This window comes from Crotalus tigris, unplaced genomic scaffold (genome assembly GCF_016545835.1).
Source record: "Crotalus tigris isolate CLP2741 ecotype Arizona unplaced genomic scaffold, ASM1654583v1 scf7180000017968.19369539983:2297261, whole genome shotgun sequence".
In the NCBI taxonomy this organism is placed as follows: Eukaryota; Metazoa; Chordata; class Lepidosauria; order Squamata; family Viperidae; genus Crotalus; species Crotalus tigris.
The window spans coordinates 1-268,228 of NW_024096750.1; the positions used below are offsets into that span (position 1 = coordinate 1).

At 39.4% G+C, this 268,228-nt stretch overlaps 1 protein-coding gene across 1 annotated transcript; it reads left to right on the forward strand.

Moving 5' to 3' along the window:
* Positions 1-6,645: 6,645 nt before the first annotated feature.
* Positions 6,646-220,038, forward strand: LOC120308928 (catenin alpha-3-like; the record flags this gene model as incomplete). The annotated part of the gene is made up of 7 exons (XM_039345637.1): positions 6,646-6,846; positions 73,936-74,087; positions 120,654-120,746; positions 147,236-147,417; positions 187,169-187,274; positions 200,806-200,940; positions 218,820-220,038. Coding segments are annotated over 7 exons (1,157 nt in total), but the record flags the coding sequence as incomplete, so codon positions are not given.
* Positions 220,039-268,228: the final 48,190 nt, after the last annotated feature.

The window sequence follows — 268,228 nt, forward strand, 5'->3', positions numbered from 1 at the left end:
TCATTAACTCTTCAATAATCTTTCCTGTAAGGCTTTTAAACAGAGGCATTTGGTGGCATCTATCTACCCAGTATTCTTCCTAAGGCTGATTGTCAATTTGCTCTGCTGTTTAATTCATGCTGCTAAGTCATATTCTTTTATGATTAACAGTTTTAGAAAACTGAGAGGACTGACTCTGATTTCTACTTTGGGAAAATATACATGGTAGCAATACAATTAGTGTAGCAATTTTCTACATTGGCCATAGAGGGTTTATTGCTGGTCTACACCGCTGCCTGTCAGAGCTGTTCCAATGTAAGCAAGGATGAGATATTCTGTTTCCTATGACATTTATTGATTTGATTTGATCTAATCTAATCTAATCCTAAACATCTCAAGGCTTTATACAGTATGCTTAAAAGAATGTCAAATCAAAACAAAACAGGAACCAAAGACACCACATTCACTTACAACAAAGACCAAATGAATAGAAAAGAGAGATGGCAAGGCAAAATATACGTGGGCAGTATACAAAAAACCTAGCAGGCAAAGCAGATAACAGTAAAACCTGGCAATGGCTAAGAGCAGGAAAGTTGAAAAAAGAGACAGAGGGGCTAATACTAGTTGCCTTTAGAACAAATGCATATAAAGCTAGAATTGAGAAGACAACAACAGACAGCAAATGCCTTCTCTACAAAGAAAGTGAAGAAACAGTGGTCCCCCTCTTTAGCTGCTATAAAAACGTTGCACAAACTAACTACAAACAATGACATGACAAGATATCAACAATGGTGGATTGGAAAATCTGCAAGAAATACCATTTGCTTGCAAGCAAGAGCTGGTGGGACCACAAATTAGATAAAGTGATAAAAAAAATGAAGGAGCTAAACTGTTCTGAGCATTTAGAATTCAGACTGATAAGTACTTGCCACTACACCCCAGATTTAACAATTCTTAATAAGAAAGACAAAAAAAAAAAAAAAAAGTCTGGATAGTGGATGTTGCAGTTCCTGGAGACAGCAGAATAGAAGAAGAAAAAAACTGGAAAGAATCACAAAATACAAAAAACCTGCAAATAGAAGTAGAACAACTGTGGCAAAAGAAAGCAAAGATAATATCAATAGTTAATAGGTACCTTGGATGCAATCCCAAAACAATTAACGCACCACTTGAACACCATCAGCATTGACAAAATCACCACCACTCAATTGCAAAAGGCAGCTTTACCTGGAAGAGCATGCATTCTGTGACAATATCTTTAACACCACCAAACAACATCTGCCTATCCCAGGTCCTTAGGAACAATTTGATAGGGGACATAAAATACTAAATCCAAAGTAAACATTTGGTTGACTGGGTGACCAACAACAACAACAGCAACAGCAACAGCAGCAACAACAGCAGCAGCAGCAGCAGCTACAACAACAACAAATACAACAACAACAACAACAATAATAATAATAATAATAATAGTAATAATAATAATATATCTGAAGAACAATGATGAAGTTGCACTGAAATTAGTATATCAGGAAGGCTTACTGACTACTGGAGAGACCAAACTGGTCTACAAGAAAGACCAAATGAAGAACAGAATAGAGGCATGGGAAGACAAAGCACTACATGGCCAATACATGAAAAAAAAATAGCTGGGAAAGCAGATAATAATAAAACCTGGCAATGGCTAAGAGCAGGAAAATTGAAGAAAGAGACCGAGGGACTAATTCTGGCTGCAAAAGACCAAGCCTTAAGGACAAATGCATACAAAGTCAAAATTGAGAAGACAGCAACAGACATTAAGTGCCGCCTATGCAAAGAAGCTGAAGAAACAGTGGACCACTTGGTAAGCTGTTGCAAGAAGATTGCACAGACTGATTATAAGCAGCGGCATGACAAAGTATCAACAATGGTGCATTGGAAGATCTGCAAAAAATATCATTTGCCTGTAAGCAAAAACTGGTGGGATCATAAATAGAGAAAGTCATAGAAAATGATAAAATTAAACTGCTCTGGGACTTCAGAATTCAAACAGACAAGCACCTGCAACATAACACCCCAGACTTAACAATTGTCGATAAGAAAGACAAAAAAGTCTGGATAGTGGACGTTGCAGTGCCTGGAGATAGCAGAATAGAAGAGAAAGAACTGGAGAAGATAACAAAATACAAAGACCTACAAATAGAAATAGAAAGACTGTGGAAAAAGCAAGCAAGGGTAGTACCAATAGTCATAGGCTCCTTGGGTGCAATCCCAAAACAACTGGAGCACCACTTGAACACCATTGGCATTGACTAATTGCCATTGAGTCCAATTGCAAAAGGCGGCTTACTAGGAACTGCTTCCTATCCTGCGACGATAACCTGTACTACCATCCAATCATAATAATAATAATAATAATAATAATAATAATAATAATACTAATAATAATAACCCCCAGTGAGGCACTACCTTGACGTGGTTGTGGGGCTTGTGTACTCTGAGGAAGATGAGAGCTATGCCAGAGGTTCAACCATACTGGACAGGTCTCATCAGAGGAGTCAGACAAAGAGTGTCTCTCCCATAAAAAATATGGTGAGACGTAAATTTCAGAATGCCATACCGGCTCAGATGTCGCCCGCGTTAACAAGGTCCACGCTAGATATTGAAGTTCCTGGATATCTGGTGAAAAATGGGTTACAGTACTCAGGACTGTTGGTTGAGCAACCAGGGCCCGCAAGCTGCGCCAGCTACTGGAAGAAAAGGTGTTTTACCCTCGCAGATACACAGTTGATGGAAAACAAAGAAATAATGATCTGTTACTACAGATCAAGTCCAACAAGAAGAGGATATCTAAAACGAATGCACCAGTTCTGGAAAGAACAACATCCAGAATCAGAAAAAACAGAACAGAGACTAGCAGATCAACGCCGATTTATAACACGAAATAAAATATTCACAGAAACAGAATTGGACGAACTGCAAAGGTTTACCAGGGCAAAGAAATCAAAGCCTTACCAGAAGTAATTCAGAATGTAGAGGCAAACCAGGGGGAGTTGGCAGTGAAGGAATCTAGCAGAGATATACAACTGTTCTCATTTGGAAACCAGGCACCTCTACCTCAGGAAGAACAAACCCCTCTAACTAAAGAAATAAAAGAATTGAAACAAAGAATAACTGAGCATCTAGAACAGCACAAAAACAACAGAATAAGGCTACCTGCATTGAAGCTTGTTCCAAAGAAACAGCTGGCACAAGCATTAAAAGATGCAAATATTGCAATATCAAGATAAGGCACCCAATTCATTGAAAGAAAAAACCAACTAAGTACAGCACTAGCTGAGTTATAACAGAATACCTGGGATGCAAACATCAACAAGAAGAAAAACAAAACAACCAGGTGCACCAGAAAAGGATAGTTTAGACTAGAAAATAGAACAGAAAGTTCAAGATCAATGCAAGCAAGTAGAAGATGAAAGAAAAGAAGCTGAATAACAAGAAGACAAAAGAATACCTAATCAAGAAATACCACTTAGAAACAAGGAAGATCAAGGAAGCACTGGAAATAATAAAGCAACAAATAACAGCTATAGCCAGGAAAATCAGTAGATATGAAGCTCGAATTGCAAACTATAGGCAGAACCTCCAATTTCAATCCAATCAGAACCGTTTCTACCAATCCATCAATGGAGAAACTGCAAGGAATCAGTCAGTACCTGACAAGGAAGAAACAGTGCAGTTCTGGAAGCAGATATGGGATAACCCAAAGAAATACAACAAGGATGCAGCTTGGTTAAAAGAGGTGGATGCAAATAAAACAGAAGTTGAAATGAAAGAACTAGTAAAAACAACAAAAATGGTAGAAAAAAGAGCAAAGAAAATCAAAAATTGGTCAGCACCAGGTGAAGATGAACTGCATGGGTTTTGGTTGAAACATCTAACTGTTATACACCCACTCATTGCCAAACAGTTCAACAATATACTTACAAGGAGGAGAAATCGTGAAAGTGGCGAACAATGGGAAAACCTACCTAATAATGAAAAATCCAGCAAAAGGGGCAAACCAGTAACTACAGGCCAATACCTGATTACCAACAACTTTCAAATTACTAACTGGTGTAGTAGCTGATGCAGTGCACTGCATCTAGCTGAAAAACATCTCTTTCCACCTGAGCAGCAGGAAACCGCCCCAACAGCAGGAAACAAAAAGATCAACTACCGAATAGACAAAATGATGCTTGGAAAACTGACAGAAGAGGAAGACCAACCTGAAGGGGCATGGATTGACTACAAAAGGCATTTGGACTCTCTGCACATGATTGATAATAAGTGCCTAGAAAATAAACAGGAGTCAGTAGAAACATCAGAAAATTTGTGCAAGATCGATGGCACAATGGAAGACACAGGTGCAAATCAATGGTGAGAAGCTGGGAGAGGTTAATATCAAGAAAGGAATATTTCAAAGAGATTCATTATCACCATTACTATTTGTTATTGCACTGTTTCCTCTGTCAACAATACTGAATAACTCAGGACATGGCTATCAAACATCAAAAACATCTGCTAGACTATCCCACCTCCTTTACATGGATTATCTGAAGCTGTATGGAAAAACATCATCTGAAATAGAATCGCTGCTCAACACTGTCCGTATATATAGCCAAGATATTGTAATGGAGTTTGGCTTGGACAATGTGCCACACTTACTATCAAACAAGGAAAAATAGTGAAAACTGAAGGAATCAAGATGCCCCACGAAAATAACATTAAGAGTCTGGATGAGGAAGAATACTACAAATACTTGGGTATCCTTCAAGCTGACAACATCAAGCACACTGAAGTCAAGAAAAAGATTAGAGGTGAATACATCAAGAGAGTGAAGAAGATCTTAAAATCCAAACTCAATGGAGGAAATAACATAAAGGCAATCAACACCTGGGCAATCCCAGTCATTAGGTACACAGCTGGAATAGTGGACTGGACTCAAGCAGAACTAAAAGCAATGGATAGGCAGACCAGAAAAATAATGACAATGAATCATGCCCTTAATCCACGCAGTGACATTGATAGACTTTATCTACCAAGGCAAATAGGTGGGCGTGGAATGCTACAAGTACATCAGATGGTTGAAGAAGAAAAAATGGCTTTGGAAGAATATCTGAAGAACAATGATGAAGATGCACTGAAATTAGCATATCAGGAAGGCTTACTAACTACTGGAGAGACCAAACTGGCCTACAAGAAAGACCAAATGAAGAACAGAATAGAGGCATGGGAAGACAAAGCACTAAATGGACCAATACATGAAAAAAAGAAGCTAGGGGAACGCAGATAAACAATTAAAACCCGGCAATGACGAAAGAGCAGGAAAATGAAGAAAAAGGAAAGAGACCGAGCGACCAATTTGGCTGCACAATGACCAAGCTTAAGGACAAATGCATACAAAGTCAAAATTGAGAAGACAGCAACAGACAGTAAGTGCCTTCTATGCAAAGAAGCTGAAGAAACAGTAGACCACTTGGTAAGCTGTTGCAAGAAGATTGCACAAACTGATTACAAGCAGCCGCATGACAAAGTAGCAACAATGGTGCATGGAAGATCTGCAAAAAATATCATTTGCCTGTAAGCAAAAACTGGTGGGATCATAAAATAGAGAAAGTCATAGAAAATGATAAAATTAAACTGCTCTGGGACTTCAGAATTCAAACAGACAAGCACCTGCAACATAAAAACCCAGACTTAACAATTGTCGATAAGAAAGACAAAAAAGTCTGGATAGCGGACGTGGCAGTGCCTGGAGATAGCAGAATAGACGAGAAAGAACTGGAGAAGATAACAAAATACAAAGACCTACAAATAGAAATAGAAAGACTGTGGCAAAAGCAAGCAAGGGTAGTACCAATAGTCATAGGCTCCTTGGGTGCAATCCCAAAACAACTGGAGCACCACTTGAACACAAGTGGCATTGACAAATTCGCTATTAGTCAATTGCAAAAGGCAGCCTTATTAGGAACTGCTTCCATCCTGCGACGATATCTGTAATACCATCAAACATCCACATCTGCCTATCCCAGGTCCTGGGTCAGGACTCGATAGGTAGACCAAATGCCAAATCCAGTCTGAAATATGGATGACTGGCGAATGATCGATAATAATAATAATAATAATAATAATAAAGTTGGAAGGGACCTTGGAGGTCATTGAGTCCAACCCCCTGCTCAGGCAGGAAACCCTGTACTATTTCAGACAAATGGCTGTCCAGTCTCTTCTTAAAAACTTCCAGTGTTGGAGCATTCACAGCTTCTGGAGGCAGGTTGTTCCATTGGTTAATTGTTCTGTCTCCTTAGTTCTAGGATGCTTCTCTCTTTGGTTAGTTTCCATCCATTGCTTCTTGTCCTGCCTTCAGGTGCCTTCAGGTACCAACATATATCTTCAAAAAAATAGAACAAAAAAAAAAAAAAGGAAAACTTTGCAAAATGTCCATAAGAGTTTATAGACCTTTATGTGTAGATCTTTAAAGACTTCCTTTAAATTGGTGCAATATATTATTTATATATTGACCTGTACTCACATATGCAATTTTGGCTGCAACATCGATCGATTGGTTTCATTTATCTGTCTCATTGGCAACACAGAAATTAGTCAGGGAACTTGGTCTAAGTCACCTTGTGTGATCTCATTTTCTCACAGAAAGTCATATTCTGGAGGATGTGAACAAGTGCATTATTGCCCTGAGAGAGCAGAATCCTGATGAACTGGACCGTGCAGCTGGTGCTATCCGTGGGAGAGCAGCGAGAGTGGCGGACATTGTCTCTGGTGAGATGGACAATTATGAGACAGGAGCCTACACTGAAGGAGTGATGAGAAATGTGCGCTATCTCTCAAATGCCGGTATGTATATATGCATTTTTTCTAGGCTATTAATTTCTGCTGTGTTTCCATGAAGGAATATAAGCAAGTTACCAAAAACTGAAATTATAGTTGACTCATATATTACAAAAGTTATTTAGGAATATTTGCCTCGATTTCTGTGTGCACTAGGGGAGACCTATGTTTTCTATGTTTGAGATCTGTCTCACATGTTCCTTACTTTATATAAAAATACATAAACGTGGCATTATTAGGACATTAATACTTCTCTCATATAAATACTTTGGCTGTGATTGGACAGTATTTGAGCATCGGATTTAGCAAGAATGCTGGATTTCTGCTTCAGTCTGTATTCTGGTGCAATGGGGTCTAATGTTGCTGTTTTAAAATAGTGGCACATAGAATCAAATTTCTACAATGTATGAGTGCACAAAAGTTAAAAGAGTGGGAGCTGGGAAGTCACTGGCTAAAATCTCATTTAGTAGGTGGCGATAACAGATCTACTTTATTCTCAGGCTGAGATTATATCTGTGAAGAAGTAATTTGAACATGTGAAATAGCTATTTAATATCATAGGAATCAGAACAAGCATTTTCATTTATTTATCTGCTTTTTATCCACCATTAATATTGTTATAAATAACTCAAGATGGAGAATGTGCGTAATACTCTTTCTTCCTCCTATTTTTTCCTACAAAAGGAACCCTGTGAAGTACGTTGGGCTGAGAAAGAGTGATTGGTTCCAAGTTACCCGGCTTTTCATGCTTAAAGTGGGACTAGAACTCACAGTCTCCTAGTTTCTAGGGCAGCAACTTCATCACTGTACCAAACTTTCTACCAGTAATGCCATTTTTTTTCAATGGTAGCACTGTACTTTTTTTGTTTTGGTGGGAGGTATCCCTTCAGATTCTCAGGCAGATGATTCCCTACTACACCTGTATCCAATCTGCTTAAATAGTGATGCCAAAGATTAAATTAGAAACATACCTCTTCATGTCAAGTGTCTAGTTTACTATTACACTAGAGTTCCTCTATCAAAAACTATGATTATTACTTGGTTTGTGTTAAAATGCAGCTGCTGGAATTTTAAAGAACACATTCCTCTTTCTCACTGCAAATATAATATAAGAGTCAAATGGGCCGTAGAGATATTCATTCAAATAATTTATTCCTCTTTATATCCTGAGGGATATACAAACATGTTCATTTCAATGTCTCCCATTTTGCCTTTCCCATTTTACCTCATTATGGTATCAGTTCATTATTTTTCAAAGGTTGGCATAACAATTTGTGCATATTTTCATATGCATTTTTCTAATGTGCATAATTTTACAATCAACTTCTCCCAGGAAGTACTATTCCTTGTTGTTTATATATCCCATTAAAATATTTATTTTATCCTAATAAAATATGTCCACACCAAAGGGCAATGGAAGCATGTCTTTTTCTCCTTTCCTGTGGAATAGATTCTCCCCTGGACATTGGAATGACCCTTCCTTTTGACATTCAGAATGTCTATGAAACCTCAATGTCTTCTAACTGGCCTTAGGAGTTAATGATATGGCTTTCAATGGAAAGTATTTTAATTATAGCTATATCAATGGTGATGTATTCCTGGATTTTCATAAATTTATGTGGAATCATTTTGCAATGTATGTATTTTGATGCACTTGGAATTTCAAACAACAACAACAACAACAACAACAACAACAAAAACTATCTGTCAGTATCTCCACAAACAAATATCCTTTGGAACAGTTGTCTTTAGTCCATCTACTTATAGTGATTGATTGATTGATTAATAATTTGTTCAAAATATCAACCTTCTTTCTATCCTGTTTCTTCAAAGTATAATAGGTTGTTCTTGTTAGTTTGGTCAGCTTTATATTTGATTTGACTTCTATTTTTCACTGTGCTCCTTGACGTTTTCACTAGAGGTTGCAGATGTTTTGCATATTCAGCTATCAGAATAGTGTCAACACAGTTTAGGTTACTGATATTTCTTCCTTCAGTTTCAAAACAATATTCATCTTCTTCCAATCCAGCTTTTTCTGTGACTGTTTTTTTTTGTATCTATTTCTTCCCGTGTCCTTACAGATACTGTTGTAGTCTTGCTTGTTGTCTCTTTAAACATTTCTCAGAAATTCTTTGTTGAGTTTCTTCCTGAAAGCTTTATCTTTCACAACATTAGGTTCTTGTCTCTTCTTGGCATTGCCACTATTTGTTCTGACATCCAGATTGCTATCTTCTGTTTCTTAATCCTTGACAATCTGATCTCACATTCCTCCTTAACAGAACTTATTTTAACTTCATTCCAGAGTTCTTCTAGTGTTGCTCAATGAGATTCAGGACTTCAAATTGATTCCTGATGTTTTTGAAAATGGTGGGTATGTTGTTGAAACTGGTTGTCCTTCTCCTGCTGCTGTAGCTCAGCATATGAACAGTTCATGATCTGTTTTACAGTTAGCCCCTGGCCACATCTTTGTTGTGATAACTAAGCTCCTCTACCTTTTTTAAACAATAATGCATTCAGTTGTACTCCAACTATTGATGTCTGTGTAAATGGGCATCATTTTGGTTGTTGAAAGACAATGATAGCTATGAAGAAAACATTGGAGTAGCAGCAATGGATAAATGATTCTCCTGCTTCATTTTGGCTTCTTAAGATATGTAATCCAAGCACATTTTCCTTTTTTATATTTCCACTTTAGAATGCCAAAGTCCTCAATCACAGGTAGCACATCTTACTTGCATCTTGACTTTAAATTGAACTTGATCATAAACCTCATTAGTTGCTTCTTCTTCTGTATGAAAAGTTGAAGCATAAATTTTAAGGACCGTCTTACTAAAGGGTTGTTCACAAAGCCCAATCAGTATTATTCATTGGTTCCATTGTGACCATGTACTGTTCTTCCTTGTCAGCCTTCCCAGGGAGACAAGACAGGAAACACAACCTGACGAACTAACTCTACTTTATTGTAAGACTACATCAGATTTGCAGATGACACAAAACTGGGGAGAAGTGCTAACACTTTGAAAGATAGGCTCAAGATTCAGAAGGATCTTGAAGATTTGAGCATTGGACCTTAGCCAACAAAACGCAGTTCAGTGGTGAGGAAAGTAAGGTCCTGCACTTAGTAGGAAAAACAAATGCACAGGGACAGACTAGGCAGTACCTGGCTCACCAGCAGTAATTGTGAGAGAGGGATCTAGGTATCCTAGTCAAACACCACTTAGGTATGAGCCAACAATGTGCTGAAACTGCCAAAAAAAGCCACGTACTCCTAGGATGCAACAGAGGGATAGCATCAGGATCACAAGAAGTAATGGTACCTCTTTATACCACAACTAGTAGGGCCGTATTTGGAATTCTGCACCCAGTTCTAGTCACTGAGATACAAAAAAGATACTGAGGCCCTAGAAAGAGTGCAAAGAGAAACAATAAAGAAATATAAGGGGTATGGAAGTTAAAACATATGATGAACAGTTAAGGGTACTAGATAGGTCTAGCCTAACAAAGGGAAGGATTAAGGGTGACATGACTGTTGTCTTCTGGTACTTGAGAGGGGCTTGATTTATTCATGTGCCAGATATGGGAGTGCCAAGGAATATTTAATAAGGGGGTCTAAATATATCCATTGGGCCCAAAATACTACATAGCCAGTTTTATGCTACTCCCCATGTGTTTAATTTACTTTGGTCTTGACATCCATGTCACAAGACCTCTAATAGCAGAGCACATATGCTTTTTAATTCTTTTTAAAAGTAATAAAAACTATTATTCAACAAATGAAAATTTTCTGGTAGAATTCTTCATGTGCTCTTAATGGTAGTCCATGTTTAATATAATGTGTATTAGGTCTAAAATTAACTGTTGAATGCTGCTTTTTGCAGCTGCCTTGTAATGTAGACTATCTACAAGAGCCATGGAGCGTAGTGGTTAGAATGCAGTACTGCAGGCTAACTCACTGCTCATTCCAGGAGTTCAATTCTGACCAGCTCAAGGTTGACTCAGCCTTCCATCCTTCCGAGGTCGGCAAAATGAGGACCCAGATTGTTGGGGGTAATATGAGGGCTGTAAAGCACTGTGAAGCAGTGTATAAGTCTAAGTGCTATTGCTATCTAGTAAGAGTCTAGCTATGCTATCTAGCTAGTAAAGAATGCTAAGGTTAATTTGTGCCAAATCTTTCATTCCACTCTAGGCAAATTTATGCTGAAAAGCCCATTCATGCTATAATCAGAAAACAAGTTCCCTAACTGTATGTAAATCATTCTCTATTTTGACTGTTAGCTATATGGCATTGGTTTTGTCTGTCAGTGCCAATTATTTCATAGAAAATGACAGATTTTTAAAGAGAAAAACAGCAGCACAAAAAAAGCACATTCCATAACCATACAGGATCTTTAACATAATCTGTGGCTTGAAGGGCATTCTAATAGAAAAAGCTATATGTGGCTCGGGGTCAAAACTGTGAAGTCCTTGGCGTTCTCTGCGTTTGGTTGTTTGCTTGCAGGCATTTTATTATTTGACTAAGTAATGCCAGTGCTTTGATGATGTTTTGAAGGAATTAAGCAACAGTTTATGTAGGAATGATTTTCTTGTTTATTCAATAAAATAGGCTATATTTTTTTTAAATAAATATTGCCTTTAATACCTCAGATTATATTATTAGATCATCATAATCTAGGATACGTCTGTTAAAACATTCTTGTCTGGATTCATTCAGCACTTTATGTTGATATATAAACAAAATCCCAAGTATTGCAATATGAAAATGAATAGGTTTTGTAGCAGTGTCCTTCCTTTGGCATTCTTCCTTCTTCAGTATCCAGTTCAGTTTTGTTTTCTTCTAGAGCAGTGTTTCCCAAACTTGACAATTTTAAGGCATGTGGACTTCAATTCCCAGAATTCCACAGCCAGCGTTGCTGGCTGTGGAATTCTGGGAGTTGAAGTCCTCATGCATTAAAATTGTCAAGTTTGGGAAACACTGTTCCAGAGCAGGGGCCTGGAGGATGACTTATCTTGTTTTTGCTCATATGTTATTTCCTCTTTGTTTGTTTGGTGTGTTAAAGCATATGTATTTTTCTTTCTCATCAAATTATTTTTGGCCTTTTGTATCAATGCCCAAAGGAGCTATTGGAGTCGACTATATTTCTTGGCACAGCCTAGTCCTGCTCAAAGCAAATTAAAATTGCATTAGTTCAGATCAAGATTAATTGATCCTACAGATTAACCTTCCTATAAGCCATACCATTATACGTTTAATGGGATTCAAGAAAACTTGAATCTTTTGCTTTGTACTCCTGAAATGCAACCACAGCAGCATGTTTTGTTCAGCCTTAGACCAATTTCCATAATGCCTGGAATATACTGGAATAAATAAATATGAGAAAGATTGGTATAAATGAACTCTAGTGCTGGATCAAGAATTTCGGGAGATTTGGTAAATGGAAACTGAATATGTAAGTTTGGGGCAGGACCTGGAATTCCCCATGTAACAATTTGTTCCTGGAGACATTAGAGTTGACCTGGGGAATATTAGTTCTGCAGGCAGAGATGCGATCAGGCCCTCTTCTAATTAGCTAAATACCAATGCAATAGTAGGTATACCAGCATGAGGTAGGAGAGGAAAACAATCTTAAATGAAAACTTTGCTGTCGAATTTTAATATTCTGGAGTCCCCCCCTCCCCCGTTGGTTATTCTCAGCCAGCTGAGGCTTAAAATCCTCCATTGGGGTTTTTTGCAACAATTGTATAAGTTTGCTTTGATCTTCTCTGTGTGTACTTTGTATCTGTATTGTTGAAATTGTATAGGACTAGACTCTGGTTTTGTTTGATTTCATATATGCCTGTAAGGACCCACCCCAGTTTGCATCTTAAGAAGACAGAACTCTTGGAATAATTCTTCCAACAGGCATCCTTTATTAAGAGAAATTGGTTGCAGGCATTCTAGACAGGACTTGGGGTCCAAGCTCTCCCATTCAAGGTTTTAAAGGGTTCCCCAGTAGCCCCACCCAATCACCCCCTTCTTTCAGTGACAGTCTCAGGCATTACACTCCCACCCCCTTTTCCTTGCTGCCGGCTGGATGGAGACTTCAGAGAAAACTACATGAAAGGTAATAGCCCCATTGTTATGGTTAGTCCTTTTGGTGATACACACATCCAGTTCCTTTGAAGTGTACTGAAGGAAGTGAGGGCCATAAAGCCCCTTTGTTCACCCCCTTCCCTTCATCGTATGACAGAATCCATAAAAGGCAGAAATGGGGTTTTCTATAATTGATAGCTAGAGATGAAATATAATTGGATTCTGACAATGCCATTTAAACTTCCTGTATAAACTTTGGATTGGCTTTTAATCCTCCTATGAATTACTAGCTTTTTGTCTTGTCCAAAGCTGCAGGTGCAAAAGTTTTGCCATGACTGATCAAGAGATAAACCATAATGAAGGTTAATTTATTGGTTTTCAGTTCAACAATCAAGCCAAGGTGAAAAATAAAATAAATCAAATTGTAGAATAGTAATAATCTGCCCCGCAAGAGTTTCAAGGAGTATAATACAAGAGTATAATAATATGGGGAAAGGAAATAGAATGATGCTTGAAATTCTTTTGTTTTGTCTTTTTTCCTGTTCTTCCATGATGGATGCTTGTTTCTCTGAATCTTTTCTGATTCTGGAAGTTCCACTCCTTCTTTTCAGTGAACCCTCATTTCCACTGCTGAGAAATTGGAGGAGAGCCATCTTCTCCCAGCTCTGAATTAGACACAAGTTGGCTCAAAAGCTGCCCAGCTGTGTTATGATTAGAGACATCTGCAGTCTGGATAGCACTGGAAGTTTCCAGAGTTATAAAGTTTCATCTCATTTAGACAGCAGTATCTCCAGAGCATCCTCCTACTCTGCAATTGAGTCACTCTTTGAGATCTGGTTCATAAACTTCCAATATTACTAATCTGATTATTGGCTTTCTTGTTCAACAACTTAGTTTCTCCTTGTGAGGTTAAGGACTTTGTGTTGCTTGATCTGGGCTTGTAGTCTGAACAGCCATGGGCCAGTTCCTAGGAAATTTATGCCCAGTTTTCAGATTTATATGATCAGAGTCTTACATAGCAGTACTAGATTACAAAACCACAATAGGTTTTTTATTTACTTAGAGCACATTGCAGTCTTCTGATAAGAAATATTATATTGTTATATATTTATTTATGGTCAATGATCCCATAACATACGCTATATCACAGTGGTTCTCAACCTGTGGGTCGGGACCCCATTTGGGGTCGAACGACCATTTCACGGGGGTCACCAAACAAGGCTGTCCACCATTTTTCCCCCTTTTCTTTGGCCACGCCCCTGGCACCCGGTGATGTATAAGTGGTTGGGGGTCACCACAACATGGGGAACTGTATTATGAGGTCGCGGCATTAGAAAGGTTGAGAACCACTGCTATATCACCTGAATAACAATATGATTAAAATTGTTTTGGTAGCATAGTTATTGCTCTAAAACAATGAAATGGTGATTGAACAAACGCTGCTGTCCTGAATATCACGGTTGATTTATCTGCTAAAGGACAACAAGAAAGCCTCCTTTTGAATGCTCATGGAAGTTAGCTTAAGGGCTGAATTCAGTTCTTTAATCTGAGCCTTCAACTTGCCAAAATGGGCTGCTATATTCTTGAGGACGACTGTCATTAAATGTCCTTTCTAACCATGATGAAGGCAGCATACTGAACCTAGCTATATGGAACGTTGGCATTTGCACAGGTGTTTGTAAAATAGGTTCCTGAGGAGAGTCTGCCAAATAAGGCTGACCTATACAATTTTAGGCGGTAACGTACTTAGTGGTTTCTGTAGAATCAGATCTACCACTCATCACTTCATTTATGATAAGGATCTTCAAATCCTATAGAGTTCAGTTATTGAATAAAAATGCCACTGGATTTTTAAGTCCATATTTACTCAAAGTTTCCATTGAAATGTACTTTTATCCCACAGGATTTCTGATGTCACTTGGGAGAGATGGGTGTGGTAGAAAATAGATAGATAGATAGATAGATAGATAGATAGATAGATAGATAGATAGATAGATAGATAGATAGACAGAGTTAAGTCCTTCGTTCAAGGGCGAATGATGAATATACATGCTTTCGTTAACAACTCTTTATTCTTCTATTAACAGCAATACCAACAACCCAAGACACACAGGCCTCTCCTTTTAAAACATTCAGAGACCCGGACAAATGGCAACAACTCAGTTAGCATCTCCGTGCCTTGCGCATGTGCGCAAGGCCGGTGCCACTCAGTCTGGTCCTGGGCAGCCTTGGAATGCCTGGGACCATTGCAACGTCCCGAGCCTGCTTTTTCAGGCTCAGGACACAACATATATATATATATATATAGATAGATAGATAGATAGATAGATAGATAGATAGATAGATAGATAGATAGATAGTACTCAGGTATGTTTTGCTTTACAGTATAGAAAAGAACCACACTGCTTAATCCTCTTTAGATGTGTAAATACTCCAATTAAGTAGGAATGAATTTCATAGTTATCCTATATATTTGCAGGATAAATATCCACTACACATGGAGTATATTTGCAGAATTATACACATGGAGTATATTTGTAGAATTATGTGCTAGAGTTATTCCTTTTGATGAGAAACTTCACTTTAATAGTCCTTAAATTGCGAATATCCACAATACCTGATCTGAGAGTCATGAATCTATTGCAATAAATGGCTCCATGTTAAACTTGGAAAAAGACTCAGTGAAACAAGAGTTTTAACAGTTGTATTCTCTAAGGAAGAAAACAGCTTTCACATATAGGAAAGAGAAGTGATTTAGCAGTTTATAGATAAGACATGTCCATCCGTCTGTCCGTCCATCTAGCTAGCTGTCCCCTTTGGTGCCACTGAGTTTAGAAAATATTTTCAGTATTTTTAATTTATGGATTTGAAATTCATATCATATTATCTGTTGCATACTTACTCAGAAATCAATGTAGATAGACCTGCATGTTAATCTCATGACTTCTTTTCTTTCTGAATAATATTTTGCAAAAAGCCTCATCAGTTTTAGCTTTTGTACTCAGAATCTGATTAGACTAATAAAGCAGTGATAGTACTATAGCAATAAAGTTCAATTACTTGCCATGATCAAAGATAAAACTTTATTAAACATATAGTAATTTATTTAAATTCAACACTTACAAGGGTGTCATTAATGCCAAATGTGTGGCCACATAAACCTTTAGAAATCTACCAAATACACTTTTCCTAAGCCATACATTTATGAAGTATTCATTGCATGATATAATAATACATCAGCTTCTAAATTTTATTGCTGATCTTTTACCTGACCTAGATTTTACATTGTGCAAGAAGTTCATGATCCACAAAGGCATAGAACTATTATACTGTTTTGCATGTCCAAAAATGAAGTGAAAGCTTAGTCCCCTGCTTAAACAGTATGTCATCCTAAGATGTGGGATTCATTCATTTTGGACTATCTGCATTAACAAAATATCATGACCTTCAAAGAATCATCAAAATTATAAGGTAGGCTGTAATGACATGTCTAGAATTCTTCAAATATACTGCAATTTGGGCAAATTTGCCTATGTTCCATGTTTTTTTTTTTCAAGTCTTGATTTCCTAATCATTATTACTAATAAGTGCCATTTGCTATTTTATCCCCAATATCTGCTTTTAAGAGCGGGATGACTTGTTAGAATTGTTCAACTTCCTCCTCCTGACTCTAGAGCAGGGGTAGGCAACCTTGGCTCTTTTATGACTCGTGGACTTCAACTCCCAGAATTCCTGAGCCAGCATAGGTTGGGTTTGTTTTTTGCGTGGATGTGTGGTGGTGACCTCCTGTGTGGTTTTTGCGAGTGTGGGTCTGGTATCATTTTTTGTGTTAGGGAGTCGTTTGTCAATAAGGTTGGGTTTCCAAATGGCTGGTAGGCGGGAGGTATCATCTCGCTTGTTCATGCTGTGTGGGCATTTTTCTATCTCGATGGCTTCTCTGATTATTCTGTTATTAAAATGTTCACTTTTGGCAATGGTTCTGGTATTTTTAAAGTCAATTTCATGTCCTGTGGCTTTAAGGTGTTGGACCAGGGAAGATGTTGGTTCCCTGGTCCAACAGGGAACCAACCACGCAAAAAACAAACCCAAAGCCACACCGATAACGAGGCACGACCACAAACCAGAAGCCAGACCACAGCTGCATCATTAGCCACTTTAACCCCCCCAATCCATACATGAAGCAAACTGACACCCTCCATGAAGAGGAAGCACGACCACGAATGCGAAGCCAAAAAATAGCAAGGCAGCCCAAAATCTCAAACCCCTCTACAACTCAGACTAACCTGAGAACAACCAAACAGAACACTCCCCCAGCCAATCAGAGCACAGCCAAGCCCCTAACCATTCAGAACACACCTCCACCCAATCAGAACACAGCCAAGCTCCCACCCAATCAGTTCATACCCCCACTGGCAGTTAAAAGGAAGAAACAGCTAAGACCACACATTGCTGCTCAAAGCACAAAGCTGAAAGCACCAGCCTGAAGATGACGAATGGGACTTCGTCGAAACGTCGCCAAGACACTTCCAATTTTACGCAGGAGAAAACCCGAACAACCAAAGACCTACATACAAATACCCGCGAAAACCTCAGAAAATATATATATATATATATATATATATATATATATATATATATATATATATATATATATATATATATATATATACACACACACACACACACACACATACACATATACATATATATATATTAAAAATTACATTAAAAATTGAAGAATAGCGATTCCTGGGTACATACATTTCAGTAAAAAAGGAAGCGATCACCAGGAAATAAAACACCAAGGTTTTAATAAATAAAATCAAGCTTTCGATGGCTAACATCTGCCATCATCGTCAGGATACAAGCCAGCTAGTGAGGAAACCTGCTTATAAGCATAGCCACACCTAAATTCTACGCATGGACCTTGTAACAGGTTCAAGCCAACTAATCCTTACTTCACTTACAGCCTTCAGTGATTCTTTCTTTTAGCTCTTACTTACATCCACCTAGCTTTCAATGGCTAGCACCTGCCATCATTGTCAGAATACAAGGTAGCTAGTGAGGAAACCTGCTTATAAGCATAGCCATGCCTAAACTCTACGCATGGACCTTGTAACAGGTCCAAGCCGACTAATCCTTGCTTCACTTACAGCCTTCAGTGATTCTTTCTTATAGCTCTTACTTACATCCACACAACCACCCACGTCCTCCCTCCCTTTAGTTCCTGAGTCATATATTGATTCTTCTTTCTGTGTTCCTTGGGACGTTTCTCTCCTCCACTCCTCCGGCACGCATCGCACTCATTTGCATTCTTCAATCCTGTCACTCCTTCAATCCCCCCACAATCCTTGCCACCAATCTCATCCACAATCTTCCCCCCACTGTTCCCAGCATATCGCATCCTCCATGCTCCTCCTTCATGCCACCTGGTGCGACTCTCAATCCGGTTGCCTCTCTTTCAGTCTTCTGTAACGCCGCTCTCCCAAGGAACACAGAAAGAAGAATCAATTCAATAGTGCAGAGGACCCTTTAATTTTGAGAAACACACGTTGCCTATATGACTCAGGAACTAAAGGGAGGGAGGAAGTGGGTGGAAGCACGAAGCTGAAAACACCAGCCTGAAGATGACGAATGGGACTTCGTCGAAACATCGCCAAGACACTTCCAATTTTACGCGGGAGAAAATCCGAACAACCAAAGACCTACATACAAACACCCGCAAAAATCTCAGAAAATATATATATATATATATATATATATATATATATATATATATATATATATATATATATATATTCTAATACAGACAATTTCAAACAGAGCTTTTATCAATGCCTGTTTTGCTCTCTCTCTTATTGACCCATAAAGATTCTTTCTCTTCTTTTACTTCTGGGTTTGCTTCTATCCCAAGGAAGAGAATGGGACAAGAGACAAATAATTCTTTGTTGAGTGGGGTTCATAAATTCCAGCACCTTTCTCAAGCCCCTTGACCTCTGGCCCATCCTGGAAAGATTGTGGTCCTTCCCAGCAGCCACTTTGTTCAGCATCTCTCTCTCTCTCTCTTGGGTCCTGCTCAGTTTTGAAGGATCTTGAAAGGTGGATTTCTCTTCAGGTTGGAGCGTTCAGTATTCCAATATCTCAGGGGCTGCCATAAAGAAGAGGGAATCAAGCTATTTTCCAAAGCACCTGAAGGCAGAACAAGAAGCAACGGGTGGAAACTAACCAAGGAGAGAAGCAACCTAGAACTAAGGAGAAACTTCCTGACAGTGAGAACAATTAATCAGTGGAACAGCCTGCCTCCAGAAGCAGTAAATGCTCCAACACTGGAAGTTTTTAAGAAGAGACTGGACAGCCATTTGTCCGAAATGGTGTAGGGTTTCCTGCCTGAGCAGGGGGTTGGACTAGATGACCTCCAAGGTCCCTTCCAACTTTACTATTATTATTAATATTATTATTATTATAGTATCACCAGTCCACATTGTATAAAAACAATTCCAGAAACAGCCACCATCCCCTTCCTTCATTACTTAATGTTTCTGCCCTTTTTGATGTTTACAGCTATAAGGCAAACAATCCTAAATTTAGTATTTTAATCAGGCCTGAAGCTTTTCAATGTCTGCATGACACTGAGCCACAATAATTCTTTAACTTTGAAACCATTGGATCATCCCAAGAACACGTGGACAATTCAACCTGCCATACCCTGGCACTAGAACTTACAATCAGTCAAGATGTTAACTCTGAAGGTTAAAATATTGTGGCTGAATCTTTTTCCGAGAGATAAATAGGTAGGTAGGTAGGTAGGTAGGTAGGTAGGTAGGTAGGTAGGTAGGTAGGTAGACAGACAGACAGACAGGCAGGCAGGCAGGCAGGCAGGCAGGCAGGCAAGCAGGCAGGCAGGCAGGCAGGCAGAGACAATAAAGCAGTGGTTAATAATAATAATAATAGTAAAGTTGGAAGGGACCTTGGAGGTCATCTAGTCCAACCCCCTGCTCGGGCAGGAAACCCTACACCATTTCGGACAAATGGCTGTCCAGTCTCTTCTTAAAAACTTCCAGTGTTGGAGCATTTACTGCTTCTGGAGGCAGGCTGTTCCACTGATTAATTGTTCTCACTGTCAGGAAGTTTCTCCTTAGTTCTAGGTTGCTTCTCTCCTTGATTAGTTTCCACCCGTTGCTTCTTGTCCTGCCTTCAGGTGCTTTGGAAAATAGCTTAATTCCCTCTTCTTTATGGCAGCCCCTGAGATATTGGAATACTGCTATCATGTCCCCCCTTGTCCTTCTCTTCGTTAAACTAGACATACCCAATTCTAGCAACCGTTCCTTATATGTTTTAGCCTCCAGTCCCCTAATCATCTTTGTTGCTCTTCTCTGTACTCTTTCTAGAGTCTCAACATCTTTTTTACATCGTGGTGACCAAAACTGGATGCAGTATTCCAAGTGTGGCCTTACCAAGGCATTGTAGAGTGGTATTAATACTTCGCGTGATCTTGATTCTATCCCTCTGTTAATGCAGCCTAGTACTGTGTTGGCCTTTTTGGCAGCTGCCGCACACTGCTGGCTCATATTTAACTGATTGTCTACTAGGACTCCGAGGTCCCTCTCACAGTTACTACTATTGAGCATGGTGCCACCTATGCTGTACTTGTGCATTTGGTTTTTCTTGCCTAAATGTAGAACCTTGCTTTTTTCACCATTGAATTTCATTTTGTTAGTTAGTGCCCAGTGTTCAAGTCTGTCCAGATCCTTCTGTACTGAAGCCTGTCTTCTGGAGTGTTGGCTATTCCTGCCAGTTTGGTGTCATCTGCAAATTTGATGAGTTCCCCATCTATCCCTTCATCCAAATCGTTGATGAAGATGTTGAAGAGTACTGGGCCCAGAACAGAGCCCTGGGGCACCCCACTACACACTTCCCTCCATATAGATGCAGTTCCATTGAGGACCACTCGCTGAGTACGGCCGGTCAGCCAGCTACGGATCCATCTGGTGGTGGTTCTGTCTACCCCACATTTTTCTATCTTGTCAAGTAGTAGGTTGTGATCTACTTTATCAAATGCCTTACTGAAGTCCAAGTAAATTATGTCCACAGCATTCCTCTGATCCACTAATTTTGTCACTTGGTCAAAGAATGCAATAAGATTTGTCTGGCATGATCTATTTTTGACAAACCCATGTTGGCTTTTAGTAATGACTTTGTTTGCCTCTAGGTGTTCGTTGATTCGTTGTTTGATTATCTTTTCCAGGATCTTCCCAGGTATTGAGGTCAGGCTGATAGGTCTGTAATTTCCTGGATCCATTTTTTTTCCTTTTTTGAGGATGGGAACTACATCAGCTCTTTTCCAGTCCTCTGGTAGTTCCCCTGTGTTCCAGGATCTTTGAAAAATATAGTTCAGTGGCTCCGATATCACATCTGCCAGTTCCTTGAGAACTCTGGGGTGTAATCCATCTGGTCCTGGCGATTTGAACTCATCTAGGCTGGACAGGTGCTCACTTACCATTTTCTTGCCTATCTTAACTTGTGTTTCTATTTTGTTTTTTATGGCACTATTTTTGATAGGTTGGTCTGTTTTTTCCCTTTGTGTAAAGACAGATGCAAAAAATGAGTTAAATAGTTCTGCTTTCTCCCTGTTGCTTGTCACCTTCTTGCCACTTCCACCCACTAATGGACCAATCGTTTCCTTCACTTTTTTCTTGTTTTTTACATGTTGAAAGAAGCTTTTTTTGTTATTTTTGACTTTGGTCGCAAGCCTTAGTTCATTTTGAGCCTTGGCTTTCTTCACTTCATCTTTGCAGGCTCGGGCTATTTGCTGATATTCTGACTTAGTTATGTTCCCCTCTTTCCACTTTCTGTACTTGTCCTTTTTATCTTTCAATTTGTCAGAGAGTTCTTTATGCAGCCATGCTGGTTTCTTTTGAGAGCTGTTATTTTTCCTCTTTGTTGGTATTGTGCTAGACTGTGCTTTTATTATCTCATTTTTCAAAATTTCCCAAGCTTCTTGAGTTGTTTTCCCCTTGAGGATTCTCATCCATGGAATCCTTCCCAAGCCCTCTCTAAGTTTATTGAAATTAGCTCTCTTGAAGTCCAAGACTCTAGTTTGACTGTGTTCTATTGGTTGTGCTTCTATAATGTTGAATTCTAATATTGCATGATCACTTCCTCCCAGGGTTCCTATGGCTTCAACACCGTCTATCATTTCATCTCTGTTAGTGAGAATTAGATCCAAAATGGCTAATCCCCTAGTTCCCTTCTCTACTTTTGGGAGACAGAGTTGTCTGCTAGGTTTGCCAGGAACCTGTTTGATTTTCCACTTGGTGCAGAGTTTGTCTCCCAGTTGATGTCAGGGTAGTTAAAGTCCCCCATTACTATTGTGGTGTGCTTCCTACATACCTTAGTTAGCTGACTAGCAAAAAGTTCATCTATTTCCTCTGTTTGGTTGGGTGGTCTGTAGTATACATCTATGGCAATGTCATTTCCCCCCCCTTTTATATTGACCCAAATGCATTCAAGACAGTTTTTATCATTGTTGTACTCTATTTCTGTGGAGATGTAGTTATTTCTTATATAGAGAGCAACTCCACCTCCTCTTTTATATGGTCTGTTTCTTTTAAATAATTTAAATCCCTCTAGCTGTGTGTTCCATGTGTGAGTTTCATCCCACCATGTTTCCGTAATGGCAACAATATCGTATCTGCCCTCGTTAACCTGAATTTCTAGTTCACCCTTTTTGCTGTTCATACTCTGTGCATTGGTGTATAAACATTTGAGTCCTTTGTGGGTGGCCCTGTGTTTCCTTTCTACATAACCTGTGTGGTGCCTGAGTTCCCCTATTGTTTTACCACCTATTTGGTTAGTGCACTTTATGTGGCACTCGCTATTAGAGGCTTCATTTTGATTGGTAGCAAGGTTGGTATTCTGGTCCACACACACATCTATGCTACATGCACTGATAGCCCTATAGTTTTTAAATTGCTGGGGACAGGGTTGTTCCGTATCAATTAACTCCCTGTCCCCGCTGTTTAGTTTAAATTTCCTTCCAGAAAATCTGTGAATTTATAGCCGAGTAACTCAGTCCCTTTTTTTGATGGATGCAAACCATCTCTTTTGTACATCTTTTGATTGGACCAGCTACTGACATCGTGACTAATAAATCCAAAGCCTTCCCCTTTACACCACTCCTTTAGCCACATATTGAATTGTGCTATGCGCTGGCCTTTTCCGTTTTGCTCCTTATACACTGGTAAAACCTCTGAGAAAGTAAGCCTACAGCCTATTCTGCTAAGTTCCTTCCCCAAGCTTTGGAAATCATTCTGCACAGAGAGTACATCTTTTTGGGACAGATCATTAGTGCCAAGATGTACAATAGCCTCCACATCACAGTCCTTGCTGGCATTCTTGATTATTTTAGAAATACGCTTCTTGTCCCTACTGGCAGTAGCACCTGGAAGACACCTGACCTCTTTCAAAGCCTCTGTGTCCTTTCCTAACTTTACATCCCTTATAATTGAATCACCTACCAGAAGGTAGCTTCTCTTTTTGGGAGCCTTTCTATTCTTGCATGACTGATGTGCAATACCTGATTCACACTTCTCCCTGTCAAAATCTAGTTCTTCATCTCGGACCACAATCCCCTGCTTATTTGGTTCTCAACCTGTGAGTCGGGACCCCATTTGGGGTCGAATGACCATTTCATGGGGGTCGCCAAACAATGCAGTCCGCCATTTTTTTCCCCCTTTTCCTTAGCTGTGCTACTCCCTTTTATTCTATTGGCTTTTGAAAGCCAATAGAATAGACTCTCTTGAATAGAGTCTAATTCTATTGGCTTTCAAAAGCCAATAGGAATTGTCCAGGCTGTCTCTGCCCTGCTGAGCCCGCCAAAAGTCCCATTCTGCAAACGGTGCTGCACTAGTTGAGTAGTCCTCGACTTACAACCGGTTGAGTAGTCCTCGACTTACGACCGGTTGGGGGTCGTGGCATTAAAAAGGTTAAGAACCACTGCAATAAAGCATGTATCCTGGGACCCTCCAAATGAAAGTCCCTAGCCCATGGTACCCACGACATGCCTTCTCTGCCAGATCAGATGGAATGGCTGATGTAACCGAGGAGAGGCAATCCCTAGATAGCCCAGTCCCATGCTATAAAGGGCTTTAAAGTTTGGGTTAGGTTGGAAGTGGAATTCTGAGAGCTGAAGTCTTCACATCTTAAAGTTGCTGAGGTTGAAAAACACTGTTCTGGTTTATTATTTGAATCATTAAAAGTGTACTAATCCATTTATGAATTTGAACAAATATTTCATTCTATTGATTTTTCTGGTTGTGGGTACATTGCCACTTACTTTCATTATCAACATAATTTATTATTTATACAAGATTTGTCACTATTTGTAGCTATTGCTTCATACATTTGCCTTTACGTCAACATAAAAGTGATTTTAAAATTAACAACAGCCTTTACCTTGTCCTCTGATTCTAAAGTGTACAGGCTAAGGCAAATGATGTATTCTAAAGAATTTTATTAATACAGTTAAGTGAGGGAGATGAGCTTTCTTTTGAATAACACTAAAATAATGTTTTGGAGATCAATACAATTAGATTTTTTAAAAAATCTAAAATGGACAATTTTATTTCCTCCACAACAATTTTACCTATCAGCTATTTCAGTAGATGATCTGCATCTCTCTCTGTATTGAAGCAAAGACAAAAAAAATATTAATTAAAATAATAAAAAATAGCATCAAAAGATTAATTAGCCCAGCATTTATTTATTTATTTATAATGATTTATATGGTGTTCACTTGACCAACAACTCTGGTAGTTAACAAACAGTGGAATCATCAATAAGTAAGCTATTAAAGCAATTAAAACACCTCAATATGTACAGATGAACTCTGCACACATATTAACCTAACACCAGATTGGGCTTACATCCATAACCTGCCCCAGGGAAAATCCAGATTTTCAGCAGAGCCATCTGAATGACTGGGGTTATGGGTTCCAGATGTCAGGTACTTAATGGAGAAGGTATGTTTCCTGGATCGTCTTAGATGGCATTGATAATAATGGAGGCAGAGCGCTGTGCTTGCACAATCAGATCAATAACTAAGCTGTCTCTTTCCAGCCACTACAATGACTTCAGAATTACTTTTAGTGTTATAATGCACTTAATCTAATATTCTTTAATAGTGAATGTTCCATTTCTTCAAATAAGTAGATATAATATGTCTCTCATGCTGTAAAATATTGCTGTGTCAAATATTTTTTATTGACGAACCCATTCTTGCAGTAGATTTACACAGATAAAAATCATACTTGCAAATGTCCTGATTATCTCTGTAGAATTTTCGTTCACAGTCTATCACATTCTGGAGGTCTGCCATCTAAAAATCAAGTAATAAATTTATGACTACAGTAAATTTTTTTCTTAAAAATCAAGTAAGAAATTTGCGACTCTATATTTTGTAGCTCTTTCTGACTTTGATATTTAATGATACCTGGGTTAAAGTTAATATAAGGAATATAGATTACTTTCTGTCAAAGGAGCTGTTGGCTACTTTTCATTTTGTTTAGATGTACAACCAAATACTTTTTCTTGGAGATTTTTAGTATTTGATTTGCTAATGTTCTTGTCCAAATCAAATTGTGCAGGTATCGATTTCTTTGTCACAGTAGAATCAGTGTGCATCTCTCACAGAACACAATCACTTGGTGGGAGGCAGATAGAAGTTTATAATAAGAATTTTCTTATGCACCTGCGGTGGTGTGATTCAAATATGTGAATGCCGCTTCCAGAAGTCCGTTCTGGGCCTGGGCAACAAAAAATTAATTACCGGTGCGAATTGGCTGAATCCCACCGCTGTGCATCTGTCCCTAAAAGCACAAAGTGGAGTGCCTAACTATTTCCAACTTGTTAAGTCTTGCCTTAAATAGACTTGACAATGTTGTTGCAACTTGTTGCACATTAAATATTTTTGTTCCTAACAAATAATTTTACTCTGATTTTGGTATCTTATTTGTCTAATTTGAGCTCTATGTATGAGTTATTAATTATACTGTTGTTGAAGGTCTAAATTCTTCATCAGGGTCCAATCCAAGCCGGGAATAAACAACATGGCGACTGCCTTAGAAAGAAGTTTGTAGTTTATTGAAGAGGAGAGCCAGATAGAAAGATGGCTCTGGAAGAAAAAGAGAGCACATGTAGTAGGGAGTGGGTTTTTATACCCTCTTGGACTTTTGCTTGGAGTTGTTTTCTGTTCCTGTTTGAGGCTTTGTATTTCCTGTGTCATGTACTTTGATGTGAGTCTGAGTGTGCCCCTTTGGCATTTGTGGGTTAATCCTATTATGTTCTGTCTTGAGTGGTGTGGAGTATGTAGATTTTAAGGGTCTTTGTCTTCCTAAGCTTCTAGCTGTAGGGCTCCAACCTTCCTGAATGGATTATTACACCTGCATTTCTACAGAGCTGGTTTCTGCTTGAGGGAGGGAGACGAGGCTATTAAGAAAAACTGGGCATGCTTTTCTGCCTCTTTAAGATCCTTTGAGGAAATATAATATTCTGCCCTTTTAATATTTCCTTCTCTGGGAGGGGGGCTGACTTCCCACACTGTAATATAGAATGACAGGGAGTGGGGTGGCTCAGTAGTTAAAGCTAACAGCCCTGGTTCAAGACCTGAGGGCCGCACTATTGGATGAGATCCCTTTCCTGCCTCTGTTTCTGCCCAACTACCATTTCAAAAACAGGCAAATGCAAGTAGATTAATAGGTACCATGTTGATGGGTATCGCAACTTTAGCAGTAGCCATGCTGGCCATATGACCATGGAAATGTCTTCAGACCACACTGGCTCCCTTGGCCACGGAACGAAGATGAGCGCCATGCTCTAGAATAGGACACCACTGACAGAGAAACTTTTATCTTTCTTTTCTTTACAGAATGAATACAGTCTATGTCAGGGGTAGGCAACCTTGGCTCTTTTATGACTCGTGGACTTCAACTCCCAGAATTCCTGAGCCAGCCATGCTGAGGGGAAAGGGAGAGGTTTCCAAGCTGAGCCATGCTGGCTGAGGAATTCTGGGAGTTGAAGTCCACGAGTCAGAAAAGAGCCAAGGTTGCCTACCCCTGGTCTATGTTCTTTAATATGCGTATTATTACATAGTATCCAAAAATGGCCTTCATATCCTTCTTAAGTACAGGCAGGATTTCGAAGAGGCAGAGGAACTAGAGATCAAATTGCCAACATACGCTGGATCATGGAGAAAGCTAGGGAGTTCCAGAAAAACATCTACTTCTGCTTCATTGACTATGCAAAAGCCTTTGATTGTGTGGATCACAACAAATTGTGGCAAGTTCTTAAAGAGATGGGAGTACCAGACCATCTCATTTGTCTCTTGAGAAACCTATATGCGGGTCAAGAAGCAACAGTGAGAACCGAACACGGAACCACTGATTGGTTCAAAATTGGAAAAGGAGTCCGGCAAGGCTGTATACTGTCGCCCTGCCTATTTAACTTATATGCAGAGCACATCATGAGAAAGGCAGGGCTAGATGAATCAAAAGTTGGAATTAAGATTGCCGGGAGAAATATCAACAACCTAAGATATGCAGATGATACCACTCTAATGGCAGAAAGTGAAGAGGAACTAAAGAGCCTCTTGATGCGGGTGAAGAAGGAGAGTGCAAAAGTTGGCTTGAAACTCAACATTAAGAAAACCAAAATCATGGCATCCGGCCCTCTCAATTCCTGGCAAATAGATGGGGAAGAAATGGAGGTAGTGACAGATTTTATTTTTCTGGGCTCCAAGATCACCTCAGATGGGGACTGCAGCCAAGAAATTAAAAGACGCTTGCTCCTGGGGAGGAAAGCTATGGCAAATCTAGACAGCATACTAAAAAGCAGAGACATCACCCTGCCAACAAAAGTGCGTATAGTCCAGGCCATGGTTTTCCCAGTTGCAATGTATGGCTGTGAAAGTTGGACCATAAGAAAGGCTGAGCGCAAAAGAATTGAGGCCTTTGAACTATGGTGCTGGAGAAGACTCCTGCGAGTCCCTTGGACTGCAAGGCGTTCAAACCGGTCAGTCCTAGAAGAGATCAACCCCGACTGCTCTTTAGAAGGCCAGATCCTGAAGTTGAAACTCAAGTACTTTGGCCACCTAATGAGAAGGAAGGATTCACTGGAGAAGAGCCTAATGCTGGGAAAGATTGAGGGCAATAGAAGAAGGGGACGACAGAGAATGAGATGGCTGGATGGAGTCACTGAAGCAGTAGGTGTGAATTTAAATGGACTCCAGAAGATGGTAGAGGACAGGAAGACCTGGAGGAACGTTGTCCATGGGGTCGCGATGGGTCGGACACGACTTCGCAATTAACAACAACAACATCCTTCTTAAATTCCTATTCAAACTTAATTTGCTCTTATTTCTAATATTGTATTAAATGTGATTATATATATCAGGGGTCCATTGTGCTTGTTTTGTTGTGTGGTTAGTTGTCATTTTACACACATACACACACACACACACATGTTTGTTTTTTGCTTTATTGTGTGTTTATGCTGGGTGACCATATAAATCTAAAAAAATAAATAAAAACTAAATATGACGATCCAATTATTTAAATAGTGCTTGATATTCCTTCTGAGACATATAATGGTAGAACAGTGACTATTTATTTTTTGTTTATTTATTTTTTATATTTATAGTGTATTTATGGTATAACAGATATCTGTATTCTTGATATTTTTACTGCTCATTTCCCTGAGCAGTAAAGCTGCTGGTAGACAGCTCAGTTGCATTCTGGGCTTAAAACAAGAAATGATTGGAGCCAAGATGATTTATATTTATTTTTCAGTTCAACCTAGTGACCAAATAAAAGTAGAGGTAGAGAAAATTGCCTTCAGATTTGCAAGATTCTGTTACTTTACTTTTACCTTACACTAAAGGTACTATTAGTACTCACGGCTAGTGTTTCTTGTCTGGATTAGAAGGACTGATATGAACAGATAAGTAATAAAACAGAACAGGATAAAAAAATAACAACAGATACAAAAAAACACACACAAACATACACACATATACACACACACACATACATTTATACAATAGTATGAATAAAGAATCATATTTTATTATGGTCTGCACATAGTTTCCATCTGTAAGCAATTTTGTTCCTAAATTGCAGGTAACATCAGCTTCTCAATCCATTGAGTAAATGGACCCATACATTCACATTTCTGTTTTGAAGAATTAGCTTTCTAGCATCAAAAAGGGACCAGGAAATGCAATTCTATTATTTAACTGTCAATTTCCATCTTTTAGGAATGTAAGTCAGAAGAATATGGATATTTAAAAATATTAAAACCAGTCTCAAAGTCAAATTAATACGTGGAATATTAGTTTTCCCACAATAGAATAATTTTAGGTCACTGCAAAAACATATATTTTGAGGAAGTGTTGTTCCTATTGCATCACTAACAACACAGTGCTTTACTAATACATTTTCTGTGCAAATGCAAAGGGTTCCAATAAGTCCAAGGTATAATTTTATGGTGAATAAGCCACAGTTTAAGATCCACTAGAGTTTTCAAAGCAGAGATTTTCCTTTATCTGATGCAATATCCTATTATATATGTAGTTAAACTTCACACTGCATTAAAATTATAGATTTTTTTTTTTTGCTTTACATTTCCTTTCATTGCATTCACATTGTTTTCTGTCATTATTAACTTCATGAACTTCAGAATAAACTGAATGAATAGTTTTTATTATGGTCACTGATCAGAATTGCAAAGAAAAACACATAACAAATAAAAATAAAGTAAAAACAAAACATGATAAATTATTATAGTTGGTGGTGTGTTCATCAGTGGGTAATGAAGGTCTGCCTAATTTTACAGGAAGTATAACAAAATAGATGTTGTGGTGGCTTCAGTATATAAATTTTAATTAATCTATGTTCAAACATTATACTGTTAAACTCAATGGAGCGCTATGCAATGTCTGTGCTGCTAAAATTTAATAATACTCTATTATTATTGGTCAATGTCTATCTTCCACCTTCTCAAAATAGATCCCAATTTAACAGTGTATGGACCAAGTTCAAAGCATGCATAAGTACCTTTATATTTAATAACTCCCCTGTTTATGTAATCGTTTCTGGTGACCTGAACACAAGGGTGGTTTCAAAGAATTAAGCATTTTTATTCCGTTTTATTTATTTATTGAATTTATATGCTGCCCAACACATCAATTAGGTCAAGGCTTTTCAACCAGTGGTACAGGTACCACCTGTGGTACATTGGCACCTGGCAGGTGGTACGTGACCATCCTAGAAAAGTGGTAGCGGGAGAGGGAAATGAGCTGAACCAGTGGCAGCACCACACAAGCCTGAGTGAGAGATGGCTGGAGCTGCAGGACTGTCAGGGCTCAGCGGAAGCGTCAGGATCAGCGCTTCTTTGGGGCTGTCAGGGCTCAATGGAAGTGCCAGAATCAGCACCAGGCTCCAGCTGGAGCTCGGTGCTGATCCTGGCGCTTCTGCTGAGCCCAGAAGAACCCCCATCAGCTGGAATGTTGCAGCATCTCCAGGGTCTTGTCATTTACATTCAGATGCTTGGCAACTGATTCATATTTATGATGGTCACAGTGTCCCAGAGTCATGTGAAGTGACCAAAACCTGCTGCAACCACCCAGCAGATGGGGGGAATAAAAACCAAACACTCCCACCCCACCCCCGCTGCCAATCCTCAACAGAAATGCTCACAACAATGAAAATCTCGGACAGGAGGAAGAGCGCCGCTGGGTGGGCAGGCAGGTGTCTTGCTCGGCTGTGGCTTGAGGGACACTTTTTTCAGTGCCATTGTGACTTCGAACAGTCACTAAGCGAACTGTTATAAGTCGAGGATTACCTGTAGTTCATCACTTTTTTCCTTTTTTTTTTTTGGGTCACCAAGTTTTTGACACCTTGCTCGGCAACTGGGGGAGTTGGATATTGCCATATCCTAAAAGTGGTACAGTGGGTGAAAAGGTTGAAAGCCCTGAATTAGGTGACTCTTTGTTCAATTATTTCAATACCCCACCAAAATAGTTACAATCCCAATTCTACCAACTCAGCAATATGAAAATTCAAAAGTGGATTACAAATGGCTGAATTTAGTACAAATGATTAACAAAATTACATTTATAGCTATTGAATAACTCTACCAGAAATTATTTCCCTGGTGAATTCTCCCACTGGGTTGGATTAAAACCTTCCCTTGATTAAGCCTATGTAATTTAATTACTCTTGTGCAAAAATGATCTGATAGTGACCATCTTCTGGGTATCACAATTAAAAAAGCATTCAACAGTTGCTACAGAAGATGCTCCAGTTTTGGAAATGGACTCAGCGCCAGAGCTGGCCTCTGCTAGATGACTCAGTAACTCAGTGAGTAACTTCTCAGCTGTTTCTGTCTACAGTATCTTACAATTTCAGTCTACTGTATAGTAATATAAAGAGCAGTCTGGGAATGAATATAAAAATGAGAGAAAATAAAATGTATTGTGTATATTTAAATGCATATCTAAACTTGAACATCTTTATTGTGGTCAAAGACCAGTACCTAATAAAATTCAGTAAGGTGAACCCGATTGCTCGTATGTACATAAGTACAAATCATAAATTTAATTGGCTTTATCGGTCAATTGATTCCAAATTTTGCATATAACAGAACAGAATTTAGCTACACTTAGCATGACAGAAACATATATAACATCCGTGAGTAAAAATCTATACATTACTAAAACTCTTGTGTCTGTTTGATAAATCGTAATCTTCAGTTGGGTGAAACATTGCATCATAGGGATTTTTTTTTTTGTCAACAACCTCAAATGGTAGGAGCCATTATTCCCAAGGAAAGGAAATTTGGTAAGCTTTTGCTGCTTCAGTTTTGCTGCACTGCCGTTGTTCATGGCTGCCACTCTAGGGAACCGCAGTCACATGATCCATGTTTTCAACACTCCTTAACAGTTACCGACAAGTCAGTGAGGAAGGAACTGGTGTAGTTGCTGATGCTCCTTGCCAGTTGCCATCTTCCCCATAACCAGTGGTGGGATTCAAATACCTGAACAACCGGTTCTCTACATGGATGGAGGCCTGGGCCTTCGAGGCCTAGAACAGACTTCCGGAAGAGACATCCACGCACTTCCGGCGGGCCGTTCTAGACCTGGGAGACCTCCTTCAGCCCTCTGAGGCCTAGAACAGACTTCTGGAAGCAGCGTGGGTTCAGCCAGTTCTCCAAACTCAATAAAATTTAGCTCCCATTTCTATCGAACCGGTGGGAACCGGCTGAATCCCACCACTGCCCATAACAAAGTCTTTGCTTGTGGAAAGCTTGCAGGGAAAAAGGAGAAATAGTGCAATCTGTCTCTGTGTGGACCATGCTGACTGTGTATGCCTTCCTTTGCTCCCTCCCACACTTGGCAGCAGCCATTTACCTGTCTTCTGAGAAGGAAAGGGAAGGAGAAGGAGGGGGGAAATGGAAGGAGGGGGGAGAAAGAAAGAGGGGAGGAGGGAAGGAAGGAAGACTTCCAATGTTGTCAGTTTCCCACAAGAAGACTCCATTGCAACTTTGAGAGGAAAACAATTTTTGAATAAAAGTTGGGTTCCATAAATTGGTTTGAAAATATAAACTCAAATAATTTCACATTATAATGCAAACAAATTAATTCTGAATTTCACTCCACTTACTGTAGTCACTGTTTCATTCAATGTATTATGTTCCTCCCCATAAAATCAGTGTGATGATTTGTACTGATTACAGAATACAGAATAACAGAAATGGAAGGGATATTGGAGGTCTTCTAGTCCAACCCTCTGCTCAAGCAAGAGACCCTATACTATTCTGGACAAATGGCTATCTAATCTCTTCTTTAAACCTCCACTGATGGATCACCTACAAGCTCTGGAGGCAAGCTGTTCCACTGTTTAATTATTCTCATTGTCAGGAAATTTCTCTTAGTTCTAGGTTAGATCTTTCCTTGATAAGTTTCCATCATTTACTTCTTGACCTTTTCTCAGATGCTCTGGAGAATAGGTTGATCCTCTCTTCTCTGTGCCAGTCCCTCAAATATTGGAAGACTGCTATCATGTCAACACACACACACACATATCCCAAGTCCTTCTCTTTGATTAGACATACCAGTTCTTGCAACTGTTCATAATATGTTTTAGCCTGCAGCCCTGTAATCATCTTTGTTGCTCTTCTCTGCACTCTTTCTAGAGCTCAACATCTTTTTTTGTATCATAGTGACCAAAACTCGATGCAGTATTCCAGTATTCCAGGTATGGTTTTACCAAAGCAGTGTAAACTGGTACAGTACTGATTTTTCAGATGACCCTTTGTTGATGCAGCTATGACCATATTGGCTTTTGGGGCAGCTGCAGCACATTGCTGGCTCATATTTAAGTGGTTTCCCATTCTTAGGCTTTGCATATCTTTTAATTTACAAATAGTTGTTTTTTTCATTCGTACTCATACAATTGTAATGCAGCTGTTTCTGCTACTGATTTATTAACTAACTTGTGAAATGATGACTGCTAAATGTTGTTTGCAAATAGTTCAGATCCTTTTTTCAGTCAGAGCCCTGGTGGCGCAGTGGTTAGAATGCAATATTTGGAGGCTAACTCTATTCACAACCAGGAATTTGATCCAGATCCGCTTAAGATTGACTCAGCCTTCCATCCTTCTGAGGTTGGTAAAAATGAGAATCCAGATCATTGGGGGCTATATGCTGACTGTAGATTGCTTAGAGAGGGTGGTAAAGCACTGTGAAGCAGTATGTAAGTCTAAGTGCTATTGCTCTTCCTATTATAATTATTTCTCCTGTTGGCTCCTGAAATCCAAAAAATCTGTTCCTATTTAACTCCCAAGCTCCAAATATCTTCAATAAGCAGAAATTTGTGATTCTTTTTCAGGTGTTGTTCTGTTTAACTTAAACAAAATATCTATGTTCCTTTGCTTCCAAGTCAACTGTTCCTCTCTTCTGCTGGTATCCAAGAATTTCTGGGATTAGTTGTGAGTGAAAACGTGACAAGGAAGCACTTTTTTTTTCTTTTTTAAGTTTTAAAGTTATAATTCCTAGTTTAATTTTATAAGCACACCCTCTTGATTCTGGAGTAGAAACTACAGAATGGTGTTTAGTTTTACTTTTGACAGGTTCCAGATTAACTGAACAATGAATAGAGCGTTATAGGGATGAAGTGTCTTCAAGCTTCATCACACTTCTCTTCAAAATGGATTTGCAATGTGACCAAGGTTTGAAGATACCCTTCGGGTAGAAGTAACAACAGATGACTGATGATTAGTGGCAATTAAAATATATGAAGCCATGCAGTTGCTACATCCATATGTGAAATAACTACAAATTGCTAGCGTGCATTTTCAACTTTAGTTTTTCAGGAAATTAGAAGGTTTTGTTCAGTTATAGGGATAAAGCAAAAGGCTTTTGGTAAGCACATAGCAATCATCTGGTGGCACTATAAATTGCAGAATCTGCAACATTTTGCAGTGCTATCTGTAATTAGACCCTTTGCAAAGCCTAGTGAGAAATTCACTCAATCTACCATTCCCACGGTGTAAACTGTAAACTCATTAGAGTCATGGGGAATAATTTTTATTTCTTATCTCTGAGGACCATGCTTTCATATTCTTTAGAAATGCTGTGTGTGATTCTAATAAAAGGATTGCATAAGATGGATTTTCCCATTAAACCAATATGACTGTCCTTATCTTATTTCTTCCCAAGCATTGGTGCAGCAGTGTGTCAAAATTTGTAAAATTGCAAATAATGCCCTGATGCCCTGCCCTTGCTGATATCCCCACCCCACCCTTGAAGATGCTGCTGCATTGGAGACACAATACTTGCAATGTTTATTTACCAGATTACATATTGAGCAGAAGGAAGTTGGTAAGGAGATATAGACAGAATCTCCCATAACTAGTGAATTGCGGGTTTAGCAGCACTTCAAGGTTTCAGTTTGTAAACTGGCTATAAAATATAAACTTTTCTTTTTTTTACTCTGAGACTTCCTACTGCCTTATGTCTGCATTCATTTAGGCCAATTATACCCACTATTAGGTATGCTAGTATGGATGCCTTTTAAGCAGCTTTTTAAAACATATCTAAATGAGCTCAAGAACAGATGATCTACTATTCTTAATGGCCAAAGTAAAAGAAAAGATCTATTTGGCATATCACTATTGTGTAATAATCATTAATGGTTTAACAGTTATATTTTAAAAAAGAAAAATAATGCAGTGAGAGACTTTTCACTGAATAGATCATGTTTTTTTTTCTCACATGTCACAAGTATCTGGTGGGTTTAGTTTATACATAAATATCCTCATTCTTCAGTCATCTCTAGTGATCTACTGCCTCTCCCATTTCAGATACATCCAGGAATAATGTCAAGAGGTAATTCCTCGCACGGAGTTTTTCAATTCAGTAACTGTGAAGAGTTGAAGGGGTTGCAAATGAAGAAATGAGTGCATTTTACAAAGAAAGCACATTAAAAAAGCAATTTGAGCACTTCACAGCAAGACATTAAGCTAACAAGTGCTAGTTCCCCTAAATTTGAAGAAGAATTTCTGAGAACAAGACATCTCAAAAATGAAAACAAAAGCATCTAGTCTTAAACACACAAGGAAGAATTTGCTTTGTTTACCCAAACCCTAGAGTAGGCTCAAAAATATAAACTGTTATGTCCCGAGCCTTGCAAACGGCTCGGGCATTTGCAGGCAGTCCCGGGCAGGTGCAAAGCTGCCCGGGACCAGACAGGCTGTCGCCAGCGCCGTGCGCATGCGCGGGTGCTGGCGCGGGAAAAGTAACCCATTTACCCGGGAGTTGCCTATATAAGAGGCTGCGAGGCGTTTGGGCGAGGCTGAAGCCATCTTCCTGTAAGCTGAACGCTGAATAAATGAAACTGAGAACTCCAGCTGCTTCTCGTGTCTGTTTTCCCGCCACGGACTCAACACTGGCAATGAAGGTGGGATGCCTTGCACTACCTGGAAAGGAAGAAGTGTAAGCTTACCCAAGGAGTCCTGAGCGGCGAAAGAGGAACGGCGTCGACTCGGCAGCTGCCCGCCAGTCCGGTGCGCATTCGGGGGTAGGCTGGCTGATAGACCCGTCTCCTGAAGATCCGAAGATGGCGAAAATCGGAAGGCTTTCGGAATTCGACGTCTCACATCCAGAGCGGTGGGAGTCCTACGTATCCAGAATGGAGAACTACTTCAAGGCAAACCAAGTGAGGGAAGATAGCTTGAAGGCGGCCACCCTGCTTTGCGTTTGCGGCCAAGACGCCTTCGAAATCGCAGAAAACCTTGCAGCACCTGTCCCAGTAGAGTCTGTAAGCTACGCAGACCTGAAGAAGCTGCTGAAGGAGCATTTCCATCCCAAGGTGTCCGTTATCTCATGGCGCCACACCTTCGAACAAAGGGATCAACGGTCCGGTGAGTCAGCCAAGGAATACATCGCCGCGTTACGGAAGGCCGCCAAGCCCTGCGAGTTCAAGGACCTCGAGGAACGACTGAGGGACCGATTCGTGTGCGGGTTAAGGCATCGCGAGCTACAACAGAGACTTTTCGCAAAGGAAGAATTATCCTTCCAAGACGCCTTAAGGGAAGTCACCGCAGAAGAAGCAGCAGGCGGCGCCGTCAAAAACATGCGGCCGATCAGAAACAGTGCAGAGGGTGCGTCCGTGCACCAGGAAGACGTCCGACGAAACTCCGAGGAGGATCCGGACGAGGAAGTTGACCGTCTACACCCCGCGAAGGAAGAGAACCAGAAGGGAAGCTCTTCGGCTCCGCTCAAGTGCATCGGTTGTGGAGGTCGCCACAGGAGAACCGACTGCAAGTTCCGCTCCGCTACCTGCCGGGCATGCGGTAAACAAGGGCACATTGCAGCTGTGTGCCTGGGCCGACGAAAGGCACAACCCCAAGAAGAACGCCTGAAGGGTACCAGATTCCCCAGCCAGAATAGGGTAGGTTTTTGCGCTTCGCGAAGAAGCATCTGTAGAACAGGCACACACAAGCCCATGAAGAAAAAGCTGTCACTCAACGTGAAGCTACAAGGGGTTCCATTATCTATGGAACTAGACACAGGGTCTGCCCTGTCCATCATTTCATTGCATACATTTAGGAAGATTTGTTCCAGTAGTGGGTCTAAGGCCAAGTTAAGGCCTTCTGATATTGTATTAACAGATTTTCAGAACTCAAGAGTGTGTGTTAAGGGGGAGGCCACCCTTAACGTGCAATACAAGAGTTTTGAAGGTCCACTAGACTTATTAGTAGTAGGGGGTGAACGAACGAGTCTCATAGGACTCGATTGGTTTGAGGCCCTGGGGATACACGTCACAGGACTCAATAGCTTACAAACACTCGACCTACAGGAAGTCTGCACAGAATTTGCAGATGTTTTCAGCCCCCAGCTGGGCACATTCAAAGGACCACCTGTGTCCTTAAAGCTAGACCCCACTGTCACTCCCATTAGGATTAAAGCAAGAAGGGTCCCTTTTGCTTTAAAAAGTAAGATTGACACTGAACTAGACAAACTAATCCAACAGGGAATCCTAGAACCTGTTGATTCCAGCCCGTGGGAGACCCCCATTGTCACGCCTCTAAAGGCAAATGGGGACATTCGCATTTGTGCTGATTACAAATGCACACTCAATAAGGCATTGCAGCAACATGCCTATCCTGTTCCTGTGGTCAGTCACATCCTGGCCTCTCTCAAGGGGGGGCGTGTTTTTGCAAAGCTTGACCTAGCTCAAGCATATCAACAGCTGCCTGTTGATGATGATGCTGCCATAGCTCAGACCATTGTGACCCACAGGGGAGCCTTTAAAGTAAAAAGGCTACAGTTTGGAGTGAATGTCGCTCCTGGGATTTTCCAAAGCGTTATGGAAAACACACTACGAGGTATACCAGGGGTCTGCCCCTACTTTGACGATGTCTTGATTGCAGGAGACTCCACACACATTCTAGCTGAAAGGCTTAGGGCTGTCCTGTTAAGATTCAGGAAATCAGGCCTCAAGCTCAGAAAAGACAAATGCCAGATTGGGGTGCCTTCTACTGAATTTCTGGGATTCAAAATTGATGCTGCTGGGATTCATCCTGCTGAATCCAAACTAACTGCTATTTTAGATGCACCCAGGCCAAAGTCTAAGGCCGAACTTCAGGCCTTTCTAGGCCTCCTGAATTTCTACAATTCTTTTCTTCCACATAAAGCTAGTGTAGCTGAGCCTCTTCACAGGCTACTAGACAAACAGGCTGTGTGGCTGTGGTCACAAGCGCATGAGGCTTGCTTTAAAGAAGTCAAGGCCTTGCTCACTTCTAACAGTGTTCTTGCACATTTCAACGAGTCTCTCCCTGTGTGCATCGCTTGTGATGCGTCCCCCTACGGGGTTGGAGCTGTCCTGAGTCACCTCAGGTCTGATGGAACTCAGGTTCCTATTGCATACTACTCCAGAACACTGTCTTCTGCCGAGCGCAACTACGCTCAGATAGACAGGGAGGCTCTGGCTGTTGTTGCTGGAATTAAAAAATTCCACGATTTTCTATATGGCAGGCATTTCACGGTCTTCACTGACCATAAGCCTCTGCTGGGACTGTTTACCACACGTAAGCAGACTCCCCACATCATTTCCCCTAGAATGCTTAGGTGGTCTATTTTCTTGTCTGCATATGATTTTTCATTACTCCACAAGCCTGGGAAAGAAATGGGCCATGCTGATGGCCTCAGTAGATTGCCTCTGCCAGTAGTAGAAGCTGACCCCGCGCCAGCTGTCAACATTCTATCAATCCAAGCCTTGCCCGAGCTCCCTCTTAGTGCCAGGGATGTTACCGCTGAAACAGGTACAGATCACACACTTTCACGTGTCCGCTCCTGGGTCCTGTCCGGGTGGCCTGAGCACTGCCCTAGTCCTGAGTTTCAGAGTTTCTGGTCCAAAAGAAACGAACTGTCCCTTTCTCAGGGTTGTCTGCTTTGGGGAAACAGAGTTGTCATTCCCACCTCAATGAGGACTAGGGTCTTAGAATCCCTCCACGAGGGTCATCCTGGCATTGTTCGTATGAAGGCTCTTGCACGCAGCCACTTGTGGTGGCCTGGTTTAGATAAAGATATTGAGGCTAAGGTACACGCATGCCACCTGTGCCAACGATCTCGCCCAGAGATGCCCCAAGCTCCTGTGCATAGATGGGAGGAAACACAGTCCCCATGGTCTAGGGTGCACATTGACTACGCTGGGCCCTTTCAGGGCCAGTTCTTCTTGGTCCTTGTTGACAGCCATTCAAAATGGCTTGAGGTTGTGCCTGTCTCATCCACCACCACTGCAAAGACTATTCAGGTACTGAGGGGGATTTTTGCTGCACACGGGCTGCCAGATGTCATTGTGTCCGACAACGGCCCTCAATTCACCTCCTCCGAATTCCAAGCTTTCTTACAGGCAAACCTGATTCGTCATGCCACGTCTGCGCCTTTTCACCCGTCCACCAACGGTATGGCTGAACGCATGGTGCGCATCGCAAAGGACGCCTTGAAGAGACTCACCTACGGGGACTGGCATCACAGGTTGGCTGACTTTCTCCTTTCTTATCGCACCACACCGTCCACTTCTACAGGGAGAAGTCCAGCTGAACTTCGTTGGGGGCGCCAACTTACTACTAGACTTGACCGGTTGCATCCGGACAGACTGCCTTCATCTACCTCACATCCTAGGGCACCTAGACAACTACTTGTGGGTGCCCCGGTTTGGGCTCGCAATTACGGGCCTGGTCATACATGGGTCCCCGCTTCTGTGTCCAGGATCACAGGTCCTCTCTCCTACGAGGTTGCCCTGGACAACGGTCGTGTCCTGCGTCGGCACATCGACCAACTTCGCTCTAGGCGAGACTTTTCTGCTGAGACTCCTGGGTCTTTTCCAGGGGGGGAGGGGGACCCTTTGGAGCAAAGGGAAGGGCAAGAGCTACTGCCCATCTCCACTGAGGGAGCCACAAACGGCTCGTCCCAAGGTTCTGCAATTGCTCCGAAAAGAAAGTCATGGAGCTTACCCACACAACAGGCACTCACGCCTACTCCAGCCAGGGAGTCACCCCGGGGGCATACTCACTTTCCACACACATCACACAGCACTCCAGCAACGGAGGATACCCGGGGGCATCCCAACAAATCATTCCCCGCAAGAGAGCTGGCACACAATTCCCAAGGTTGGCCTGACCTTACCCCAAATCCTACAGGGGGTCAAACATACACAGAGTAGTCGAGGAACCAAGTCCCGACTACAACAACCCTAGCACAAATCAGGGAACACCTGAGTTTTGGGAAAGTACAGAAACCCACACGAGCCCGAACACAGAATGGGGTTCAGGGAATGGACAGCCTCCTGACAGGTCTTGGACTGACCTAGGAGGTTCTACAGAGACGCCCAGCAGCGGCTATCACTTCAAGGGGCCTGAGGGTCTACAGCTAGGTAGGTCAACCAGGTCACAAAGTAACAGAAGCCCTGGCCTGACGAGCCCGGTGAGCAAGCAAGCAGGCCAGGCATCGGGGCACAGTCCTTGGAAGACACCAGGGCACAATAGAGAGAACAGGCTCACGCCTCCCTCCAGTCAGGGGACTTTTGCCAGTAATCCAGAGCTAAGAAGGTCACAGAGAGCAAAGAAATCTCCTAAGTATCTAGAAGATTACATAACATTGCTGGCAAGGCAAAAGCCAGTAATCAGTGGGAGCACTGGGGAGCAAAATGTCATATAAAATAAATGTTGTATGTTGGTAGTAGTTTTAGCCCGGGGGAAAGGGGTGTTATGTCCCGAGCCTTGCAAACGGCTCGGGCGTTTGCAGGCAGTCCCGGGCAGGTGCAAAGCTGCCCGGGACCAGACAGGCTGTCGCCGGCGCCATGCGCATGCGCGGGTGCTGGCGCGGGAAAAGTAACCCATTTACCCGGGAGTTGCCTATATAAGAGGCTGCGAGGCATTTGGGCGAGGCTGAAGCCATCTTCCTGTAAGCTGAACGCTGAATAAATGAAACTGAGAACTCCAGCTGCTTCTCGTGTCTGTTTTCCCGCCACGGACTCAACAATGGCATAAAATATTTGGAGATGATATATGGAGTACCAGAGATAATACTGTAAGAATGGAAAACTATGTTCATATTCTAAAAGATAATGAAGGAGGCTAAGTCTGGCTATTAAATTTAAATGCATGCCCAATATCTTTCTGGAAGCATCATGTGAAAATATTTTTGGCAACTAGCAGAAATACATATTTATACAAACAAAAATATTTTCAAAAACATATTATTATTGCTATTGTTATTATTGATTTAATCTTCAATTCTGTTCACAGTCTGGGGACTGGTAAAAACAGTTCAAGTCCTAACCAAGGACCTAAGAGCTGTTAAGGTAACGTCTCAGTATATAGGCAGTTTCAAGTAAGGGTGTGTTGTTGTGGTTTTGCAAAATCAGAATATTCAGGTCTGATAAGTTCACAATTCCCGTGTATCTAGGCAGCCCTTTGGATATTGCTCCAAGGGCTCCTATTACTATTACAGCCATTGATTTCTTCCTCCACAATTGCTCAACTTCAATTTACAGATTGTGATATTTCGTTATTTTTTTCTAGTGTTTTTCTTCAATTCGTGCATCACCTGGTATTGCAATATCAATGAACCAGACTTTTTTCTTTTCTACAATAGTGATGTCAGACGTGTCTGTTTAGATCTGAAAGTCCCACAAGATCTTGACCTGCTCATTTTCAAGATCTTTGTCAACTTGGTGTTCCCAAAATTTTTGCTGCATCTGAATCCTGACAAAGCTTCCAATGTGTAATTTTGGCAACTCGATCATGATGTTGTTGATGATGATGATGAAGATTTAAGATTTAATCTTCAATTCAATTCACTGTCTGGGACTGGTAAAAACTTAATAGTTCAAGTCGTAACCAAGGACCTAAGAGCTGTTAAGGTAATATCTGAGTTTATAGGCATTTCCAAATAAGATAGTTTTTGCAAAGTCAGAATATTCAGGTCTGATAAGTTCAAAATTTTCTATTATGGATTATTATTATTATTTGTTAAATGTTAGTAGACTGCCAGGAAAGGTACTTTATTGTGATTAAATTAATACTTCATTTATTCCTTATATGCATGCAGACATACATAAAAATATTCCAACATATTAAAAACTTACAAACATTAATAGCCTTTAATATTGCACATTATTGCTAATACACTTCCACACAGATGAGGAGAAATCTTCTGTTTCATTTAAGAAATTTCAAAAGGATTCTGTTGAGTCCGTCGCGAAATGGTAAGACACGAGAAGCAGTTGTAGTTCTCAGGAAACCTTTATTCTTCAGTTCAGCTTACATTGGAATATGGCGGCAAAAGCCCACAACTCGCAGCCTCCTTTTATAGGACTTCCCGGGTCAATGTGTTACTTTTCGCGCGCCAGCACCTGCGCATGCGCACAAGCACTGGCGACAGCCTGTCTGGTCCCGGGCAGCTTGCACCTGCCCGGGACCACCTGCAATGCCCCGAGCCTGCTTGCAAGGCTCAGGACATAACACCCCTTTCCCCCGGGCTAAAACTACGACCAATGCCAAATAATACACAACCCACTCTTAGTACAATGCTCTGCTCCCCTCCATGTTCGGAGTTCCCCCGTTTCCATTGCCTCAGTGTTTCTACCCTTCTACTGGCTCTGTTTAGCCAATAGTGTTATGTAATCCTCTAAGTACTTAGGAGATTTCCTTGCTCTCTGTGACCTCCTAAGCTCTGGGTGTCTGACAGGTACCCCCTGACTGAGGGGTGATGTGTGTCTGTTCCCCTTGTTATGCCTTGGTGACTCCCAAGGACTGTGCTCCAATGCCTGGCCTGCTTGCTTGCCCACTGGGCTCGTCAGGCCAGGGCTTCTTCCAGTGTATGACCTGGTTGTCCCGCCTAGCTGTAGGCTCTCTGGTCCTTCTAAGTGATTGTCGCTGTTGGGCCTTTCTGTAGAACCTCCTAGGTCCGTCCAAGATCTGTCAGGAGGCTGTCTATCCCCTGAATCCCGTTCTGTGTCCAGGCTTGTGTGGGTTTCAGTACTGTCCCAAAACTCAGTTGTCCCCTGAGTGTAGTCAGGGGTGTTGTAGTCGGGATTTGGTTCCTCGACCACCTCCCTGTGTGTTTGCCCCTTCTAAGGACAGGGTTGAAGTCAGGCCAACTAGGAGGAGTGTGTGCCAGCTCTCTTGCAGGGACTGGATTGTTGGGATGCTCCCGGGTATTCTCTCTGACTGGAGTACTGGGTGATGCGGGTGAGAAGTGATCATGCCCCCGGGGTGACTCCCTGGCTGGAGTAGGCATTGATGCCTGGGTTCTAGTTGGGCTCCCTGACTTCCTGTTGGGAGCAATTGCGGAATCTCGGGATGGGCTGATTGTGGCTTCCCCATTGATAATGGGCATCATTCCATGCCCCTCTCTTTGCCCAAAGGGCTCCCCCTCCCCCCCTGGAAAAGACCCAGGAGTCTCAGCGGGAAGGTCCCGTCTAGGGCGAAGTTGGTCAATGTGCCGACGCAGGACACGACCGTTGTCCAGGGATACCTCGTAGGATAGAGGACCTGTGACCCTGGATATAGATGCGGGGACCCATGTATGACCAGGCCCGTAATTACGAGTCCAAACCGGGGCACCCACAAGTAGTTGCCTAGGTGCCCTGGGGTGTGAGACAGAAGGAGGCAGTCTGTCCGGATGCAACCGGTCAAGCTTGGTAGTCAGTTTGCGCCCCCAACGAAGTTCAGCTGGGCTTCTCCCTGTAGAAGTGGACGGTGTGGTGCGATAAGAAAGGAGGAAGTCAGCCAACCTGTGATGCCAGTCCCCGTAGGTGAGCCTCTTCAAGGCATCCTTGGTGATGCGAACCATGCGTTCAGCCATACCGTTGGTGGACGGGTGGAAAGGTGCAGAAGTGGCATGACGAATCATGTTAGCCTGCAAGAAAGCTTGGAATTCGGAGGAAGTGAATTGAGGGCCGTTGTCAGACACAATGACGTCTGGGAGCCCGTGTGCAGCAAAAATCCCCCTCAGTACCTGAATAGTCTTTGCAGTGGTGGTGGAAGAGACAGGTACAACCTCAAGCCATTTTGAATGGCTGTCAACGAGGACCAAGAAGAATTGACCCTGAAAGGGCCCAGCGTAGTCAATGTGCACCCTAGACCATGGGGACTGTGTTTCCTCCCATCTATGCACAGGAGCCTGGGGCATTTCTGAGCGTGAGCGTTGACAAAGGTGGCATGCATGCACCTTAGCTTCAATGTCCTTGTCTAACCCAGGCCACCACAAATGGCTGCACGCAAGCGCCTTCATACGTACAATGCCAGGATGACCCTCGTGGAGGAAATCTAAGACCCTAGTCCTCATTGAGGTGGGAATGACAACTCTGCTTCCCCAAAGCAGACAACCCTGAGAGGTGGACAACTCGTTCCTTTTAGACCAGAAACTCTGAAACTCAGGACTAGGACAGTGCTCAGGCCATCCAGACAAAACCCAAGAAAGGACACGTGAGAGTGTGTGATCTGTGCCTGATTCAGTGGCTACATTCCTGGCATTCAGGGGGGACTCAGGCAAGGCTTGAATGGAGAGAATATTGATGGCTGGCGTGGGGTCAGCCTCTATTACCGGCAGGGGTAATCTACTGAGGCCATCAGCATGGCCCATTTCCTTTCCAGGCTTGTGAAGTAGGGAAAAATCATATGCAGACAAAAAGATAGACCACCTGAGCATCCTGGGGGAGATGATTTGGGGAGTTTGTTTACGTGTGGTAAACAGTCCCAACAAAGGCTTATGGTCAGTGAAGACCGTGAAATGCCTTCCATACAAAAAATCATGGAATTTTTTAATTCCAGCAACAACAGCTAAGGCCTCCCTGTCTATTTGAGCATAGTTGCGCTCAGCTGAAGACAATGTCCTGGAGTAATATGCAACAGGAACCTGAGTTCCATCAGCCCTGAGGTGGCTCAGTACAGCACCCACCCCATAAGGGGAAGCATCACAAGCGATGCACACAGGAAGGGACTCATTGAAGTGAGCAAGTACACTGTTAGAAGTGAGCAAGGCCTTGACCTCATTGAAACTAGCCTCATGTGTTTGAGACCACTGCCACACTGCCTGTTTGTCTAATAGCCTGTGAAGAGGCTCAGCTACACTAGCCTTATGTGGAAGAAAGGAATTGTAGAAATTCAGAAGGCCCAGAAAAGCCTGTAGTTCGGCCTTAGACTTTGGCCTAGGGGCTTGCATAATGGCTTTTAGTTTGGATTCAGCAGGATGAATCCCAGCAGCATCAATTTTGAACCCCAGAAACTCAGTAGAAGGTACCCCAATTTTACATTTGTCCTTCTTGAGTTTGAGTCCCGTTTTCCTGAACCTTAACAGGACAGCCCTTAGCCTTTCAGCTAGAATGTGTGTGGAGTCTCCTGCAATTAAGACATCATCAAAATAGGGGCAAACCCCTGGTATACCCCGTAGTGTGTTTTCCATTACGCTTTGGAAAATCCCAGGAGCGACATTTACTCCAAATTGAAGTCTCTTTACCTTGAAAGCCCCTCTGTGGGTCACAATAGTCTGAGCTATAGCAGCATCATCATCAACAGGCAGCTGTTGATATGCTTGAGCTAGGTCAAGCTTTGCAAAAACACGCCCCCCCCTTGAGGGAGGCCAGGATATGACTGACCACAGGAACAGGATAGGCATGTTGCTGCAATGCCTTATTTAGAGTGCATTTGTAATCAGCACAGATGCGAATGTCCCCATTTTCCTTAAGAGGCATGACAATGGGGGTCTCCCATGGACTGGAGTCAACAGGTTCTAGAATTCCTTGTTGGATCAGTTTGTCCAACTCAGTGTCAATTTTACTCTTTAAAGCAAAAGGGACCCTTCTTGCTTTAATTCTAATGGGAGTGACCATGGGATCTAACTTTAATGACACAGGGGTCCTTGGAATGTGCCCAGCTGGGGGCTGAAAATGTCTGCAAATTCTTTGCAGACTTCCTGTAGGTTGAGTGTTTGTAGGCTGTTGAGCCCTGTGATGTGTATCCCCAAGGCCTCAAACCACTCGAGTCCTATAAGACTCGTTCGTTCACCCTCTACTACTAGTAGGTCTAGTGGACCCTCAAAATCCTTATACTGTATGTTAAGGGTGGCCTCCCCCTTAACACACACTCTGGAGTTTTGAAAATCCGTTAGAACAATGTCAGAAGGCCTCAACTTGGCCTGGGTTCCACTGCCGGAACAAATCTTCCTAAATGTGTGCCTAGAAATGATCGAAAGTGCAGACCCCGTGTCCAGTTCCATAGTTAATGGAACCCCTTGTAGCTTCACCTTAAGTGACAGCTTTTTCTTAATGGGCTTGTGTGTGCCTGTCCTGTAGATGCTTCTTCGTGAAGCGCAAAACCCCACCCTATTCTGGCTGGGGACCTTGGTACCTTTCAGGTGCAATTCTTCCTGAGGTTGTACCTTCTGACAGCCCAGGCACACAGCTGCAATGTGTCCTTGTTTTCCGCACGCCCGGCAGATAGCGGAGCGGAACTTGCAGTCGGCTCTCTCCACAACCGATGCACTTGGGGAGAGCTGAAGAGCTTCCTCTTGGTTTTCCTTCCTTTGTGGGGTGGAGACGGTCCACTTCCTCGTCCGGATCCTCCTCGGAGTTCCTTTGGACTACTTCCTGGTGCACGGATGCAGCATCTGGACTGTTTCTGATCAGCCGCATGTTCTTGATGGCGCCGCCTGCTGCTTCTTCTGCGGTGACCTCTCTCAAGGCATCTTGGACACACAAGTCCTCCTTGGCGAAAAGTCTCTGTTGCAACTCTCGATGCCTTAGCCCGCACACAAATCGGTCCCTCAGTCGTTCTTCGAGGTCCTTGAACTCGCAATGTTTGGCGGCTTTCCTCAGTGTGGCGATGTACTCCTTGGCCGATTCTCTGGGTCGTTGATCCCTCTGCTCGAAGGTGTGGCGCCACGCGATGACGGACATCTTGGGTTGGAAGTGCTCCTTCAGTAACTTCTTTAGATCTGCGTAGCTGACAGACTCTAAAGGAACAGGTGCTGCGAGGTTCTCGGCGATTTCGAATGCGTCTTGACCGCAAAAGCACAACAGGGTGGCAGCCTTCAAGCTCTCTTCCCTCACCTGGTTCACTTTGAGGTAGTTTTCCACCCTGGCTACGTAGGACTCCCACTTCTCTGGATGTGAGACGTCGAATTCCGAAAGCCTTCCAATCTTCGCCATTTCGTATCAGGAAGGGTCTATCAGCCAGCCTACCCCCGAATGCACGCTGGATTGGCGGGTAGCTGCCGAGTCAACGCCGTTCCTGCCGCTCCGGACTCACTCGGGTGAGCTTACACCTTCTCTTCTTTGATGTAAGGCATCCCACCCTTGTCGCCAGTGTTGAGTCCGTCGCGAAATGGTAAGACACGAGAAGCAGTTGTAGTTCTCAGGAAACCTTTATTCTTCAGTTCAGCTTACATTGGAATATGGCGGCAAAAGCCCACAACTCGCAGCCTCCTTTTATAGGACTTTCCCGGGTCAATGTGTTACTTTTCGCACGCCAGCACTTGCGCATGCGCACAAACACTGGCGACAGCCTGTCTGGTCCCGGGCAGCTTGCACCTGCCCGGGACCACCTGCAACGCCCCGAGCCCGCTTGCAAGGTTCAGGACATAACAGATTCCCAAGGATTTTTGTTGATTTTAAGATGTTTCAATTACCACCCTGTTCCTTGTGTGTTTCTTTCAATGTATATAAGGATTTCCCATCCTGAGGGAATTCCCCTACTCAAGGTGATCAAGGAACTGGAAGGATCAAGTGATTTTTGACAACTTTCTCCCCAGTCCCAACCCCACTGACAACAGCCTTGATGGGAGTCAACTGTCTTTGAGTTTCTGTAATGAGATGGTAACATGTTCAGGAACATGATTCCACTGAGAAACCCATAGAGGATGGAAGAAATAGTTTGCCAACATAAACTACAAGGTGATTTGTATTTGCTGACACATAACTTTAAATATTGAAGTCTTTTTTACTTTCTGTAGAGAGTTGTATTGTCTACATATCTCAAGTTGTTAACATTTCAGCTTCCTCATCCTGCTATATGATTATACATAAATTAGGAAATTTAAAGAAATGAGGACAATCTGCATCCTTGTCTCACTTTTTCTCCTGTTGTGAAAGAATTTTGTTGCTATGTTCTACAGTGAATTCTTTCTTATTGTAAAGATTTTTTAGAATAATGGTGTTCAGTTATACCCATTTCAGTAACAATATGCCCTTTGGGCTGATCTGGACTATCAAAGGCCTTAAAACAAAGGTTAAAAGTAAAGGTAAAAGTAAAGATTCTTTTATTGTCTTTCATTTCTCACTTTTCATCTTTTGTTTCCCCCCCCCTCTCTCTCTATATATATTGATCTATCTTCCTAAGCAAAACATGATTTAAGAAATTAATGCAATGAGTTACCGTAGTAATCTGTGCATTCTTGTGTATCTCCCTTATTTGTACATCAGTTTATATGCCGCCCAGTCTTCTTCTATATTTGCCAGTAAATAGCTATTACACTTGAATTGCCTCTTCTCCTACCCTTCAAAAAGTATTTCATCTGCAACTTGTGCTTTTTTATTTGATTACTGTTGTACCTCAGTTTCTAATCAAGTTGGATCCTGAATATATTCACTTTCTATGAGTGTTCTGTCATTTCGTAATCCCATTTATCAAGTTGGCTGTCTAATCTCTCCATATTCCTTTAGCCTCAATCGCCTCTTGTAACTGTTTTTGGGAAAAGTGCTGTAAATTGTCCTGTGATTTATCTGATCTTCTTAAAAACATCTCTTTTTTCCTATTGACTTTCCTCTATTTGTTGACATTCTCAATTGAGGTATCTTTTCTTATCCTTTCCTTCTTGATGTTGAAAGATTTTGTTTAGATCTCTTACGCTCTTATTACTACCCAAGGCTTTTATATTCCATCTTTCCCTGGATGTCATGACAACTTGTTCTGAAAGCTTTTCCTCTTTGCTATTTTGGGATTATTTATTATTTATTTTGTGCTTCTTGTTCCACAGGGTCTTCTCTCCTTCCATAACTCATTTGTTTCTCATTTGTATAAGTGTACTGAATCTATTCCTTATGTTTATCTTATATTCTAACTGTATGTTCTCCAGGTTAAATTTTACTTGGAGGTCTGCTCTTTATTTTTTATATTTAGCAAATATATTTTACATAAATAATTTTCTATCTCACAATTTGCATTTGCATCTAACTGCATTGAAAACAGCTACTGTTCTGTTTTCTATTTCTTGTTATGTAGATGATTCAGTATCCTTTAAAACAGATCTTGGCATTTAAGACAGGTCTCTTCCCTATCTCCTCCTCTACTGTATTTACATATCTCAGGGGCTGCCATAAAGAAGAGGGAATTAAGCAATTTTCCAAAGCACCTGAAGGCAGGACAAGAAGCAAGGAGTGGAAACTAATCAAGGAGAGAAGCAACCTAGAACTAAGGAGAAACTTCCTGACAGTGAGAACAATTAATCAGTGGAACAGCCTGCCTCCAGAAGCAATAAATGCTCCAACAACGGAAGTTTTTAAGAAGAGACTGGACAGCTATTTGTCCGAAATGGTGTAGGGTTTCCTGCCTGAGCAGGGGGTTGGACTAGATGACCTCCAAGGTCCCTTCCAACTTTACTACTATTACTAGAAGTTTTTCCTGTAATTCCTAGTCCCTCATGCCTGCATTGTTTGTATCCTAATTACTAGCACAACTTCCCTTCTAGATGTTGCATTTAAATGACCATAGAGTTCCTCAGGGTCTTTCACTATTGTCTGTGTAGTAAACGCAGGCATTGATACAACAAAAATGTTCATTGGATATTTACTAATATATATTATGCTGCCTTTAATTAGGTTGTTGCTGGTGCTTCTTTCTGATACCCTTTTTGAATGTTATTGTTTTTGTGTAATCTCTTGCCTTGAATGCATTCATTCAATTGAGTATGTGGCCATGCCTGTTCACCTTAGTATTTATCCAATAGAATATCCAGTTTAGTATGCTTCATTTACGCTTTGATAATTTCAAGTTTTTCCTTGTGCATGTTTCTCACATTCCATGGTCCAATTGTATATTTCCTGTGCATTAAGACAGACTTCATTATATTTTAATCTGGTTGTATCATTGTGTCCAGAGAAACACTAAATTGTAGAGTTGGAGGAGGCCACAATAATTATCTAACCCAGCCATTTGAAATGCTCAACAAAACCAGTTTTAATTGTCCATGATGGATGGCTGTCCAGCTTCTTTATAAATAATCTCCTGAGAGGGAGATCTCACACTTTCTGTAGGTAAAGTATTACATATAGCCAACACCCCAGAAGACAAACTCAGGATCCAAAAAGATCTTGACAAACTTGAACAATGGGCCCTATCCAACAAAATGAGTTTCAATGTGGAGAAAAGCGAAGTCTTACACTTAGGCAGGAAAAACCAAAGACACAAATACAGATTGGGCGAGACCTGGCTTAAAAATAATAACTGTGAGAGGGACCTTAGAGCCCTAATGGATGATCACTTGACTATGAGCCAGCAGTGTGCAGCAGCAACCAAAAAAGCTAATACAATCCTGGGTTATATAAACAGAGGCATAGAACCAAGATCATGCAATGTACTAGTACCACTTTACAAAGCCCTAGTAAGACCACACCTGGAATACTGCAGCCACTTTTGGTCACCATATCACAAAAAAGATGTTGAGAGTTTGGAAAAAAAATCAGAGAAGGGCAGCTAAGAGGATCAAAGGGCTGGAGACTAAAACATACGAAGAATGGCTACAAGACTTAGGTTTCTCTAGTCCAGTGGTTCTCAACCTTTCTAATGCCGTGACCCCATAATACAGTTCCCCATGTTGTGGTAACCCCCAAGTGGGTGTGGCCACCAGTAAGAGGGAGTAGGACAGCTAGGGAAAAGAGAAAAAAATGGCGGACAGTGTGGTTTGGCGACCCCCGTGAAATGGTCGTTTGACCCCAAATGGGGTCCCGACCCACAGGTTGAGAACCACTGGTCTAGTCTAAAGAAATAGGGGAGACATGATAGCAGGACTAGAAGACCTCCAAGGTCCCTTCCAGCTCTATTCTATTGTTTTATAGATATGACTGTCAGGAAAGTTTTCCTTATAGTTAAATGAAATCTAAAAGGTTTTTTTATTATTATTTCTGGTGCTAGTTTTCCAACCATGTTCCCTGCAGGTTCCTCAAATGAGCCATGTACTTGAAAACAGCTATCATGTTCCCCCTTGGTCTTAGCAGAATACCAGTAACAGAGTTGGACCTTGGTGGTCTTCTAGTCCAACCCTCTGCTCAAGCAGGAGACCCTATACCAGTGGTTCTCAACCTTTCTAATGCCGTGACCCCATAATACAGTTCCCCATGTTGTGGTGACCCCCAACCACTTATACATCATCAGGTGCCAGGGGCGTGGCCAAAGAAAAGGGGGAAAAAATGGCGGACAGCCTTGTTTGGCGACCCCCATGAAATGGTTGTTCGACCCCAAATGGGGTCCCGACCCACAGGTTGAGAACCACTGCCCTATACCATTCTGGACAAATGGCTGTCCAATCTTTTATCCCAATCGAACATCCCAAGTTTGAACATCAGTCTGTACTCTTAGATTTAATTTCCTGTGTCATCAACTTTGCTCTCCTTTGAATCCTCTAGAAATGTATTCAGAATCATAAACAATACTTCAGGTGGATATTTATTTGATTCAGTTCAATATCTAATGCCTAAAACTGTGTTAGCCCTTATAGTAGTTGTCACACTACTGACTCATGTTCAGCTTGTTGCCAATAACCATATTCAATTTTTCTTGGATGTAGGTTTCCAGGTCCATGTATCTTTCATGGGGTATGTTCTATTTTTTTCTCCATTAATCATATTTAAATATCTCGCTCTTAAGAGATGTCTTGTTCATCACAGCCCATCTTCTACAAACTGGATAATTTAATTTCAATTTAATCTCTCCGTTGGCCAGACTGCCTAATTTTATATGTTTTGCAAATTTGATAAATGACCTGTCAGATCCCCTTTTGGGTGCCCTGCCCTTCTGTTGGAGGGTGAGGCTCTGGGGGAACATTCTTTGCATGCCTTAGCTTTGCTGAAACTGCATGGGAATTAGGGAGGGGAATCGTCTTTGGAGACAAGATAGATTCCCTCTCAGCTGGTTCCAGCCTGACTCCAAGGTCGCTGTGCCCCGAGGATGATCCATTATCAAGCTTGTACCTTAGCGCTCTCAAAACAACCTTGCAGCAATACATTGGCTGCGGGTGGACTGATTAGAGGGGCTGGGTTTCAGAATAGGAGGAATAGCTTCCTGCTTTGCACAGGACCATTAGATTTCACTTGCCTTTCCTGCAACCATTTTATCTGAGAAAGTTCTTTTGATTAACCCTGTGGAATCAAGAGTTGTGCTTTCCTGAGAGGTTCAACTTCCTTAATGTTATCCAGATGACTAATAAAAATACTGAATAATACTATCTCCGAGATAAATTCCTATAAAGGACTTCATTGGTTATTGCCCTTCAACTTGATACTAAACCACTGATGATAGGTATACCTAGCCTGCCAGTTTTGAGTCCACCTTACTGTATTTCCAATGAAACAATGCTTGATAGGTTGGTAATGAAAATCCAACAGAACAGAATATATGTAGCTCTGGATTGAGCTGTAGGTTCCTGTTCTCTGAGCTTGGTTGTTTGCTTTCAGATGTTTCATTACCCAACTAGGTAACATTATCAATGGCAATGGGAGTAAGAGTGGGGCTTACAATAGCTTGCCTTGCCATTATTGATGGGGATGTAGTTTTTTTCCTTGATAGTTCCTTGATGAACATATTATTTTCTTCTTGATTGGTTGTCTGGTTTTAATTCCTGCTTATCTGGATATTGGTTTCTGGAGAGGATGTATTCTGGTCTTTTATTTCCTTCTTAGCTTTTCATTCTCTCTTGGATAATGTTGTACTGAAGCTGGTCAAAAGCTAAGCTGAAATCAGGAAAATTATATCTACCACTTTGCCAGCTAGATTAGTTACCCTGTGAAAGAAGAAGGCAGTATTTGTCTCACATAATCTACTTTTGGCAAAAACCATGAGAGCTACTTGTGAAAATTCAGCACTGTTTCCCAATAATTAAGAGGAATGATTTCTGATTAGGAAGGATCTCATCATCCAATACCAAACTTGTTTATAGATCACCACGAGGGCCACAAATTTTTTTCTAGCCAGAATACGGAAGTGGTTGGCCATTGCTTTAAATGTGGAGTTTTTTTCTACTATGTTGGTTGGCTTCCATCATCCTTGTAAACTGTAACCCATTATGGATTATACTTAACTTCATCCTCTGACCCAGCCTTGATCTTGACACCAAGAGGTTGAACCTACCATGAATCCTCATTCCCACCTACTCCCCCTATCACACTGGTGAGGGGCAGACGATGGGGAGGACTGCCTGCCCCTCCCTTGCCTCGCCCCCTCCTCCTTCTGCCCCACCCGGCAGGGTTATTGAGTCACTGAAGTTACTAAGACCTGCTCCTATCAGATCAGGGAGAAACTCATCTAGGAGGAAGCATTTTAAAGATAAACTCTTTTCTACTTCATCAGATTTGCAAAGTTTATTTACTTTTACCTATATATAAATATAGTAAAGAGACCTATAAACTTACAGTTACAGTAGGTGACAATGAAATGCAAACACACACACACACACACACACAAATGTCATAATTTAATTAGAATAGAAACATATGCTAAATTAGATAAAAAATTAACAAAAGCAGTAATTGGTAGAAACACAATCTTAGCATACCTGTTTCAAATTAGAAACCCCTATCTCTATCTTGGCTGAAACAAAAATAGACTTTATTATTAATTCCAAATTCTGTTGACTGAATCCACTTATCTTCAAATTGCCCAAGCTGAGAAACACCACTCTACAGAGTTTTTCCTGTAAGATAATCAAAGATCTGGCTGTTAAAAACGCTTGTAAATGGAACTGTTGAACAAGTTTTAGTTGCAATGTAAATCACGCAAATAATACTTGGAACACTACAGCCAGTAGTTCAGAGCATTCATTTTTAAAAAATAATATAATTGCCCCCAATTTTCAGAAAAGCAATACTGAAACTGAGATTCTTCCAGCTTCTAGTTCAGCACTTGCATTCAGTCTCTGTCTCTGTCTCTGTCTCTCTCTCAATTGAACTATCATCTGTTAGATATGGAACAGATGTTAAAACCTGTAGTAGCAGATCTGGTTAGATAACTACTTATGAGAGGCCCTTATGAGCTATCTCTCATGATACTGAGCAATATGTGAAGCCAACGACATTTGAAAAATTGCAAATGTTCACTCTTTAGTACAAACAAAGCAAAACAACCCACACCCATCAGCCCCGAAACAAATTAATATGTTCCTGCTCTGAACCATGTTGAAAAGACTAGTGATAAAGAATCTTGCATTTTGGGCTATAGTAAGCTTGCCAGCTTCAGGAAAAGATTTTTCTACTAAATTAATGCTACCACCACCACCCCTTTATTATAATCTATTTTTGAACAGATTGTTGCTTTTGTAATTATAAATTATATAATACCGATAGATAGTAAACTGCCCTGGAATGAATTCTGTGTTCTGTGCAAAGAAAGAAAGAATGATGACTTTTTTTTCCTACCTGCCCATCATGTCTGATTCTTGAAGATTACCTAAACAAGCCCCTCCAGTTTTCTTGGCAAGATTTTTCAGAAGTGGTTTGCCATTGCCGCGTTACTAGGGTTGAAAGAAAGAAAGTGATTGGCCCAAGGTCACCTTGTGCCTAAGGTGAGACTAGAACTCACAACCTGCCAGTTTGTGGTTTGAATACTGTGTCTAAATGGTGATTTAATCTGCAGGGAGGCTGGTCCTATAGTCTCTGTGAAATGTTTAGGGTTTCAGAGGGAGCTTGGAGTTGTCCCTGAATGTTGCTGCATGGGCTGACTGAAGACAGCTGGCATTCATGTAAACTCTTTCTTCTTGTGGATCCTGAAATTTCCTTTCGTTTATGAAGGAATTGAGGGAGATGAAACACATGAAGAGATGGCTAGAGCGCCACTGAAGTGAACAACAAGAAGTGAACCCAATTAAACTTGAGGTAGATCTGCTACTAGGGCCTACTTCATGCTGGTAAAAGTTGTGAAAGTCCAATATTACTTTGCTCTTATTGCATCCACAAATAAGATAAACTGGATCCTTTCAAGGAGAACTGGTTAAGAGATTTACTTGCAGTGCGCCTATGATGAATATGCTCACATCTGTTCTATAAAGTTGCTCAGATTTACTTCAGCTTAAACTCTGACCTTGAGACGAGTCCTGTGCTGGTGACTGAAGCAACTCAGAAGAACTCTGGATGAGGCGGATCATAGACTTATAAGACTAGAAGGGAACTTGGAGGTCTTCTAGTCCTATCCCTGTCAAGGCAGGAATCCTTGTACCATCCTGGACAAATAATTGTCCATTTTTTTTTTGTAAAACCTTCAGCAATGGAGCACTCATAACTGTGGGAGTCAAGCTGTTGTATTGGTTAATTGGTCTGTCAAAAAGTCCTCCTTATTTCTAGGTTGGATCTCCCTCTGATGGACTTCCACCCATTGCCTTTGTCCTGCCTTCAAATAATTTGAAGAATAAATTGACACCTTCTTCCGTGTGATAGTCCTTCAAATATTGGAAGACTGCTATCATGTCTCTCCTAGACTAAACATACAGTTCCCTTAGCTGTTCATTGTATGATTTAACCTCCTTATTATCTTCGTTGCTCTTCTCTGGACTCTTTCTAGGGCCTCAGCATCTTTTTTGTATTGTAGTGACCAGGACTTGATGCATTATTCCAAGTATGGCCTCACTAGTGCAGTATAAAACGGTAGTATCACTTCTCATGATGTTATCCTTCTGTTGATGCAGCCTAGGATGACATTGGCTTTCTTTGGCAGCAGTAGCATACTACTGACCTATATCCCTCTCAGAGGCGCTCCGATTGAGCCAGGTACCACCTATTCTGTACCTATGCATTTGGTTTTCCCTGTCTAAATGCAGAACCTTACTTTTCTCACCACTGAACTGCATCTTGTTGGATAGGGCCCAATGCTCAAGCCTGTCAAGATCCTTCTATGTGGCCATGGCATGGGGCTATGTTATTTGTGAGATCATCTCCTCCCGGTCTTATCTACTTGTCCCATCAAATCTGCAGGAGAGGAATACATGGGTCCCGTTAATTAAACCATTCCACTTGGAAGGAACTAAGAAGAAAGCTTCTTCTGTCACTGTGCCTGCTTTACAGAACAATCTCTGACCTACTGGCTCAGCTTTCTGAAGGCTCCGAAGATATAGCTGCATTCCCAGACTTAGATGTTGACCTTTGGAGCCTGTGAATCAATTTCATTGAAATATTTGTATTGTATTTGTATTGTTGCTTATTTCCGTTGCTGGCTATTTTGTAACATTTTTCTTTCTTTATTTTTTTCTGCTGGATTTTTTTAATTGCTGTTAGCAATCCAGAGTTTTAATATAGATATAAATATATTGAAAATCATGATAAAAATTGTTCTTAGGTTGGAAAGCATGATATCTGCAGTTTGCACATTATTTATATTCTATAGTGGATAGACCTGTGTTTCACAACCCTTGGAAACAAGTTTTCTTAATTGGAAACTGAAGACATGCTTCTCCCATATTCCCCAAAGTCTAACAGGTATAAGAGAAACAATTAACCATCAATCTTTAATTCAATTGCAAATTAGGATGCTATTGCAGGAAAGAAGGAAGGAAGGAAGGAAGGAAGGAAGGAAGGAAGGAAGGAAGGAAGGAGGAAAGAAAGCTAATGCTAGCTAATATAACCCTTATGAAATGCACACATCAGCTCAAACCAAACATCAACAAAGGCAATGAGATGATGCAAAGATTGTATTTTAGAAGGTAGATCCTGCCATAAACTTAAAAAGGGGGTCTGCAGATGTTCCTTGGAAATTGTACAGAAAAAAACTTGCCGACATTGTTTTCTAAGTTGTACTGTGTCTGCAAATGATGATAAAACTTAAAATGCATTCCTCAGTCCATGTAATTACAATTTTAATGCTTAATGTTTTAAATATTAGTGCAAACTTCTAAAGAATTTGTCCATTTATTTAGAAATGGGGCAAGGAAGCCTTAAAGTAACATAAATAAATCATGTGGTAGTAGAATAAATCACAATTTGATCCAACTATATTCATCCTACTTTGCATCATTTGCTTTTGGTAATGGGATAGTTCACAGCATGAAAAAATTAGATAATTTATTTTGATAGCCTAGGTATGATTCTTAGTGTGGTAGTTTCTAGATATACCGGATTATATCCTTATCATTTCAAGCCATCATGTCATTCAATCATAGTGACTGGAAATTGTATGTGCTATATTCCAATATATGTGTATAAGAGAAAGTGTATAGTGGCAGGGCTGAACCTAAAGGGTAAATAGTATGAGTTTTCAAGCTTCCTCTCTCAGAAATCCTATGGATGCTCACATCCTGACCCTATTTTCTCCCTTGGCGTAGCAGATTGGTTCTTTTCACAGCTGCTATCTTCCTGAGGGATGCCTCTGTCTTCCTTCTTTCACCAGATGCACAAAAGAAAGATGACAATAGGGGAAAAGGGGAAAAACAATAAAAGGGAAATTACTGCTATCACAGCAGGTCCTGGCCTGCCTGTTTAGGTATGTGACAAGGAAATTGGTAGCTCCCTTTGTTTGAGAGATGCTGTAGATCAGGGGTGTCAACCTCGCAACAGTCACATGATGTGCTGCAACATATCGTGATTTTTTGCCATTGCTGGCAATGGGGTGGGTGCAGTTTTGCTATGATGCATCCGGCCCACAGGCCGGCAGTTTGACACCCTTGCTGTGTAGGTTTATGTTGAATCAACTTTCGTTTAAAAAAGGGAGAAGAGAAAAAATTCCTTTTTAAGTATTTACATACAAGACATTAAGTGATAGAGGAGACAAAAATATAAAAGCTAAAGTTGTAGACAGGATTTTAAAAGAACCTATAACAACAACATCAAATATTTAAAAAGATAAAGTTCTGATGTCCACAGGACCATGCTGCTCTTTTCTTAGATTCAAAGACAACTCTGATGTAGAACAATCTGAAATTGCATAAAAACATTCAGTGATTGAGCTAGTATAGAATCAATGAAAGGTTAACTAGCAGACACCAAACAAAATTAAAAAATGCACTTGTTGAATACCTTTTCCCTAATAAATGACCTGAGAACTGATGATTTTTCTGTCACAATGTTACCTGGAAAATCCCTAAAAAATCTGTCTGACAGGAACTCTGCTTGTTTCCATTTCTCTCTTACTCAGAAAGAGTGGGATGGAGGGATATGCTTGTAGCATATGTGCCAAAAGCCTTGTGATTTTGTTGGAGATGGAGAAGATGTTTATTCCCGGTTTGAGAAGCAGCTGTCAATCTTATGAATGCTGCGTGGCCTCCTAAAGTGTATTGAATGTTTCAGAAGGAGGAGAGAAAAGAACATACTCATAATTTTCAGTCTGTCCTAACATTTAGTTTTATTCTACATTCTTGTTCTTTCTTATCTTAATATTGAAGAAAATGGTGTGATCTTTAAGGCTCAGTAGTCTGGCTGTAAATTGATCAATACCTTTATTTATACTTATGTGTGATAGAACTTTTATTTAAAAGAACTAAAAATATTGCTTATGGGACTAGATTAAGGAAATTAGGGTTCAGGGCCATAGGTTTGCAGATCCCTTTCTTAATGTTGCAGATGAATTCCTCCAAAAGGGTTAACATTGCAGATGGATTCTTGCAAGTGGGTGTATTTCAAAAGAAATATTCCTTTGCAGTGGCTTTACCATGCCATTTCATATAAACCTGCTTAGGACAATGATCTGGTACTCTGATCTATCTTCTTGAGTTATGTTAGTCTATGGGTGGGCCAGTACTGTGCACCCTAAAACTCCATTGGCTAAGATGAACACAAGACACTTTCAAAGGTGATGTAGAAAGCTCCAGAGGTATTGCCTTTATGTTCTGAGATCATTTTGCCCACAGTACTCTTCTACCTGTCACTTTCGGTAGCTATCAAATTTTTGCATATGCTATGAGGGGGTTTCAAACTTCTACATCAGGGGTCTTCAAACTTGGCCCTTTTATGACTTGTGGACTTCAACTCTCAGAATTCCTTAGCCAGCATGCCTGGCTGAGGAATTCTGCGAATTGAAGTCCACAAATCATAAAAGGGCCAAGTTTGAAGACCCCTGTTCTACATCAATGGTATGAGTTTTCTTCTCAGGTGTGTGTGTGTGTGTGTGTGCCTGGTGTCTGCCTGCACTAATCATTATGGTTTTATTTGCAAACTGTGTTTAAGTGGTTTCCCCTTGTCTTCTTCCTATAGCTGAAAGAGACTGACTGGCACTTGGTCACCCAGCTGGCTTCCTGGCTAAGAATTATAATTAGAGGTTTTCTAGCCTGCTGCCTTAACCAAAGTGACATTATCTCATTGTTTGTTTTAAATATACTAATACAAAGAACGATGTATTATGACACCGCAGAATAATTTGAGGATAGTTAACAGACATTTTATAATTTATGATATCATAATTTGGTTGCAACCTTGGCTACTTTCTGATAGCAATATTTAAGACACTACCATTTGCACAGTAAGCATGCTGTTTGCTTCCACACTGTCCCTCAAATTAACATTCATTTTGAAGTTTCTGCTGCTGATTGTGAGACTCTCTCTTGTGATTTGATTTCTAAAGTCTATTGGTGTCTCCAGTCTTGATGGATATGTTTCCCTGGAGGGGAACAGATTCTCACAGCTTTTACTTAGAAGATTGTTCAGATTTAGGTTTCCAGTGAAAGAAGGGCAGTGGCCATTAAGAACCTATTTTAAAATTCTAGGTTTTGATTAGTAATGAGTGAATACAAACACACACACATCCCTATCATAATTTAAGAATGGATTTACCCTACAAGAGTAGCGTGGAACAAAGAAAAACATGCAGTTTCTCCTTTGGAGTAAGGCTTCCATGTTGTGTATAATGCTTGCACCCACACATATTTTAAGCCTAGGGTTGGGTTTATTGTGATTTGCCATGTTCCTCTATTTCATTATTACCTGGTCTCCTTTTATGTGAAAATGTCAGAGATTTAATCCGCAATTTTCTTCATGAAAACCATGTTCCTATCAGAAAGCCAGGCTATTTTTAGACAAGAATATTTTTCATCACTTTTTTTTATCACTGCTTTATTTCTTAGGTTTCAGTGACATCCTCCAACTGTTAGTTCCTCTTATGGTATAAGCAAAATCAATTACTCAATTTCAAAAACATATAGCAAAAACAGCTAAAATTAAACACTTCCAGCATACAAACAACATCCATATAAAAAGGTAAAAAACCACATTAACTTGGAAGGTAGCTATATTTTCTGAATCTCCTCTCTCTTCTGAAATCTCATGTCATGCACACATGTAGCTGTTTAAATGATTTATGAGCCACCCATATCCCTGCTGTGACTCTCTGCAGTGTACAAGGATTAAAGCCATCATAACTCATAATATATGAGTTAAAATACCGTATTTTCCAGTGTATAAGACGACTCGGCGTATAAGACGACCCCCGACTTCGGAGAAGATTTGCATGGTTAGAAAGTCGTCTTATACGCCGGAAAATATGGTATTTTCTGGTGTATAAGACGACTCGGCGTATAAGACAACCCCCGACTTTGGAGAAGATTTGCATGGTTAGAAAGTCATCTTATACGCCGGAAAATACAGTATTTTCCAGTGTATAAGATAACTCGGCGTATAAGACGACCCCCGACTTCAGAGAAGATTTGCATGGTTTAGAAAGTCATCTTATACGCTGGAAAATACGTTAACCCCCAACCAAAAAGCCCCATCACCAACAGAGCTCACCTAACTTCCTGGTTGAAATGTCTGGAGGGACAACCAAGTCTTCAATATCTTATGAAAGGTTAACAGGAATGTGTTATGCAATAAAATATTGGTTTTTCTGAAGAACTGTGATGGAGCAAATATGATGAAAGAACTAGCTTTACTGGGAACAGGTGATACTCTGTTAAATAGCATTGAGGGCTCCTACTATAGAATAAGTGGAATCTAGTACAGTAACAGTAATTGTGAGAGGGATCCTGGAGTCCTAGTGGACAATCTGTCAGAATCCAGAATCCAGACAGGACTTGCAAAATTAATCCACCTGGAAGGTAGACCCTTGCCGGGGGATTTTGCAAAAATTTACCATGTCAGACAACGAAGCAAGAGAGGGAGAAAACTCCCTGGAAAGAGAGCCGCTGACCCAGTTGGAACCTTGCCAGATGTTGGGATCCGAGAGGCCAGATTTCTCAGAAGAAGAAGTGGTGGAGACACAGGACCACAAGCCTCACTGGTCGATGGGCGTTGGAAAGAAAAGCGAGTGGGGAAAGGAATCAAGAAAAGTGACCCTGAGACGGGGGACCAAGCAACCAGAATGGAAGCAGGAGATGGAGAAATCCCTGCACGCAAGTGAAGAGGGAGGAAGCTGTATGCCGTACTCAGACTGGATCCTAGAGAGAGCTATTGACCTGATGAAGAGAACTCTCAGCTCCCTAGGAGAGGAGATTCCTGAGCCCTACGCCCGCCCCAGTTCCTGGAGCCACAAAGGGAGAGACACCGAGGGGGACGTGGAACCTGCAACCCCAGGGACATTTACTGATCCAGGAGCTCCCACCCCCTACCGGACCCAAGATGGAAATCTGGACGGAAGACACTACCACCCACAATGGAGGCACCGATCCATTCCAAGACGTCCACCGTTGGAGGTGAAATTCAAAGGGGAGCCAACACGCTTGGGGTTTTTCCTAACCCAAGTCCTCAGCTACATGGAGGAATATGGGCAGGACATCCCCAGCGACAAAGCCCGCATCCGGATCGTGCAATCTGCCCTGGATGGACCAGCTGCAGATTGGGTGGTGAACCTGCATGACTCCAATGCCCCAGAACTCAGTAACTTCAACCGTTTCATGTCCTCTTTGAGAAGACGATTTGAAGACCCCCTGGCTGATCGCAAAGCCCGTGAAAGAATAACAATGATGAGGCAGGGCAAACGCCCAGTGGCTGAGTATACACAAGAATTCCGAGCCATTGCCAGCAAACTGAATTGGCCAGAAGACATCCTCCTTGGCCGTTTCAAAGACGGACTAAACTATGATCTATATGATGCTTGCCTGCCCCGAGGAGACCCACATCGACTTGAGGAATGGTACGTCTTGGCAGAGGAAGCAGAGATCGACATATTGAAGAGGCATCGCCGAGGAAAACAATGGAGCCGCCCCCCGCCTGAGCTGACACACCAACCGGTGAAATCATCGGATACAGCCAAGAAGCAGATGGGGTGTTTCAAGTGCGGAAGAGAAGGGCATCGAGCTGTAGAATGCCGCTCAAAGGCCCCCCAGCACAACCCAGACAGATCCCCAATCAACAAACCCAGAGGGTATTCAGCTAAGCCAAAAGAAACAGCCATGAAAATGATGGAAATTGCAGAAAACCCCACCTCTGCTCACCAAGGGGAAAGAACTCCAGCCTACACCACAGGGACGGTGGATGCCTCAGATGACAGCTCGGAAGGCGAACCCCTGGTAAGTGGACGCATCACACCCATCTTCAAAACAGTGACTATATTAATCCCCCCCATGCCCGAAGCTGTGAAGGTGAAAGCCTTAATAGACTCTGGCTGCACCCGCTGCCTCATTAGCCCAACACTAGTGGGGAATCTGGGCATCCCATCCAGGAGACTGGAACAACCAATCTCATTTGGCCAGCTAGATGGATCCATAGCAGGGGGGGTGCCAGCTACCCTAGCCACTCTGCCAATACACCTCTCCCTGGGCAACCATGAAGAGGACTTAACGTTTGTGGTGACCCCAGGTATGGAATGCCCAATGATTCTAGGGATGGAATGGTTGAAAAAATGGAACCCCTGGGTAAATTGGAGGACGACAGAAATCAAATTCCCGAAGGGGGACCCTATGGACTTAAAACCCCAAGGGAGGCTACCAGAATCAAGAATAGAAAAAGCATCCATAGGAGAGGAAAAAAGATTAACAGAAATACCAGAGGAATATAGGGACCTTGCTGAAGTCTTCAGTGAGGAGAGGGCGAATGAGCTTCCCCCCCACCGACCCACAGACTGTACCATTGAATTCAAGCCTGGGGCAAAACTCCCGAAACCCAGATTATACTCCATGAGCCCAAAGGAGAAGGAGGAAATGGAAAGATTTATAAAAAAAAACCTGGAGAGAGGTTTCATTGAACCAGCTAAGCCTAAAGTGGCTGCCCCGGTCCTTTTTAGAGAGAAGAAGGATGGCTCTTTACGTTTATGCGTGGATTATAGGGCCCTGAACACAATCAGTGAAAGCAACCTATACCCGCTGCCCCTCATGAAAGACATGCTGTCACACCTATCGAAAGGGAAAATTTTTTCTAAACTAGACTTAAGGGAAGCTTACTATCGCGTGAGAATCAAGGAAGGGGACGAATGGAAGACTGCATTTAACTGCCCCATGGGGTGCTATCAATTCAAAGTCTTGCCATTTGGATTACAAGGGGGCCCTGCAGTCTTTATGCAATTAATCAATGACGTTCTAAGGGAGCACCTGTTTAAGGGGGTCCTTGTTTACTTGGACGACATTCTTATCTTTACTGAAACAAAAGAGGAACACGTCAAACTTGTCAGAGCGGTTTTAAAGAAGCTGCGAGCCGCTCACCTATATGCCAAACTCTCAAAATGCGAATTCCACCAGGAAAGGATAGACTACCTAGGTTATCGCATATCCCCACAGGGCATTGAAATGGACCCAGAGAAGGTCAGAGCAGTATTAGAATGGGCACCACCCCGCACAAGAAAGCAACTACAAAGTTTCCTGGGCTTTGCAAACTTTTTACCGCCAATTCATCCCCTCATTTGCACAGATAGCCTTGCCCCTCACCAACTTACTAAAAACGAAGGGAACATCCTCAGTAAAAACTAGCCAGCCACTAACATGGACAATGGAGTGCCAAGCAGCGTTTGAGAGACTAAAGAGACTTTTTTCTGCCGAACCAGTACTAAGGCACCCAGACATGGACAAGCCCTTCATAATACAGGCAGATGCAAGTGATGTGGCAGTGGGGGCTGTGCTATTACAAGAAAATGATGATGCAGTATTGCAACCCTGTGCATATACATCCAAGAAACTCACGGAAACAGAACAGCGCTGGCCCGTATGGGAGAAGGAGGCTTATGGGATACGTTGGGCATTACTCACGTGGCGACAGTTCCTGGAAGGCAACAAAATCCCCTTCCAGGTGTGGACTGATCACAAAAATTTAGAAGCCCTGAAAACTTCCAGGAAACTCAATCCCAAACAAGCCCGCTGGTCCCAGCATTTTCACCAATTCCAATTTAAGCTCAAACATTTACCAGGAAGAAAGAACTTCCTGGCAGATGCTCTATCTCGCATGCCCCAATATAACAGCGCACGAACCACAGACTCTAGACCAATAATGGCAGAGTCACAACTGGCAGCACCAGTAACCACAAGAACCCAAGCCAAATTAAAACCACAACTGGACAGCCAAACTGGAATTGAATTCAGAAAAAGTTTGGAAACAGATGAATGGTTCCAGAAAAACAAAAATGTGTGCACAATGAGAGACGGGTTGCCTTGGATAGGGGAAAAGTTATATATACCAACAACTCAAAGAGTAATTTTCATGCACCTTTGCCATGACACAAAATCAGCAGGGCATTTTGGATTTGTAAAAACTTTACATTTAATTAAACGGCAATTTTGGTGGCCATCCATGAAAAAGGACATTGAAAGTTATATAGCCAGTTGTCCAAAATGTGCCACGGCAAAGAGGTTGCAAGGGAAAGTGCCAGGACTATTGCAAACAGTGGCAAGTCCCTCAGCCCCCTGGAGAGAAATAGCCATGGATTTTATAGTGGAATTGCCAGAAAGCAATGGGAATACTGTGGTCTGGACGGTCACGGACTTGTTTTCCAAACAGGTGCACTTTATCCCTTGCCAAAAGATTCCCACTGCAAAAGCCTTAGCAAAACTTTTCATCCAACACATTTACAGATTGCATGGGGCACCCCAACGCATCATCTCTGACAGGGGGGTGCAATTTACGTCTGCATTTTGGAAGGAATTTTTATCCCTCTTAGGAACCACTCAGGGACTGACATCTAGCCACCACCCTCAAGGAAATGGGGGGCTGAAAAAATGAACTCAGTACTTAAGCAATATTTAAGATGTTTTCTTAGTTTCCAGCAGACCGAGTGGGCGGACTTACTCCCCTTTGCAGAAGTTGCCTACAATAATGCAGTCCACTCCAGCACAGGTTACACTCCTTTTCAAATAGCCACCGGTCAAAGTTTCAACCCCATGCCAGAATTAACCCCAAACGAACCAACGATCCCCTCGCTGAAAGAATGGATGGAAAAATTACAAAACACCTGGCCAATAGTCAGAAAAGCACTAGATGAAGCTAGGCAGGCTTACAAAACACAAGCCGATTAAAAAAGGGTTGAGCCTACACCATTCATTATAGGAGAGATGGTGTACTTATCTACAAAATACCTAAAGTCCCTACAGCCCTGTAAAAAACTTGGACCAAAATACATAGGACCTTTTCCAATTAAAAGAATCATAAATCCAGTAACAGTAGAATTAGAATTACCCAAAAATCTCAGGCAAATACACCCAATTTTTCATTGCAGCTTGCTGAAAAGAGAGCATCAGTCACCTCTACGGCCAAAAATCCCCCCCCCACCACCCCAATCATGGTGGAGGGTGAACAACACTTCGAAATAAAGGAAGTCCTTGACTCTAGGAGTATCATGGAGCAACTCAGTACCTAGTTGCCTGGAAACACCTCCCTCCCTCACAAAATGAGTGGGTCCATAAACGTCATGTCAGAGCCCCGAAAGCTATTGAAGAAGTTTCACACAGAGTATCCTAACAAGCCTGACTAAATTTTATACTTGTGTTTTCTTTCAGGTGGATCTCTCTTATTTTTAAGAGGGGCCGGATGTCAGAATCCAATCATATTTCATCTTTAATTATCAAATATAGAAACTCCCAATTCTGCCTTCTTTGGATTCTGCCATAAGAGGGAGAGAAGGGGGAGAACAAAGGGGCTTTATGGCCCTCACTTCCTTCAGTAGACTTCAAAGAGCTGAATGCTGAATGTGTGTTTATTGTAACCTATTGTAACCTCAAAGCGTTAACACCAGAGAACATTAGCATTAACAAAGAAGAGTATTTGCCTTTCATGTAGTTATCTGAAGTCTCCATCCAGACGGAAGAAAGAAGAAACGGGGTGGAATTGTGATACTTGAAACTATCACTGGGAAGGGGGGTTGATTGGGTGGGACTACTGGGGAACCCCTTAAAACCTTGAATGGGAGAGCTTGGACCCCAAGTCCTGTCTAGCATGCCTGCAACCATTTTCTCTTAATAAAGGATTCCTGTTGGAAGAACTATTCCAAGAGTTCTGTCTTCTTAAGATGCAAAGTGGGGTGGGTCCTTACACAATCACTTTAATATGAACCAATAGTGTGCTACAGCAGCCAAAAAAGCCAATGCAATCCTAGGCTGCATTAACAAAGGGATGGAATCAAGATCATGTGAAGTGTTTATATTATTGTATAAGGCCTTGGTAAGACTACACTTGGAATACTGCATCCAGTTTTGTTCACCGCAATATGAAAAAGATGTTGAGAGTCTGGAAAGAGTGCAACAAAAATAATTAGGGGAATGGAGAGTAAAACATATGAAGAATGGTTGAAGGAATTGGGTATGTCTAGTCTAGTGAAAATAAGAACTAGGGATGACATTGTAGCAGTGTTCCAATATTTGAAGGGCTGCCACAAAGAAGAAGGGGTCAACCTATTTTCCATGGAAGGCAGGACAAGCAGCAATGGATGGAAACTAATCAAGGAGAGAACCAACCTAGAACTAAGGAGAAATTTCCTGACAGTGAAAACAACTAACCTGTGGAATGGCTTGCCTTCAGAAGTTGTGGATGCTCCATCACTGGAGGCTTTTAAGAAGAGACTGGATAGCTATTTGTATTGTTTATGGTCTCCTGCTTGAGCAGGGGGTTGGACTAGAAGACCTCCAGGGTCCCTTCCAACTCTGTTATTCCATTATTTTATTACTAAAATCCTATGAAAATACCAGGAGAAAGGGAGACTTCAAGGCACGGCTGAAGGTCACCATTTGACTTCATTGCCATTATGTTGCTTGCTCTGCTTATACCTTCTAATCCATTGTTATCTTTAAAAATAATCAAGAGCTAGACAATCTGAAAAATATATCAGATAATATACATACTTCAAATTGGTTGTGGCTAAGAGAGGCTGCAGCAGGTAGTCTCTTTCATCCTGATTAATTTGCATCGAGTAAGGGATAATCTTTAATCAAACTGAGAGAGCAATTTTATTAATTGCACACATGGCTAAATTAAAGCTGCATTCCTGCTTTAAATTGTATTAGTTGCAGGCCTTATCTGTGTTTACTGGTTAAGCTGCTCCTGTCAGATTGACTAAGTTGATTTAAGGAAATCTTGTTAGAACTCATAGCAGCATTTTGGCAGCAGTTTCAGGACTTCTGTGCATGTGTAACTGATTGAAATGGAATACAACCCAGTCTTCAATTTTTGTATGTAGGCGTGGGTGTGTATTCATGGTTTGGGGCATTGTTCAATTTCACTTCTGATTTTTTTAACATTTATTGTTTCCCCCTAATACCTTCTGTGTGAACTAGACTTAATTAGAGCTTTCCAGATTTCAGTTTAAGTACACCTTTCAGATGCAGAAGACAAAAGAGCTTCCTTTTATGAGATACCACAGTATCCATCATGGCTAAGGATCTCTTTATTTCAAAGCAAATCTGAATCCAGCAATTTCCCACCAATGCCGTACCTGAAAGAAAGACATCAGATAGGAAAAAATAGAATATACCAAGAACAGCAACTTCTGTCAGTCACACCTAGTTGGGCACAAAAAAAGGCACCACTTTTGTCTATCACAAAAGGGGGGAGGTGCTGTAGAGCAGGGGTCCCTAACCTTGGTAACTTTAAGACCTGTGGACTTCAACTCCCAGAATACTCCAGCCAGCCATGCTGGCAGGGGAATTCTGGGAGTTGAAGTCCACAGGTCTTAAAGTTGCCGGGGTTGAGGACCCCTGCTGTAGAGGAAGGTATGTGTGGTTTGTGTCAGAAAAGAAGAATATGGTTCTGCAAGCAAAGATATGCTGGGGTGGTGGGAGAGACTTTCTCAAGCTACTTGTGACCTTCCCCTCTGACTTCCCCATTGATTTTGCTCATGGGAAGCCTGTAAGAAAGGTCACAAATGGCAACCACCTGACTGTGGGACACTGCAATCGGTCATAAGCACAAATTGGTTGCCAAACACATAAATTTTGTTCATGTGACACTGGGGGTGCTGCAATGGCCAGAACCTAGAGGTTTGATCATAAGTCTCTTTGTTCAGCATTGTCAGACTTCAAAAAGTCATTGAACAAATGGACACTAAGTGAGAACTATATATAGGAATGCAAATTTAGCAAAGTTAATGACAAGTCATTTTTAACCAAGTTGTATCTGTACTTGAGATACATACAGAAGATCCATAATACATTGCTGTTAATTTAGAGAAAAGAACTAATTTTGTAATGACAGTTTTGTTGTACTGACACTTGATGAAAAGTGGGAATAGTTGTGGCTTTTCTCTTTGAATTGAATTAATTTCAGAATTGCCTTTGAAGTGAACAGGTAATAACTGTCTTGTGGTATTATCAAATCAGTTTATTCATTTTAATTTTCTTTCTTTCTCTTCCCCCCACCCCAGTTCTATAGTGCTTGGACATAAGCCAAGTTGTCATTCTGGTAAAAGAAGTAACAGTGACATTATATAGCAGAGAGATTGACCAAGCCAGGGGGAAGAGTTAAATGGGGAATTAGTGTAGAATCCCTGCATGGGCACAACAAGGGGAAGTGTCACTCACTCACATTCTCTCACACCACACACCTTGAATGCCATTGAATCTTATGTAGTCTCATCCAGATACAAACTGAGAAGATACTTCTGTATAGGCTTGAGCAATAAAACAGCTAGTTGAACTCTTCAAATGTGAGTCTTGTTGTATGCTTCTGACATGCTAAGTTTTTATTATGCAAAAATTTCCTGAAAAATCTATCTTATATTTGATTTAACATCCTTTTTAACTCGTTTAGGGAGATAAAAGCTGTTCTTTTGTTGTTGTTATTATTGTTTTACCACAATATCAAGAAAGAATTAAAAAAATGTTCATTCAAGGCAAGTTATTCATTCAAGATAGAGGAGGGTGTTTTAGATACAGATTAAAAAGTACTACAGGCTACAATAATGCTAAGGTTTTAACATTACTCTAATATAATAGAGATTTGATTATTGTGAGAAATTATGTGATTCACAAATATAATATATGTGATTCACACATATACTAAGAGAAAGGGAAAGTGCAGAATAATTGTTTACAAGTGCCATTTTGGTTTTGAATAAGAAAACCTCTACTTAAATTCATTACATCTTATCAAACCAACCAAAAGATCAGAAAAATATATATTCATAAAATCAAATGAGCCATTTCAATAATGATAATAAAAAAACACATAGCGTATAGAGCCAGTTATCTTCAAAGTCTCAAAAACTCATGGGAAGAGAACTTTAAATCTAAATATAGTGAACTATTTGTTGTAAAAATTCCTTTCCCTTTTGGAAGCTGTCTATTGTTGATCACCACAACAATCCATCTTCCATTTAAAATTATATTACAGCATTTAAACATTTCCTAGATCCTGTTTTTGGAGGGGTATTCAAATTGAGCTAGATTTATTATCTTGGGTGGCAACGGCCATTGCACTTTTAATTTTGGTTTAAAGAAACTGAAAAAGTCAACAATGCTTGGCTATTCATTTATCCTGATATTTTCTCGGACTTAAAACATTGTAAATATGACAAAACATCCCACATTCCCAAGTTAAGTCTTGACTGTGAAATAAAACCCTCCATACCCCATTTTGTTTCCTGCTTGCTTCAACATCAGTGTCTTGATTCTAACACTCTGGCCTCTTTCAATTGGTTTTTATAAAATTCATAGTGCCATGATGTTATGTTAGCTAATAAAGTAGCAAGTGTCATTTTATCACTGGTGTCACTAAAGATGAGCAAGGATGATGGAGAGTCAGTTAAGGCCAAAGTTATTATGCTCTACGAAAAACACTGCTATCAGCCTGATAACAAAGGTTAGTGCTCTTTAAATTCCTTGCTACAGGGAGGTTAAAGTTTATGTGTTTAATGTAATGTCCTCCCTAGGTGTTGTGCTTTCTTGAACTGTGTTTACTTGGCTCTTTGTTGAGAGTTGCTTTCTTTTGGGTAAACTTGACAAAAGGTGTACTATGCATACATGTAAAAAACAAGCCTAAAACTGTCTCCTATTGTTACTTCTGCTCTGTTCGCTGTTCTGTGTGTCAAGCAGATTAGGTTGCAAAGGGACCTCAAATGTTGTTTTATTGTTGCTACGGAGATTTAAAATTGTTTATGATTTTTGTTATATCTTCGGTTATTTAGGCATTGAATGAGGCAGAGTGTTGAAACAGCAACAAGTTTATTAACTCAAGCAGCCCTAAAGGCTGCTGCACAGCTATTTATACAGTTAGCCTCTAGGTGGCAACCAATAGGTTTAAAGTAACAGTTTCCCGCCCCAAACCCATTATCAGCTTGGAGACAGCCAGTCTGGCTTTCAGTAACAGCAACTGTTAAACAATACAGCAATGTAGGTCAGACATTAAGCAAGTGATTTAAAACAGTTGTGGCCAATACATTACAGTTTTCTTTAATCACTCTGAATAATTTTTGTAGGTTAAGTAATAATACTCTGCATGTGCTTTTTATAGTTGGTTTAGAACTAAACAAATAACAGAGGAACAAGGGTTGTTAACACTATTTGGTATGGTTGGTTACTGAAAATGTTTTCGAATTTTGTCGCACAGAAACATGGAATTGTCAGAAATTTGTCAAGTGCAGGTGTTTTGCTTCAAGTTCTGAACAATTTTTTAAAAGTTCATTTTATGTACCTTTCTAATCTTTCTTTGCCTCAATGCTATTTCCCACACTTTAAAATAAAGTGTGGAAAATAGCATTATTTAAAAAATAGCAAAACAGCAACCATGTTAAAGATCCCATCAATTAATAATTATTTTATTGTTATTGTTATTATTTGTATTATTCATATTTTTATATATTTTTTTCTTTACCGTTGCCTTAAAATTGTCTTGTTAGAAATATAAAATTCATAAATTCAAAAGATATGAATGTACTCTACAGGTATTTTGTTGTTGTTATTAAATTAGATTTTTATTTTTCCTAAATGATTCTGTTATTAATAATGGTAGTGGTTATAGTATTGGTAAGCAATAATAGTACCAGTATTTTTTATTGCTGCCTGAATTCTTGAAGGCAAGGTAAGATCACAGTCAACTGATTAAACTAATAAATAGAAATAAAAAATAATATTCTGAATGCTTAATACTAATGGTTCATTAATATCAATAAAACAAAAACACTGCAAGGTCTGTGGCTGAGTTTCCTTTCATTTTTGGAAAGTCTGAGGGCTTCACTACTCACAACTAACACACTTATTGTTTTGTCACAATGAATTCCTTCAATGAAATGACTGTCACTGGAGAATAAGGCAAACAATTTTGTTATGGCCATTGTCAATACTGCTAACATTGGATGTTCTTGCTTTGACAACAGATGGAAATGTAGCCATCTTTTCTCTTTCACTTTTAGAGTTAATTGATGCTGGGAGGGGGGATGTGGATGAGAGTCCAGTTAGTCATAACAATAATAACTCAGTTGTGGGAATCCAAGGTTATTGCGCCCAGAGTTGATAAAGATTTGATGGGCTGGAAAGCTGGGGAGAAAGCCTGCACTTCAAGCTAATTGTGATTTATGACGGTTAATTGGAAGAGGGAATTGTGCTTTGCTACTTTGTGCCCAGGGAAGGGGAATTCAGTTTTTGGCTTTAACTATGTAGTGCCAATTCTTTGTTTCTCGAATAAAAGATTCTTTAAGGTAAACAATGCCTCAAAGTTTTTTTGAAGAGTTTCATCTGTTGGAACCATGACAGCCATGACATTTACATACCTATTGAAAAAAATCCTAATAATTCATATTAACAAAACTACATTGTAATTCAGAATTCTGAATTTTTCAGTTTGAGAAAGAGGGAGAAACCTCTTCATTTCTGCCCTCTGCTTCTGTACCTTTATTTGTTCATTTGATTTCTGTACTGTTCTGTTTCCAAAGATGAGGTATGGAGACGAAGCAGAGTAACAAAAACAGTCTTCCTTTATTGCAGTTTACTAACAGAACAGAGAAAAAAAATGGCACAGGCCCTTTTATAGTCCCCTGGCAGGGACAGCATCAGCCAATCATTCCATGCCATTTTCCTGCCTTGCGCATGCACACCAGGGTGGAGACAGCCTGTCTGGTCCCGGGCAACCACGTGGTCTGCCTGGGCCTTTCTGCAACTTTCCTGAGCCTGCTGAGTCATTCAGCAGGCCCAGGACACCACAAGTACAATCTCTACTACCAATAATGCCTGTATATTGATTCCATGACCTGTAAAGTTACCACTATCTTTATCTTTTTGACATTACTTTCTTATTTTTTTCCCACACTCCACCAAAATAAGAGGAGGGATATATAGGGAAGGTATGGGTGGCATGCTTTTAAATGTAGCTAAGACTACCAGTTGCCCAGATACAATAATCAAATTAATATGCAGTATTCAGATTCAGGAACAAAAATAGATGTATTCCTGATCCTCCCTCTCTTCAACTGAACTGACAAAGTAGTTTATTAACCTAAGGACTTGCCTGAAGCTATTATTCTTTGATGTCCTTTAGCTAAATCTCAGGAAGATAGTCCATCAAATTTATATATACACTGGCTCTTGGAAAAGAGCTATGCTCACATATGCACGTGATCCAAAATACTGAATCATTTTTGAAGCATTCAGAAGCTTCAAAATAATATATACACTATTTGTGTTACATATGCCTTTTTCATTTACCTCCTTTTTCTACAGTATTTTGCCCCTTTTTCTTAGGTTTCTGATCTAAGACTGATAAAAATATGAACAGGAAGCCCAAGAACAGCAATTTCAGACTGATCCCAACTGACAAAACACAAGCTGATTGATCATATGAATCAATCAATTTACATCAAGATTTTTGAACAAATTGAATATTAATATGTTACGTGGTAAAATGAGTATAGTATTGAAATTTGTTTCTCAATTTCTCTTAAATGTGTGAAGCATTGTCAGAGCCCTTTCAAATTTTTAAAGAATTTTTATAACCTTATATTATTACTGTCAAGTATAGAGGGTGCAGATACATCCTGTTTTTTTCTGCTACCTGTCTGTGCAGCCTTCTTGATTACCAAATTTTTTTGACCTGAAAAGGCTTACAGGAAAAGATCCTTTAAAGTGTCTTTCCTGGGGACTGAATTGCACCAGGGGAATGTCAGAGAGAGTTTTGTACAATAAGAACAACAACAACAACAATAATAATAAAAACATGTTTTTTTACACAATTTAAGACATCTTATAAATAAGGGAAGTGCAGGAACTTGTTAATGATCATTTTAGGAATTTCATTTCAACTAAATTTCATTTTCGTTAAATTAAAGAATTATTTCAAAAAGGCAGAATAAACTTGAACGTGGTAGTTGTAAGCCAATCACAACTCAATATAATTGTTCAAAATTAAGAGAGAAGAGTTTAAACCCCCCCTTTTAAAACATTTATTTGACAGTGATTCCAGAATTCATTGCTCAAGTCAACACTGCACTGGAAAACTTAAGCAGGAGTACGATTCATCTGTTTGATGATAACCAATTTGTTGACATCTCTAAGAAGATTTACGACACAGTTCATGACATTAGATGTTCCGTTATGATGATTCGGGTAAGTGTTTGATTCTTTCACTCATTTCTAATTAACAGATGTGTCATTAATATTGCTATGCAACATTAATAGGGGCCAGAAATAGCAGTTTCAGGGGTATTTTTTTCAGTATAATAAAACGTATTAGAATGCTGCTGAATAAAACCATATTATTGCATCATGGACCTATTATATCTACTACAAGTAAAAGAAATGCACTGCAAACTTCTTCCCTATGTCCCAGGACTTTTCTTGTTTTTCTAAAGATATACTGTAAATAAACAATGATGGGAAATAGCATTTCAAACTGTAAATGTTTCTTATCTCTAAATACTCCCCACATGCAATCAGCATGTGGGTACAGCAGAGGCTATCCTGCCCTTATAGGAAAGTAGAAGTCAGTCCCTGGGATTCAAATACCCACAGGCCAAGCACACTGAGTCAGAGGCATCTTCAAGTTCACTCCCAGCAGCATGGTGCTTGAATCTGAAAATTGGTGAATACTCTTCTCTGATGTAGATTGAAAGACAAACTGTTGGGGCTACATTGCCAAAGGGATTGAGGTAAACAGAATCCGAGTTCTTTCCATGCAGTCATTTATTTGAAGTCAGGCTCCGATTCCAGCCTTCTGTTCCATTTCACAGAAAGCAAAAACAGTAGGAAGCAAAGAAATAGCTAGACCTTAAAAGGTGAAGCACTTTATAGTGCAGTGATGACAAACCTATGGCACGGGTGCCAGAGGCAGCACTTGGAACCCTCTCTGTGGACACATGTGCTGTTGCCCCAGCCTTGCCTCCCCCTGCAACCCCCTCCTCTCCAGCAGCCCCCCTGAAGGAGAGTCACCCCCGAGCATGGCCCACACGGAGCAGCGCAGCCAAAAACATGGCAGCCAGGCAGCGTAGACAAGACTCTGCCCTCATACCCCATCATGCAGTTGATGCTGCAGGGCGCGAGCAGAGGGTATGGCCACCATAGCGCTGCTGGGCTGCCTGGGTGATCTTTGGCGGGCCCTGGAGGCGGTGAGTGGTCCTGTGGGCAGGCGGAGCAGGGGATGGGGGGCAGAGTGGGGGCAGGGCAGGGGGTGGAGCAGGGGCGGGGCCAGTTTTTGGGCACTCGGTCTCTAAAAGGTTTGCCATCACTGTTATAGTGTAACAGTGACTCTTCATTTTATTTCACTCTTCATTGCTTTTCATTGCTGCTCCCTTTTGTCACCCATAATCTATCCTTGTGGGAGTTCCATTTTCTATTCATACTTCTGTCCTTTGGGTGCTATTTTCAGATGCTCCGTGTCTTCATGTCTTTTTTTCTTTTTCCTGCACAAGCACAGGTTTTACTAGATGCTCCTGCAATAATTACTATAAATATAGAATACTATATTGTCTTGCTCCTCCCAACTGAATGATAGTCACCCTCTGCAGCAGTGTTCTTCAACCTTGGCAACTTGAAAATGTGTGGACTTTAACTTTAATTTCCCAGCCAGCATGCTGGGAGTTGGAATCTACACATCTTCAAGTTGTCCAATGGAGAAACACTTTCTACAGTTTGTTTGGGCAGCCCTGGACTAGCAAGGAAGAACACCAGCTGGCTTTATCTGTCTAAAGCAGAGTCAGAGATACTGGTCCCATACACTTGAGGAAACCATATTAGAATCTTTAAATCCAAAAGATTCAGTGCTAGAAGTGAGTCCTTTGATTTTTATATGCAAATTAGTTAGAGATGATAGGCAAGTTTAGCATGTTATTCATGCTTATAAAAGCTTTTTAAAAGTTTTATAGAAAAGTAGATTCTTGCCTGTACATCAAAAAACCAAATTATTCGCCAACTGACACATTCCTTTCAAGTACTGCACCCACATGGACGTAGTCAATGCAGAATGAACACTTTTCTTTATTATCAGATGAGCAAATTCATCAACACATATTTCTAAGGAATGTTGACTCTCATCTCTGGAAAGGAAAACAAGTTTTCTTTCTAAGAAACACTTTTTAATTTTATTAGCATACCATACAATGATAAATATTTTTTGCACAATTCTTCTAAGAGAAGTTGCAAAATACTGGGCTGATGTTGTAGGGACTACGTGACATTGCAGTTTTCAGAACAAAGCATAGATAGATATTAAATTTACACATGAAATGAACACTTCAAATATGCTGTTTACCGTTTTCAAAGTGCTATTATCACTGACTCTTTAACCATGTATGAGATACATTGGCCATTTTTTAAAAAAGTATTGCATAGTTGTAATATTCAGTAAAAGAATCAATATGTAGCTATTTATTCTATTCATATAAATGTGATGAAGCCAAAAACGAAGGAAAATTGTACAAAGTGATTTAGAACAGAGAGCATATGGAAATGTGCATGCTTCAGTAAACACATGGAAAACCTTTCTTACTCTCTTTCTGCCCTCTCAAATATCCTCACCTCCCAGCAAAGAGGATGCAAGAGCTTTTCTCAGTTTAAATCAGTGCTTCTCAATTATTTTCTGTCATGCCCCCCTAGGAAGTTGTAAATAGTATCATTTGTCTATAAAATTGTTATAAATACACCTCTGCATAACACTGTATCCTTATTAACGTATATGAGAATAAAAAAAGAAAGAAATGTGGATCAATTTACAACAAAGAATAGCTTTATTAACTGTAGCAGAAAAGATTTAAAGGAGCACAATATTAAAAAAAACTTTAACCTGCAAAACAAAAATATATAAAATAATTTGAGCTGATTTTTTAATCAGAGGTGATGTCTGGATTAATGGCTACAATGAGCACGTTTTTCAATGCATAGCTTTTCGAAGCGGGGTTTGAAGCAGGACACAGCAACTCTCAGCTCTTTCTCAATGTGTAGCCGAGACCTGTATTTGCTTTTCAGAGCAGCAACAGCAGAGAAGCCTTTAAGTGACGACTTAATTTATTTGGCTTCATGCTGTCCGCTGCCAACATTTTTAGACATAGTAAGCACACTGGTCTTTCCTCGTCTCCCACCGTAGTCACAGTGAAGCCAAGCGCTACATACGCCTCATCATATTTCCTCGTCTTAGCCTTCGGAAGACTTTCTTTTATCTCCTTGTCTCCTTCTCTCTCCGCCTGTCTTCTCATCCCTGTTAAAAAATTTTTTTCTGTACAGAGGACCGATTTCCGGGTCTAAAAGTCACACGGGCGGGTTTGGCCAATCAGGATAGAGCATCATAGTCTATCCAATCGGGTCCTTTGCATGTGTCACGTGCGTTGGCGGTCATGTTGTCCTCCGCGTCGGGCTGCTACTGGGGCTGCGCTGGGACAATCTTCAGTGTTCGCACCGCGCTGCTCCCTCTCTTCAGCTCTAGAATTGCTAGGCAACCAATGCCGTGTGGGACGCCGCTTGCGAGTGAGTCGGATGATCCGATCTAGAAATCCAATATGACAGTATTTGCCGAGGTCAAACGAGCCCCCCTTTACGGAGCGTTGCGCCCCCCCTGGGGGGCGCGCCCCACTATTTGAGAAGCACTGGTTTAAATGAACTCTTGCTCTCATTGTCCCAAAAATTCAGCAGGTAGAACTTGGCCTTTCTTCACCAAAAAGGCAATCCATTAATTTGCCCATGTGTAATTTGGTCATCTCAGAGTATTTGCCAACGATCTTTCAGAGCAAGTTGTTTTCTGGATTTACCACTTTCAGTCTAGTCTGCTAAAGTACAAGAACCCTTGTACAAATTCCATCCTTCTGCGCCCCTACCCCCACTTTAGCTTTCCCCAAAAAATTCGACTGGCTATTTGCAAAATAATCTAAGCAGTTGCTCTAAAGCAGGGGTTTTCAAACTTGGCCCTTTTATAACTTGTGGACTTCAACTCCCAGAATTCCTCAGCCAGGGTGCCTGGCTGAGGAATTCTGGGAGTTGAAGCCCACAAGTCATATAAGGGCCAGGTTTGAAGACCCCTGCTCTAAAGGGACTAAGGCAGACATATCATACTTGCGATGTCACGTGACATTGCAGAATGTATCAGAGCTTTTTCCCCATTGCCGGCAATGGGGTGGGCGCAGTTTCCTGATGACACATCTGGCCCGTGGGCTGGCAGTTTGCCACCTCTGGACTAAGGTATCATTCTTCATTTGGCATTTACAATAGTGAAACAAATCACACAATGGCAATTTTGCCCCCACATTGGTTTTTGCTAAAGTGGCAGTAGTAGATAATGACAATGTATTTTCTAAACAAAGCCTATATTCAAGACCTTTGATCACATTTTAACCTCACTGTTCCAGCTCTACCTTTCTGTTCCAAGAAAGCCACTTCTAGAGTGAGAAGAAAAGCTGATCGATCTACTGTAAATTTGCCATTCTTCTCCTCACTTGGGCTGTCATAACAGTGTAAGAATCTAAGACTCAAATCAGCCCAGATCAATTCCAGATTCATTTTAACATGCAAATAGCAGGGCAATGTGCATTTTTCTGATTCCATGCAAACATAATCTGAGCAATTGGTTAGAACGAGAACCTGTCAAGTCACTTTACCCCTTTAAGTATTTGAAAAAACAATGTGATGCAAAGTGAGATCAGCCTGGCCTGTTGACAAACTCTTCTTTGATAGGAATAGGAAGATTTGTCTTCTTTTGGGATGCAGTTAGTTGAGATAGAAAAAAAAAATCAGAGCAGTTCCTGAAGGCATGAGCATTTGCTTAGGAACAGAAATTTCTTCCAGTGAGCTGCACTGTTTGTTAGTTAGAGGATGTATGTCAGTGTGAAGCTCAGTGACAAAGACAATTGTAGCATCAATGTCTCTTGATAAGAGAGAAGGCAGTGTGTTCGGCCACAGTATTTCCAGCTGATTAAAATAATTGGTGTTTCTTGAAAATGCTCCATGCTAATCTGGAAGGAAGATAGTTTGTTGAAGTTTGTCAGTTGAAATTATAGGTCACTGTAAGCCATTAAAGGTTATTTGTTTGTTTGTTTGTTTTCAATGTACTTTCCAAGGTGACTGTATATATTCCACTGGAGCGTGCCCTAGGGGACAATTCCTAATATACAGAAACTCATACTTTCCTTTCTTGGAAAAAAGACTGCCCTTCGCCAAGATGCTATATTGTTATCTCTCTCCTTCCTCTATCTACTGGGGGGGAGGGGACAAGTGACACTAATAGGTAGGAAGATAGATTAGATATCAAGCTCCAAGGTCTTAGTGTAAAACATGATTTATCTATATTACAATAGTTAATGCTGAATTTGGAGACAAACCAACAAAGCATTTCTGTTCCCTAAATTTCAGCATAGTCCATTGCTCACCTGAGGCATTGTAGGGTTTGTTTTAATATCACAAGACCCACTAACTCCTAGCACTGACCTCATTCCCTCAAAACTAGGCTGGGCATTTTGACCAACAAAAAAGGAGAAAGACTGGAGAAAGCCTGCATTTGGAATGAAGGATGCATTTAATTAGGTACTAGACAATCAATCCAAGATTTATTTTACGCTGTGTATTATAGGCATTTCAGCATATCTGTGCATTATTTAGGCATGTGAACCTTCCACAGCAGCCAAGGTAAGGAAATTAGAATGCATTATGGCCAGCTGCTGGCTGGGATGCATTGATTCTCTGCCAGATGCATCAGGCTTCTGATTATACAAGGAATTCAGTGCTAATGTGAGCAAAGATTCTTGATCAAAAGGTAACTGGGAGAGGCAGATGAACAACATCAATTCATGAGGCTCCCTTTCAACATGAAAAGAGAAAGAGAATCTCTCAGTGGAAGTTTTAACCCTGTAACTACAATGAGCTGTGTGGGTGTGTTACACAGAACTCTGTCAACTGAGGTTATTAACTCGGACTGCTCATAGTGATGTTCAGAATTCAAGCAATTCCTCAGAAAAAATAAATATTTAGGAGCCAAATGGAATTTAATATAAATGTGTACTATATTCCTGTGGTAACAGCAGAATGTCAGATGATTGACAACCATCTCGCTTCAGACTCCATTATTATTCTGAAAGGTGATCTGTTGAAAATGGCAATTAGTCCCCTGCTAGATTATTGGTTCAAAATAATTAAGCTTTCCATTCTTTCTGTAAAAGTGCCAGAGTGCTCTGATACTTTTCTAATTTCTTTATTCACTGTTTAGCATATTTTCTATTCCCTATTATCTTATATCTTACCTTTTTCACAGCAAGTTTAGGTCCTTTCAGATGTTTGCCAATGATGACTTATATAAGTAATTCGAAAGATTACTGGCCATTGCAAGAGAGATGATTGAAACAGCCAATAACATTTGATCTATTTGGGTCATAAATAAGAAATTATCAAATTGAACATAGATATATGTTCGAATTCAAATGATTGTTTTTGTACCCAGATGCATGAGAACAAAGGAATCATATTTCCGATATTCAGAATATTAGGAAAAGCTAAAAAAGCAGAGGTGAGCTGTGAACAAGATTGAAATTCAGGTTCATTCATGTATTTATTTACATTATTTCCATGCAACCCAATCTTATCATCTCTGGAAGTGCATATTGAAAACCAATATATAAAAATAACCACTCTAACCCACATTAAGATAATTAAATATAATATCTATTGCTTAAATTAAAAAAAACATAAATGTCAAGAATTAAAAAAAAACAGTTGCCACATATTGCATGCTCACCAAAAGCTTATAGAAAAACCTCAGAATTTAATGCCTTCTAAAGCACCAGAAATAAAGAAAAAGAAATAAAGAAAAAGAAATAAAGAAAAAGAAGCAGCTTCCAATCTTCTTTATAGCAGTTATAATTTTATCAACTGTCCTCCCTCTTTAAACTTACATCCTGATTCCCTTCTTTTCATATTTTACCCTTTCTAATAATCAAATCAATAAATCACATTTTTTCCATTTCTAACAAAAAATTCACAAAGGCTTTCAGTCACTAACAAATATAATTGCTCTCTTGTCCTTAATCAAACAACAATTTGGTTATTTCTGCAAATATTGTCATCTTCATCAGCCATTCCTCCATTGTAGGTATTTCCAGATCTTTCTAGCTTTGTGCATATAATTATCTTGCTGCAATTACAAAACTGCATATACAGAAAAAAATCTTCCATGGGTTTTTCCTAACTGATAGTCTATAACATAGGTGTCAAACTCAATTGCATCATGTGATGTATCATGACATTTTTTTCCCTTTGCAGAGCCAGGGTGAGAGTGGCTGGCACATGATGCATCTGGCCTGTGGGCCGCCAGTTTGACAATCCTGGTCTACAATATAAGTTCACCCCCTCATTGTGATTTTGACTGAATGTTGATCTTTAAAATTCTTTGTATCACTGTATTCAGATCTATCATTTTCTAGCTTTTTTACAATTCCACTATGATAAAATAATCCTTGAATTTTCCATGTTTCCAACATAAATTAAAAAGTAGTTTTATATATCCTAGATAATTTTTCTGATGTCATATACCGATGATAGAGAAGTTCTCTTTTAAATTATAAGGTACATTCATTTCAATGATGCCATCTCCCATTGGTCCAGCTATATATTATAACTGAAATTCTTAGCTAATTTTATCATACACTCTTTAACTTGTTCTTCCTCCATTTCAGATTTCAGTAAAAGCTTATGCATTTTGGCAAGGATATGCTCATCGTTTGTACATAATGCAGTCTCAAATTCCATCTTATATAACCCATTTCTAGTTGTCTTTTTGTCTAAATTAAGCCTCTCTTTTAAATGTATACGTAAGAACCATTGAAAACTAAATCCCTTTACAGTTAATTGTTCTCTTGATTTCGTTTTTTAGTTCATCGTGTTCCCTAATTAACATAACTTGGTATGTTAACCATTTCTCTTTACTCTTTGATTCTGTTATATAATATGCTTCCTGTGCTGAAACTAACAAAGGGAACCTCTGGCGCCATTTCATTCTCTCAGTATGGTGTTTCTAACATAATGATTTTTAAAATCTACATTACCATTATCATATCATAAAAAGCCAGGCCACCCAAATCTGAAATTGTGACCCTCTAGTGTTAATATCCATCTATTTCTCAAAAGTAACCACTCTTTCGCCCAAACTAAATGGCAGATTGCAAAATATAATTTAAATCAGGCAAGCCCATTAGTTTGAAGCAAATACATAGATTCATATCCCGACATTTTAATGATTAATGATTAAAAGAATGATTTAAATACACTGTGTGGGATTTGGAATTTAGATCTCAAGAATTTGGATTGGAGAATTTCAAAACTGAAGGCAAGACAAGGAGCAACAGGTGGAAACTAACCAAAGAGAGAAACAACCTAGAACTAAGGAGAAACTTCCTGATAATTAGAACAATTAACCAGTGGAACAACCTGCCTCCAGAAGTGGTGAATGCGCCAACACTGGAAGTTTTTAAGGAGAAACTGGACAGCCACTTGTCCGAAATGGTATAGGGTTTCCTGCCTGAGCAGGAGGTTGGACTAGATGATCTCCAAGGTCCCTTCCAACTTTATTATTATTATTATTATTATTATTATTATTATTATTATTATTATTATTAATCATTGCACAGTCAGCCAGATGTTCAGACTGGATTTGGCATTTTGTCTACCTATCGAGTCCTTACCCAGGGCCTGGGATAGGCAGATGTGGATGTTTGATGGTATTACAGATATCGTCGCAGGATGAAAGCAGTTCCTAGTAAGGCCGCCTTTTGCAATTGACTAATAGGGAATTTGTCAATACCAATGGTGTTCAAGTGGTGCTCCAGTTGTTTTGGGATTGCACCCAAGGAGCCTATGACTATTGGTACTACCCTTGCTTGCTTTTGCCACAGTCTTTCTATTTCTGTTTGTAGGTCTTTGTATTTTGTTATCTTCTCCAATTCTTTCTCTTCTATTCTGCTGTCTCCAGGCACTGCCACGTTCACTATCCAGACTTTTTTGTCTTTCTTATCGACAATTGTTAAGTCTGGGGTGTTATGTTGCAGGTGCTTGTCTGTTTGAATTCTGAAGTCCCAGAGCAGTTTAATTTTATCATTTTCTATGACTTTCTCTATTTTATGATCCCACCAGTTTTTGCTTACAGGCAAATGATATTTTTTGCAGATCTTCCAATGCACCATTGTTGCTACTTTGTCATGCCGCTGCTTGTAATCAGTTTGTGCAATCTTCTTGCAACAGCTTACCAAGTGGTCCACTGTTTCTTCAGCTTCTTTGCATAGGCGGCACTTACTGTCTGTTGCTGTCTTCTCAATTTTGACTTTGTATGCATTTGTCCTTAAGGCTTGGTCTTGTGCAGCCAGAATTAGTCCCTCGGTCTCTTTCTTCAATTTTCCTGCTCTTAGCCATTGCCAGGTTTTATTATTATCTGCTTTCCCAGCTATTTTTTTCATGTATTGGCCATGTAGTGCTTTGTCTTCCCATGCCTCTATTCTGTTCTTCATTTGGTCTTTCTTGTAGGCCAGTTTGGTCTCTCCAGTAGTTAGTAAGCCTTCCTGATATACTAATTTCAGTGCATCTTCATCATTGTTCTTCAGATATTCTTCCAAAGCCATTTTTTCTTCTTCAACCATCTGATGTACTTGTAGCATTCCACGCCCACCTATTTGCCTTGGTAGATAAAGTCTATCAATGTCACTGCGTGTCACTGCGTGGATGAAGGGCTATCTCCAGGCACTGCCATGTCCACTATCCAGACTTTTTTGTCTTTCTTATCGACAATTGTTAAGTCTGGGGTGTTATGTTGCAGGTGCTTGTCTGTTTGAATTCTGAAGTCTCAGAGCAGTTTAATTTTATCATTTTCTATGACTTCTTCTTCTTCTTCTTCTTCTTCTTCTTCTTCTTCTTCTTCTTCTTCTTATTATTATTATTATTATTATTATTATTATTATTATTATTATTAGTCTTGACTCTTGATAAGTACACGGTGGCCCAGTGTACTTGTCTCATCTTTTTAGTTTTATATTTACTTTTATATTATATTTAGTTTTATATTCTACAGAACTGGGCAATTAATACCTTTTTTATTGTTAAATTGCATGAAATTTATTTATATTAAGACTGAAAGCCTGCCTTTCAATATGAAATTCTTAAGGTGACCAACCGTCCTCCTTTAGGGAGGGCAGTCCTCCTTTTGTAAGTTCTGTCCTCCCTCGAAAAGTGTCCTCCTTCATGTCCTCCTTTTCGATGTTTGAAGACTAACCTGCAGGGCTTTTTTTTCCTCATACAACACTCAGAACGGCGTTCCGGCACCTTTTTTTGATGGTTTTTTTTTCAACTGTTGCATGAGCTGTGCTACTCCCACTATTGGCTTTCCAAAGCCAATAGGAATTGCTGCTGAGCATGCCAAAACACCCAGCTGGCAAACTTTGCACCTGCAAGTTTTTGTATTCTTGTTGCAATGAATAAAATGATTTTTTTTATTTACAATATTTTTTCTTCAATTTATTTGTGTCCTCCTTTTCATTGTAAAAAAGTTGGTCACCTTAAAATTCTGTAAGACTATAGTACGTTAAGAATAGATCATTTATTTTATACCCGCTCTACTTTTGAAAATGGGTCTTTGGGATTGTAGGGTGAGATTGAAAGAGAACAAACTGAATTGCTCCTTGTCAAGAAAAAGAATAAAATGAAATGAAATAACAATTGCAAGTAGAAAAGACAAAAAGAATCTCACAGGAAAAAGAATAGCTGACAATAAAGTTACTGCTAGAGTGTTTGAAATAACTGACGAAGGCAGGAGACACTTCTTGGACATTGGGTAGAGAATAAACCTTTTTTCTTGTCCTAAAGTTCAACTAGAAACTTTCTTAGTCTTCACAGATTCAGAAACAGTGGTGGGATTCAGCCAGTGTGCACCAGTTCGATAGAACCAGTAGCTAAATTTTGCTATATTTGGAGAACCGGCTGGCTTCCAGAAGTCAAGTTTAGGCCTCAGAGGCCTGGAGGACACCTCCCAGGCCTAGAATGGCCCACTGGAAGTGCATGGATGCTGTTAAGTCCTCGAAGCGATGGTGAATGAGGAAGACACATTTCTACAGAACAACTCTTTATTGTACTTTAGCCAAACTCCAACAACGAGCAAAGGCACACAGGCCTCCTTTTATACGTTCCAAATCCCCGGACATAATGGCAACATCGTCAGGCACTTTTCCCGCCTTGCGCATGCACACAAGGTCGGTGCCACTCAGTCTGGTCCCGGGCAGCTTCTGCAAAACCCGGGAACCCTTGTAACATCCCGAGCCTGCATTTGCAAGCTCAGGACACAACAGATGCCACTTCTGGAAGTCTGTTCTAGGCCTCGGAGGCCTGGAGGTGGCCTCCCAGGCCTAGAATGGCCTGCCGGAAGTGTATGGATGGCACTTCTGGAAGTCTGTTCGAGGACTTGGAGGCCTGGAGGTGGCCTCTCAGGCCTAGAACGGCCTGCTGGAAGTGCATGGATGCCACTTCCGGAAGTCTGTTCTAGGCCTGGAGGCCAGGCCTGCATTGAATAAGAGAACCTGTTGTTCAGGTATTTGAATTCCACCACTGTTCAGAACCATTGTGTAAAGCACAGAAACCAGAAAAAATATGGAACTCTTGGAACCAAGATAAGAATTCTTAAGTTAGAAAGAGAAGTAGCTACCACTAGCTCAGTAGTTAGTGAATGGAAACAGGATGGTCTTCTTAAATAAACAGGAGATGAACCACATAAACACAGGGACCTGATAATCTCTTAAACCCATTCACAGCATGGAGTTTGAAGGGCCAGATGGTTTCCGGAAAACTCTTTGCACTTGATGAAAAGTAACATATGAATAACAGATTTCAGCGTAAGGACTACTGATAGAGAGGTGTGTGCTTTCTTTTAAAGATTTTCTAGCTATGTTATGCTTAAGAGGAACTAAAATAATATCAATGCAGGAAGCACAGAAAGGATTACTAATATGACAAAAAAGTGACTCACAGACCATCAGTTTAATAATTATTTGCACAGTTGAAGGAGAAAAAGGTAAATCTGTTGCCAATTTCTGTCAAGCATCTCTGTTTTGCATTACTTTACATTTTCTTTTCTCCTGCAGCTACAGTACAAAAGTGACTGAAAAAGAGAAAGAGATATTTGTGTTTTACCATGAACTGGGCAAATGTTCTCCCTTTAGATGTAATCTGTGATCTTAGTTTCTGATACAAATTATACTGCAAAGAACTAGCTAATGAAAAAAATGTTCCTTTAGTCTACTCACAAAAAGAAATAGCTATGCTTTATGCTTTAGCATCTGATGGTATAAAACAGTCCTGAGTGAAAGAATGTAATGATTTCTAACTCTATATCTAATAACAAGATTTCAATAAGAAATTCAAAAGGAAATAAACTACGTAAGTACTTTCTCAAAACTATTTTATATCTCAGTTCAGTCCAGGACATCCACAGCAGGTAGTGGGTGTCAAAAAAATCAAGATGGCAGCTATGACCACACAATTTAAGCTCTGACCACATTTTTAGATTTATGCATATATGCCGGGCCTCACTCATGTTGTCATGGCTGCTATCTTGATTTTTTTGACATTTCCCATTGAGGGTCCTGGCCTATTCCATAACTTAGAGACAGTGTCACATATTTTTTATTGACAACAGTGCCTTTTTACACACACACATAAACACTCATACAAACACACAGCTTCACCAAACCTTCTCAAACAGTGACATTGCTTACAAAAAGAACCTTGGCTAGAAGGCTGTGGTGATGGTGATGGTTGTCAACCAGCATCCAGAATTGAAGAGGAAGATGGATAGAAACATCAAAGGGAAAAATCTCCAAGATATTTGCTGTAAATAAATGTCATACTGTTCTCTCACTGTGCAAGGACAACCAAATTATTTTGCCCCTGGACTACCCTTTCCTTTTCCCTGAGAGCAAAAACACAAAAACAAAACCTAGTGTATTTTTTGTCCCAACCCCTCAACCTAATTTTCCTGTGGTGAAGTCCTCATCCTGCATAATGGTAGGTCCATATCCCATATTCCAAATTACTAGATTGCCAAGTCTCTAATCAATTCTGCATCAAATATCCCCTAAATCAGTGATGGCAAACTTTTTAGAGACCGAGTGCCCAAAAACCGCCTTGCCCCTGCCCCGCCCCGCCTCTCCTGCCTGCAGGGCCACCCACCGCCTCCATGACCTGCCACAGCAGATCGCCCAGGCAGCCCAGCAACATCATGGCGGCTACGCCGTTTGTCCGCGCCCCGCAGCATCATCTGCATGCAATGGGGTGCGAGGGTGGAGTCTTGTGCTCGTTGCCCGGTTGCCATGTCCTTGGCTGTGCTGCTCCGCGCAGGCTGCACCTTGGGCGACTCTCCTCTGGAGGCTGCTGGTGAGGAGGGGGCCACGGGGGTGGTGAGGCTGGGGTGATGGCGTGCATGCCCACAGAGAGGGCTCTGAGTGCCGCCTCTGGCACGCATGCCATAGGTTCGCCACCACTGCCCTAAATAGTTGAATGTATAGGACAGAACTTAACATATAACTTAATGCATATTTACTCATGAGGGTTGTCTGGGGATTATTTAAAATAGAATGGGAAGTCACTAAAGATATTTTCTGTTCAAGAGAAATAGGGCTGGTACACAGCAAGCAGACCTAAGAGAGAGAGAGGCTATCACTGGAGAGTCAGCAGGAGTTGAAGGGTAGTAAACCCACGAACTAAAATGCATCAATGGGCAACCTTCCTGTTGAGAAATAAGACTTGTCTGTTAAAGGTTGACTCCATGGTTTCTACACAGAAAACAATATTTAAGAAAGCACTTGACAGTTTATGAACAGGAAACTAAGCTTTTCCATTGCGTCCAACTGGGCAGCATCAGACCATTTGGCACCTGGATCAAGTTCTTAGGTAGGGGGGCATCAGCATGATGTCAAAATCTCTCTCTTTCCTTCAGGCCTGCAGCTTCAGCATAAGGTCAGATTGGACAGCCTCAAATGCTCTTTTCACTGAGGCAAGAACAAATTGGACCATTTGGGTCTTTTTAAAGAAAGCATGAGGACTTTTAGTAGAAAGGCACAACACGCTGCTAGTTATAGGAATGGCTACATCTGGTTACCAAAAGAGGTAGATAAAATGGATGCAAGCAGAGATTTTGGCAACATGCAGGCTATACCTGCCCTGGGTGGTTTGGGAAGGAATCTTGCAGGTGACATAAAGGTATAAGAATAGTGGGGCACTGCAGATCTGGCAGTGCTTCCTGAAAACTTGCCAACGTGAATGCCAATCCTCATAATTTTTGTCTGCATTAGCCCCAATGTTTATGTTTTTATTTAGATTTAATTATTTCAAAACATAAAGCAAAATTAGTCAATCTTTTAACTGAAAATAAAAGCTTTTTCTTACTTCATAATTTATAGAAATCATTTGCTTAATAAAACACTGTCAATAAAGCTGCCAAGAATGCTGTCTAGAAAATAATAGAAGTGTCTTAAAGTGCATACATTGCTGTTATAACCATTGAGTTCTTCTTTATGATTCCAGCTTAGGCATCAATTGCTGCCAGCTTTTTCAGTAATTGCTAAGATTGAGATAGAGGACAGAAATCATTGTGTAGATTACATAAAAGAAAACTGAACCCATTTTAAATCAAGTTGTGTATGTGTACACACACATATGCATACATACTCACACATACAATTGGGGAGAGAGTGAGACAGTGATGGGATTCAGCCGGTTTGCACCAGTTCGGTAGAACTGATAACGAACTTTTGTTGAGTTCGGAGAACCAGTTGAACCCATGCTGCTTCTGGAAGTCCATTCTAGGCCTTGGAGGCCTGGAGGAGGCCTCCCAGGCCTAGAACAGCCCATCGGAAGTGCGTGGATGCCACTTCCGGAAGTCTGTTCTAGGCCTGGTGGAGGCCTCCCTGGCCTAGAACGGCCACCAGAAGTGCATGGATGTCACTTCCGAAAGTCCGTTCCTAGAACAGCCCATAGGAAATGCATGGATGTCACTTCTGGAAGTCCATTCTAGGCCTCGGAGGCCCAGTCATCCACGCAGAGAACCAGAGTTCAGATATTTGAATCCCACCACTGAAGTGAGAGAATATAATATAAACTATCTGGAAAAAGGCTGGAGAAATTTGGAGTCCATATTTATTAACGTGACCAACTTTTTTACAATGAAAAGGAGGACACAAATAAATTGAAGAAAAAATATTGTAAATAAAAGAAACATTTTATTCATTGCAACAATAATACAGACAACTTGCATATGCAAAGTTTGCTAGCCAGGTGTTTTGGCGCGCTCAGCAGCAATTCCTATTGGCTTTCGAAAGCCAATAGCTGGAGTAGCACAACTCATGCAAAAGTTGAAAAAAAAACATCAAAAAGGTGCCGGAACGTCATTCTGAGTGTTCTATGAGGGGGGAAAAAAGCCCTGCAGATTAGTTTTCAAATATCGAAAAGGAGGACATGTAGGAGGACACTTTTCGAGGGAGGACAGAACTTAAAAAAGGAGGACTGTCCTCCCTAAAGGAGGACAGTTGGTCACCTTATATTTATAAAGTTGCCCCATCTCAAGTGTGAGAGATATGAAAGTTTTGTTTTGCTTTATAATTCTTGCTATATTGGCTCTTGCAGTGTGCATTTGTGAGGAATAAAAAAGCTGTCTCAGGCTTGGAATCAGCACAAGGCCCCAGCAGTCGGAGGCCTCCCCAAAGAATCACTGCCATGCTCGTGGGCTCCTGGGCAACACTCAGAAGTTCAAATGGTGGTTTGAAGGCAGCTGGTACTGAACACAGCCCCCGTGCTGCCACTGTCAAAGCCTGCCTGGGCGCATCAAAGGCAGCGGGGTCAGTGAGGGAGCCCTCAGACAAGATGTGAGGCTGATCTTGAGCACAATGGTAATTATTCTGTTTTTCTCAAGTCCAGAATATAAGAGATGCCTTGAGGCTATCACAGTCTCTTTTCAAGACATGAAATTGAATGTGCTTCAGTATTCAGGCCAGCAGCTTTGAGGTGGGTGGGATGAAAAGAAACCAGGGATTAATTTAATATTTGAGGATGAGTGCAGGACCTCTGGAAAAGCAGAGAGATTGCTTTGGATGAAATAGGCAAAAGTTTGATTTTATTTTATATCTAACAAGACTCCCCCTAGAATCCATTGAGAAAAGACATTTCATCAGCATCTATGACTCTGGTTAGAGGCCATGTGCCCTGCAGAGAGGACAGAGAAGCAAAACCTCTGTTTGTCAGGTGTTTTTCATTCTTGGGGCTGGAGGGAGCGACCAGTATCTGCAGTTCATCTCTCCTCACATCTTTGTGGATTTTCCAACTCCCAGGACCCCAAAATTCTTACCCATCCCCACTTAGTAGGAAAAAAATAGTGATTGAAGGTAGCAATGCTGAAAAATGTGACATCTTAGCTACCACAAGATTTTTCTTCCCTTGTGGCTAGGGATCATGGATCAAGCAGTTTGCAGGGCATGGCCAAAGAAGTTTTAAAATTTTATTATTTCATGGTAGCAATCAGCAATTTTTTGATTGGATAGTTTCTTCTAATTGTCATCCAACATGTGTTGAAAGCACCGGCAACTATGGTCAGGTGGCAGTGACAGCGGGCTTCACCACTCCTTTTCCATTGCAGCTGGTGGCACTGGTAGCCCTGGTTGCAGTCAGGGCCCCAGCACCAGCAGCCACAGCCAGAATCCCAGCACCTGCATAGGTGGCAGCAGTCGGTATTCTGCCCAGGGATTTGTCCTGATATGGGAAGAGCGCCAGACACCCCTCCCATGGCCCCTTTCAATGGACACCCAAACTGCCTAGTCCATTTCCTTGCTCAAGACTGGCATCAGATAGAGCGTTATGGAGCGATGTACCCAGACAATATGGCATACCATTGGGGTCAACCTGGAAGAGAGTGCTTCGAAGTGGTTAGTGTTCTGCATGTTAGCATGCAGAAGCTCGTATCTGGGCCCTGAAGCAGGAGAAGCAACCAATAATGGAATACATACATTTTCAATAAAGTTATATCTTGGTAAAAAAAATGTCCCAGGAGTTTCTTTTGTTGTTTAACCCAGTGGGACAGTTGACACCTCGTAGCACAGAGTAGCCTGGCAAATAAAAATAGAGGAGTGGATTTCCTCACTTGAGGTGGCTTGGTCTCCAGGATATCACATCAGATCAATAGGTTCAGGGACCACCATCTCTGTCACATTGACTTCTTTAATTAGGCTGCAACCTGAAAGGAAGCAGGACCTGTCACTTCCTTGCCCTCCTTTCCTCGCAATAGGCCTCTCACCGTATCTCCTCCTGATGATTACTACTTCGTGTTTGCACCAGTAGTATATCCTGCATAATCTTTAACTGGGCAAAGAGGTGCATCACAGGGCAAAACTTTCAACCAAGGTACCTCAGATGGGCTGATTTACAGATTGCCTCCAAAATAACTCATAGCTCCCAAGGAATTAAATTTTATAAAAAAAAATATAATAGAAAAACATAAAGCATTTTGTGACATAATACAAAATGCCACAAACCCTTTCCTGTGGTCAATTCCTGGTGTTTGACTGTGCTATACTTCAACATAGGATACTTTCAAGGCAGATACATCTTTGAGTATCTTGCTGAACTTATCTAGCATATCAGAAGTTCTGCCGTTGTTGAAGGCATTAAGGAATCTGGTAAGGAAATATTTCTGAAATGATGGGGGTCACAGAGGGTCTAGCAAAAGATCAAAGTGAGACCTTTCTATAGTGCAGGCCTCTTTTGAATCACTCCCAGAGTGTGCAGTGGTTAGAATGCAGTTTCGCAGACAAACTCTGCCCACTGCCAGCAGTTCGTCCTGACTGGGTCAAGCCTTCCAATTTTCTGAGGTTGGTAAAAAGAGGACCCAGATTGTTGGGGGTAATAAACTGACATTGCAAATCACCCAGAGATTGCTGTAAAGCATGATAGGGTGGTATATAAGTCTAAGTCCTATTGCTATTACTATCCTTGCTTCCAAAGAGCTCGTACAATTGTTTAAGATCAAGCCCACTCTTTGATGATTGTGTGAGAATAAATAGAAAGGTAGCTAGCCAGACCTATATCATGTCCCTCTCTCCCTCTCCTGCCATAATATAAACTTCACCATTAGAAGTGACCACTTCATTTTCTGGCTGAAAATGATATGTGTAGTATTCCAATTTAGATGAAAGATACAAGATTGGGAAATCTTATTTTCTTTTTTTACAGTTGCGCAACAATTTAATTCCAATTTAAGGATAATCCTCCTTGAAGTGAAGCTTGGGAACCACCACAGATACTTTCTTCAGTTCACCTAAATCTGGAGCAAACATCATCACCCCAAACCATGTGCCACCAACTTCCAGAATGTTGCATTGGTCTGGTTTATCAGTCTGCCCAACTTCTTTAACAGTATGAAACAGCAGCAGATTGAGTATACAGATTGCACCAATAAATAATGAAAAATTATGAAAATTTATTTTGTTACTTTTAAATTTCTCCTTTCCCTCTACAATCCCAGAGGCTTCTTCTAATTTCCTTCTGAAAAAATATGAATTGTCTGTACAAAGAAATGTTGACAGTCCCAGCCAGAAGCATCAGAAAAAGCCACGGCTGCTATTAGTTGGTTTCTGTGAAATAATCATTTTTTGCTCGGTTTAACTCCTCCTCATAATTCTCCAAAAAAGCACTTTTCATTCTGCACAGTAATGCATCAATTATGGGAGCAGGTGCTCACCAATGAACAAGTAGCCCTTCAACTTTGCACAGGTATTGACTGTGTCTGCGGGTGCTAATGAGACCTATTAGGATATGATTGATGAGCCTGTTGGCAGAGGAGCACCAAGCTATCTTGGAAGCAACAGCACAGGAGCTCAAGCTGTGAAATTGTAGAGGCACAGGAGGAATTCAGTGTAGCATTTTTCCACAAATGGTTTTATACCCTTTGAAAGGTCTCCAGAAGACTTCAAAGCAATGCTGGTGACATAATTTATTTCAACGAATGGAGAAATGTTCTTTTGTTGAACCTATATCTCTAGGTTACTGTCCTTCAGGCCTTGAACTTGGTGAAATCTCAGATGTTAACATTATCATGCAGAATGAGCAACCAGGATTCTGGCCTGGATTATTAAATGGTAGATGAGAGGTTATTTGACTTATGATACATCTAATTTTGTTCCTGTAGATACCAAAATAGCACAACATAGATACACTTTTATTGTGCGCTTATGCTCTAGGTCAGGGGGTCCCCAACCTTGGCAACTTTAAGATCTTGTGGACTTTAACTCCCAGAATTCCCCAGCCAGCCATGCTGGCTGGGGAATTCTGGGAGTTGAAGTCCTCAGGTCTTAAAGTTGCCAAAGTTGGGGACCCCTGTCCTAGGTTATTATTTAGGGAACTTTTCATATCACAGAGCAGTTACAAAAACAATGATCTTCAGTTTATAGGGTCTTTTGTCTAACTCTAACATGTCTCACTCTGTCAGGATGAAGTGAAGCAATCGAGATCCTGAAGTGGTGGGAGAACATTTAGCCTTTTTTTTTTTGACATGCGTCTGCAAAGGGCATATTTTTCTTCTTCCCTTTCTTGATTGCTTCCCCATGTCCCCTGCATATTTTCTTTCAGTTTTCTCGATCTGTGTAGAGGACGCACCACATTGTACCCTGCTGCTTTTCTGGATTTGCATTTGGTAATTTAAAGCAGGGCTTTTCAACCAGTGGTACGGGTATCACCTGTGGTACATTGGCACCTGGCAGGTGGTACGCGACCATCCTAGAAAAGTGGTAGCGGGGGAGGGGAATGAACTGAACCAATGGTAGCACTGCACAAGCCTGAGCGAGAGATGGCTGAAGCTTAGGGCTGTTAGGGCTCAGCGGAAGCGCAAGGATCAGTGCTGCTTTCCAGCTGATTGGTGCTTCTTCGGGGCTGTCAGGGCTCAGTGGAAGTGCCAGGATCAGCGCCAGGCTCCAGCTGGAGCTCGGTGCTGATCCTGGTGCTTCTGCTGAGCCCAGAAGAAGCGCCGATCAGCTGGATTGTTGCAGCATCTCCAGGGTCTTGTGATTTACATTCAGATGCTTGGCAACTGATTCATATTTATGACGGTCACAGTGTCCCAGGGTCATGTGAAGTGACCAAAACCTGCTGCAACCACCCAGCACATGGGGAATAAAAACCAAACAACCCCCACCCCACCCCCATGACCAATCCTCACCGGAAATGCTCACAACAATGAAAACCTCGGACAGGAGGAAGAGCGCTGTCAGGCAGGCAGGCAGGTGTCTTGCTCAGCTGCCTGCCTGCCCAACGGGGGGCACTTTTTTCAGTACTATTATAAGTTCGAACAGTCACTAAGTGAACTGTTATAAGTTGAGGTCTACCTGTACTTTATCACTTTTTTCCTTTTTTGGGGGGGGTCATCAAGTTTTTGACACCTTGCTAGGCGACTGGTGGTACTCGGATATTGCCATATTCTGAAAGTGGTACAATGGGTGAAAGTGTTGAAAAGCCCTGATTTAAAGAACCACATTCTTTTGCACAATTTGTGGAAGGGAATGCAAGGAAGGGGATGGGATATTTTTAAGATTGGCTTGCTACCCTGGAAATTGAAAGGCAATCCACCAAACTACATTGAAGCTTAAGTATAATCCTCCCTGCCCCCCCATCACTCCTTTCTCCTCCCCCCATTATTTTTTGGGGGAAATTAAATTCATGTGATCAACCATATTATAAATTGATTTTTATTTTCAAAAGTCTTTTGACATGCGAGAGATACAGGGTTGTTGTTTATTAAACCTAGATTCAAAACCTTCTATTTGCAGGGGCTTGGGGCAAAAGCAGTGAATTTTAAGCAGGATTTTTTTTAAAAAAGAAAGAAACCTGAAGGAGAATGGCAAAAGCAGCAGTTCTCATTTTACCGTTCTTAAATGAAAATTACTGTAAAGTAAGTTTACTGGCGTTCTTACTGATTTATGGATACCTTGCATGTGGCACGACTTTAGATGCTCATTTGCTTCAATATAATTTACATTAAAATGAAAGGGATATGAGAAGTGCAATAAATGTTTTCCCTCTTCGTGTTAAGCATTTAGTTGAAAAATAACTTCAATGTATGTATGCTTCGATTATGCCATTTTTGTTTTATTAACCCAAAATATTCATAAAGTTTGAATGGGGATCATTGTTGAATTTATTACACCTTGTATAGGTGTTTTGTACATCAGCAGTAAGGCTTTTGAAAATAAACTTAAAAGAAAACTAAAATGGAATTATTGCATCTAGACATATTTTCTGAAGGAATATAATTTCATCAATCCATCTTTATATATAAAATGGGTAATTAAATTATCTTCTATTTTCTATAAATTGTATACTGCTTTTTTAAGACTCTAAACGCTGAATTAGCTTAATTAAGATTACTCAAAATGTGTAAATGTACATTCTGGAAGTTACCACTTGACAAGTTCAAAAAAGAGTAGGAGAATACATTCATGTATTAGATGCATTTTGTATCTATACTCCAAGGCTTTCATGTGTATTTTTGGTTCATCCATCAAATTTTTCTTTTGTGCAATTCAAAATATGATGAGAAATTCTCTTTCATTTATCCCATTATGCAGAAAAGTTCATCTTTTTCATGGTGTGCATTCATGTCTTCATTCTAACAATAGCTAAAAGGTTTCATAGAAATTTTGAATAATTACAGCATAAGTCTAGTGTGGTTACATGAAATGATCCTGAAAATCTCTTTGCAATCAGCTTCCATAAAGTTTTATTTTCTGTGCACCAAATTCATTAATATATTGAAACCATGCCAAAATATTAAAGCATTTGAATCTGGCACAGGCAGATAACATGGAATGCTCAGGGACTGTCTCTCATCTGAAAAAGAATGGGAGCTGCCTTATGTGACTTCCTATTTAGAATAAAAGTTGTATATGTTGTGGTTCTGCCTAATGAAACATTCCAAAGAACTTCCAGGCATTTATTTTCCTAAAAGTCTTTTATTGTTACAAAATGTCAGCACAGGCACAATGGAGGGATGCTAGGATCTAAGTTCTCTTCCTCTGAGCAGTTAAATTATCAGCATGTTCCCTCCCTAAATTAGCCGTCATATCTCATATTATCCAATTAATGTGAAGGTCAAAGGTTTTCTTCCTCTTTCTTTCCAAGGCTTTACCCCCAACCCCCCTTCTGCTCTGTATTAACCCCATAATTACCAGACAATTCTACATATTGTCAAAAGCAAGAATATACAATATTTGCAGCGTTGACAGTATACTCATCCCTAAGGAATGATGTCTAATAAAATACAGTTTAGTGGTGAGAAAATTAAGATCCTGCACTTAGACAAGAAAAACCAAATGCACAGATATGCTATATGTGGTACCTGGCTCAATAGTAGTAACTATGGGACATATTGTTGTGTCCTAGTGAACAACCACTTAAGTATGAGCCAGCAGTGTGCTGCAGCTGCCCCAAAAGCCAATGCATTCCTAGGCTGCATCAACAGATCAAGATCTCTCTGCATCAGGATCACGAGAAGTGATAGTGCTGCTTTGTACTATACTCATGAGATAATACTTGGAATACTGCATCCAGCATCAAAAAAGATGCTGAGACCCTAGAAGGTGTGCAGAGAAGAGCAACAAAGATGATAAAGGTCTAGTGGCTAAAAAGTGTGATGAATAGTTAAGGGAACCAGGTATGTCTAGCCTACCACAGAGAAGGATTAAGGTGACATGTTAACCACCTTCCTGTATTTGAGCATATCAAGATATTGATTTATCAGCTAACCAGATTATGTAATGTAAGATGTAATGATGGGAATGACTCAGCAGGGTCTGTGTCTCTTTAAGAGCCTTTGTATAAAGGGAAGGCTCTGCTTGTGTGTTCTCTCTCTTCCGTTTCCTGCTGTAACTGTGGTATGTTGGCTCCTGCTGTATTAGCACGTGTATGTATATTGTTCCTGGTGTATGTTATTGTAGATAGTGTAAGATAAATCACCATTTAATATAGACCACTGTTTATTGTGTTTATTCCTGGGTTTACTCCTCATGAAATAAGACTATGTACACTCTAACAGAGCAACTATCACAGGAAGGAGAGGGGCAATTTATTCTCCAAAGAGCCTGAAGGCAGGAAAAGAAGCAGTGTGTGGAAGCTCATTGAAGAGAAGATCCAACCTGGAACTAAGGAGAAATTTCCTGACACCAACAATGACTGTCAATGGAATAGCTTACCTCCCAGGGTTTTGGGTGCTCCATCATTGGAGTTTTTCAAGAAAAAAACTGGACATTCATTTGCCTGGGATGCAATAAGTTCTCCTGCCCGGGTCAGAGGATTGGAGTAGAAGCCCTCCAAGATTCCTTCCAACCCTATGATTCTATGTCTATTAAGTAATGTTCATTTAGTTATATGCTTGTGGCATTTCCCCTGAATGATCTCATAAATACTGAAATTTATATCTATTAATCTACTGCAGGGGTTTTCAAACTTGGCCCTTTTATAACTTGTGGACTTCAACTCCCAGAATTCCTCAGCCAATGTGCCTGTTTGAGGAATTCTGGGAGTTGAAGTCCACAAGTCATAAAAGGGCCAAGTTTGAAGACCCCTGCTCTACAGTAATATGCAGTTCAATCTTTTGCAGATTTATTTTAAAAAATGAATCTACTTTTATGGGATTAATTCCTAAGTAAATGTTTCCTGCAATGTTGATTGCAATCTCAGCATACCTTCAATCCTCCAAAAACTATTTTGCTAAGCTTCATGTTTACCTGGCATAGGTTTAGCACACTGTGCTCTTAGTTTTATAGGACATCACACATGGCATGACGCGATATGACAGCCTACGATAGTTTAATTAATTTGAGATTAATCTGTTTCTGGTCTGCGAGCCAGAAGTATCTCTTTCCTTATCTTGGACTCAATGGGAAACTTGTATTTAACTTTCACTGTGTATTATCTTAATAACATATTCCTACTGGTAGTGGCACTCTGAACTTTCCAAGGGGGATTTTTTTTCTCTGCATCTTTTCTGTTCATTGCCATTTAATTGGAGAGATTTCAAGAAATAAAACTAGTACCTCCTATATCAGGGGTGTCAAACTACCGGCCCACAGGCCAGGTGCATCATAGCAAAACTGCGCCCACCCCATTGCTGGCAATGGCAAAAAAGTTGTGATACGTCGTGACATGTCATGTGACATTGCAAGTGTCTGGAGGTGTACTGTGTGTGGATAGATATTAGCCATAACCAGTGCTTTTTTTGTAAAAAAAAAAAAAAGGTGTCGGAACTCACACATGTCACACAACCCACCTTGCCTACCCTACAAGGTTCCATCCAAAAAAGGTGCCAGAACTCCGTTCTGGGCATTCTATGACAAAAAAAGCCCTGGCCATAACTAAGGAAGAACTTTGCTCCATTTTCTTAATGCCATGGAAGAATGGCAAATCTCTCCCTCTCCCCCCTCTCTCTGTGCTTGTGTATGTGTGTTTGTGAAGAGAATCTGTGAAAGAATTATCTGGTGGGTTTTTTTTTTTAACATCAGAATGAAGTTTGTATCCTGTGGATATGCATCCTCCTGTGGCAGATGTTTATGTCTAAAATAATGCATATGAAGTAAAAGATCATAAAATTACTTAGCAACTGTTGATTCTAAGGTGGCGACATTATGTCTTTTAGTGTGTAAATGGACATTTATCCCTTCTGGCAACTCCTCTTTCTCCCTTGATAAAGCTGCGTAATCTAAGATGTCAAGGATGTGAATTAAAAGATTTGCAGCAGCAAATTGCTGGACTGCTTGGCACCAAGTGTCTTACAGTCTGGCTTTCTGGCTCAAACAGAGAAGAGAAGGAAAAGAATGCTGATGTCGTATGGTGTGCAGCTGAAAGCTGTGTATTCTGCAGCTTACTTGGATAGGGGATAATACAGCTATTACCTACTGTACACTGAAGATTAACTTGTGTATGTGCTGTATGGAATAACTACTTCACATTCATTTCTTCCTTCAAGAAAAACTCCCTCTTGAACATTTAATTAGAGTAGAAGGTTGATATTATAGCTGTACACGATTTTAATGATTATACATTAAAAATTGTCTGAACAATTTCACTGTCTCTTACTCTTCTCCTATGCCATTGGGTTCCTTGTTCTGAAAACTATGTGGATCTTTTCATTTTTGAAATTATGGGAACTTTTTTTTTCTGCTTCAGCTTTCACAGAATCTTATTGTGATGACCCAGGGCAAAGCACAGAGACAATGCAGTCAGCTGGCAATTCAAACTGCCCTTTAATTGTTCCAAAGTTTCCCCAAATGCTCCCATGTTTCTGGCAAGCCACACACACACCTTCAGCCACCTCTGGCTGCAAGTAGTTTCACATACAGTTTGATTAGGAGAGGAATTTACTCAAGGCCACGGAGATAACAAGGAATGACACATACATCATAAACCTAACGAGTCTGTGTGAATCCACACTTGCCTGAGCAGTTTCAAAAGGGAAGCCGAAATACAGTCCGAGATCTTTGAACATCCAAGCAATGTTGTCAGCCAGTCCAATGGTCAGAGTTTCCGGGTTTCCAAGCAGAAGTCACAGAACAAAAGATCAGCAACAACACACACAAAACTCCAAGGAATCAGTGATTATTCCCGACAAATGCCTCTCCCCACAGCGTCTCCTTAAATCTCAGTCTCCAGGTGTGCCTTGTGGAGAGGGGCAGGATACTCTCCTCCCGAGTAGTTGAGCCTGCCTGCGTTGTTCCCTCCTTCTCTCCACTCTCCATGCTCTAGGAATCAGGTGGGGGTGGCCCTCGCTCATCGCCTGAACTCTGTTTCTCCTGTTCATCCTGTCCCAATCCTGAAGGGCCCTGGCCTGCCTTGGCCTACTTTTCCCCACATTCCTCTGAAACCACCGACACTTCTCTCTAGACCTCCATAGGGTCCCGTTCCAGCTCATTTTCCTCCGCAGATTCAGGCTCCAATGGAGACATGACACTTATTTCTTTACATAGCTCCTTAGAGTTTTTTAAAAAAATATTTATTCAGTCAGTCATTTTATTTTGGCCATTGACCAGCAAAACAGATCTTTGAAAAACAGAGTTACACTTATTCATTGCTGAATACCAGTGAAGCTTATGCAATTCAGAAATTGACTGGAATTAAACATGCTACAAAATCATATTGATCGATTGATTAATTGATTTATTCATTTGTATAACAATTACACTGATTTTATATTCTGACTAGGCATCTTTGAGATTAATCTTGCTATCACTCTCTTAAAAGTCCTAAGTTTACCTTCTGTGTATCTGAGGCCAAAATTTCATGGTCTCTCTTACAATCTTCACTAGCAGCTATGCTGACCATTTAATAATTACTAGGTGATCAATTAACAGAAAACGTTATTCACAAAATGTTACTAATCTATTTTATGCATTACTCTATTGCTTTTATCCAATCCAAATCTTCCTGTAATTCCAACTTCTTCCATTATTCCAAATTTTGGATTCCATTTATCTTTTTTAAAGGCTGTGTTTAGCAATTTATCCATTAAATGAAGAATACCTCAATATCTTCCACTATTATACAGTATCTATAGTTGGGGCATATACATTTATAACTGTATTTATCATTTATCCACTAACTGTAATAAATAGGTGTACAGTCTTGCCTTGCACATTGTCTCATTACTTCTCAAGAAAGATTCAACATTAAACTAAATATCACAAAAGAGGTGAACAATATTTTTTTAACAATACAGTGTTCCTCTAAATTCTCTGGCCTACAATCAGATGCAACAAACTAATTGTGAATACAAAAATACCAATCCTTCATCAAATATACAAATGTCTTGATCCTAGTGGGCAAACTTATGGTTTGAAACATTTAACCATATAACATTATCAGTAACATTTTTAATCATAGAAGAATGAAGAATGAATTTTCAGCATTGTTGTGAATTAAAATGTCTTTCTTTATTTTAGCCAATAATAAGTCCTAGAGGAAATTCACAGTATTCGGCAATAATGAAAATAAGAATAATAATTACTAATTAGAATTACAATTCACATAGTATTCTAATTTATACTGAAATGAACTTAAATTTACAGTCCTTGTACAAATAGGACATACTTGATATTGTAATGTTATCAGTAGTTTTGTACTTTAGCAGACACAGTCGTATGATAAAAACATGTCTATCTTTGTTATTCTCTAAAACTTGACTGTTATTTTCAGTGGGTAGCTCAGTAGAATAGAATAGAATAGAATAGAATAGAATAGAATAGAATAGAATAGAATAGAATAGAATAGAATAGAAGCTGGAAAGGACCTTGGAGGTCTTCTAGTCCAGCCCTCTGCTCAAGCAGGAGAACCTATACCGCCTCAGACAGGTGAATGTCCAGTCTCTTCTTAAAAACCTCCAGTGATGGAGTGCCCACAATTTCTGAAGGCAAGCTGTTCCATCGGATGTTTTTGTTTTGACAACAGATGGAGATGCAACCATTTTCTTTTTATGTTTTACTCTTAGAGTTAGAGTTAGATGATATTGGGGGGAGGAATGTGCATGAGAGTTTAGCTAGACATAATAATATTGAACCTAGTGTGTGAGCCAAGGTTATTGAAATAAGAGATGATAAGAATTGGCAGACTGGAGAACAGAAAGGAAAGCCTACATTTCAAACTAATTGGGGAATGTGAATTATGACTGTTAATTGGAGGATGGATTTGTGCTTTGATACTACGTGCTCAGGGGAGGGGAATCTAGTTTTTGGCTTCGGCTGTGTTAGTGCCAATGCTATGCTTTTCAAATAAAGAGTCTTTAAGGTAAACAATGCCTCGAAGTTCTTTGAAGAGTTTCATCTGTTGGAACCATGACATAATGTATATTATACAGTACAGATAAAGAAAGAAAAAGAAAATCAAACAAGCTGTTTCTTATCTTCCTTATAGTCATTACAAAAACCCTATCATTTCTCCCCCTTTAGAATTATATTATATACTACCCTTCTTCACATAAACAACACTTTTTAATTAGGAAATCTAGATATCAATATTGATTTTTTCCAATTTTCAGCTAAGTCCGTAACAGGTATCCAGTGTTTTATAAAAATACTTATTATTTTGTCCCTAATCAAACAAATCAATTTTCCATTTCTGCAAATTCTGTCATCTTCCCAATCTATTGCACAGGTGAATGTGTCTCTCTTTCCCCATCTTTGTGCATAGAGTAACTGGACTGCAATTACCATATATAAAACCAATTGTCCATGAGTCCTCTCTAATTGGGGATCCATAAATTCTAATAAAAAAAACTCTGGTTTCATCTGAATGTTAATTTTTAAAATTTGTCACATGATCATATTCATTTATGTTCAGCAGATTCTCGCATGTCTGCAATGCATGATAAAACTGACTAGACCATTTTTTAAAGCTATTCATATGTCACAATCCCCGAGATTCATTTAGTTGGGACTGCCGAGCAGATTCTTTTTTCAGCTCCCTGCTGAAGGATCCAATCTCATTTCTTTTTAGGAGAACCTTTGAACCTTGCTTCATATTGTTTAGAATTATCCTTTTCTTGTGTATTTCTGCTGCTGCATTTGGTTTTACACTTTTATGTTTTAGAGCATTTTATGAGTTTCTTGTGAGCTGCCATAACTCTCTAGGATGGTTTGTCTGATGTTTACCAGAACATTCTAATTATATACAAGTATATCTTGTTTTAATCAGAGCACAACCAGATTGGACTGCAAGGCCAAACAAACTTTTAATGAGACAATCTATAACCCTTTAGGTCACTGTTTCAGAAATATTTCCTTAGCAGATTCCTCAATATCTTCAACAATTGCAGAGCTTCTAATGTACTTGGTCATTTCTTAAAAAATCAGGTAAACATTCAGAGATGTACCTGTCTTGAAAGTAGCTCATGTTGAACTGTATAGCACAGTCAAACATTAGAAATTAGCACAAGAAGTGCTTTATGATAATTTATATTGTCAGAAAATACTTTATGATTATTTTTATGTCATAAAATGTTTTACATCATTTGTCAGATTTCAATTTTATGAAAGTCCTAGATTCTCGATTTTGAATGCATTCTGTAAGATAGTCTAACCTTGGTTAAAAGGTTTTGCCTTATGATGTACCATTTTGTCTCTTTAAAGATTACAGACACAAGAGTTTTAGTAGTGTGTATAGATTCAGGTCTAAATGAATGGTCTAACAAAATTAGGAATTTGAATAGGTTCTAGGGGAGTAATTGGAAAACAGGTTTAATGTTAATACTCAAGGGAATGCAATAGGTTAATCTATTGTTCAGTGAGACTTTACTATAGCTTATTGAGCTTATTTAGCTAGTTACATGCCACTGCAAAAAACTTCTTAGATTTAAAGGAGTCTTGCCACATTCTGTAATGGGAAATTGAGAGAATCATGCCTCAGCTGTGAATATTGAATCCTAGAATCCTCAGAAACCAGGAATGATGGGAATGCAATTACATACAAGAAGATGGCTTCAAGAAGCACTTCAAAGTTTTCACCTAAGAACCATCTGGGAAACAAGAGTTCTTTTATCATCCTCACAGAGACAAATATTTTCCCCATTCTGCTTCTGTATTGGAGAAGAGCATGTACACAACTCTAACAATTATTAAATTATTTAAGAGTACAAATAGTAGCAGAATTGAACAGAAGCACCACATGTTTATATAAAATTCTCAATAGTTTCACTAGTACTCATGGAAAACAGAAGAAAGTATGTTTCTCCACAATGCCTTTGTCACATTTTATTTCAACATTAATATTTTAGAATTCTATAGTAGTACAGGCATTTCTTACATGAATAGTTTGAATTTTAGAATTGCAACCTTCATTTTAATATATGTATTTTAAATCATCTGAACATGTGATCAAGATAAAAAGAAGTGTTACTACCACTCTTAAGGCCTTAGTAAGACTACACTTGGAATACTGCATCCACTTTTGGTCACCACAATATAAAAAAGATTTGAGATTCTGGAAAGAGTGCAGAGATGAACAACAAAAATGATCGGGGCTGGAGGCTAATACATATGAAGAATGGTTGCAGGAATTGGATATGTCTAGTCTAGTGAAAAGAAGGAGAAGGGGTGACATGACAACAGTGTCACAATATTTGAGAGGCTGCCACAGAGAAGAGGGGGTCAACATATTTTCCAAAGTACCAGAAGGCAAAACAAGAAGCAATGGATGCAAATCAACCAGGGAGAAAAGCAACCTAAAACTAAGGATAAATCTTCTAACAGTGAGAGCAATCAACCAATGGAACAGGTTATCTCCAGAAATTGTGGGCGCTACATCACTGGAGGCTTTAAAGAAGAGACTGGACAGCCCCTTGTCTGAAATGGTATAGGGTCTCCTGCTTGAATGAATGAACCTTTATTATCAAAATATAACATGTATACAGTGAGATTGGCTGAGCCTCCCTCCGTGTCTCCCCCCACAACTCACAGTGACTGCAAACCCCCAACTTATTACACTCTGTGAGCTAATTGCACAGAACACCAGCCTCACGGGTCTGTCATGCATGAAATTATTATGTCCCATTCAAGAGCCTGACAGTCCATGGATAAAAGCTGTTCTTCAGCCTGTTGGTACAGCTGGCTATATTTCTGTATCTCCTACCCGATGGTAGGAGAGTAAAGAGGTACCGACCAGAGAGTCATCACTGAGAATTTTCCTCATTCTACCAAGGTAACGGGCCCTGGCGATATCATCCAGTGGTGTCAGGGAACAGCCCACGATGTTTTCTGCCATGCCCACTACCTTCTGTAATACCTTCCTGTCCACTGTCAAGCCAGCATACCAAACCACAATATAGCATGTGAGAACGCTTTCGATAGTAGACCGGTAGAAGAAGGTCATGAGTCGTCATTCTACCCTGTTCTTCCACAAGACCCTGAGGAAGTGGAGTCTCTGTTGGGCCTTTCTGGCCACCTGGGCTGTATTAATTTTCCAGGTAAGATCTTCACAGAGGTAGACTCCCAGGAATTTAAAGGAGGAAACTCTCTCCACACAATCCCCTCCGATGTAAAGTGGGGCAGGTTCCTCTCTTTTCCTCCGGAAGTCTAGCATCATCTCCTTCATCTTGCTGATGTTCAGGTGCAGTTTGTTCTCTAGTCACCATGAGGATAGTTTTTGTAGCTCCCCCCTGTACGCTGTCTCATCTCCACCTGTAATGAGACCCACCACGGTGGTGTCATCTGCGAACTTGATGATTACAGTGGACGGGTCAGACGATACACAATCGTGTGTACAATGAGCACAGGTAGGGGCTAAGCACGCAGCCCTATGGCGAGCCAGTGCAAAGCTTCAGGGAGGTGGATAAGACAGACCCAACCCTCACTGTTTGTAACCGGTCCCTCAGAAAGTGTTTGATCTAATCAAAAATGGAGGGAAAAAAATTCAAGTCAGTCAGCTTTTCAATAAGGATACTCAGCAGAGCAGGGGGTTGGACGAGAAGACCTCCAAGGTCCCATCTGGTATTCTGTATTCTATTCTGTGTGTGCAATCATAGTTCACACGTACAGTCATAAATTGCAGGTGTGTTATCAGAATGCATGGAGACTGTGAGGGGTTTGGGAAACAAATTATTTTCTGCCTAGCTATGAGCTTTTCTCAAGGTTGCTGTGACAGAATATTGGTGAAACAATTTCAGCACCTGAAAGAGGCACATAAACCTGAGAGTAAAAACATTTATATGTTTTGTATATGGTAGAATAAGTGGATAGAAGAAAATATGCAATAAGGTAAAAAGAGACGGAGTGGTTTAGAGACAGGATTGGGGTCAGTAAGAGGCTTAACTTGAAAATAAAATATTAAAAACTGAGAAGTGCATCCCTCCTTGTATATTTTTGCAGCACATATACAAACTAATAAGAGAAATTGCAAAACAAAACATTCTCAGTTGGGTTCTTGATCAAAATGTTTGCAGAGTTGGAAAGAACTATAGAAATCTTTTTCAATCCCCAGTTCAGTGCAACATCAATCAAAATAGAGCTGGAAGGGACCTTGGAGGTCTTCTAGTCTAACCCCCTGCTCAAGCAGGATATCCATTTCAGATAGGTGGCTATCCAGTCTTTTCTTAAAAACCTCCAGTCATGAAGCACCTACAACCTCTGAAGGCAAGATGTTCCACCGGTTAATTGTCCTCACTGTTGGGAAGTTTCTCCTTAATTCCAGATTGCCTCTCTCCTTGATTAGTTTCCATCCATTGATTTTGTCTTGCCTTATGGTGCTTCGGAAAATCAGTTGATCCCCTCTTCTTTGTGGCAGCCCCTCAAATACTGGAATACTGCTATCATATCCCCCCTAGTTCTTCTTGGGTATAACCATATCCAATTCTTGCAGCTGTTCTTCATATCTTTTTGTGTCCAGGCCCTTAATCACCTTAGTTGCTTAGTCCCCAACCTTTTGGGCACCAGGGAGAGAGTTTTTTCCATGGACTGGAGGGGGCGTGTGCTGCCTGCATCCCACAGATGGGGCTTTGCTTGTTTGTGCAGACTGGTTGCTGGCATGCTGCGGCCCGGTACTGGTCCACGGATCAGGGGTTGGAGACCCCTGTTCTAGAACATCTCTCTTAGATGACTATCCATATCCAGTGAAGGAAATCTTATTACTTATGACAACTTGTTCCAGTGAAAAGCAGCATAGACTGTCACATTCCTCCTAACGTCTAACTTAAACCAACTTTGTTTTAGCTTTAACCAACTGGTTTGGTCCTACCTTCTGGAGCAACCCAGAATAAGGCCCTTCTCTTTTTTGTATGGCAGCCCTTTGAGATATTGGAAGAGTATTATCACATATCCCCTTGATAGGACTTGGTTTTCAGATTTATCACAGTCTTGGTAGCTTTCCTCTGAACTCATTCCAATTTGTTACTGTCCTTTCTGAACTGTAGTGCCCAAAACAGTATTAAGTATTCCAGATGCAACCAGACTAGGACAAAGTACAGGAAAATAATTACATCCCATGATTCCCAAGACATGGTCAACAAGAACACCCAGATTCTTTTCATGCATTCTACTGCTAAGCTGCTATGGATAAGCCAGGTCTCTCCCATTCTATATTTGTATTTTAGTTTACATTACATTTCATTTTACTCATTTCAGCTCTTTGTTCAAAGTCATCTAGAATTTGTTGAATCTATTATCTGTCCTCTAAAATATTAATCATCCCTCAAAGGTTTGTTGATATAGAATAGTTTTTTCACAGGAACAATCAAAGAGACATAACCGAAATCCAAACTATATTTTGAAAATTAAGTACATGAAACATAGATGAATTTTCTATAGAATTTGAGTAAGCTCAAGCAAATTGCACATTTTGAAAAATGTTCTTCAGAGCTTTTGAAAAACAAGAATTTGAAAAAAATGGTGGCTACTCTTGACTACTCTTATTTGCAGTGGTTTTATTTATAGCATCAGGCTTGAAGTTATCAACACATCTCCTTATTTTACCACATTTCAGAAGTTTAAAACATTCAAAGTTTGGAAGTGTAAGTTTGCGTTATATATAAGTCATTTGCTACGAGATGGGTGGAAGATAAATTCAATAAATAAATAAACAGACCTCAGTGAATTTATAGTGAGATTTGTTGGCTGTGTGACTTTGCATGCAAATTATCTATTCATAATTAAATTTTTTTAAAAATAGTACACTGAATAATTAATATAGAAAATAAAATATATAGACCATTAGAAAGGAATAAAAATATTTTGTCAGCCTCCAGCTACAGAATAGAATAATGTATTCACATTCCTAATGTAAATTAACTAATTTATTTCTTGTATGTTAAGAGTTCAGTCAAAAATGAGGCCTGGTCATAGAATGTAAACAGCATTGTTCATGATGGATACACTTTACTGGAATCTGAGGGATGCCATACACTCCGCTTGGTCTTGAAAAACCTCCTAGTAGCATTCCTCTTGCTATCCCTGGTATCTTTCTGGGCTGTTTGCTGCAAAGGTTGGGGAAACAATGTTTTACAGTACTTCAACTCCTGTTTTCCCAGTCAGTTGCTATGGGTGGAGAGTAGTCAAATCTGTGGCTGCTGAAACTGCTAGGAAAGGCATTTTGGGATGCGGTATCTTTAACGTGCTGGTGTTAATTGCCATTATATTGCCGCCCCAGGCTTGCTTGGGAAACCACAAGATAGTCCTTATCTTGTATCTACAGAGACTTCTTCAGCTCTGAATGGGATAAAACATGCCTAAACTGAATCTCAACAAGGTTGATTTACTATTTATTTGGAGATGTCTTGGTTTCCCTTGGTTCCTGTGTTGGTTTTGAATGGCGTTTTATTTAGATCTAATGCTATGGATACAGGACACTTGCTCAAGCATGAGAAACAGACTTTGGCCAGGAATGCTTTCACTCAGATTCAGATGGTATACCTATTGTGGCTTTTCCTAGACTGAGAAACTTTGGTGACAATGATTAACCCCTTCATCACCACACATATAAATGAAAACATACTGTATAGGACACTGCCTTTTAAGATAATTCAGGCATCATCGCTGGTCCAAATTGTAGCACTCCTGTTTAGGAACATAATGCCAGTGCTTTGACAGAACATCAGTTCTGCCTTGGTTGCTAATAAGTTTCCAAGTCCGATTCAATGGTTTAAACCTGCATGGGTATAACCAGGAGCCATTCAATGCTATGCCATCAGTTAGTGTGACCCAATTTCCATCCCACAAATTAATGCACTTTTCCACAAGGATCAGTGTAATATGAACAGTCATAATTTTGTAATCCATGGTATAACTGTACCTGTTGGAGAAAGCAAGTAAGCTTAAAATTCTGGACTCATTCCCATTTTTAATTGTGCAAATGATACCTTTCTATTGGAGTGCCATTCATATGCTTTTTAGCAGGATAGAAATATGATTTCATTATTATTGTCAATACTTTAGTGAGATATGGAACCACAATCTTGTGAGAGCCTTCGATATTACCAATAAAAAGTCTTTTACCAAAGATCTTGAGATCCATATGTGGATGTCCATGGTCTGAAACATACAAGGACTGTAGTATGAATTCAGCAAATGGAACATAAGAATAAATTTTAAAAATGGATTAAGAGGAAGTAAAGTATTAATTTGGGGCCTAAACAGAGCTTGTGATACTTAACACATCCTAGAGGTTGATTCATGGATACTACTGAGGTGTAGTTATTATTTGTCTCAGATGAGTGGAATATCTTTGCTAAACTGTTATTGAGTCACTGAAATTCTAAATTCCTCTCTTACAGAATTGAAAATGTACTTATAGTATGACTAAGTGGATTTGAAAGAGTTGCTACTTCTCTCAAGAAAAATTATATTTGGAATCTCTCTTTGATCTTAGTACCTTTCAATTAGCTTCTACATTTGACTCAGCTTAGAACTGTCTCCCATCTACTTAATTCCCTTGCCTTATTTCTAAGTGACTTTTGTTTTGCTTTTCATGGTGTAACACACTTATATAACTTTTGAAAGTTGTGGCATAGGAGTTTTTATTTCCCTTTTAACAGATGCTTTTGATTTTCAAATTTTAAAGCATAACTCCAATTTAAGATATAGATGAAAAAGATCTAAAAAGGAAGGAGCAGGAATATATGTTTCTATTCCAGCTAAAGCGAATTAGATCAAAATCCAAAGAAACGAAGGCTGTTTGTTGGCTGTTTGTGCGCAATGAATTACATAATACAGAACTGCTTTTCTCACATTGCAGCATATAATATTCTCTGTAAAGGGCACTGCATAAGGCAGATCACTGTTATTTCTCATCTTCTGGGACAAATATGAAATGTGAATTATGTTCTTATGTTCTTCAATGCGTGCACTTATGAAGAACATAAGAACTCAGTCAAAAAAGAAGAACCAACTTCTTCCCTGGTCCAACACCTTAAAATCACAGGACATGAAATTGACTTTAAAAAGACCAGAACTATCGCCAAAACTGAACATTTTAATAACAGAATAATCAGAGAAGCCATCGAGATAGAAAAACGCCCACACAGCATAAACAAACAAGATGCTACCTCTCACCTACCAGCCATTTGGAAACCGGCCCTTATTGACAAACGACTCCCTAACACAAAAAATGACACCAGACCCACACTCACAAAAACCACACAGGATGTCACCACCACACATCCACGCAAAAAGCAAACCCAAAGCCACACCGATGATGAGGCATGGCCACAAACCAGAAGCCAGACCACAGCTGCATCATTAGCCACTTTAAACCCCTCCAATCCATAAATGAAGCAAACTGACACCCACCATGAAGATGAGGCACGACCACGAACGCGAAGCCAAAAAATAGCAATGCAGCTCACCATTTTAAACCCCCCTGCAACTCAGACTAACCTGAGCACAACAAAGCCCCCACCCAAACAGAACACTCCCCCAGCCAATCAGAGCACAGCCAACCCCCCAGCCAATCAGAGCACAGCCAAGCTCCTAACCAATCAGAGCACACCTCCATCCAATCAGAACACAGCCAAGCTCTCATCCAATCAGTTCATACCCCCACTGGCAGTTAAAAGGAGGAAACAGCTACAACCACACATTGCTCCTAGAAGCACGAAGCCGAAAGCGCCAGCCTGAAGATGACGAATGAGACTTCATCGAAACATCGCCAAGACACTTCCAATTTTACGTGGGAGAAAACCCGAATAACCAAAGACCTATATATATATATATATATATATATATATATATATATACACACACACACACACACACACACACACACACACACACACACACACCCTGTGTTTATTTAGAATTGCTGATAACTGCAGCTGGGATATCTTCCATGCAGAGCAGTGTTTAGTTGAGCTTGTGTCAGCTTTCTATGTTTTTATAAGAACCTTAGACAACATCATTAAGCAATCATGTTTCCTGAAATTTAACTGGAACAAGAATAGAACAAGAGCTGCCCAGCCTTGAGCAGTTTTCATGGTTGTGTTATTCAAATGCTAGGAATAAATCAAATTCTGAGGATATGAAATAAGGACTCAGCCAAGGCAGATTCATAGGTAGATGTGAATTATGTGTGTCATGACTGAACTGACTATATCAGCTTAAAGTATAATTACAGGGGCCATATTTTCTTGGAAAAAATAAAGGGCAAACTTGAAAAAGGAGCAAATCTGTGTCATAAAAATAGAATTATTAATAACAATTATTATTTAGAACAGGAGTTTTCAAACTTGGCCCTTTGATGACTCATGGACTTCAACTCCCAGAATTCCTGGCTGAGGAATTCTGGGAGTTGAAGTCCACAAGTCATAAAGGGGCCAAGTTTGGAGTCCCCTGTTATATAGTGTGAATTCAGCTGTTTGATTAGTTTATGATTCAGTGCATTGTTTTATCCTAGGCAATGGACTATTCAGATATCTGATTAAGTGTGTTGTCTGACATCATCCTCTACATCCAAAATCGGATCTAGCTTGTTTGAAAGTTTATTCCACTCTACTTATGTCACTTTGATGATTTGGATTGAGATCATATTGACAGATTGTCTGAGTCTGTTTGGAAGAATCATCCCACACAAAAAGTGAGACCTATGGGAGAAAAGGGAAAGATGCTTGTCAGATCTATACCCTCAGTTTCCTCCTCGGCATCTGTCTTCACAGTTGGAAGATTATTATTTTTTCTTTACTCATTTAGATTTCCTGCCTGATTTAGAATCTTGTGTGCAATTTTTGATGCATCTCAGATACAGGTTTTCCAGTGCAGATGTTCACTCCTTTAGAGCCTGAAAGGCTAAAGGAACAGAATAATAATCAGAATAGAGCTGGAAGGGATCTTAGAGGTCTTCTAGTCCAGCCCCCTGCCCAAGCAGGAGACCCTATACTCTTTCAGACAAGTGGCTGTCCAGTCTCTTCTTAAAAACCTCCAGTGATAAAGCACCCACAACATCTGAAGGCAAGATGCTCCACTGGTTAATTGTCCTCACTGTTAGGAAGTTTCTCCTTAATTCCAAGTTGTTTCTCTCCTTGATTAGTTTCCATCTGTTGCTTCTTGTCCTGCCTTTTGCTGCTTTGGAAAATAAATTGACACCCCCTGCCCTCCTTGTGGCAGCCTCTCAAATACTGGAATATTACTATCATGTACTCCCTAGTCCTTCTTTTCTCTAGACTGGCCATTTCCAAATCCTGCAAAAAAAGAAAAAGAAAATAACAGAATTGGAAAGGACTTGGAGGTCTTCTAATTCAACTTCCTGCTCAAGCAGGAGACCCTATACTATTTCACACAAATGACTGTCCAATGTGTTCTTAAAAAGCAGATGAAAAACAAATGAGAAGTGAGGTGGAATCAACGTCCTGCAGATGAGTGCGGACATAACCTTGAAGAAAGAATGCAAGGGCAATTACATAAATATCTGCTTAACCATAAAACAGATGAACTAATGTGAAAGAAACTCAAAATTGACCTACCTTGGTTCTCTTCTTTATAAGATGAGGGAGAAAGAAATTGTCATGTTTTCACAATTCTGTAACTATGCTCTGCAACAAAAGAAAAGAAAAAAGAAAAGAAAAGAAAAGGAGAGTTCCAACAGTTGTTGTGGAATCCATTTCCTGAATGGCCAATTCTGAAGAGCTGTTAGTCCTCCCCTTTTTCCTTTTTCAAATGGTTCTTACCTCTTTAAAAATGAATTAACATATTTTAACACTCTTGTTATCTGTATATCACTAAATGTCGCTTTTCAAAATAGCTTTTACCAGATGAGAAACTTGCCCCCCAAAAATATGGTGATAATCAAAATTCCACATATAATTGATTCAAACCCACTTTAAAAAAATATTAATCTCAGGAATTGAGCACAGAAATTAGATGCACAACCCCACCCAAGTATGTTGATAATTATAGAAAATTCCTTCATCATATATTAGCTATTTTCATTTATCCACTAGAGTTTCTTTACATATAAAGGTGATGAATTAGAAAAACACATCTTTATAATGTGATATGTTTATTTCAAGCTCAAGAATCCTATATAAATATATATTTAAGTTACTTTAGAAGTAATTTTGAACTTCTAAAAATAACGGCATTCTTGTTTCTTATGTTCTAGTGGTGCCAAGAAATCATAGCTTTCAACAGGGGTCTTCAAACTTGGCCCTTTTATGATTTGTGGACTTCAATTCCCAGAATTCCTCAGCCAGCATGCCTGGCTGAGGAATTCTGGGAGTTGAAATCCACAAGTCATAAAAGGGCCAAGTTTGAAGACTCCTGGCTTACAAGGTAGAGGGCAGGGACAAATCTTACCAATGATAGATGTTGAGGGACTCAATAAAAAAAACCTCTGAAATACTATTCCAGGGAAATATTTTATACATGAAATGTGATAAGACAAACTATAAATGTATTGAAAGTCTTTTGGCATACCCTAAAAACCTCAGTTGCATATAATGAAGCTGTTCCACATTCAAGCTATTAAATATCATATCACCACAAAGTGTGTGATGTGTTTCTATAGGGAAAAAAAATCATTGAGTTTGTAAGAATACTCCAAGCACTCTTCTCACTTGTTTGTATAAATTGCTATTTTATTGATATGAATCCATTTTTGTTCTGGAAGAGGCCAAGAGTAATCTTTCACATGCTATATAAATATTACTTCCTCTAGTCTTTTGGGAATGAAAGACAATGAATTTGAAAAACAAATGTTCATGTCCTTCCAACAGTAGAATTGAACAAGGGTCACAACAAAATGTTATGCTGTGGGCACAGGCATCTGGGAGCAGCGTAAAAATGTCAGTTTGGTGACCATGCTGAATGTAAAAAGGGGGCAATTTTTTATTTGCACAGTCAAAGCTGGACTTCCTTTACTATTTCTTGCTAACATGTCTATATGGAGATGCACTTTTTCATTTCTTATTTAACAGACTCCCAAAATTCCAAACTAAACATTTAGTTTTCATTGCACTGCATAAGTTCCCTTCCTTTATGGTTTCTTTCCCCTGCAATTTCCTCTTTTGGTTCTGCATTTAGGCAAATCTTGGAGTTCTTCCTAGCCTGCTGTGAATTTTTTCTTCTTCTTAGGCTACAACATTAAATATTTTAAGCTATTGTCTAGGACAGGGGTAGGCAACCTTGGCTCTTTTATGACTCGTGGACTTCAACTCCCAGAATTCCTGAGCAACATGGTTCAGCTTGGAAACCTCTCCCTTTCCCCTCAGCACGGCTGGCTCAGGAATTCTGGGAGTTGAAGTCCACAAGTCATAAAAGAGCCAAGGTTGCCTACCCCTGGTCTAGAACATGGAGATGAAGTTTGCTCATAGAGAAATATTCCGTCAGCAAGAGGAAGTGTGAGAGCTTTGTGTGGATTCTGACCTCCCTTTTTGCACCATGAGCTACTTTTGACTGCAGTTGCTGAAAATCAGTTTCATGGCACAGTTTCCACCATTTTGAGCTAGGAAGAATAAGAAGCTACACAAATTATAGTGCAACCCTAACAAATACTTCATGTTATGTTTTAATAAACAAATCCCCACTCCTTCAAAAATCCCAGCCTGCCAGCACTATCTTAAGTTGAAACGCTTTGGAGTTTTTTTTTTCAGAATCATAGGACTACAGATGCAAGAGTCACAGACAGAAAATGTCCTACATACTTTCTAGGCCCCCTGATGGGATCTGGACTGAGAAGCTCAGTGTCCTCTTCCTCCAAAATATGTTGCCCATTTATAGGAAAGCCTACCCCAGTCACAACGCAACCAGAAATTTAAGGTATCTCCTTCTGCAGGATCTTCACTCGGACAAGCCTGAAGCAGAAAATATTCTGCAGTTAAGAAGAAATCCATGCATATTTTGCAACTTCTGACCACACCCTATGATTTTTAAAAATGTAAAAAGTAAATATTTGTGTAATATGTATTTTTCTCCGTACATACTCCAAAAGACCAATATTGCCACCCTTAGCTAGATTTGTCTATTCTATTCTAGAAATGATGGTTTCAAAGAGATGAAAGCATCTTATGAGTTGGTTTTTATATAATAATAATAATAATAATAATAATAATAATAATAATAATAATAACAACAACAACAACAAAAACAACAACAACAACAATAATAATAATAAAGTTGGAAGGGATGTTGGAGGTCATTTAGTCCAACCCCCTGCTCAGGCAGGAAACCCTATACCATTTCAGACAAATGGCTATCCAGTTTCTTCTTAAAAACTTCCAGTGTTGAAGAATTCACAGCTTCTGGAGGCAGGTTGTTCCACTGGTTAATTGTTCTAACTGTCAGGAAGTTTCTCCTTAGTTCTAGGTTGCTTCTCTCTTTGGTCAGTTTCCATCCGTTGCTTCTTGTCCTGCCTTCAGGTGCTTTGGAGGATAACTTGACTTCCTCTTCTTTGCGGCAGCCCCTGAGATATTGGAACACTGCTATCATGTCATCCCCTTATCCTTCTCTTTGTTAAACTAGACATACGCAATTCTAGCAACCATTCCTTTTATGTTTTAGCCTCCAGTCCTCTAATCATCTTTGTTGCTCTTCTCTGTACTCTTTCTAGCATCTCGACATCTTTTTTACATTGTGGTGACCAAAACTGGATGCAGTATTCCAAGTGTGGCCTTACCAAGACATTGTAAAGTGGTATTAATACTTCACGTGATCTTGATTCTATCCCTCTGTTAATGCAGCCCAGGACTGTGTTGGTTTTTTTGGCAGCTGCAGCACACTGCTGGCTCAATGTATGTATTGTCTTTTGTATGCACATATTTTGTATGTCACATAGCTACCTGATAACTGGTAGCTGAGAAATACAATCTTCCCCAACAACTTTCCCTTGAAGGCAAACTCTAGCCCAATTCTAGGTTTAGATTACTCGTTATTTCTATGCTACATATATGGCAACTGTGGCTCTGGGTAGGAAGATTCTTTATTTCTTGGGTACATTGAGAATCATCTTAGTCTTCACTATGAATTGTGAATTTATTTGTCTTTAAATTGAATAAAAAATAAGATATAAAGTGTAGGTTCTGCAACATAAAACGGGAACACATGTCTCAAAGTATAATATATACATCCTATTATGAAAATCACGCTAAACTGCTTGTTTACTCAGCAGTTATTCCAATATCATTTAAAAATCACATTGACCATCCTATATGATCCTATACCATGGGAAGCAAACTGACATAAATTCTGTAGCAGAGGACTCTGAGGATTGTTGCATAAGTCACCATTAACACAGATATAAAACATCACATGGTTGATGGCCAGAAATGTTACACTTAGCAGTAGTTGGGTGAAAGTCCCAAACATGTTTTTTTTTCAAGAGGCAACTGGACTTTCTTGTTTTTTCTTTGAAGACGTTTCGCTTCTCATCCAAGAAGCTTCTTCAGCTCTTACTGGATAGTGGGGAATGGAAGGATTTATATCCCTTGCAGACAGCTGGTCATTTGCATTCTTTCAGAGAGTAGACTTGGGTTAAAGAGTAACCATGAAACCCAGGGCTATATATTAGGGCCAAAAACAACTGAAACCTTCCCAAAACAATGGAAGAGGAAACCACATTCCTATTATTGCAGAGGAAACAAGATGGATGTGTTCATCTAGTTCCCAGGAATGGGATCCATTCAAGTGACTTAAAAGCCTTTCAACTAACATGTTCAGAACTATCCAGTTCTTTTGTTATAGCTAGAGGGAGTATGGCATGCATCAAGAACACAAGTGGGAAATTGACACCCGTCAGTAAGTCTGTGGGAGATGTAGGTCAAAAAAGTCAGTATGGCAATCTTGACTCCGTGACAGGGCCTTCCACTTCTTTTTTAACACATGTTGTATATATGACACAGGGGTGGGATATAAATCACATGATCGCTGTTGCTATCCTGACTTTTGACGCCTTCCCTCTCCTGGACACTTCTGGTCCCAACCCTATTCATAGTCTCCGATAATGCTAAGCTCTTTTCATTCTGGACTAGGACTCCTGCAGAAAGCTTGTACAGAGGACATATAACAATAAAAGTTGCAGTTATATTTGCCTATGAAAAAGCTGCTTCAGATTTAGTCATCAAATATATTTTAAAAAGCAAGCAGAGCAAACACCGTGAGAGTAATATTTCTGTTTTGTTTTTAAAGACTTAAAAAATGTTCTTTATGAGTGATACATACTGTACTATATAACTAAGAATCCTTTAAAATGTAAGTCCTACACACTTTCAAATGTAATGAAAATAATAATAAAAAAATACAATCTGTTGCTTATACCCTCCTCTTTCAAACTAATTGATGCCCATTTGAATTTCATTGCTATTGGAAAGTATTATGGCCAACTTTTGGTAAATACCACACATAAGAATCACTGCATAAACCATCCAGAAAGTTTTTTAAAAAGTTATTTGTAATATGTGGTAAGTAATCTTGTACTAATGTGTTTTTGCATTTCCACTAAGTGGCATATGCAAAATGTATGAAAGATATATACAAACGTAGTTTAATGCTCTTATGAAAACAGATACATTGTTTTGTTCTTCAGCACTTATAAAGGAAATTTACAATTGAGTAGGCACAAAAAGAGTGTAATCAAATTAGTTTCCTGTTAGCTCAAAATATAGCACTTCTTCATGAGTAATCATTCCACAGGAGTAAAATTATACAATTACACAATGAAACTTCACTGTGGCCTTTAGGGCAGAGAACAAAATAAAACTATAATAAAATCTATAAACTTGTAATTACTAATAAAGCTAAGAAATAGACTTAAAATGCGATCATATTACATAAAAATAAATTTAGTAATAATTTAGTACATAGTATATAATTTATAATAATAATAAGTTGGAGTAAGAGGCAAGATGGCACCCTACTAACGACCCTGCATGAACTCTTGCAGCTTCATTTTAATGCTGTTTAAAACTTATTATAGTGAGGAAATAGCATCTCTTATTACAGTATATCTGAAATTTCCTGGCAGAGAAAAAGAGAAAGGAATTAGACAAAGAAAAGAGAGAAGAGGAAGGGAGGGGAGGGGAAAGGAAGGGAAGAGAGGGAGGGAGGAGAAGGGAAGGAATAGGAGGGGAGGGGAGGAGAGGCAAAGGGGAGGGAAGGGAAGAAAGAGAAGAGGAGAGAAGGGAAGTGGAGGGGAAGGAAGGCAAAAAGGAGGGGAGGGAAAGCAAAGGAGAGGGAAGGTAAAGGAAGAAAAGAGGAGGAAAGGGATTGTCTGACTCAGGATAATAGACAAAAGGAAGCAGCCTCACAAAGGCAGCACTGGTTCACAGAATTCTTTCCAAGATAGCCATACAATAAAAAATATATATATTGTATATTCCGGCGTATAAGGCGACCTGGCGTATAAGACGACCCCCGTCTTCGGCGCCGAGTCGCATGCCTAGAAAGTCATTTTATATGCCAGAAACTACCGTTATTTCCGGCGTATAAGACGACTTGGCGTATAAGATGACCCCCGTCTTTGGCGCCAATTTTAAAGCTTGCGAAAGTCATCTTATACGCCGGAAAGTACGGGTATACCTGTTTTGAAAAATTCAACAGCAATAAAAATGGCATCAGAACATGACCAATGCTTTAGGCACTGATAAAACACTTATTGTGGTTCAAGTTTTTTATAAAAAATATTAACACCTTTTGGAGTTTCCCCAAAAGGCTTGAGGAGGATGAACAGATTTTTGGTGAGTGAATTAGTGGTGGAAAGAACAGTGGAGTAAAGACAAATATCATGGTTGAATTTTCAGGTTTAGTGGTGGCGAACGTGATGGAAGAAGGCCGATGAATAGGCCAGCAGAGGTTCTTGTGTGTGTTAAAGAGTGCAGAGGAAGGTGGGTGGGAAGGGTGTGGAATGTGGTAGATGGAAAGATCTGAGTGTGAAGGAAAAAGGATGGAGAAAGGATGGCCCAGGAGGTCACAGGTTTATAATCAGGGATTGTGATTGTGGAGTGGGAAAAGTAATTGTCCGTCTGAAGGAAAAAGGTACTCTAACATCATTCCTGGGCTATACTGTATCTGAATTTTGTATGGATTTTGCCTAAGGTGAATTTGATGGTGATGATTGTGTTTCTTGTTTTCATTCTTTAGTTCTCTGTAATTCTGCCTGCTTGCTGCCATTTTTCTTTTCCAGTTACTGATGCCATGTCTTTTAATTATGTATAGATCTATTGCTTTGATGTTGCATTTTGAGATGTTTGAAGTTTTGGATAGCACTATGATGAAGTATGTATTTCATTCCCTGTTGGGAAAGCTGAGGAGAGCACAGATTACCCAACTGAGAATCCTTTTCCATTTCACTGACGGCTCTGGGTGGATCCTTGTGGGTTGTTTGTTTCTGTGGATTGAGCAGGTCTGAGAGCATTGGAGGGTGCAGAAGGAACTTAATCCATGCTATATCAGGCCCAGAAACCTTCAGAGCAAGTTATCTTCTCCGTTACTCATCTTCTGCTGAGAAAAGGTTCAAGATCTGATGGGGACAGAGTAAGGACAGACTGCTTCCAGATTCTTCTCTTTATTTATTCAGACCAAAAAATGGTTGAGACCAGAGTTGTCTTCATTTCCAAGAACATATGCAGATCTCCAATTGTATGTGCTAGGAGCGGCAAATGCTATACATTTTCACTTGTCCTTATTCCTTCTTTTGTTTCATTTCTTGAGAAACGTTCAACTATGAAAGAAAACTAAAAAAATGCTTTCGCGTTCTCTGGATGTTTTCTAATCTGTTCATTTCTGTAAGCTTTTTGATTAATGATTATTTTGTATGGGCCTCTTTCACAAACAGTCATTTTTACAACACTGTTCTCATGTGTATTTTTGCTTTGCAAAGTGTCCTATGTAATTCTCTGAATATAAAAAAAGCACATTTTTATTTAGAAAATGTTATTTTGTCTGCTTTGTATATTTTGAAGGGGAAGAGAATCAAAAAACCATACAATAATGTACTAGAAGATATAAAAATATTTTTTTAGAAAAATCTGGTGAAATAGTGCATTTCATATGTCAGCCAATAAAATTAGGTTTTTACACCCAGAAATATATTGCAATACCATAAGGATGAAATGTTTGATAATATCAGCATACAAACCTTGTACAATTATGAGAAATGTGGCATATTACTGTGCTGTAATTCTCTAAAATGCCGTGGGATAAAGAATATTCATGCTTCTTAAGTAGCAGAAGAAGCCTATATAGCAGTGGTGGTGAACCTATGGCACGGGTGCCAGAGGCGGCACTCAGAGCCCTCTCTGTGGGCATGCATGTTGTCGCTCTAGTCCTAGGCCTTCAGCAGGATTTTATAAAACCTTTTCGCTTTAGGCCTCTGCTGCCATGTGCAAAAAAAAAAAAAGTTCAATTAGTCAATTTCAACTTCTTGCGGGAAAAAAAAGTTCTTGCAAAGTTGGAATTGATTGATTGAACTTTTTCAGTCCCACCCAGTTTGCCGTTACCACTGCAGCCATGCCACTCAATGGGCCATACCCAGCCAATGGGCCACACCCACCCAACACCCAACGATGCATAAGTGGGTTTTCAGTTGCAGTTTGGGCACTCAGTCTCTAAAACGTTCGCCATCACTGCTATACAGCAAAAACCTCTCCAATTCCATTGGGGAATCTAAACTAAAAGAAGTCCAAAAGAAAGAATCCACAGACACGACAGAATTGAATTTACCTCAAATGATAATGTGATATTTCTTTTCCAGACCCCAGAAGAGTTAGAAGATGTATCTGACCTTGAAGAAGATCATGACGCCCACAGTCGCACCAGTATTCAGACAGAAGGAAAAACTGATAGGGTAAGTAGGGAAAAAACAGGATGCCTACACTCTGTTTCTTTAAGTGCTTTGAGTTAAATTGGGAATTAGGCCAATATATTACTATCTTCTTCAACCAGTTTCGGTATAAAATATTGTTACAGCAAAACAGATGCATAATGAACAGGAAAAGATTGAAAGTCTAAATATTAAGTGATTAATTAAATTTGCCTACTCAAAATACAGAACTGTTATATTACATGAGTTTTACTTTGACCAGCCAGCCTAAAAAATGGATATTATTATTATTATTATTAAGGAGTTTCATAGCCTACTACACATTTAAATGAGTTTCAAATGATTTTAATATTAGAAGTGCCTACCAGTGGGAAGGAAGACGTTCATTTCGTGTGGATTTTAAGGAGACTGATAAACTTGCACTCTATGAATTAACTCTTCTGCAATGCAGCAGCCCATATGCTGCATAAAAATACTACATTAGGAAAAGTTGCATTAATAATAAACAAATTATTATATTAAATAAAGTTACAATATACATACATACATACATATAGACACACACACATAACATCATGCATAATCTGTGATTACTGAGAAATGGAAGGGTATCTTGCAGATAGCTGAATAGGCTAGGTTTTCCATTTTTAAATGGTCTATCTAGACCAGGGGTGTCAAACTCGCAATGTCACATGACGTGTCGCAACGTATCCCAACTTTTTTTCCATTGCCAGCAATGGGGTGGGCACAGTTTCACCCTGACACATCTGGCCCACAGGCCGACAGTTTGACACCCCTGGTCTAGACTCTAGACCAGTGGTTCTCAACCTGTGGGTCGGGACCCCATTTGGGGTCGAATGACCATTTCACGGGGGTCGCCAAACAAGGCTGTCCGCCATTTTTCCCCCTTTTCTTTGGCCATACCCCTGGCACCCGGTGATGTATAAGTGGTTGGGGGTCACCACAACATGGGGAACTGTATTATGGGGTCGCGGCATTAGAAAGGTTGAGAACCACTGCTCTAGACAGTCTGTGGCCAGTCCGTTGAACAAGTCCAACAATTTACTTACCTTGGCAGCATTATAGAGATTAGAATATTAACTATTGAATTGGAATGGCAGTGGCTGTGTTTCAACACATGTGCCCAATTTTCTCTATGGGAGCCATAAGCATTATCACAAAGATAAAACTCTTTAAGAATGTTATTACACCAACTGCTGTATACACTTATGAAACATGGAAGTATACAACCAAGATGATTAAACAAGACTGGCGTCCAAAAATTGCACTTTGTTGGATACCTACTGGAGGAGAGAGAAAATGAGGCCAGCTTCGGAAATTTGGAACCAAACACTTAAATAAGTTTTTAAGATTATTAATGTCCGTTGGGATGATACCGAAGATGCTGCGAATGAGCAAAACCATTGGGAAACACTTGCCAGTGTGCTCTGCACAGGACCTGATGATGATGGTAATGATGATTTAGGCAGACTAAATAACAAAACACGCAGGTTTCTATTTTGGTCACCAATCACAAAAAAGATGTTGAGAGTTTGGAAAAAAATCAGAGAAAAGCAACTAAGATGACACAAGGCCTGGAGACTAAAACATACGAAGAACAGCTGCGGGACTTGGGTTTGGCTAGTCTAAAGAAAAGAAAAAATAGGGGTGACATGATAGCAGTATTCCAGTATTTGAGGGGCTGCCACAAAGAAGAAGGGTCACATTATTCACCAAAGCACCAGAGGGCAGGATGAGAAACAATGGTTGGAAACTGACCAAAGAGAGAAGCAATCTGGAATTAAGGAGAAACTTCCTGACAGTGAAGACAATCAACCAGTGGAACAGCTTGCCTTCAGAAATCGTGGGCGCTCCATCACTGGAGATTTTTAAGAAGAGACTAGACATCCATCTGTCTGAGATGGCATAGGTTCTCCTGCTTGAGCAGAGGGCTGGACTAGAAGACCTCCAAGGTCCCTTCCAGCTCTATTCTATTCTATTCTATTCTATTCTATTCTATTCTATTCTATTCTATTCTATTCTATTCTATTCTATTCCTGTTCTGTTCTGTTCTACTCTATTCTATTCTATTCTATTCTATTCTATTCTATTCTATTCTATTCTATTCTATTCTATTCTATTCCTGTTCTGTTCTGTTCTACTCTATTCTGTTCTGTTCTATTCTATTCTATTCTATTCCTGTTCTGTTCTGTTCTACTCTATTCTGTTCTGTTCTGTTCTGTTCTACTCTACTCTACTCTACTCTACTCTACTCTACTCTATTCTATTCTATTCCTGTTCTGTTCTGTTCTACTCTACTCTACTCTACTCTACTCTACTCTACTCTACTCTACTCTACTCTACTCTACTCTACTCTACTCTATTCTATTCTATTCTATTCTATTCTATTCTATTCTATTCTATTCTATTCCTGTTCTGTTCTGTTCTACTCTATTCTGTTCTGTTCTATTCTATTCTATTCTATTCTATTCTATTCTATTCTATTCTATTCTATTCTATTCTATTCTACTCTACTCTATTCTATTCTATTCTATTCTATTCCTGTTCTGTTCTGTTCTACTCTGTTCTGTTCTGTTCTACTCTACTCTACTCTACTCTACTCTACTCTACTCTACTCTATTCTATTCTATTCTATTCTATTCTATTCTATTCTATTCCAGGATCTGAAGAAAGAACTGGAGAGGGTTTGAAAAGTAAATGGTAGGAGCACTCAGGGCTGTGACTCCTAAGCAGGGAGAGTGACTCCAACAGATTTCATCTGAGCTCTCTGTCCAGAAAAGTGCAGTTCTAGTGACAGCTGAGATCCTGCACCAAACCCTCTCTTCTTAAAAGGGATTATTTTATTTATTCTCTGAACAACTATAGACTATAAATATTCTTAAACTGCACTTTTGTTATGCCTCACCGACAATAATCATAAAATATACCAAATCATTGTCACTGCAGTTTATTTGAACAATGTACAGCCTTGTTTATTTAGAAATTAGAAAAGGAAATAAAAACATCATAAATGCATATTTAAATGGCTATGACCTGACAACTTGGGAGTAATTTTGTGGTAAGAAATATAATCAACTCATGCTCCAAATATTATATCCAAAGTTAAGACACAGTTTTGCTTGCAAGTCTACATTGCAATGTTATTTGAGAGGGATGCATGATGTTAATGAGAGTATCAAATTTTCCCAAAGATGTGCATGATTATTTTAAAAAGCTAAGAAGTCTTTCCTTAGAACAGGGGTCTTCAAACTTGGCTTTTTATGACTTGTGGACTTCAACTCCCAGAATTCCTCAGTCAGACTGGTTGAGGAATTCTGGGAGTTGAAGTCCACAAGTCATAACAGGGCCAAGTTTGAAGACCCCTGCCTTAGAATATAGTTGATTTCTCCTCAGGTTCAGAGCTTTGGGGAGCTCCAACAGCCTAGTGTTGGTCAGTTGAGCTGTTTCATATCTTAAGTCTTTCCAACCTTCAGCAAATTATTTGGTTTATAGAGAAGTCATTATTTTTGAGATACCAGTGTTGCTGTTATTTCTTTTTTTGGCAACTCAGAGCTTACATATTGCCTCTGCTTTTCAGCTTTCCAACTGACTAAATTCTCCACAGAGTTTTATACTTATTTTCCCCCCATTTCCTCCATTCATAGTCCACAACATTTACATGGCATTTATTTATGTGTATTTATGTATATTCAAATAATACAGATTGTGTGATAATAATTATCAGTGAATACTTGTGATTATAGATATGAGATTCAGTCAAATGCTTCTGGTTGAGCTGCTAAGTTTCCATCTGCAGCCACGTTCTTGAAAAGATATCCCTTTTTTAAGACTTCATTTTTTTAGGTTTCATAGGGTCATTTCAGTGTCTTGTTTGTGTTTGGTCATTCCTTCTGTGATTTTCCCCTTGACCATTTAATTGACCATCATTAAATCAATCTGATTTACTATGAGGAATTCACCACAGTACATGGTGATGCCAATTTCAGGAGAAGAAATCTGTTATCTTCTTTGTTCATTTGACTTTAAAAATCTATAATAGGTAGCCTAGAAATGATACTGAGGAAAACAGAAAAAGTCTGTTTCACTAAAAATTCACGTCTCCTGCAAGTATAGCATAATAAAACACAAAGTACATTGGAAAAAAAGAAAAGGAAATGGACAGAATAAGACTGCATAATTTCCCTGAAGGGGGATTTCTGATGTCTTGCTGCTAGAGGATATCTGAAAATCTTCCTGTGAAATAGAGACACTCCTTCAGGAAAACAGCACAGTTCTTGGCCATTTGATCTCAGAGCTCCAAACAGGCAAAAAGTGAGATGATTCTTTAAAGTCTTCTTAAAGCCTCTTTACGTTTTGAAGCTTCCTATCTTTGTTCATGTAATATCCATGGGCAAAACCAGAAATACGTAGATCCTTTTTCCAGATGCAAAGCTGAAAGGGAGAAACTGAATCCCGATCCTTGTTTTCGAGGGAGGGAGCATGTTCAAATAAAGAAATATATGTTATATGAAGGGGGGGAAAGTAAAGACTGCTTTTTGTTCTGCAAACAGGAGCCTTCGGAAAAAGTGAATCATTTTACTTCAGACTTCCCTAACTTAGAATTCCCCTGTTGGTCATGGATGAATGGAAATCTTTTAAATGGCTTCTAAAGAAACATCTTCCTGAAATTTATCCTAACTGACTTGTGACTGAGCTTGGAATAGGGCTATTCAGGCTGCAAATAGAATGAAATACCAGAATGAAAATAAAAACAACATTTTAATCTGAGCTTAAAGTCCTTTGATAAACTATGTAATTCAACCACATGGATGTATCATTTGAATAAGCTTTATTTATCTTCTATAGTTCCTTAGGACACATATGATAAGGGATATAAGAAAAGATGCGGGTAGAACATAGTCTTAGGCACTTCAGATCATCCAGGATTATCCATTCCTTAACATAGAAAATTACCAAAAAACTCAGCATCAAAAAGAATAACCCAGTGTTAGCATTCCTTCAACAATTGTTCCTAGTTAATTGGTTGATTGGTTTAATGTCCTTGCATTAGATCAGGGATGGCGAACCTTTTAGAGACCGAGTGCCCAAACTGCAACCCAAAACCCACTTATGCATCATTGAGTGCGGTGTATGGCCCATTGATTGGGTGTGGCCCATTGGGTGGGTGTGGCTGCGGTGGTAACGGCAGCCTGGGTGGGACTAAAAAGTTCAATCAATCAATTCCAACTTTGCAAGAACTTTTTTTTTCCTGCAAGAAGTTGAAATTGACTGATTGAACCTTTTTTTTTTTTTGCACACCGTGGCGGAGGCCTAAAGCAAAAAGGTTTTATAAAACCTACCTGAAGGCCTAGGACTGGGGTAACGACACGCGTGCCCACAGAGAGGGCTCTTAGTGCCGCCTCTGGCACCTGTGCCATAGGTTCGCCACCACTGCATTAGATCATGACATTAATTTAAAAAATCCTGTATAATAATCTTGGGTCCAATATAATGCAATTACAACAACTCGTTAAGAAAACTACAGGGACATTATGTTATTTATATAAACCCTTTATAATCACAGAATATAATCTTATAATATAATGTAATCTTGTATCCAATATAATGCAACTACCAACTAACTCTTTCAGAAATCTATAGGGATATCATGTTATTTATATAAACTGTTGGGATCATAGATTGCATCTTAGTTAATATACAAGAGCTTACCAGTTTGCTATTCTCTCAAGTAATTAATAATACTTTCTAATTTTAACCCCACATAAAATAACACTGAAGATGGATTATAATTTCCACTGCTCCAAATCACATTCATATATTAAAGGGGTTAGTAAAATGCTTTCAAGCTAAAATTGTAGCTATATTTATGAAACACTTAATCATGCTTATTTATATTTTGGGGCATTTTGAATCCAAATCCTACCTCTTATACTTTATTTTTATATCTTAACACTAGCTGAAGCCTTTTATAAGAAAAAAAAATGATGAGATAGCAAAAATCAGAAGCCTTGCAGTGGCAGACTCTGCTAAAGCTTTTTGGCTTTCAAGGAGAAACTATATTGGCACTCTCTGGATTAATGTTTATTGTAAAAACACTAAATCTTATCACATTATATTGATTGAGAACATTAAATAAGCACCTCACAAGTCACAAACATTCATTTGGAAAGGAGAAGATGAGCCAGAAGACCTTTTTTCATCTGGAGATCCTTAAGAGATACACAGGGTGGAAGGAATGTAAAAGCAAATCAAGATGTCAACCATGATCACACAAAGTCCTGTGTGTCACACATATGAGGTGTCTGTAAGGACCCACCCCACTTTGCATCTTAAGAAGACAGAACTCTTGGAATAATTCTTCCAACAGGAATCCTTTATTAAGAGAAAATGGTTGCAGGCATGCTAGACAGGACTTGGGATCCAAGCTCTCCCATTCAAGGTTTTAAGGGGTTCCCCAGTAGTCCCACCCAATCAACCCCCCTTCCAGTGATAGTTTCAAGTATCACAATTCCACTCCCTTTCTTCTTTCTTCCGTCTGGATGGAGACTTCAGATAACTACATGAAAGGCAACTTCCCTCCTTTGGTATGTTAACGCTTCGAGGTTACAATAAACACACATTCAGCATTCAGCTCTTTGAAGTGTAAAGAAGGAAGTGAGGGCCATAAAGCCCCTTTGTTCTCCCCCTTCTCTCCCTCTTATGGCAGAATCCAGAGAAGGCAGAATTGGGAGTTTCTATATTTGATAATTTAAAGATGAAATATAATTGGATTCTGACAGTGTCGTACATATGATGCTGCATAAAAAGGGGAGGGTGATCATCGCATAGTGTCAGTCCTTCAAGGTAGGTCAGGCGTAGAAGAGGAAGGGATACATTTTAGAATATAAGCGGCAGGGGACTCTCCATAACTGAACAATTCTGAATAGAAGACTGGATGCTTCTTTATTGAAGCAGGCATCTTCAAATGAAAGGCCATTGGGATCATTGTCCTGGTAACTGGGGAGAGGGCAAAAAGTCCAGCTTTTTAGACAGATGGACAGAAGGTGAAAACTTAATGAAAATATGTTTTTAAAGATCCCCTACTGCAATATTTGCCTGCGTGTGTGCCTGACCACATTGCATGGAGTAAGAGTACGCAAGCTTACATTCAGGTTCTAGTGCAGTGGTTCTCAACCATTCTAATGCCGCGACCCCATAATACAGTTCCCCATGTTGTGGTGACCCCCAACCACTTATACATCACCAGGTGCCAGGGGTGTGACCAAAGAAAAGGGGGAAAAAATGGTGGACAGCCTTGTTTGGCGACCCCCGTGAAATGGTCGTTCGACCCCAAATGGGGTCCCGACCCACAGGTTGAGAACCACTGTTCTAGTGCATTTGGTTGCTTATTTTGTAGATCAGAAATATATGTGATATAAAAATTTAAATGGTGAAAAAATGTGCTCGTCAGACCTGACCAGGCATGGGGAATCATGTCTTTTGTAGGTGTTCGGAATTTTTGTGATCTGTAGGTACGTGCAGTAGGTGCAAGGCTCCTTCGAAAAATGTTTCCATTGCTGGAATACTGCTTTTATCATAAGCAATCTGTACTGAAGATGCCACAGTTCCTTTCCGCTGAAAGCATTACAATCAGAGTTAAGACCGCACCACAATTAAAATTAGAATTAGAATTGAGCTGGAAGGGACCTTGGAGGTCTTCTAGCCCATCCCCCTGCTCAAGCAGGAGAACCTATACCATCTCAGACAGGTGATTATCTAGTCTCTTTTAAAAAACTTCCAGTGATGGAGCGCCCACGATTTGTGGGGTTAAGCTGTTCCACTGGTTGATTGTCCTCACTGTCAGGAAGTTTCTTCTTAATTCCAGGTTGCTTCTATCTTTTATCAGCTTCCAACCACTGTTTCTTGTCCTTCCCTCTGGTGCTCTGGTGAACAACCTGACCCCTTCTTCTTCTACCCCTCAGATATTGGAATAATGCTATTGTGTCTCCCCTATTTCTTCTTTTCTTTATACTGGCCAAACCCAAGTCCCGTAGCTGTTCTTCGTACGTTTTGTTTCTCCAGACCTTTCATCATCTTAATGATAAAGTTGCTCTTCTCTGAATTTTTTCCAGACTCTCAACATCTTTTTTGTGATATGGTGACCAAAATTACCTGATCTATAAGGCATTGCTAGGTATTCAAAACTACCATAATAAGAAGCCCGAGATCAAAGTCAGTTAAATATTCATGGCCGTCTTTCTATAGTCTATAATCATCAAAAAATAACAATATCTTTTTATATAAAAATAAGGTTGCAGATGGGAATGGTGAATGAATCCTTTCTTCACACTGTCACCTAGAAATATTTTTAAAATCGCTAACCCTCAGGTAGACATGAGACCTTGTCTTTTAACTGGGATCTTAGCTGTCAGCTTCAAGTGACAATACAGTCTCATGTTTGATGAGGCAATGCAGTTGCTTCCTCTTCTCCAAATACATCCACAAACTCTGAATACTTTTCTGGATTCAACCCATTATGCTGGAGATGGAGAGAGATAAGAGTGGGAGGCTTGCAAATGTGGCTGTTGACAGTTTGAGTTGGAGGAGAAATTGTCCCTTGCTCCCAATGAAAATCTGAATCATAAGTTTACAGACAATCAATGCTTAGCACAATAAGGACATGTGAATAAGCTGTGACATAAAATATCAACAATGAATGATTATTTATTGTCAATAGCAAGAGAGTTGTGTGTCTGCACAACAGAACCACTTCAAAGTGCTTGCCTTTTGATTGTTTACACTGGCATAGGTTTCTCTAACAAATGTGTATGAGGAAATTAATGTGTTGCATTGTGACCTCGCCTATTAATTTAAAAGAGTGGAGAGTTGTGCTTTTAAGCTTGTTGCTTGCTGTCTAAGCTCTTCTTAATTGTCTGAGGATTCCCCTGCTGAGTTGTGCAGAGGAAATCCTGGGAATTTTTCTAATGACAAGGCTTCGGAGGGGTTCAGACACTTCTTTGCCACATGCCACATGCAGTTCCACAGGAGCTGCACTCTGTAGTTGTCTCAGAAATCTATACTTTCGTTGTGCCAATCTTCATTTATTGTTCTAGGGATCCACAATGGGAACATCAACTGAAGTCTGTTTTTGTTGAGGATTAAGATCTTTGTACTTATCCTGCTTGCATGGGATTTCCAAGTACGGTAGTGTTCAAGTAAGAACACAAGGGAGGCAGTGTTGCTGTAAAACCTTAATATTTCTTTTGTGCCTCAACTTTTCCAGTTGTCCATCAATTCACATACAACATTGGAAAGGTTCCTTCAAATTTGCGGGTATGCCTTGTCTCTCTGACCCATTTCTCAAGTTCATCAACAAGTCCTTCCTAAAATCTGAGCAAGACCATTCAGTCTCTGGCACTTAATTGAAAATCCAGTAAGTGAATTCTGTGGTTTATCTGTTTCAGCTTGCAAACCTCTCAAATTGCTGTTGCTCTCCCAACCAAATCATTAACTGTACCTCTAAATCTTTGCATGGAGTTCTGGTAATTGTTCAGTAATGGATCGCTGCCTTCAACGAAGTGCATGGCTTATTTGGCAGCTCCTTCTTTCAGCAGACTGAGAATAAAAGCCACTTTGGCTGTTGAAATTCTGCTGTCTGATCTACCATAAACAGTTCACAGTGAGTTGCAAAAGTCAGAAATCAATTTTCAGTTCCTCCAAACTTTTCTGGCAAACTGCCATGAAAGGAAAGACATATTGGCTGGGCTGCGGGCTGCTTTGAACAGCTGGCTGAAGTAACCCTAGTCCCAAACACTGATTAGTTGTAGCATGATATTTTACAGGTTATTTCTATATCCTTTTTCTTGTTAATGTTGTAACAATGCCTGAACAAGCTATTCTGCAGGCAGAAAGATGCCCTGAGGATCTGATGCCATTTCCGTGAACAAAGGCAGGTTTTTTTTAATTAAAGAGTATTATAGTGAAGCTTTTAAGATTGGGGTAGGCCATGTCAGGAAAAGACACCATAAGAATTATTGGAAGTCTATTGTTGTAAAGTATAATAACAGAATCTTGAAAGTCTGCCAAACTTGTCCGTTCTTCTGTCAAAGAGAATTAAGACAGAATTGTGTGGGTTTTTTTCACCCTCTCTCCTTTAACTCAGTGGTTCAGGACTCCATTTGGGGTCAAACGACCATTTCACGGGGGTCGCCAAACAACGCAGTCCGCCATTTTTTCCCCTTTTCCTTAGCTGTGCTACTCCCTTTTATTCTATTGGCTTTTGAAAGCCAATAGAATAGACTCTCTTGAATAGAGTCTAATTCTATTGGCTTTCAAAAACCAATAGGAATTGTCCAGGCTGTCTCTGCCCTGCTGAGCCCGCCAAAAGTCCCATTCTGCAAACGGTGCTGCACCAGTTGAGTAGTCCTCGACTTACGATCAGTTGGGGGTCACGGCATTAAAAAGGTTGAGAACCACTGATTTAACTGCTGTTACATTCTGACTTCTCCAAAAATGGTCACAGCCACTACATTGATTTTTTTTTTAATCACATAGGAGTCACCTATCAGTGGAGTTCAAATGGACAGAGGAGTCCTTTGAAGACCCCTCCACATTTTCACACCTAAAGGATGATATTCTGGACAGGTTATATTGTAGGTTGACTTCTGATATTTTCTGCCAAGGAACAGGCTATGAGGATAAACGTATGACTGAATGAGATTGACTAATAGATACAGCAAATTGCAGCATTTTTGCAAGTGCACTAATGGAGGGGGCAATAATGCAAGCTATTTTCCAACTATTTCATTAGATTAGAAAGAGGAGGCAGCAAAGGGCATTTCACTGATAAGGGAAAGATGGGATAAGGGAGGAAGAATGGAAGGATAGGCTAAACCAGGGGTCTTCAAATGTGGCCCTTTTATGACTTGTGGACTTCAACTCCCAGAATTCCTCAGCCAGGCATGCTGGCTGAGGAATTCTGGGAGTCGAAGTCCACAAGTCATAAAAGGGCCATGTTTGAAGACCCCTGGGCTAAATCCAAAGCTATTTTCTTTGGGGGAGGGCCAATGGGAAGGGATATTTCTCTGAATAATTACCAAGGAAAGTGGAAATTAACAATCTCCAGCAAGGAGAGGGGGATAGGAAACAAACATTTTTTTCCCCACAATTCCAAAACAATCCAATCCTTCTCTAGCCTAACCTACCAGGAAGAGATTGTAAACAAAGCAATAGGATTAATCTTTAACTGTGGTAGACAACTCTTGTAAATTCATTCTGATGATTGCAAAGATGGGTTTAAGAAAGGTGAGCTCGCTTGCTGCACAGGCATTTCTTCCACTAATAATGACACCAATTGGCTAAACATTGGATATAGCCAGAAGGCTGCTGAAGAGATGCCAATTTGCTATTTTGGCTACTGTTTTGAAGAGCCATCAAACAATGATGCAAAAGGGTACCTTGGCCAGTTGCTGTTTCTTACAAACTCTGGAGATGCAACACTCTCCCCATTTCATGCTGCCAGTTGGTAATGAAAGCATCTTAGCAGATCTTATTTTTAACATTCAGTCTTTATAGACAATCAATGCCCCAAGTATAGAAGAGTCTTTTCCCTAGCCCGTTTCAATGTCTTGCCCTCAGCACTACTCGACGGGTGATTCAAGAGGCTCCCGTTTAGTGAGCGACTATGCCCCTGTGATAGGGCTGAAGTTGAAACTGTGGAGCATGTCTTATTATACTGCCCTATGTATAATACAGCCAGAATTAAACTATTGCCTCTCCTTGGAATTGATCCCTCTGGTTCTAATGTTAATAATTTGGTTTTATATTTTCTAGGAGAATGGCTCCTCCTATATTACTTCTCAGCTTTTAAGAGCTGTAACTATTAGAAGAGAACGTTGTAATTCCCCTTAGCTAAGGCTTCTGGTGTTAATTGTTTGTGATTATATTTTTCTTGTGTTTTCTTTTGTTGTACTTGTATTTTGGTCTGTGACCGCAAAATAAAAAAAAAATATTATTATAGACAATCAATGTCCTAATTAGTTTTTCCCAATTTTTAGTTTCCCATTAATATTTAAATTTAACATTTAATATTTAAAAGTTCCAAGTTTTAAGTGACCAAAGTTCCCTTTATCATAATTCATCATAAAGTCTAGTATTCAGGATACATATCTTATCTATTTGAATATATTCTATTTCTCACCATCTTACATCTAATTAATAATACAGTGTAACATTCTTATTTTCTATTAATTTCCAAATGTCTTAAATTTAGTAACCAAAATTTCCCTTGTTTCAACATCAAATACTTCCTCTCTTTTTATCTTCGTGTCTCATATTTAAGCTAGTACAGTTCTTATTATAAGAGCTAAGTAAAAACATGTTTATTACATTTATCAGTAGATTTTTGGCTTATATATGTCTTAATTACTTTTACATTAAATCTTTATAAACCAATCAATATTCAAATTTAACTTTTGATATTTATACTTCCAAGTTTTAAATGACCAAAGTTTTCTTTATTTCAGTTCATAACAAAATTTAGTATTCAAACGTACACATCTTGCCTATTTAAGTATATTCTATTTTAATACTCACTAATGAGTCAAAACCCCAATTTTCTTCAGCCTTATTCTAGCTTTATTTCTTTGCCAACTCGCCTTCCATATCTGTGTTTTAAGTCATCAAATAGTTCTCCCTCTGTTATTATATATATTGTTTGAGATAAAAAAGGTCATCCAGTCTCCATTTTTTGGGAAGGGCTAACAAATCATCTCTCTGTGTTTCCATCTAGACGTAGTTCTCCTGAAATGTTTATCTTCCCTTTGGTCTGTTCTTCTTGTTGATCCTCAGGTTTCTTTTGGTATATATAGAAAGTCTTTTCCATTTTCAATGTTGTCAGTCCCTTTTCTGGGTTTTCCATTAACTATGTTTGTTGATCAGTTGAATCTTCTAACATAGTATTTAATTGTTCTTCTATTATATTCTGTGTAGTTGGTTCTTTAGTTGTAATCAAATTTTGGGTTCGTATATCTAGGCTGACATTTTGTTCTTTTCTGCAGCTTCTTATTTCATCAATAGCTGTAAGAATAGTTTCATAAATTGCTTTCAATGTAAAAAGAATCTGTTCCTGATCTTCTTCCATGTTCTCTTAGTGGTGTGTTAAATTAAAAGCTTTACAATCAGAGAATGAAAATAATTTTGTCACTGAATATAAAACACAGCTGGGCTTCTTACAGCTAATATCTGCCAAGGTTGCAAATAATCTGGGCTTCAAGCCAAGTCTCTTTTAGACCATAACAAGGTGTAATATCAGGTTTAGCCACAAGATGTCACCCACACCATTTAAGATTTTTGTTTTTTTAAGTCCAAAATTTTTATAATCCTTTCTCAATTTTACTTCTTTTTTGTAAGTAAAAAAAAACAAATCTTCAATAAGAATAAGAAATCTTTTAGTCCTCAAATTTTAGAAAGATAAAAATCCAGTTGGAATCAAGTTATTTTTTCAGTGTTTTAAACTCCCCTGGATAGTCAGTCGCTGCTATTGTTAAAGGGTGGGATAAAATTTCCCTTCCCTCTCTCCACAGGGGGGGAATACTTTGGGCAGCTTATACAGGTGGAAAAAATAATTAGGATTGAAGAGAGGTTCAGATCTCACCCAGTCTCATCCACTCTGCTTTGTAGGTGCCTGGTGGTAAATTTGACTTTGGCTGTCTGCAGCCTAGTGATGGGCCATATTTCTATGGCCAGTCTTTCGTCCCCTGGTTTGGAGGGCTGCCCTGGATTGAGTGGAAAGGGTACCACCCTCCCGCAATTAAGCAGGGATCCCATCCTTGCTTGTTGCCCCTACAGGGAGACTTTCAACCCTTTCCAGGTCCCCCAATGATGCGAAATTGGATGTGGAAGACGGAGCTTGTCTTCCAAGCATCCGTGGCGGCCGCAGCAGCAAACCGGAAGTCCGCATCTTAGTAGATCTTATGCAAACTCTGCATAGATCATTCATACAGTGTGTGGTGTCACTGTCCAGATATGTTTAACAGAAGTCAGCAAAAAGAAACTGTATTGAAAGCCCAAGACTTTAATTGCATTTGAAATCCATCCACCCTGAGAACATACTGTGTGAAATTATTGTTTCCTATCAGGGTAAATAAGCTGGCAATTAAAGCACAACCAACTCCCCTTTGGAGACTAAATTATGCCTTAACATTACTGCATTTGAAGGCTAAGAGAAACAGGATTTCCTCAAAATACTTTCCACTGGCTGCTGCTTTAAATTTTCTCAAATATAGATGAAAGAAGAGTGCATATATTGCACAGTAACTTTCTCTGAGAGATTTATTTCACTTGAAATCCTATTACCCAGAAGGTCTAGATGATTTTCCTCATGAAGAAAAACCAAGTTTAATTTCAATATTATTAAGAATGAAAATAAATAAAACATATCCTGAAGTTATTTCCTAGTAAGTAATCACAGTTTGCCCCTTGTAAACTGGTTTCAGGCCCTGTACTTGTGTAGTTAATTTTTATGGCATAGTAGGAACCCAAGCAGTGTGATTTCTTCAACAAACCATGATTAAGTATATTATCATCACAGTGACCATGTGTCCTTTATTTTAAAGAATTACATAATATTTGCAAAATTACAGAATAACTAAATTGGAAGGGACCTTGGAGGTGTTCTAGTTCAACCCCCTCTCCTCAGTTAAAGATCAGTCACTTAACAATTGTTATGACAGCTTTGGAAAGCTTTACAGTTTGTAAGCAATTTTGACCATCATAACACATTGCACACACCCCACGTGGTCACCTGACTGCATTTCTGGCCTTTGGCAATGAGTTCACATTTGCAATCAGATGCAGCATGGTTACAAATGGCAACATTTTTGTTGTTTTCTAGAAGAAAAAAAACCCCACCCATTGGGCATGCTGGATTTGCTTAAATGACCGTGTGATTTCCTTAAGAACTACAGCAGAGCTGAAGAAGCTTCTTGGATGAGAAGCGAAACGTCTTCAAAGAAAAACAAGAAAGTCCAGTTGCCTTCTGAAAAAGCATCTGTGACCTGGATGACTGAGAATCTCCATAGACATTGATTTACAAAAAAAAAAAAAAAAAATGATATTCCAGTGTCTCATTCCATGTATCATATTAAAATATTCTATTTTTTTTTAATTACATGTAAAACTGGTTTGTTGATTTCACTTCAAATTTGGCATCTCTTAAAATTCTTAGTAACCCAGTTGCCTTTGATTAGTAAAGCATCTGAGTGTGTTTTTGTCTCAATACATATTGAAAAGCAGTGATCAGAGCAGAAATAGTCATGCCAGTGAAACCATACAAATATTTACAGTTTGTAAAAACAATATAGTAATAATAACATGAAATATTATGAAATGTCAGATTCTTGTTTTTTATTTAGTGTTCCCTTAATTTATACGTTCCTGGGTTCTTTTCAGTTATGTGCTTTGAAAGCATAAGGAGCGAAGATTAATTGAATTTCATTAAGCTCATGCTACTAGAGCCTATTACCATACAAACTAAACAATGTGTCTAAAATTCAGGAACAGAACTGAAATTCCTAAGCTAAATAAAGAGCAGATGTGTGGATCAAAAGAGGAAGAAAACAGGGCTAACTAAAATATTATTTCAACTTTTTTCTTCTCCTTCATTCAGAGTTGATCTGACATACATGGAGAAATAGATAAATTCACAGGCAGGCTGCTTATGAAACTTTGACTGTTCTTGCAAGACTTCTTTATTCAATGAATTGTTTATTTAACAAAAGATTTATGATATCATGTCACAGTGGCTTTTGCTTGCCCTTCTACCTCCCCTATGAACATGATAATAATTGTAGTCCTCAAAGTCTCAATTTGTCCTTGAATTTTAACAGCTGGCTTAAATGCCATTGGCACTTCCACCAGAATCTTGATTTCTTTCAAAAATAGTTGGCCTTGTATCTTTGCAGCCAATCCATGGGTATTTTTTTTTTAAATCTGTAGCCAAGACACTCATCTCCAGAACAAAACGCTTAGCTGATGAACAACACCTAAAACCCGAACTACACACTCTCACCAATGTACTAACATCCAATGGATTCCATAGAAATAAGATTACAAACCTAATCCAAAAAGAGTTGACTCTGAAAAATAGATATACGCACATCTTTTGTGTGCATTTTATATGGATTTTCTAGATAATGATCACCACTTTGAATTTTACTTGGAAATCTATTCAGCTAGCTTCATGCTTAAGGAGAAATCAGAACTTATGCTTTCCTACTTTCTAGCTTGGTGTCTTAAATCACTACACCAAATGTGCTGTCATCGCATGCTAAGGATCCAGGTTAAATTGTCACCATTACAGGAAAGTCGCCCATCTGAAAAGAAGTTACTGCAGATCAGAAAGAAAAAAAAAACAATTGAACAAAAGTTGGATAACGTTCTATGTTATGTCCAAGCTGCTGAAGGAGTGGTCAAAAATTAGAAAGGGGGAAACTTGCAGCTTGGAATGAAAGAAATTTTAATTTAGTCTACACTTTTAACTGAAGTAATCTCATTTGTACATACAGTCCTAGCACATATTTTTCCATTCTGTAAATATATAAACATGTTGGAAAAGATTGAACATTTCTGTGTTAAGCTTTGGAAATGATACAAAAATAATTTCATCTGTGTTGCAAATCTTTTAAAGAAATTGCAGTAATGGGATGAATGGTTTTATAATGAATCCAACATTATTTTAAGACCAGTAAACTGATTTGTTCATCCATTTTAGCCACAGTTTTTACAACATATTTTCATTAATAAAGTACACAAAGTCCAAAAGGACAATATGTCAGAAAATTACTTTTAGCTGAAATTCAAACTTCAGCTAAATGTTACTGAAAACCTTCTCAACTTTTTTTTCTATGGAAAAAATCTTCACATTATCCCCTTTATATTGAAAAGTCCTTGTACCTCTGACTTAGACATCAGAGAAGATTACCACTGAGATCAGTTCCTGAGCATGATTATCATGTATGATTTATGAGCAGGAAGGCCCAGGGCTATTTTAAGTAGGTGAGAATGAATGAATGACTTAGAGAAAGTTGCTTCTAACTGTGTTGCTTGTTAGGTTCTTAAATGTACAGTTCAGTAATTGTAGAACAAAGAAAGGTCATTAACCTTTTAAATGCCCCCAATGTACTATAGCACATGTTTTGCAATATATTTAGCATATTTGCCTAAAGCTAATTGGAATTCTAAAGCAGAAGTTATATTCTATTCCACAATTTGCATGATTTTAAATAATTAAGCAGAAGTTATATTCTACTCCACAATTTGCATGATTTTAAATAATTAATCTACCATACATGTAGAACATATTCAGAATTAATTGGAATATTACCTGCATTTACCTTTTCATTCACATGAACTGCCCTCGCGTTCATGGAGAAATAAAATGTGCAATAAAAAAAGAGAGTGGCTTTCAGCAGTCTTATTTTTGCACTTTATTCTTTTCAGATTTTTTAAAGTTTCCCTTATTAATAAAGAATTGGAAAGGTTATTTAAGATGTAAATGACATTAAATGAGGCCAGTTTCCATTGACAGGATATGTCAGGTTCATAGGTTTGACAAACAGATATTGGCTTCTATATATGTGAACATCTGAGAGGTTGCCAAGGGTAGCAAATGAAGTCACTCACATCACACCATGCAATTAATATGAATATAATTGTTGGGAAACTGTCAGCTAGATTGGTAGGGGGGTAAAGCATGGGCTTAGGTTAGAGCAGGGGTGTCAAACTGCTGGCCCGCAGGCCGGACGTGTCATTGCCAGGAATGGAAAAAAAGTCATGATACATCGCGACACGTCACGTGACGTTGCGAGTTTGACACCCCTGGCTTAGAGTCATTGTGCAGCTGCAAAAAGCATAAACCTGAGCACTGAGCCAAGATCCATGAAGCTTTATCTAGTCATTCCCAGAGGAAGATGAGCAGTCTGGAGAGATTCCTATAATTTAGGTAGAGAACAATAAAGTTGCTAGACTTCAACTGTGTGTGTGTGTGTGCATGTGTGTGTGTGTGTGTGTGTGTATTAATAATGTCAGTGAAAACACGATTCCTGGGTATATCCATATCATAAAATAAATCAATCACGACCACCAGGAAAAATCTAAACTGGAAAAATTTAATAAATACCGAGCTTTTGTCGGAAATTTCCGACATCATCAGGGTTAAGAGCTAGTCAAAAGTATATTCAATACTACACAATCTTTGAACTCCGGGATAAATATAAATCAGCTGTTTATTGTTAAAAAATTTAAAACAATAAAAACAACTATTTACAATGTTAAAACAAACTTAGCTTTCGCTGGTCCACTGCCAGCGTCTTCAGAGTAAAGCATTGGGGTGGAGAAAGATCTCTTTTAAGCCTTGCTAACCTAGTTTTTTATACATTGACCGCGTGATAGGGCCATTTGTCTTAACTGACCATAATTACCTTAAATGTCCCGCCTCTCCTTGTTTGCACTTCAGTTTCACAACTTCTCTCTCTCCCCTCCTTATCCTTCTTCTCCTTCCTGGTGATATATATGTTTCCCTTATAAATCTAAACCCTAATTATTAAGCCAATTAGTCCCTTATTTTTTATCATTTTCCAACAACATTTGAATCTAATAGCCATATTTCCCTTCATCTCCAGGTCTCCCTTTAGCCCATTAATTGAGACTTTAGGATCTCTTTAGTAAGCCACTCTACCCACTTTTCTGATATGGCAAAGATATATAACCCTTGGCCTTCTAACATGTGGAAAAGAGTAGGACAACAAAGCAGATGGGACCAAGATAAAAATCTTTGACGTCATTTACATCAAGATTAAATAAAGAATTGTTAAAAAATCTCTTTAATTTTGAGTTGGACATCTGACAATCTTATGATTACTGTGACAGCAATATAGTTACATTCCAAATATTTAGTATTTTCCTGTTCCATTGTTTTAAGAATTACTATTTGGTGGCAATTTGGGAGCAAGAGATTGGAAGGACCTCCAAAGATTTAGTTGACAGAGAGGGGAATACATATATTAATGGGGCTGCAGGCTGTGTACTTTTGTGTTAGAAGCCACAAATTATATGTCTCTGCCTGTCTCCAGAAGTTGTTCCTGAAATGTTGATAAATTAGGAATCTAGACAGCAGGAGCCTAAAATAGGGGTCTTCAAACTTAGCCCTTTTATGACTTGTGGACTTCAACTCCCAGAATTCCTCAGCCAGGCATGCTGGCTGAGGAATTCTGGGGGTTGAAGTCCACAAGTCATAAAAGGGCCAAGTTTGAAGACCCCTGACCTAAAAGAATCAAGGGAAGATTGTGATGAGGAAGAATTCTTCTTATTGGGCTACTTAGATGACCCTGAACTGATTTTTATGACCCTATCAGGACTCGGAGATAAGAGGAAGCCTTCAAAATTTCTGTCAGGACAAGTTGGCCAATTGTTGATCAGATAAGCAATTGGTGTCCATGAAGGTTGTAAATATCAGCGCTCCAGTGATAGATGAACAGAATGCAAATCCCTAACCCATCTGCTTGGCACATGCATAATGGAGGAAGGATATCTATATATTTTTTTCAGACCTACTGGATATCAATCAATCAATTCATTATTACAGCCAAAGGCCAACACATAAATTAAACATTCAAATAAAACAAAACTAAACAGAACCAACACAAGAAGACATAGCAATATATTACAATCAATGATGCAATCAATGGGCGACCAAGGTCTGCCTAGTTTTACAGACAGTATAACAAAACCTAGCTACCTTCAGAAAAACTGAATCATACTGACCTGACAATAAAAATACATTGAGTATAGTCTAATGCTGGATAAAAACATATAATAAAATTAATGATAAAAGATTATTAAAAAGATCTAAAATGTTTGTTTATGTTTTTGGCGAATCCCATTGCTGCTGCGCAGAATCTAGCCACCTGTGCCATGATCACTGCCTGCTCATCCTTAAGCAGCCACTGGGTATAAATATTTTCCGAACAACCAGGATACCTATCAATTATGGGGAGGATATGGTTTTTCCGAATAGCTCTATAGAAGGAACACCAAAGGAGTATGTGTCCAATGGTCTCCAACTCTCCTGAGCCACAAGAGCAGAGTCTTTCAGCCAATGGTGTCTTTTTATACTTGCCGTACAGGACAACCGATGGAAACGCATGGCACTGTGCAAGCGAGAATGCTTTACAATGGTTTACTGACTCCAACTGACTAAGATACCTAGCAGATGTAACCACATATCTAATAGAGTCTGGAGCCAGAAACAGAGGAGCTATACCTAAGTCCGCTTGGACCTAATGGATAACTTTTGGACCACGAGTGAGTTACCAAATTGCCCCAAAGGTGCTGATACAGCTTTATCCCTCTAATTGTACCAACCTTTGCATACCTTATAGTGCTGAAAGCCTATCAAAATAATAGCTGAATACAACATATAAGTAGAGTAATTAAGTAATTACAAGAGTAATTAAGGTGAATGACTCTGGGAAGTGGGAAACAAAGTGACATGTGTACATCAGCTGCCGCATCCCACAGTCTTTCTTTGTCAGGTCTGAAGGAGTGTGCGTTGAGACCAGGAAGGGATGAAAGGCAGAGGGCATTGCAGAAAAGATTACACACATCCTAAATAGATGGAAACCAGAGAAAGAAACACCCCACCTTAATTTTCTTTGGTATAAGGTGGGGCAGAGAGAAACCTGGACAGGTTTTCAAGATTCTGTTATTGTACTGTATTTTACAACATTGAAGAAAGTTCCTGGAATTCCTGCCATGCCTTGACCTGGCCTATTTTGAGGGACATAAATTATAGCACCATGCAAACCTGTGAGTCTAACTCTTATCTGGTGCCATTTGTCACTTGCCTTACCAACAGTGGGGACTTTGAGGGTCAGAAGCCTTGTCTAGATCCAGAGTGCCTCTCTAATGCCAGGGTTTTTTAAAAATTAATGTCATGCTCTAAGAGGCTGGCAAACTCATGGAGCAAGAATCACTTGGATTTCTGGAAAGATTTTTATTGCTAGTAGGATAAAATAACAGCGTTTTGAAATCCTGCCCAAATGTTTCTCTTACAAAATCAGACTGACTGATTTTGTATTTCTGTCTCATGCTTTTCATCTCCCCTGGATTCAAAAATATCTCCTGCAAGGGTCCCATTTCTGTCTATAATTGTACGGTTGCTCCCTCAGTGTTCCTAAAGTTTGTTAGGCTTTCCATTGTAAGGCCAATGGACTCCTTCTGCTTTTTATCAGGCTTGCAATTCTGGGACAGTTCTGTCAACAAAGTATTGTATGTACAAGGGCAAATATTGGAGACAGTAGCAAGAAAAAAGAAAGCATCATATACAGTTTTATAAACATGATCCCTTAAAACAAAAAATGAAATTGTGTTCAAATGAATCCGCTAATTAACCAAGGAAAGCATATTTTAATGTATTTTTAACTAGCACTAGTGAAGTGTGCGTGTTTTTGCCTCCCATTGCAATATTAATTTGCATCCAGTGCCGGAGAGATAGGTAGATAGATATTTTATTATCATCCAAGGGGTATAAAAAGAAAACATTAGAAACACCAGGAACAATAAACTTCAAAATATATGAAAGAAATGATAATGTTTAAGGTTATTATGACATTTAAGTAGCAGAACTGGACCTACATATTTTTCTGTGTATGATGCACCTTTGTATAGGACGCTCTGGCATGCGAGTTCCAAGCTTACAGCAAACAAAGTCAGCGCTGGGAGCAATCATCTCCCAACACTCTAAATAGATGCCTCCTGGCCAACCCCATCCCCCACCCACCTAACCAGCATCCGGCACGATAAGCATGCATAGTCAGTTCACAGCAGCGGCCTTCCGACCCTGGTAAACAAACCGGCGTGAGCACCGGCATGACAGCAAGGCAAGGGAAGCAAAGGCAGGTTTTAAACTCCCCACCATTTCTCTGCACCAATCAGTAGTTTGGTGGAGCGCCGAACAGCTAAGCCAGCAAATCCAGAAGTTCGGCCAGCTGCTATCATCAAGCGGGACAGCCTTGCAGCTGCATTCCACAGGGTCCCTGGCCAGCATACAGGTACGAGGGAGGGAAAGGGCTATCGCTGCTATCCATGCTGCTGGTCGCATCTGCTGCCTCCGGATGCCACCATCCAACGATCTTGCCCAGTCCCCCCCCATTAGTGGCAAGCCCACAGGGGCTTGACGCCTGCACCAGGCGGCATGGCAACCCACACAGGCATGCCCTGGGCTGTGGAGGTTACCATTATTTTTCTGTGTATAACATGCTGCCCTTGTATAAGACGCACCTGACTTTTGAACAGGGTGTTTGCAGGAAAAAAATAGTGTCTTATACACGGAAAAATATGGTAAATCTATAAATTGGTTAAATTCTGCCTTCTCCACCTGAATACTTTCAGTGCCTAGAAAACCTCAAAAGGGACCTGAGATGTGATTTGGGGAAGATTTTCAACCTTCTCAGGTGATTATTTTGTGTCTTTTGAACCACACCCTGGTCCTCCCCCTATCCTTCAAGAGAAATTTTAAAATAGCACAGAACAGAAGAGAGGGATGGATGGGCAGGTCATTGTTTCAATATTAATGTTATTTTAGAACGGGGCGCTGCTCTGCTTGGCTTTTCATGGGAAATTATTTATTTATTTATCTATTTATGAGACTTATATACCGCTTTAAGTGCAAGCACTCTCTAAGCGATGTACACCAGTAAGCAACATATTTATATATTTACATTGCCCCCAACAATCTGGGTCCTCATTTTACCTACCCCGGAAGGATGGAAGGCTGAATCAACCTTGAGCCGGTGAGATTTGAACCGCTGACCTGCTGAACACAGTCAGCAAAAGTGGCCTGCAGTACTGCACTCTAACTGCTGCGCCACCTCTGCTCCTTTAAGCAGTAATGTGCTTAGAATTGTTCAGGGTGATGGCAATCCTTATCACCAGTGAATACCCAAAAGCATGTGGAACTAAGCGTGAGATGGGCACTCCCTCCCATTGCCCAGAAAGCCAAGTATCAGAGGTGGCCACTTCCAATGTAGGACACCATTCATGAGCATGTTGAACCCATCAGCTCTGCCTTCTGATACTTGGCTGGTTCTAGGTCTTTCTTGCTCAAGCATGTAGGCTCTTGAGGTTGTGGCCTACTTTTATTTAAAAAGCCCTGATAGGACAGTTGTTTGCTTATGTTAGAGGATTTATTGCGGTGCACGTAGGAAACTATTAGGGGAAAGCTAGTTGTTCCCTATCGCTAGTAAATGTAGAAGTGAGAATGAGGTCATGTTCTCTTGTTTTTCTTTTTAGTTCCAGACTGTGAGGAGCTTGTTTTTGGGCAGTAAACTGAACAACTGAATTTTTGTATCTTTGTATCTTCAAGCTACCATCTTCTTTCTGAACACGTCAGGCATTTTACTATTTTAACATTTTGAACAGTTCCACTGCAATTTCAGAGCAATTCATTCTGATCGCCTTTTGGCAAGGCAGATGGTATCATCCTTGACAGCTGCAAAGAAGATGGCAATCATTAAAAAGGAGCTTCCAGGCAATCCCTGGAAATTAAAGCATAACTAGAAGGAAAAATTGAACATGGACCTTAAAAATGACTGACTAGTATATTCACATGTCATGCCTTGGGGAACAATCTCAATGTATCTTCATATAACGTTATTCCTTCAACGGTAGTCAAATTCAGGTAGACTGCTTGGCAATAGGAGTTGTGGATCCAGCTTCCACTGCATCTCTCCTGTCCCCATCTCTTCATATTGAGTGCTTTCCTTCTATAAACGAGGAGCATATCTCATTCTCCTAAAAGGCTTTTAGAATATGTCTACAGCATTCCACGCTTCAGGGCTAGAATTCAGGACGTAGAAAATAATAGCCCAAAAGAAAATTAAGAGGCCATTATACCACAAGTGCAACCATAGTCCAATTGTATTCCAAACATAGCTCATACTATGCGTAAGCAAGCCAGGATGGTTGATTGCTTAGTCATGTAACATCATTGTTTTTGACTTATAGAGATCACATAAGTAGATTTTTTCCCCCCTGCTGATCTATCCCTAATCTGTTCATTCAGGTCTTCCAGTGGTGCATTTATCACCATTGTAACTAAATTCATCCCCCTTGCTGCTGATCATTTTCTTTTTCCTTTCACCTTCCTCAGCATTAGTCACTTTTCCTGAGCGCTGGGTTTTTGCATAATGTGTCTGAAGTAGGATAATTTGGGCTCGGTCATGTTCAGAATATAGATTGTGTGACTGCGAATTTTCCCCACCCTAGTTCAATACCTTAATCCCTACGTTACAGCATCACTCTGTGTACTGACTGCAAAATAAGTGAAAGTCTCAATTTTCCAAACCCAAAATGGGTAGCAGAGGTCATTATCTAAAGACTCAGTTGATATTCACCATGGTATACAGTATATAGAAGATTGCCACTGAAATGGGAAAAGGAATACATGGAACAGAGCATTAATTTACAAATGACTAAACTAAAAATACTTGTGTTTGGTATTTGTAAACCTAAAACAGTGGTTCTCAACCTGTGGGTCGGGACCCCATTTGGGGTCGAACGACCATTTCACGGGGGTCGCCAAACAATGCAGTCCGCCATTTTTTTCCTCCTTTTCCTTAGCTATGCTACTCTCTTTTATTCTATTGGCTTTTGAAAGCCAATAGAATAGACTCTCTTGAATAGAGTCTAATTCTATTGGCTTTCAAAAGCCAATAGGAATTGTCCAGGCTGTCTCTGCCTTGCTGAGCCCGCCAAAAGTCCCATTCTGACCGGTTGGGTAGTCCTCAATTTACGACCAGTTGGGGGTCGTGGCATTAAAAAGGTTGCGAACCACTGACCTAAAAGAAAGTGGAAAGTTGGAATAGATCTGAATGAAGGGGATATGATCTTATGAAGCGCACTTTGTGAATCTATGAAAGTGAACATTTTGGTTCAGTTATGAACAAATGAGCTAAAATGTCAGAAAGTATGAACTGGTGTCATCTACGTTGTTTTCAGAATATATAGTGGTATACAACCACATACCACTATGATATGAAAGTAAGAAAGTAAGAATGTATAGATTGGTAATAGTTGCATGCTAGGTTCCAGTGAATGGTGATAATGGAAAAACAACCTGAATCAGGAGTCTTCAAACTTGGCCCATTTATGACTTGTGGACTTCAATTCCCAGAATTCCTCAGCCAGGCACATAAAAGGGCCAAGTTTGAAGACCCCTGTTCTCAATGAATGCATTTCAGAGAAATGTTATTCTGTTTAGTGACATGAAAAGATGGGTGAGACCTAAATGAGAAAAAAGAAACTTAAGAATAAATGAGAATGGTGATTGTTCAGTGAGGAGCTATTTGGAACATGTTTGCTTATTTTGATCACATGGATTAAATACATAGTTTAAGCATGTGTATAATAAGCATACATATAATTAGAGACCTGGGTCCCTTTGCAAGCTTCTGAAGAAGATCTGGATCCAGCTGCCTGGTCTACTTTTTTTCTTCTACTGTAATGCTGAAATATATTCAAAACTTGGAGTGCTAAATAGAACTTGGAAAATGTGGGCATTATCAAAAAGGCTTTTCTCTGCTGATTGTAATGGCTGGACAAACACATATGGAGAGAGGTAGTATTTCAGATAATCAAATCCTCTGAATGACCACTAGATGGCAGTGAAGAGAAACGCCAAACACCACACCTTACTGGCAGCCTAACCGCCACAGCAAATTGCTTTTGATTAATTCAATCAAAAGTTAAATAGTCAGATTAGGAAGAAATAAAAACAAGTTGAAATCTGCACAGAGCTGTCTCCCTCAGTGTTGTGGTCTATTCCGCTATATCTCTTTACATGCTACACATAACTTGCTTTCCTTTATTGTAGGACAAAGGCCTCCAAACTTGGCAACTTAGAATAGAATAAAGCTGGAAGGGACCTTGGAGGTCTTCTAGTCCAGCCCGTTGTTCAAGCAGGAGAACCTATACCATTTCAGACAAGTGCCTGTCTAGCCTCTTAAAAACCTCCAGTGAGGGACCGCCCACTTTAAGGCTTGTGGACTGGGTGAAGAATTCTGGGAATTGAAGTCCACAAGTCTTAAAGTTGCCACCTTTGGATGCCTCTGATGAAGGGAAAAGTGCAATGTTACACTTAGCAAAGTAGTTGTAGTTGGGCATAAATTGTCTTCTTTTAGTGATATTGAGTGGCCTGTTAAATTAAAAAAAAAATACTGGAGGAAGAAATGTTTATTTGTGCATAAAATTATGCTAGCTATGATGTTTGGTCAAGATCTAATAAAAATTTGCCCTCTTACAGGAATTTGGCCCAAATATTTGTGGATTAGATCTTAGCCGTTTCACAGTCGCATCTTATTTACAGCAATAATTTGTTAAAGTCCCTTCTAGTCGTAAAAGGAGGATGTCCTCTGATAGGCAGATGTTTTATAGATCAAATTATCTTGATTTTGCAGGCAAAGATGACTCAGTTGCCCGAGGCGGAAAAAGAGAAGATAGCTGAACAAGTGGCTGATTTTAAGAAAGTCAAGAGTGAGCTTGATAAGGAGATTGAAATATGGGATGACACCAGCAATGACATCATCGTTCTCGCTAAACGGATGTGTGTGATTATGATGGAGATGACAGACTTCGCAAGGTAATTGTGCAAAAATTTAAAAGAAATATATATTTCTGAGCACTGGAAGTCATTGTCACATTCAAAATGGAAAAGAGAAAAGGCTTTATAATGATAGGTGACAAGTGCATGTCAAAACTAATAGAACCAAAAATTAAAATGTTCACTGTAAAATATAGAAATGCCACAAGGATTACTTAAAGCAGGGGTGTCCAACCTTGGCAACTTTAAGACTTGCGGACTTTTAACTCCCAGAATTTCCCAGCCAGTCACTGAAGCCCACAAGTTTAATAATAATAATAATAATAATAATAAAGTTGGAAGGGACCCTGGAGGTCATCGAGTCCAACCCCCTGCTCAGGCAGGAAACCCTATACCATTTCGGACAAATGGCTGTCCAGTCTCTTCTTAAAAACTTCCAGTGTTGGAGCATTCACCACTTCTGGAGGCAGGTTGTTCCATTGTTCCATCTAACTGTCAGGAGGTTTCTCCTTAGTTCTAGGTTGCTTTTCTTCTTGATCAGTTTCCATCCGTTGCTTCTTGTCCTGCCTTCAGGCGCTTTGGAGAATAGCTTGACTCCCTCTTCTTTGTGGCAGCCCTGAGATATTGGAACACTGCTATCATGTCCCCCTCCGTCCTTCTCTTCGTTAAACTAGAAATACCCAATTAAAGTTGATAAGAGACCCCTGCTTTAAAGTGTATGTTGGTTTGGAGGAAGACAGTGAGATGTTCATCCTTTTCGATTTTCTGTTTTGCTTATGCTTATTTGCTCTGGCTGACACTTTTATGATGAATACATCACAAAATGATGTAAGGCAAAGAAGACCCTTGGTTAAGAAATAATTTACATGACAACTAAAAAAGTTGGACTTTACTCACTTAGTGCTTTTCATTGTGATATTTAACCATGGCTGCATTAGAAACCCGAATCAATTTTGCACTAATTGAAATGCCATGGCTTTTCTCAATGAACCATGAAGATTACTGTTTAGAAAGTAAGTGCATGGAGGTCTCTAGGACAAATGATGCTTCTACATTCAGAAGGGGAAGGAAATGCATATCCAAGCAGTTTAAATAGGTTGTGTAAATATGGTTTTTCTTTAGTGGTTCTCATAACTCTGGTGTCCTAAAGAAAATAGTAGACAATCAAACTATAACATATTGGAACTAAAACATGGCTAGTAATGGCTTCTACGAAGAATGTGTTGTATCTATCTGGTATAAAGTGTTCTTTGATACAATACCAATTTTGATGCAGTACAGGGAGGGTGGCAAGTTTTTGTAAATCTCCATCAATCCCTAATTTAATTTAGAAGATTGGATAAAATGCAGAAGGAGGATCAGGAAACTACTGTGATGATGATAGGGAAATTACTAAAATTGTTTCCCTTCTTCTGTTGCTGATAATTGACTCAAAAAGATGCAGTGTCCTTATTTTGTAGGCATTCAGTGCTCTTCAGTCACCTATCATACAAAATCATTTAAAGATGACAAGGAAACATCCTCTCTCTAGAACAGTGGTTCTCAACCTTTTTAATGCCGCGACCCCCAACCGGTCGTAAGTCGAAGACTACTCAACCGGTTGTAAATCGAGGACTACTCAACTGGTGCAGCACCGTTTGCAGAATGGGACTTTTGGCGGGCTCAGCAGGGCAGAGACAGCCTGGACAATTCCTATTGGCTTTGGAAAGCCAATAGAATTAGACTCTATTCAAGAGAGTCTATTCTATTGGCTTTCAAAAGCCAATAGAATAAAAGGGAGTAGCACAGCTAAGGAAAAGGGGGGAAAAATGGTGGAGTGCGTTGTTTGGCAACCCCCATGAAATGGTCGTTCGACCCCAAATGGGGTCCCGACCCTCAGGTTGAGAACCACTGCTCTAGAAATTGAACCTATTCTGTCACACAATGATGTACCACACTACTTTTCTGGTAGCTTCCATTTCAGCACATTTGTATTTAAAAAGATTTACAGATTTACTAACTACCTACCATGACTATGTTAAAAGATTTCCCCACCTCCAAAATTTCTGGTTTCCTTCTTGAAAGAGAATCTCAAAACAGTCCTAAATATGGCTGCGTCCCCCTCTTTTTCCCCCTAAGAAAAACAAAATGGCCTAGAATTCTTTTTTTTCTGTCTCTTCTGAAAGCCTCAAGAAAGGATACTTAAGACTGCTCTCTAGCCAAACACTTTCACCCTAAATTTTGGGTATATTGCAAAAACATTAAAGCTAAATAAAAGAATAACCTAAAGGTGCTACAGATTGTGTAATGCGCAGCCTCAATCCATACATTTGTATATACAGTAAACATTTTTTTTCCATCTGTTAATATTTAAAGTAACTAAAAGGTACTTTTAAAATATCATCTTTATGAATATTCTTTAAATGTGCAATCCAGAAAGGATTCTTGTATCAAAACGTTTTCACAAAATATAGTTTCATAAGCAAGATCTTTGAACCTCTTTCCTACTGCCTGGATCACTTTTTAATGCTGTGGACAGAAAAAGGAAATGAAGGTGGGTTTATGCTGCAGCCAGGGCCTTAGAAGGCAACCTTCCCCTTACACCATCAAAACTGCAGGGCAATTTCCCACCTTTATCTGCCAACTCTCCAGAGCAGATTTTTGGAATATGAGGGGAACTGAAGGAGAAAGGGAATTGGCAAAAAAAAGTCCTTTTCCTCATTCAGAAAAGGCTACTGCTGAACTAATAGTCACCTAAATGTCTATGGAGATTCTCAGTCAACCATGTCATAGTTATCCAAAGTTGCTTTTTCACAAGGCAACTGGACTTTCTTGTTTTTCTTTGAAGATGTTTCACTTCTCAGCCAAGAAGCTTCTTCAGCTTTGACTGGGTGGTGGGGAATGGAAGGATTTATCCTCCTTGCAGACAGCTGGTCATTTGCATTCTGTTAGAGAGTCGTTGAGGTCACCTGGAGATTTATCTGTGTCGTCAGGGTCACCTGAGCGTGCAAATGGGTGTGGACCCTTCTTGGAACTGCTGAAAAACTGTCTCTTAGATAAGGGAGAGACATTCCATCCCCCGGGGGAAGGTCATCCTGCAGACAGTGCAAGCAATCCCAAAAGCTCCCCCCTCCCAACAGAATGGCAGACCGCAAAGAAAGGCTTCAGAAAAGGGAAAATTGGCATAGGATTAAAATACATTTCTTTGGGGACCTGACACATACAGATCATACAAGGTTAAGAAAAAAAGATAAACGTAATGCATATTTTATGTATTTTAGATGTTTTAAAACCTAAAAGCTATAGAAGGAAAACTGAAAAGTTGACGTTTTCATCTTGTGAATATTTAGCCCCTTTAGGGACAAATAAAAATATAGTTGATAGTCAAAAATCTCAAACAGCAATAGTTTTTTTTTTTTTTTATCTCACGAAATAAGGCATGTTTTAATAAAATTTTGTTGCGGAGCAGATGAGTTCACATTTTGAAACATTCTGGTATCAACTCCACCATCAATTGCTGAATTGTTGCAATTTAATTAAACGATTGATGAACTTAAGAAATCTAGATATAATGTACTTTGTTTCCAAAGTAAAAGGGTATCTAATAGTGAAAATCATAATGCCTTTCTCAAGGAGAAGCAGCCGATGTGCCATATAACCTTTCTAGATAGAGGACATGTGGTGCCCAGAAGTGGCTGCCATTTTGAAAGTGGCCACAATTATTCAGTTTGCGAGAATTTCAGCCACTCCTAAACTGGTGCCCATTTGGGATAGCACAACACAGCCTCTGAATGGGAAGGCCACCTAGTGCTTATCATTGGGAAAGATGATCTTCAGAAAAGATAAGTGGAGCAAGGCATTATGGGGGGAAGAGGCCCAAGAAGGTGGGACCCATTGGGGCAGGAAGCTGTGTGAGGGCTACCTCAGAGGGTGAGGGATTCCTTGGGTGGCCCAGGGCAGGCCCTGTGTGACTGGGGAAGTGTTTCAGTACAGAGCTTGGCCTCACCCGCTTAATGACTGCAATGGGGAGAGCCAGGATTGTGATCATTAAGTGAGGCCACATGATTGTCTCACCTAAAGACAACTTATAATTCCAGGGTCAGTCATGGTCATAAGTACCGCCATTTACCAAAGGTAGCCATTTGTAAAGTGTATTCACTGTAATCTAATTGAAAGATGATGAAGACATGGATCATGATGGCTGTTTGTTTTCCCCCAAAGAGCTGCAGCTGTTGCAAGAGACAAATGTTCTAAAATATTATAGCTGCCATTTTCCCCCCCTTTGATAGTTTCTTCAGCAAAGCTCGGGAGAAAAAAAAATCTCATCTTGTTCCTCCTCTATTTTTTAATTTATGATCATATTTTAATCTGCATAATTGATATAAACCATTTGTATGAAGCAAAGTAAACAAACACTGCAAGGAATTATGTGCTTTGCCTTTATGTCAAACAAGGTTTGAAAGTAAATTTGCTTAAATTTTGGCAGGCAAATATTGCTTTGGACTCGACAGGTAAACAGCACTGGGGTGTCAGGCTGTTCTGCAGATCATAAAAAAAGCACATAAGATGATCTTGCTAACACAAAGAATAACTGGTGGTGGGTTTCAGCCAGTCTGCACCAGTTCGGCAGAACCGGTAGCTAATTTTTTGTTGCCCAAGCCCAGAATGGACTTCCAGAAGCGGCATCCACACAGAGAACTGGTAGTTCACATATTTGAATCCCACCACTGGAAATAACCAATTAATAACAAAAGATTTTCTTGTTACTTCCCATTCTTTCCATTTCCAGTGCTAGGAAATATGCAGATTTAAATTGGCTTATCTGTAAAAAGTATCTACAGGCACATATAGCAAATATTTTTCCACCTGTGCGGAAGGTATAAATGCTATCAATCATGGCACTATAATACAGGAATTCAAGCAAGCAATGGAGTGGTAATGAATGATATCTAAAGACAGCTACTGTCTTTGTTATATAAAATTATATAATGTAAGATTGTCCTGATAATGATATGTCACCATGATTAATAGTTTTTATAAACCATGATTAATTGTTTATATAAGGCTGGCCAGGTATGCAAAAACCTATTTGCTTGGGAGAATTCAGTTGGATTATTTTGAAAGTCTTGGTGCAGGATGACATTACCAATTCTTTCTAGGTTGATTTAAAAATTATAAACTCTTCTTTGTGTGATTTCTCTTACCTAGATTCCCTCTTACAGTCTTTCCCCTCTAAAATTAAATTGGTTATGTTTAACCATTTCAAAGGACACTTTTAAAGATGAGTTTCTCACAAGAGAGAAGAAACATGTTGTGAATATACATCTACCTTCCACATTAATTAATGGATCATCACCTGAATTAGTACTGTGGAATCAGGTACACTATTAGATGCTTTTATTTTTATTTATTTTTTAATCATGGAATTTACAGGTAGACCTTGACTTATGACCATTCATTTAATCTTCCAATCTCGCTTTTGACAAGCAAAGTAAAGGGAGAAACCAACCAGGAAAGGTTGCAAATCACAATTATATGGCATCTTGTTTAACAACCATGGTGATTCATTTAATTAAAAGAATGCAGTCATGTGATGCCTCGCTTAACAACTGCGCCACTTAGTGATGAATTTTCCAGCCCTGTTTTGAATTGTAAGTCAAGGACTACTGGCATTCATTATTTATAATATTTGTTCTTTTAACTACCTACCACTCTTGAGTTTCTTGAATTTGCTGAATATTGTATGTGAGAAATTTAAAAAAAAAGCGTTTAAAATGTTCCAGAAAACAATTTCCATTGTTTCCTGGAACATTTTAAACATTTTGAGCACCCCAGTGTCTATACCTGACACTTTCAAAGGATGCCAAAAGATTAGTGAATCGGGACTTTATTGAAGCCATATTAATTCCTTCAACTGACTTTTCAAAACCTTTAATTATCTGGCTCTTAAATATAATTAATATTGTAATTTCTGAAAGATTTCCTAGATTGCTTTTTACAAATTTGACGTCACTGGTTATTCAGTACTTTATATTAATATAATAGCTGGCCATAGAGATGTGTGATATATTCTTGATGAAGGGCGTACATTTTCACATTTGAGTTGGAACCATCTAGAGGTTGGTTCTCGCTGATGAATTGCATAGCATCTGGACCCTCAGAGAAAAACCAGCTGGATTCGTTACTAACAGCAAAAGTGCCGCAGCACGGCTCTCTGTGATATGTGTAAGTAAAACAAACATATTAAGGAAGATTAAGTAAAATACATACAGTTCAAAGAACTCAGTAAGATAGAAGACTGGATATAATGATAGTAATAAATTACACAGACAATAGTTACAAAATGAGGAATGGACCCAGGATTTAAGTAAACATTGAAACTTGTCACTTTAAGTGTGTAATCTACAGGCAGTTATCTCTATCAGACTGAAACATATCAGAACTTTAAAAGGAATATAACCCATTGTTCAACTCTGTGGATAACAATTGTTAGAGTTTTGATTGCTGCTAGCTGAGCATACAGGAACAATGTCTTCCTTCTTTCTCAAAGGGTATTGATACACTACAGCCTTATGATTTATAATGGAAGGGACCTAGGAGGTCTTCACCCCTTGTTCAAGGCAGGAGACCTTATGCCAAATCAGGGGTCTTCAAATTTGGCCCCTTTATGACTTGTGGACTTCAACTCCCAGAATTCCTCAGCCAGCGTGCCTATCTGAGGAATTCTGGGAGTTGAAGTCCACAAGTCATAAAAGGGCCAGGTTTGAAGACCCCTGATGTAAATAAAGGTTTCACAAAAGATTCCCAGTGGAAACTAAGCCAGCCTATTTTGTCTCTGTGACACTTTCATTAGTGGATATTAAGAGACCTTGGCCTGTGTTCCAGAGGGTCTACAACCTGGAACTAGACTTGGGTTCTCCAACTGAAAAGCGAAGAGTGGCTTCGCTTCAACAAACTTGAGACAGGGACCTAGTTGTAAGGAACAAGTCTTTGTAAGGCAGCAAGATCTCTTGTCTATTTCTCTTAGGTCTCTGATGAATAGTAAACAGTTATGTGATATACCAGGGGTGTCAAACTGCTGGCCCGTGGGCTGGTTTCATCATACCGGAGCCGCCCCCACCCCATTGCCAGCAATGGCGAAAAAGCTCCGATACGTTGTGCAACGTCACGTGACATCACGAGTTTGACATGTCTGTGATATACAGTCAATGTCTCTATGATTTCATGCTTTCCTGAATTGCTGATAGGGAGAAGTTCATCTCAAGCTTTGTTTTCAGATAGAGCAGGGGTCTTCAAACTTGGCCTTTTTATAAATTATGGACTTCAGTTCCCAGAATTCCTCAGCCAGCGTGCCTTGATCAGGCACTTAAACAATAACAAAAAGGAGATGGACAAATATGCAAATTATTGTATAAATAAATGGTTTTTTTTCCTTTTTCATAAATGTTCTGATGAGGGTCTCTTTTGTTGTTTCTAAAGCAAAACAATATTAATTGATAGCTTTCCCTTCAAGCTACAGTAACACTGTGTAAATTCAGCCCTTAACTCCGAGAGCAGTTCAGGTATGCCTACTTAAAAAGAAAAGAGGAAAGGTATTGCTAGAGGCTGATGACATTCATGCATATATTCACTTCCTGTGTTCACATCAAAGTATCTGATGATTGAAACTATATCTGGATTTCAAAGGAGCCCTCCCCAATGCCTTTGGATCAACTGTACAGGATGAGACTCTTGAGGAATTTCTGCTGTCAATGCAGCAAGCTACAGTTGTTAGAACTAGGAAGAAAATTGCTGTCTCACACAGAGATGACATGCGCCTTTTCTTTCAGGTTCCTTAAGAACACAGCAGAGGTGAACTTATTATTTTCACCTTGGGAATTGCATTAAAGACCTATCTTCTAGAACAAACCAAAGAGAAACTGAAAATGAATGAGGCAAAGAGGTTTCCTACTAAGACTTAGCAGACCAGAAGCAGTTGCTTAATTAATAAAGCAGCTGACCTCTTTTTCTTTGGGACCTGCAAATGCATACAAAATAATTACCATGCTGTCATTTTTCTAGAATGTCTGTATCATTCATTAAAGGTAGAGTGCCCATCTGTGTGAAGTCCCACTGGCTAAATCCTGACATAATTTCTTTTTGCGGGGGAGAAATGAATTCTCTCCTTGCATATATGATTCTGAAGTGCATATTAGCCAGAGCAGGCAAAGTGCAGCTGCCTGAGGACCCTAAAGGTGGGAAAAGACAGATAACAGAAAATAAGTGTTGGGCAGAGAAATACAATAAAAGACACAGTTTATATTAGAGGGTGCTAGTATCAGTAGAAAGGGCAAGTATGAAGCCTTCTTAGGAAAAAAGAATCGACAGATACTGGGTCAGCTACGGTAAAGTCAGCCCATATTGTTATCAGATTCAATATTTTACATTTTTTTATTGGAGGGGTAGGAGCCCAATGGTCATGGCAGTTGTACATAGAATAGAGTAGAGTAGAGTAGAGTAGAGTAGAGTAGAATAGAATAGAATAGAATAGAATAGAATAGAATAGAATAGAATAGAATAGAATAGAATAGAATAGAATAGAATAGAATATAGGAATGAAGAATAGAATAGAATAGAATAGAATATAGGAATGTAGAACAGAACAGAACAGAACAGAATAGAATAGAATAGAATAGAATAGAATAGAATAGAACAGAGTAGAATACTTTATTTGGCCAATTATGATTAGACACACAAGCAATTTATCTCTGGTGCAGAAGCTTTCAGCTTTCAGCAACAGAATCATCATCATCATCATCATCATGCCAATAAGGGGGGGGGGTTAAAGAAGATGATAAGAAGGATAAGTGATAATACAATAGCCATACCACATAGGTAAATATACATAGACACTAGACAGTACTGTGAGAATTAGATGTTCAGCAAAGTGATGGCACACTAGTTGTTTTATCTTGCAATGCCCTATAGTGGCGTCCTTGAGGCCTCCCTCAAGTTGAAGCAGATTATGTCCAGGATGTGAGGGGTCTGTAGATATTTTCTCAGCCCTCCTTCTGACCCGCACAATATAGGTCTTCTATGGAAGGCAGTCTGGTTGTAATTTCTGCAGTCTTAACTATCAGTTGGTGTCTGTACCTGTCCGTTTGATTGCTGTACCAAACCAGACTGTTATAGAAGTAGATATGACAGACTCGATAATTCCTCGGTAAAACCATATCAACAACTCCTGGGGCATTCTGTCTTCCTGAGTTGAAGCAAATGAATCTATACATCACTAGAACGCCTGCTGTTTTTATATCCAAAACAATTTCAAAAAGGACAGAGTACCTATAACCAGGGCTTTTTTTTTGTCATAGAATGCCCATAATGGAGTTCCATCACCTTTTTTGGATGGAACTTTGTAGAGTAGGCAAGGCAGGTTGTATGACATGTGTGAGTTCTGGCACATTTTTTTTTTAAAGAAAAAAATCACTGCCTATAACAGAGTGGGGTTAACTGTAAGGATGATGATTTACTATGAATATATCCTACTGTTTTCTCTGTATTGGTTTTATAGTGTTTTTTTTAATATGTCCAGATGACTAGCTAATAAAAATTTTTGTGTTATTGAGCACTTAAGTGGGCATTTTCCCGACAAAAGCCACTATATTGGCATGATCACGGCTACCATCTTAATTATTTAAATTCCGCAGCAGACACTGCTAGCATTAATGTGGAAGAATGAACATATTCAGAGCAGAGAGAGGTGGTGGGGGGGCTTTCTTGCTTCTCCAGACTTCACCAGGTGCTCACTCTGGAGCAGAAGGAGCCGTCTGCACTAGAATTTGCACTGGCAGATGAAAGGATAATAATAATAATAATAATAATAATAATAATAATAATAATAGTAGTGAGACACTACACCCCCAGTGAGACACTACTCCCACAGGGAGACACTACCTTGACGTGGTTGTGGGGCTTGTGTACTCTGAGGAAGATGAGAGCTATGCCAGAGGTTCAACCATACTGGACAGGTCTCATCAGAGGAGTCAGACAAAGAATAGAATAGAATAGAATAAATTTCAGAATGCCATACCAGTTCGGATGTCGCCCGGGTTAACAAGGTCCATGCTAGATTTGGAGTTCCTGGATATCTGGTGAAAAATGGGTTACAGGACTCAGGACTGTTGGCTGAGCAACCAGGGCTAGCAGCTGCAGAACTACTGGAAGAAAAGGTGTCTACCGTCGCAGATACACAGTGATTGAAAACAAAGAAATAATGATCTGTTACTACAGATCAAGTCCAACAAGAAGAGGATATCTAAAATGAATGCACCAGTTCTGGAAAGAACAACATCCAGAATCAGAAATAACAGAACAGAGACTAGCAGATCAACGCCGATTTATAACACGAAATAAAGTATTCACAGAAACAGAATTGGACGAACTGCAAAGGTTTACCCAGGGCAAAGAAATCAAAGCCTTACCAGAAGTAATTCAGAATGTAGAGGCAAACCAGGGGGAGTTGACAGTGAAGGAATCCAGCAGAGATATACAACTGTTCTCATTTGGAAACCAGGCACCTCTTCCTCAGGAAGAACAAAACCCTCTAACTAAAGAAATAAAAGAATTGAAACAAAGAATAACTGAGCATCTAGAAAAGCACAAAAACAACAGAATAAGGCAGCCTGCATTGAAGCTTGTTCCAAAGAAACAGCTAGCACAAGCATTAAAAGATGCAAATACTGCAATATCAAGTATAAGCACCAATTCACTGCAAGAAACAAACCAACTAATGTATAGCACAGCTGCAGTTATAACTGAATACCTGGGATGCAAAATCAACAAAGAAGAAAAACAAATAAACGTGTACCACAAAAATGGAAGGTTAGACTAGAAAATAAGATCAGCAAGTTAAGATCACATGCAAGCAAGCTAGAACAGATGAAAGAAAAGAAGCTGAAGAACAAGAAGACCAAAGAATACCTAATCAAGAAATACCACTTAGAAACAAGGAAGATCAAGGAAACACTGGAAATAATAAAGCAACAAATAACAGCTATAGCCAGGAAAGTCAGTAGATATGAAGCTCGAATTGAAAACTATAGGCAGAACCTCCAATTTCAATCCAATCAGAAACGTTTCTACCAATCCATCAATGGAGAAGCTGCAATGAATCAGTCAGTTCCTGACAAGGAAGAAACAGTACAGTTCTGGAAGCAGATATGGGATAACCCAAAGAAATACAACAAGGATGCGGCTTGGTTAAAAGAGGTAGATGCAAATAAAACAGAAGTTGAAATGAAAGAAGTAGTAATAACAACAAAAATGGTAGAAAAAAGAGCAAGGAAAATCAAAAATTGGTCAGCACCAGGTGAAAATGAACTGCATGGGTTTTGGTTGAAACATCTAACTGTTATACACCCACTCATTGCCAAGCAGTTCAACAATATGCTACAAGGAGGAGAAATTGAAAAGTGGCTAACAACTGGGAAAATCTACCTAATAATGAAAAATCCAGCAAAAGGGGCAACACCACGTAACTACAGGCCAATTACCTGCTTACCAACAACTTTTAAATTACTAACTGGTGTGGTAGCTGATGCAGTACAACAGCAACTAGTTGAAAACAATCTCTTTCCACCTGAGCAGAAAGGAAACCGCCCCAATAGCAGAGGAACAAAAGATCAACTCCTAATAGACAAAATGATCTTGGAAACCGCAAGAAAAGGGAGACCAACCTGAATGTGGCATGGATTGACTACAAAAAGGCATTTGACTCACTGCCATATGACTGGATAATAAAGTGCCTAGAAATAACAGGAGTCAGTAGAAAAATCAGAAAATTTGTGCAAAGATCGATGGCACAATGGAAGACAGAGTTGCAGATCAATGGTGAGAGACTGGGAGAGGTTAATATCAAGAGAGGAATATTTCAAGGAGATTCATTGTCACCATTACTATTTGTTATTGCACTGTTTCCTCTGTCAACAATAATGAATAACTCAGGACATGGCTATCAAACATCAAAAACATCTACCAGACTATCCCATCTCCTTTACATGGATGATCTGAAGCTGTATGGAAAAACATCATCTGAAATAGAATCGCTGCTCAACACTGGCCGTATATATAGCCAAGATATTGTTATGGAGTTTGGCTTGGACAAATGTGCCACACTTACTATCAAACAAGGAAAAGTAGTGAAAACTGAAGGACTCAAGATGCCCCATGAAAATAACATTAAGAGTCTGGATGAGGAAGATTACTACAAATACTTGGGTATCCTTCAAGCTGACAACATCAAGCACACTGAAGTCAAGAAAAAAATTAGAGATGAATACATCAAGAGAGTGAAGAAGATCTTAAAGTCCAAACTCAATGGAGGAAATACCATAAAGGCAATCAACACCTGGGCAGTTCCAGTCATTAGGTACACAGCTGGAATAGTGGCTTGGACTCAAGCAGAACTAAAAGCAGTGGATAGGAAGACCAGAAAAATAATGACAATGTCTCATGCCCTTCATCCACGCAGTGACTTTGACAGACTTTATCTACCAAGTAAAATAAGTGGGTGTGGAATGCTACAAGTACATCAGATGGTTGAAGAAGAAAAAATGGCTTTGGAAGAATATCTGAAGAACAATGATGAAGATGCACTGAAAGCAGTATATCAGGAAGGCTTACTGACTACTGGAGAGACCAAACTGACCTACAAGAAAGACCAAATGAAGAACAGAATAGAGGCATGGGAAGATAAAGCACTACATGGCCAATACATTAAAACAATAACTGGGAAAGCAGATAATAACAAGACCTGGCAATGGCTAAGAGCAGGAAAATTGAAGAAAGAGACCGAGGGACTAATTCTGGCTGCACAAGAACAAGCCTTAAGGACAAATGCATATAAAGTCAAAATTGAGAAGACAGCAACAGACAGTAAGTGCCGCCTATGCAAAGAAGCTGAAGAAACAGTGGACCACCTGGTAAGCTGTTGCAAGAAGATTGCACAGACTGACTACAAGCAGCGGCATGACAAAGTAGCAACAATGGTGCATTGGAAGATCTGCAAAAAATATCATTTGCCTGTAAGCAAAAACTGGTGGGATCATAAAATAGAGAAATGATAAAATTAAACTGCTCTGGGACTTCAGAATTCAAACAGACAAGCACCTGCAACATAACACCCCAGACTTAAGAATTGTCGATAAGAAAGACAAAAAAGTCTGGATAGCGGACGTGGCAGTGCCTGGAGACAGCAGAATAGACGAGAAAGACCTGGAGAAGATAACAAAATACAAAGACCTACAAATAGAAATAGAAAGACTGTGACAAAAGCAAGCAAGGGTGCAATCCCAAAACAACTGGAGACCACTTGAACACCATTGGCATTGACAAATTCGCTGTTAGTCAATTGCAAAAGGCAGCCTTACTAGGAACTGCTTCCATCCTGCGATGATACCTGTGATACCATCAAACATCCACATCTGCCTATCCCAGGTCCTAGGTAAGGACTCGATAGGTAGACAAAATGCCAAATCCAGTCTGAACATCTGGCTGACTGTGCGATGATCCATAGTAATAGTAATAATAATAATAATAATAATAATAATAATAATAATAATAATAATAACAACAACAATGGTGCATTGGAAGATCTGCAAAAAATATCATTTGCCTGTAAGCAAAAACTGGTGGGATCATAAAATAGAGAAAGTCATAGAAAATGATAAAATTAAACTGCTCTGGGACTTCAGAATTCAAACAGAAAAGCACCTGCAACATAACACCCCAGACTTAACAATTGTCGATAAGAACGACAAAAAAGTCTGGATAGTGGACGTGGCAGTGCCTGGAGATAGCAGAATAGAAGAGAAAGAACTGGAGAAGATAACAAAATACAAAGACCTACAAATAGAAATAGAAAGACTGTGGCAAAAGCAAGCAAGGTAGTACCAATAGTAATAGGCTCCTTAGGTGCAATCCCAAAACAACTGGAGCACCACTTGAACACCATTGGCATTGACAAATTCGCTATTAGTCACTTGCAAAAGGCGGCCTTATTAGGAACTGCTTCCATCCTGCGACGATATCTGTAATACCATCAAACATCCACATCTGCCTATCACAGGTCCTGGGTAAGGACTCGATAGGTAGACAAAATGCCAAATCCAGTCTGAACATCTGGCTGACTGTGCGATGATCCATAATAATAATAATAATAATAATAATAAAGTTGGAAGGGATCTTGGAGGTCATCTAGTCCAACCCCCTGCTCAGGCAGGAAACCCTATACCATTTCAGACAAATGGCTGCCCAGTCTCGTCTTAAGAACTTCCAGAGTTGGAGCATTCACCGCTTCTGGTGGCAGGTTGTTTCACTGATTAATTGTTCTAACTGTCAGGAAGTTTCTCCTAAGTTCTAGGCTGCTTCTCTCTTTGGTTAGTTTCCATTCATGATAATGTACCCAATTATTTAATACTGTACTCAATTAACAAAGCAAGAATTTGCTTATAGACTATTTTTATGTTTGGAGAATAGGATAAAGCAGAGTCATTGTTTAAAAACTGTGTGGAAAGTATCCACATTATCAAGCCAGTTTAGAGGTCATTTCAGCTTATTCCCTGCTTGTGGCTCTGCTTTTTGTTTATTATTATTTTTTGGGCTACCAGGATCTGCAAGAGAGTCAGAATTTTGGGCTTTCCTTTTTACAGAGGCTGGTTATTACAGGCATGTTGAAGACTTAATACATCTATTTCATTGTTTATTCTAAAAACAACAGCAGAATGTTGAATCTCTGTAGTTCAGGAATTTGCCACTAAATCTTGGTAACATATTATTGGGACAATTTGGGAGGAGAGAATCTTCCCACTTTGGACATAGATATGATAATAAAAATAGAGAAAGCCTTTTTAGATAGGAAATTTACAAAGACAAAATTTCACTTCTGAGCTTGGAGTTCTATTCTGGCTTGTGGGAAATATTGCAATGATACACAAATGCACATCAGAGATGTTCCAGATTCAGAGTGTCTCTCTGTTTCAAGCTTGAACTACTTCCAGTATAGCTGGGATACTTTTTTTGAGTTTGGAGCAGCCTATCTGAAACTCAAAACAATTTGGATTCCACATATTTTTGATACTCTTAGTGAGTAATGGTCATCATTATACAAAATTTCACATCTCCCGAGATGTATATTTACAATGTAAATCTCCTTAAAATAATAGCCATGGGTCCACATTATTAAATATTTTCCCATAGGAACAATACATCCAACTAAGTGATGCTGTGGAGGTTCTATCTCCATCTCAGAGACAAGACAGCCCAAGCCCAGAGACAAGACAGAAAATCCAATCAAGTCTAGTCCTTTATATCAGAAATCCTCAACCTTTTGGGCACCAGGGATCGGTTACATGGAGAGAGGTTTTTCTGTGGCCCGGAAGGGGTGTGGTTTTGTGTGCTGCCTGCATCCTGCGGATGGGGCTTTCCTTGTTTATGCGGACCAGTTGCTGGCATGCCACGGACCGGTACTGGTCCACAGACTGGGGGTTGGGGACCCCTGCTTTATATGCTTGCACCTAACGGACAGAAGTTTGCCAAACTAAAGCTATACATTACTTACCTACTAGATCCTGAGAGAGTCTAGGGTGTAGCTTCCCTTAACCTCTTCCCCCCTTCCACATCCAAGTTGGGACTGTGTGGTCTGTTACTCTGGGCTTCTCTATTGTTAAAGCTCTGCCCCACTGCACCTCCAGGTTCCCTCACACAGTTCCAATACACAGTGTTTGTTGTGGAGGATAGGGAATAAAAAGCTTCAGCTTAACCATAGCAAACTGGAGCGGCTGGGATGGATCTAGGTTCTTTCATTTTTGGTCCTGGATTGGGCCAAAAAAAAAACCTACCCCAGATAGAACCAATAGACAGTTTGGGCCTCTCTCTTAACTCCTGTTTGAAGAGCAGGAGGCAGTTGTGGACGAGTAAGGGTATATGTGAGCTTTGCATAGCTTTGTGTTTTGCACCAATTCTGCCCTTTCCTGAATCAGGAGGTGCTGGGCACAGTGACTCATGCTTTGATTACCTTCTGAATGGTTTACTGCAATCTACTCTACATAGAGCTGCCTTGAAGAGCATCCAGAAGCTTCATTTAGTCCACAATCCAGCAGCACAAGCAATTATGAGTATGCCTCATTATGCCCATGTCACACCTTGTTCTTGAGCTGCACTGGCTCACAGTTTACTTCCAGGTGCGATGCAAAATGTTCATCTTTATTTATAAATCTTTACATGGCACAGACTCAAGGTATTTGAAGGACTGCCTAACACTTATTCTTTCTCCTCTGCCCTGCTCTGGGTCCCTTCTAATCAGGGTTTGTCACTAGTGGGACCCAGGATCATCCCTTTTCTGCAGCTGCAGCTGCCCTCTAGAACAGGGGTCCCCAACCCCTGGTCCGGGGACCAATACCAGACCGCGGGATGCCAGAAACTGGGCCGCACAAACAAGCAAAGCCCCATCCGCGAGATGCAGGCAGCACACAAAACCACACACTCTCCTGTCCATGGAAATACCTCTTTCCACAGAACCGGTCCCTGGTGCCCAAAAGTTTGGGTACCTCTGCTCTAGAACACAAGACCCCTGAAATTAGGTTGGCTCCAACCCTGTTTACCTATTGGAAAGCCCTGAAGACCTGGCTGTTTTCCTGGTTTCAAAGATTGGGAGAATAATTGGACCCTTGTTGATGCATGGTATCTGGGAGTTTCTTTTTGTTTAGTCACTTTTGATTTGCATTTTTATATTGTATTTTTTTTTTTGAAATCTTCATTAGTCACCCAGTAAGTAATCATTAGTAAGATAGGCAGTCATTTAAACTGATTTAGATAAATACAATCAAAAGAACATACTAGCCTTTGAAATATTGTTGCGGAGGATATTTTCCTTGTGAGTCAGAGATAAGTATGTGGAAAAAAAGACAGATTGAAATATTTGGATAAGTGATTGTACTATATAATGAAAACATATATTTGAAGATGGATTACTAAGCTATTAGGAACTTTGAAATGTAATTAGACATCCATATTAATAAACACCTGTCACAACTGTTCAGAGAGGGTATCAAATACAAGATGTTCAAAGAAGGTATCAAATACAAATTTATAAGATATTTCACAGTGTTGTTAATTACATTGCGTACAGTGCAATTTATTTTTATATTGTTCTATTTCAAAGGTTTTATGAAAAATGGAAGTAAAGGTAGAAAGCTCCTTTATTTCTGAAAGTTTAACTGTTGCACATCCAAACTGCTGTTACAGATTTGTGACCTGAAATCATTTGCAAATGACTTCAATCTGTGTACTTTGTTCTTATGTCTCCTTACTCACAAGATCTTCAACCCTGAAAGCTGATGAGCAGGGGCATGCATAGTCAGTTCCAAACTAGCAATTCCTCTATCCCTTTTTATGAGTCCCCTGTCTTTTGAAATTAAAACTCTTTTAAACAATGCAAATCAACTGGAAATTCTAAGCCCCTTTATCTGGTTATTGTCAGCGATCAAAAAGAAAATGATAAACATCACACATTGAAACCATTGCTTTTATGATTGACTTTTTTTTCTTTCTCAACAAAATGGCTGACACTCTGTAGGGTAGGTTCTACTTATTCTCATGCAACTTTGAAGTCATATGGAAGAGTTGGCTAAAAGTAAATTTTCAAATGCATTCAGTGCCTCTTGGCAATATGGTTGTGTCTGGATACCAGTGTTTTTTTCAGCCATGAGTTAGAAGTGGTTTGCTGTTACCTTCAACTTTTCAGTGAGATTGACAGTCTTCAGACTTTGTGTCTCTCACCCACTGATAATCTCAACATGCTTTCTCAAATTGTGCCAACATCACCTAGGTGTTGCCATTTTTTGTAGGATAGTTGGATGCAATTCTTACCATGGCATCATTCAGAGGTGTCAACATTCAGCTCGAAAATCCAAATAAAAATCCAGATTCATTCTGTTTCTAAAAATCTTACTGTTTATTGAATACATGGCATGATAACGTCAAAGCAAAACTAACTCTGAGGTTCCCAGACACCAGTTCATAGAATTAAACAATAATTTCCTCAGCAAAACCCCCAATCACTCACGTAGTCCACATAAACAATTTCACTTTGTTATGGGAACTGCTTCCTCTCCACACCTGCTGTCGTGTCCTTGGAAAGGTTTCAGGCTCTCACGGTCTTCAGCAGAATCGTAGTGGTTTTGTTTCTCTGTCTAACCCATTCTAAAGCAACAACTCCCCCCTCTTATGCTAATGCCAAGTTGAAACAAAGAGGCACATCGCTGCCAAAGTTTCATTCTTGACAGAGGATTATGGGTGGTGAAGTGTTGCATGACAAAAGCAGTCCCTGTTCCTTCTTCTAGTTATAAGAACCTGTGGATAATTTTATTACTCATTTTTTATATATTCCCCTTTTATATTGTCGTCTCAGAAGGTAATTGTAATCAAGCCACCCAGTAGTAATCATTGGATTAATCTGATTTGCCTTCAAATTGTTTTGAGAGAGTAAAGAGTAATAATACTGCAGTTAAATTCCAGGAATCAGAATCCTATTAAAACTTTGGGGAGATAAGACTAGTTTTTGTATTATTTTAAATAACAGCTGACCATCTCTGATTCTGCTCTATTAAATTCTTTAATAAATTGGCTTGTAAATTGAAATTGATTTAAACATTTTTCCCAGTGGTCTTCCCCTTTAAACATTTTGCTGGGTGCTGTAAAAGAACTTGGAGATGACCTTGAGAAAGATATGAGACAGTAAAGTGGCTTACAAGATTGATATTGTTTTTTTTGAAGTAGGCCAGTTCAAGAAACAGACAAAGCAGAGATACATGGAACATTCTTTATTGTAGTAAGTTAAAATACAGAATTTTGAAAAACTGTCCAAGTTCCTCCCTCCCTGTATTTATGTATTTATATGCAATTTGGTTTCTTAAATCAATAGGCATTTCTCTCTGGCTTACAGGGAAGATAAAACATCAAACAGGATCCTTAAAAAAATGATCAACAAGCCTTTTAACAATAATTATTAAGAATTATATTAAGCAGATAAAACTAATAAGGAAACCTAATAGATGTACATATACCTATATAAAAGGAAAAATGTGGGGGGGAAAACAATCCCCCCCAAAAAGATAAAAAGAAACTTCCCCCTTCATCTTCAGCAAGCATATAAACATTAACTATCTCTGTCTCTTAAAATAAAACCAGATACATCTTCATTCCATACCTAACCCCATTTTCTATAAACTCATCTCTGAATTTCAGCTTTCCTTAATACTCAACAAAGGTACAGTAAAAATTAATAAAAATACCCAACAACATAACCATATAATCCCCCTTTCTATTTAATCTAAAACCCCTAATTCCTCTCTTAACAATTAAACATTACCAAAATATATAAACACAATATTAAACATTAGAAGAAATAATAACTCCTTGTTCAGATATCCAAAAACTATAATGTAAATATTACAAACTAATTCATTAGACCACTGAACATTTACAAAAGAGAAGCTATTCAACCCAGATAACCATTAAATATCATCCAAAATAGCATTTCATTGTTTCATCACAGTCAAACAAACCAATTTTGTAGTTTTCCCCTTCTTTCTCCCAACTATCTTTGTCCCATAGATAAAATTCTAACTCCCATTTCCTTTTAGTCTCTTTTCCTCTTCTCTTGAAGTTATTATTATCTTTATCCAAGTTCACTCTAAGTAAATCTGTTGTATTTCAAAGCAAACTCCCCTTTGCTCTTTGAGTACATTACTTCTATGTTTTTGATTTTTAAATAATCGTCCAATTCCATTTGTAAGTCTAGTATTTCCATCTCTTTCTTGTAAGCTGTAATTTTTAAGTCCATCTTAAAGTCCATTTCTTGTCTTCTAAGAAGTTTGTTCATCTTCATTAACAACTTCTAGTTCCAGTGAAAAATTCAATCACTCAAGCACTTCATATGCCCATAGTTTAAAGGTTTTCCTTAAAGTGGCTATCATGTACTTTAGTAGTTGCCCTTCGAAGTCTTGATTTGCACTAAAACGTAAACAAAATAGATTTTTTTTCCCACCCTAGAGGATCTTTCTAATTAGTTTCAAAATCTTTCTCTAAATCAGATTCACTTGAAAAACAACTCTAAAGCCACTCCTTTGTTGTACATTGCAAAAAGTTGCAAAAAGAAAATAAAAAACTTACAAAACTGAAAAGATGTAGTTATTATTATTATTATTATTATTATTATTATTATTATTATTATTATTATTAAACAAATTGAAAGAAAAGTCCCCCAGCTACTTGTAGGCTTGGGGTAAAAGAATGACCTTGGGAAATGAGGGGAAAAAATGCTGCCTAGAAAACAGTCAACCTACCCTTTCTTAACCATCAGAGAAAGAAACTTAGGAAGGACCTGCCTTAATGGATCAAACTGTTAAAACTCGACATTTTTTGTCTTTATACTTGCAAGATTCCATTAATGTAGCCTTACAATAAAGTACAGTTAGTTCATCTTGATATGTTTTCCTTCTAGTTTACCTGGGAGGGCAGATGCTCTACAAAAAGATAAAGTGATTAAAAAGATAAGGTTTGGTCAAATCTTGAGTCTACAAAAGATTGCATTTACAGCTCAGAGTACAAAGGAAACCGCAATTTGCAGCTGATTGCAAGAGATTGCAAAAACATTGATTTCTGCTATGTATTCAGAGAACTCAAACATCAGAAGAACAAAGCTGATCTCATTTACTGCAATGAACAGTTCTGCAGAGCTTTAGCAGGAGTTCATGTCACCTGGTTAGGAGCTTCAGAATTTGTTCCTTGTAGGTGGCTGTAGAACAGACATGTCAAACACAAGGCCCGGGGGCCGGATGCGGCCCACAAAGTGATTTCTTATGGCCCGTGAAGCCATACTGGAAACAGTGAGGGAATGGCCCCTGCTGCCTTGGCCCTGGCTCAGGCCGGCTGGGAGCCAATGTACAATTTTGTGGTGGCCATCTATGCTGAAACACATTCAGTCTTAGCTCCACAAGGCCATCTGGAAACACTGAGGAACCAGCCCCTGCTGCATCGGCCCCACCCCCTAAGTGCATATTGGGGAGGTGTCACCCTTTGTGAGGAATGAAGAAATGCACCATCGCCTGGAAGTGGCCAACAAATGCCCCTCACCTACTTCACATAGCATGATGGGCTCTGGGGGAGGGGTTTTGGCAGGCAGTGGGGCGCTCTCCTCACAGTGCCGAGAGGCTGAGCTGGGTGGTGCAAATCCAAAAAGAAATGCAAGGCCGCCCAGCTCCCAGCCTGCCTGGTTTCAGCAGGCAGCAATGTGCAAAGCTGGCGAGCTTTGTACTGCCCAGCTCAACCTCTCGACGCTGTGAGGAGAGCACCCCACTGCCTGCTGAAACTGGGCAGGCTGAGGGCTGGGCAGCATCACACTTCTTTTTGGATTTGCGCCGCCCAGTTCAGCCTCTTGGCGCTGTGAGGAAAGTCTTGCTCTATTTCCTAAAAGTTATCTATTTCCCACCATATTAAATTATCTATTTTAATAATACAGTATCCCCTTTAATAAATCAAAACCATTATATATATTGTCTGAGTTAATCAATAAATCAAACATATTCATAATAATATTTTTTTCTTTGGGGTCTAATTTTTAAATATTCAAATAAAATCCTTATTTTCAACCAGTTTCCAAATATTTTAGATCTAATGACCAAAATTCCCCTTATCTCAACTTCTCCCTTTAACTCTCTAATTAGTAATATGAAATCCCCTCTAATAAATCAAAACCCCAATTTTCTTCAGCCTTATTCTGGCTTTCTTCCTTTGCCAACTAGCCTTCCACATCAGTGCTTTTAGATCATCAAATAGATCCTCCTCTATTATTATATATGTTATTTGAAATAAGAGAGACCATTTAGTTGCCATTTTTTTTGGAAGGACTAGCCCATTTGTATTCATTAAATTGTCTCCCTATTATTCCAATTCCCCATGATTGTCCTGATATGTTTATCTTCCATTCAATCTGTTCTTCTACTTTCTCAAATTTCTTCTGATTTATATAGAAAGTCTTTTCCAGTTTCAGTGTTGTCCCTCCCTTTTTTGGATTTTCCATTAACTGTATTTGTTGGTCAATTGAGTCCTCTGCCTTAATATTTGATTGTTCCACTTCTTCTGTTATCTTCTGCATTGTTAGTTCTTTGGTTGTAGTCAAAGTTTGGGTTTCTGTATGTAAGCTGGCATCTTGTTCTTTTATGTTAGGTCTTATTTTATCACAAGTTGAAAGAATGGTTTCATGTATTGCTTTCAACATGGAAAGGATCTTTTCCTGGTCTTCATCCTTATTCTCTTAATAATGTGTTAAGTTGAGGACTTTAAAATCAGACGTAAAAAATAATTTTATAACTAGCTATGGGACTTTCAGTTTGCCATCGGTACCTTCGGACACATGGAGGCGAATTCCATCTTCAGCATCCGATTTCATTCCACTTTGGGACCCTGGAAAGCAAAACTCACCCTGTAAGGGCGAGGAATGAGGATGGGATCCACACTTGACCACGGGAGAGCAGCAGCCCTCCCACTTGATCTGGGGCTGCTCTCCAAACCAGCGGGGGAAAGACCAGCCATAGCAATATGGCTCGTCATTAAGCTGCTGATAGCCGAAGTCAAAATTACTACCAAGCACCTTTAAAGCAACACAAATGAATCTGAGTGAGATCTGATCTTCTCTAAGACTCTAAATATCTTTCCTGCAAAAGCTGCTCTAAGTATTCTTCCCCCTGTGAGGAGAGAGGGAAGGGAATTCCTGCCCCACCCTCTAAGAACAGCAGCAATTGACTACCCAGGGGAAACAAAGCAATTATAAAAACAACTTTAATCTAATTGGATGCATATATCTTTGAAATTTAGGGACTAAAAAGTTTTCCTAGAAGTTTTCTTATTCCTAATTCTACTGGATACACTGATTTTATTTAAAAAGAAAACAAATAAACTTTGAAAAACAGGGGACTTAAAAAGTTGTAAACAGCATTGGTGACATTCTGTAAGAAACTCAGCTTTAATATCTGGGCAGCATAACTGGCCTGCTTGAACTATGAATGTAAACCTTTACTGACTTTTGGAGTTATATGTGGGGAATTGCCTTCCTATCTCTTTATTTGAGGAACATTGGTTATTATATTATATGATGAAATACCTTGGACTATAAAATCTTACTTGAGAAATGACTTCTACTATAAAGAGTATCTATAAACATGGGCATATTTGATATTCTAAGACGGGTGTCAAACTACCGGCCCATGGGCCGGACTCATCACACAAAAGTTGTGCTCACCCCATTGCCGGCAATGGCAAAATAGTTCCTATATGTCACACCCTCCTTGTTGCCTTAATTTACAATTTTATAGTTATTGGTTTTATTGTTGTGAGCCACCCAGAGTGGTGCTTAAAATGGATGGTCATACAAAACAAAACGAAATGAAATGAAATTCAACAAAACAATAAAAAAAGCCCCAGCTATGATAATGAAAAAGAAGGAAAATAAAAAAGTGAGGGAAGGAATTGTAAAATATTAAAAACAAACAAAAGCCTCAACCATATTACTTGAAAGTCTTCTTTCTTGTTGTAAAACAAAAATGCCATCATAATTTAAATGTTAATAAAATGCAACAACCACAGCAAATCCCAGTGACAAAAAATGACTATACAGAAGTAATAACTGCATTGTGAATGCCATCATTATCTACTTGCATTTAGCCAAGAACGTTACTAGCAATATTTGTATGATTGTATTATCAGCCAATGTCACCATTTATCTACTAGCCTCTGCAGAGACATTCATGTTGATACCCATCAACAATCTATTAATGCAAACCATGTGTTACTTTTTATTTCCAGTGTTATATGAATACTCCATTAGCCAACCCTCATGTTTGAAAAATCAGAACATGTAATCAAGAAGATTAGGCCACTTTAGCTGACTGTGTTCAGCAGGTCAGTGGTTCAAATCTCACCGGCTCAAGGTTGACTCAGCCTTCCATCCTTCCGGGGTAGGTAAAATGAGGACCCAGATTGTTGGGGGCAATGTAAATATATATATACATTGCTTACTGGTGTACACCGCTTAGAGAGTGCTTGCACTTAAAGCGGTATATAAGTCTCATAAATAAATAAATAAGAACATTACATTTTTAACTCATGGTGATTGATTCGGTGTAATATTATCAATCTAGTTCAGGGGTGTCAAACTCGCAACATCACGTGACGTGTTGTGATGTATTATGACTTTTTTTCCATTGCTGGCAATGGGGTGGGTGAGGTTTCAGCATGACGCATCTGGCCCGCAGGCCGGCAGTTTGACACCTCTGATCTAGTTGGTATAAGCCCCAAATGAGGCAATCACAAAATAAGTCCAAAATAAATGAGTTAATATTTCTAAACTGCATCCCCATCAACTTTCTTTATCGGAGTCCTATAAAAAGAATATACTGGTTTGGGAGCCAGTTAATTCCTCCAAAATATCAGTGTGGAACTTCACAGGCAGTGATGGCACTTGGAACAAGTAAATCAAATAACAAATGCTTAAGTTCAGTAAACTGCCAATAAGCACTCTGAGATAAATGCTTCCAATCCACTTGAAGTATTATGGGGGAAAAAAAATCTTCTCTAACTTCATAAATTTAATTGCTGTGACAATTGGTAAAACGAAAAGGAGGAGTAAAATTGATAACATCTTCCTATCATAAATGCAGTAAACTCACTTTGTATAAAATAGTCTATCCCCTTTTGATGAAGAATGAATAACATAGAATAGAATTGGAAGGGACCTTCGAGGTCTTCTAGTCCAGCCCCCTGCTCAAGCAGGAAAACCTATAGCATTTCAGACAAGTGACTGTCTAGTCTCTTCTTAAAAACCTCCAGTGATGAAGCACCCACAACTTCTGAAGGCAAGCTGTTCCACTGGTTAATTGTCCTCACTGTTAGGAAGTTTCTCCTTAATTCCAGGTTGCTTTTCTCTTTGATCGGTTTCCAATCATTGTTTCTTGTCCTGCCCTCTGGTGCTTTGGAAAATAATTTGACTCCATCTTCTTTGTGGCAACCTCTCAAATAATGGAACACTGCTATCATGTCACCCCTGTTTCTTCTTTTCTTTAGACTTGACAAACCCAAGTCCTGTAGCCATTCTTCGTATGTTTTAGTCTCCAGGCCTTTGATCATCTTAGTTGCTCTTCTCTGAACTTTTTCCAAGGTCTCAACATTTTTTTTTTTTTTTTGTAGTATGGTGACCAAAATTGTTCTCAGTATTCCAGGTGTGGTCTCACTAGGGTTTTATAAAGCAGTACTATACTTCACATGACCTTGATGGATATTATGCACTTCAGCTTTATTTTTGTTAAAAAAAAAGGTAAACTAGGTAAAATCATCAGTGCTAGAAGGAAGTAAAGTAATGTACTCATGATATTAGCTAGTTTTGTAATGAAAGGTCTGCAAGAAAACCATCAAGCTCAGAAAGCACCAAGGACCTTGCAGTTGGGGGAATTTGTAGATAGGTCCATAGATTTAAAAATTTGGCTTGTTCTTTAGGATTCAGTCAGACAAGGCTACTACTATGCAACATTTTAGATCTTAGTTAAGAACTTTTTTAAAAAAAATCACTTGTACACTTTAATTGCAAGGCAATTGTTTGCAAGACAGATATTTTTAATTCCACTAATTTAGCTATATATGTTGAAATCATGCATATATTGGAAGTCTAGTCAAGTGGCAGTTAAATAATTTGGCATGTTTTAATCTGCCTTTGGAAAGCCAAAGAGAATGTGAGAGAATACCAAAAAGGGTGGGTTTGTGTGTGTGTATGTGTGTGTGTTTATTTTACAATCAGAAATTAAGTGAACAAAAGAGGAGTTTAGGAAAGTAATGCCGTTTAACAATAACAATGTTCTCATTTCCTGTCTTATTTTCAGTGCAGGTTTATCAACTGCCTTTGAGGTTTATTTCAGATATTTTTTATATCTCCTTTGTCACCCTTTCTGTGTAAATCAAAGAGGCATTTTAATTGTTAAATGTTAATTGTAATGGTTTTTTTTTAATTTGAATGGTGAATTATGGTGTGGTTTGAATGTTTCTATGAGACATTGTTATGCTTCTTTGTTTGTTTCAAACAAGACAAAATAAATAGGTTCCAATTTATAGCAAATTGTAGGCATAGTGGCTTCTGCTGTCTTAGTGAACCAAGCAATAGAGTGTGGACAACAAAATGGTAACCAAAAGGTGAAGAATATTGGAAAATAAGTACTACAGCAGTGCAACATAGCTCAAATTGACCAAGCAGAAAAGGGAACAGAGATAATTACATTATTCCAAATACAGCACAGAGAGAGGTTAATTTGAAGGATCTGCCAGAACTGGGCTCACTTTGAGAGTGAATCTGATGGACTGCAACTAACTGAAAAAATAATAGGTACTGTTACCATACAAGCTTAGAAAGAATTTCAATTTTCAACAGGTATCTGCAAAAAAGAGTCACCCAATTGCAGAGATGGCAAGTGGGACACTAGTGAGATGGAAAGAAAGGCAGTTTGCCCCCCCCCCCAATTCAACTTGGAGTACATGTCATATGTAGAGGTAGGAAGATCAGAAGATGGTTGACAGGCGAGAAACATCTATTGGGGGAATTCATAACTGAGTAGGACAAGGTGGAAAAAGAGCCAAGTTCCCCCTGTTCTTAGTAGAATATGCACACTCAACACTTCCATGACAGTTTTGGAAATTCCCATAAAAGATGAATCTTCAGAAGCACCAGTTGCTAAGGCTGGGGAAGATTTAAGGCTCAAGGAAGGAAGATTCATACTAAATCAGGGGTCTTCAAACCTGGCCCTTTTATAACCATGTGCCTGGCTTAGGAATTCTGGGAGTTGAAGTCCACAAGTCATAAAAGGGCCAAGTTTGAAGACCCCCTATACTACATAAACAAACTGACCAGGCTGTGAAAAGGAAAACCTAGCACGCAGTCAAAATAAAAGTATTGTTAGGAAAAACTGAAGATGAAATGAAATATAGACAAGATATAAAACTGCTGAAATGTCTTTGGAGTATGACTTTGAGAACAACATAATTTCTGGCAAATTCTCTGAATGTAGAGTTAGCAGCTGGCTAGGGCTCAGAGCAAGGTTCCCTACAAATGCTCACCACAATCCCCAGCTTTTCAGCTGATCGGACAGATCACATGCCACTGTCAAAAAGAATCCTAGGGTAGTTTTCTCACAGGGAACAAATACTAAGTCTTGTTTGTGTGCTTGCAGTGTCAGTTCACAAGCAAGGTGATGAATGTCCTATCCAAAATGGATAAAAGAGTTTTGTATCCCAGCCTCAGGCCCGACAGCTGTGGTACAATAATAAAATTAAGGTGACCAACCGTCCTCCTTTAGGGAGGACAGTCCTCCTTTTGTAAGTTCTGTCCTCCCTCAAAAAGAGTCCTCCTTCATGTCCTCCTTTTCGATATTTGAAGACTAATCTGCAGGTCTTTTTTTTCCCTCATAGAACACTCAGAATGGCATTCTGGCACCTTTTTTTGATGTTTTTTTTTTTTTCAACTTTTGCATGAGCTGTGCTACTTCCCCTATTGGCTTTCGAAAGCCAATAGGAATTGCTGCTGAGCGCGTCAAAACACCCTGCTGGCAAACTTTGCACATGCAAGTTGTCTGTATTATTGTTGCAATGAATAAAATGTTTTTTTTTTATTTACGATATTTTTTCTTCAATTTATTTGTGTCCTCCTTTTCATTGTAAAAAAGTTGGTCACCTTAATAAAATTAAAGTTTGCCTGCATATTATTTCATTTCGTTTAAACGTTCTAAGGATGAATAATGTGGAGAGGAGAGAGATCCATGGTTTGCCTCTGTCTAATGAAATGGTAACTGCCCTTGCTCACTGGTTTTAGTTCAGCTGATAGTCGTTCTCTTTACAAGAAGCGACATTGAGGTTTCTTTTAATCATCCTATCAGCAGGATTTTTCTTAATTGCTCAACAAAATGAGCTATGAAATCCTAAATGGAAATGGTCAGCCTTCCTAAGGCCTTTAATTCTTGTTTTACAAGCTAAGAAATAGGTATAATGACACTCTTTTCATTAATATATTCCTTTCTACTAGCTTGTCACAGCAGTTTCATGCTGATCACTTATGTAAGCTTAAGGGGAAAAAAAATCAGAGCTCTCTTAGCTGTTAATAGAAACTTTAAATTATGTCTTTCTATTTGCCCTAACTAAAATGTTCTCCTTTCTTTGAAGGCTTAAACAGCCTCCCTTGCTAATAAAAGATAATGGTTATGTAAATAAATTAACTAAAATTGCCAATCAATCTCTGAAAATTATTTTCCCCATATACACTCAAAGTCAGTACTGAGTACTGTTGATTAAGTTGTATAAAATCTAAGCAACATATATTGTGTTCAAATATTATTTCAATTTTTGAAATAATGTTCAAATTATTTCTAGTTTTCCATAAGCATTCCATAAGAATATTTTTCTGGTTCTTCCTCTTCCTCCTTTTCATTCCCTTGTTTGCCTTCCTCTTATCTTTGACGTACACTTCTACTCCATGGGAGAGGATAACTAATGGTAAAGTTAAACTAAGCTTTAACTGTCATTCTTAATGAATGCTGCAGTAATTGTCCTGTTTTTCTGTCATAAAATATTTTTACTGCTTAGTCGGATAAAAGCAACGAGACCAATGAATTTCAATTTCTATCTTATATTCTGCCTATAGTGAGCCCTGCAGGTAATTTTTTTCCCCTATCTCTCACTAGGTCTGTGGCAATAAGTATGAATCCTAAAATTGGACATTTTGAGGACTAAGGGGGAAGAGTAATTTTGAATTAAATGGAAGCAGCCTCTCCTTTATCATGAGAAAAACAAAGAGTGGGCCCTAGGTCATGCAGCCTTGGAGTAGGTTTTTAATTTCTCCATTTAATCTAATGAATGAGAATTCAAAATAAATAATTTACTAAGCTGAAAAATTCCAGCCAAGCTAATCTCATCTACAAATTTGGTTCTGGCCTCTGTGAGCTAGCAGACTTAGATTGAAGATAAGTGACAAGAGATGTTCATCCTACTATTTTGAGTAGCCACAGAGCCTATATTATACACATTCCTATATTATACACAATCTGCAGCGGGCTGTGGCGGTGGGGGCCCTGTGACTGGGCGGGATGGAACGGGAGGTGGAGCAGGGGCAGATGGCGGAGCAGGTGGGTGGGCTGGCGGGCGGGGTGGTTTTTGGCCACTCAGTCTCTAAAAGGTTCGCCATCACTACTATATACTGTCAGAGCATGCACAGTCTTATTGCATTGAGATAACCCAGGAGTAAATACAATAAACAGTGCTTTGTATTAAATCGTGGTTTATATCGCAATATCTACAAATATACTAGAAACAAAATACATACACGTGGTGATAATTCAGCAAACTGCAATACATAGCAATTACAGCAGGAAACAGACAAGAGAGAACACAGCAGCAAAAGACCTTCCCTTTTATGCTCTTAAAGGGATACACACGCCTGCTGAGTCATTCTTATACTGCATCATCCACCTTACATTGCATTACATCATTACATAAGCTGTTTAGCTTTTAAATTATTATCCTGACACTCCTCCCATTTAAAGCTAAACAGCTGTTAATCCAAATGCTCTTACATTGATGCTTGCCTGCATTTAAAACTTAGTCAACATATCGGCTTGAACAACTGAACAATTTTTCTCTGTGTACTTTCCTGCCTTATACTGCAGTTCATTATTGTGTCCTTCCATTTATCCTTTTCTACTTGAGGTAATGATAACATCTCTTGATAATCACGGGGTTCATACCTTACATTATATGCTCTAACCCCACTTGCTGTGAATCGATCAGGAAGTACGCCTTTATTGCTAAGTTCAGACCTCCTCGGGATCACCTGTTCCTGAGTTTCTATTACATCTCTCTTTATCACAGGCCTATCCTCTTCTATCCCTATTATTTCTGACCTGCTATCCTGTTCTTCCTTTACTGGGCTTTGTGCAGCCCCTCCTTCCTGAGAACAAACACTACAATGGACATATGCTATATAGCAGGGGTCTTCAAACTCAGCCCTTTTATGACTCATGGACTTCAACTCCCAGAATTCGTCAGCCAGAGTGCCTGGCTGAGGAATTCTGGGAGTTGAAGTCCATGAGTCAAAAAAGGGCTGAGTTTGAAGACCCCTGCTATGTACCATCCATCATTTACCTGTGTATATACCTCAGACACAACACAAATCAAAGTCAACATTGATTGAACTTAGGAGATTCAGACAAGTTTTAATTTCAATGAACTTGCAACCAAGGTAACGGAAATTGATTCCAAGGGTCAACATGGGGATCAAAGCCATGAAAAAAAGTTTTTACTGCCCTTTTCATTTTTAATGTCTTGGATTTCTTTTTTTCCATTTCCCTAGCTGTCCGTAAGTGGGAAATGCTAGTAAGAAGAGTGATAAATCTAGCTTTCATCCAGGGTGTACTTTTATAATGGACCTTATTTTTTTTTACTTTAGGGAATTCAGAAAAAAATATGGCTTTTCAGACAGAAAATATGAAGATATTTGTACTTCCAAGTTCTGAGAGTTGGTGTTGTTTGTTCCCTTGGTTATCTAATTGCACACTCACTATTTCTTTGAAGTGTTCCCATATCCAATTTTTGAACATCCTATTCTTGCCTTGAAATAGCATTTACCTTTTATTTTTGCTCTTTCCTTCACCCCTCATTATTTGATATCACATTTGGTATTATCTATAGTTTTATCGTAAGTTACTCTGTGTCATAAGTACAAATTCCATAGATGTGGAAATGGCTACATCATTTTTCCTAGGTCTTCAGAGGTCTTTCCTTCATTGAAAGCAAGAAGAGAGCTACTATTAACTTTAGAGGTCTAAAATTACATTGTTTGTTATTCTGGTACAAACTGAATAAAAATAATTTTAGTATCTTAAGCATTGTTCATAATCAAGGGACTGTTGCATTCATTTCTATGAAATCCAATAGCCTCTATCGATTATAAAGGTTATCATGAAAACTGCCACATCATATTTTCCATTTCTAATATTCCTAAATAACTTTGAAACCCAACCACAATCCCTTACATTGTTCTTAACATCTGCAAATAAAACTTTTCCAATGTGTTCCTGTCCAACTGCTGAAACTCTGGAAATGGCAGACAGCATCTTCAATAAAGTATTGCTTATATATTGATTTGTTTCTTGCTAACAGTACAATTATACCTCAGAGCAAGTGGTAATCACAGAGTACTAAGCGATAGTTTTATCTTCAATACTGTCTGCTTCATTTGTTCTCTTCAGTCATTTCAAATTTAGGAAAGCTCTACCTGCAGAAAAGAGAAACAAGACATTAGCAGGTTAACAAATATTCCCTCTGCCATCATTCTCCTTCATACATACATACATACATACATACATACATACATACATACATACATATTATACACACTGAAGAGTTTCCCTCTCCTTGAAGATATTCTGCAAAATTTGGAACTGTTCAGGATTCTAATTGTGCAATGAGTCTGTACAGTAGTGGTGTCCAACCTTGGCAACTTTAAGACTTGTGAACTTCAGCTCCCAGAATTCCACAGCCAGCATGGCTGGCTGGGGAATTTTGGGAGTTGAAATCCACAGGTCTTAAAAGTTGCCAAGGTCGAACACATTTGCTGTACAGCAGTGATAGGATTCAGCTGGTTCACACCAGTTCGGCAGAACCGGTAGCTAATATTTTGTTGCCCAGGCCCAGAACGGAGTTCCAGAAGTGGCATCCACACAGAGAAATGGTTGTTCACATATTTGAATCCCATCACTGGTGAAAAGCATCTAAGAATATAATCAAAACAAAAAATTGGCAGTATAATTTGAATGTAGAATAAACATTGATTTCCAATGTATTTTAAGTCAGGGGTCTCCAACCTTGGCCACTTGATGACTTGTGGACTTCACTCCCAGAATTCTTCAGCCAGCATTCACATATTTGAATCCCACCATTGCTGTATAGGCTAATTGCAATGACTTTCTAGGCTGTGGTTAGCAGTGGTGCAGCTCAGCTCATCAGCAAGGCACCAAGTAAGGATATTGGACAATTTAAAAAGCTCAATTCCCACTGTCTTCATGAACATATATGCATAGTTTTCCTGGCAACAACAAAGACGTGATTTGCTATTGTCATCTGCTTTCAGAATGTTTTTCATCAAGTAGGTCTGCCACCTCACTAGGCTTCTATCTTTCCTATAAAAGAGAGATACTGCTAGCAGGAGTTATTAAGGTTATTTGTGGACCAATAATTCTTCCAGCTTCCAATAGTTATTTTATAACACAAGCACTTTTTGCTTACTTACATACAGTATTACCTGCTTGCTTGCTTGCTCGCTCACATATTTTTGAGATTTCAACTGGTGAAATATATTGGCAATTAAATATAAGATGAAAAATAATTCTTTTCCCAAAAACATTTAAACTTTTGCATTCTATTTCATCACGGTTTTATAACTTCTCTTTCTCTCTTTCTCTGACTTTGATTTAAAGGAAAATGATTAACATTATTTTCAGTTGTTTTATGCCACCGTGCTTTCTCCAGAATCTTTTCTTATATTTTATATGATAGCTTTTTCTCAGAATAAGATTTTTAATTTAGAAGTTGCTCTCGCAATATGACAGCTTAAATGACATTTAAAAAGAAACAGCCAATAAAATGAAAATCTATATATAAACGCATTCCCAGCATACTCTCCGCCAATATGCTATTTAGCAGAAAATGCACTCTTTTATTTTTTTCTTTTTTGGTTTAAGCCATTCAAAGTCAGTACAATGCCCATAAGGCAATAAGAAGATATGTTTTGGATGAATATATAACGCTATAGTAAATTCAGAGATATCAGTTGATTCTTAACAGAAATTATTTACTTACTTGTGGAAAGGGTCAATCTTTCATCTCTATAGATTTCAACTTTTTCTTTGTTGGGAATTAAAAATTGTGCATGCACACACTGATGCCTACACATATATTCACCATTATCACTGGACTGAAGAAAAGAACCTTTACCTTAATTCCTGACAGGGATGCTGTTCAGGATGGATGTTTTTTAGCTGAATGATCTGCCAGAGGATCTTGCCAAAATAGCTGATCAAGCAAATCATCCAAATGGTGTGTGTGTGGGGGGGAATTTCAGTATTCAGCAAGATGGACTGCTGCAATGTGTGATCTGTGATGTTTACAAGAAGAAAAGTATAAACAAATAAAAACAAGACGAGGTTAGAAGAAAATAGACATTAAAATTGTAATGAAAAGCTGAAGAGTAATCATTCAAAGTCATAACTGAAAAAGCTGGAAATAGAAATTTTTTCTTGACATTTGGGAAAAATAGAAGAGACGATATCTGGCACGGAGTTTCTGCTCCTTGTGCTTTCCCCCAATCCTTATTTTCCATCTTCTGCCAAATGGTCTGAAGAGCAGAAGGTTCCTGTGGCCTCCCTTCTCCACCCATACAGATCTTGTCTTTTCATTATTTCCTCCATCAGTGTGTTTTTTTCTCCATTCTTTTTTTATCCAGAAAATTAATCTGAGTGGAGACACCAAACACTGAAATATCTCTTGAGGAACGGGGTGTCCAATCTTGGCAACTTTAAGACCCATGGAGTTCAACTCCCAGAATTCCCCAGCCAGCCATGTCTTAGGACTTTATCTTAAGTGACTCTTTTTAAAAAATGTTTGGTTCCTTCAACTCACCTTTGACCCCTGGCAACTGCCTGGACAATTTACTGCAGTTTCCTTCTCAAAGTTTTTCACAAGTGGTTTGCCATTGCCTGTTTCTTCCTAGGGTAAGAGAAAGGGACTGGCCCAAGATCACCCAGCTGGTTTCATGCCTAAAGCAGAATTAGAATTCATGCTCTTCTGGTTTCTAGCCTGTTGCCTTAACCACTATACCAAACTGGCTGTCAACCGTCCCATTTGGCACAGCCAAAAAAAGAGAAACCCTTGGCATTGATCGATCCATTTAGGCACAGCAGAAGTAAAGTCAGCTCTGAGGTTTTCCCGTGAAAACCCTCATAGGTAAAAATCCCTGGGCCACCCACAATTCATTGTCCACCAATTACACGCAATACTTTTGTTTTGGGAAAAGTCTGCGCCAGCTGGTAGCACCAGAGAACTTGGCCTTGGTGATTAGTTGCTCTCCGGTGACAGAAGGCTCTCATATATTCCTTAGCCCTCCCACCTCCCTAGGTATTTACTAATCCCCCTCCTGTTTCTTTTTGGCAAACTCTGAGCTGGAAGTTGATGCAGCTTTGATACTGGATCATTTTTTTAATTTTTTAATTTATTTTAATTTATTTTTTATTTTTAACCAACAAAACAAAACAAAACATAACACACATACACACACAGTATATACTCCTCTCCCTTTTTTTTAACAGCGATTACGTAACAGTAACCTTCTATTATTTACATTTCCCCCTCTTATTCTTCTTTAGAATATTTGTCCTTATTGCCCCATTGTTTCTTATTTACATTTTTCTTCCTTCATATTCTATTTCTTACTAAGAATAATTCATATTATTATTATTATACACATATTTTCACTTTTGACCTTTCCATATTTATTCTCCTCTATTGTTTCTAGTCTCCAACCAGTCATACCACTTGTTCCATGTTATATAGTACTCTGTGTCTTCCTTTTCTTTTATCTCTTTTGTTAATTTGTCCATCTCAGCACAGTCCAGGATTTTTCTTATCACTTCTTCTTCTGATGGTATATTCTAATTTTTCCAGCACTGTGCATATGCTATTCTTGCCGCTGTTATTATATGTAAAATTAAGTACCATATTTCTTTACTATATTTTCTGTTTAAAATACCCAACAAAAAGATCTCTGGTTTCCAGTCTACGGGTTGGTCTATTATTTCTTCGATCCATTTTTTTTATTGTAGTCCAGTATTTTTTTGCAACTGGGCATGTCCACCATAAATGATAATATGTTGATACTGGATCATTTTAAGTGGCTACTTTTACTGAATTGAAATCTCAGCACTAACCCATTCCTTTCAAAGGCTGAGCCATACTTTGGATAGAACTCTAGAATGCCTCCAAAGCTATGTTTTTCAGTAAGTGTCCATTTTCAGAAAGCCAGACAATTTACACCCATTTCCAACATTTGAAGGAAAATAGTATTCTTTCCTTTGTGGTTTCCCAGCTTCAAACTTAACAGTTTTAAGCTGTCCACTTCATTGATTTTTTTTTCCTCTTTTCTCTCCAGCTGGCAATGGGTGGCAAAGCATAATATTCTTCTTCCTATGTTATCATTTGATAAAGCTGCTTCCACAAGCTTCTGAGCAGCAAGGCAGAACCATCAAAGCACCTGTGTGGGTGCCAATTGCTTTCAGAGAGGCAGAAGATGTGATGTCAGATATTGTTTGAAAGATCTTTTCTTTCTTTTTTTATTAAAAGTTTTAAAAATTTTATACAATATATATCCCAAATCCCTCCCCCCCTCCCCCACTTCCCAAAGCTGATTACAGGGTTAAAAATAAACAATCATAATCTAACTAACATTATCCAACTATCTTAGCAATCAAATCCATAACATACTTTAACTCCCTTTCAAAATGAATATTAAAAAATTAAGAATAAAAATAATAATATAATTAAACCATAATACTAAAAATAATATAAATTCAACCATATCCCTTTCAAAATGAATATTAAAAAATTAAGAACAAAAATAATAATATAATTAAACCATAATACTAAAAATAATATAAATTCAACCATATTAAACTACTATTAATAAACCATATTAAACTATTAATAATAATCTAAAATTTACACATAAGCTAAATAATACTTTTCAGTCTCATATTTATTCTGAATATAATCAATCCATCTTCTCCAAACCGAAATATATTTTTCTTGTGAACAATCCTTCAAATATGTGGAGATTTTTGCCATTTCTGCTAAATTAGATACCTTAAGTATCCATTCTTCCATAGTAGGCAAAGAGTTTTTCTTCCAATATTGCCCCACCAATAATCTTGCAGCTGTTATCAGATTCAACATCAAATTAATTAAAGATCTTTTCTTTCTTGACTCATGAAATGTTAGGTACGAAATAGGATAGCTGTATTTCTGATGGGGCATATTACAAGATTGTACTACTGGCATCTCATGTGTTTGGAGCAGTGGTTCTCAACGTTTGTGTGACGGCGACCCCCATCACACAAACGTTCTGCGCATATGCAGCGACGCGCATGCACGGCACGCATGCGGGCACCGCCCCCATGCGCGGCACGCATGCGCGGTGCCACCCCCATGCGCAGTGCGCATGCGCAGTGCCACCCCATGCGTGGCGCGCATGCGCGGCGGCGCCCCCTGAGGGCAGAAAATGGCGGATCGCCTTCTTTGGCGACCCCCGAAAAATGGTCGATCGACCCCAAATGGGGTCGCGACCCATAGGTTGAGAACCGCTGGTTTGGAGGAATATGGCAAACACGGAAGAGGCCTCAAATGTAGGATTTTTGCACATCTGTCTGACCTGGGGATATCAACTGCCCCATGAATATTGAACTACGGAAGAACTATACTTTAAAAATAGAGCGAAAAATGTTCTATTGAAAACCAGGTGAAATCTGGAATCAATTTAAAATCAATTACTTTTCAATGATTGCTGCAAGGTTTTTTCCTAGACTTCAGATGGGATATTGGCAACCTAATTCTCCACAGTGACAATACAATCAACTCAAGCCCGTCTCAGAGTTCTGTATGAACCAGCAGCTTTGGCTGCTTCGAGGAAACCAGAAGTGCTTTCATTCCGATGGAATTAATGTCTAAAACTAAATCTACACCATATTTGTATCAAAAACTAGAGGATATTTTAAAAGTTGGTATTAGTCACATTTACAGGTTATGGGCAAAAATGTGGAACAATAGATAATGGAGTATCAATGATTGCAGGTCTTAAAAATATCAAATTGTTTTCACTGGATTTAAAATTAAAATTGATTCCTCAAAATAATTTGAGTTTATGGACACTTCAAAATAGATGGACATAGAGTTCTTTGTTAGTGATATAAACAATCTGAGCAGTCATTCATTCAAATGATTTGGTCTTGTGAGCCACTGGTATCATTCTGGAATAACATGAATATACAAAACATTTATGGGAAATGGTTTAATGGTTAAATTATATTCTAAAACTTTGAGATTTGAAGAATTATGAGAAATCCAGATATGTTGGGTATTGTTAAGACAATTATTTCAAGTATTATTCCCAATTCTAAGGACTGAATTCGAGACATGTAAATTATCTAATTTAAAACAGGCTTGTTTGAAAATGAAATGATCAAACCAAATTTATTTTACAGGATTATTTTCAGCAAAGTAATTGCAAAAATTGGCTGCTGGAAATTCAAGCTCTAATGTTTGCTTTTAAACACAGTAGAGAAAAGAAAATTATTAATTCTTTCCTCTGAGGGAATGAAAGGAATGGCTAAAACCAAATCTTAATTCAATGTGCTTTGAAGACCAGTCATTTATTAAAAATACCTTTTTAAAAAAAAGGCATGAGAAGGGGCAACTCCCCACATTTTTTCTTTTTTTCTCTTCAATTTGGAGTTAATCAATTCTGGACATAAGCAAGGATTAGTGATTATCACTGATTTGCCAGGATTTAAGACTATGTACTCTCAACATAGATTTTTTTTAAAGATATAATTTTTACTAAAAGAAAGCTTTACATAACTTATTATTTCCAAAGTAAAAGTAGAAAAAAATAAAGAAATATGAAAAAGTAAAAAAGTGAAAGATAACAAAAAGAGAAAGAAAAATAAATACCGGTATTTAAAGAAGTGACTTGTTATCTTCTTTGAAGCAGTGCAAACACAGACATTACCATTTCCTCCCTCTCAAATTATATCTTTTAATTCCTTTTTACCCATAAACATTTTTAACCAATAAAGCCTGAAACCATCAATTCATGTTTATCCATTTTCAGCAAAAAGTCCATAAGGGTTTCCACTCTGTTTTTAAAGTATTTTTTTGTCCCTCCTTAGTCAAATAAATCAGTTTAGCCATTTCTGCAGGGTCTGTCATCTTCACAATCCATTCCTTTCTATATTCTCCCATCTTTGTGCTTATAATAACCTTGCTGCAGTTGCCATATATAAAGCCAATATCCACGAGCCTTTTTAAGTTGACTGTCCATAAGTCCTAATCCAGTGATGGCAAACCTTTTAGAGATTGAGTGCCCAAAACCTGGCCCCGCCCCCACCCCATCCCCCACTCTGGCTGCCCCCAGGGCCACTCACCGCCTCCAGGGCCTGCCACAGATCGCCCAAGCAGCCCAGCAGCACCATAGCGGCCATGCCCTCTGCCCGTGCCCCACAGCATCAACTGTGCGGGATGGGGCATGAGGGCAGATCTTGTCTATGCTGCCTGGCTGCCATGTCCTTGGCTGCGCTGCTCCGTGTGGACCATGCTCAGGGGCGACTCTCCTCCGGGGGCTGCTGGTGAGGCGGTTGTGGGGGGAGGTGAGGCTGAGGCAACAGCACGTGTGCCCATAGAGAGGGCTCCGAGTGCCGCTTCTGGCACGCGTGCCATAGGTTTGCCACCACTGTCCTAATCTATTTCCCACATTGCATACTAGATGCATACCAAGCAACCCTTTTTTCTATAGCAAAAGTCCAGTTGCTTCTGATTATCAATTTTTAAAATTCTCTGCATCGCCATATCTCTAGTTCACATTTTCAACAGTGATTTGAAGTTATACTTCTAGTGTCACACATCAACGATACATCGTTTTGTAAGACTTCCACTTTAATTGGTAAGGCAGGGTGAGTTTCAAAATTTTCATAATAATGCTCGATGCAGTTATTGAGCGGGATTTGTACTTCCCCTCCCCCCAAAAAATTACCACCTTATTTGGTATCCTTTGACATCACAAGCAGATTTAGTATTTTGCCTTCTTTCTTTTCAAAAGGAATATTTGAAATTCCCATTTGAGAATGTCTTTGGCTTTGCCCCTTAAAGAAAATAGAAATATTCACCTGTCCTTTCAATGCCTTTTTCAAAGGTAAGGTGTGTTTAGATCACGAGGGGGTGTTGAATTTATGACACCTCTTCTGGTCTTAGAGTCATACAAGATTGGATGAAGAGGTTGCTTGTCTCCTTTTCTAGCAGTTCAGCAAATTTTGTTTTAAAGGTTGCCAAATGTCAATTGTTATTGCTCAGAGAAGATTGCATAGCAATCTGAATTATTTGTTTTCATTATAGATGTATCCGAGTGTGTGTAGTTATAATAATTCTCTTCATTTCCTGGTCATCCAGACAACATGTACCATTATTTACTAATTTACCTTTTAGAAGTTGATTTAAAGCATTACTGTAGATCAGGGGTCTTCCAATTTGGCCCTTTTATGACTTGTGGACTTCAACTCCCAGAATTCCTCAGCCAGGCACGCGTGAATTCTGGGAGTTGAAGTCCACAAGTCATAAAAGGGCCAAGTTGGAAGACCCCTGCTATAGATGGATTGTAGGCCACCTTGGGAATCAGACATGCAATAGATAAAATCTGATCGCCTGCTTGCAGCCTCTACCTTGATTTTATGGCATCAGCCCTTGCAGATACATCTCCTGTTTTCAAATGCGACAGAGACATTCTTAGAGGACTAAAAGAAATTGTATTCTCATATTTATTCTAAGCTGTACGGGATGTTTAATATTCATTATATATATATTGTTTTACTTAAAGGGGCAGAGGACCACTGAAGAATACCTCAGATGTGATTAATGCAGCTAAAATGATCTCAGAGTCAGGATCTCATATGGATGTGCTTGCAAGGCTCATTTCTAATCAGGTAAGAGAACAGAGAGCCCATAACATGTGTTGTATTACAACTGACCCCTTGCTCCAAATACTATTGTATTTTTTATATTCTTTGTCAGGTGCCTATTTTCTTTGTCAAGTAGATTCCTAAGAATTTACTACAGCTAACAATATGTTGCAGAATGGATTATTAAACCAGAACCACATGCACCAGCTAATTATTTCTCACCATTCTAAAATTATATTGGTAACTTGAATTTTATACCCTATAATTGCCTTCATAATAAAAAAATCTATTGTTTCACAGGAATGCTATCATCTTACTTTTTCCAACTAATGGGATTTTTAATAAATAAAAATAAAACAAAAATGTTATATTTTTTGTGTAGTATAGCAAGAATTAAATGCCCTTTTATAATCAGACTTTGCTAAACACAAAAGCCTACGCAAGACCAAATGAGGTACAATTATTTATTAAACTTGCCTTGGTTTGTTTGCCTATAAAGCAGAGACAAGAGTTTTGCCTTCTGTTTTACTTTCTTTGTGACTCCAAGACAGTTTTTCATCCTGGAATTTAGCTAAAGTGAAAATGTGCATTACCAAAGCAACAATCAGATAAATGAATATTGAATCCAGGCCAAGAAAATGCCTAAGAAAAATGCCTCAGCTCCCCTCCTCCTAACTTGCATAAAGATAAACAGCAGAGCAAGGAAGCACATTTAGACTTGCAAGATTTGGTTACTATAACCATTCTAACAAAAGTAGCTTTAGGTCTATACCAGGGGGTGTCAAACTGCCAGCCCATAGGCCGGATGCATCATAGCGAAACCGTGCTCACCCCATTGCTGGCAATGGCAAAAAAGTCATGATACGTCGAGACACATCACATCACATAGCGAGTTTGACACCCCTGGTCTATATAGTCACTGTTTCTTAGCCTAGTCTACCTGTTTGGGCTGACAAAACATAAAGAATGTGATAAGATTAAAAAAAAAAACAAAGGAGAAGATAGGTTAGTAGTATGGATAGTTAATATTGTACAGGTTTTTTGACAACAAGTCAAAGCATTGTTCCTTTGTAGATTTAGCCCTTTTGTTAACTGAATTGTGCCTTTGATGCTGTTGGGTTTCTTTGGTTGTTGTTGACTTTAGTTATCATATACATTTTTAGTGCACATCTTTGGACTTGGGTAGGTCTCCTTCAGAGTCCATTTGGACTGGATTGGGTGATTAGCATTGTTAAACAAATAAGTAAATAAAAATATCCTTTTGAGTATGCTCTTACTAAAGACAAATTAACTCATGGGGTACATTTAATTCAACATCTGGACTTTAATGATTCCTCTTGTTTTGTAAAGTGTGTGTGTAAAATAAGTTTCATGTGCACATTGTAATAAAGGCCTAGGGTACCTTTACAACCCTGATCCAGCTGCTTGTTTTAAACTTGGTAGCCTGGCAGAAAACTGAGAAAGCCAAATCAGCAGCCCAAGAATACAGAGACCTCTGCTGAAAAAGCCGCTTGGCATTGTTCCTGTTTATCTCTCCCCATTATATGCACACCTTCTAAAACAACAAGCGTGTCTGCCAGTGAACTGTGGGCTTGGTGCTTTATTATTCTGCACTTTAAACACATATTTTTTTTCAAATATTTTCTTTATGGTTGGCAAAATGGGAGAGATAGCTGAATTGTTTAAACTTCTTGCCAAAGCTAATAACGTCATTACAGCGGAACACAGTTCATCATTCACGGTAACTTTCAAAGCACAGCTCTGTTAGCCTGAGACCGCCTTCCAGTCAACACCTCCATCATAAACCAAGTTAAAAAAAAAATACATTTTCGTTCACATGTGGCCTCTTAATGTGAATGTGTCCTTAAATAAGCAATCGGTCTGTAATGAAGATTCAGTGTTGCATATCTTTGACCTTTTCCAGTTCATAAAGTAGAACAGTTTCAAGTGAATGACTTTTATTTGGGTTTCATGCCATTTCACACCATCAAAATGTAAAACTGTGAAACCATTGAATTAGGTAATATGGATTGTTGCCTTGGTGGGAGATAGGTTGTGATTTAACACTAGCTCTATTATATAAGACATTTCCTTTAGCAGGATATATTTTAAAGATATACAGAGACATTACTGTTTAAAGCACAGGTGTCAAACTCGCCGTGTCACGTGATGTGTCGTGATGTATCGTGACTTTTTCCACATTGTCAGAGCTAGGGTGGGCGCAGCCTCTGCATGATGCAACTGGCCAACGGGCCGGCAGTTTCATACCCCTGGTTTAAAGAAACCTGACTCAGACAGATTCATTACTGTCATGGGAGTTGAATGTGTAGCTCAGAATTGACTTGTTGCATTGTTAGAGCTGGAATACTGCGTCCAGTTTTGGTCACCACGATGTAAAAAAGATGTTGAGACTCTAGAAAGAATACAGAGAAGAGCAACAAAGATGATCAGGGGACTGGAAGCTAAAACATATAAGGAACGGTTGCTGGAATTGGGTATGTCTAGTTTAATGAAGAGAAGGACGAGGGGGGACATGATAGCAGTATTCCAATACCTCAGGGGCTGCCACAAAGAAGAGGGAGTCAAGTTATTCTCCAAAGCGCTGGAAGGCAGGACAAGAAGCAACGGATGGAAACTAATCAAGGAGAGAAGCAACCTAGAACTAAGGAAAACTTCCTTAGAAGTTAGAACAATTAACCAATGGAACAACCTGCCTCCAGAAGCGGTGAATGTTCCAACACTGGAAGTTTTTAAGAAGAGACTGGACAGCCATTTGTCTGAAATGGTATAGGGTTTCCTGCCTGAGCAGGGGGTTGGACTAGATGATCTCCAAGGTCCCTTCAACTCCCAGAATTCCTCAGCCAGACACAGTGGCCATGGTTGGGGATGCCTGATTTAAAATACATTGGAAATCAGTGTTCTACATTCAAATTATACTGCCAATTTCTTGTTTTGATTATATTCTTAGATGCTTTTCACCAGTGGTGGGATTCAAATATGTGAACAACTGGTTCTCTATGTGGATGCTTCTTCCAGAAGTCCATTCTAGGCCTGGGCAACAAAAAATTAGCTACCGGTTCTGCCGAAGTGGTGCGAACCGGTTGAATCCCACCACTGCTTTTCACCACCCAAGGAAGTAAGACATTTGGAAGCACAGCCACAGGCCTTGTTTTCATTGAGAAAACACCCGGGCCCTTTGCTCTTTCAGTTCTTCCTCTCTGAATTGTTGTTATTATAGCCAAAAGACACTAAAATGAAGAATAATTACACTAATAAACTCTTTGTCCTTTTCCTTAGGCTAATAAAGGCTCATGATTACCTTGATTGAAAGGCAAGATACAAACACTGGGCACTAACTAACAAAATGAAATTCAATGGTGAAAAAAGCAAGGTTCTACATTTAGGCAAGAAAAAACAAATGCCCAAGTACAGCATAGGTGGCACCATGCTCAATAGTAGTAACTGTGAGAGGGACCTCGGAGTCCTAGTAGACAATCACCTAAATATGAGCCAGCCGTGTGCTGCAGCTACCAAAAAGGCCAACACAGTGCTGGGCTGCATTAACAGAGGGATAGAATCAAGATCACGTGAAGTATTAATACCACTCTTCAATGTCTTGGTAAGGCCACACTTGGAATACTGCATCCAGTTTTGGTCACCACGATGTAAAAAAGATGTTGAGACTCTAGAAAGAGTACAGAGAAGAGCAACAAAGATGATTAGGGGACTGGAGGCTAAAACATATAAGGAACGGTTGCTAGAATTGGGTATGTCTAGCTTAACGAAGAGAAGGACAAGGGGGGACATGATAGCAGTATTCCAATATCTCAGGGGCTGCCATAAAGAAGAGGGAATTAAGCTATTTTCCAAAGCACCTGAAGGCAGGACAAGAAGCAACGGGTGGAAACTAATCAAGGAGTGAAGCAACCTAGAACTAAGGAGAAACTTCCTGACAGTGAGAACAATTAATCAGTGGAACAACCTGCCTCCAGAAGCGGTGAATGCTCCAACACTGGAAGTTTTTAAGAAGAGACTGGACAGCCATTTGTCCAAAATGGTGTAGGGTTTCCTGCCTGAGCAGGGGATTGGACTAGATGACCTCCAAGGTCCCTTCCAACTTTACTACTATTACTATTACATTCCAATAGTTAGCAAAATTATACATAAACCTCCCATCTTTCATGCCCCAATGCTGTATTTTGTTATCCAATTTCCATGTCTGAAGCATGGTGTTCTGCTGGCCAGCTCTCGGAGAATTACACAGCTTGGTCTGACATGCATAATTGTTTTATATTTCCCTGCTGCTTTTCCTGTCTCTTTTCTTGTGGAGGGAAGCAAGATTGATTGCACTAGGGACTATCTTCCTATAGCACCTATGTTTTATTATAGAGGTCCTCAACCTTGGCAACTTTAAGACCTGTGGACTTCAACTCCCAGAATTCCTCAACTAGCTATTATTTTACTTTAAATATAATTCTCATCTCTTGTTCTGTTCATCATACACCATTTGTGCCAGGAGGAAACCTGATGCCAGAGCACATTACTCATTGTCTCCTGGTGATTGGCCCATGCCTAAGGCGGGACTGGGAAGGTTGATTTCCTATTATTCTTTCTGTCTCCTGGATGATCTTCTTCTTCTTCTTCTTCTTCTTCTTCTTCTTCTTCTTCTTCTTCTTCTTCTTCTTCTTCTTCTTCTTCTTCTTCTTCTTCTTCTTCTTCTTCTTCTTCTTCTTCTTCTTCTTCTTTTCTTCTTCTTCTTCTTATTCTTATTATTATTATTATTATTATTATTATTATTATTATGGATCATCGCACAGTCAGCCAGATGTTCAGACTGGATTTGGCATTTTGTCTACTTATCGAGTCCTTACCCAGGACCTGGGATAGGCAGATGTGGATGTTTGATGGTATTACAGATATCGTCGCAGGATGGAAGCAGTTCCTAGTAAGACCGCCTTTTGCAATTGACTAATAGCGAATTTGTCAATGCCAATGGTGTTCAAGTGAGTGCTCCAGTTGTTTTGGGATTGCACCCAAGGAGCCTATTACTATTGATACTACCCTTGCTTGCTTTTGCCACAGTGGTTCAATTTCTATTTGTAGGTCTTTGTATTTTGTTATCTTCTCCAGTTCTTTCTCATCTATTCTGCTGTCTCCAGGCACTGCCACGTCCACTATCCAGACTTCTTTGTCTTTCTTATCGACAATTCTTAAGTCTGGGGTGTTATGTTGCAGGTGCTTGTCTGTTTGAATTCTGATGATGATGATGATGATGATGATGATGATGATGATGATGATGATAATAATAATAATAATAATAATAATAATAATAATATGCAGCCAGAATTAGTCCCTCAGTCTTTCTTCAATTTTCCTGCTCTTAGCCATTGCCAGGTCTTTTTATTATCTGCTTTCCCAGCTATTTTTTTAATGTACTGGCCATGTAGTGCTCCGTCTTCCCATGCCTCTATTCTGTTCTTCATTTGGTCTTTCTTGTAGGTCAGTTTGGTCTCTCCAGTAGTCAGTAAGCCTTCCTGATATACTAATTTCAGTGCATCTTCATCATTGTTCTTCAGATATTCTTCAAATGCCATTTTTTCTTCTTCAACCATCTGATGTAGCATTCCACGCCCACCTATTTGCCTTGGTAGATAAAGTCTGTCAATGTCACTGCGTGGATGAAGGGCATGATTCATTGTCATTATTTTTCTGGTCTTCCTATCCATTGCTTTTCGTTCTGCTTGAGTCCAGTCCACTATTCCAGCTGTGTACCTAATGACTGGAATTGCCCAGGTGTTGATTGCCTTTATGGTATTTCCTCCATTGAGTTTGGACTTTAAGATCTTCTTCACTCTCTTGATGTATTCACCTGTAATCTTTTTCTTGACTTCAGTGTGCTTGATGTTGTCAGTTTGAAGGATACCCAAGTATTTGTAGTAATCTTCCTCATCCAGACTGTTAATGTTACTTTCGTGGGGCATCTTGATTCCTTCAGTTTTCACTACTTTTCCTTGTTTGATAGTAAGTAATAATAATAATAATAATAGTAGTAAAGTTGGAAGGGATCTTGGAGGTCATCTAGTCCAACCCCCTGCTTGGGCAGGAAACCCTACACCATTTCAGACAAATGGCTGTCCAGTCTCTTCTTAAAAACTTCCAGTGTTGGAGCATTTACTGCTTCTGGAGGCAAGCTGTTCCACTGATTAATTGTTCTCACTGTCAGGAAGTTTCTCCTTAGTTCTAGGTTGCTTCTCTCCTTGATTAGTTTCCACCCGTTGCTTCTTGTCCTGCCTTCAGGTGCTTTGGAAAATAGCTTAATTCCCTCTTCTTTATGGCAGCCCCTGAGATATTGGAATACTGCTATCATGTCCCCCCTTGTCCTTCTCTTCGTTAAACTAGACATACCCAATTCTCGCAACCGTTCCTTATATGTTTTAGCCTCCAGTCCCCTAATCATCTTTGTTGCTCTTCTCTGTACTCTTTCTAGAGTCTCAACATCTTTTTTACATCGTGGTGACCAAAACTGGATGCAGTATTCCAAGTGTGGCCTTACCAAGCATTGTAAGAGTGGTATTAATACTTCACGTGATCTTGATTCTATCCCTCTGTTAATGCAGCCTAGCACTGTGTTGGCCTTTTTGGCAGCTGCAGCACACTGCTGGCTCATATTTAGGTGATTGTCTACTAGGACTCCGAGGTCCTCTCACAGTTACTACTATTGAGCATGGTGCCACCTATGCTGTACTTGTGCATTTGGTTTTTCTTGCCTAAATGTAGAACCTTGCTTTTTTCACCATTGAATTTCATTTTGTTAGTTAGTGCCCAGTGTTCAAGTCTGTCCAGATCCTTCTGTATCTGAAGCCTATCTTCTGGAGTGTTGGCTATTCCTGCCAGCTTGGTGTCATCTGCAAATTTGATGAGTTCCCCATCTATCCCTTCATCCAAATCGTTGATGAAGATGTTGAAGAGTACTGGGCCCAGAACAGAGCCCTGGGGCACCCCACTACACACTTCCCTCCATATAGATGCAGTTCCATTGAGGACCACTCGCTGAGTACGGCCGGTCAGCCAGCTACGGATCCATCTGGTGGTGGTTCTGTCTACCCCACATTTTTCTATCTTGTGGCACATTTGTGGCATATTTGTCCAAGCCAAACTCCATAACAATAGCTTGGCTATATATACGGACAGTATTGAGCAGTGATTCTATTTCAGATGATGTTTTTCCATACAGCTTCAGATCATCCATGTAAAGGAGGTGGGATAGTCTGGCAGATATTTTTGATGTTTAATAGCCATGTCCTGAATTATTCAGTATGGTTGACAGAGGAAACAGTGCCTTTTTGTAGTCAATCCATGCCATATTCAGGTTGGTCTTCCTTTTCTTGCAGTTTTCCAAGATCATTTTGTCTATTAGCAGTTGATCTTTTGTTCCTCTGCTATTGGGGCAGTTTCCTTTCTGCTCAGGTGGAAAGAGATTGTTTTCAACTAGATGCTGTTCTACTGCATCAGCTACCACACCAGTTAGTAATTTGAAAGTTGTTGGTAAGCAGGTAATTGGCCTGTAGTTGCCTGGTGTTGCCCCTTTTGCTGGATTTTTTATTATTAGGTAGGTTTTCCCAGTTGTTAGCCACTTTTCAATTTCTCCTCCTTGTAGTATATTGTTGAACTGCTTGGCAATGAGTGGGTATATAATAGTTAGATGTTTCAACCAAAACCCATGCAGTTCATTTTCACCTGGTGCTGACCAATTTTATTTTCCTTGCTCTTTTTTCTACCCTTTGTTCTTATTACTAGTTCTTTCATTTCAACTTCTGTTTTATTTGCATCCACCTCTTTTAACCAAGCCACATCCTTGTTGTATTTCTTTGGGTTATCCCATATCTGCTTCCAGAACTGCACTGTTTCTTCCTTGTCAGGTACTGAGTGATTCATTGCTGTTTCTCCATTGATGGATTGGTAGAAATGTTTCTGATTGGATTGAAATTGGAGGTTCTGCCTATAGTTTGCAATTCGAGCTTCATATCTACTGATTTTCCTGACTATAGCTGTTATTTGTTGCTTTATTATTTCCAGTGCTTCCTTGATCTTCCTTGTTTCTAAGTGGTATTTCTTGATTAGGTATTCTTTGGTCTTCTCATTCTTCAGCTTCTTTTCTTTCATCTGTTCTAGCTTGCTTGCTGATCTTATTTTCTAGTCTAACCTTCCATTTTTCTGGTGCACTATTTGTTTGTTTTTCTTCTTTGTTGATTTTGCATCCCAGGTATTCAGTTATAACTGCAGCTGTGCTGTACATTAGTTGGTTTGTTTCTTGCAGTGAATTGGTGCTTATACTTGATATTGCAGTATTTGCATCTTTTAATGCTTGTGCTAGCTGTTTCTTTGGAACAAGCTTCAATGCAGGCAGCCTTATTCTGTTGTTTTTGTGCTGTTCTAGATGCTCAGTTATTCTTTGTTTCAATTCTTTTATTTCTTTAGTTAGAGGGTTTTGTTCTTCCTGAGGAAGAGGTGCCTGGTTTCCAAATGAGAACAGTTGTATATCTCTACTGGATTCCTTCACTGCCAACTCCCCCTGGTTTGCCTCTACATTCTGAATTACTTCTGGCAAGGCTTTGATTTCTTTGCCCTGGGTAAACCTTTGCAGTTCGTCCAATTCTGTTTCTGTGAATACTTTATTTCATATTATAAATTGGCGTTGATCTGCTAGTCTCTGTTCTGTTATTTCTGATTCTGGATGTTGTTCTTTCCAGAACTGCTGCATTTGTTTTAGATGTCCTCTTCTTGTTGGACTTGATCTGTAGTAACAGATCATTATTTCTTTGTTTTCAATCACTGTGTATCTGTGACTGGTAAACACCTTTTCTTCCAGTAGTTCTGCAGCTTCTGGCCCTGGTTGCTCAGCTAACAGTCCTGAGTCCTGTAACCCATTTTTCACCAGATATCCAGGAACTCCGATATCTAGCACGGACCTTGCTAACCCGGGCGACATCTGAGCTGGTATAGCATTCTGAAATTTACGTCTCACCATACTTTTTTATGGAAGAGACACTCTTTGTCTGACTCCTCTGATGAGACCTGTCCAGTATGGTTGAACCTCTGGCATAGCTCTCATCTTCCTCAGAGTACACAAGCCCCACAACCACATCAAGGTAGTGCCTCACTGGGGGTTTATTATTAGTAGTATTATTAACAACAACAACAACAACAACAAAGTTGGAAGGGACCTTGGAGGTCTTCTAGTCCAACCCCATGCTCAAGCAATAAACCCTATTCCATTTCAGGCAAATGGCTGTCCAGTCTCTTCTTAAAAACTTCCAGTGTTGGAGCATTCACAGCTCCTGGAGGCAGGTTGTTCCACTGATTAATTGTTCTCACTGTCAGGAAATTTCTCCTTAGTTCTTTGCTTTTCTCTTTGGTTAGTTTCCATCTGTTGCTTCTTGTCCTGCTTTCAGGTGTTTTGGAGAATAGCTTGATTCCCTCTTCCTTGTGACAACCCCTGAGATGTTGGAACACTGCTATCATGTCCCCCCTCGTCCTTCTCTCTGTTAAACTAGACATACCTAATTCCAGCAACCATTCCTTATATGTTTTAGCCTCCAGTCCCCTAATCATCTTTGTTGCTCTTCTCTGTACTCTTTCTAGAGTCTCAACATCTTTTTTACATTGTGGTGACCAAAACTGGATGCAGTTCTGGATATTCTGGAAAGTGGTTGTTGAGATCCACATAGATGTTTCTCCTCCATAGGGAACAGCTTGCAATGAATTGCAAATCCAGTCAGTTATGGTGTGTGGCATGTCTTTCAGTTCAGTAATTTACATGGATCCCAATGCAGCTACCTTATTTTTCCTCACTGGAAACTTTGCATGAAATATTTTCTCACTTCCCCCCCCCAATCCCCCCAACTGAATTATGTACTTAGGAAGAAAATTTTCACACATTAGTGCCTGTTGAAGAACCATCAAACAGTCTTCCTTAATATTAACTAGAAATCACTTTGGGAAAAAAAGCTGATCACACAGTGTTATAAAAATCCATTTTATGCTTATGCTGCAAAACTGTACAAGCCAGAAAACTGAAAAGCAAATTCTAATTAAGACATTATTTTTATTAGGATTCTGTCTTAGTTCATATCAGTAAATTACCATAAAAAGATTTTAAATATGTTAAGGTGATTAAGACAAAAATTACAGTAATATGATCTTGATAAGAACAATCAGGGCACTAAAGATAGTCGTCTGGCTCTTTAGAATAATATAAATTCAGTTCCACTTTATCTGTTATGTAGTGAGACCCCATTGAAATCTGTGCTGCAGTCAAATTCATCTAGATTGCTATTGCTTTGTTTTCATATTTTGCTCTGTATTGGATTATGAACGTGAATTTTAGTCCTGCAAATTCTGAAATCAGTAGAATGAGGGAAATAATTATCTTTCCTTGGAAATTTGCTGAGGTGAAACTGAAGATTTACTTAATACAGTATATCCTTGTAAGCAACCCAGGGTCACTATGAGAGTGAACTGAGCAGCCATAAATTTTTTCTTAAATAAATAAATACAATTAGAGGGGTTTTCTATTATTATTCATTTTTATGTTTAACATTTTGAATTATAAATAAGTAGCAAATTTTCTCTTATTTATTGCAAAGTGTTAAATGATAATACCATTTCTCACTTCCATCCAGACAACCTGTGATCTGTTAGGTCTTCTTTTGTCAATATTTCCTTACCTGAAAAGATTAATAGGATAACTCCAACCGGGGGCAAAAAAAGCAGTGGGACCGGATCTGACCTTGCTAGCTTCCCATTGGTTTTGCTTGTGGGAAACGGGCAGGAAGCATTGGAAATCATGATCCTGTGACCATAACTGACTTTTGCGAGGCTGCAGCAGTCACAAATCTGCAAATACAACCGGTGTGAAGAGCCTTGAAATTTCAATTACACGGAATTAGTGGCTCCTGGATTTTCCGCACATTTTGCAAGCTAGCAGATGTGAACTGCCTTGATTCAAAAATTGTTGTCCTAGACCTAGGACATACCATTTCGACTAATTGAAGGTTACAAATAGATAGGTTTTAGTAGTTTATAGATTCCAATCACAATAATCCATTTAAAGTTCTTAGGATCTGCTTCTGCTGTTTATTGTAGAAGAACATTTAAGATCTCTTTTTGAATTCTTGCTATTTCATTACTTCTGTGTTGAATATTATGTCACTGAAGATGGATCTCACCTTATCCGGAGAATAGGATGCTTGTAATGATCTAAGAATAGGCTCTGAGAGTTAAGTTAAGTGCATGATTAACGCTCCAGGCTGTAAACCAGGAGTCTGTGAGTTCTAGTCCTGCTTTAGGTGACCTTGGCCAGTCATTCCATCTCAGCCCTAGGAAGCAGGCAATGGCAAATCACTTCTGAAAAACCTGACCAAGAAAACTGCAGGGACCAGTCCAGGCAGTTGTCAGAAGTGAACACAGACTCAAAGCCACATAGAGACATAAAGATACACACACACACACACACACACACACACACACACACACACAGGAATAGGCTAAGTGTAGGTTTCTTTTCTGAAAAATGAAGGAAACAAAGATAAAGAATCTTACGTCCATTGTTGGGGGTGCAAAAAAAAAATACTTGGGACAAAGCATCTTAATTCAATGGAGTGTATTACTGTAAAAACATGTACAATGTTTTAGTGACATGAACAATTTTTAGTTCTGCAAAATTATTAGTGAGGGAAAATGAAGGAAGTAATTGGACAAATATGATTTTTCTCAAAATAGCTGCGTGCTGCATGTCTCTTTATTAAGGATCTTTCAGTCTGGGTAGAGAATCATAATATTTATAAGGAATGTAAAAAAGATGTAAAAAAGATGTTGAGACTCTAGAAAGAGTACAGAGAAGAGCAACAAAGATGATCAGGGGAATGGAGGCTAAAACATATAAGGAACGGTTGCTGGAATTGGGTATGTCTGGCTGAGGAATTCTGGGAGTTGAAGTCCGCAAGTCATAAAAGGGACAAGTTTGAAGATCTCTGGAGAAGGACTAGGAGTGCCATGATAGCAGTGTTCCAATATCTCAGGGGCTGCTACAAAGAAGAGGGAGTCAAGCTAGGGGACTGGAGGCTAAAACATATGAGGAACAGTTGCTGGAATTGGGTATGTCTAGTTTAACAAAGAGAAGGACAAGGGGGGACATGATAGCAGTGTACCAATATCTCAGGGGCTGCCACAAAGAAGAGGGGGTCAAGCTATTCTCCAAAGCACCTGAAGGCAAGACAAGAAGCAACAGATGGAAACTAACCAAGGAGAGAAGCAACCTAGAATTAAGGAGAAACTTCCTGATAGTTAGAACAATTAACCAATGGAACAACCTGCCTCCAGAAGCTGTGAATGCTCCAACACTGGATGTTTTTAAGAAGAAGACTGGACAGCCATTTGTCTGAAATGGTAAAGGGTTTCCTTCCTGAGCAGGGGGTTGGACTAGATGACCTCCAAAGTCCCTTCCAACTTTATTATTATTGTTGTTGTTGTTGTTTTTGTTATTGTTATTATTATTATTAATAATAATAATAATAATAATAATAATAATAATAATATTACTGTGAATGAAGGAAAGGTGTTTTTGATATTTTCTGCGATGACTTGCTTATTTCTTTAATTTTACACTTTTTCACTGGTCACCTGGAGGAAATACTGAGGGCCTCATGTTGATCTCTCCTTGTTTTCTGTGTGACTTCAGCAGAACGGAAAACAATGGAGGGTCAGTTTCAAACTGTTGGAGAGACTGAGCAGTGGAAGCAGCTATATCTGAAAGTGCCGTCAGCTGTCTTTTTCATATTCGGGTCACAGAAGCTCACTCACTGAAATAAGAGAGCACAGACTGAAGATACCATTCATAATATTTTTTTCCAGAATGACAAGTATGGGTGATTATTCAGCTCCATAATATTTTATTCCTGAAGGGGACATTTGTGTTTGTTGTTCCAGACATAAAAATAAAGTCGAAACAACACCATCACCACCACATAGGTATTAGATGCATAAAACAACATGGAGTTCATTATTATGTACCTCTTGCAAAAACAGCATAATGCGATCAAATAAGTAAACTGGCAGCAGCACAAAAGAGCAACTGTAAATTTATGACGCTTACCAGCCTCTGAGTTCGAGCAAGCAATGCTTTGTTACATAAATTTTGATAAGGAGCATAAGAAAGCTGAGATGCCTGAAGGAAAGACAGCAGTCGTAAACAAGATGGTGAGATGGCCAAAATCCAAAAGACAGTTGCTCACCTTCGAGGGATATTTTGTTTTCATTTCATTTCCCTGACCTTTCCCTCCAAGCATCTAGAAACCTTTTTTGAAACGCGTAAGAGCTTCTTCTGAAATCAGTTTAAATGGTATGGGTATCTGTTTAAAAATGAAAAAAAAAAAGAGAAGGAAATTGGGGGCAAAAATGTTATTGCACTCTCTTAGTTCACTTTTCTTTTGGATCCCCGATGTTAAAAATAGTTAGCACAATCAAACTACTATGCTTTTTTGCTTTTATTTTTTAGTGTCCAGATTGGTCATGTAAGCAAGACTTACTCGCTTACTTGGAACAGATCAAGCTCTACTCCCATCAACTCAAAATCTGCAGCCAAGTCAAAGCTGAAATCCAGAACTTAGGTGGGGAGCTCATCATGTCAGCAGTAAGTGAAAACTGTCCTGAAGGGATTACATGATTCTGTTCTCTTCCAGGTACAACCTGGACCCTGGTAAGACAAGGCAATGGGTCTCTAGAATGAGGGGTCTTGTGCAGGGGTCTTCAAACCTGGCACTTTTAAGACCTGTGGACTTCAACTCCCAGAATTCCTCAGCCATCATGGCTGCTTGAGGAATTCTGGAGTTGAAGTCCACAGGTCTTAATGTTGTAGATCCCTGGTCTTGTGAGTGAACCAGTTTAAATCCTATCTGAACAAGTTCATAGTGGGTATGAATGCTAGAGCTTTTAATATTATTGTAAATTGTCACATATTTATTATTCATTTTTGTATTTCCATTAAAAAAATGAAGTTATATTTCTATCATTCTGGCACAATTGAAGAATTATATGATTAACTATGGAAATAGAGGGATTTGCAGCACAGATCTGGATAATAGTCCATATTTTCTGATTTTGCCTTTTTACATAAATTATAGTACTAATAAGTGGATTTTGTAACAAGAAGCTTGTATATATAATATTTCTGTTCAGATCTGGGTTTTTTTCTGGTCTATTTCATTCAGTTATGTTTATACCCTCCCAAATTTCCATTCCCCCCCCCACAGCTACTATCATTATATGCTGTTATACTATTATTTTTGAACTTTTGCAAACTTTGCATCTCCCACATGTTTACAGCTATCTTCCTTTTCGGCTACATGATGAACTACATGATGAACTAAATATTTACATTTAGAAATTTCAGTTCACTGCCTATCTCACTCAATAACTCTGAACAGCTTACAATTCAAAAAAATATAATACAGCCAAAACTATGAAAACATTTTAAAAGAATAAAAAACATCCAGACGAAATATATATAGGAGCAAGACACTTGGCCAGTTAACAATACAGCCAGGAAATGGGGGCCTTGATACATTCAGCATCCCAGGCACTGGAACACAGCCAGGTTTTTAGGAGCTAATGAAAGGCTAACAGGATTGGGGCCATTCTGATCTCCAAAGATAGGATGTCCCCACTAGCTGGCAGTCTTTAATGCCATGCCAATTCTGCTCAATCCACTTGGACCAGTAGAGATGAATAGTATATAGGAACAGGCATTCTAATGTCTTGCAGATGTTTTGAATTTCAGTTCTTGTCCTAGCAATATTTGGTAGGACTATCTGTTCTGTTTCTGATAATATAGGGAACCTAACTATAAAATGTACATCTAAACTAGTTCCAGCTGTAATGGCCTAGACCAGGGATGTCAAACTGCCGGTCTGTGGGCTGGATGCATCACAAGGAAACTGTGCCCACCCCATTGCCAGCAATGGAGAAAAAGTTCCGATACGTTGCGTGATGTCACGTGACGTCGCGAGTTTGACATGTCTGGCCTAGACCAGTATTTCTCAACCTTGGCAACTTGAAGATGTATGGACTTCAACTCCCATAATTCCCCAGCCAGCTATTGTGCCAAGCTCAAAACTTGTGTCAATTCAAAAGAACTCCGGATGAGTATAAGGGATAGTGTAGGTCCTAAAATATGTTTTATGGAACCACAATATTTTCTGAGCAAGCTGAACATCTTCTGCTGGCTAGTTCTGAGATTCAAGAGTTGTGTCTGTGTGTTAATCCATTCATGTAGGCATCTGTGAGGGAAGTAATGAGGATGGCAGATCTGTCATTAAACACAAAAAATAACATACACATACACAAACACACAAACACACACATACACACAAAGACAGAGAATATGAGCTTTAAAAAAAAATGGTGCTGACAGTTCTAGTGACTTTTTCTTTTGTCTTTTATGAGCTTTCATTGACATATGAACCAAAATACATGACATATCCTTATGAAAGTACATATTCAACATTACAGCAGCTAAGATCAAGGATCAGATACTGAAACAGACTGAAAAGGCTGAATATTACATCAGCTCTAAAGCTGTGTCCATATTACATTTTTAATTAGGCCAGTTCAAGATCTAGTAGATATATTTCCAGCACATTACAAAGCTGAAATAGCTTTGACTAGGTTTTTTTTTTTTGAATATGATACTTTAACCTGTGGTGCAAAACCCAGCTTATTTGATTAGTTCAACATATTGTGTAAACCCAGGAAAAAGAGATACAATAACCTAATATACTATACCTGGGCAAAATGGCTGCCTCAAACGGCTAGTATGCAATCCTGTCTTTGTGCATACAAAATCTTGTCTTTGTCAAATAAACTGCAGATTTTCCTGGAAAGCAGAAAAAAATACAGCATTTGGCTTAGCTGCCCTCAAGGTGTTGTGAAACTGGGTTTCAACTAGGTTACATCATTACACCAGCTGGCTGTGGAATTCTGGGAGTTGAAGTCCACATGCCTTAAAATTGTCAAGGTTGAGACACACTGCACCAGAGAATCCTAGAACTGAAGGTTAAGTGAGAAGCTGAGGAAAAACAGCAAAAGAAGATGGAGTCAGACTGCTTCCATTGTTGATGCCAAAAACAGTGCATAGGTGTGACATGTCATAGTCACTGGGAGTTGAGATATTTTGAAGAAGATTTTTCCTTCTATTACCTGTTAAGGGAGACCAAAGAATACACTTTTATTTCAATATTAATTTTAGTTTCCTTTTTGGAAAAAAAAGAAACAATAATACGCACAGCTTCTTTTGTTAAAAGGAAATATTACTTTGTGTCAATTGATCTTTGGACATTTTTTAAAAAATGACACTGTGCTAGCAACCGTCTGCCAGAATGGTTATGCCTCAGATCTAGCTGATTTATGTCACAGCAAAATATAGGCCCAGAATAGAACAACAAAACCACGATACTCAAATTTAATTGAAACTTTTAGATGCACGAGCCTATCTTGATTTTTATTTAAAGTGACATTGTTGTGTAACTGGTGGCTTCTATTTTGCAATTGCTCAGCGCCTAATTGACTTTCTCAATTCTTGGGGGGGGGGAAACAGAGCAGCTGACTGGGAAATAAATATATAATCGATCAACCACATACCATTACAGGAGAAGGCAATATCAGCCCAGATCAGCATTATTTCAATAAAGCCATACTGTTGTATTTATTAAAGTAATTCATTTAGCATAGGCTACTTTTGTTGCAAATTGAACTCTTGATGGCTAACCACACATTAAAAACAATAAGAGAAAAAGTATCAGCAAATCATACAAAACTTACAAAAGAATGGATTAGGTCCACAAAATCACCAGGAATCAACCATTTCCCATCATGCAGTCAGAACTGAAGAGGTTTTTTGGATGAGAAGTGAAAGGTTTTCAAGAAAAAAAAGAAGGAAGTCCACTTTGGCTTTGAAAAACACCTTGGGACAACCAGGAATCAAGCTGAATCCATGGGAACGATATCTTTTAAATAAGCAAAACATTCTCATCAGGAAAAAAAATATTCAAGTGTTCCAGGAAGCAGACTAAATTGCCCCAGTGATAAAAATGTAAAAAAAGAAAAAAAAATTTTTTTGCTTTAGGGGCTTGTGTCATTGCGGTGGTGAAAAAATAGTTGGCAAATCTGTTCAGTGAAAATTCATTAGAGAAAACAAATCTTGCCAATAAAGTGACAGAATCTGCTGCCCTCGAAAAAAAAAGCTGCTAAGCTGCAATATGGGAAGACGTACGTACCCATGTTCTTTCTGGCTCTGTCACATTGGGAAATGAACTGTGCATAAGGAAGGAAAAAAACTGACCTCAAGAGTGTAGCAGCAGCATTTCACATAACAGTGAGTGGGATTTGTTATATATTTGCTTTTACTTGCCATAAAAAAACCCCTTATGATTAATTTCTACCTTTTCCCCCTTGCTACTATCCTGCAGGGAGTGAAGAATGGCATATTAACAGTGTTTCTCAACCTTGACAATTTTAAGGCATGTGGACTTCAACTCCCAGAATTCCACAGCCAGCAAAGCTGGCTGAGGAATTCTGGGAGTTGAAGTCCACATGCCTTAAAATTGTCAAGATTGAGAAACACTGCCATAGAAGGTCTAGTTTAATGAAGGGAAGGACTAAGGGGAGGGGGGAGGACAAGATAGCAGGATTCCAATATCTGAGGGCCTGTCACAAAGAAAAAGGGGTTGACCTATTCTCCAGAGCACCGGAGGCCTAGCTGCCCTCAAGAAGTAACAGACAGAAAATGGTCAAAGAGACAGTCAGCCTAGAACTCAGGAGAAATTTCCTGGCAGTGAGAACAATTAACCAATGGAACGGCTTGCCTTCAGAAGCTGTTAGTGCTCCATCACTGGAGGTTCTTAAAAAGAGACTGGACAGCCACTTGTCTGAAATGGCAGAGGGCAGTGGTGGCGAACCTATGGCACGTGTGCCACACAGGCGGCACTCAGAGCCCTCTCTGTGGGCACGTGCGCTGTCGCCCCAGCCCCGCCTCCCCCCTTGTCACCAGCAGCACCCAGGAGGAGAGTTGCCCCTGAGGCAGCTCGCGTGGAGCAGCACAGCCAAGGACATGGCAGCCAGGCAGCGGGGAGAAGACTCCGCCCTCGCGCCCCATCATGCGCAGTTGATGCTGTGGGGTGCGGGCAGGGGATGTGGCTGCCATTGTGCTGCTGGGCTGCCTGGGCAATCTGCGGCGGGCTGTGGAGGCAGTGAATGGCCCTGTGGGTGGGCCAGGTGGGGATGGAGCGGGCAGGATGGGGGGTTGAAGCAAGGTGGCGGGACAGGGTGGGGCCAGTTCTTGGGCACTCAGTCTCTAAAACAGTGGTTCTCAACCTTTTTAATGCTGCGACCCCCAACCGGTCGTAAGTCGAGGACTACTCAACCAGTCGTAAGTCGAGGACTACTTAACTGGTGCAGCACCGTTTGCAGAATGGGACTTTTGGTGGGCTCATCAGGGCAGAGACAGCCTGGACAATTCCTATTGGCTTTGGAAAGCCAATAGAATTAGACTCTATTCAAGAGAGTCTATTCTATTGGCTTTCAAAAGCCAACAGAATAAAAGGGAGTAGCACAGCTAAGGAAAAGGGGGAAAAAATGGTGGACTGCGTTGTTTGGCGACCCCCGTGAAATGGCCGTTTGACCCCAAATGGGGTCCCGACCCACAGGTTGAGAACCACTGCTCTAAAAGGTTCGCCATCACTGGCATAGGATCTCCTGCTTGAGCAGGCAGTTGGACTAGAAGACCCCCCAGGTCCCTTCCAGCTCTGTTATTCAGTTATTCTGTATCAGTTTATTTGCAAGTTTGCCCTAGAATACTGGTGTAGGAACGCTAATGTTGCATCGGATCAGGCCTCTGCATGGAGAAATTAGTGATACTTGTTTTCCACTCTTGGATGTCCTGCATGGGCAAGGGGGCAGGGGATGAGGCAGGGGGCTGAGCCAAATTTACTTGGAAGTCATCTTGACCACTGGAAGCTGAGAGCAGTTCTCTTCCTGCCCCTTCCAATCACCTTCCAGGTTCCTCTAATAAAGTTCTTATAAGGCTGCAAAGTAAATAGAAAACTGATAACCTCGGCAGCTTTTCATAATCATTCTAAATGCCCCCCACTGGCAGAATGACAAATGAACTGCTAAACAGAAGAGAATATTGGACAGAAAATCAATCTGGCAGGCAAAAGGCGCAGGGGGGGGGAGGAGAGGGGGGGGAGAAATGACTTCAGGCAGCTCTTTCAGGTATTCTGAGTTTTCCATCCTCTTCTACAGTTCTTCCCAATTACATCCCCTGACATACCCACACATAAACACACAGAGAGATCAAGTTTTTTTTCCCTGTTGCATACTAACACAATGAGATTTCCCTTCTCTTTGAAGTTTCGCATAGCTAGTATCTGCTTTTGAGAACACGTTTAAAGCGCCAGAGTTTCAGACATGATCTTCAGACTTGTGAGTTTTTGCTGGAAGGAAAAGTGAATGAAGGCAAAGGGTCTGATCGTCTTTTTAAGCCTAGAATGTTCACCGCATCATAAGAGAGTTTCTTTCATTTGAACGCTCTTTCTTTCCCAAGACCTGCCACTCCCAAGCTGTGTAGTCACAGTTCTATAAAAGGGCTCTCAAAATTTGCTGCCCAGAACGCGTACACATTCAAAAACAAAACAAAACAAACCCCTCATGAATGAATGAGTGAGAGCAAGAGAGGGAATAAAATCATAAAGTGAAGCCATTCTGTAAACTTAACAATTTACTCCATGAATATATGACAACTTCTTCTTCTGAAGGTTACTCTGTTTTAACGTGGCAATTATGGCATGGTCAACCATCTCTAGATAACTGGAGATTCTAGTGAGACATCCCAGAGCTGTTCTTTTTTAAGTAGGCTTGAAATTCAACATTAAGAAAACCAAAATCATGGCATCCGGCCCTCTCAATTCCTGGCAAATAGATGGGGAAGAAATGGAGGTAGTGACAGATTTTATTTTTCTGGGCTCAAAGATCACCTCAGATGGGGACTGCAGCCAAGAAATTAAAAGACGCTTGCTCCTGGGGAGGAAAGCTATGGCAAATCTAGACAGCATACTAAAAAGCAGAGACATCACCCTGCCAACAAAAGTGCGTATAGTCCAGGCCATGGTTTTCCCAGTTGCAATGTATGGCTGTGAAAGTTGGACCATAAGAAAGGCTGAGCGCCAAAGAATTGAGGCCTTTGAACTATGGTGCTGGAGAAGACTCCTGCGAGTCCCTTGGACTGCAAGGTGTTCAAACCGGTCAGTCCGAGAAGAGATCAACCCCGACTGCTCTTTAGAAGGCCAGATCCTGAAGTTGAAACTCAAATACTTTGGCCACCTAATGAGAAGGAAGGACTCACTGAAGAAGGGCCTAATGCTGGGAAAGATTGAGGGCAATAGAAGAATGGGACGACAGAGAATGGGATGGCTGGATGGAGTCACTGAAGCAGTAGGTGTGAACTTAAATGGACTCCAGAAGATGGTAGAGGACAGGAAGACCTGGAGGAACGTTGTCCATGGGGTCGCGATGGGTCGGACACGACTTCGCAATTAACAACAACAACATAGACCAGGGGTCTTCAAACTTGGCCCTTTTATGACTTGTGGACATGCCTGGCTGAGGAATTCTGGGAGTTGAAGTCCACAAGTCATAAAAGGGCCAAGTCTGAAGACCCCTGGTATAGACTTTGACTATCCTGCATTTTCTTCTAAGGAAGTAGATTTTATTTTTTTTTTAAGAAACCACCCAGTTTGCAGATTGGCAGAACAACCTGAACACACTAGGTTATTTTTGGCAAAATTAAATTGTGGTTGAGGGAACAAGAGGAAAGATAGGAATTTGCCAGAGTTCAACTGAAGGAAGAAAAGATTGTAATTATCTTTTCTGAACAATTGTGTGCTGAGTTGTAAAAGGTGAAAAAAAAAATCTCCTGAAGATCTGCTATTACAATGAGTACATCTTGAAAATCACTGATTGTCTAATCTTAGCAATTGAGTGACTGCTTCCAATTGAGTAAATAGTGATCAGAGAAGGAATGCAAGGAGATAGCTTCCACAAATGAGTTAACTAATAGGGAGAGGAGTAACAAAATTTTGCCAGGTGAATTCAGCATGGAAATTTTAGATAGGCTTTTTTGATTTTTTTCTTCTAAGAGGCTGACCGTAGCTACAAATAGAACTTGAGAAGAGAACTAGAAGAAATGTGAGCCTTTTTATTGGTGTTGCCCTAAGAAGCTAAAGTAAGATGAATAGACAGAAATTTGCACTCGTCATCTACAAAACTTGTGTCAGGTTTACCCTACCATCCTGCCTGAACAAATCCTGGGATACATTTGCAACAGATGCTAGCTGCTTAGCAGTCCTTATCTACTCCATAGGCTGGAAGCATAGAGGGAGTACCAGGAAAGTAAAATCTTAGAATGAGCTGAGATTAGTGAAGGTGATTAAGAATAACAAGATTTTAGGTATCTTCAACTAAAGAGAAAGTATTATTATACTAGCTGCTACTGGTAACAAGGCTAAACCCTATGATGAATGACTGAGGGAACTCGGTATATCTAGTCTAATGATGAGAAGGATTAGGGGTGATATGATGGCAGACTTCCAGTACTTGAGGGGCCATCACAAAGAGGAGGGGGTCAACCTATTCTCCAAAGCACCTGAGGGCAGGACAAGAAGTAATGGGTGGAAGATCATTAAAGAGAGATCCAACCCAGAAAACTAAGGGGAAATTTCCTGACAGTGAGAAAATTAATCAGTGGAACAGCGTACCTTAGGAAGTTGCAGGTTCTCCATTACTGAAGATTTTCAAGAAGAGACTGGACAGTCTTTTGTCCGGAATTGTATAATGTATCCTGCTTGAGTAGGGGCCTGGACCAGAATTCCTCCAAAGTCCCTTCCAACCCTATTATTTGATCTTTTATGTTGTATGTTCTAAACCTTTAACAGTGACATAAACAAGACCATTCTTAGACGACAGGTATTCATGACCTAATATGACATCTGACCTCTAGCCTCAGCTGTTTTTATTCCTTTTCAGGGAGGAAGGTGCAATTTTCCCTACTCCACCGCTACTTGTGAGTGTGCCTTCCTTGCAGCATGGGTTGAAGGCACAGCTGTCTTATCACACAAACTTACTTCTGGACAGCTTTAACAATGCTTAATTTTGCCAGCCCCAATTCCATGATCCAGTCGGGGTTGGTCACTGGGACCAGTGGTTTGGTCTTCTAAGCTTCCAATTCCATGAATTTGCCTACATGGTAGTACTGTTCCTTGTCTCCTATATTTTCTTTTCAGTGCCTGATATTCTCCTAAGGCTGTTATGCAGTGTTACTCAACCTTGGCAGCTTGAAGATGGGTGGACTTCAACTCCCAGCATTCCCCAGCCAGCTTTGTTGGCTGGAGAATTCTGGGAGTTGAAGTCCTCCCATCCTCAAGTTGTGAAGGTTGAGAAACAGCGTAATGGATTAGTGAGTGAAATGTAGACAGATTGGAAGGAAAATTCACCATCTGCTTGTTTTCTTTTTCTAATTTGTACTCTTTTCATGTTTCATGCCCAGCCTAGATAGATTCTTTTAATATAAATATTGAAAAATATAATAAATGACTAGATACCAAATATTTGAGAGAGAAGCAAGGATGTTCATAATATATGGGAGGGAAAAAAATCAAGATTGCAAAAAAAAAAAAAAAAAAAAACCCCACCCCAAAAAACCCAACCCAGCACAGCTCTGATTGCCCCATTGAGATTGCCATCTTGACTCTTTTTACCATACCTTATGAACCCCAGGAGAGAGGAGACTTGTGAAAATAATAATTTATTTTTTTAAGTTTGAAGTTAAGAAGGGGAGCTGCAAATTTAACCTTTATTTTTCCCCGTTGGCATTTCCTTCATTCCTCTTTTTCACCAAGGATTCCAATTTCTACAAATATATTACTATAAAATACAGTACTTGGCAGTAATTCCAAATTTTTATATTACATATAAAAGAAAGTAGCCTAAAGGAGGAAAGGAGAAGAATTAGATTGGTGGGAGGGAAAGAGATGTGCTCACATTGGAAAATACATTGGCATTATGATAAGGTAAATATAATTACTTCTCAAGACAAGCTTGACTCTTGGTGACCACAGGAACTGTTCCATGAACTTTGCAACATGGATGTGGTTTGTTTCTGCCTTCTTCTATGATGGGTTTTCATCTTTCTGGATAGCTTGCAAGCCTTGGATTATCTGATGGTTTCTCATCCAAATATCATCAGGTGCAGATCTGGTTTTTATATATATATATCAACCAGTATCAGCTATGTCCATTGCCAACTGAGCTACCCATATGAACTAAACATAATTTCTTCTACAAAGGTCACTTTGGTTCAGTGTGTTCATCATTCACACCTAGAAATTTTATCTATTTAACAAAATGAATAATTTTCTTCATAAGATGGAGAACAAACTTCATTTATTAAAACATACATGGGAGACAACAAAACTGAACATTTGTTTATCTTTGGGTATCAGTTCTCTCTACCATAGCGGTTCAATTTCAGACAGTTTCTCATCCATGTAAACCTGAATTCCTGATTTATACATACTGAATAATTCGGGGAAACTATGCTATAACTTTCAGATTCAGATAATAGAGTTTTTTTAGAGTGTTGAATCAACATGGTCACATGGGAGGGATAAACCCGTTAAAATCAATGCCATGGTAACATTTAGAAAAGTGAAAATGTTGGATTGTAACTATATACAAACAACACAATTCTGATAACTTTGCATAAACAATTTCCTTCACCTTTTCCATATTCAGTTTTGGAACTGAAAATCAGATGGAACCTGGTAGCACTTTTTTCAACTAACAAATGTTGTTAAAAGACAATCTAGAGATGCAGTGGAATGGCTGGACAGATGTTAGACTTAAACTGGAGTGAGGTGCGTGGGAGAGAAGGGAAGACAGAAGACAGGATGGTTATGAGTTGTAGATTAAAGGTGACACAGATTAAAAATACCTTATCAATTCTAATATGTTAAAAATCCATGGGATTGTTGAGATCTTCTAAGATAGTCTAAAAACCTTTATGTATGGGAGTTCAGCAATCTCCCATTCAACTGGGGTATCTCCTTTTTTCCACAATTGCTACTTTGAGATCTATAATAGAGTTCCTTAGTAGATTGAAATGTTTCTTGTCTTGGAACTGACACTCAGTAGCACTTAAGTATAGTACTTAAAATGATTGAAAATGTTTGGGTGTTTGTTTGTTTTTTAATCGTGTGAAAGATAAAAGATTCCTGACTGTTCACAGGGCATACAAAGCATAAAAGATTACACAAACACTTCTGCTATGCTTACTATACAATTGCTTCCAAAGCAAGATCAATACTGCTAGCTCTCTGACATTATTCAGTTATTTGTTGATCCCAGGGTTGCACGCTTACCAACATATTTCAGTATGCTTGTTGCATGTTTTGACATTCAACAAAGTTGGATACCACTGGGTATTCCAGTATAAAGAACTGCACAATACATTATGTGTATTTCAAAAGCTGATGCTAAATCAAGAGAGATGTTTGTTGGGTTGCCACCATGTGAATCATATGGTGACAGTTCTTCTTCGAGTTGACCTCAGCTTCCGGTAGACCTGTCCTTAAAGAGTTTTTCTTCAACAGTATGGAAATACTGCCTGTCTTCTTTCAGGATTCTTAAAAAAATAATTTTTAGTCTTATATATAGTTCTAAAATTTCTTAGTGGTCTCCCACCTTATTAAAGTCACAGGACTTCTTTCTACAATCAGGTAGAAATGATGAGAATGCAGGCAAAATTACAGAAGCAGATAATGGCATTTTCCTATTGTTATCCTCTTAAATTCATTCTACTGCAGTAAGGATCTGACCCAATTCATTTGAAATTAACCCCAGGGGAACCTCAGGCCAACTTTTATTGGGCACTTGTCCTGCCTCGTTCACACAAATGTTAGGGACTGATTAGGCCTAAGCAATGCAGTTTTCCATTTAAAACCCTGTGCAGTTTGTTTCTTTTTTCATATCTTGAAAACATATCTCAAAAGTAGTACGAAAGATAAAAGGCCTGTGCAGTGACTTTTGAATGTTCATATTATGAGTCTTCTCTTGGAAGCCTTTTCCATCTAAACAGATTAAAGTGGAACAGTCAAATCTTTCTCAGCTCTCTTCTTTTGATTCTGTTTTGTAGATTTGAGAATACGAGCTTCCAAAAATAGGATTTCTCCACTTGTATTCCTACATCCACCTCAATTGTAGCCATATGAGCCGAGGTGGCGCAGCAGTTAGAGTGCAGTACTTCAGGCCACTTTAGCTGACTGTGTTCAGCAGGTCAGCGGTTCAAATCTCACCGGCTCAAGGTTGACTCAGCCTTCCATCCTTCCGGGGTAGGTAAAATGAGGACCCAGATTGTTGGGGGCAATGTAAATATATATATACATTGCTTACTGGTGTACACCGCTTAGAGAGTGCTTGCACTTAAAGCGGTATATAAGTCTCATAAATAAATAAATAAATAAAATATACTGTAAGGTTTCAATATTAGAAGGTATTAAATAAACTTACTTTTAGTCTTGAAATGCCAAACTTGTATAAATCAGAGTTTTCTTCTCTTTTGAATGCATGAGATAATTTCCTGTCTTTGATATTGGGAGCAGAAAAGCCATAGCTTATAAACACATATGCCCTTGTAACAGATGTAAGAAGCATGTATTTTCTTCTGCTGGGTGCTGACATCATCTAAGTCAGTGGTTCTCAACCTGTGGGTCGGGACCCCATTTGGGGTCGAACGACCATTTCACGGGGGTCGCCAAACAACGCAGTCTGCCATTTTTTTCCCCCTTTTCCTTAGCTGTGCTACTCCCTTTTATTCTATTGGCTTTTGAAAGCCAATAGAATAGACTCTCTTGAATAGAGTCTAATTCTATTGGCTTTCAAAAGCCAATGGGAATTGTCCAGGCTGTCTCTGCCCTGCTGAGCCCGCCAAAAGTCCCATTCTGCAAACGGTGCTGCAAGTTGTCTGCAGCGAAGGCGAGCTGTCTGGAAGCTTCCACCCCTCCCTGCTGAGCAACTACTAAAAATGTAAGTAAAAGAGGGCCAGGGGTGGGAGGTGGGAGGCCGGCGGGTGCAGGGAGGGTTGCTGGCGTGCATGGGGCCTGGTGGGTGCCTTACCTCCCTTGTGATGGGCCAGCTGGTGGCCCATCCGGTGGTCACCCTGCGCCGTCGCTGCCGCTTGTCAGCTACGCCTCGGCCGGCGCAGGGGGCGGCACCAAGCATGCGCGGCACTCCCGGGCAGGGAAAATCCTCGACTTACAACCAGTTGGGTAGTCCTTGACTTACGACTGGTTGGGTAGTCCTCGACTTATGACCAGTTGGGGGTCGCGGCATTAAAAAGGTTGAGAACCACTGGCTTAGAGAAACTCTGTCTATCCCCTGGAGATACCAGGTTTTCCACAGTTTTTGTGGTTTAATAGCTTATAATGATATTGAATGTATATGTATTTCAGCAATTTTATTTTTGATGAAGTACCAGTACCGGGACATGGCATGCCAGCAACTGCTGCACACGAACAAGCAAAGCCCCATCCGTGGGATGCAGGCAGCACACAAAGCCACACACTCTCCAGTCCATGGAAAAACCTCTCTCCATGGAACCGGTCCCTGGTGCCCAAAAGGTTGGGGACCTCTGAATTAAGAGATGGGCTACAGAACAACTAGAACTCAACTAATATTTGCAAGATAACTCATGTGAGGAATGATTAAGGGAACCACATATGTCTACCCTAACAAAGAGAAGAATTAGGTATTATATGACAGTTGTTTTTCTGTACATGGGGGGCTGCCACAGATCCTCCAAAAATCCTGAAGGTAGAAACAGAAGAAAAGAGTGGAAGCTCGTTAGAGAGCCAACCTGGAACTAAAGAGAAATTTCCCAATAGAGAGAATAATTAACCAATGGAACAGTTTCCCTCCTGGAGTTGTGGATGCTCCATCGCTGAAGGTTTTTAAGAATAGACAGGACATTTGTCCGGAATGGTTTTCTACCATGGGCAGGGAGTTGGACTAGAATATCTCCAAGGTCCCTTCCAGTTCTATGATTCTATTCTATTCTAATTTCCATAGGAAGCCTAACAGGCAAAACACTATTTAGTTTTGTTTGCATTTTTTTAAGGGGAAGAATAGTGAAAAGGCCACAATACATTTCTCGTAAATTTCTAAGCAAAATTTATCCACCTGTGGTAAATGTGGATAGTGATGCTCAACTTGTACACAAAATGGAGTATCTTTACCAGACACTGAAAATATATTTATTAGCTTTTGTCTGATTTTATTAGTTGCCTTCCTGTCTTTTTAATATTTAAATTGTTGGTTTTATGATTTTTCATTGTTGTACTGCTTTTTGTTCTTTAATATATTAGAATTATAATGAATGTTTTCCAAGCTACACATTTATTTTTAATGAAAAGAGATACAACATATTCCAAATAAAATACTTCAAAGTAAAAATGAAAGGGGAATATTGCAACTAGTACTAAATGTAATAACTAATATTTAAAAAGTCATAAATAGAGGCCAATAACAAGTAATTAAAGGGAACAAAATGGCAACCTGGTAGATTTGCAGTGATGGAGGTTACAAAGCAGAAGCTGTCACAAAAGTTTTTTGTTTTTTTTTTATCAGAAAGATATGTGTTGGAAGTGGGGAATTGGGAAGGTGGAGAAGGGACTGGATAATTCCCATCTCTCTTCCATCTCCACTTATAATAGGCTATGACAGGGTTCTTCAAACTTGGCCCTTTTATGACTTGTAGACTTCAACTCCCAGAATTCCTCAGCCAGGCACAAGTCATAAAAGGGCCAAGTTTGAAGACCCCTGGGCTATGATTATGGCACAAAGGTATTTTCAATAATGACGGATCTTCATAACTGTAGCAGAATTTAAAGGTTTTGGAATGTGAGTTTCTAGTGTCAGCAAATAGTGAGAAGATGGTTTGTCCTTTGGCTTTCATCCACTAGAACCAAAGGGGGGTGGGGGAAGCATCCCAAGGTATGGCTAGGAGGTATTGCTATCAGTGATGGAGCAAATGGATGCGAAAGAATGCTATTAGCTGAGTGAGGGTTTGGTTATATATTAAAGCTGTGAAGAAATGGGAAAAGTTTTAGAAATACAGTGTGTTTCTTCTAAGATCCTAAAGATCAATTTTGTTTTCAACATCATATTCCTATCCTTGTCTGTCACACTCCTCACAGAATGTTTAAAAGGGATTGCTTGCCAACATCAGGCTATTGCAAGTGCATTGCACTACTCATTTAGCAGCTTCCTTATTTAATTATTTTCACAGTTGCAATGGTGATGAAAAAGGAATGTTGCCACCAAGCCCTCACATTCATGACCTCTGCTGGTCAGAAAGCAAAGGAAAGCTGAAGTAAGGTTGCAAGCACCATTGCGTTTTCACTTAATGACCTCTTCACTTAGGGACTGAGTTGCCAATCTCATTGAGTTGAGACAGTTTTGGAATTGAGGGACTAAGTTGTCTCAGTAAACAAGGACCGCCTGTATAGATGAGGGAACAGTTACCCTGCAATACAGTGTTTTTAAAATTAATATCCTATCCTGGACTGCTTTCACAAAATTGTTTTAATGATATTAGAAAGATCGTTGTGATTTAAAGGTTGCCAATGTAATAAAATTACATACTGAAATTTTGGAATATCTTTGAGATTAAAAAAAATACGGCTACGTTATGGCATGCGGGCTTACAGATAAAGAGACTATTCTGTGCTAGAAATATAAGATTTACTTACAGTGATAGCTAGAGATATATAATAATTTCCTTATGTAAATCGGCACTGCAGCAACGCAGTGGAAATACTGATGAATATTATTTCATGTAGTCAAGACTTAATGACTTATTTAAAAGGTCAAAAATATATAAAATAATATTTGGGGGGATTTGCATGTCTCTTTCTTTTTTCATAATAAGAGTGTGAAAATAATGCCATGAAAATTTACCTTACTACAGGTAGTCATTGACTTATAGCCATAATGTAGCCTGCCTTTTATGTTGTTAAGTTATGACGGCCATATAGTGACTGACCCAATTTTATGAACTTGCAGCAGCCATTAAGCAAATGTGATGGTTGCAAAGCAAATGTAAAGTGAACACATTATTTGATATAGGGCATTTTTGTCAAAAATTGGAACTAAATGCTGGTTTAATTCCAGTTTTTTTACTGTGATCATGATCATATGACCATGGACACTGCAAATGGTTGCAAATGTGGGCCAGTTGCCAAGCGCCCAACATATAGCCATGTGATCATGGGCAGGAGCTGGTATTCAGAACTTCGAAACTAGGTTTTAAGTACTTTTGAGAGGGCCCATTGTAACTCTGAATGATTGCTAAGCAACTGGCTTTAAGTTGTAGACCAGGGGTCCCCAACCCCCGATCCTTGGACCAGCACTGGGCCATGGCATACCAGCAACAAGTGAAGCCCCATCCACTGGATGCAGGCAGCACACAAAACCACGCCGCCTCTGGTCCGTGGAAAAATATTTCTCCACAGAACCGGTCCCTGGTGCCCAAAAGGTTGGGGGCCTCTGTCGTAGACTACCTATATTAATAAATGGTATTGTGGCAAGAACCAAATCTATGAGGGATGTGGTTTGGCTGCTGCCCTCCCATAGTTCTCTCTGGTCTAGGCCCTAACCAGGAAGACTTGGCATGGCTTTTGTAGGGCTGAAATAAGTATTTATAAGAAGATGTGGCCTCTTTCAAATCTGGAGGCTAAAGCCCCATAATAATATTATGACTCCACAATATATTTGGGAGGATCTGTTCTAGCTGCTTTGGAGTCAGCCTCACCTGCAATGAGTCCTGGGCCTGTTTACTTTGCTCTGGATCATAAGATAGCAGGAAAGAACCAGCCACACAGAACCTTTCAAGCAGGACAAAAAAAAAATGATCTTGACAATCTATTTTCAATTCAGCATAAGGTGTTCTTATTCTTAATTCTACACTGAATGATTTTGGGGGAAAAAAGTACGTCAAGGGGCTGCATATGGTATCCCTTTTTCCCCATCAAACTTCAGAAGATGGTCAGCTAATAATCAAGTTTATTTTTGATGTGTGTATATGTGCATGCTTACCTGTGAGGATTGGGAAAATATAAATCCAAGCACAGGGCATAATTTAAAAGAATTTGAAGTGGAAATGCATTTTTAAATTGAAATTGTCAGCCCTGTAATTAAATATGAGCATGGAGACTCTTAGAAGCTCAAAAATTATTCATACAAGTCACTGATAAGCATATCAGTATATTTATCCTTTTTCCAATTTTCCAATGTAAAATAACAACACAGGAAGCTTAAGCTGTAGATGGAATCCATAATACAAGGAAAGCAATGCTGAAGAATTTAACATTCACCTAGAGGACTATACACAAAATGAAATATGATACAAATGAATTCAAATGAAATGCAGTCTATGTTACAAATCATACAACACTGATATCTTGTATAGTAAGAACACTTCCAGAATTCCCTCCCTTTTTGCATATAATAAAAAATATTAAGCACAAGTACATGAGAAGAATTAGTGGATCAGATCAAAAGCCCATCTACTCAAGCATTCTGTTTCACACTGAACAATCAGAGGGGAATCTTCCCAACACTAATAAGCAAAACCCTTATGAAAAAAGAAATGGATGTGACCTTGAGTATTTTAAGCAAAATACTGGAAAATGGCATGATCACATGACTGTGGGGATAAAGGTGGCCATAAGTCGCTTTTTCAGTGCTGTTGTAACTTTGAACAATCACTAAATGAATGGTTGTGAGTCAAGGACTATCTGTAATAATTCATTGGATTACTAAGTTCTCTATCTTGAAGCTGAACTGTTTCCAGTCCCTGAATTGAACTGATAGATATCAATATTCCCGATGTCTTTTGGATAGTTGCATTTTTCCCACAGAACAAACTGAAAGTAGTACACTTAAACATTTTCTCAGGCATTCAGATAAAATAAAGAAGGATGGATCCAAATTATTATCTCCAATCGTTTCATGTTTTCAGTCTTCTTCAGGTAGGTGACTGACTGCTATCTGAACAATACTATGCCTGGCCAAAATTACAGATTTTTGGAATTGCAAAGATCTGGGATTACAAAATGGGAAACTTTATTTCTAAACAAAAGCATAAGAAAAGTCATGTTTGTTACAAAAATTTGGTTTTTTGCAGCTCTTATTTATGCTATTGCATTTAGGCTGACCTGTTAGCAAAACTTTCAGAAATTCTAAGCTGGCCTCATTAAAGTGACCTCCCCCCCCCATTCATCTCTGTTATCCAGCATTGCGTGTTATTTTTGACCCAATCAAATTTAAGTTCTGTGCATTCAAGTCTACAAAAGGAAACAACAGGCATTATTTCTGAGATTATAATAGTCGTGTTTCTGTTTACAGTTAGACAGTGTGACTTCGTTGATTCAAGCTGCCAAAAACCTGATGAATGCTGTGGTGCAGACAGTGAAAATGTCCTACATTGCCTCCACAAAAATTATCCGAATTCAAAGTTCTGCTGGCCCACGACATCCTGTGGTGATGTGGCGGATGAAGGCTCCAGAAAAGAAACCTTTGATTAAGAGAGAGAAGCCGGAGGAGATCTATGCAGCTGTCAGAAGAGGTTCAGCTAAGAAGAAGATACACCCTATTCAAATCATGAGTGAATTTAGAGGAGGAGAAAGACCCTGAAATTGTTATTCTGTTCATTGCACAGCTTGCCTAGATGAGGAGGCTGCTGAGATCAGACCCTTATTTTCCCCACTACTTTAATGCCATGAATGCACTAACATTTCACATTTGTGTGTTTAGCCTTGTATTACACTAAGTCACTTCACTGGTAGGTGATGAAGGATCTGCGAGTGAGGAGCTTTCAGCACATTATTTAAAAGTTTAACTGTATTTTTGCATTGATTTCCCTCACTGATGTGTTTGGCATTTCACCATTTTGCATATGACATAAAAATATTGACATATGTTGCACTAACCATCGATCATAATATGCCAGGTTGATTCATGCAAAGTGTTGCTCAAAATTTAAAGTTGCTCACATGTATTATATTCGCAGTATTTGTTAGCGTAAGTCTGGTTGGGAGTCTGACATTTTGTAGAAGGCAATAACAGATACTGGAAAGGATCACTTCTAAGCACTATGGATGGTATGTGTCTTCCTCAACCTCAGGTTCTCTACCAGAGATCTGGGAGTTTAAGAGTTTGGCACAGTATCCTAGTTATCCTAGTATCCTAGCCATGCATTCTTCGGGACAGAGGGCTCTGGCATTGTTCCTGGGATCTGTTTCAGCCATTCTCACTGCTCAGGAGTCATGGCCCTGAGTGCTATTGAACCACTTTGGCCTTTACATTCCACATCCTCCACTTCTTGCTTCAGGCACTGCTACTTCTCCAGCTTCTCAAACTCCTTTCTGATGTTGCTGTCACTTGGCACTGCTCCATCTATCACCACCACTGTCTCCTGGTCCTTTTCTACTATTGCCTTCTTATTCTCTATGACAGTGGTTCTCAACCTGTGGTTCGGGACCCCATTTGGGGTCGAATGACCATTTCATGGGGGTTGCCAAACAACGCAGTCCGTCATCTTTTCCCCCTTTTCCTTAGCTGTGCTGCTCCCTTTTATTCTATTGGCTTTTGAAAGCCAATAGAATAGACTCTCTTGTCTAATTCTATTGGCTTTCAAAAGCCAATAGGAATTGTCCAGGCTGTCTCCGCCCTGCTGAGCCCGCCAAAAGTCCCATTCTGCAAACAGTACTGCACCAGTTGAGTAGTCCTCAACTTACGACCGGTTGAGTAGTCCTTGACTTACGACTGGTTGGGGGTCGCAGCATTAAAAAGGTTGAGAACCACTGCTCTATGACCTTCTTTGGAATGCCCCCTCTGAGAGGGTCTGGCCCATACATTGTCTTGCCATGTCACTTTCTCTGTTTGATCTTTTCCCCATTTCTGCTGTTACCTCAGCTATTCCCTCTGCAGCTCATCTTTGGGCGCCCATCATTTTGGTGTACTCCTGAATGCTCTAGCTGGGGCATTCTGAGAATTGAAGTCCATACATCTTAAAAGTTACTAAGATTGAGACACACTGCTGCATGGAATCAAATGTTGATTCTGAAGGAGTAGGATAACACGATCATTGATGGTTTTGAACTTTAGTGTCAATGAAGATGTCTGGGGATACCATAGACAGGCAAGAAAATAAATGCATGGTAAAAAAAAAATAATCCACAATTCTCAAAAGACTAGGCACAAAAGACTAGGCACAAATGTATACTTTGGACACATTATATGAAAACCCACTCCCTTGAAAAGTCTATAATTCTGGGAATGGTGAGAGGAAATAGAAGAAGATGACCTAACAGCAAGATGCATGGACTCAATTATAGTAGGAATGGATGCTCCATTAGAAAATCTTAAACACTAAACTGGTGATAAGGTCGTCCTGGAGAAGGTCTTTCTAGGTAGTCTCTAAGAGCTGACACTGATTTGATGGCACATAATCAGACGATTAATACACCTCACTGATTTTGTTTCATTTTACTAAATATTGACTAAATGGAAGACTACTGAATGCTTTAAAGGCTAGCTATCTAAAAAGATTATAGCACTTCTACCTTGCACCCTCAGTGGTCTTGTGGTGCCCATCACTGGTTGGTTGGGAGCTCTGCTGGCCACACAAGCTCTGTGAGACTCTCCTTTTCAATTCCAGTTTATTTTCCAGTTAGTACAGCCCCATGGGTAACTTTATCTAAAGCCAAAATCCTGCAGAAAGGGCTTCACTCTTCTTTCCTCAAGGATAAAAATCGGGGGGGGGGGGATAAGCAGTGAAACTTCAAGCTCTTCTCTAAAATAACAATCTTGATCCATCCCTTTGTGACAGTCCATGTCTGGGTTTTATTTCCATTTTTCTCTGCTCTCACCATATTAATCCTCAATGGCACTACATCCACATGAAGAGAAGTAAGCAGTGGGGTACCACAAGGTTCCGTCTTGGGCAAAGTACTCTTCAATATCTTCATCAATGACTTAGATGAGGGAGTTGAAGGGGAACTCATTAAATTTGCAGATGACACCAAACTGACAGGAGTAGCCAACGACCCAGAAGACAAACTCAAGATCTAAAAAGATCTTGACTAACTTGAACAATGGGCCTTATCCAACAAAATGAGTTTCAATGTGGAGAAAAGCAAAGTGTTACATCTAGGCAGGAAAAACCAAAGGTACAAATACAGATTGGGTGAGACCTGGCTGAAAAACAGCAACTGTGAGAGGGACCTTGGAGTCCTAGTGGACGATCACTTGACTATGAGCCAGCAGTGTACAGCAGCAACCTGGGTTGTATAAACAATGGAATAATAATAATAATAATAATGAGGAGGAGGAGGAGTTGGAAGGGACTTTGGAGGTCATTGAGTCCAACCCCCTGCTCAGGCAGGAATCCTACACCATTTCAGCTGAATGGCTGTCCAGTCTCTTCTTAAAAACTTCCAGGGTTGGAACATTCACTGCTTCTGGAGGCAGTTTGTTCCACTGATTAATTGTTCTAACTGTCAGGAAGTTTCTCCTTAGTTCTAGGTTGCTTCTCTCCTTGATTAGTTTCCCTCCGTTGCATAGAATCACAAAGTATTAAACTGCTTTATAAAACCCGAGTGAGATCACACCTGGAATACTACAGCCAATTTTGGTCACCATATCACAAAAAAGATGTTGAGAGTTTGGAAAAATTTCAGAGAAGACCAACTAAGATGATCAAAGGCCTGGAGACTAAAACATACGAAGAATGGCTAGGGGTCTTGGTTTGGCTAGTCTAAAGAAAAGAAGAAATAGGGGTGACATGATAGCAGTATTCCAGTATTTGAGGGGCTGCCACAAGGCAAAGGGGGGCAGATTGTTCACCAAAGCACCAGAGGGAAGGATGAGAAATAATGGTTGGAAACTGATCAAAGAGAGAAGCAATTTGGAATTAAGGAGAAACTTCCTGACAGTGAGGACAATGAACCAGTGGAACAGCTTACCCCAGAAATCTTGGGCATTCCATCATTGGAGTTTTTTAAGAAGAGACTAGACATTCACCTGTCTGAGATGGAATAGGTTCTCCTGTTTGAGCAGGGGGCTGGACTAGAAGACCTCCATGGTCTCTTCCTATTCTATTCTATTCTATTCTATTCTATTCTTTTCTATTCTATTCCTAGGCTGAACCATCCCCTGAAAAAAATATCGTTTTTGTTCGCTTCCTAAAGGTTCTGTGGAGATCCTCCCATTACACTGTTCTCCTTCCTAGGGACAAATTGGTTCTCTTCACCAACAATTTATTTCAATGCTGAGTTGAATTGCTGCAATCCCACATCAAGAAAAAAAAAGATAAAAATTCAACAGCTTCATGTGTAATTAGTCCAGCTGTTCAAATGTTGGTAATGGATGTTGGCACAGAATTTGCACGGCTTCAAGACCAGAAAGAAGAATTGGTCTTTAGAGGCATTTTTCCCCCTGAGGTTTTGCAGAGCACAGAATGCCCTCCCCCCCTTAATCTTCTTCACAATAAAGCTGGGAAAAAGAAATATGCCAACCCAACTCCTTAACTAGCTCGTTATACTGGCTGTCAAGACTGATTCCAAACCTTCTATTGAACTTCCTAGTTGCCTGGGGATTTGAATCTTCCCACCCTGAGGACAATCACTTAGATATGAGCCAGCAGTGTGCTGCAGCTGCCAAAAAAGTAGACACAGTGCTGGGCTGCATTAACAGAGGGATAGAATCAAGATCACGTGAAGTATTAATACCACTTTACAATGCCTAGGTAAGGCCACACTTGGAATACTGCATCCAGTTTTGGTCACCATGATGTAAAAAAAATGCTGAGACTCTAGAAAAAGTACAGAGAAGAGCAACAAAGATGATTAGAGGACTGGAGGCTAAAACATATAAGGAACGTTTGCTGGAATTGGGTATGTCTAGTTTAACGAAGAGAAGGACGAGGGGGGACATGATAGCAGTATTCCATTATCTCAGGGGCTGCCACAAAGAAGAGGGAGTCAAGCTATTCTCCAAGGCGCCTGAAGGCAGGATGAGAAGCAACGGATGGAAACAGATCAAGGAGAGAAGCAACCTAGAACTAAGGAGAAACTTCCTGACAGTTAGAACAATTAACCAGTGGAACAACCTGCCTCCAGAGGTTGTGGGTGCTCCAACACTGGAAGTTTTTAAGAAGAGACTGGACAGCCATTTGTCTGAAATGGTATAGGATTCCTGCCTGAGCAGGGGGTTGGACTCGATGATCTCCAAGATCCCTTCCAACTTTATTATTATTATTATCATATTACTATGATAGATGCTAAAGGTGTGAAAATACAGTTTTAAAGTAAGTTTCTTTTCTGTTTTCCTGCTAGATTTTATGCATCCCCAGTTATTATGTCACAGACCATAACAGCTATAGAATTATTTTAGATATTAATTACACAATCCAGTATGTAATATTCTATAATTCTCTTTCTCATCTCCAAAATACCAAATTCCTATTTCAATTCATTCATTATAATAAGCTAGTATTTATTAAAGAATAGTATTGTCTTCAGCATCAACATATTTTTGATTGATTGAAATGTAGTACCATCTCTGGAATTGTAGCTTTTCTCCTCAATTCTAAATTCCTTCCATTAAAGATATGATTATTTTGCCCTGAATTTCATACACAGAACACTAAAAGGAAAAAAAAAATCATTTTGTGATTCCAACATAGATTGAAGTACCTCTTACATTTTGAAAATATAACATCCCAGAGGTGTCCCGATTGTCAAAATTTGACAGTTTGCAAAATGAAATTGTTCAGATGAATGCGTTTTCAAAGTATTTATTGAAGATGAAAGGTTTTTAAATCCTTTATTTACCAGGTAGTTGAAATGCTCAGAGATTTCATTGTCAATGTTACTAACCACTGTAAAATTCTGAACCCAGAAAAGTAACTTTATGAACATAGCATGGAAAGAAACAAACAAATCTTGAGCTGAGGTTCCTAAATTATTTTTCTCCTGCCGTGCCTCACCTGGATAGGCCATAAATGGATAGCAAGCATCCTGTTGGATCATCACAAAGATTAAGCCAGGTGGAAATCAGCTTGGGGTTTCAGTGTTCCATAATTATCATTTCTGTGCTAGAGTTTATAGCAGGGGTCTTCCAACTTGGCCCTTTTATGACTTGTGGACTTCATGTCACTCAGAGTCAAATTTTCCTCCAAGGAATATAGGAATACCAACTTTTCATTTATACCAAGAGTCTTCAAACCTGGTCCTTTTATGACTTGTGGACTTCAACTGGCAGAATTTCTCAGCCAGGCACGCTGGCTGAGGAATTCTGGGAGTTGAAGTCCACAAGTCATAAAAGGGCCAAGTTTGAAGACCCCTGTTTATAGTGTCTTGCAACTCAAATTGTGCCAAAACAATAGTAATGCAGACAGGTTTTACATCAACAATGACTGAAGTAATTCTACAAAGATGCTGTAGCTCATCACTGTGAATGTCAGTAATGTTGAAGAAGAGAGCTGATTTATTTCAATGTCAGGTAAAATTAATTTGTTCTTTTTTTAAAAAAAAATGACTGTTCTTTGGGGGAAGGATGTTGTGACTCAGTTTTTCCATTGGAGAGAAATCTTGGCTCCACTTTTCCTCTCTCTTGAGCTTTAGGACTCTAGAGAGAGTGGCAGAGTCCTCAAGCTTTCCGGCCTTGTCATCCTAGAAGAAAGGAGCAGGGTAGACATTGACAACAGTTTGCCAATATCGCACCCCTTCCTTTTGCCAAGAGCCTACCTGCAATGGGGCCGGCTAGGGCAGCGGTTCTTAACCTTTGTGTGACGGCGGCATACGCGGCGGCGTCCCCATGCGCAGCGCGCATGCGCGGGTGCCCCCTGAGGGGAAAAAATGGCAGATCGCGTTGTTTGGCGACCCCCGTAAAATGGTCATTCGACCCCAAATGGGGTCGCGACCCATAGGTTGAGAACCGCTGGGCTAGGGGAACCCAGACCCCTTTTCTCTGCAATGGAGGCAAGAGGATCTCTGTTAACGCAAGGCTTTCTGCAACTTGGGGAAGATCTGGGCCACCCTTTGAAGTGGTGGTAGTGGTGGAGCCATTCAAAAAACTGGATATGGCAGCTATGACTCTGTGATCCCCACCCTTTTTAATATGTGCGACAGGCATAGAAAATGTAATAAAAGAACAAGGCTTCAATTATGAGGCTCTGGCTACCATTTTATTCACTTTTTGATGCCCACATCCCACTCCTGTAGACACCCCTGTTTCTATAAGAAAAAAATGTGGAAAGAATCAGAACAAAAGTATCTAGAGCAGTGGTTCTCAACCTTTTTAATGCCACGACCCCCAACCGGTCGTAAGTTGAGGACTACTCAACCGGTCGTAAGTCGAGGACTACTCAACTGGGGCAGCACTGTTTGCAGAATGGGACTTTTGGCAGGCTCAGCAGGGCAGAGACAGCCTGGACAATTCCTATTGGCTATTGAAAGCCAATAGAATTAGACTCTATTCAAGAGAGCCTATTCTATTGGCTTTCAAAAACTGGCGGACTGCGTTGTTTGGCGACCCCCGTGAAATGGTCATTCGACCCCAAATGGGGTCCCGACCCACAGGTTGAGAACCACTGATCTAGAGCCATTACTTGATGACTTCCTTCTTCTAAGACATAGGAGAAATAGTCTATGAGAAATGTTTGCTGAGAATGTCTGAGTTTGGCACTAACTGTACCTAATTCACTCCCCTACCAGCAATATGCTCATAACTTATGTATAACTGATTTTAGCATGAGAGACTAATGGCCTACCTGATTTTTCTGTTTAATGATCACTACTCTCATCTCAGCTGTTCTGTGTCTTTATACAATGGCAGATGCCTCTTTGCAGATTCTTCAGTACATTACATACCACAGGGTGAAGGTTAAAATTTTATGGATGGCAGAATACAATAGTAATCTCCAATTTAAGCAGATTACACGAACACTTCCCTGTGAGTTTCTAAGTCTCTGACACAACAAAGCTTTACATCTGTTACAGGTTGCTAGGAAACTGATAACAATATTCTAGAAATTGTAATAGATGTGCTAGCCCTCAATGCTCTAGTGATTAGTTCGCAGCCAGTAGAAGTTGGTTGGGAATGAAGAAATATTAAATATGCTGCTTCCAGCCATGAGGGAGAGGAGGAGAGGAGGAAGAGGTATTGTGTCAAGGATACTGGAACACAATTTTCCTCCCATACTTCTTTCCTATCCCATGAGACTATTAGTATAAGTCGGGGGTCTTCAAACTTGGCCCTTTTATGACTTGTGGACTTCAACTGCCAGAATTCCTCAGCCAGCGTCATAAGAGGGCCACGTTTGAAGACCCTTGGTATAAATGAAAAGTTGGTATTTCTATATTCCCTGGAGGAAAATTTGACTCTGAGTGACAATAACCACACCATCTTATTTGTTAAGGATTGGCCTCCAGCTGACCTTTTTGGTCCAACACGCCCACTTCCATGGAATTACTGCTTCCATGGAACTATTGCTGAAGGGCATTTGACTTCATGGAGCTGGAGATTGGCTTCCAGGTCAGGAGAGAATTATTGGCAGGATATATGATGCGGAACTCCTGGTCAGATCAAGAAGCAAATTCTGATGCTGGAGAATCCTTGGATCAGAGGGCTCCCTGATCAGATGGTCAAAATTTTTTTTATAAGGGGGACACAGTCTTATAGGGATTGTTCTCTCCTGATTTCAAACTTGCTTGGGATCACGCAGAGACATCATTTAAACCAGGGGTAGTCAACCCTGGTTCTTTTATGACTTGTGGACTTCAATTCCCAGAATTCCTGAGCCAGCTTAGCTGGATCAGGAATTCTGGGAGTTGAAGTCCACGAGTTATAAAAAAGCCAAGGTTGACTACCCCTGATTTAAACAATTCAGCATCATTTTCTGGAGAGTGAAAATAAGACAAAGGTGATTTCTGGATCAAATATGTGTACAAGCAATCATACAAACTATAGAATTTCATAAGGAAGCATCTGCTGTATCTGTTCAGTCTTTTTTATTTAAAGTTTCAGATTTCTCTTGGGAATACCTTTGCTTCCTCCCACTTTGGTATTTACAGTATGAGTCATAGAATAACTCAATGCAATAAAACACAGTACCTAATCAAGTATAATAAATATTATTTGGCACACATGGAAGGAGGCCTCTCGTGTTTCTTTGAGGCACATCGTTTCTAGGGTTTGTGGTGTAAAATGTAAATGAATTCACAGTTAAACACTGCCTGATGGAAAGGGCATTTGTTGAGGTTAAGCAATGTCTGTAGGCTTGGAACAAGAATGGGAAGCAAAACTGAGAAATCTACCTAGGAAGATTCAGATCTCCTCTTGAAATTTTGGATAACATAGAACAGAGGGAAGGCAGGCAATTAACAGAGTTAGCCCAAGGCGAGAAGGATGCTTGTCCATTATATAACAAAGCAAAGTGAAATTTGCCTCCAAGTTGAACTAGGGCAGTGTTTCTCAACTTTGACAATTTTAAGGCATGTGGACTTCAGCTCCCAGAATTCCACAGCCAGCGTTGCTGTGGAATTCTGGGAATTGAAGTCCTCATGCCTTAAAATTGTCAAGTTTGGGAAACACTGAACTAGAGGAATAAAAAAAAAAAAAACAGAAAGTAGCTTGGGGCAAATATATTTCTAGCTGTTGGCTAACTGCTTCATTTATGGTGTCATTCAAAATCCATAACCTACAAGATGCTTTGTGTCACAGAAGAAAGGGTGAGGGTTTTCCGATTAACGGGTTCTGGAAAAAATAGACTGAATTCTCTCCTGAGTGGCAGCACAGCTGTCTTCCTTGGCCATTTTTTTTTTTTTTTGCAAGTGTGTTGGCCTGTAATAGTCAGCATCATCTCTCACCCCAAAACCTCTTGTGGCCACAGAGTGAAAAGCAAAAGAATAAGGGACTTGTTTCAAGCTTCCATAATTTCGCACCCAGAAAAATATTAGAAATTGTTGGAGTTTGTTCCTTCAGGGAAAAAAAAAAACGATTTGTATCTTCTTAATGCTTTCTAATTCTATTTTTTTCTAAATGCTCACTCGGTTATTTCTATTTTTGTTTAAATCAAATCCCCAATTATTTGTGCCCAAGCCATATAGGAATCTTTATCATTGGCTTCTTATGGTATATTTGGATTTAACTGACATTTTACAGGTACTCTCAGGAGGGGAACAGATTCACATCGTTTTGATTTACATTCCATGCCAGCTGGGGAATTCTGAGAGTTGGCGCAGACATCTTAAAGATGCTGAGGTTGACCAACGCTGCTCCAGAGCATCTCAAATATATGGGCAGATATATCATTCACTGTGAAGTTGCTCAGAAGGACTTCCTCGGAACTGCTGATGCAGTGTGGGATGGTAAGATAACCTGATCTCTGATTTCAATGAGTCCTCAGGAAGATGGGAGAACAAGTAAAAGAAAGGTCGGAGGCTGATTGTAAACAAACACAAGATACGCAGCTGAATATATTGGTTTCCATGCCCTACAAAACCTACAGCTCTTGTTTTGTTTTGATGCATGGTTAAAATTTTGCTGTTGTGCCAGTGAAGTTATGACCAGAAAAAGATAACACAGACAAACAAAACACAGCAAGAACTATCCCCATAAGCACCATGAATTTAAACATGCAGAAATAAATAATACAACACTATCTAAATTCTATAGGTCTAATATTTACTGTTCAATAAAACCCAAAAGAGGAATGGGTATTCAAGCTAAAGGGTAGCAAATTAGCGATCCAAAATACTGGAATAATTATTAAAAAATATAATATTAAAATGCTGGCAGTTGATATTTCAGTCAAACATAGGGGAGGGTGAGTAGAACAAGTGTGTGAGTGTCGTCTTGGGAGGTAATAGTTATTTGCACACATTCACAGGAGCTAGTCTGAACTTTGCAAAACTTGATGATCCAGCATTTAATAACACACTAATCTACCGCAATTTAACATCTGATTGCCGGTTGCTGAGCTGAAGATGGGCTCTCCAAGGTCTAACTTTCTCAGTGACTTAAGTAGCTAGAATTACTGGCAATTGGATTTTTAAAAAACTATTTTTAACATGGGCTTGTGGGAGGCATGTTTAAAGTCAATGGTTTCCATTTTAGTTCTCTGCCAGCATTTTTCCTTCTAAAACACCATCCTAGGAGAGGAAATGACCACTAGAAATTAGACTCCTGAACTTACAAATTATTGCCTATTATGCTTATTATTACAAATAACAATAAAATAATAATAATAATAATAATATAATTATAATATAATAAATATAATATAATAAATGTAATGTAATGTAATGTAATGTGATATAATATGATAATATAAATTTCATGTTACAGATATTATTATTCAATAAATGTATGAAGCTTGAGCTCTCCTTCAAGAGCTCAAGCTTATACATGGCATTCTCATCTCCATTTATTTCCACAATAATAACTCTGTGTGGTAATTTTGACTACTGACTGGACTAAAATTAAGCTTTCAAAGCTAGATTACAACTAGGTGCCAACACCTTAGTCTCTGTCTGCATTTCAGGAAGGATGTTACACATATAGTTCATCTGGAATGACAGCTGTTAAAAGCCTCTCCAAACCTTTAATTCAGCATTATTTTAAAAATAATTTAATTCCATTCTAATACCTGAAATCAAGGCAGAGCAGAGTGTATAGAACAGGGATCTTCAAACTTGGCCCTTTTATGACTTGTGGACTTCAGCTTCCAGAATTCCTCAGCCAGGCACACTGGCTGAGGAATTCTGGGAGTTGAAGTCCACAAGTCATAAAACGGCCAAGTTTGTAGACTCCTGGTATAGAGAAAGCATGAATTTCTATGATTTATATTTGGTCACGTATGTTGAAATGATGCTTTTCAGTATGCTCACACATCCCACCAAGGTAGCAAGACATTGTTTTCCAAGTGTTTTCAGAACAGCATTTCATCTTCATTTATTCATTTAGGCAATCAAATATTATCCATCTATAGCTAGGCAGGAGGGAATTTATGTTTATTTTAATATGGGTTAGCACTGCAGCTCTCCTATTTTTTTATACATATTCTTACTTACATGCCACAGTCTAATATGGGAAGTGCAAATTTATTTTCTAATCGTTGTCAGAAAGGGTTTAACAGATTTGGACACTATTACATCAGTTACCTTTAAAGAAATTGTTTATTTGTGGTTTCATCATTATTATTAATATTATGATGAGCTTTATCCATAAAAAACCAGAATGTCTTCAAGGAAGCAGAAATACATCAAGTTTACTAAAAATGAATTATATCCATATCTTTGCACTTCATAAGCACCCCAGTGATTACTGTAATAATAATAATGATGATGATGATAATAATAATAATAATAATAATAATAATAATAATAGTAGTAGTAGTAGTAGTAGTAGTAGTAGTAGTAGTAGTAGTAGTAAAGTTGGAAGGGATCTTGGAGGTCATCTAGTCCAACCTCCTGCTCAGGCAGGAAACCCTACACCATTTCGGACAAATGGCTGTCCAGTCTCTTCTTAAAAACTTCCAGTGTTGGAGCATTACTGCTTCTGGAGGCAGGTTGTTCCACTGATTAATTGTTCTCACTGTCAGGAAGTTTATCCGTAGTTCTAGGTTGCTTCTCTCCTTGATTAGTTTCCACCCATTGCTTCTTGTCCTGCCTTCAGGTGCTTTGGAAAATAGCGTGATTCCCTCTTCTTTATGGCAGCCCCTGAGATATTGGAATACTGCTATCATGTCCCCCCTTGTTCTCCTCTTCGTTAAACTAGACATACCCAATTCTAGCAACCTTTATATGTTTTAGCCTCCAGTCCCCTAATCATCTTTGTTGCTCTTCTCTGTACTCTTTCTAGAGTCTCACATCTTTTTTACATCGTGGTGACCAAAACTGGATGCAGTATTCCAGATCAGGAGTCTTCAAACTTGGCCTTTTTATGACTTGTGGACTTCAACTCCCTGAATTCCTCAGCCAGGCATGATTAATATATTTCCCTTCAATTACTGTCTTTAACCACACAATAATGGTCTATAAAAATGAAGACAACAAGAGCAAAATGACCACAATCATTCAATTAATTATAGTTTTATTCTAGGAATCGCCATTCTCAGATAAATACTGTTGTAAGAAGGTTGACAGACTGTAAGACTGGATCAATGGAATAAAAAGAAGTTCTCTTCGTAGTTGCTACACCATAGGTGGACTTCCAAACTAATGCAGAAGAGAAAAGAAATAAAAAAAAAAACAACTGCAATCAATGTCCAGCCCATAAAACATATTATATACATGTAGGTAATATTGATTAGCCAATTAGGTAATCAGATCAGTCAGATTGCTGTGTATTTTATATTTTACATGACAAAATTTAGCCACACTTAAGGTGACAGAATCTGAAAGTAAACATTTTAAATAAAATGGATCAGTTATTCCTATCCTATCTACTTAGAATTTAAGTGCTCAACCTGTGGGTTGGGACCCCATTTGGGGTCGAACGACCATTTCACGGGGGTCGCCAAACAAGGCTGTCTGCCATTTTTTTCCCCTTATCTTTGGCCACGCCCCTGGTACCCGGTGATGTATAAGAGGTTGGGGGTCACCACAACATGGGGAACTGTATTATGGGGTCGCAGCATTAGAAATGTTGAGAACCACTGACTTAGATTTACGTCCTATAACCTGCGACCTTCATCTATAGAAACCCAAGACACAATGCCCAACAATTATGATCATACAGAAAGCTTCAGAAAGTATTACATAACCCCATCCAAGAATAGACCAGCCAAAGCTGACTTGGTGCCAACTGCAAGGCCTTGCAATGCCCTCTTTTGTGCTGGTCCCAGAGCCCTTCTCTTTGATATCCACGTATGCAGCCATATGTACTGGGATGTCTACATAGCAGGAGTTCCAATATTGCTGGATTCTTGTTCCTATGGAAACATACAGTATATCTGTAAGTTTCAAGAGAAGGTAATACAGCAGGGGTCTTCAAACCTGGCAACTTTAAGACTTGTGGATTTCAATTCTCAGAATTCCTCAGCCAGCTTTGTTGGGAGTTGAAATCCACAAGTCTTAAAGTTGCCAAGTTTGAAGATCCCTGTAATACAGTAAAGAAACAACAAGAACAGTTTGCATGACCAAGAAAGCTTGCCTTTTGTGTGGTGGCCCCGCTTTCTAGCATCCTCACAGAGATAAGGATGACACACTTTCTTGGGGTCCCAGAAAGCCCTTAAGACACTATGGGGCACCTGGCATGTTTTATTTGTTATTGTTATGGCTGTTTTAGGCCTGACGGGCTGTATTGTTCTATATTTTTAATGTCCTTTTTAAAAAAAATTTAAGATATATATTTTAATGTTTTTTTAGATTTTCGTAAGCCACTCAGAATCTACTGGAGTGAGCATCCATAGCAATAATAATGAGAACTGTTATAAATAACAATTAATAATAAGCCACTATATTATAGGAATTAAAATAAAACCTAATCAACAGAAAAAAATCACATAATGACTATAAATTAAACATAAAGTTTATTAAATCTAGCAATATATGTATCATTTCCTCATTTTTAAAAACACAGAGATTTAAAAAAAAATGGATAATGAAGTCGTATCCTGGATCCATTCCTTAATATCAAAGAATACTTTTCTTTCCAATTACATAAAATTATCCTAAATTCCCCTGACCCAAGGGAATTTTTATGGGATGACAAATTCCATGTTTTAACAACATATTATGATAGTTAACGAAAGTATTTCTTCCCAAAATTGAATTAATATATATGTAGAAATTTGAAGTCAACACAAAGGTCTAAGCGAGCAGAACCAAATCTTGGTTTCCAAATTACTGTTTCTCCACATACCCTCATTGGTTTCCTCAGGTGCCATCCAATTTTCTGGTCATGTCCATCAGTTTACCAATTCTTCTAAGGTCCATCTTTCCAGATGAGGTCCCAGAAAATGCGTCTTTCTGCCCCAATGTTCTTCTGATAAAGTCCATTTGCCATGTGTTCAGCATCTTTCCTGTTCTTTGGGAGTAAGTGCTTCAATTTTCTTCTCAAGGCTCTTCTTTAGTCATTGACTTACTACCTTTTCTTTGGCTGCAGTTGTCACAAAATGTTGTTCTTTTAATAAGAAGAGATGAATCCATGGTGATATCACTCAAATTATACTTTACATATGCCAAGCTTAGCATTATTTATATGAAACAAGCCATAAACACATGCCCAGTGAGGTTTGTGTTGCTATTTCCTAAGACAATTCTGTGTACAGTATTGAAATCATCACTGAATGGATTGCTGTTTCAATCATTTGCTGTTTTCTTATGTTTGCCTAGAACAGGAGTAGGCAACCTTGACTCTTTCATGACTCATGGACTTCAATTCCCAGAATTCCTGAGCCAGCATGGCTCAGCTTGGAAACCTCTCCCTTTCCCCTCAGCATGGCTGGCTCAGGAATTCTGGGAGTTGAAGTCCATGCCTCATAAAAGAGCCAAGGTGGCCTATCCCTGGCCTAGAAGAATGAACTATCATTTTGCAATCAATATACTAGAGAATACCAAGGTTCCAATATTTGGTACTGCAATTAGTATCCAGCAAGGCCATGTGAAGAGTTATGCTTACAGTAGTTGATTTTCAATAGTGAATGGAATCAAATCAATCACTTTAAGAGTTTTCATAGAGCTCATCCATTTACTTCATCAAAAATAAAATTGCTGAAATACATATACATTCAATATCATTATAAGCTATTAAACCACAAAAACTGTGGAAAACCTGGTATCTCCAGGGGATAGACAGAGTTTCTCTAAGCCAGTGGTTCTCAACCTTTTTAATGCCGTGACCCCCAACTGGTCATAAGTCGAGGACTACCCAACCGGTCGTAAGTCAAGGACTACCCAACCGATTGTAAGTCGAGGACTTTCCCTGCCCGGGAGTGCTGCGCATGCGTGGTGCCGCCCCCTGCGCCGGCCGAGGCGTAGCTGGCAAGCGGCAGCAATGGCGCAGGGTGACCACCGGCTGGGCCACCAGCTGGCCCAGCCCAAGGGAGGTAAGGCACCCGCTGGGCCCCACGCAAACCAGCAACCCTTCCTGCACCCGCCGGCCTCCCACCTCCCACCCCTGGCCCTCTTTTACTTACATTTTTAGTAGTTGCTTAGCAGGGAGGGGTGGAAGCTTCCAGACAGCTCGCCTTCGCTGCAGACAACTTGCAGCACCGTTTTCAGAATGGGACTTTTGGCGGGCTCAGCAGGGCAGAGACAGCCTGGACAATTCCTATTGGCTTTTGAAAGCCAATAGAATTAGACTCTATTCAAGAGAGTCTGTTCTATTGGCTTTCAAAAGCCAATAGAATAAAAGGGAGTAGCACAGCTAAGGAAAAGGGGGAAAAAAGGCGGACTGCGTTGTTTGGCAACCCCCATGAAATGGTCGTTCGACCCCAAATGGGGTCCCGACCCACAGGTTGAGAACCACTGCTCTAAGCCAGTGTTTCTCAACCTTGACAATTTTAAGGCATGTGGACTTCAACTCCCAGAATTCCACAGCCAGCATGAATTCTGGGAGTTGAAGTCCACATACCTTAAAATTGTCAAGGTTGAGAAACACTGCTCTAAGCAGACAAAGAACTGACACACTGGACAGAATTTCTGGAGAAGTGAGATTCCACAAGCAAATGGGATAGCTTAGTTCCTATCAAACATTTCCAAATTCCAAATTCCAGGTACATTGATTGTCCATTTCAAAACCAACTCAACTAAGGCAGCATCCCTTCTCAGCCAATGAGATCATTATCATCATCAGCAGCATCTGGTTTGACCAGGAAGACTACATGCCTGAGGCTCCTATAAAGAAGCAAATGAGGTGGGAACAAATCTAGCATTGAACAGGAATAGATACCTTGTTTAATATTTTGGACAGTGCCAGCACAAACACGAGTGGCATGTATTCATCATCTTGTATTTACATCAACTCTGCCTATTTTTTAAGCTGTAATCAATAAAATGGAGCAGATAAGACATTATTCAGCTTCTTTTCAGACTAGAATTTATAGGCTGCTATAAAAGTGATGTACTGCCAATCAAAACCCAAAGAAAAGATGCCTCGATGCTCATATTTCCTTTTGTTTTCCCTCAGTTCTTTATACTTACATTCACATATGTATGTCTACCACTCTTCTGAAAGGTGACATATATCTGTGTATTAAAATTTACAATACCAAGAAAATAAATACTAGAACATAATCAAAGTGAATCTGTTTACCTTATCTCTGTTTTTGCACACAGTCAATCTAATCCAGTTGAAATGCCAATTCATTGAAAGTTTTTAGTATGTGTTTGTCTACTACTGAAATTAACAGGATTTCATAATTCCTAGCTTTGGCCCAACATCAGTGTTTTGAAGAATGATAATCTGGCCCACATTAGTATTATCCCAGCTCCTGATGCTTCCTTAGCCAAAGTATGGGATTCAAGCAAAACATTTATGATAGGACTGTTCATTTCTTTGGTATTTAAGAGAAAGAAAGCCATATGAAGACAAAAGCAATACTAAATTGAAGCAGCTAGAATTAAAATATAAGCAGAACCAGTCTCTGATGTAGAACAAAAAATTTAAGTGATTCATAATCAACTGGATTTAATTGAAATGTGAAATTTTGAAGAACAAGAATTTTGCTAGCAATAAATATTGGTACTAAACCAGACATGCTTTTGGCTTACCAACTCTGGAGGCTAAAACATATAAGGAACGGTTGCTGGAATTGGGTATGTCTAGTTTAATGAAGAGAAGGATGAGGGGGGACATGATAGCAGTGTTCCAATATCTCAGGGGTTGCCACAAGGAAGAGAGAATCACACTATTCTCCCAAGCACCTGAAGGCAGGACAAGAAGCAATGGATGGAAACTAACCAAAGAGAGAAGCAACCTAGAACTAAGGAGAAAGTTCCTGACAGTGAGAACAATTAATCAGTGAAATTAGAAGTTTTTAAGAAGAGACTGGAGAGCCATTTGTCTGAAATGGTATAGGGTTTCCTGCCTAAGCAGGGGGTTGGACTAGATTATTATTATTATTATTATTATTATTATGGATCATCGCACAGTCAGCCAGATGTTCAGACTGGATTTGGCATTTTGTCTACCTATCGAGTCCTTACCCAGGACCTGGGATAGGCAGATGTGGATGTTTGATGGTATTACAGGTATCGTCGCAGGATGGAAGCAGTTCCTAATAAGGCCGCCTTTTGCAATTGACTAATAGCGAATTTGTGCCAATGGTGTTCAAGTGGTGCTCCAGTTGTTTTGGGATTGCACCCAAGGAGCCTATTACTATTGGTACTACCCTTGCTTGCTTTTGCCACAGTCTTTCTATTTCTATTTGTAGGTCTTTGTATTTTGTTATCTTCTCCAGTTCTTTCTCTTCTATTCTGCTATCTCCAGGCACTGCCACGTCCACTATCCAGACTTTTTTGTCTTTCTTATCGACAATTGTTAAGTCTGGGGTGTTATGTTGCAGGTGCTTGTCTGTTTGAATTCTGAAGTCCCAGAGCAGTTTAATTTTATCATTTTCTATGACTTTCTCTATTTTATGATCCCACCAGTTTTTGCTTACAGGCAAATGATATTTTTTGCAGATCTTCCAATGCACCATTGTTGCTACTTTGTCATGCCGCTGCTTGTAATCAGTCTGTGCAATCTTCTTGCAACAGCTTACCAAGTGGTCCACTGTTTCTTCAGCTTCTTTGCATAGGCGGCACTTACTGTCTGTTGCTGTCTTCTCAATTTTGACTTTGTATGCATTTGTCCTTAAGGCTTGGTCTTGTGCAGCCAGAATTAGTCCCTCGGTCTCTTTCTTCAATTTTCCTGCTCTTAGCCATTGCCAGGTTTTATTATTATCTGCTTTCCCAGCTATTTTTTTCATGTATTGGCCATGTAGTGCTTTGTCTTCCCATGCCTCTATTCTGTTCTTCATTTGGTCTTTCTTGTAGGCCAGTTTGGTCTCTCCAGTAGTTAGTAAGCCTTCCTGATATACTAATTTCAGTGCATCTTCATCATTGTTCTTCAGATATTCTTCCAAAGCCATTTTTTCTTCTTCAACCATCTGATGTACTTGTAGCATTCCACGCCCACCTATTTGCCTTGGTAGATAAAGTCTATCAATGTCACTGCGTGGATGAAGGGCATGATTCATTGTCATTATTTTTCTGGTCTGCCTATCCATTGCTTTTAGTTCTGCTTGAGTCCAGTCCACTATTCCAGCTGTGTACCTAATGACTGGGATTGCCCAGGTGTTGATTGCCTTTATGGTATTTCCTCCATTGAGTTTGGACTTTAAGATCTTCTTCACTCTCTTGATGTATTCACCTCTAATCTTTTTCTTGACTTCAGTGTGTTTGATGTTGTCAGCTTGAAGGATACCCAAGTATTTGTAGTACTCTTCCTCATCCAGACTCTTAATGTTATTTTCGTGGGGCATCTTGATTCCTTCAGTTTTCATTATTTTTCCTTGTTTGATAGTAAGTGTGGCACATTTGTCCAAGCCAAACTCCATTACAATATCTTGGCTATATATACGGACAGTGTTGAGCAGCGATTCTATTTCAGATGATGTTTTTCCATACAGCTTCAGATCATCCATGTAAAGGAGGTGGGATAGTCTGGCAGATGTTTTTGATGTTTGATAGCCATGTCCTGAGTTATTCAGTATTGTTGACAGAGGAAACAGTGCAATAACAAATAGTAATGGTGATAATGAATCTCCTTGAAATATTCCTCTCTTGATATTAACCTCTCCCAGCTTCTCACCATTGATCTGCAACTGTGTCTTCCATTGTGCCATCGATCTTTGCACAAATTTTCTGATGTTTCTACTGACTCCTGTTATTTCTAGGCACTTGATTATCCAATCATGTGGCAGAGAGTCAAATGCCTTTTTGTAGTCAATCCATGCCACATTCAGGTTGGTCTTCCTTCTCTTGCAGTTTTCCAAGATCATTTTGTCTATTAGGAGTTGATCTTTTGTTCCTCTGCTATTGGGGCGGTTTCCTTTCTGCTCAGGTGGAAAGAGATTGTTTTCAACTAGATGCTGTTGTACTGCATCAGCTACCACACCAGTTAGTAATTTGAAAGTTGTTGGTAAGCAGGTAATTGGCCTGTAGTTACCTGGTGTTGCCCCTTTTGCTGGATTTTTCATTATTAGGTAGGTTTTCCCAGTTGTTAGCCACTTTTCAATTTCTCCTCCTTGTAGTATATTGTTGAACTGCTTGGCAATGAGTGGGTGTATAACAGTTAGATGTTTCAACCAAAACCCATGCAGTTCATCTTCACCTGGTGCTGACCAATTTTTGATTTTCTTTGCTCTTTTTTCTACCATTTTTGTTGTTATTACTAGTTCTTTCATTTCAACTTCTGTTTTATTTGCATCCACCTCTTTTAACCAAGCCGCATCCTTGTTGTATTTCTTTGGGTTATCCCATATCTGCTTCCAGAACTGCACTGTTTCTTCCTTGTCAGGTACTGACTGATTCCTTGCAGTTTCTCATTGATGGATTGGTAGAAACGTTTCTGATTGGATTGAAATTGGAGGTTCTGCCTATAGTTTGCAATTCGAGCTTCATATCTACTGATTTTCCTGGCTATAGCTGTTATTTGTTGCTTTATTATTTCCAATGCTTCCTTGATCTTCCTTGTTTCTAAGTGGTATTTCTTGATTAGGTATTCTTTGGTCTTCTTGTTCTTCAGCTTCTTTTCTTTCATCTGTTCTAGCTTGCTTGCATGTGATCTTAACTTGCTGATCTTATTTTCTAGTCTAACCTTCCATTTTTTGGTGCACTGTTTGTTTGTTTTTCTTTTTGTTGATTTTGCATCCCAGGTATTCTGTTATAACTGCAGCTGTGCTGTACATTAGTTGGTTTGTTTCTTGCAGTGAATTGGTGCTTATACTTGATATTGCAGTATTTGCATCTTTTAATGCTTGTGCTAGCTGTTTCTTTGGAACAAGCTTCAATGCAGGTAGCCTTATTCTGTTGTTTTTGTGCTGTTCTAGATGCTCAGTTATTCTTTGTTTCAATTCTTTTATTTCTTTAGTTAGAGGGTTTTGTTCTTCCTGAGGAAGAGGTGTCTGGTTTCCAAATGAGAACAGTTGTATATCTCTGCTGGATTCCTTCACTGCCAACTCCCCCTGGTTTGCCTCTACATTCTGAATTACTTCTGGTAAGGCTTTGATTTCTTTGCCCTGGGTAAACCTTTGCAGTTCGTCCAATTCTGTTTCTGTAAATACTTTATTTCGTGTTATAAATCGGCGTTGATCTGCTAGTCTCTGTTCTGTTATTTCTGATTCTGGATGTTGTTCTTTCCAGAACTGGTGCATTCGTTTTAGATATCCTCGTCTTGTTGGACTTGATCTGTAGTAACAGATCATTATTTCTTTGTTTTCCATCACTGTGTATCTGCGACGGGTAAACACCTTTTCTTCCAGTAGTTCTGCAGCTGCTGGCCCTGGTTGCTCAGCCAACAGTCCTGAGTCCTGTAACCCATTTTTCACCAGATATCCAGGAACTCCAATATCTAGCGCGGACCTTGTTAACCCGGGCGACGTCCGAGCCGGTATGGCATTCTGAAATTTACGTCTCACCATATTTTTTATGGGAGAGACACTCTTTGTCTGACTCCTCTGATGAGACCTGTCCAGTATGGTTGAACCTCTGGCATAGCTCTCATCTTCCTCAGAGTACACAAGCCCCACAACCACGTCAAGGTAGTGCCTCACTGGGGGATTATTATTATTATTATTATTATTATTATTATTATTAAAGGCACAAGAGAAAATAATTATTAACACTGTTTAAACAGAAACAGGAATATTTTAATAGTAGAGGACATAAGGGATCAATTTGTTAAATATTATTACAGAATCACTTATATTAAACAGACATTAAAAATTAAAAAGTATTTAAATAAAATATAGCTTAGACAATTTACAGAATAACAAAAGGAAGCACTTAACAAATCAATTTTAAAAGCAAACCAAAAGGAGCAGTGCAAAAATGGAAATTGAACAAATCCCCAAGGCCAGCTGCTTTTTCTGCAATATATTATAATTTTGTTAGTAAATGAATTACACTATTATCTCAAGTAATGAATGATATTTTTTAAAGAATTATCTTAAGTAATGAATGACATTCAACAATCAAGTACTCCCTCTGTCTGGACAAGTTTTATTTCTTTGATTTATAAACAGGGATATAATTCATTTTTTATTGAATATAGATGGCAAGCTTTTTTAATGGCATCATTTGCAAAAAGATTAAGCAGCTTTTTTACTGCATTAATACATCCTGATCAGACTGAAATAATTCCAAAGCGATAACACCAAATGCATTTTGAATGCTATTCATAATATAAATCAGAAAAGCAAGGGGTTATATTTTTTTCTAGATATAGAGAAAGCTTTTGATAATTTAGAATGGCCTTGTATATTTTTGTCTTTGAAGACGATGAACCATGGTTCAAACTTTCTTACATGACTGAGAGCATTTATATATAACTAGACAAGAGTAAATGAACATTTGTCACACAAATATTCATTTATTAATAATAATGCATTGATAATAAATCTATTATATTTATATATGTAGGTCTTTGGTTATTCTCCCGCGTAAAATTGGAAGTGTCTTGGCGACGTTTCGATGAAGTCCCATTCGTCATCTTCAGGCTGGTGTTTTCGGCTTTGTGCTTCTAGAGCAAGAAGCCGAAAACACCAGCCTGAAGATAATGAATGGGACTTTGTCGAAACGTCGCCAAGACACTTCCAATTTTACATGGGAGAAAACCTGAATAACCAAAGACCTACATACAATCACCCGCAAAAACCTCAGAAAACATATATATATTGTCTGGGTTTCAATGTCTACTTCTCTAATACATATTAAGTTCCTTTTTCTCTCATTTTTCTAGCCAATTATAAAAAATATCCCATGTTCTAAAATAAACTGAATCTTCTTTCTCTTTCATTTTCATTGTCAATCTATCCATTTCTGCACACTTTAAGATTTCTTTAATTAACACTTTCTCCACTTTCTCCATCATCATTTTTCCAATATTGAACAAATGCAATTCTTGCTGCAGTTAATATATGTAAAATTAAATTAATTAATTATTAATAGAGGACAAAACAAGGCTGTCCTTGACCCTTTTTCTCCAGTTTACATGGCTTTTGGAGGAATTTCTCAAACATACATGTTCAGCTATACATTTTTGAGTGGGGAATGATAGATGGGAATGAGTTTCATTCATAGCAGAAGGTCCCTGCAGTAAGATCACTGTATTTCCCTTAAGTCAAACTTCAGATAAACCTCTTCAGCATCATTTCATGTAGTCATGGGACTATATGTACCAATATATTACCTAGACAATGTGAGAGTATTTTAACTTCTATAGCAAAAGTGCCAATAGACTGGAAAAAAGTCCTTTGTTATTGTACACAGTATATTGATTGCACCAATAATTCTATATGCACAGAAATGAAAAGATACATCAACCCCCACACAGAAGAATGGATGGAAAAAGTGATGGAGCAAGCAGAAATGGCAAAATTGGCTATTTTAATTAGAGAAAATACATATCAGCTTTGTTTATCTTTGAAACTGCTTCTGGACTTTCTGCTCAAAGCAGAAAAAAATGAAGAGATTGGGTTTTGCAGATTAACATAATCTGTTGTTATAGACATTGCTGGTGTTTGTTAAGCTGGTAAAGTAAAACATTGAGGCTGTAATTTTATTCCATCTTTTACTATGCTGAAAAAGTTGGAAGTCAATGCTTTTTTTTTTTCATTCTACCTGTATGTACACCGTTCTTCCCCCTTTCTTCCCATTTCTGATTTTCCTATCTTTATTTCCAGTTGTATTTTATATTATGATAATTTAATAACATTCTTTAAAAATGAGTGGCAATGGACCTCAAATTATGATTTATGGAATAAAAAGTAGTGTTTGGAATTTATTGGACTCTATTATATTTATATAGAAAAGGACTGTCAAAAACAACATTTTGTTAATGTAAATAAAGGTAACGTTTCTTTAAAACATGTTTTTACAATTGTCTCCCCTTATTAGGTTTGGAAGATAGCATTGGATTATATAAATATAATTGTGTAACAAAAGCTAAAATGTTCAGACCTATTTAATAATAGGGTTGGAAGGGATCTTGAGGGCCTTCTAGGAGGACTTAGATTTACATACATGAAAGGAAAAATCAGCAAGAATTCAAGAGAGGCAACACCTTATACTTTTCATGATTTCCTTCCTGGTCATTTAGGAAAGATACTTATTTTCCAAATCATTTCTGAAAACCAAACCAAAACAATTGCAAATGTTTTAGAGGTGAAGGGTGAACTACTGTGTTTTGTTTTGTTTCGTTGGTTTTTTTTTAAGAATAAAATAGAATAGAATAGAGCTGGAAGGGACCTTCGAGGTCATCTAGTCCAGCCCCCCTCTTAAGCAGGAGAACCTATATATCATCTCAGACAAGTGACTGTCTAGTCCAGGGGTGTCAAACTCGCAACGTCACGTGACGTATTGCAATGCATCATGACTTTTTTTCCATTTCTGGCAATGGGGTGGGCGCGGTTTTGCTCTGATGCAGCTGGCTCGTGGGCTGGCAGATTGACACCCCTGGTCTTGTCTCTTCTTAAAACCCTCCAGTATGGAGCAGCCACGATTTCTGGAGGCAAACTGTTCCACTGGTTAATTGTCCTCACTGTCAGGAAGTTTCTCTTTAATTCTAGGTTGCTTCTCTCTTTGATCAGTTTCCAACCATTGTTTCTCGTCCTTCCCTCTGGTGCTTTGGTGAATAAAGTGACCCCCTCTTCTTGATGGCAGCCCCTCAAACACTGGAATACTGCTATCATGTCTCCCCTCTTTCTTCTTTCCTTTAGACTAGCCAGACGCAAGTCCCACAGCCATTCTTCGTATATTTTAGTCTCCAGGCCTTAGTTGCTCTTCTCTGAATTTTTTCCAAACTCTCAACAGCTTTTTTGTGATATGGTAACCAAAATTGGCTGGAATATTCCAGGTGTGGTCTTATAAAGTGATACTAATACTTCACGTGATCTTGATTTTAAAATAGATTATTGCCATTTTTCCTCATTTAGAAATGGAATTAAAACAAGACTACAGAGGTGATCAGTGCTACAATATCACTAAAAAGTGGCTGTCTGACAGCCTCTATTTTAATATGTCCACTGGACCTGGCTTCATGCTGAACACTTCTTGCAATAGAGAGGATCCCATAAACTGAAACTTGCTTCCTTGCAATTTCCACCCACTGATTCCACTTGTGTGCTGTGGAGCGACACAGAACAACGTTGCTCAATTTTCTGCATGACAGCCCTTCAGATCTTTGAAGAATGCAATCGTGTTGCACTTTATGCTCCTTAACATTTGCTTTTATTTGATTGAAAACCTTAAAGATTTGTGAATGCTTTTTTATGTTCACGTAGGATTTTCATGGCTTTAATTTGACAAGCAGGAGACACTTCTAACAATAAGCAGCTGGGTTTTCATGTTCTTCTGGAACCATTTTTTAAAGAAAGCCAGCATAGTTTTGTAGTAAGTTTGGACTTGCACTAAGGAGACTCAGCATCAAAATCACCCTCAGCCACAGACGTACAACCAGCGACTTTATATCAGTCTTTCATTCAGCCAAGTTACTTGATAAATTGTGAAGGAAAAAATGGAGGACTGATACAAAATATTATCTTAAGCCTGTAAAACAGAGGTCCCCAACCTTTTGGGCACCAGGGACCGGTTACACGGAGAGAGGTTTTTCTGCGGACCGGAAGGGGTGTGGCTTTGTGTTCTGCCTCATCCTGCGGATGGGGTTTTGCTTGTTTGTGTGGACCAGTTGTTTGCATGCTGCTGCCTGGTACTGGTCCACAGACCAGCGGTTGGGGACCCCTGCAGTAAAAGAAAGGGGAATACAAATTTAGCAATTTTTAAATATATTTCAATATATCTGTAACAGACAATTGGAAATGCATCACAGCAGCAAATTTTTATTGTACCCAGACAACCTTCCTATAAGCGCTATGGTGAGTTGATGCCTTGCTGGCTTTTGCTGGCTAATAAGACTGCTTTTGCAAAAGAATTTCTACTAGGCTACTCATGTAATCTCTCCGGAACAAAGGAGAGGTCTTTAAGATCATCCATGTGACTCTGGATATGAGTGGACCAGTGCAACTTCCATTTTTATGGTTGGCTTATGAGTGGCTGAGTGTTGGGACTACACCAAGCTCACACGCGCAAAGCAGCTTTTATAGACATTAAGCTCCACCAAGCCTTATATTTTATTTCATATCACTGTTCTATCATCACATCATATGACTTGTATCTCATATCACTTTTTTGGTTTTTTTTTTTCAATTTTGCCTGTTAGAGAGATTAAGACATTTCAGACTGGCAAGATTTTTATTGTATTTATTTGCTGAGTTTCCACCTTCTTTAAAAATGATGGTGTAAAATAGTTTTAAAAGTTTTTAAAATATATGGGTTTTGGGGTACTACGTAGCAAAACATGGCTCAGTAGGTGGATTCTGGAAAGTTAATAACAGATTAAACCCCAGAGGGATTTAATTTCCTATTGTAGGAAAATAGGAAAATAGAGATTGTTTTTGTGTTTTGGAGGGTTTTTATTTTCTGATAATGAGATATTGGAGGCTGGAAATTAAAGTCAGGGTATATTGAAAATTGAGTAGAAATCCTTAGTGCAAACTTCTGAATACCTTTCAGTCAAGTATTTGGACAGAATGGACCCAATGCTTGATAAAATTGACAAAACAGGTTCTAATGAAGTTGTAAAACAAGAACAAGCTGCAATAAATATCTATGAAATTAATATAAGGAAGATTTAAATGGTATACAAATGGATTTGATGGATGACTAGTTTCCTAAAGGAGATAAATAGATATTGAACCAAAAAACTGATTTGGATATTTTCTTCTTCTGAATATTTGAAAGAACCTGTCTAAGTTTTGGAAAAACTTTTTTAGAAGTGACGGACAAAAGAATAAATTTTTATTGAGAAAAAAAAAAGAAAGAAAAATTGCTAAAGTTCCAAAAGATTTTCACTTTGAAACACAGAGGAGTAGCAAACTACTTCTGGGATTTTTTTTTGAAGAGGTTAAAGAATAATTTTTTTAAGAAAATCAGAAAAGATTTATAAGATTGGCTTATTCAGCCAGGTTAAAACAAGAAAACAATTACATCTAGTTGCCCTTAATGGACTTTTGCTGACAAAGATTGATTGATGTAGAATTTGGACTTTGCTTTCCTTATGAGGTATGGGGAGAAAACAGATTATGTTTTATTTAGAGATGGTGATAAGTTATTAAAATGTTTTTGCCTGATGGGATGAAACACGACATTACCTTTTTTTCTTTCTCATTCCCTTTTTCCTTCTTTTTCTATTTTATTTCTTTTATGTTTTTGTGTTTGTCTATTTTGTGATTTATATTAACTTTTATTGTCTTCATTTATAATACTTAATAAAATTATTTTGTTAAAACTTGTTACTTGTGACTAGAATTTAAATAAACAACCATTACATGCAATCAACAAATACTGCAATCATATTACTTCCATTCACCCAATTTAAAATATATTCTCTCTCTTTGTATGTATTAATTATTTCTCTGGCAGGACAGTGAGCTTATTATACTTTTATTCTTAGCATGCAAAATTTTATGACTGTACTGGTAGCCTTAGGGCGTCTGTCTGTTAGAAGATAAGTTATGTAAAACCCATCATAAAAACAAGGAATTTTTGTTATTAAAGGTCAAAGCAGCCTTGGTCTCAAGCCAGAATAAAATTCACAATATATTAAAATACCCCATGCTGTATAGGTTTTATTAGCCAGTCACAAATGGGTATAGCCTTTGAGATTTTGGGATTTGATTAAATCTGCCTTTTAGCATTACTGAGGATAAGTCAGGAAGATGGGCTTTTGAGTATAGCTATTCATATTTACAGTAGATAAGAGAATGTGTTTTGCAGGGGAGAACTTTTCGTCTGAGTGGCTAATTTATCTACAGTATATGGTTTGATTCAGCTCGTGACATCGCCTGATAATTTTCTTAGCCTCTTCCAACACTTTCTGAATGAACAACAGATTTTGGAGGAACAATCATGTTCTAATCTAGGCTTACTAGATCCGTGCTGCGGAAATTCACGTGACCACTAGGTGGCAGCAGAGAAATACAGGAAAGTTGATTGCTGCCCTCAAGTGGCTATATATATATCTTCAGTTCAGAAATGCTATGCTTAGTTATTGCCAAATTTATGTAAGTTTAACAATCACATCAAGTCCATTCAAATGTGAGTCAGTTTTTTTCCTTTGTAATTTGATCTTCATTCATTTACTCTGCGTGCAGTAAATCACTGCAAGACCCTTAACTCATATATTCAGGACATACTCAGGGCAAACTATTCATTTTTAATTTTTTTTCTACTTGTTTATACTTTGCACACTTTGTAAGTACTCCATTCTTGTGGCCTTTTGTACATGTTTCTCTGGATTCCCCAACCCTCATTTCTACAACATGGGCATCTTATTACATTACATCTTATACAATGCCACTTCTTTTGACAAACATTCATTCCTTGCAGCAAACCACGTATATTCTACCGAGGTACAGAAATTCCTCTGCTTGTTCTTTTTTTTTTCTACAAATATTTTATTAAGCTTTATAAGGGTAAAAGGGGAATAAGGTCAACAAAGGTATAACCAAGGGAAACAAGAATTGTTCTAATTCTTCATAACTCAGGCATAATTATTCACTCAGTTTTACTTGTCAAACACAACTATTTTGAGCTTCAGCACAGTTACTTTTATAAATCATTAGAGTTCATGTCAACATATCCATTTAAATGTATACATATTTACCATAAATGCCGGCGTATAAGACGATTTCCGCGAGCGCTGAAATTGGCGCCAAAGACGGGGGTCGTCTTATACGCCGAGTCGTCTTATATGCTGGAAATACTGGTAGTTTCTGGCATATAAGATGACGTTCTAGGAATGCGGCCCGGCTATAAAGACGGGGGTCGTCTTATACGCCGGGTCGCCTAATACGCCGGCATATACGGTATGTTCCTGACTAGTGATTGACACACCACAAATGTCACTGCAAACGCTCCCTATATGTTTATTTATAATTAACACACATTATTGCCTTTCTCTCTGTTCAGTGTTGAACCATTTGCTAAGGATTCCATCTGTTCTGATGCATTATTTATTTCCATCATGCACTGCTTTGATATCTACAAACATCAGAATCATGCAAATCGTGGTATCCCTTTATGGCAGTCTGTGGAAGTGAAAGTTTTAAAAGAGCAGCATAGAAAGTGCATTGATGCTTTTGAACTTTTCTTCATATTGGAGAAGACTCCTGAGACTAACATGGACAGCAAGGAAAATAAACAAATTAATCATTGAATAAACCAATCCACAGTTCTTTCTAGGGGTACAAATGACTAGTCTCAAAATATCTTACTTTGGACACATTATGTGAAGATTGGAGAAGGCTCTAATGGTAGAAAACACAAGAAAAAAGAAGAGAATGAGAACCAGCAGTAAGGTTGATGGACTCAGTTAGAGAGGCAATGAGTGCATTGTTGGAAGACTTCAATGATCAGGTCATTCAATCAAGAAAATCTATCATTACCATCTTTGGTGGACATGTTCTAAAGCTGAAAGATTCTGGTTAAGAATACATTCGTGGTTAGAGAAAATGACAAAAAAAACCATATAGAGTTTAAGCCAGAATTATTTTTATTAGGCATAATTGTAGGAAATTATGAGTGTATACATTTAATGTTGCATATATTAACTGCAGTAAGAATTGTATTCGCTCAACGTTGGAAAAATGAAGATCTACCAATGGAGGAAGAGTTAATTAAAAAAAAAATCTTAGAGTGTGCAGAAATGGATAGATTGACAATGAAAATGAAAGAGAAAGAGAAAGACTCAGTTTATTTTAGAACATGGGATACCTTTTATCATTGGCTAGAAAAATGAGGTAGAGAGAAAGGAACTTAATATGTATTAGCAAGCTAGATGATGGAATCCAGACAATGTGTTGCTGACAAAATATTAAGCACTTGTGATTATAAAAAACTGAACTATATATATAAACTCTCTCTCTCTCTCTCTCTCTCTCTCTCTCTCTCTCTCTCTCTGTATATATATATATATATATATATATATATATATATATATATATATATATAAAATGATATAAATGGAATGAATAAAGCGCGTTCACCAGGAGTTCCTGGTGAACGCGCTTTATTCATTCCATTTATAATTATGCCCGGGAGTCGCATTTTCACCATCATTATTGAATATAATGATATATATATATATATATATATATATATATATATATATATATATATATATAATCAGAATTCATGTCAACATATCCATTTAAAAGTATATATATTTATGTTCCTGACTAGTGATTGACACACCACAAATGTCACTGCAAACGCTCCCTATATGTTTATTTATAATTAACACACATTATTGCTTTTCTCTCTGTTCAGTGTTGAACCATTTCCTAAGGATTCCATCCACACACACACAGAAATGAACTTACTGCCTTCGCAGTGTTTATTCTCTTATACAGTTTTCCAAGCAGCATAAAGTAACATAACAACAGCATAGCAATGGCACTTTTATTGGTAGATTCTCCTTGTCAATCCTTAAGAATATCTCAGCCATGGGCACCAACCAGGGGCAGTTTTCTGCTACATCCTGTTGATGTGAACGAGGTGAGATCATGTGAACCAGATGAAATCATGTACCAGCCTGGGGTATTTCCCTACATCACCATGGTGATATGAACGGGGTGAGATCATGCATTTGAACCGAGGCAGTTTGCTGCTCACGAACTTTACATGATCTCAATCCCTATATATATATAATATACATGCAACACCATTCAACTATTCCAACCTGTTCAGTTTAATCCTGTGGATTTTTTTTTCCAAACAGGCAAATAATAATAAAGTTTCTCACATACAAAACTTCTTAGAAACCTGTTCAAGAACAAATGCTATTATCTATACCTCCATCCTTATCAGTTTTCAACATTCTCACTGTGTTTATGACTTCCTTCTGATTATTATTTTTCCTTGCGCATTAGCCTTTGCGCCAATAATTTCAGTTCCATTCCAATATGTTAAATGTTTGTTCAGAGTCAAAAGAATGTATAAGCGTATATAACTTTCTGCTGCCTGCATGCCTCCCTTGAATGGCTTTCTAATTCACAGCACAGCTTTTAGTTTTCTTGTCGTTTTTTTTTTAAAGAATACACAATAAGCAAAGCAAGGAGGTTGGCAGTGGTGGAGATGAAACTCATCCCTCTTGTTGCAGGGAAGGGTGAGAAAAAAATTGTTCAGCTGCATTTGCAGGGAAAATGTATCTTAATGTGTCTTAAAAGGGAACATTTAATAGCTCTTTCTGATCAGAGAAGCAAGCAGATTGATGGAGCATCTTTGCAGAATTCCCTAGATCTGCCCTTAATGGCTTGTTAAATTTCTGGCAAAAAAGAACATACCTTGACTTATAATCCAGAATTCAAGTTAAGTCCATTGCTCCCTTTGAAACATTTATAATGGTGCAAATGTCTGGCTTTCTTAACCCATGTTTACCTTTAAATCCTTTACAATGGTGCAAAATGACCAATGTGAACCCCTTTTTATCTGCCATCTGTCTCCTAGCTTAGCAGAACACTGAAATACTCTGTAAGACTAGTGACGGATAAATGGAAATGTGACTTTAAGAGAGGCTCACCTCTGAGTCATTAGGAAATTATTGTATTTTCATATGGGAGTGTATTGAATGCACAGAGCCTAAAAATAACATCTTTGAGAAAACTCCTTAGGCACAGATATTTAAAATGGTCTCTTATTGTATCTCTTCCATAATTGCTATATTACATTGAGGCAAACGCAAGTATCTTAAGGGCCCACTGAATGAATTATTAAATCCAGTTGGCTTTTCATTTTCCATTTATTGGCTATACTGAGTGAATAGGTTTTATAATAGAATTGGCCATAATGAAATTTGTAACATATGAATTGCCCTGGATATATATATATATATTTAAAAAATAACTTTCCTACTATGCATTCTTTTTTGACATCTTTTTTACTATTTTTATAACTTCGGTGGATTTATCAAATGCCCTATTCAAACTGGCATTTCTGCACGCACATGTATGCACACAGACACACACAGACACACACACACTCTTGAGACTATGCTGCTGAAGAGGAGAAGGAGAACATATTCTTTCTTGAAAATAGTCTACTTAAATCTGATACAAATATATGAAGAAGCAGAATGTTGCTGTAGGACTAAACAATTCTATATACATGGGTAATTTTCTTTGGACCAATTTTTAGATGAAATGAACTAATCTAGCTTTTTTTCTAGGCTAGGTTTGGTCGGTATTTCATTGGTCTGCATTTTAAAATAAAATGTCTCCATTGTATGGACTTCTATCTATATCATCTCTCTGTGTCCCTCTCCCTCTCTCTCACTTTCTCTCTTTCACACACATCATCTGTTGTCTCCATCTATAGTATCTCTATCTCTTGCTCTCTGTCTGTCTGTCTGTCTGTCTGTCTGTCTGTCTATCTATCTATCTATCTATCTATCTATCCATCTATCTATCATATATCTATCTGTCTATTATCTATCTATATCATCTATCTACCTACTTACCTACTTATGACTACAAAGGCTAGCTAAAGTGACCAAAAGAACTAGCCAGACCTCAGTGTTGTGTATTATTAAGCAACTCACACCAGTAACAAAAACAGTAAGTGTTATAGTGTTTAAAAAATACATCTTTAAAAGAAACATTTTTGTAGCTTGAACAGAATTTAGATAAGAGTTTATAGATGTATAAATACAGTATAAATTAGATGGCAATTTCATCATAATTTTATTACTCAGAGTATTGACCAAATAAGGAATCTTCTCAATCAGAACCTCAAATCAAAGTGTGCCCACCAGCAGCAAGCAAGGGTTTTTTTTTCCATGTACACTTGATCCTGAAGACTGAAAATGATTAGGGGGCTAGAGACTAAAACATATGAAGAACAATGGCAGGAACTGAGTATGTCTAGTCTACCAAAAAAAAGGACTAGGGTGGATATGATAGCAGTGTTCCAATATTGGAGGGGCTGCCACAAAAAGAGAGGGTCAACCTATTTTCCAAAGCACCAGAAAGCAAGACAAGAAACAGTTGATGGAAACTGACTAAGGAGAGAAGTGACCTAGAACTAAATAGAAATTTCCTGACAGTAAGAACAATCAACCAGTGGAACGGCTTGCCCTCAAAAGTTGTAGGTACAACATCACTGGAGGCTTTTAAGAAGAGACTGGACAGCCATTGTCTATAATGATGCAGGGTTTCCTGCTTGAGCAGGGGGTTGGACTAGAAGACATCCATGGTCCCTTCCAACTCTTTATTCTTTTATTGTTACCGTTAGCAGGAGCAGCACTGTGAAGAAGGAGAAGAAGCCACAGTTGGAACAGCCAAGAGACCAGAGATGTGACTCGCGAGATTGTGGATTTCAAAGGCCTCAGAACTGAAAGACAGTTTGATGAAAGCACCACGCTTTCATCACTAATGTTTTCATCACTAATTAGAAATCAAAGGACATGGTGATTTCTAATTCTGTCTTAGGCACATAGGGGTGAGCTTGGGGCAGTCTTTCTTTCTTGGCCCTGAGAAGGAGGCACTTCTGAAATATTGCCAAGAAAACTTCAAGGACTTGTCCAAGTAGTTGCCAGGAGTCAAAGCATCCCCATCACCACCTACAGCAAAATAAATTAGAAAGCTATCAGAATCACAACTGATTCCAACAACTCAGATCCGGAGAAAGTTTGTTTTGATCCTGGACTTTCAATTTAAAGAATTAAGGCCTGTTTAAGAGCTGTGGTGGTGCAGTGATTAGCGTGCAGTACTGCAGGCTACTTCTGCTGACTGCTGGCTACCAGCAGTTCAGCAGTTCAATTCTCACTGGCTCCAGGTTGACTCATCCTTTCATCCTTCTGAGGTGGGTAAAATGAGGGCCCAGATTGTTGGGGGCAATAGGCTGACTCTGTAAACCACTTAGAATGAGCTGTAAAGCTTTGTGAAGTGGTATATAAGTCTAAGTGCTATTGCTATTGCTACTGATATGGTAGGAGGAGGTCTTAGTAGCTTCAATGACTCAGTGATGTAGGTGGGAATGAGGATTCCATAGTAGGTTCAACCTCTTGGTGTCAAGAGCAAGGCCAGATCAGGGGAGGAAGCTAGGAGTAATCCATAATGGGTTACAATTTGCAGGGATGAAGGAAGTGCTATTGCTGTTATTGCATAAACCTGCTGCTTTGCATTTTAATGTTGTTCAAAATAATAATCATTATGAAGATATAAGGAGGGGCATCACTACATATGGGAGAAGAGCATGGATTGAAAATATACCTATTCTTATGCCTGCTTCCAATGGAAATGGCCATTCTTGGTGAATTAAGCTGTTCTCTCTCTCTCTCTCTCTCTCTCTCTCTCTCTCTCTCTCTCTCTCTCTCTCTCTCTCTCTCTCTCTCTCTCTGTATCTCTCTGTATCTCTCTCTCTCTGTATCTCTCTGTCTCTCTCTCTCTGTCTCTCTCTCTCTCTGTCTGTCTCTCTCTCTGTATCTCTCTGTATCTCTGTCTCTGTCTCTCTGTCTCTGTCTCTCTGTCTCTCTCTGTGTCTCTGTCTCTCTCTGTCTCTCTCTCTGTCTCTCTGTCCCTTTCTCTCTCTCTGTATCTCTCTGTCTCTCTCTCTGTCTCTGTCTCTCTCTTTGTCTCTCTCTGTATCTCTCTGTATCTCTCTGTCTCTGTCTCTCTCTCTCTCTCTCTGTGTGTGTGTATCTCTCTCTGTCTCTCTGTCTGTCTCTGTCTCTGTATCTCTCTGTATCTCTCTCTCTGTCTCTCTCACTGTCTGTCTGTCTCTCTCTCTGTATCTCTCTCTCTGTATCTCTCTGTATCTCTCTGTCTCTCTGTCTGTCTCTCTGTCTCTGTCTCTCTGTCTCTCTCTGTCTCTGTCTCTGTCTCTCTCTGTATCTCTGTGTGTGTGTGTGTCTCTCTGTCTCTCTCTCTCTCTTTCTCTCTCTCTGTATCTCTCTCTCTGTGTATCTCTCTCTGTCTCTTTGTCTCTGTCTCTCTGTCTCTCTCTGTCTCTGTCTCTTTCTCTGTCTCTGTCTCTCTCTGTGTGTATCTCTCTCTGTCTCTCTCTCTCTCTGTGTGTATCTCTCTCTGTCTCTCTCTCTCTCTGTATCTCTCTCTGTCTCTTTGTCTCTCTCTGTCTCTCTGTCTCTCTCTGTCTCTGTCTCTTTCTCTGTCTCTGTCTCTCTCTCTGTGTGTCTCTCTCTCTCTGTCTCTCTCTCTCTGTATCTCTCTCTGTCTCTTTGTCTCTGTCTCTCTCTCTCTGTCTCTCTCTCTCTCTGACTCTGTCTGTCTGTCTGTCTGTCTGTCTGTCTCTGTGTGTATGTGTGGTGTGTACATGCACATGCATGCCTCCTCTCTTTACATTTCCCTTGCCCCAAATTAACTGCCTTGCCTAACTAAATAAAATAAAATCAAAAGGAACACTATCTGTGCCATACAACATGTAGCATTGAGTCTAAAATTCCACTTTAAAGCTGAAAAACTTGACTGATTCCTTGAGGCTTTGGGCAAGTATGTGAGATAAAAGATCTGTTTTAAATGCAATTATCCTGGGAACTTCTGAAACCATGACACATACCAAACGTGAAACTTTCAGATACAACTTACAGGGCTAAAATCTGAATCCTTGGAATGTAAAATGATTAAAAGTGACTGCTCTGTCCTAACTTCAACGGCCTTTATTCTATTCCCTCTTTTCTGCAGAATGGTAAGTAGTAGTAATAATAATAATAATAATAATAATAATAATAATAATAATAATAATAATAATAATAAAGTTGGAAGGGACCTTGGAGGTCATCTAGTCCAACCCCCTGCTCAGGCAGGAAACCCTATACCATTTCAGACAAATGGCTGTCCAGTCTCTTCTTAAAAACTTCCAGTGTTGGAGCATTCACTGCTTCTGGAGGCAGGTTGTTCCACTGGTTAATTGTTCTGTCAGGAAGTTTCTCCTTAGTTCTAGGTTGCTTCTCTCCTTGCTTAGTTTCTATCCATTGCTTCTTGTCCTGCCTTCAGGCGCCTTGGAAAATAGCTTGACTCCCTCTTCTTTGTGGCAGCCCCTGAGATGCTTGTCCCTTTGACAAAGACAAGGGAATGGTCTCAGAGTAGGAACTGCCACCAGCCCTTCTTGTTTTAATTACAAAGCCACGTAGAGTCTGTTTTTCTTGTCTGAGAAAACCAAGACAGGAAGAGGAATCAGCTTGTGGAATTAGCTGTCCAAAGTGGTGGTGATCATCAGCTTCGATGTTTAAAACTGGATTTATATGTAAAGGGAAAGTCTTACTGGCGGTTAGGCATGAAACCTACATGAAATGTAGATGTTTATGGACTGAGACATCTTTGCACCTCAGCATATGGTATTTGTGATTTCACAATGGTCTCCTTCTTGGGCCACTAAACTATAACAGATTATTGCAGCGCTGCAGTGCTAGACACAGCTCTATGGGGACCGAATGCTGTCTGCTTTTCATTTGTGTGTATGATTTGCTGTTGTCCTTCTGCTGCCTCACCCTGATGCTCTCGTGTAATTTCCTTACCAATGACCTTAATCTTTCTCATCAGTTTAACAGTTTCTGTACGAAAACTGCCAGGTTTGATTTTCATGGACCATCAGCACTTTGCACCAACTCCTCTTTTAGCCTACGTCCCAGCCTCTGGGCTCAAGTGAACCATTCTTCCGAGGTTGTACACTGAAAACTACAACCATGGTTGAAGCTGTTAGTAAAAGCACTTGCTCACACAATTCAACTGTCATACTAATATCACAGTTTTCAATGGGAATTTATATATACAGAAACAATAGTGTCACAATAGCCAAGCAATTTTTCCTCAATGTACCCTCAGTTTTCTTGTATCAAACAGAAGCACCTAGCATAGTCTGAAAATGTCAGAGGAGAGACTAGTTAAGTCTTTTTTCCCCTTTCTGGCAAGCCAGGATATATACAATAGAACAGTACTCATAGTACCACTTTATACTTCAGTGGTGAGACCACACTTGGAATACTGTGTCCAGTTCTGGTCACCATGATACAAAAAAGTTGCTGAGACCCTAGAATGTGTGCAGAGAAGAACAACAAAGAAGATAAGGACTCTGAAGACTAAACCATTTGAGGAACGATTGAGGGAATTAGGTGTGTCTAGTCTAATGAAGAGAAGAACTGGGATGATAGGATAGCTGTCTTCCAGTACTTGGGGGGTTGTCACAGAAAAAAAGAGGCTAGACTTATTCTCCAAAGCACCTGAGGGCAGGACAAGAAGTAATGAGTGGAAAATTGTTAAAGAGAAATCCAACCTAGAACTAAGGAGAAATTTCCTGATAGTGAGAACAATTAACTAATGGAATGGCTTACCTGCATCTCCATCACTGGAGATTTTCAAGGAGAGACTGGATAGCCATTTGTCCAGAATGGTATAGAGCAGTGATGGCGAACCTTTTAGAGACCGAGTGCCCCAAAACTGCCTCACCCCTGCCCTGCCCCTGCCTATCCTGCCCGCAGGGCCACCCACTACCTCCACGGCCCGCCACAGCAGATCGCCCAGGTGGCCCAGCAGCGTCATGGCAACCACGCCCTCTGTCCATACCCTGTAACGTCATCTGTACATGATGGGGCGTGAGGGCGGAGTCTTCTCCCTGCTGCCCAGCTGTCATGTCCTTGGCTGCACTGCTCTGCACAGGCTGCACCCAGGCGATTCTCCTCCGGGGGGGGCTGCTGGTGAGGAGGGCACCATGGGGGGTGGCGGGCTGGGGCAATGGCGTGCATGCCCACAGAATGGGCTCTGAATGCTGCCTCTGGCACCCATGCCATAGGTTCACCACCACTGGTATAGAGTCTCCTGCTTCAGCAGGGGTTTGACTAGAAGACCTCCAAAGTCCCTTCCAACCCTATTGTTCTATATTCTATATGATAGGGCTGCCAGATCTGAGATGGAAACATTTGCATAACCACTAAGCTTCGTGTTTTCAAGGTGGATGGTTGAGAGTTGAAGTTTAATTGATTTAATGGAACCCTTTCAAGTGTGTCTCTATTAACCCAGTTAAGTTTCCTTGGAAAAAGGATTGTATCTACTGATATAGGAGAAAGAGGCAATAAATGTGCATCCCACACCTTCCCACCTACTCTCCAAAGCAGTAGAATCCAGGGAAGTGTCAGCATTCTTCAATTACATAAAAAGTGACAGTCTCTGATTTTATTCCCTACGTACTAGGAAGAATGCCTGAAAGAAGATTGCCTTTTCAGGAGATAAAATTCATTTGCAGAAAGCTTTACCATCTTGAATCATACGGTCTGCAGATTTTTATTAGTGAGGTTAAAGCCTATATAAAAGTTGTGGTCTTTAATGCTACAGTCCGTAGGTTGTTTAGCATATAGGACTCCAGATTGTCTTTTCTGTATCTCAGAGTTTTTTCTGTATTGTTCCTTTGAGATTCTGTTGGGCTTTTTTCATACTGTTATTATTTGCATTTCTCATGTTTAGTCACAGCATCCAAGAAATAAATCTCAAAACCCTATGAAGTTTTACTTCCCAGTCCAAGCTAGCAGTGACTCCCTTAGAACTCAATATAGTTGCCTTGTACAAAGCTCTCATCAAAGATCCAAAGTCTAGGCCACCACGCACATCTTCACTTTTTTAGAGGAAAAATAGGGAAAACTTCATTTTGTTCTCCTGAAAACAGAATCAACCCATTGATCTACAACAGAGGTAGGCAACCTTGGCTCTTTTATGACTCGTGGACTTCAACTCCCAGAATTCCTGAGCCAGCATGGCTCAGCTTGGAAACCTCTCCCTTCCCCTCAGCATGGCTGGCTCAGGAATTCTGGGAGTTGAAGTCCACGAGTCATAAAAGAGCCAAGGTTGCCTACCTCTGATCTAGAACAACAAAACAGCACAGATGAAGCAAGAATAGTATCTGCTGATAAAAGAGACAGATCGAGAAACTAGAGTGTACCAAATGAAACACATTCTAATGGTGAAAGCAAGTGTATATAACCATTCCAAACATTCAAAGATATTTACAATTTTTGTTGTTGTGACAAATGTGATTGACGATAGTTAATAGTTAATTAATGATGGTTAGCACAAAATAACGCTGAATTCAAATATAGGCTATCTTCATGTTACTAAGTAGTAAACATCACCGATTAATTGTAATTAATTGACAACAGGCTTTGACTCAACCCCCGTAAGACTGAGTGGCTTTGGGTTTTGGGGCTTCCAGGATCTGGAGGGGTGGCACTTCCCCAAACAGACCCTGTGTGCAATCTGGGGGCCTTCTAAAGTCACAACTCCTACCTGAGGAACCGTTGGCAGTCATGGTTTTGCACAATTTCGGGTATGCTAGTTGCACTTCTTCCTGGATCAGGAAGCTCTTGTCTCTTTCACTCATACCCTGGTCATCTCCCAGATGATTATTGTAATGTGATCTACATGGGGCTGCTCTTGAAGAGTATTCAGAAGCTATAACTGGTGCAAAATGCAATGGCACGGGCAGTTCAGTGTGCCCCAAGATCAGCCCACATTACAAATCTCCTTCGCAAACTTGATTGTGAACGATTTGCTTCATTATCAGTTCACAATTCTGGCAATGACTTACAAAGTCTTACTTGACATGGGCCCTGAGAAACCATTCCTCCCAATCCTATCTACCCATCCTATCAGGTCTGGCAGAAAAGTCATTTTTTGAATCTTATTTACATAGGAGTTCCATCTGGTGGCACTTGGGAAAGGAGTCTTTTCTTCCATGGTATTCACAATTCCCCCCACCCCAGAGATTATACTGGACTCAGCTTTGTCCAGTCCCTTAATACAAAACTGTGGCATCAGTCCATGGAAATGTGGGGATTGCAAGAGGACTCAATTGTTTGTGAATTGATGCTCTTTCGTGTTGTTGTTGTTTTAATGTTTCAGGTTAATTGTTTTAATTTGTTTTAACCTAGAAGCTGCTCAGCATCACATAAATGAGATAGCTATATAAAAAACAAACAAACAAACAAACAAACACATTCTTCATGCCATTTCAGAAAAGTGAAAATCATTATAAAGTTTAAGTGGATAACAATTTTATGACTATCATTTATATCATTTTTATTTATTTTCAATTTGCCCTTATGTGGGTTGTTTGTTTGTTTTTACAACCTTCCCACTAAACTATTTTCTTTTACTGGAAAAAGTTCTTGGCATCCTTCTTTTTAACGTGAATTTCTTACATTACTTGAATAAAGTAATTTTCCCCAATGCATTTTGCAACATAAAACACTCTGAAGGAGTTTCTGGGATTAAAATCAACATTGATAAAACTATTCTCAACATGTTGCATTATTTGTAAGATGTGAGCATCCATAATATTCACTTTTTTATATACCCTGGCGGTTGGCAGAATGCGAAGAGTTTTGGAATCATCAGGCAATGCTTAATAGTACAATATGTTTTATTGCTGTCCAGAGCCTTCCAAGGGGTGCTTTGCAAATTACTTTGGTATGAACATGAAGCAGTTTTGGGCAGAAACAAACAAGAAGGAAATGATCTGGAAAAGTTTCTTGCAGAAGATGTATTTGCTGCTGTGCTTCAGTGGAGGATATTTGTGCCAACATATTTTACAAACTGGCACTCAAAATTCTTTACACATCCCTAGTATATTTTTAGCTTTAACTTTTGTACAGAATTAAACAATGTGAACTGAATTGTCCCAGGCTTATACACAGCATTTAGCTGGAATTGTATTTCCAATTCTTGTACTGGTTACATTATCTTTTCCAGATAGTGTGATATATTTTCTTTTCATTTAATTTAATGAGACTGGTGGCGCAGTGGTTAGAATGCAGTACTGCAGGCTACTTCTGCTGACTGCCACCTGCCTACAGTTTGCAGTTCAATTTTCACCGGCTCAAGGTTGACTCTGCCTTCCATTCTTCTGAGGTCAGTAAAATGAGGACCCAGATTGTTGGGGGCAATAGGCTGACTCCGTAAATTGCTTAGAGGGGGCTGTAAAGCACTGTGAAGTGACATTAGTACCTTAATATTAGTCATGAAATGTGTTCACATGGTTCTTTCATAGTAGATGGCTGTCACAACCCACTTATTGGGAGGGGGGCTATCTTCTTTCTTAAATCCTTTATTCTTCTTTCCTGCAGGTTCTGTCATTCTCCTGGGTGGAGGGGGGAATTATGGGAACTATGATATATTTTATCTGCTTCACATTAGCCACTACAATGTATCATCTCCGCTTACTCAATCTGCTTGCTCTTTGAACTATTTCCCCTTGATGTCAACCTCAGGGAGAAAGGAATTGCCTCCGGCCATCTGGCTTATCTCTCGCTGTGGAAGAGAAGGTGCAAAGACCCAAGAACAGCCTCACAGCCTTGGGAATGACGTCTTAGCCCCGTTCCCACAGCGGGTTCTGGCCCATTTGAACTGACCAGATGAACTATTGGGGTAGGGTTTGCTTATTGCTCTTTTAATCGATTGATTCACATGGGAACCCCTCAGATCCTGCCTTCTATGCCTGCTTGTCAACTTCTCCTAATAAAAGTTCCTTTTGGGATGAATCCATTCCAAGAGTCCAGCTTTCTTGGGAAGAGGTTTTGAAGCGGGTCCTTGCAATGTCACATGGTGAGCTATGGAAATAGGCCATCAGTTTGTTTAACACAGAGGTCCCCAGCCTTTTGGACACCAGGGACCTATTCCATTGAAAGAGGTTTTTCTGCGGACTGGAGGGTGTGTGGTTTTATGTGCTGCCTGCATCCCGCAGATGGGGCTTGCTAGTTTGTGTGGACCAGTTGCTGGCATGCCATGGACAAGGGCTGGTCTACAGATCAGGGGTTGGGTATCACTGATTTAACAGACATTCCAACTCTGCGATTGTTCTGGAAAAGCCATATTGAGCAGCATAAGCAGAGTTCTCAGCATCAGTAGTTAACATGGACATTTGTGAATGTAATCACATCAGGATTCTGAATCCCCAGCCATTTCCCTCTCCCTCCCAAGCTCTTCCTCTGTTCAGAATGTAAAAAGAAATTTGGAGATTGTGCAATCACCAAACTACAGGCCAGGCATATAAAACAAAGCCAGCTGCAGTGTAAGTGAATGCAAAGCCATTTAATGTTGCCTCCCTTTCTTTTGCTGAAACTCCCCACTGGTTGCTGTGGCACATGTGCTTCCTTGGGGCAACTATTATGCTATGAAATTGTTAGCCTATAAAGGAGCTTTTTGTTTCTTTATTTGAGTCAATTCGCTCAAATGTCCCTTGTGTACTTTTGTTTTTTTTTAAAATGTGCTATACTCCTGATCCAATCTAAAAACTAATTCCTGGGTAATTATGTTTGAAGAATAGGTATGGCTGAATCTAGAAGGAACTTCCTGCTGATTTGGGAAGTGCAATTCCCCCATCTTCAGCTCCCAAGCAACATAATATGAACAGGTTGGTGGAAAATAACTAAATAAATAGATGAAGACCAGACTTTGTTTTTATGCATGGAAACCAACATTTTTCTAAGTATATGTCAATTCATGTATATGTGAAAAAAATTGCATGTGCCGAAGTGCATCCTTTATAATGAATATATTTAAGTGATGGGTCACTTCTATATTTTAGGTCTGACGATCAACAGTAAAGAAATTAGTAGTCAAGAAATAGCCTATAGATTAGCACTTGGTAGGATAGCTGGGCACTGAGTCCTTGGAAATTGTTTTGTGATGCATCCGTACTTACAGTGTTCAGAATTGTCCAGTGTTCTGAATGTTCCCTGTCAAATTCTATAGAAGCAAAAGTGGAAGAAGCAGGAGAAAAACAAAAGTGATATTTCTGAAGAAGTTGGAAAGACTCCCGCTAATACCTTAGAGACAGCCAAAAATAAATGATAGAACAAGAACCCAGAATTCTCAGTCAAGGCACAAAAGTCTTGAGACTCAAATTACCATATTTTTGATTCATTACATGAAGACCTAATTCCCTAGAGAAGGCTGTGATACTGGGAAAGGTGGAAGGAAAGAGAAGGATGACCAGCAGCAAGGTGGGTGGACTAGGCTACAGTAACAAGGGGTGCACCTTTGGATCACCTGAAGGATTAGGTTAGGGATAGATCATCATGGAGAAGACCCATCTATGTGATCACCATTAGCTGACATTGACCTGATGGCACATAACCAACCATTCATTGTATCAAATGAACAAAGAAACATTTGAATCTTTTGCAAAATGGAATGAATGTTGTATTATGTCAAATCACAATAGGGAAATTAACAGACTAAAACAAGTATAAATAAATTAGCTTTTTAAACTTACTGTGAATATTTACAGGTGAAATAATAGTGGACAACATTAATAGTAAACAATAGGTCAAATCCCTACTACTGGACCCACAAATTGTGACAGAACAAAAGAACTGAGATCAGGAGTTATGTTTCACAAATAACAAGCAGTACAAGCTGAAATTTAAGAATTCTTTGGCTGGAAAACATTTCAAGATGTGCAATATGCAAATCTTCATCTTAGTTGGAATATCCTGAAATTCCAGAGAAACATTTAAAATTCTTCAACGATGGACATGAACAATAAAGTGGGTTTCCTAGAAGTATTTTGCTGGAGAGAACATGGCATTAACGGTTTGAAGATACTGTACGTCTAGCTATGGAGGCCAGCACCAATGCATATTATGAGGGATGGCATGGTAGCAAGAGCAGAAAGATGAATCAAGAAGAAAAAAAATAGCTGAACTTTTACAAAAAGAGAAAATAGAAATGGTCCCTGTTGGGCTACTAATTGCAGGGGAAAACCAGCAAGCAATCAATGAAAGCAAAGAACTATTGCTATGAAGGGACTGTGAAGAGTGAACAGAAGTGGAGTCAATAAGTAAAGAGAGGGGAAAATAATTCTGAAAAACTGTATGCATAGAAACACCCAGGTTTCTATGCATACAGATACTTTTTCTCTCTCCTTGCATAGTTTTAAGCACAAGCGTATGCATTTACAGGCATTAAAAACAATACATATACACTATGATTAAAATTTATAGGAGGAGAGGAGAGTCTGTTTATTTAGACCACTGTTGCTCAATCTTGGCTGCTTTAAGCTGTGTGAACCTCAATTCCACATACTGGCTGGGGAATTCTGGGAGCTGAAGTCCACACAGTTTTAAGCAAAGAAAGTTGACAAACAGTAATTTAGACCAGGGGTCCCCAACCTGTGGGCTGTGGCCCGGTAGTGGGCTGTGGCCTGCTGGCCACTGGGCCACAGGACAGGCTGGCCAGTGTGTGCACATGTGCATATGCACCCCTTTACTTGGTCTAGCGCCTCGGCCATGGGGTGCAAAAACAGGATGCTGCACCATGGGGTAAAAAAACAGGTCACCACCATGCCTCTGGGCATGAAAATGGGATGCTGCCATGCTGCAAGATGCAAAAATGGGTGCCATTGCACTGCAGGGCACAAAAACCAGCCACAGCTGTACTGCGGGGCATGAAAATAGGATGCCACCACCGTGCCTCAGGGTACAAAAATGGGATGCTGCCATGCTGCGGGGTGCAAAAATGGGTGCCACTGCACTGCAAGGCACAAAAACAGGCCACCGCCATGCTGCAAGGTGCAAAAACAACCGCCGTGGGGCACAGAAATGAGGCACTGCACCATGCAATAATGGGGTGGGGTTAGTGAGTATCATGCAGGTGCTAGTCCTGCCCATTGGCAGCACATGCGTGCTCACGGCCCCATGCATATGCACGTGCACGCACACGTGTAAAATGCTTCCCCCCTCCCTTTTACTCCGGTCCGCCAACCGAGAAAGGTTGGTGATTTCTGATTTAGACTATCTCAGCAGATGGTGACATAACGTCAAAGCTCTCTTGGAAGCTAAACAGAATCTGGATTGCTCAGTAGTTGGATAGGAGACCATCAGTGAAAGTGAGTTGGGTTATGGTCTCAACTGAAAAGTTGCAGAATATCTTGGAAGAAGTCAGTGCAAATCACTATTTTATTTATTTATTTATTTATTTATTTATTTATGAGACTTATATACCGCTTTAAGTGCAAGCACTCTCTAAGCGGTGTATACTAGTAAGCAATGTATATATTTACATTGCCCCCAACAATCTGGGTCCTCATTTTACCTACCTCAGAAGGATGGAAGGCTGAGTCAACCTTGAGCCGGTGAGATTTGAACCGCTGACCTGCTGAACACAGTCAGCTAAAGTGGCCTGCAGTACTGCACTCTAACTGCTGCGCCACCTCGGCTCTTATGCTGAAAAGGCTATTGGATGTGTCACGAAACCTCCAGAAGCCATGTTTATTTGTAGTTTTTTAGAAATCACATTAAATGTGTTATTTGTTATTCTATCTGCATTATTGTTGTTTTTTTTTTGCTTAATCAACTATATTAGAAAAAAAGAATATGTACGGTAGTACAAATCTATCTGCCGATGCAGTGGTAAAAATATTAGTATCACTTAAAGCAGCATTCATAGAATTGCAGTTTCTATATCATGAGCAATTTTGTCTTATTTAGTGGAAGAAGGAAGGAAGGGAGGGAGGGAGGGAGGGAAGGAAGGAAGGAAGGAAGGAAGGAAGGAAGGAAGGAAGGAAGGAAGGAAGGAAGAGTCAAAAGACATTTTACATGGTTCCATTCTAGCTTTGTGATGTTTAATGTATTTATAAATTACTTGGATGATGGATTAAGAAACATATCTATCTTGGAAATGTCATTTTGTGGGACTTTCCATTTTTCTGGGATTTCTCTCATCTTTTTGCTTATAAGGATTTCAAGCCATTGGTTCTGACATCTTCCTAATCAAGTTCTTCAACATCTACTTTTCTGAAGCTCAACCTGTATGTTTTATTCCTCTTTTTAAGTTGCTCTTCCTTTGGATATCATGAATTCAAAAATAATATGGTCATTTTCCTCCAAGATGCCACTTTTACCTCTTTAATCAAGTTTTTTTCTGTTGTTGAAAGCTAGAGTCATGAACAGAAGACCCTCTTGTTCTTTCCTCTGTCTTATAATAAATGAACCTGTCAGCAAGAGAGGAGAAGAGATTGCCTGAATTCTGACTCCTGGCAGACTTAGAACCTTAGCTGATGTCAAAATAATTGAAATCCCCTGTAATTATATTGCCTGCCTCTTTCAAAAACTGGTCATTTGCCAGGCAGTCTATAAAAAAATCCATTAATAGTTTCACATTTATTTTTCTCTCTGTTTATTATAACCCAGACACTTTCAATAGAGTTTCCATAATGTGATTCCTAATTTTCTGTGCAATTATACTGTATTTTATTGATATACAATATAATTTCCCAACATGTATATTGGTTTTTATTTTAATATTTCTTTTAGGTAGACTTCCTTCCACTTCTATATGCTAATTATCAGAATATATATCCATATATACAGTATATCCATTCATCGTTCATTCATTCATTCATTCATTCATTCATTCATTCATTCGTTCGTTCGTTCCTGGTTAGGATTTCTAATACTCCCTGTTTATTTCCCATACTCTGTATATTGGTTTAGAAAAATTCAACATTTGAGTAGCATCATTTACCAACCTTATCATTGTAGTTTCCTGCAAAATTCTGAGTACTCATCCTGATCTCTTTTGTCTCCATTTATATTCTGCTTTCTTGTTCCCAGTTTATAACTCATACTGAGATTTAGGCTTCGTCAACCTCCTTTTTGTTTAACTTTCATATCCTCCTGATGAGACTGGAGAGGTGCCTGCCATATATTTCTTTCTGATCCTTCAGAAACTGTAGACTGTCTCTTCCCAGGAGATCTTAATGAGCATCCCAGAGATATTCCACTATCATGGAATCCAAATGCCATCCATGTAGCCACTGATATTTAAGGCCATATTTTTAAGCTGTAAATAAAACTGATTTCACAAGGTATATCTTTTTTTTAAATAATTTTTTATTTTTCCAAACTCTCCCCCATACATATACCGTAATATTTATCAGATGTTAACATACATTCTTTTTACATTCATATATAAGATACTTTTAATAAAATGAAATAAATACATACACATGACTTTTGGTGTTGCTCGCCCATTTCCCCTTTCACCGTATCCAAACTCCTTCTTCTCTACCTTCTTTCTCCCTTTCTTCTCTTCCCTAATTCCCTCTTCTTCCTCTCCTCTCCTTCACCACTCTCCTCCCCTTTCTCCCTACTTCTCCTCTTCTCCTCCAACCTTCCTACTTCCTTCTCCCCTCCTTTACTCTTTTCTCTCTCCTCTCCTTTCTTCCCTCTCATCCCTCTTCAGATACAATTCAGGGGTAATGTCCGAGCAACTCCTCTCTCCAAATTTCCATATCTGTATTATATACAATAAGATTAATACTTCTATTTATCTAACCTTCTTGGTAAATACTTCTATAAACATTTATACAACCTCCAGTTATTCAATACTGTGTCGCCTGGGTCTCCCTCCTTATCTGCTCCTTCTTCTTCCATCTAAATTGATGTTAACTATCTTTTAACTGTATTCTCTTTTCAGCCAATCATAAAAAGTTCCCCAGATTTCATAGTAGTCTGACTCTATCTTATCTTTAATTGTCATTGTTAGTCTATTCATTTCTGCACATTCCAGTGTTTTCCCAATCACCTCTCCCTCTGGGGGGGCTTTCAGTGATTTCACGAGGTATATCAATATAGCCTTTTCCCTCAACCATTTCTTAATTTGGCATTCATATTAAAGTATTTCTGTCATTTAATTAATATCTTTATCTGCTTGTTTGGGTAAAATAATATTTTCACATTTTTATAATATCTGACCATGATATTCCTACCTGTAATCATTTATACAGCATTTGGTAATTTAGTATTTTGTTACTGATGTTTTTTTATTTCCCTTTTTAAAGGAAATGAAGGGTCAAAAGAAGATAAAATCTGCTGTGGGAAATAGGACCTCAATCCCAATTAAGCAATTGATTAATCTAAAATTACTTTGGTTCATCTTTCAGCTTAATCATTAATTCAACATTTTAGTGCATATTTCTTAAAAGTGTTACAGTTATAACTTTTGAGTCAAAATGGGAGGAGTGAGAAAGTCTGTATTTCTTCTGTGATTTTTTTTCTGTCTATATTAAAATTGATTTGCATGATAGTTCCACTTTTGTAAGGATAATATGGTTGTGTCACTGAAGGAAATTTTGTGTGCAACAGGAATATGCCTAGGTTATTATCAATAGGCTTCAAGCCTATGCTGCATTTTTTCCAGAATACTGATTTCTAAAAGTATAGTAATATAAATGGGTATTATTTTCTGTCATCATTTACATTTTAAGACCTCCCTCTCTCATTTCTCCTTCTTTTTCTAGCTGAGACATGGCTTATAACATTTTTAGAAAATATGAAAGCTGGTAAGCAACCAACTTTTCATGTCCATGTTTATCTAACAAAGCCCCCCATAGAAGATAGATTGAAGAGCAGAAATAGTAGACATAGGTAGCTGATTAATGCTAACAAAATCCAAAAGACTTTTTGCCGGGGAATCCAAAGTAAACAGAAGGGAGGTATAGCAGCTGGTCAGTGAAGAGGCTAAAGTGTTAATAGGCAATAGAGATAAAGCAGAATTATTCAATTTCTATTTTGATTCTATTTTCTCCAAGAAGAGGGTATGCATTTCACCAAGCAATGGTAAAAAATTGATGAAAGGACAAGATTGAAGTTTGAAAAACATGCTCTGGAATCCAATGCACAGGTATGGAATAAATGGTAGCTGGCTGAACAATAATAACGAGGAGAGGGATCTAGGTTAATAGAGATCCCATCTAGAATTAAGGAGAAATTTCCTGACAGTGAAAACAATCAATCAGCCTTCAGAAGTTGTGGGTGCTCCATCACTAGAGGTTTTGAAGAAGAGTTTGGATAGCCATTTGTCTGGAATGGTATGGAGTCTCAGTTTGATCAGGAGTTGGATAACAGGATCTCCAAGTTCCCTTCAGACCCTGTTATTCTATGTTCTAAGTTTAAATCTTCAGACTCAGATGAATAGCAATCTAATGTACTGAAGGATCTACTTGATGATTTGGCCAAAAATGAACATGGCAAACAGCATATACTTTCTCCCCCCCTCCCCCCCAAAAAGGGGGGGAGGGATCCTGGAAATTATGGACAGTGGTGGGATTCAAATATGTGAACAACCAGTTATCTGTGTGGATGCCACTTCCGGAAGTCCATTCTGGGCCTGGGCCCCAAAAGTAGCTACCAGTTCTGCTGAAGTTGTGCGAACCGGCTGAATCCCACCATCAACTATGGACCAGGCTAGCGTTGATACCTGAGAAGATTCAAGAGTAAAACTTTTTAAAAGACCTATCAATAATACCTTCAAAACATGATAATAATTACAGATCAAAAACATCTTTTGCCAGGTAATCTTTTCTTATGAATTGGCAGAGAAACTTTCAAATAAAAATGTGGGGCTGCTGCAGATGTAATGTATCTTGATTTCAGCAAGAGTTGACAAAATGCCCCATGACATCCTGATCTGCAAGCTA